The sequence below is a fragment of the Hydra viridissima genome, unplaced genomic scaffold (genome assembly GCF_058129835.1).
Source record: "Hydra viridissima isolate aposymbiotic clone 2 unplaced genomic scaffold, HvirCarnegie_v1 scaffold_10, whole genome shotgun sequence".
Classification (NCBI taxonomy): domain Eukaryota; kingdom Metazoa; phylum Cnidaria; class Hydrozoa; order Anthoathecata; family Hydridae; genus Hydra; species Hydra viridissima.
The window spans coordinates 7,218,999-7,464,517 of NW_028324309.1; the positions used below are offsets into that span (position 1 = coordinate 7,218,999).

The 245,519-nt window shown below is 28.7% G+C and overlaps 16 protein-coding genes, 1 long non-coding RNA gene and 6 pseudogenes across 41 annotated transcripts; 9 read left to right on the top strand and 14 right to left on the bottom strand.

The window, feature by feature from the left end:
- Positions 1-3,780: 3,780 nt before the first annotated feature.
- Positions 3,781-15,441, bottom strand: LOC149882929 (sodium- and chloride-dependent transporter XTRP3A-like). 10 transcript variants are annotated; one of them, XR_016456318.1, is made up of 11 exons: positions 15,299-15,441; positions 14,875-15,059; positions 14,598-14,771; positions 14,179-14,457; positions 13,520-13,719; positions 9,434-9,544; positions 8,982-9,344; positions 4,960-5,167; positions 4,556-4,684; positions 4,133-4,295; positions 3,781-4,042 (listed from the first exon to the last, which is right to left on the bottom strand). XR_016456318.1 is itself a non-coding variant. In XM_090100057.1 (11 exons), exons 2-11 carry the CDS (start codon positions 14,996-14,998, stop codon positions 3,866-3,868), a joined length of 1,929 nt encoding a protein of 642 aa, XP_089956183.1. In that variant the 5' UTR covers positions 14,999-15,059; positions 15,299-15,441; the 3' UTR covers positions 3,781-3,865. The 10 variants fall into 10 exon arrangements, 9 of the variants coding, with proteins under 9 accessions (XP_089956183.1, XP_089956180.1, XP_089956181.1 ...); XM_090100057.1 differs by having other exon boundaries at positions 4,556-4,715; positions 13,520-13,689; XM_090100054.1 differs by having other exon boundaries at positions 4,556-4,715.
- A 1,176-nt stretch (positions 15,442-16,617) lies between these two features.
- LOC149882930 (nucleoprotein TPR-like) lies at positions 16,618-93,705 on the bottom strand. Of its 3 annotated transcripts, XM_090100064.1 has the most exons (54): positions 93,616-93,705; positions 92,971-93,189; positions 92,243-92,421; positions 86,248-86,787; positions 85,848-85,935; positions 85,686-85,754; positions 81,966-82,037; positions 80,999-81,090; positions 77,652-77,744; positions 77,189-77,293; positions 71,653-71,760; positions 71,170-71,309; positions 70,978-71,079; positions 62,169-62,253; positions 57,284-57,349; positions 53,341-53,553; positions 51,638-51,781; positions 48,609-48,782; positions 48,346-48,486; positions 47,123-47,233; positions 46,957-47,035; positions 46,596-46,688; positions 46,386-46,480; positions 45,888-46,175; positions 44,081-44,155; positions 43,721-43,909; positions 43,519-43,619; positions 43,035-43,320; positions 42,427-42,531; positions 39,475-39,672; positions 38,927-39,100; positions 38,113-38,502; positions 33,542-33,617; positions 31,875-32,109; positions 30,366-30,463; positions 27,411-27,771; positions 27,248-27,334; positions 25,649-25,737; positions 25,411-25,523; positions 25,233-25,306; positions 25,085-25,133; positions 21,841-21,950; positions 21,713-21,768; positions 21,539-21,610; positions 21,372-21,422; positions 21,170-21,295; positions 20,612-20,869; positions 19,509-19,637; positions 18,897-19,119; positions 18,582-18,718; positions 18,313-18,354; positions 17,234-17,266; positions 17,046-17,078; positions 16,618-16,936 (listed from the first exon to the last, which is right to left on the bottom strand). In XM_090100064.1, the coding sequence occupies exons 2-54, from the start codon at positions 93,164-93,166 to the stop codon at positions 16,893-16,895; spliced, it is 7,287 nt and encodes a 2,428-aa protein (XP_089956190.1). In that variant the 5' UTR covers positions 93,167-93,189; positions 93,616-93,705; the 3' UTR covers positions 16,618-16,892. The 3 variants fall into 3 exon arrangements, with proteins under 3 accessions (XP_089956190.1, XP_089956191.1, XP_089956192.1); XM_090100065.1 differs by lacking the exon at positions 93,616-93,705 and having other exon boundaries at positions 92,971-93,237; XM_090100066.1 differs by lacking the exons at positions 92,243-92,421; positions 92,971-93,189; positions 93,616-93,705 and having other exon boundaries at positions 57,241-57,349; positions 86,248-86,755.
- Positions 26,383-26,938, top strand: LOC149882931 (uncharacterized; annotated as a pseudogene).
- Positions 93,706-94,268: 563 nt separating the features above from the next.
- On the top strand, positions 94,269-96,647 carry LOC149882932 (zinc finger MYM-type protein 1-like; annotated as a pseudogene).
- A 4,370-nt stretch (positions 96,648-101,017) lies between these two features.
- LOC149882933 (acireductone dioxygenase pseudogene) lies at positions 101,018-102,372 on the bottom strand (annotated as a pseudogene). The gene has a single exon (XR_016444646.1). The product of XR_016444646.1 is annotated as an acireductone dioxygenase pseudogene (transcript).
- A 3,492-nt stretch (positions 102,373-105,864) lies between these two features.
- Positions 105,865-107,112, top strand: LOC149882934 (uncharacterized). Its single transcript, XM_090100979.1, has 3 exons — positions 105,865-106,039; positions 106,292-106,472; positions 107,019-107,112. The coding sequence occupies exons 1-3, from the start codon at positions 105,865-105,867 to the stop codon at positions 107,110-107,112; spliced, it is 450 nt and encodes a 149-aa protein (XP_089957105.1).
- Positions 107,113-111,406: 4,294 nt separating this feature from the next.
- LOC149882935 (uncharacterized) lies at positions 111,407-133,722 on the bottom strand. Its single transcript, XM_090100239.1, has 15 exons — positions 133,414-133,722; positions 131,639-131,957; positions 128,477-128,647; positions 127,910-128,044; positions 125,726-125,821; positions 125,417-125,593; positions 121,879-122,046; positions 121,367-121,461; positions 120,982-121,104; positions 115,094-115,308; positions 114,415-114,606; positions 113,087-114,207; positions 112,844-112,986; positions 112,660-112,723; positions 111,407-112,575 (listed from the first exon to the last, which is right to left on the bottom strand). The coding sequence occupies exons 1-15, from the start codon at positions 133,446-133,448 to the stop codon at positions 111,982-111,984; spliced, it is 3,648 nt and encodes a 1,215-aa protein (XP_089956365.1). The 5' UTR covers positions 133,449-133,722; the 3' UTR covers positions 111,407-111,981.
- Positions 133,723-138,648: 4,926 nt separating this feature from the next.
- On the top strand, positions 138,649-141,889 carry LOC149882936 (uncharacterized). The gene has a single exon (XM_090101195.1). The coding sequence runs from the start codon at positions 140,962-140,964 to the stop codon at positions 141,601-141,603; it is 642 nt and encodes a 213-aa protein (XP_089957321.1). The 5' UTR covers positions 138,649-140,961; the 3' UTR covers positions 141,604-141,889.
- LOC149882937 (uncharacterized) lies at positions 139,875-140,694 on the top strand (annotated as a pseudogene).
- Positions 141,890-142,345: 456 nt separating the features above from the next.
- Positions 142,346-172,122, top strand: LOC149882938 (transmembrane prolyl 4-hydroxylase-like). 3 transcript variants are annotated; one of them, XM_090100073.1, is made up of 11 exons: positions 142,346-142,640; positions 147,903-147,984; positions 148,315-148,452; positions 153,214-153,293; positions 159,765-159,826; positions 161,415-161,449; positions 164,844-165,009; positions 165,279-165,336; positions 171,218-171,351; positions 171,450-171,540; positions 171,733-172,122. In XM_090100073.1, the coding sequence occupies exons 1-11, from the start codon at positions 142,374-142,376 to the stop codon at positions 172,045-172,047; spliced, it is 1,428 nt and encodes a 475-aa protein (XP_089956199.1). In that variant the 5' UTR covers positions 142,346-142,373; the 3' UTR covers positions 172,048-172,122. The 3 variants fall into 3 exon arrangements, with proteins under 3 accessions (XP_089956199.1, XP_089956200.1, XP_089956201.1); XM_090100074.1 differs by lacking the exon at positions 142,346-142,640 and adding an exon at positions 145,440-145,562; XM_090100075.1 differs by lacking the exon at positions 142,346-142,640 and adding an exon at positions 147,653-147,672.
- Positions 166,025-168,476, bottom strand: LOC149882939 (uncharacterized). Its single transcript, XM_090100076.1, has one exon. The coding sequence runs from the start codon at positions 166,927-166,929 to the stop codon at positions 166,288-166,290; it is 642 nt and encodes a 213-aa protein (XP_089956202.1). The 5' UTR covers positions 166,930-168,476; the 3' UTR covers positions 166,025-166,287.
- Positions 167,197-168,016, bottom strand: LOC149882940 (uncharacterized; annotated as a pseudogene).
- A 1,852-nt stretch (positions 172,123-173,974) lies between the features above and the next one.
- On the top strand, positions 173,975-190,634 carry LOC145193544 (bone morphogenetic protein 1 homolog). Of its 6 annotated transcripts, none has more exons than XM_090100069.1 (14): positions 173,975-173,993; positions 174,801-174,854; positions 175,916-176,068; positions 176,358-176,495; positions 179,766-179,880; positions 179,997-180,228; positions 186,217-186,415; positions 186,627-187,022; positions 187,839-188,195; positions 188,370-188,504; positions 188,785-188,907; positions 189,309-189,431; positions 189,647-189,954; positions 190,039-190,634. In XM_090100069.1, the coding sequence occupies exons 3-14, from the start codon at positions 175,921-175,923 to the stop codon at positions 190,462-190,464; spliced, it is 2,700 nt and encodes an 899-aa protein (XP_089956195.1). In that variant the 5' UTR covers positions 173,975-173,993; positions 174,801-174,854; positions 175,916-175,920; the 3' UTR covers positions 190,465-190,634. The 6 variants fall into 6 exon arrangements, 5 of the variants coding, with proteins under 5 accessions (XP_089956195.1, XP_089956196.1, XP_089956194.1 ...); XM_090100070.1 differs by lacking the exon at positions 173,975-173,993 and adding an exon at positions 174,314-174,330; XM_090100068.1 differs by lacking the exon at positions 173,975-173,993 and adding an exon at positions 174,609-174,662.
- LOC149882941 (uncharacterized) lies at positions 176,657-179,531 on the top strand. The gene is made up of 2 exons (XM_090100072.1): positions 176,657-177,365; positions 177,521-179,531. Exons 1-2 carry the CDS (start codon positions 177,147-177,149, stop codon positions 179,399-179,401), a joined length of 2,100 nt encoding a protein of 699 aa, XP_089956198.1. The 5' UTR covers positions 176,657-177,146; the 3' UTR covers positions 179,402-179,531.
- A 3,841-nt stretch (positions 190,635-194,475) lies between the features above and the next one.
- Positions 194,476-197,205, bottom strand: LOC149882942 (uncharacterized; annotated as a pseudogene). The gene is made up of 3 exons (XR_016444703.1): positions 196,853-197,205; positions 196,119-196,655; positions 194,476-195,734 (listed from the first exon to the last, which is right to left on the bottom strand). The product of XR_016444703.1 is annotated as an uncharacterized LOC149882942 (transcript).
- Positions 197,206-199,917: 2,712 nt separating this feature from the next.
- LOC149882943 (uncharacterized) lies at positions 199,918-207,391 on the bottom strand. Of its 3 annotated transcripts, none has more exons than XM_090101094.1 (2): positions 205,745-207,391; positions 199,918-205,554 (listed from the first exon to the last, which is right to left on the bottom strand). In XM_090101094.1, exon 2 carries the CDS (start codon positions 204,621-204,623, stop codon positions 203,643-203,645), a length of 981 nt encoding a protein of 326 aa, XP_089957220.1. In that variant the 5' UTR covers positions 204,624-205,554; positions 205,745-207,391; the 3' UTR covers positions 199,918-203,642. The 3 variants fall into 3 exon arrangements, with proteins under 3 accessions (XP_089957220.1, XP_089957219.1, XP_089957218.1); XM_090101093.1 differs by having other exon boundaries at positions 199,918-205,565; positions 205,694-207,391; XM_090101092.1 differs by having other exon boundaries at positions 205,694-207,390.
- LOC149882944 (uncharacterized) lies at positions 200,770-201,373 on the bottom strand. The gene is made up of 2 exons (XM_090100980.1): positions 201,159-201,373; positions 200,770-201,097 (listed from the first exon to the last, which is right to left on the bottom strand). The coding sequence occupies exons 1-2, from the start codon at positions 201,371-201,373 to the stop codon at positions 200,770-200,772; spliced, it is 543 nt and encodes a 180-aa protein (XP_089957106.1).
- LOC149882945 (uncharacterized) lies at positions 201,382-202,497 on the bottom strand. Its single transcript, XM_090100981.1, has one exon. The coding sequence runs from the start codon at positions 202,495-202,497 to the stop codon at positions 201,382-201,384; it is 1,116 nt and encodes a 371-aa protein (XP_089957107.1).
- LOC149882946 (uncharacterized) lies at positions 202,512-203,213 on the bottom strand. Its single transcript, XM_090100982.1, has one exon. It carries the CDS (start codon positions 203,211-203,213, stop codon positions 202,512-202,514), a length of 702 nt encoding a protein of 233 aa, XP_089957108.1.
- A 3,519-nt stretch (positions 207,392-210,910) lies between the features above and the next one.
- LOC145193298 (TBC1 domain family member 20-like) lies at positions 210,911-221,122 on the bottom strand. Of its 3 annotated transcripts, XR_016456544.1 has the most exons (10): positions 220,979-221,122; positions 220,533-220,712; positions 219,983-220,072; positions 219,793-219,887; positions 216,817-216,908; positions 216,622-216,718; positions 216,384-216,513; positions 214,668-214,809; positions 211,580-211,773; positions 210,911-211,501 (listed from the first exon to the last, which is right to left on the bottom strand). XR_016456544.1 is itself a non-coding variant. In XM_090100857.1 (9 exons), the coding sequence occupies exons 1-9, from the start codon at positions 221,061-221,063 to the stop codon at positions 211,252-211,254; spliced, it is 1,230 nt and encodes a 409-aa protein (XP_089956983.1). In that variant the 5' UTR covers positions 221,064-221,121; the 3' UTR covers positions 210,911-211,251. The 3 variants fall into 3 exon arrangements, 2 of the variants coding, with proteins under 2 accessions (XP_089956983.1, XP_089956984.1); XM_090100857.1 differs by lacking the exon at positions 216,384-216,513 and having other exon boundaries at positions 216,617-216,718; positions 220,979-221,121; XM_090100858.1 differs by lacking the exons at positions 210,911-211,501; positions 211,580-211,773; positions 216,384-216,513 and having other exon boundaries at positions 214,674-214,809.
- Positions 221,123-222,325: 1,203 nt separating this feature from the next.
- LOC149882947 (ubiquitin-like protein NEDD8) lies at positions 222,326-235,643 on the bottom strand. The gene is made up of 5 exons (XM_090101324.1): positions 235,516-235,643; positions 234,877-234,906; positions 234,735-234,793; positions 223,032-223,055; positions 222,326-222,466 (listed from the first exon to the last, which is right to left on the bottom strand). Exons 1-5 carry the CDS (start codon positions 235,549-235,551, stop codon positions 222,382-222,384), a joined length of 234 nt encoding a protein of 77 aa, XP_089957450.1. The 5' UTR covers positions 235,552-235,643; the 3' UTR covers positions 222,326-222,381.
- On the bottom strand, positions 229,015-234,728 carry LOC149882948 (uncharacterized). Its single transcript, XR_016456676.1, has 3 exons — positions 231,440-234,728; positions 231,221-231,349; positions 229,015-229,951 (listed from the first exon to the last, which is right to left on the bottom strand). It is a non-coding gene; the product is annotated as an uncharacterized LOC149882948 (long non-coding RNA).
- A 501-nt stretch (positions 235,644-236,144) lies between the features above and the next one.
- On the top strand, positions 236,145-242,729 carry LOC149882949 (PRELI domain containing protein 3A-like). Its single transcript, XM_090100861.1, has 5 exons — positions 236,145-236,242; positions 236,318-236,356; positions 240,036-240,362; positions 240,504-240,606; positions 242,308-242,729. Exons 2-5 carry the CDS (start codon positions 236,325-236,327, stop codon positions 242,680-242,682), a joined length of 837 nt encoding a protein of 278 aa, XP_089956987.1. The 5' UTR covers positions 236,145-236,242; positions 236,318-236,324; the 3' UTR covers positions 242,683-242,729.
- Positions 242,730-245,519: the final 2,790 nt, after the last annotated feature.

Genomic DNA, 245,519 nt, shown 5'->3' on the forward strand with positions numbered 1-245,519 from the left:
ACATAATTAAGAAATACAAACACACAATTTCGGACATGTTCGAAAAAGACTAACTACAGAAACATTGAATCAATTGATTCGTACGTACGTAAAATTAAGTCTGATCGACGTAAATCTGTCAATGCTGTGAAGATTGAGGTCGAAACCGAATTACAAATATCATTACACGCCAATAGCATTTGAAACAGACTTCATGAAGCTAGGCTTTTCGGGCATCTAGCGTGAAAGAAACCATTAGTCAACAAGGTCAATCGAGGTAAACGTCGGAAGTATGCCAAAGAAATGTTGAACAATTATGTTTTGGGAAACTGTCATTTGGTCCAATGAATCGAAATTTAAACTGTTCGGGTTTGATGGGAAGATAATGTTATTGAGTACACCCAAGGAAAAATTTGATCCACATTGTACAGTGGCTACGGTCAAGCATGGTGGGGGTTCTGTTACCGTTTGGGGTTGTTTCACGCAAAGTAGAATTGGTGAATTATATATTTTGGACCGTACAATGGATCAATTTTGTTATCGTGATATCTTAGAGGAGCATTTGTTACCATCAATCCAAAAATTTAACTTTTGACAAGAACTTTTTTTTGTCCATGACAATAATTCTAAGCATACATCAGGTCTAGTTAAGGATTGGCTCAAGCAAAACAATATTCAAACATTAGCTTGGCCTTCATTCTCGCCCGATCTTAATCCTATAGAATATATATGGGATAAGATTGAAAGGAGGATAAAGAAATACAAGCCAAAGAATATCCATGAGTTTGGGAACCTCTTGAAGAATGAATGGAATAATGTCGAGTTATATGTTCTTCAGAAACTTGTCGATTCAGTACCAAATAGATTACTAGAGTGCATCAAAATGAAAAATTACCCAACACGATATTAGATTTGATGAAATACCTGTTTTCGACGGAAAAACATTTTTTTCTTTTCTCTTGGCCAATAATTTTTGTATGTAGTAATTGAACAACCTTGTATTGTTAATAAAACAAGAATAATAGTAAAAGAAAAGCTAAAACTTGTAATATATATACTAATGACAATAGATCACACAATGATACTAACATTGAGTAATTTTCTTCTATAATTCTTATATGATAGCAAATATAAAGTAGGTATGCAAGAGTGGGCTAATAATTTTTGGACTCACTGTATATTGGTATTAGTTTTAAATCGGTGTCAATCTATATACACTTACATACGTAAGTAAGTGCGGCGAGGTGCAGTTTAGCAAGAGCATTGGTATCCACTAACATAGTTAGTTAGTGCAGTTTAGCAAGAACATTGGTATCCACTTATATAGTATAAATCAGATGATAGATGCTTTTATTCTGTTGCACAGTTTGAAATTAGTGAAGTAGCACTTTTTATCCAAATACATACTTTACATACTTTATTTGAAAATACTTTAATTGAATACAGAGGAGGAGGAAATAGGGCCCTAACTGCTATTTTGGCTTGCTAAACCATCAGTATCAAGAAATTTTTCTTTAACTAAGATAAATAGAAAAGAAGTGAACAAAATTTAACCGTCCTGTTGTCCTCAGGTCAAAATGACCCACCACTGTGTCAAAAACCCAAAAAAATCCACTAAAAGACATTTTTTTAATTTGAAGATATATGACTTTTTTTAGGTTGGTCCCAACTGTAAAAAAAGTGAAATGCTCCTTTTTTTTTGCATTTTCATGAAAACTGAACAAAAAAGGTACAAAGTTACAAAAAATGAGAACAACAAAAGTGTTAAAGACTTTAACAACGTTTTCTGTTTTTAGGAATTTTAAAAAATACTGATTTTTTAAACAAGCATGGCTGCAACTTTGTTACATCAAGGTTCACCCAAATTAGTAATTAACCACCGAAGTTCTCCGATGCGATTTTGTACGGATAGAAAGCTCATCTCAGACGTCGCTCCAAAAAAGGTAAGATGTACTACTGTGGGCAAAAAATAACGGGAAATTTAAATTTAAATTTTTTTGTGATTCCGATAGGGAAAAATATTTTTATTTTTAAGTTGGCATTACTGTCACCAGCATCTATTCCAAATTCCTTTTGTAAAAAGCTAAAAGTGAATTTTTCGTTTTTTACCGTGTCTAAAACTATTTAACAACGCAATTTCATTGAATTTTGTGTGCGGAATGAAATTTCTACTGCCGAAACGTTGAAAATGTTGTAGAAGGCCTTTGTTGAGCAAGTTCTATCGAAAACAAGAGTTTATGAGCAGTACAAAATATTAAAAGAGGGTTGGAAAGCGTTGAAGTCGAGGCACGGCCTGGACGACCATCAACATCAACTGATGAGCTACACGTAAACAAAATCAAAAAGTTGGTACTCTAAAATTGTCGATTGACTGTCCGAGATCTTACTGACCCTGAAATAACAAAGAGGGCAGGAAATCTTTATCATATGCTTGAAAAAAGGTGACTAAAAATTGCCATCTTAAAAAAATTCATCATTAATTCCACAGAGTGTGGATTTTAAAGATGATAACCTGTATCTCCCGGCGTTTTCAAATTGGAAAGTTGAATAAAATAAAAAAAAAAATTGTATTGAAGAAAATCCGCCTTTAAGGGTAACCTTGGGTAAAGTTAAAACAGTTTCGGGAAAATTTTCATGACTTGAAAAGAAATGCCATTCATAAGACAAAATTTTGCAAGCAGGTAGCTTATTATGTGGCTCATACTCGCTTAAAAATTTTGTTGTCAGGTTTTTGTATTATTGTGTAAACTACTAGTCTGTCTGACTCAAAAAACTGTCCCCAAAAGCTGTTTCTAAAAGCTATCCCCAAAAACTGTCCCCAAAGTTAGGGCAAAATGTTTTTTGTTAGAAAAAAATCAACATGCTAAGTCGTTATTTTTCAATAAACTAAGATTTCTATGAATACTGAAAACAAATATAAGAAACACAAAGTTGTCTTTTTTATGCTCCTCCAAATTTTTAAGCGATACAAAAAATCTATTTACATAAAAAGTAAATATCATTAGGAGTGCAAGACAAACAAAACAAGTTATTCAGTCTATCTGGGTATTGCACCATTTTTCTTGACGTTATGGACAACTAATTTATAACTTTCTCATTGAAGAATTTTTTAACTGTTCTTATTGTTCTTTTTACTTGTTATTTTGTTTCCTCCTCTGTGATTGGTCTTTCATTCAAAACTTTTAACATGTAAGGAGAACTTGCCATAATCTCAGGTTGTTCCGCCAATTTGCTCATTGGAGGACAGTTGTTCGGAACTTTAATTTCGAAACTTCAAGTTCGGAACTCTGTCCTTAAAACAACCTGAGATTATGGTAACAACCTGAGATTGTGGTAAGTATATCTTTAAAAGAGTTTAATGGAATAACAATTGCATTTAGTAAGTTTTTGATCTGTTGTAACTCATCATAATGCAGAGATCCTGATGTAGAAAACTCCAAAGTTTTGCATCAATTTCATCACTGGTTGATTTAAAATGGTTTTAAAGGTTTAAAACTCACGGTCCAATGGTTAAAGTTAGTACATTATATAGTGGTACCAAAAGTAAAAAAAGTGTATAATCTATAAGATTTATGTCTTTTGTATTAGAAAGATGATCAGCAATTATAAACCTTTCCTGTTACCCTCCACTCTTTTTTCACACTTTTTTTCCACATCTCCTTAATGAAAATGTAGACATTTCAGCATAATTCTTCTCTATATTTTTTCAAAAAGAAAAAAAAAAAATTCAGCAGGATTCCTTCAACATATTATTGCCCCTTTCCCTCTTTCACTCTTTTCTGAGAAAAAAAATTCTCGAAATAAAGATTTGTTAATGAATATATTTGTTGAAAATATTACCTCATCATATACAAATTTTTGATTTCTTATATATTTTTTTATAAATTCATGATTTTCTAATGTTCGTTATTACAACATGGTTTTCAAAGACTTTTTTCTTTCGACGTTGATAGTGACAGAATCTTATAAATGCAAGAATAGGTATAAACATAATGCTAAAAAGTAGTAGCATTAAGCTTAAAAAGATTGACCACGGTGGAAGTAAAGCAGGCTCAATTCTTCCCTAAACAAACAAGTTAAAAAATATAGTAACTAAATGAATGAAAAAAAAAAAAACAACTAAATAATGCATTAATAAAAACTATACGCAAACCTTCACTCTGTTCCAAATTTGGTAAGTTGGTGCGTTACATGAATAGTCATAAATACTAAAACCTAATACAACAATGATAATAAATGGTGATACAAATTTCCAGCATATAATCCAAATCTGACGAGGTTTTTGATTGGTCATATATAGAATGTCTTTACAAAACCTAAATTTTAAAAAAAATATATTTGTTAAATAATCGATGCAATTCTTTTTTACCAATGCGATGAAAATAAATATTTTGATTAAAAAAAAGCAGACGTAAGGGAACTCTTAATACTTTAATAACTCTTGTAACTTGAAATATGAAGATTTTGTGTTAATAGATCCTTTCAAAGTTTATAAAAGTTTTGATTCATTTAGAGAGACTTGAATCAGCTAAGTAAAAAAAAGAAAAAGGAGAGAGAGATGAAAAAAAGGTTTTACTTTTCTATTCCATAGACATATGAAACAGCAAAACACTCTATACAAGCTACAACCATTAGGGGCACGCTGGAACAGTAGTTCTCAAATAGCTGTAACCAATAGTTACCAGTGGTTTGAACCATCGAGAAACTTAACACAAACAAAATGAGACATACCAGACCTATCATAGCAAATTGTATGGCATTTAAATTTTTAATTTTTAAAAGGTATTTTAGGATTGGTAAACTAATAACCAAATATTTGGAAGTTAAAAACAATAAAGTTTAAAACATTTTTACTATTTTTTCTTTTCTCACGTTATTTTTATTTTTTCTTTTCTCATTTTTTACATTATGTTTTTTTTTCTCACGTTATTTTTTTACATTATTGTTTTTTTTTTTTTTTAATGTTTAAGGTATTATTACCAGTTATTATTTCTGTCCGACGCTTTGCTCTGTAAAAAAACTTCGAGTCAAGAATTGGAGTGATCACACCTTCCAGTATTCCAAACTGAGTATCAATTCCCAACATGATCAACATCAGAAAGAAAAGTGCGCACCACATTCTTGGATTGGGTAATGTACTAAGAACTTCTGTTACAACTAGAAATGCGAGTTCAGTTGACTGAGACCGCTTAAAAAAGTGAAAGCGTTATTAAAAGTTTTTGTCTTAATTATAAAAATGTAAAATCTTATTGATGTTTTAGGTATGTTTCTGAATGTTTAGTAATACATATTTATTGGTTCATTTTACTAATATAAAATAAACAGTTGTACAAAACAAATAGTCATACACAAAGAAATAAACAATAGTATACATTTTAAAAATAATTTCTATATAAGCATAAAATAATCACAATTGATACATTATGATGATAATTTCTAGTAATATAATAAAAGCTCAGAAGGTCAGTCTTATAATGAGCAAACGCAGTGCATAACACTATTGACATGTTCATGTCAATAGCATTGATGTATTTTAAATAGGTTCACGCTTAGAGTTAAACAAGATTTGCTATTCATTTGGAAAATAAAAAAACAAATACAAGTTCTAACTAAATATAGAAAAAATTTAGAAAAAACGATATTTTAAAACTCTAAGATTTTCTTTTTGATTGGTTTTTTGAAACAGCTTTTATTTTGCTGTTAGTAATTTTTTGAAATTATTTTATTCCAGATACGAGGAATAAAACAAAAATAAAAATAACAACGATAAGTGATTTTAAGTTGCTTAGTTTTGAATAATTATACTTTATATGAAGGTTTAAGTGAGGGGTCATTTGTACATATTATATAGCTACAGTTTACAGTGACCATGGAAAATAAAAGGACATTGATGGTTTTTGCTTTTTTGTATGACAGAAAGAATATTATTATAAGTATTTATATTTTTTATGCGATCAAAAAATGATTTTAGGCTCTTTTGTTTTAAACTTTGTCAGCCCTCGAGCATGTTTCTGTTTGTGATCAAATGTTTTGGTTTTGTTTTAGATTTACTACTCCATGCGTTAACAAGACCACAATCCAAATGATGAATATATCAATATCAAATACTGATATCCGTATAACTTTATCCGAATTTTTATCCAAAATTTTTTGTACGTAATTGTATAAAATCTTCTTATTATTCCAAAGTATTTTTAAATTTATACGAAATTTTCTTACAACTCCATTATCAGGAATTATCCGAAGAAAAATATTCTTCGTTTTTCATTTAACTCATTGTAATTAAGTTATAACTCATATCATTTCATGTTATTCGAAAATGTACTTAAAAAGTCACATTACAAGTTTTAAAAGTTTCTGTTGAACTGGAAACTTTTAAAAAACTTGTAAAGTGACAATCCTCTTAAGTTTTATTTTAAGTGATTCTATGTGTGATCTATGTTTTCTATTCAGTTGACACGTTTTTATGTAATATTTAATTTAATGTCGAAAAACTTTACATTTTATAATTACCAGGTAATTAGTAAATAATGCGTCAACTTAATACGGTTTTAATTAAAGAAGACGTTATAGTTTCATAACTAATCTTTTATGTTATACTAAACAAATTACAAATTCTGTTTAGTAGAAACTTATAGTAAAATAATAGCTGAAAGATGAAAGAATGGCATGTAATAAATATGATAGTGTGTTTTCAAAAACAAAAAATGATTGATTATTATAATCCAGAAATCAGAAAAATTGGTTCATGTAAAAAGTATAAAAGATCAAAGTACCGAAAAGCATGTTTGGAGTTTGCAAAGGCTCACAAATATTGGATGATAGAATAGTGGAGACGAGCATTATGGTCGGATGAGTCCTAGTTTAACATGAAAGGTTAGGATAGTAAACGAAAGTTAAATACTATTTGGCAAACGATTATAGCAAAGGCTTGATAGTTTGGTGGTACTTTTCAGGATTTTCTGGATTAGGACCACTCTACTGCATACATACAAGGTGTAATGAACAAATACATATATGTTTCAATTCTGGATGAAAATGATACCTTTTGTATATGTACATGCCTCTACGGTGAACGTTAAACAAGACAAATAAAACAAGTTCAAATTGACAAACTTATCGAGTCTACGCCTCAAAGGTGTACTAAAGCTATTAAGAACAATGGATATGTCATCATTTACTGATCTGATACACTTTTGAAACTTTTTGATACACTTTGAAAATTTTCTCTAGTTTTGGAGTTGAAAATAATGAAATAATTTTTATTTTATAGTTTTTTTGTTTGTTATATTGTTGTGTCATAACATCAATATATATCTATAAGGCATAGAATAGATTTTTAGACTACATTTTATCAAAATCCATATTTTGTTTTATTAAAATCAAAATAATAGGTAGCGTACTATAATGTTTTTGTAAGTACCAATGTGGTGTTCCTTTAGTTTTAGTGGGCTATATACGTAGGTTTATTTCTATATGAGGATAACAAAAGGAATGGTAAGTTAGAAGAAGAAGGTGCATCAAAGTTTAAACTCACTTCTAATGCAGAAGCATGAAAAAAACAAAAACAAAAACAAAAAAAACAGGTTCATCCTCATTGGGCTCAATTACAGAAAATCCAGGTGCTTTTGGAATAGGTAATAACTCTCTATTTGGCACTGGATGTTTTGCTGATGGATTTTTAAATTTATTCGCAAAAACAACTTTTTCTTAGAAAAGCTACAATATTTTTCACTTGACTAATTAAACACTAAAAATCACTTTCATGAAGTACTGTTGCGTTTGCTACTGTAAAGTTTTTTAACAAGTTTGCTGTATTTATTATTTAATTTAACAACAAAGTCATTCAAACCAGATTTTAAAAGATAAATGAACTTAAAAAAACTTGTTTTTGTAGCAACGGTAATATCATACACCTAACCTTGAACAGATTATAAGTCTGCAATAGAGATCTTTTAACTCATAAATCTCACACTTTCTGATCCAACTCTGGATGTTACCAGAAATTCATGTTAAATTGTAAAACCTATGAGTTATGTTACTTATAACTGCGAAACAAAGAACTCAATAAAAATGTTCCATGAACAGTTAAAGTACTCCTTAATAGTTATCCTCATGAAACTTTTATTGTTTTGCATGCAATGAATGCCATCAGTGAAAGACAACGTTCATGTGAGTCATTTGAATCATTTGATTTTTCTAAACATTTATAAGGATTGAACCGATGCAATTAATTTACAAGAGTTTACAAAATAGCTAACCAGCCGTAACCCTTTAATGAAAAGCAATTTTGGGACACTGTTTTAAGAATATTTTTTATATTCTTTTTATTGTTAACAAAAAACTCCTACAATAAATGATAAAAACAAAGACTTGAAATTGGCTCGAATAAAATTATTCAAAGCTATTTTTTTAAAATATTTATGACACAGCAGAAACTTATGAACTGCTAAAGAAATTATTTATTAAATATCAGTACCGTAAAAGTCTCTTACTTTACACAAAAGTTTCACTAATTTGTAATTTTCATCTATAAAAATCTGCTTTAAACTTCTATTATATTAATGGTATTAAAATAACATTAAGCAAAGTTAGACACTTTTACGAAATTAACTTTATTAAAGACACTTCTAAAGGAACTTAACATTTTTTTCTTTTAAGGAAGTCCAAACTTTTTTAGGCACAGGCCACATAAATACATTTTTCCTCTTACTCGGGTTGAGTATCGCTGATCTAAAATAACTTAAGCAACAATCAAAAAACTATTAGCTAATTAGGGAAACACTTTGAATTACGGAAAATACACGAAAAAATAAATTGGTTATGTGTTTTCAGCTAAAGAGTGTAAAAAATTTGACGAATCCTGAATAAATTGCTTTAACAGAGCTGACAGGTTTAATTGTAGTAACTATAAAAGATTTTAAAGTTTGACAGATCAATAATAATTTTAAGATACTTTTAGTGTGAATGAATAAAACGGGCTTTCAAAATTACAAACTTACTTCATTTAAGAAATCAGTTTTATTGCACGTGACATTAAGAAAGCTTCCGAAAAATCGCTGACTAGTGTTGTTTTTTTCACTTGAAATGTTTCTTTGTAATTTTAGAAGATTAACAGGTTTACCTCCTAAACATTCTTCCATTTTCAAGTGAGCTCGATATCCCAGAAAGCAAAACAAAACTATACTTGAATAGATGCTCACACTTGCATCCACAATACACATCAATAATGCATCCCTCGTGGTATCATTTTTTAAAGGGTTGTAGCTTGCAAAAGCTATAAGTGATCCGTAGGCTATACCCAGTGAATAAAAAACTTGCGAAGCTGCATCTAGCCATATTTTATGATCCTTTAAACGCGTAAACTAAAGATGTTGAAAAGTATAATTAATATTGGTCTGCATTAAAAAAATAGGTTAATAAAGAGCTGAAAATCCAAACTAAATTCCCTTACATCAGGTAAAAATAACAATGCAAGACCATCTTGAAAACCTTTCAAATTAACCCCACGAAAAAACATGGTCGCAAGTAAGATTATTGGCAGTGTAGCTGTAATGTAGACAACCTAAATTTGACAAATACTTGTAAAAATATAAAAAATATTGCATTTTACTTCTTACGTTAACCCTAATTTTGAATTATTATAACAATAACACTGTTTTTAAAAATAGTGTTCTTATAAAGAGTGTTTTTACAAAGAATTTGTAAATTTATGCAGAATTAAATAAAATTGAAGTAGAAAAATAAAAAAGAACTTTGTTCAAGATTTTAAATAGTTTTAAGTCTTTATGGAAAAGGTGGGGTGACAGAAAGGCGGGGAGTATCGACAGAATCTAAAGAAATCCGATTTAGCAAAAAAAGTTAGATGCAAACACATCTAACTAAATACAGTTTGCAATTTTTGCATTGTAAACATGAACAAATTTTTTATACACATGCAATAAAAAAGTCATTATACATACAGTATATCCCGAAAAGCCATTATATATTACTCGTATAAGAGAATTTTCAGAATTTTTGAATTTTAGAGATTAAGAAACCATATATGTAAATGGAAAAAGCTTTAGTTTATTTTAGATTCACCATATCCATTCCCATAACTTGGAAATAAATTCCTCTGAAAATTGATTTACGTCGACAAGTATCTAGGAAAAGAAACTACTGTTAAAACTTTATGACGATAACAATAATCTTTGTTGGAGTAACAATTTCTTTGAAATCTTAAAGATAAGCAGTTAATACAGATGTGCTATATTTTGTAAAACGAGAAATAAAAATGAATGCTGACATGATTGTTGCAGAGATTTTAATTTCTGCAATTTTTGATAATACAAAGTTAGAATCCTCACAAATATCAGTAAGAAGTCCAGAATATTTAAAGCTTACTTATTAGGTTATAGGAATTAGAAATTTTAAATGCTAAATAATCCTTACATGGATGACTAAATAAAACAACTAAAAAAGTTTTTTACCTTGACGTAATTTCATAAAACCTGAATTTGATTCTCTTTGTTTCAATCAAACTTTGATGTTTTTGTTTTAGATTTTTTTTAGACAACTTTAGGAAGATTAACACGCAGTGATATTATAGTTAACAAAAAAAAAACAAATGAAAATTAAACCTTTTTCCTTAACGAAAACAAAATAAAAACGAAATGAAAAACTGTTTCTGAAAAAGTAATTACATAATTTTATGTTAATTTTTTGTATTGTTAATCAAGTCCTGTTATTTATTTAACAAATTTAAAGCAAATCTCAAGATTAACCTTAGTCATCGATATTGAAAATAATTATTACTGTCTTATAAAGAATAAATGAAAACTTAACATATTTGAGCGGTAAATATGCGTGTAAGTTTAAAGTCTACGGTTTTTGATTAAGAAAACGATTTAATGTTAACAATATTATTGTTAGTTAATATTATTAAAGTTTTAAGGAATTTAAGAATCAATACGTAGCATTTATTACATGGTTGTAATGTTGTATATATATTACTTGACTGTAATACTCAACACTCAAAAAAGTCTAAAATTATACTAAACATAGTTAGTATCTTAAGTAAGACTAGGTACATCATTTGGTTTAATAATAAAATCATGTAACAAAATACTTTCTAGCAGCTAAATATTTTTCTCGTTGAGATTATTTGGTAATTAAGAGGTGATGTAAACCTTATCAAAGTTAAGAAGATAAATATATAACACGATAGTAAAGCTATTCTTCTCGGAAGAGTATTCAAATATTGTATGCCACTCTCGTTTTTTCCTTTGTGTAGTATGGCAGAGCTCATTATGAATCAATTAAAAGCATTTGTTAAACAATTTATGTTATTATAAATAACATTATAAATTGTTTAACAAATGCTTATAACATTTGAAAGTTTGCAAAGTCGTCAATGGCTGTTATATTTTCATTTTTATCTGGTCGAGTTTACGTCTAGAGGCAGCATAAAGAAGCATGTTAAGCCAACTACTTTCTTCCTATTGTGAGACATGGAGGAAGATCTGTGAAGATCTAGAGAGCAATATCATAGAAATCAGCTGGCCCAATAGTTTTCCTTTATTTTAGAATAAATATTCATGACTATTTGAATATTTGGTTGGATCAAATCCATCCTATGATCTTAGAACTGTTCCCGGAAAGCAACGCAATATTCCAGGATGACAATGCCCCAATCTACACCGCTAAAGTAATCTCAGAATAGCATGATGAACATTCTGAGGAAAAAACTTATCTTATCTGGCCACCAAAATTGCCTGATCTTAACATTATTGAATATGTGTGGTGCACATTAGACAATAATTTAAGAAGTCGATATTCACCACCAAGATCACAAAAGAACTAGAGACAGTTTTGATAGAAGAATGGAGAAAAATTCCATTAGAACACATTCAAAGTTTGTACGAGTCAATACCTCGCCGGATTCAATCTGTAATTGCCACCAAAAGGGGTCCTACCTTTTATTAGAATAAATTTGTTTGTTTTTAAAGGTGTTTTCATTATTTTGTCCAACCCCCTGTACTTTTAAACTAAACTCGCTGACTCAAAATGAAATAAATCTAAAAAAGAAACTAAAAACAAAATCAAAGTTAGCAATCATAAATTAGAAATAACAAAAAAAAAAATTAAAGTTATTTTTACAGCTAAATTATGGTAAAACGTTAATTTATTGCGTTTGTGTATTAGTCACATAGTGACTTTAACAAATTTAAACAAACACTTTGATAAATTCATGTGGTTTTTTTATAAAATTAAAAAAATGTTGAAAATAAAGGAAAGATAGTGAGATTAAAAAAGATGCCTAATACATTTGTAAGAATGCCATGGCATCGTATATCACGAATTTAAGTCATTGCGAGACTCATGGAAATTTCCAAACAGGTGCATTGTTAAAGGACCTGATTAGAAGATTTTTTTTTTTTGTTAAAAAAGCCGTTTCTTTCAAATCAGTTTTTTTTATCCGTAGTTATTTTATGAATTGTTAAATACGAGGTGTCATTTTAAGATTCATATCATATTACTAATCATGCATCTGTTTGCAGAGATTTCAAATGCCCCATTATTGTGTAGTATGGGGATCATTAAAATTGCCCATGTACCAACAAGTTGCCGTATGCTCGGTTAATGGCTTGTTTAACGCTTGATCTTCTATTTCCACAAATCTTAACTCTTGTGTCTGCTATGGATGCAGTTGATGTTAAATAATTGTGGCAGATAGCCATATCAAACCTCTTTTATATCGTTGTTTTATTTGACATAATAATACTCACCATGGTTGAAGTGAAATGGATTAATCCTTTAAATTAGGAACTTTTCTCTGGAATCTTCCCATATGGTAAGTTATTGTACGAAAAGTAGAAATTAAGCTTGTACAAGATTTTCTAAAAACTTATAAGCACGATAATGACAAACCAAAGGAATAAACTCAAATCAAATCAGATTCAGAGCAAATTCAAATCAAGTTCAGAGTAAATCTAGATTAAAAGATCTTAGGTATTGTATCTTTTGGCCTTCAATATTATAAGAACTGTAAGGAAAACTAGTTTTTCATAAAGTTTTTTTTTACAGTCAAAGTGGAAGCCTCAGCAATGCACATATGAGCTTGAAAAATACCATGGTATCTTTAAATATGTTTTTTTTTTTTTTTTTGACGGTCCCTAGAAAATGTTTATCTCGCAAAAACATTTCGGGAAACAAACTGTTAACCTAACAGCACCTGATCATACGACCAGTCTAGGCATTTTTAATATTGTTTGATTAAAATATTGTAAGCTTAAGTAGTAAAACTAACGGTCTCGTACAAAATAAAGCCTTTTTTGAAAAAATAACTAAAATGTTAGTTCGTTATTACATCGTTTTGAATGAATTTATGATCTCAAATCTAATCCTAAATGAGAGTAATATTTTCTTGTTTAATGTTTTGATGAACCCATTTTTTTGGTGCTTTTGCCCTTGAGTTGAATTGAAACAATGCAACTCAAAGTTTTGATCTACATCCTCTTTTAGCAACTTTTAGCTTTAGTTCAATTGGTATACATACTTTTCCTTCTGAATGAATTCCTTTTATTGTACAAAGCCAACATATAACCCAAGATAAGAGTAAGTAAAACGCCAGCGTCCAATTGGTTTCATTTTTTGTTTCAATGTTATCAGCAATATTCAAGGTTGTGCGATACCAAAAGTATCTAATTGAACCTGCTCTCAGACATTCTGGAGATATGAATAAGGTTGTCATGTTATCTACGGAAATATTAATAACAAAAACAGTTATGTAAACAAAATAAAAACAGGTTAACTATAATATAAACAGATTAAATGGGCTATTTTCAATTTCATTAACTGTGTTTCTATCGCATATGCTACAAACTAAAATAAAAATCAATGATACGATAAGAATTTGGATTTTAATCTCGATTGTTCGAGTTTCGAATAAAAAGAAAAAAAGACCACCTTGAGTATCAAACATAATATATTTTTATAACTTTTTAAAATAAAAGGTATGGTTTTTTATTTTTCAGTTGAGGTAAGGTTTTTTTTAATCAGATTAAAACTTAAAGAAAAAAAATTCAATGGATAATTGTTTGAACCCATTTTCGCTATGTAAATGAACAAATTTTATTAAAGTATTTGATCAAATTAATAGATAACTTAGTAATACATTATTCTTTAGAATACTTTTAGTTTAAAAGTTTAACTTACTGTTCTTGACTCTTTCAAGTGGACAGTGAGACCACGGTAGCGGGTGTTTGAAAGAACTTATAAAGTAGAACAAGCACCAAGATACAATAACATTGTAATACAAACAAACAAAAATGCATATGATTAATGAAGCTAACCCCACACCATCAAGGTACGGTGATATTAAATGCCATGCTGCAACACTACCTTTGCGTAATCTTTGACCAATACAAAGTTCCATGTAATATAACGGCAACCCCTCAGCAAACAGTAAGAAGAAATAGGGAATGAGGAATGTAGCTGAAATTATGTTTACATGATTTTACATGATATTTATGAACATTTATATGATCTCAAAGCTTGCTAAGTTAAATATTTTATATCTGAATATATTTTATAAAGCAATAAAGGCTTTAGATAAAATTCAATTTTCAAACTACCTCCTCCATTTTTATGACAAAGGTATGGAAACCTCCAAATATTTCCCAAACCAACTGTATATCCCATCAGAATCATCAAGAAAGTTGATCTACGATTCCATTTTTCTCGATTAAAGTTGGTCGTAGTGTTGACATCAGCGTACTTAAACGTACTTTTGGTTTCATTAACGAGCTCTAAAATATGATTTTTTATTCTCAACTTTTTAAGGCTAAACTCTTAAATCTCAAAACAGATAAAATCTTTAATGTTTTTTTTTTTAAATAAAAAAGTTAAAACCATCGTCGTCTAAGTTACAGAGCACATCTCCTGCAATTGTGGTTGTTGTTGGTAAAGAAGGAGTGAAGCGAGACAGAATTAGGGGCTCTGCACAGTTCTCTTTTTCGGAATATTGGTTCTTCATTTTTTTTCCAAATAAAAGTAAAACAACCTCAGCGGAGACTTTAAAATATCCATTACAGTTTCTGCATAAAAAGATGTTTCATTTCAATGTTTGCATAAAAAGATGTTTAGATTTTTCTTTTTTAGAAATATAAATAAAAATTTGAATGGGGATTTATTTCAACTAAAATTCGTATATCTTTAACAAGAATGCGTGTTTTTTTAACAAATCATTTAGATTTCACAAAATGACAAATGATGCTTTAAAAAAAGTTTTATTACGATACGTAATATTTTAAAAATAAATTTAACTACTTGATACCTTTATTATTGTTTTACTCAACTTTCCTTGCTGCATTTCGTATTAAGTAAAATGCACAATAATTAAGCTTCAGACGTTTACTTTAAACCAGAGTATTTCAAAACAGTTATGAAAATGGATGTTAATAATTCACATTTTCTTAACTTCCTATTTCAAAAAATAGAAAAATAGCGAAAAAAACAGCATTTAATTAAATATTAAAAAATTTTTTTTTCATATATTGGATATTACTCGTCGCTGTCTTGTATTTGTATACATTACTTTTACACCTTGTAAAACTCCAGAGCATCCGCCCTACAACGTCCCTTAAAGCGATGTTTTGAAAATTTATCATTTTTAATGAGAATTTTTAACAAAAAAAAAAATAATAATAATAGTGATGTTGATGGCGAACAAAATTTCTCTACTCTCTTGAATATTTTATATTTTTTGTGCAAAAAAGGACTACTGAAGAAATTTTTTATTACTTCAAAGCACTAATTTTGATGACGCTTCAATGAAAACCTCATCAGAACAAAAAAAAATGATAATAATAAAAGACGACGACATACCACTTAAAGCTCCATAAAAATGCCATAAAATAAAATATCTTTGGGTTCTTAGATCTAAAATCTTGAAAGTCTGCATTAGAAACTCTATTTAAAAGATAGGATAAGGAAACACCTTTTAAAAGTACTTCAAAAGTTTCAAAAAACACCTCTGCTGAACGGTATTTTACAAAACCAATTGACATAGTGTCAACCTTGCTAATGATGAGCCAATTGTTTTTAAGGATCTGTTTAAAATTGAAAATAATTGGCATAATATTTTCGATTGTCCTATAGTTTAAACTTCGAAAAATGCAGACGGTGTTTGGAAGTAACTAGAGCTTTCTTAACTTTATATTCTAAAGTATTGAAAAAAACTCATAAGATTTCATTGTATGTTAAAATAGTTCTTTTTCCCTACTTCTTTTTGAACTTCATGATTAGCATAAAGATGCTTAAAACTGTTTTGTTTAAAAAGTTATTATACGCTTATTGATGAGCAGGTTTGATGAAGATTTTTACTTGGCACTATTTAGAGAGACTGTGGTACAGAGATCTTAAAAGATGTCATATGGGATGAGATCTTATCATTTTATGAGATGTGGTAAAGAGATCTTAAAAGTCTTAAAAAAATAATTAAAGGTGATAAGCTGCATTGTCTTATCATAACGACGAACTTAAAGAAATGAAAGCGAACCACATATAAAAAAGTTGCTGTGTCCCAGCGATAAAGAATTAAATTGCATACTAAACTCGAATGATAAACTCAATTTAAAAAAAAAAAAATTGAACTTTTTAAATAATTTTCGCAACCGATATAAAATTACTGCATAAATTCAGACAAATAAAATACAAATAATATGAACGAAGAAAAAATCTTTTAAATGAAGCGTATTCACTTAAAAATCTTAATATTTTAATCAAAAAAAAAATATGCGACGTTTATAAATCATGAGTGATTCATGTAAAGGTTTTTCAGCACTTGTATGCTAGAAGACATCAAATTATGATCCATGCATTCAGTGAAAGTATATTCCGGATGCTGCAGACAACTAACTTTAACGCAATTAACCAACTTTATCAGCTGAATCTGAAGCTTTCGCAAGTCGTACTGAAAAAATGAAAGTGAAGACAACATGATAAAAGAAAACTTCAAAAATCTTAAGAACTTCAAAGTTTAACAAAAAAAAAAAAAAAAAAAAGAATAAAAAAAGACTCACATGGTAAGTCGCGTCGAAGACGAGGACGGACACCTATAATAAAACATTTTGGCGATCTACTTTCACTACTTTATGCCAATATTAACTTAACGCGAACTATTACAAGGACGCATTTAAAGAACACTGAAGTGAAAGAAAAAAATTAACTTGCAAAATATAAACCCCAAAATTGGAATAAAAAAAATCACCTCTTTGCAATCGAACAGGTTTAGTTTTCTCATCTAAAACAAAAGATATTGAATTTTTTATTAAATTTTTGATTGATTTTTCCCTGTTTCATTTATAATAAATCACCACGCTATCGATAATTATTGAAAAAGGAGAATTTTATAAGACTAAAACACTCGCTGAGCAATTTATATCAAAAGAAGTTTTTCATTTTTTAAAATTAAATCAGCATGTAAAAAGTAACTTTGAACGTAACTTTGCAAGTTTGTAAATGTTAGATAAATAAATTTATATCTTTTTTGAAACCTTTTAATTCATTTATACATTTTTAATATGTAAAAACTAGTTTAATAATAATAAAAGTAGAAATAAAAATATTACAAATAGATGTAATATACCACTGATTATATTAATAAAAAAAATTTGCAAAGAAAAAATTTCAACAGATATTTTAACATTCAGGGCCGTCAAAAGCCACGGGGGCCGGAGGCTAGACTGAAATTGAGGCCCTCTATTTTTTAATAAACTATTTAAAACGAAATAAAGCAGTTAAATAATAAACATTAAAGCAAATATATTCAAACATGACGTTTTCGTGCTTTTTTTCTTAAAATTTCTTTAATATCATCAAAATCAAACAAGCCACCCGTGCAAATTTAAAAAAACGTAAAACGTAAAAAAATGTAACTTTCATCGGTATTTAGTTAAGTTAATAAAAATATAGCTCTTTAACTGAGGTCGAAACTGAAAAGTTGATAAACTCCATACATTCTTTTTGATCTTACGGCAGTACTCGCCTCACAAATCGATTCTAAGGTAACTTAAATCTAAACTAATTTTTAATTAACTGGAATTTTTACACCTCTTAAACTATGCTGCAAAATTCTGTTAAAGGCATACTTTATAATATTTCAAACTTAAAAATGATTGAACAGATTTTATTATTCAATCCAAGATTTAAGAAAAATATATATATAAAAAGGTAAAAGTTTATAACAACGTAAGAAAGTTTTTGTTTAATACTATAACGAAAAAAATCTCTTTTATTAAACTATAACATGTATTTGTAAAAAAAACACAATCAAGAAGAAATGAAAACCTTCCGCTTTTTTATGTTGCTCATCTTTCCAAACAGAAGTTTCTGTAAAAAAAAAAAAAAAAAAAAAAAAAAAAAATATTTTTCATAAGTTGATAAGAATGTTGTTAACATACAATTTCTAAACATGAAGAAATGTAAAAATATAAAAATACTCTAAATAAAGCATTATTCTTGGTAAACAAATAAAGATAAAATGGCCCTTAGAACTCAGCACAAAATTTGTAAAAATCATAAGAAACAAGAAGTAAATAGTTGTAATTGATTCGAACCTGGAAGCTCATTTTGCTTTGATTCAGTTGCATCATGAGAGATGTCATCATCAGACTCAATTTTGATAGTATCAATAGATGTTTCTTCATCTTCATTTCGTTCAGTGATCTCTTCTAGATCTTTGTCACCAGGCTCACTGTAGTGAAAAGTTTACGGATGTTAAAAAATTCCAACAAAATAAATCTTCAATTAAATGAAAAAAATAAAAACATTTTACCATAACAATTTCACATGCAATCTAACTGAAATATTAAAATAAGCTGGGATTTTTTCCTCTTCTACTTATTAAGTATATGATTTTATACATTTCATACATTTTTGGAATTACATCATTCTTCGATGCGACTTCATGTTGTTCTTTTATGTGACTTTCATCAATATCATCATCATCATCAACATCATCACCATCATCATCTTCACCTTCATCATCTATTTCACTTGAGACTTCATATGTTTCAGATATATTTTGAGACTTCGTTTCCAGTATCATTTCAAGTATATCCTCGTCTAAGTATTTGTCTTTCAGTTTCGCATCATCTATGCAAAAAAATTAAACTATGTTTTCTACTATATAACTACTCTCAGAGATAAATCTTTGCTTTACATCTATTATGATACAAAACACATTTTACATTATTAGGCTATTTTGAAGAATTGAAAAAAACTATGAGAAAAATAAACTAAGAAAAGTTATAAAAATTTCTATGCAAATTTAACAATTTAAACAAGCCCATTATGAACAATAAATGTGATGGAAAGGGCAACATCTCAGAAATATAATTTTAAAACTTTCCCTCATTATATCAATGCAAGCATTTTAGTTACATTCACAAAATAAAATATTAAAATAAGAACTACCAGAGTTATTTAAACATGATAATTCTGTTTTAATTCTTTTTTATTTATCACTGCAATTCTGGTTTTACCTTCAGCTGCTTCCTGATTTTTATCTTCCTTGATTTCTGCTTCTACAAAATCATTAGAGTTTTGTGATGACTGAGACAGTCTTTGAGTTGAACTTTTAAGAATTATATTTTCTTGCAATTCACATTCATCTAATAACAAGAATATTTATTAAAGAAATGAATTTCCATTATCCAAATAAAAAAGGGAAGTTTTCTTACTACTATGTAATATATTCATTTTTTACTATGATGAGGAAGAGCTTCAGCTAAGAATAATACTCTGTTGTGTGTTTTTGTGTGTGTTTGTGTGCGCGTGTAATGCAAAAAAAGTGTTTTTGCTCTGGTTATATTACTAATTGCTGTATGAAATTTGAATTGCATTTAAAGTTGATAAACAAGGAGAAGTACTTTTTAATTCTTTTTATAATTGTTTTTAGTATTATGAGACAGGAACAAGGTAACTGCATGAAAAAAACATCAGCCTGGCTATATAATGGTGAATTCAATTTTATTTTGCTGTCCTTCTCCATTAAGTTCACTATATGATGAAAAAACACCACAAACAACAGAAAACAGGACTAAAAGCAACAGAATCAGTGGACATTTTCTTTTTATAAGTAACCAGTCTAAAAATTTACAGTCTAAAATAAAATAAAAATAAGAAACTGGGAAGAATGAAACAATTTTAATATTAAGGAAGATGAGGTTCAATATTTTAATATATGCATATGTTTTATGTATAAAAAAAAAAAAAAAAAAAAAAAAAAAAAAAAGCATGTGTAAAATAATCTTGTGAAGTGCAAGAAATCATTTATATAAGCTTTTAGAAAAGATTTCTTTACAGTTTAAAGTTTAACAAATTGTCTCATCTTTTATATTAATTTTAGTCTAGAGCTGATGGCTGTTAATTGGCATATCTGTAAAATATCTGATGAAATTTATTTACATAAGCTACTTTTATTACTGAAAAGCTCAAATCTGCATTTCATTAAGTCAAGAAACAACTTATATGATAGGATATGAGTCAAAATCCAAAATGTTTAACATATTTGGATAACAAAATATATAGTAATAAAATAATCTATTTAAAAAAATGTTTAAAAAACATTAAAAAAAACTTTTACCAGTCTTTTCTTCTTCCATCAAATTTAAGTCCTTGATTTCTTTTTCATGAATATGAACCAAGTCCTTAGATTTTCCAGAGACTGGAACATTTTTTAGATTTTCATGAAGAATGTTTGCTGTATTTTCATGAAGTATATCTGCTGTAATTTCATGGAATATATCTGTTGTATTTGAATGAAGCATATTTGTTGAACTTTCACGAATTACATCTGTTGTATTTTTGTGATAATCCTTGCTAGCATATATGTTTACTTGAACTAAATGAAAGATATTTTATTTAAAACATATTTAATCAAACACAGAGAGACAAATATAAAATGGTAACATTGGTTAAACAACAATAATGTCAAATTAGAAAAATTTGAAGTCTTTTTCATGAAATAAAGATGTCAAGCAAAACATTGTTTATTAGTTTTCAATTTAATATAAAATTGAAATTGATTCTTTTTATCTCAACAGTAAAACAAAAAAAAAAAAAAAAAAAAAAAAAAAATTGGATACTAAATAAAAAAACACTCATAGTTTGAAGATTATTTGATAATTAAGTTAATTTTTACCAGCAGGCACCATTTCTGCATCATCTTTTGATTCTTGCTCATTGATATCCTCTTCTTCAGTTAAATCAACTTGCTGTGGCACATGTTGTAAATTGCTATCTTCACCAAAGAACTTGTTGACATCTTCTGTAATTATTAAAAAAAGAATTATCATTTCAATAAAAGAAAAGATTCTACCTAACATTAGGGGAAAAAAGATTACCTTGATGTGCAGGTAATTGGAATCTTGCTGATAAAGGATGCTGTATATTAACTATTAAAAAGGTTAAACTACTCAAAATTCTAAAATTTTTAACCAAAAAAAAAAAGAAAAAGAAAAAGAGAAAAAGAATAAAAATGAAAAGAAATTACTAAAAACAGTTTGTATACCATTGGGAACAACACTAAGTGGTGTGAGAGGAACACTAGCGGAATCATCAGGAAGCCTTGCCTCACTAAACTCTTAAAAAAAATATAGAAAAGTTAAAAAAATTCCTGTTGTTAAATTATCACTCATTTATTTGTAGCAAGAAGTTTATAACAAACAAAAAAATTTCCACTCACCAGTCTGTGGAACTGAAGAATGTTGGGAAAATGATGAGAAACGAACAGTAGGTGAGCTAAAAATAAAATAAAATTTATCAAACCAGAATAAATAAAATAATATACAACAAACTAAAATTAAAGTCAACCTAATTGCCTCAGCAAAACCATCCATTCGTTTAGGCATGTATAAAGTTGGTGTACTAGGAACCATGGAATCATCTGTTTCTTCAAAAAAACTGACACTATTTCCTTGACTCTGAAAATAATTATGAAAATATAGAAACCAATCAAATCTAAGTAAAATTGAAAAAAAAAATTTAGTAACAAAAATTTGTTAAAGGTTTGTTTCACGATTGTCACAAATAAAATGTTTACCAAAAAACTTATTCTACTTTTAATGATAAAATTTACATAAACCCCTTTCTTCTCTCAAGTACAAAGGTTCAAAGACTTAAAAGTGATTTTGATTAGAATGACAAAGACCATGAAAAATTACCAACAAATTTTAAAGATACATATTGCAAAAATTATTGAAAATGATGCACAAAATCAACAACTACTACCAATTTTATTAAATGTAAGTCAATTAGCTAATCATTTACTAATAGGCAAGAGAAACTTAAAGAAAATGGGTTTCATATGAATGAAACTATATGAAATTTTTATTGAAAGGCAGTAAATGAAGTAATTTTTGTATCATACTTTCATTGATGAAAAATGGATTTATTTTGATAATTCTAAATAAATTAAACATTGATCTGATCTAGCTCAACAAATAAAATTGATCCCAAAATGCAATATTCACAGAAAGAAGGTCTAACTGTGTATTTGGTGGGACCAGAAAGGTATGGTACACTATAAATTGTTGAAACTTGGTCACACTCATTAGTGATGCTACAAACAACAATTGAATTAAATTGTGCTTTGAAAGTAAAATAACTAGAAGATATGGAATGATTCTTTTCCTTAACAACTCTTGTTGTCATGTGGCAAAACCGACTAAAGATATATTGAAACCACTTAGATGGAATGTGTTATCCCAGCCATCATATTCAGCAGATGTTGTTCTATCAAATTAGTACTTGTTCAGATGTTCAGATGTAGATTGTTAATGGTATCAAAAAAGTGCTTCTACCTATGAAGATGTTGAAAAATAACTTGACTCTTAGGTAGCAGCAAAAAAGGAGAAATTTTATTTTGGTGGTATCCGTAAATTACCAAAAAAATTGAGAAATAGTTGTAGCTAGTGATGGTAATTATATTCAATAAAACTATTTCTAGTATTCCCAAAAAAGACATGCTTTTCTTTTTTGAAAACTGTTGTTATGTATCTATATCCTAATTAGCAAATTGTTCTTTCTAAACTTTCTTTCAAATATTAAAAAAAAAACACTTTGAATTCAAATATAAAAAACACTTTGAATTCAAATACAAAAAAACTAGTATAAGACTTAATCTTCTAAGTAAAATGATCAAATCACAAATGCAGTAAAATAGTCTACAAAACTATCATTTTACTTCTGCTGATGAACAATCAAATAGTATGTCTCAACTATAACAAAAAGCAATTAGACAAGTTAAAAGCCTATGAGAAACATGCTTGTATAATCATAAATGAAAAAAAAAAAAAAAAAAAAAACAAAACAACAACAACAAGATTATGTGGTTGTATAAAAGCATACTAAAGGTAACATTTGTAAGAAATATAAAAGTTACTTTAAATTACAACATCGTACTAAAAACACAAGGAACAACATCCGACCCAAAAGTTAACCTTTTCACAGAATTTTATCCAGAGAATATGAGTTCACATTGCATAGAGTCAATTGTATAATCCTTAATAATAATAATAATAACCAATTTCTATGGAATCTTACTAAAATACCACCTAAAAACATATACAGTGCATTTATTAAGTAACGCAAAAAACTAGGGATGGCAATCCCGGGATCCCGAAATCCCGGGATTCCATATAAATTGTTGATCCCGTAATCCCGGGATTTTTCACAAAAATTTCCCGGGATTTCGGGAATGTAATAAAAAAAAGTAAAGATAAATAGGGATTAAGCTATTAACTTATTCGTACATCATAAAGTGTCTAGTAAATGCAGTCTTTGGTAAAATACTTGTTACATAGCTGTTTATTCTCTTTGCAATATTTTAATTAGTTTAATTTCGAATTTTCGGCTTCATTTTAATTACAAATCGTCGCACGAGAATTAGAGGGTTCTATCTGCTTTTTTTTATATTATAAGAATTTATTGATAAAAGCTGTAATTAACAATTAGTAATAAAAACAAGTTTAAAATTATAGAAATAATATTATCAGTTTGATTATGAAACATAAATAACGAAAAAAAGATGTATAGTTTTAATTATAAAAAATGACAGGACTAAAACATTTTAACTGAGAAAAATTGAAAGTTAAATTTTCACAACAACAAAAAAAGTTAGAGCCCAATACTTCTTATGCGACGAAATGTATGCGTGATTCTAAAAAATTCTTCAACTATTCAAAGTGTTTTTTTTCAATTTTACAGTAACAGATTCAGTTTGAATTATAGATCTGATAAAGAAACGTAAATTGAAATAGTTTAAGAACTTTAGAAATTTAAAAAAAATTAGAACTTAAGTAAATATTTTTAACCTATAACCTATAAGGGTAGAAAGTGTAACTGGGTTTTTATGCTTAAAAAATCGAACGCGATTAAACGACGAAAAGATTGTCGCTTTCAGTTTTTTAAAGTGGTACTTTCAAAAATAAATAAAATTCTTGTATATTCATTTATATTCATACTATTTTTAATTATCATTTTTATTATATTGTGCTATCTTTTTAATGAATTGTTTTATAATTTCAATAACTTAGGTTCATTAGTAAATGAACTATTTTAGTTAACTAAAAAATGAAAAATGAATAATTTATTGTTAATATAATTATATTATCAATAAGTTAATCATTTTTCAGCGTTTGATGATTACTTTGTTCTTCACATACTTCACCGCAAATGATTGTTTCTGTTTTTTATCAAATCCCGGGATTTCCCGGAGATAAATTACTCAACCCCGAAATCCCGGGATTTAGAATGTCCGGGATTTTGCCATCCCTACAAAAAACCATAGAACTATATTTTTGACCAGTTTTGACACAATTTTTGCTTCTGTGACCAACTTTCTTTATCAATTTGAATTGGTTATGCAAGTTGATGAGGGTATTATTGTGTATATAAAAGAAAACCTCCAAGAGTGCTAATAATTATGAAATTTTGTTTTATACATATTTTAATAAAATGTTTGAGATATTGCCTATTTATTTTTTGCGTTACTTAATAAATGCACTGTACTTAAAAAGTATAAGAAAAAAGTAAAGCAAACAGTAAAAATACTCACAGATATTAATGAAAATGATGGCAGCTGAGAGCGACCACGCATGTTTTGCCTATCAAAAAGTTTTAAAATATCAAAGTTTAAGATAATCAAAAATTTTTTAAAAACTTCTGAGGTTTCAAAAACATTTTAAGTATTTTTAATATAGAACCTTTGACGTAAAATTTCTTGTGGAGATGGCTGAAACTGGCGATCAGTTTGAAGTTGTGTATCATGAAGTGTGTTCTAAATAGTATAAAACTGATTCAAAGCAAGGTGCAAAATTGAAATAAAATCTAATATTATATATAATATTAAAAAAAAAAAAAAGACAAATACTTAAAACCAACCGAAGTAACTTCTTTATATGATGAGATTTGACAATCAGCAGAATCTTCTTCTACAGCTTCTTCCTCAACATTCTCTTCTGAAAGTAAATCATCCTCTTCAACATCATGTGACTCTGAAATAATTATGAAGGATTTTTTCATAATATTAACTATTACCTTATTAATATCATCATAAAATTATAAGCTGGTCATGTATAATACTTGGTGCTTTTGTACACTCTTATGTGTTAGAATTTACCTGTATCCAACTGTTGTTCTTGAACATTTAGATCTACTCTTTGTCTTTTTGAACCAGGTTCAATATTATCATCTTCATCAAGAACTTCACTATTCATAGAAATGTGAAAAATTAATTACAACTATTTTTAGAATAATCTGGTAGAATTTGTAGAACACTTTTTACAAATTAAAAAAAGAAACTTTGTAACAATGTTTATTAAGTAAAATTAAATAAATACATCATAGAATATGTGGTATACTTTTTATTGTATAAAAAGTATAAAATATTTATAGAATATGTATATGTATGTATATATGTATATGTATGTATATATGTATATGTATGTATATATATGTATATATATAATGTATATATATAATGTATATATGTAAAGTATGTATGTATGTATGTATGTATGTATGTATGTATGTATGTATGTATGTATGTATGTATGTATGTATGTATGTATGTATGTATGTATGTATGTATGTATGTATGTATGTCATTGCTATGAAATTTGACCATTGAAGTTTGTGTCAATTAAAAAATTCTGATTAATATAGTCTTTACTAACTTATAGTAATGGGAAACAATTGAGCTTGAAATCAAAATCGCGTGCTATGTTAGTGTATTTTCAAAAAATAAATGCTACATTTCATCTATTTTTTATTTGTTAAAAATTAACAAAATGCGCTGAAAAATCCTGGGAACTACACAGTTTTATACAAAATACAAAACAAAGTTCACAGAAAATGGCGACAAGATTTAGTGTTTGTTGCGTTTGTCAAGAACATAAAGGTGCAAGATCAAAGAAGTTAACTACAGTTTTTGAACCTATCATTTGTTAATTACAAATATGATCCTAACTTAGAAGCATACTCTATGATGATTTGCTCCACTTGTCAAAGAAACCTTTACCTACTTGACTCAGGCAAAAGTACTGAAAGAAGTTCTTGGTTATCAAAAGCATCCAACGTATCAAAATAACTATAAAAATTTTTTATTTTAAGCCCTTTTACTTTAAGGTTATTCATAAATGTTATAAATGGTATTGTGTTTGAACAACAAATACTCTTTAAAAAAAAAAACATCACATCAAAACTGATTTAATAGAATTACAGTTAAAATTAAATCATTGAAGTAACAAAACCAAATTTATCTTTACAGATTCATGTAGAATCAGTAGTCAGACGTGGCATTGATATATTAGATACTATTCAATCTACACAACCTGAAACTGTTGATGACAGAAATACAAATTTATGCCGACAATGTTTTGGTATTTTAGGTAATAATCTGATGTTTTAAAATTATTTGGATTATAATATATCAAATTATGCATGTATGAGTGTATGTATGTTTGTGTGTGTGTTTTTATGTATGTATGTATGTATGTATGTATGTATGTATGTATGTATGTATGTATGTATATATGTATGTATGTATGTATGTATGTATGTATGTATGTATGTATGTGTGTATGTACGTACGTACATACGTACATATGTATGTACGTACGTATGTATGTATCTTTATTTCTCTTTATGCTGTAACATTAACATAAGCACTATAAAAGCAACATAAAGATAAAATTAAAACAAAACAAAAAAAGATTACATTGCTTCTTCATTTTCAGATTGAGTTAGTTGATGATTTCGCTTGTTTCCAAAAGAATCTTTGACAAATGATGATGAGGATGTAGTACTATAAATTAATGTATCTAGTTTGAACAAATCAAGAAAATCTATAATTTTTTAATAATCATTTTACAGCTACTTACACAGCTTCATCAGTAGTAGAAACATCATCATTTATATCTTCTGCTCTAACTTGAACTGATACTCTTGCAACTGGAGTTATGAAAGATTGCCGTTCATTTAAATGCCTAGAATAAGTAGCCCTACCCTGCAATTCAACAACATGTGGTAAAAAAACAGAAGGAGCTGGAAGAGCAGATACTGAGGCTACAGGTGTTTGTAAAGATGCTTGAGTCACTGGAACAGTTGGACTAATCATGGCAGTAGGATGACCATATGCTAATGGACGAATACTTGCAGTAGGTGTACTCTGTGAATGAAATTTGGATGTTGCCTGTGAAGGTGTAGCAGTAGGACGGACAGTTGCTGTTAAGGGAGCAATACCTTTACAGAGTTGGAAAAGAAAATCACTATAATCTGCTAAAAAATTTTTTTTAATAACAGTTAAAAAAAAAGACACAAAAGATTCATTTTAGATTAATCTTATTTTTTTTAAAATGTTGGAAAATTAAAAAATTTAGTTTTTACTAATTCTATGAAATCAATTAAACACATTAAAATATAAGTAAGTTATAATTTAGTAAAACTCTTTCATATTATTATTTGGTTAGAAAGAAATTTAACTCTACAATATTTATTTATAGCATTTATGTTTATTTTAAAGGAACATGAGGAATATTGCCTGGTCAAAGGAAAAGACAAAATATCCTGTCAAGAAGTCAGCCAATGTTGGTTCATGTGGTACCTTTGTTAATAACACTGGCTAACAAAATTTTAACTTTTTTTTTGTCACATGAAAACAAATGTCAAATTTTGAGTGTACTAGGGCCACCAAACATAAATAAAATGAAAAAAAATTGATACATCAGGTTTCCTTGTGACATAAAAAACATATTTTTGTAGAAAATTTAGCTACCCTTAGAGAAACTTTTGTTTAATGTAACTACTTATAATTTTGGTGAATACTTGGCTTCTGGTAGGTCACTTCTAAGTCTCCAAAAAAAATCTGCTAGCAATCTTGGACTCAATTTCCCTTGATAGTGCTTCTCCATTAAAGAAATATCCTGATGGACCTCTTTCCTTGTTTGTCACTCACCGAGCCCAGAATTCCAGATGAAAGTCCAGCATATGTATATTTAAAGACATTTTGCACCCCAGAGCTTTATATTTTATTATAAGGTTCATTTATTATGTCTTTGTAATTTTCTACTTTTTGGCTTCCTAAAAACTTTAGACAACATTCACAAACATTTCCAGGTGATTTTTTATTGATCATTCTATTTTTCTTCAAAGCTTTTTCCTTTAACAGTTCCTGCATTTGTAGACCTAAAAATATTCCTTTCTTTAAATTTTGCCTCACTGAATTTGGGGAGTTTCTCTTTCAGATAAAAAAAAAAAAAAAAAAAATCCACTGCCATCTTTAGGCATAGCTTTTATAAAACTTTTATCAGGTTGAGCTTTATGTGTAATGGTGGTAGAAGTATGTCATCAGGGTTCACTAAAGGATCATTTTTTGATATTTTTTGGCCTCAGTAATAGAATTACACAGTGACTTTTTCTGTTTCTACTGTCCCATTTACAAATTCCAAGCAAGTTTACTATATTTAACTTTTTCAAGAAATCTCATATTTTCTCTTTCATATCAGAAGCACAAGTAACCAGCACTGAAGGAAATTTTTTTCTGTTATGCAGCAATACTGCTTTCAAACTAGTTTTTGAGGAGTCTATGAACAATCGCCAATGACTTGGATCATATTCAAAACTTAATAAATTCATCACAAGAGGAACATAATTATAATAGACTAAATCATCTGCTTTAGAAAAGTAAGGTTTTTTTGGAGGCTTTGGCACAGACAGTTAGGCATTATTTAGGATAGGTCTGTTGGTTGAAGACAAGTTTGCATATTGAATAGTGTGTTTGGACTTCGTTGTAATGTTGTTTTTTTTTGAGCAAAATAGAAATAAAAATCTCTTACATAACCCTTTGGTTTCGTTCAAATCATTGGTATAGCAAATGGCAAATGTCTTGGTTTTTGTTTAGCCCAACCTAATAGAAGTCTCACACATTACACAGTTTTATGTGGAATACAGGATTTATCTTGAAGCTCTAGAGGAAATCCAATATAGTCTAAATAGCACTTGTTCAATTGAAGGTGTGAAAAATGTTAAGATAAAAAATTTAATTCTTCACACACACAACAAAAACTTTCTGGGTTGTTAGGACACATTCATGGCATATTTACAACATAGCCAATGTAAATAAAATGTAAGTTAGTTGAATGCAATAGTTATAAAGTCGCCTAAATAAAGTTATTCAAACAAACACATGTATATGAGGTAAGAAATTAATATGTAGCTGTCACAAAAAAAATGGATGTGATTGAAACAAATTTATTACATTTTTAACGAGTACACCAACATAAACAAAAATCATTACAAAGTTCATGTGACAAAAACAGTGTTTACCAGTATAATTAGTAAATACTTCAGAGTTTTGGTAGACATATTTCAAGTACAATATTGAACAGTGTCAAGCTCCTATTAAAATACAACTGAATTAGTTGATGAATCTTGTATTTTGTTATACATATTTCATAAAACATAGTTCATTTATTTAATATAAAACTAAAAAAATGAACTATAAAAATATGTCATAGGATTATGTCATTAGGGTTTTTTTTTTATTACCCAAAAAAAAAAAATAATGCTTTGAATTATTTTACTAATTATATAATTTCTTCATTAGATTAACCATTTAACCATATTCTTATGCCCAGCATAAAAAACATGAATATATATATATATATATATATATATATATATATATATATATATATATATATATATATATATATATATATCATTAACATACAAGACAAAATCTTTTGCCTTCATGTTACAAATGTTGGAATACTCAACCAAAATTTGAACCTCAGTTTCTTTTACTCTTATGTGAAAAATAATATTTAAAAATTTACCAGTACAAATTGTGTCTGAAGGTTGTTGTTCTGAAGATGGCTTTGTTTTGGAAACTATTCTTGATTTTTTCTGACTTGCAGTTTTATTTTCAACAATCCTATTTCAATAAAACACAAGCTTTAAAAAAATGCAGAAGACAAAAAAAACATTTAAAAAACTCTTTACACTTTGTCTCTCATTTTATGTACAACAAATAAAATCACATAGCTAAAGATCTTGTTGTTTTCAGTTGAGACTTTACAGGTAATTTTTATGCATTTTTCAGTGCTGATTTCAAATCTGAATTCTGTTTTAAAAAACATGATTTAGGTTCTATGGGAATTTTACTTTAAAAACGTTTCTGAAGATACATTTTTTGATATGCATTTATGACAGAATGAGAAATTAGATCTTTGTTAATTTTATTTCAGAAGAGACACTATTTGTTCACTGCCATTATATTTCAGGTCTTCTTTTGGATTTGGGGATTGTCATGTATACAACTCAGCAAAATGGACAGTTGTGTATCCTTTAGTATACATTTTTCCCACTTGATCACTCATAATGACATCAAAATGGTAATTGACTTAGTAAAATATCTTGAGCACAACTGAATCATTTATGTAGATCTAAAAATGGTCAACTTCCTCTTTAGTCTGCAGAAAGGTTTTACTAATTTTCTTTACTATATTTGCATGGGGATCAGTTATATTAACACTGATATAAAAAAGAAACATCCTATTTATAAGAACCTTGCAGTGGGTCAACCAATCTTAAACTTGAGTTTATAAAGCAATTTTGTTAGGTCCTAAAAATTTAAAGTGATTGCTTTTAGTACACTTTCAGAATCACCAGCTTAAACATTTGAGAATATTGAAACATGGGTTGTTAAATTTGTCAGAATGGATAAGAAAGCAACTTGTTTGTCATTTATTGTCAATTAAAAAAATATTCTTGGATATAGAAAAAGAGAAGGTTATTCAGATTTGGTTGTTAGGATGCTTCTAGTGTTTGATGGTCTCAGATGTAACACAAATGCAAAACTTCATTTTTTAAATATCGCTCTTCAGTAATTTCCAGGATATTGGCAAAAGCATATGATAGCAGACTATTGCTAATTTTCAAAAAGATGACCCAGGTAAAATTAACAAATAGCAGAGCTTTAAGTGAAAATGCTTCCCAGGTTATTTATAAGCACATACACTTTAATAAACCTTTTTTTCAAAAACAGTGCTTAAAATAAAGTTCTATCAATTTATGAATAACTTAAATTGAAAATGCCTTTTTTGGATATTATTTTATACAATACAAAAGTACAATAAAAAACAGAAACACTTGCTGATTAACAAATCAGCAAATTTACATAACAAATTTTTTTTTTTTTTTTTGAATTTCTGCGAACATAAAAAAGTAAAAAAAAAATTTCCATAAGGAAATCCTGAAAAGTATATATAAATATAGTATATATAAAACATAGTAAATAAAGTATATGTAAAATTATACTAAAAGGAAATTCATAAAACTCTTACTCTAACTCAGTGCACATTTTGTCTACTTGCTTTTGTAGCTCATCTAATCTTTGGATTAACTGGGTCTTTTCTGCAACTAGCTCATTGACTTGAACTGTGCTAGCCAACAGCTTTTCTTCAAGTGTATGAACTGAGGTGAGAGATACTTCATTTAAAACATTTTGCTGCTCAACACGTGATTTCTCTAGCTGGTCTTTTAATGATTCAATTTCCCTATTACTGCTGTCTTTCAATTCTAAATTTAATTGCATTTAAAGATTAAATTAAATTAACATCTTCAATAAACTGAAAAATATAATTCAAGCTAAAAAGTTTAATGAACATTGCTTATATTTTAAATTTTTTTATATTAATATTAACAACCTTAAAAAAAATTAAGAAAAAGTTAAGTTTTCTTAATTTTCTTTAACACATAAGTTGATAATATCTATTTCTTAAGACAAAAACTATTAATATTTATTTCCAGCAATAGTCAAATGTGAAGCTTGTTAAGTAAAGCTGTCTGAGTTTGCAATATATGATCAATAACATTTTGTGCATATCTTTAAGACAAAACAACATGCACTAATTAACTTAACAGTTAACAAATTCTTTTGGCAAACCTAATTATTTACATAAATGGTCCATTATGCTTTTAATTTTTTAACAAACTAATTCAAAAATGTATTCAAAACAGGAGACAAAAAGAGAATCTATTAACAATAGACATTTTAATTCAGAAAACTATTCCAATGACAAACAATTCATCTTTGACCACTTTAAAGTAGAAAATATTCACTGAAACACTATTTTTAATGTAATCTAAAGCTTTGAGAAAAAATCTAGACATCAGAGAGAGTACCTAGGATAAAAAATGTTCAACCATAATCATACAGTTTTTTATTAGGCAAGCGGCTCAAAAAAATTAATTTATTCAAACTATACAGTCAAAATTTTGACAAAGAAGACAAGCATTTGACTCTACAAGAAGAAGAATATTCCACTGCAAAACAGATAACCAGGGGAAACTAATTCATATCTGCTGCAATAGATTGTATTGAAAGCCTTAAGGAAAGTTATGTATCCTTGATGATGACACATTTCACTTCTGCCACACTCACTAGCAATGACACCTTCTACTCAAGCAAATTTGAACAAAGAATACTAGTATAAAATATTAGCATACTGCAAATTTGAAGCCAAGTTGGCTTCATTAAAAAAATCACTTTGAATGATTCAATTTGAAAAATTCTCTATCAAATACTTGTAACAATCTTATAAAACAGCTTTCCAAGACCATACATTCTTAAGTTTGAAAAATCTAGAGAAATGAAATTATAAAAAAGGTTGAGATTTTAATATTGTAAAGAAAAAAAGAATTGTCCTAATCTTATTTTTTTTTTTTATTTTTAGTAAATAAATAAATTATGCCCTTTTTAACTCTGCACAAATCTTTAGTGATCATACATTTACTTTTGTAATAAATTTTAGTGATTTTACATTTATATTTTTGACACTTCCACCTCTAAACATTTTCAATAACTGTGATATCTGACCACTATCTTGAATATAAGGGTTACAGAAGTATATTTCAAAGTGATCATACATTACTTTGTAACAGCTTTTAAAATTAGTATTTTCAGAAGGTTATCAATAATATTCTATAAAAAAAAAAGGGAGAAACTGACTTGTTAAAGAATATAATTTATCTTTACACGTTTTTAACAACTTTTTATTCTTCTCTTGAACTTCTGTAAGTTTTTTCTAAAAGAAAATTAACATAAAGAAATTTTAACACAAGATATAAAAATGTTTGGTATTTGACTATATCTAACTGAAAACTGTTTTTGTATGACACTGTTCTACTAAAAAAAATTATCATAAATTTGTAGTCTCATATTTCATTGTTTTAATGAGATGCTGAATTTCAGTTTAATACATTTGAATAATTATCCCAATCAAAACTCAAAACTCTAAACTCAAATGATGAATATGTCTGACAAAAAAGAACTAAAAATTCACCACCTCAAGTTAGCTATAATAAATAATATTTTATAAATCTTAAGTATTATCCTAAAATTCATAACATCTAGAATACCACTTTCTATTTGTTTTTGAAAGGTGTAAAAGAATCTTTAACTTAGTCTTAATTTTTTTTTTGAATAAATGCAAAAACAAATATCCTATTAAAAAGCAATTCAACTACAAAATACTTTTTTAAGAAACAACTTGAACAAAAAAAAAAACTTAAGTAAAAAAATTATTTTGAGTGTGAAAACAGATTGTTAAATATTCTCGTTTTAGAAATAATCCAAACTAATTTTATACTGAAAAGTCAGGCATATATAGAAAAACTCTTTTGTAAAACAATTTTTACAAAAGAAAAAAGATAAATTTGAAAAGATTTTTATATAAACCTGACCTCATATCAATGAGCCTGTTCTTCACTATCTAGAATATATTTTAAAAGCCTTTAAACAAAACAGTAAGAGTATTTTTTTAAAAAGGATAGTATTTTATAACAATTTATTTTAAACAGGCCAACCATTTTTACCAGCTACATTTTCTATTGATATAACCTTTTAAACATTTAAATCCAGTGTATTGGTTTAATCACACTTGTAACAAGTGACAACAAAAACTCAGGACAAACTTCGTAGCTTCAATGTCTTACAATGTTTTATATTTTTATAATCCTACTTAAATGCTATTCACACAAGGGGATATTTGATGGAACATTCTGTGGAACATGAACAAATATACTCTCGTGGGAATGCAACTTGAACAAAAATTCACAGATCGTTAGAGGAACTTTTGTACCGTCCCGAAAACCCAAAACAAATAAATATTCCGGAATATGTTTTGGTAAAAAAAAAATTGTGCCAATTTTAACTATCTTTAATGTATATCCAGAAAAAGCGTGTACATATATGTTATTACACAATAAAATGTAACAGATGAAAGTGTCAAGAGTGTAAAATCAGTGTTGCTTGATTTATTATCAAATGATTGACTGAAAGATTTATATTTAATTTTAAAGCAACTCAAACTTGGTTTTTTATAAAGTTGATGTTAGGTTGTTAGCTTTAACTGAAATATGATTTACATTGTGTTATCCTTTTACTATCATTAAAAAGAAGTTGTGTATGACACACTCAAAATGTAATAGGCTTAAAGCTGCCTTAAAGTGAAATAACAAATATGTAGTGAATGGTGTAGGGGTTAGGTCTGTATCTCTGCTAGAATATACATAACATAATTAATTACATTTAATGCAGAAGTATTTAGATACATAAAAAATTTATACCAATTGCAAAGCTTAACCTTTAATTTGAATGTTAAGCACTTCTTAGTTTTTTTTCTTTTTTTTTGCCAGATTCAATTTACTTATTCATTTTAGTAGGTGATAGACTAATACATAATATCTAGTAAACTTAAATTTTCCACAATGTCTCAGCATACAGATCAAGACCTTATTAATGCCAGCATAGCTTAAACTATTATTGTTGCATCTCTCGTAAATGAATTTGTATGGAATATAGCTAACACAAGGGAATTTTTAGATTTATGGAATAATAATGATGATGATGATGATGATGATGATGTTGATGATGATGATGATGATGATGATGATGATGATGATGATGATGATGATGATGATGATGATGATAACAATAACAATAATAATACTAATACTAATAATAATAATACTAATAATAATAATAATAATAATAATAATAATAATAATAATAATAATAATAATAATAATAATAATAATAATAATAATAATAATAATAATAATAATAGTAGTAATAATAAAAATAAGAACAATAATAGTAATAAATAATAATAACAATGGGTGACAACTGAAAAATGTGACTGGATTTAAAGACATCTCTTAAGGTATAAGATAAAACAAAAAGGAAAAATGTTTTAGAAAGTATTTTTATTCTAGTTTTTAAATATTTAATGTCTTTTTATTTTTATTTTATAGAAAAATGAATAAAAAAATAAGTACAAAACAAGAAGAAATTAGAAAACGTGTGTATGAATTTTATTTAAATTATAGAAATGCTGGTAAAAAGTTCCCTTATGACCACTTTAAAACTAATATTCTATCTACAAGTTAATTCAATGTGCTGAAAGTGAATCTGGTTATCAAAGAGTTTAAGAAAGTGGAGGAAAGGCTAAAAAAATGACCAAGACAAACATTAAAAGGCTCAAACTTATGTTTGACCATAAAGACAGAGTTTCTCAATGACAGACAACTAAAAAGTTCAACTGTACTCAGCAACACATTAGTAAAACATTAAAATAAAAAGACAAAAATTGAACCAAGATAAAAATGACGTTTCCAAAATATTCTGACCAGCAAAAAGCAGTTGCTAGAACAAAGTGCAGTCAATTGTGCCAGAAATTAAAAAATCGTAAACAAACCATTAATGATGAGTCTTATTTCATGTTAAATCACTCCAGTATCATTGGATATGATATATTTCATACTAGCAATCTAAAATCTACTCCATCTACAGTTAAATACTAAACAAAAAATTCAAAAAACATTTCTTCTATGGATTGCTTTTTCTGAAAATGGTATTTCTCAGCCATATTTTATGCCTAGTGGACTGGCTGTAAATCAAAAAATCTACTTAAACAAATGAATTAAGAAGAGACTTATTCCATTCATCTATAAGTATCATTCAGATGGTGCATGTATTCTGGCCCAATATGGCATTATCTCACTATGCAAAAACAGTAATCACATCTAAACAAGAAAAAAGTGCATTTTGTTGAGAAAGCGGATAACCCTGCCAACTTGCCAGAATGTGGTCCTATCGAAAATTTTTAGAAAATTTTGAAAGGCCTTGTCTACAATTATAATTCGTATGCAGAAAATCTTAAAAAATTATGCTCTAGAATCAAGTAATGCCTTAATAAACTTGATATTGAGTTCATGCAGAGTCAGAAGGAATGGTTTAATTGAAAGTAACTGATTATATAGATAAAAACTAAAATAAAAATACTTTTTAAAACATTTTTCCTTTTTGTTTTACCTTACACCATAACAGTTATGTGTCTTTAAATCCAGTCTCATTTTTCAGTTGTCACCTGTTGAAAAAAATTTTACTTCTCGTAGACTATTATCAAAAAGTTATATGCAAGAAGTATAACTTTATTTTGTTTTAGGGAAAATTGCTACATCATAATGATTGAATTTACATAAGTTAACTTTGATTTCAGTGATATTCCTTTTATGTACCATCAAGCCGAATTTACATGTGAACCCCACAAGGAAAATTTTGAAGAATATTTTGTTCCCGTAACATTTCTTCCGGAATAATGTTCCGCCAAACATCGCTCATGTGAACATGGTATTTATTATGCTGCTAACTTTATCCTCTAAAATATAGTCTTTTTTTTTTTTTTTTTTTTTTTTTTCTTCAAAACTCTTAAATATGTCTAAAAACTTGAATAATCAAGAGATACTTCAAAAATGAGTGTACGCTTTTTTGGACTTGCGTCCAGAAGAGGACAAAACATTTACTGTTGTCACTTTCGCATGGAAAATGTCCCAAAATCGACAATGTATGATAGACTGCAACAAAAGGAGAACAATGTAGGACCAGAACAAAACGATGGAAGTGATTGGACTGCAAGAAAAATGCCTAAGAAATAAATAAAATGCAGTCAGCCAATATTTTCAAAAATCTCTGATTAGTTTAAAAAGTTAATCAACCAGGTTCACAAAAACAACAAAATTGTGTTCTGGATTGATCTAGCTTCTACACACTATTCAAACAAAGTACAAGATAACCTAAAAGGGGAAAATATCTAATATGTGCCAAGAGACAAAAACCTTGCTAATGTGCCCAAATTGTGTCTGATTAAGGATTTTTGAACTGAAATTAAAAGATTGGTGTATGCAGATAATTGACAAACTGAAAATCTCCACCAACTAAGAAATCAAATGAAGTATTGTATGAAAAAAATCAACCAAAATTGCATAAAAAGGCTTGGGGCAAGTACTTTCACAAGAGTCAACTGTGTTTGCAGAAATGGACTAATAAACTAATTTTTTTTTTCATTTTGTAAAATACAAGTTTATTGTTATTATGCTTTTAAAATTAATAAAATTGATAACTCCATTCAAGAGATATTAATTTTCAAATTTTGTCACATGTTATAACAAAATTTAAACTCATAAAAATAAAAAGAGAAGGAAATGCAAAGTTGAAAAGAATAGATAAAAATTACTCACTTTTCCATCAGCAAATTCAACTTTTAAGGCTTCCAACTCTTTATTTTTTTCACACAACTTTTTCTCTTCCTCAAGATAAGACTTAAGAGTTTCTTCCATTTTTTTTTCCAATTCGTTGCTTCTCTTGCATTCAGATGCTAACTGTGATTGAAGAAATGTGAGTTCCTTAGAAAGATTATCAGCAACTTTGGTTTTTTCTGCAATTTGTATCTCAAACTTTTTCTTTTCTTCTTGATCTACAGCTTGGTTAGATGACGATGTATCCAAATCATTTGGTTGACCAGTATTTGAAGTCATATTTATTATATTTGAAAAGTCAATATTGTTTTCTTTAAGCAATTTTTGCAACTGGTCAGAGATAGTTTTATATTTACGAGCAACTTTCCGAACCTAAAGAATTCAAAATAATCAATCAACTGTAAAAAAATTAAATTGAATACTTAAAAGAAACAAAGACATTAATTAATTATCTTTAGAAACTATTTAAACTTTTTATATATAGAAACAGCAATTATCAAAAACTTTAAAAATTTAATACTCAAATTTTATATACCCATAATCATTCTCTTTGAAAAGATTTCTTGAAAATAATGAGGTTGACTAATTTATCTATTTACTGAGATGAGATTTATTAGGATTGCTGCAAATTCTAATAAATCTCATTTTCCTATTGATTGTTTTAATGTCAGTCAATCAAAGATCATTTACAGCACAATACATGAAACGGATTTAAAACTTCTGACAAAAAGGTCTGTACATATGTAATGTAGTAAAAATGCTTTTTATCAATATTAATCATAACTTTCAGTGTTACCATTTTACTTTTTTCTGTCATTTCAGTATTTTTAGACTTCAACTGATCAAGCTCTTTTTGCAGGGCTGATAACTGATCAACTTCAACTGCTTTTGTTGGCTGAGCTACAGTTAGAGCTGCATTAAGCTTATTACGAGTTACTGTCAAATCAGATTCTAATCCAGAAATTTTTTCCTGTAAAATAAATTGATAAATTGTAAATATATAACTATGACAAAAATGAAAATATTGTCAAAATCATATCACAATTGCTAACATCATTTTTGGGTGTTTTTCTGTTACCAGTTGTAATGTATATTTTACTGTACTATGGTTCATAACTCTTAAATTATGAACCAATCATAAATTAGTTATTTTTTTAAAGCAAAAATCGGTAAAGTGACATAATAGAAGTAATAATGTTATTCAGTTTAAGTTTTCTCAAAACAATAAAAAATTACAGCAACTGTGATATGACTGTAATGATATGATAACATATGTTACAAGATTTTTACCCACAATACAAAACTTGAGAAATAACAATTTAAAAATATTTTACAAAGATTAACCTGACTTTCATTTTTATATTTTAATGCTTCCCTCTTAAATGTATCAAACTGCTGCTTAATTTTCTTGAGATCTTCCTGCAACGCAGCAGTAACTTTTTCGTTCTGAGTCTTCAGCATCTGTAGCTTTTTTAACTCTTCATTGTCAGATTTAGTACTTTGCATTATAATCTGATTGGTACGATTTGTCCATCGTTCTATCTTAAAATTTACAAAAAAAATAGCTGTAAATAACAAACTTGTTGCAACATTCATTTAATAACAAAGAACTTGTTGTTTTACTCTGTAAACAAATGTTGCAATACTGTAGTTTGGTTGTATAATCTGTATTTATAAAAGTAGAATTTAAATCAATCAATAAAACTATATTGCTATTTTAGAGGCCAGAGATAGCTTGTTGCTCACATAAGTTTGAACATACAACAGTCAAATAATCTGGTATCCCAAGGGATTTAATCTGCATAAAGATTAATATAACTAACATTCATGGGCAATAAAGTTAAATGAAAAAAAAAATTTTTTTTTTAAATTTTAAAAAATGTTCAAGTTAAATAAACTTGCATAAATATGATTTTTTAATTTTGGGTATTTGTTTTTGAAAGTTTTTATAATCACGCATATATTCATCCAAACTCTCAAATTTACTTATATTCAAATACTTTCAACATTCGTTTTTTTAGACTTTTCATTTGAATTTCAATTGATAGACTTAAGATTAATCTTTAGGTAAGAAATGTTTTTTGTTGTGGGTTTTGATGAGAATCATCTTTTTAGAAAAATTTTTTACTCCTACAATAAAACCTTTTCCTCTTCAGACAAAGTGTTTTCTTCCTCAAAAACGGCAATTGGTTATATTTTGTTACTTACAGATCATTTTTTAAAAAGACTTTGTTTTCTTTAAAGTTGTTATCAATATTGTGCTAATGTACTTTTTTTAGATTTGTTAGGTTTTTTAAAATTTTTTCATCTTAGGTCTAGACAGATATCCAAAAGACCATTGAGATGAAGAGGGCGGGGTGTGCATCAGTCTTATATTTTACCTCCAAACCAAATATCCTAACCGATTTTAAAATATTAAAAAAACAAGCACAAAAAAACTTTATAGGAGAAGCAACAAAACTGGCAGGTGACAGGCATTTATAAAAATACTAAGAAACTTAAAAAAAAAATTAGCACAAGATTCTAATCATGAGCTGCTTATTATTTTATAGGCAATTTCAACTTGACAAAGAATATTTCCTAATTTGTTTTCTGTTTAGGGACAAACCTCAGGTTACATTGAATAATATTGATGAAATTCAAATAACTTTAGTTGAACATAAAACATTTTAAACTTGTTAATATTTTTTCAAACAGTTTATTTAATCTATCTCTCTTTTGATAATCTGAAACTTAAAAAACTCTTAAGAAACTATTAGTGCAATTAGTTAAACTAGTTATTAAAACTTTTAATGGAATTAGATGCAATTTATTCCACAGGATGTTTACCACTCACATTTATATATTTCCCTATTTCAGAGGGATTGAATATCTTACCCCTAGAATAACTATTTAACTACTTTAACTCAAAATTTAAATCTTTTTGCACATCGACCAAAATAAAATCACAGCCAACAATTTAATGAGGCAATTAAACTTTAGGCCTTCTCTGTAATGCTAAAATATACTTAGTAAAAAATATGGACCTACATGTTTTTTCCAGTATCAGTGTTACCAAATGAAAGTTGGAACATGTTGAGGGAACTGTTGTGACTGAAAGAAATACTTCTTAAAATGAATCCTTCAATCACAACAGCTAGAACAAATAGCAAATGATAACAAACAGAGATGAAAGAAGCTATGAACAAATTAAAAGTTCCTAAAGAAGTTCCTTGTTGAGTTGAAAAAACCTTTCAGAGATATGGAAAATTGATACCTACATATAGTATCAACTATCTACTACACCCATTAATCAAGGGGTACTAATAAAAACAACAAATCATCCAGAAGATTGTTAAAGAGTAACAACAAAGCTGTTGAGAGAAACTCTCACAAGCACTTCGGGATTACAATCAAAATAACAACAATTCACAAATCCTAACACTTTGGAATCAGGTAGAATTTAGCGGTACAGGTTGTAGGCAGAAAAGATAATGGTAACAAAGTAGGACACTTTTGAATCACCATAATCAGAATCTCAGCTATGACTCAAATTTTAGATTGAATAATGGCTGAGATTAAGCTAAGTAAATGCAAAAAGCCCTAAAAAATGATCAGCATAAAAACTTTAGTCTCATGGGAAATCAAGTCTATTCCCATATTTTTGAGAAAAGAAACCCATGGATTTCAATTCTACTGACATCTGTCTTAGTGAAAAAAGACAAAAACTAATATTCATGACAATATTCAAGCTGATCCTAGCAGCACTGAATTTAAAATCAAAACTGGATTCACCTTTTTCAAATTTTTTTTTTTTCTTTATAATCAAAGTGTAATTTTAACGTTTCCACATTTTAAATAGCTTTCCAGTGATTTTGTATTAGTTGGAATAGTATTCCAAACAAATTTATTGGACAAATGCATATTTATTAATTTGACCAGTAAAAATGCTAAAAATAAAAAATTTTCCCAGACTATAACGTTTTTTCATCCTGAGCCTTAACTCATAACAAGCTATTTTAGATTATTTATAAGGGAAGAGAAATAATTCAAGAAATTTAAAATGTAACATTTAAAGATGTAATCTAATTTAAATCCCAAGTAGTAAACATCTGAAGTAATGTTGATGGGGATTATGTTAAAATAATTTAATAGTAATAACTTAACTAATTTTTTATGATTATTAATACTTTATACATTTTTTCAATCCTTAAACTTTTCTGTATCTATTTTTTTAAAAAGTAAAAAAAAAAAACAGACATGACAGTACATAGTGCTGTAATACAAAATAATATGTACATTAAAAAACATAAATACCTCTGATTTTAAAGCAGTTTTTTCTGCAAGCCATAAACTTTTCTCTCCTTCAAGTATTTTTTTACCTTCTGCAATTGGTTTCACTTCAGCTTCAAGTTTTCTAATCTGAAAAAAAATAACAGTAAAAAAAAACTAAAAAAGCTTCATTTTCATAAAACTTTTTTTAAATAAAAAATTGAAAATAAAATGCTTCCCTTTCAAAAAAAAAAAAAAAAAAAAAAAATGATTTGAGATTTTAAAGCTCCTAATTAAATCCAGAAAAAAGTTAAGTTTGTAAAAATTCAATTAGAAAAGTTAAAACTTATCTTAAACAAAATTTTTAACAAACAGCTATCTACAAAGAGAGCAATTTCAGCCAAAAATGATGTATATAGTTCAAATAATACATTTTTTTTAACAGTACTAAAAGAAATCTATTATAGTTTGAAGACTGAAAAAAAAACATTGATTAAAAAAAATTTCATTCCTAATTTTTTTTAATATACATGTAGTAAGGAAATCAACAAAAAATGAGAAATTTAAAAAAAAAATTTTTTTTTGAAAAAAGAGCATCAGACTATATCAATCACATTCATCTCCTTTACTTTAAAACAAAAGTCAATAGATACCTGCTCTTGCAGTTGTTCATTCTTTGTCATCAAGGCTAGCTTGTTTCTTTCAAGCTCCTGATTTAGAACTTCAAATTCTACAATCTTATTAACCTTTTCCATGAATCCTTTGTATTCTTCTTCACTCAACATACGACCCTGAGTTCGCTTCATTTCAAGCTCTAAAGCAGCTTTTGTCTCATCTATTTCTCTTTGCAAGTGTTCTGCTCGTTGACGAAACCGCATACTTTCTGTTTTACAAGCTTCTGCTTTTGTTTCAGCAATCTCTTTTTCACGTCTAACAAACCTAAAATTTCATCACATAATTTTTAATATTTTACATAAATTAAAGAAGTGCTAACAGTAAATTAATTTGAATATTTTTTGTTTATTAAAATAATTTCTTTCCTATTATAAGCAATTCCAATTAATTTTTCTTTTAATGCAGGACAAAAAAGGGACTCTAAGTTTATGTGGTAAGAAAAAATTGGAAATCTTATTTTACCTAAGTAACTCATAAACTTCTTCTATAGATTTGTCTGATGATGTGAATGGCTCTTGATGTGCTATATTCTGAGATTTAGCAATTGCCAATTGAGCACTGAGCTACAGGTTAAGAAAAAAAATTGATTTAAAAAACATAATACAGCATGATATTAAATTGAGCAAACTTTTCAAAAAGAAAAAACAATGGAACACTATGAAACCTTTTCAACTTGCGAATGAAGAATAGCATTTTCATCGATGAGATCTTTTCTAGCAGTCTCGCCTTTCCTTAACTCTAATTGGTGATGATGCTTCATCTGATCCATGAGTTTATTGTTATTATCAAGAGTCCTATTTACTTCAGAAATTTTTACTTTCAAATCATCATGGTGATTTTTATGAAACTGTACCTAAAAGAAATGAATAAGTACAATAAAAATTTAACTGATTGAAACAACAGCATAAAGTATAATAAATTAAGACATAATTATCAGCTAATTTTAAAAAATCAAATGCAATTTTTAAAAAATAGCACATATCCTAATCAGCAGTTCTTAGAAGACCTTCACATAAAATAATACCTCCTCTTTCAAAAGAGTGAATTGCTCAACATCCTTTGCATGCAAAATCAATTCTCTCTCATACTTATCTTGAGCCTAAATAAAACAATCAAGAGTAAGCACAAAAAAAAATTTCATTAAACTTTTAAATTTATGAAAACAACAACCACCAAACCTATGAATTTTAGTAGTAGATTTATTAACAGTGGAAAGACTTATTTAGAGATTGCAAGTAAATCCTTAAAACTTCTGGAAACATGAAGAAACATAACCATAGAAACACACACAGACACACAGACACACACACACACAAATTATTGTTCAGATAAACAGAAACTGATTTAAACCAACTAAAAAATTCAAAGAAAACAATTCTCAGACAGTCAAAAGCAGAATCAGAGGACAAGGCTTTATTAAAAGAGTTGCTGGTAAAAAGCAATACTTGATCAAAAGACATAAAAAAAGGCAGTTGAACTTTGCCAAAAAGTATTTCTGCCCTTCAAGAACTAGAAATAACTGTTATGGAGTGATGACTGTAAAGTTTACTTGGATTCTTCGGATAGAATGTCACAAGTTTGGTGGAAATCTGGAAAAGCATATAAATTGACTAACATGAGAAGAACATTAAGATTTTATAATCTGGAGCTCAATCTAATTTACTTTTATACTTTTTATACTTTAAACGTACTCAACTGAAAGAGTACGTTTGGTCAATTTTGAATAGAAAAATAGGAGATTGGTATTTCAAAAGAAAGAGGTGAAAAGAGCACTTTATAAAAAAGTTTAAGATAAAATCAGCTTAGGAGAAGCAAAGTCATTTTCTAAATCAATTACATTAAAAACTAATTAACAGCAACAAAATATTAGGTAAATATTTTTTCTGTTATATTATAAAAAAAACCTTATATGTTCATTATAATCGATAACCATAAATCATGTCATACTAAATATAAAAAGTTTGTATTAAAAAGTGATTCATTTTTCTTCCCCAAAACAAAAAAAAGTAATTGATTTTAACTTATTTAAAAATAAATCTACTAAAAAAAGTTTGGTGCACTTTTTTTTTTTGTTCAGAATGAACACACTGCAGAAGAGATCACACTCAACATAAAAATGATGCATAGACTTAAACAAGAAATAGAAGCAATTTGGAAATATTTCTAATGGAAACTTACAATCCAATAAAATCAATGCAGAAGAGATACATCGCTAGCAAAGAAAAGATGCATCACTAGCAAAGAAGTGGGACCTTTTTTGGTTTATCTAATAACAACTTATTTTTAAAAAATGTTCAATATCTTAAATGGTTTTTACTTTATGGTGTTTTAAACAGTAATGGCAATTTGAAGCAAAAAATCTTAAGGCACCTATATCTTTTGAAAGAATTGTATATGATCATCTCTTATATTAGAAATATGTTGCTTTTGATAAAAATTTTAGAAAAATTTGAATATCCTAAAAATGGCATTTATAAGATTTTTTCTAAGTGAGTGAACTCTCACCTGCAACTTTAAGTTTTATGATCTCAGTAATTTCTTAAATGGTATATGATAAATTAATAATTATAAGATATAATAATTTTTTGTTATTTTTATAAAAGGATTGAATAGACAGTTGCTTAAATATCTTTTGTTATTGTAAAAGCAATTTTTATCTCATTCAAAAATTGATTGCTTATAAACTACATTATGGTATGTTAAAAACTAAATCAAAAGTTATGAACTAAATACATGAATTGAATATAAAACACAAACTTCCTTGGCTACACTAGTTTGAATATAAAACACAAACCTCCTTGGCTACACTAGTTTGAATATAAAACACAAACCTCTTTGGCTATACTTGCTTGAGCTTGAGCTTCTTTTACAGCAGATTCTTCAAGTTCTTTTGCATTAACAAGTGCACGAGTTACTTCTTGGAAACGTCTTTCCAGAGGAGCCATTTGATTACGAAGCTCTGATAGTTGATTTTGATGAGTTTTATCTGCTTCTGAAAGGCTTTTTTTCAACTGCATTTTTTCTGCAATAAGAACTTCAGCTTGTTTTTTGGAATTTTCAATAGTATCATTAGCAACTTTTATTTTCATTTGAAGATCTGCTTCAATTGAATCTTTTAACTGTAAGTAAAAAAAAATCTTCAGTTAGAAAAATAATAGTCATAAATCAATGAGATTTTTAAAAACCAAATACTTTTTAAATATTAAAGTTATATAATACCTAAATAAAAACAACTAATTCCAAAAAAGTAAATCATTTAGTATTGTACTTAAAACAAACTTCTAATAATTCAATTTAGATATTCAAGTGAACTTAAAAAAACAATGTACTTGAGTAAGGGTTGTAATTGCATGCTCATTTGAATCTGCAATCTCTTTGTATTGTTCCAAATGCTTCTTTGATGTTATTAGCTGTTCTTCCAATGCTATGGAAAAACTCAAATATCGCAATCATTCAAAATACTGTAATCATTAAAAATAAAAAAACTCAATATATAAAAATCCATATTATTTGAAAAACAAAGTGTATAAACAATTTACTTTTTTTCTCTGTAACAGTATTTGATAAAGTAAGTTCTAACTCTTTCAATTTCATTTTTAGAAGCTCTATTTCACGATGACTCTCATCATTTTCTGAAAATTTTATAAATATAAGTGTAATTTTTAAGGCAATACTAAAGTTAAATTGAGTTTCAAAGCTTTTTATTTACATCATGTGTTGAATACTTTCAGTAGTATAACTATATTATGAAACAAAACTACAAAAACAGTTGCTTGATAAAGCTTTGCTTGAATATTTGCCACTAAATTTGTTTCATGATAATTTTAGCTCAAAAATGCAAGAAAATATTTTTCATGCAAGGCTTTTTTTAATGAAATCTAATTAGAAAACTAAAAAAACCTCTCCCAGTGCTTTCCTTTTGTAAAACAACTGCAAGTCGATTATCTGATGCTTTTGTAAGTGATTCTAATTCTTTGCACTATATGAAAGACAAAACAAGATTAAGAAGCTTAATGATAATTCTGAACAAAATGTTCACTGACAGTAAATAAATAACCAATCTTACTTTTGCTTCAGATTGGTTGAGCTGTTGCTTAGTAATTTCTAATTCTTTTAGAGTCTTATTCTGGATTTCTATCTCAACGCCAAGCTTTACTTTTAAATCTTTAACCTCATTCTTAAAATAAAATAAATTAAAATAGCAGTTTAAACTAAAAGCACAAACTTGTTGAATCTAAACATAACTAACATCTGCTGAAAAGTTAAGATTAAATCCTCAAGGAAACCTAAAAGAGAACAAAAATATAGTTACAGTTTTAAATTTGTGATGCCACAGATGTTACTAATATCCTTATTTATTCATAGGATGATTGGGTCAGGGTTTGCTGTATATTTATCAATTGTATTTTTCTTTTCTTTTTCCTTTTTACTTACAATAAAGAAAGCATAACATAAGTTATTAATGAACTATTTTTATTATACTATTATTATTAATTGAATACTTTATTAAATATTTTATTAACTATTACATGAAACTAACTGCAATAGTTAAATAGTGAATAAATTGTAAAACATTTTTTCCACATTTCAAGTTTTTTCCATTAAAACTGATCATAGATTTTTAAATATTCAGCATAAGAGTTATTTTTGGAAACTATGAATTGATTCCAAGATTCAGTGAATCTAATATGTCAAAGTCCCAGGTAAAAAAATTGTGTATATCATGAATTCCATTGTGACGGAATCACCGATTTGAGCTTATTTTGCACATTTATGTTATAAAAATAAAAAAACTGTAATGTGCATATTGTTATTCTATATGAATATAGAATATAATGACACTTCTGCAGTAATAAGCTTCTCTCGCATTTCATTGTAACTCTAAAGTTTTTAAATTGCATTGTAGAACTATATATGAATATAGAATAACAATATGCACATTACAGTTTTTTTATTTTTATAACATAAATGTGGAAAATAAGCTCAAATCGGTGATTCCGTCATGATGGAATTCATGATATACATACATACATACATACATACATACATACATACATACATACATACATACATACATACATACATACATACATACATACATACATACATACAATACATACATACATACATACAATACATACATACATACATACATACATATTAGAAAAAAGAAAGATGTATTGTTGTTCAAAACAATTATTTCCAGGCCTGTGATACTTGCTTACAAGAACTAATATGAAAAAAAAATTGTTTATCAAAGGTATTTTAAAAAAATATATAAAACTTTACCTCTAATAACAAAACAGTTGATTTCAACTGATGGCCTTCATTATCAAAGTTGCGCCTGATAACTTTCATTTCTCGTTGTAATGCTTCACACTGTTTACCCAAACTAGTTCGAGTATCAAACTCTTGTTTTTCAAGATTATTCTGTAATAAAAACTTACATATTAATCACAGGTTTAGACATTCCTATTAAATTTTCAGCTATTGTTATAACTAATATAAGAGATAATAATAAGAGATTTAGACAAAAAAATTAAAAAACTGACCTGAATGGTTTGTAAATTTGCAAGCAGAACATTCTGGCTTCGCTGTTGATCAAGTAATGATTGGTTTTCTTGCATCAATCTTTTCTCAGCTTCTTGTATAAGATATTTTTCAGTAGAAAGTGATTTTAATGACACTTCTGCAGTAATAAGCTTCTCTCGCATTTCATTGTAACTCTAAAGTTTTTAAATTGCATTGTAGAACTATATACATACTATTGCAACACTTTAGGATAGAGTCCTTGTACATTTATTTCAAAAAGTTTAGATATATATGTCTTTAACCAAAGTAACTTTACTACTAAGCGCAAAAGTTGTTGATCAGTTTTAAAGCAATTTGAAACAAAAAACTTTATCAACTTCCTTCAAGTAAAACACAAAATTTAAGTGAACTTTTTCCAAAAGAAAAACACCAGCCAGTAGCAAATTAACCAAGAACAAAGGCTCAAAATTCAAATGTCACTTTAAAGAAAGACACAGAACCCTATGGCCTAGGTTTTAACCAATTTAGGAGTACTTAGATAGTTCTCTTAAAAATTTGAAACCTGAGTTCAAGTACAACAAAATCCCAATCTTGTGCACTTAGTGAATTATCTGAAACCTCCCAAATTCGTTAATAAACAATAGGACATAAAAAAAGAAGGCCTAAAATCATATCTTTGGCATGTTCGTGTTTGTGAAGGCTGACTACAAAAGGTGAATAGTTGTCAGTGGAGTAGGAAATCAAAGTTGCACTTGCAACAGACCAATCTATGAAAATGGAAAAAAAAAGTTTCTTTCAGAAAAAACTGCTTTACTAGCAATCAAGCCAACATCAGTGAAGTCATAAAGAGTTTTTCAGCAATGAAATTGTTTTCCACCAAAATAAAAACCATGTAATTGTATATAATTAGTTCTTTTAACTTATATCAAATGTAGAAGTTAAAAGAACTATTTCATTTTAATCTGTAACAAAAAAACTTGTTATAGACCTAAAAAGACTAAATCCACATCCTAGAGCTTATTTAATAGTTAAGTTTCAATTTTAATACAGTGAGTATTCACACCCATTGGCGAAAGAAAAAATTACTCTGGCAAGCTCCAGAAAAACCCTTTGGTGGGAGCAATTTTGACACTTTCCTCATCTCAAAAATATAAAAACTGAAATCATCCATCAATGTCCGTGGAGGAAATTTCATTTTTAAATTTTTGCTTTATAAAAAACAGCAAATGACAGCATTAAAAGTTTTTGGCATTTTTACAGCAGCAGTAACCTTAAATTTTCATATTGTAAACAACTAAAAACATATAATCTGGTTAGAGAAACTAATTAGAATCTAAAACTGTGAATAATTTCATTTTTACTAAATCTGAGAATGAGCAACTGTTAATGATTAAATTGCTCTTTTGTTACGTTATTATATTATAGATATAGATATTCAATATAAAATTTTGCAATCATTAATTAAATATTGTTTGTAACTTCCATGCTGTAAACTAACCAAAATTAAAAAATAATTTTTAATTTTGAAACTATAACTTTTACCAAATCAAGGAAACAGCAATTACCATTTTTAAATTTATGCTGTTACTCAAATTTCAGTATTGTTATAGAAAAAATAATAATTTTTTTAGTTTCTAAACCTAAATTGAAGAAAAAGCCAAATCAAGCCAAATCACATGATGACTGCAGAAAAACTGTCTGTTTTCTCTGCATGAGAAAGAGCTCAAGGTATTGTGTTATTTTTTCCTTTTTCTTTAATACTTTGATTTATTTATAAAAATATTTGAATATTTAACATAAAATTCTTTTGATATACATTATCTGATGAGCTTTATGTAATGATTTCAGAGTTCTCACAAAATCTATGATGGATGATGTGTTGAGCATACTTTCATCAAGTCTTGATTTTGCTGACAACAGAGTGCCTCTTGGAATATGTGATACTTGCCGAATCACCATAGGAAAGAAGAAGAATTCAATTTACCACATCTTTTTCAGCAGAAGTCAATTTACCACCTCTTTTTGATTTCACACCTGTCAAAGTTTGACCTTCAACAAGAGACAACTGTGACTGCCTAATCTGCCAGATTGGTTGATTGAAAGTTTTTGAAAAGCACCCACTTGAAGATCAAGAAAAATTGGAAACAGGCCAAACTCAAAGAAGATGCTCAGACTGCCTCTCCATTATTGGAAGAGGCATCTCACACAACTGTAACACATTCACATTTTGAGAAAATGAGACAACTAGCCATCACAGATTCTAAAGTCTCTGAGCAAATTTCATCCACTATTGTTGCAGCTAAAGAATCCTCTCCACATGGGAAAATCAGACTGTCTCATGCAGGTGGTGGTTACCCCCTACCATCAATCTATTTTTTATGCCAATCTAAAATAAAGAATATTTATAATACTGTAAAAAAGCCAAAAAATATTGAATGCTGTCATTTTCAATTTTTTAAGAATAAGCAAAATTTTAAGTGCACTTTTCTTCTGCGGACGGTGATATATGATTTCAGTTTTTATAGTTTTGAGATCAGGAAAGTGTCAAAATTGCTCCCACCAAAGGGTTTTTTTTTTTTTTTTTTCGTAATTGTTAAATTGCCTGAAATTAGCATGGTATTACCTAGATAAAACTTGAAACTACTTTTTATGAAAGTTAATTTTTTTTACCCAAAATTGAAATGCTATCAATTAATTGTTAAATTATAAACTATGAATTAAAATCATCAAAATAAAACAAAATGAAAAAAAATTATTTTCATGTAAAATGTAACAATCATTTCAATTTCAAAAACAAATTGAATCACAAATAAAATTTCTTCAATTTGAATTTATTTTAAAAAGTTTCTTCAAAATCCTCACACATTGGGAAGAACTTTACAAACAGCCCTTAAAGTTTAATAAAAATAATTACTAAAGAAACGACTTCACATTTTATGTGAAAAACCAAAATGTTTTAACTTTGCAATTTACAATGTGTAACTTTTGAGCCTAAGTCACTGGTATTGTCAGTTTATAATTGTAATAAAATTAAAAACAAATCTGATACTTGTTTTGAAGATTCAGTTTCAATACGATACTTGTTAAGACTATTTGTAATGCTTTGACATTTTTCTTCTAAAGCTTTGATTTCTTTTTTGTAGCCATCTGCAGTGGTCATCAAGATAGAGTATTTTTCATTTGAGAAGTCCAGCTAAAATAAAATACTTTAATTTTGAATTAACAAAAAAACATTATTGCATATAAAACTCAAAAGGCAAAAACTTGAGGTTATAAATCTAGAAATAGAAAAGAATAAATATACTTTATACTTTACCTTCTTTTCAAATCTATTTTAAAAACTAGCCTCAAAAATAAGTTTACATAAGTAAACATTTTTTTGAGGCTAGTTTTTAAAACAGATTTGAAGGAATGCCAGGAGTAGAAAGAAAGGAAACAACCGTCTTGTTATAAATTATAGCAGTAATTAGGTAATCAATTCAAATTTATCTTAGATATGTTTTGTAACTATGGAGACTAAAAATTATGGTTAGTAAATATTAGCACTTTCAATGTCATTAAAGAAAACAAAACTATCCAGATTATATATAGATTGTAAATTAGTAATTAAATTTATTTAAATAAGATATGTTATTAAAAAGAGTTTTATTTTTAAAAAAAGAAAACAAGAGTAAAACATTACAAGTGATCCCTTTAGAATATTATCAAATTATCATCTTTTTCAATACCTCAATCTTCTTTACCAAAATTTTAAACCAATTTACTTAATTCATTCGAAAAGTAACTTCAACAATAAGGCAAAATTTAAAACTTCACAGATAACTCTTAGAACACAAAAATTGGTTAAGAACTTTTTCTTATTTTCATGATTACAATATTTATAAAACTTACTTGGTTTTACAGAGGTGCTCTCAAGTTCAAGATAAATGAAATATTAGTTATATAACCTTAGAGCCAATTCATGACTTAACCTGAAAGTGAAATTTGTCAATATACCCTCTCCAAGTTTTAATGACAACTTTTAGATAACCAGGGTCAAACCAGGGAGTGTAGAACAGATTTTCTTAAGTTCTGACCTTAGGGCCCCCAATATCTAATAAGTAATTTTATGGGATTTATGATGAACTAAAAGAAAAAATCCAACTATTTTTTTTTTTTTTTTTCATGGAAGAGGGAGACTACATTGTAGGTGTCTAGAAAAATTTATCTGAAAGTCTGATATTCATTTTTCTCATGCTGTATTGTGTTGCTTATATGTTATGCAAACATAAAAAGTTTTAGATTCTGTATGAAGCTTGGTACTTACTTGCATACATTACAGAAACAAGTTGTGCATGCTTTCATACATTATATAAATAAAATAGAATATAAAAATTAAAATTGTTAAATAACAATCACAACTTAATGTATAAAAAAATTAGTAGTATCAAGAAAGTAAAAATATTTCTTACTTCTTTTATATTTTTGGTCTTTTGTTATATTTAATTGAAATATGTACTAATCTTAAATAAAGTGTGGTTAACAAAATAAAGATAATGATTAAGCTATTTATTACTTTGATATTTTGGTACAACAGTTTATCTTTATTTTTTGGTTTTTCTTTTTGTCATCTAATTAATTCGTTTTAATTTTATTCTTGAACATAAACAGAGGTTTTTCCCTCATGCAAAGTAGATTTATAGATGGATTTTAATCTAAACAAGATAATATACACCATTTAAAACTTCCACTTAACACATTTAATAAATGCACCTGATTTTTAATTCGCTCATGTTCCATCCGCAGCACTGAAAGTTCTTCTAAATGCTTTTCTATAGTTGACTTTAAAGACATTTCCTTAATGGATGCTTCCTCTTTAAATTTTTGATGCTCATTTACGCAGCAATCTAACTCCGCCCTAGTTTTATTCAGTTCAGTTTCAACATCAATAGCAGCTAGTGAAGACGATGTAGACGAAACCTCACCCTAATGATTTAAATAATATAATTTGCATGCCTTCACAAAGTTTATTTAGAATAGCATTTAAAGTTATAAACAAAGCAATAACTAATTTTATAAAATCAGTCTTTTGTAACAGAAAAAACTGCTTTTACCTATTAAACACATTAATTAATACCTTATTACTACAAAATAAGCATCTAAATCTTGTAATTTTGCTATTCTGATACAAGACGATATTAATCTTGTTTACCCTAGACTATATTTTAAAAACAGTACCAGACAATACTTTCCTAACACTTTTTCACACTTTTAAAACAAGAAATTGCCAACATATTTTCTTAGGTTAAAATGAAAGCAAATAATACCATTACTTTTTAAGGGACAGTAGAGTATTAAAAGAGTAAAACCATTTGGTAAAATTGTTAAACTTTTACCAAAATGAAAAGTAATCAATAGACCATTTAAACTAACAGGCGATCACAAAGTATCTACACAAATTTTAATTAATTTTCCCTTATTTCAAAATGACTATATGAAACATTTTATATATATATATATTAGGGTAGGTTGATTTTACCCCGGCCCATTGAGTAATGTTGCAGTAGTTGGAGGTAGTTGAAATGAGATACCTCAAAAAATTTCAGCGATATTTGATGAAAAAAGGTTTGCAGATTTAATTTTAAAGATTATTGCAATTGTACGAAAAACGTTATAAAAAGTGCGATAAGCGGAAATTAAAATTTTCAATTGTGAGAATATGTTAAAAAGTTTTCTAAACACCTTTTTTATAATTTATGATTCTGATTTTATAAAAAGTTGTTTATCTAATTTAGTAACTTTTTGAATTTATTCAAAAATATCATCATATGAATGGGAATAATATCCTTTTGACATATATACTTGACACATCTTTCTGCTAAGCAATTTTGTCAAGATGCAGCAGTGTCGATTTTCAAGCCCATAAACGTAATGGGATGCTTCTGATACTTAAGTTAACAGTTCCCTCTACATTCAGGGAGTGAGATGGGAAGTCCGAAATATCTAGCTTAACAGAACTGTCTATCAAGTATTTGATTTCTTGAATTGTAAAATGTTGCGTAGTTGGAGGTTCCGTAACGTCTGGAGCAGTGAGGTCTATCAACTCATACCAGTAATTGGCATTAAAATTTATTACAGGAATTTTTTCAATTCATTTTGAAAAATCGTCAAGTTCATTCTGTAAATATAAAAAGATGTGATTGATACCACCATCTTTTCTCAAAATATGTTTAATGTCATGTAGTAAAGCATTTGCAAGAGCTGCACCTAAGTTTGATGAACATTCATTTCTGACTAATTCCATAGAAAACCTGGGAAGTTTAATTAAGTTGTAGTCTCCAGGAAATTTCTTTATTGGTTGCCATTCAGCTTCTTCCTGAAAGAAATTGCAGCATACAAAATTTGCGTGTACTTTAAATATATCAAGCAAGTTACAAAAAGTTTACCTTAGTTTCAGTTGAACAGCTAGCTTCTTCAGATGACATTGTTTGTTGTATGAGAGATTCTGCTTTATCAACTACCCTTTGAGATAGCTGTTGTCGCTCATTATCAATCCTCTTGTTTCTTTTGAAAGCTACTTTATCAACTGAAAAATGTTGATAAGCTCCTTTTGGACCAGTATTCTGCCTCTGATCTCGAAGATAAACTCTATCTTCAAGAAGTACTTTCACGTTTTGAGGGTAAATACATATATGTTCTTCTGAGCAATTTGCTTTATTGCATGATCCTTTTCTATCACTGCAAGGTAGCATATCCAATGAGCAACAACAAGCAGAAATATCAAAAAGCTTATCCAAATTTGCATCAAGATTTCTTTTGGTATTTGCTCTACCATGCTTGAGATCAATGTTTTTCACAAGAATGAGAAGATCCTTTACCTTCCTAGCAATTGATTTGTCAGTTATTAGAGGTAGATTAGGATTCACTACAGCCCAAATTGATTTTAAATCATTTTTAATTTGCTCAGTAACTTCTATGATATCTGCAGTTGGCTTTACATGAATAAGGTAGTAGTAGTATTGAATAACCTGTCTGTAAGTACTTGACTCCATCATTAGTAATCCACATGGACCACCACCATACTTCTTTCTGCTTGTTTTTCGTGTTATAGGTGTAACTATAATTTTTGGCATTTTTTATTTTTGATAATATTTGTAATTCTTGTTGAAGTTTTTGTTTACTACTTTATATTTATCTGTTTATTCATTTAATAATCGCCAGATGCGATAAATTTGATTGGCTGCTGTAACTTAACAAACACTTTTATTGGTTGCATTATATATTCAAAACAAGATATTTTGAAACGAGATACTTGTTTGGAATTTAAATTTCAAAGATTGAAATTCCGAATATTTTAGAAACTTACAAATTTAGGGTATAATTGAAAACCTTAAATACAAATCCGCAAGCAATTTTTAATACAGTATTCCTGAAATTTGGCAGAGTTGTTGTTATACCCTAGTTACAGTAACTGCAACTTACTAAATTTGATCTTCGAAAAAAATAGTAAAATCGACCTACCCTAATATATATATAAAAAGCTCCGAGTTTTCAGCACAAAAAGAATTTATATTAAATATTTAAAATTGAAGGTGAACAAAAAGTGTGTATGAGTTTTATTTGGAAAATAAGAATTTTGAAAAACATACATAGTAAAGCATTTCTAAGTTAAAAATACATGCTGAAAACAAATTTGTAGATGAGAAAAAGGCTGGAAGTGGTCAGCCAAAAAAAAAACCAAAAAGCAAGTTTACCAAGCTAAAAACCATTTTTGATCATTAAGATGGTAGTTCTCAAAGGCAAGTAGCTTGTAAATTCGGTTTTACGCAATCATATGTGAATAAATTTATTAAAAATAAGTCTGCTATCAAATGCTAAAAAAAACAAAAAATTCTAAAGCGATATGATCAAATGATGCAAAGATTTTGAACATGTTGCAGTAGACTTTACCAAAATTTCCAGGACTTTGAATTGATTGTTGATGATGAATTATTTTTCACTTCAGGTCACAATTGGATAATGTCAATTTTAACCCAAGCAATAATTTATTGACTCTGTTAAGTGTTAAATAAATTCAAAAAGAAAATAACTATACCAATAACTTCGAAACTGCCGTTTTGAAGTTATTGGTATTGTAATTTTCTAGAAAAAGGATCTTCTCATGTACTACTTACAATATTTGTTAAACACATCTTACTAGTTACAAAAATTTTCTGGTCTTCATAAATTAATTTGCGTTTAAAAAGAAAAGATCACTATAATTCTTTCTATTTTAATATTATCCTGACTTTGAATCCTTAAAGTTATGATGTTACAACGAGTTGTAATAGTTGCAATATCTTTCTTTATTCAAACTTTAAGAAAACAAAATCTTATATATTTTTTAAGTTATTTAAAATACTATGCACAATAGTGTATATACTCAAGAATATGCAATATTTAGACACTAAAAAGACACAAATATTGTATATTCTTGAAATAGACAAATAAAACAATCAAACTAAAAATTTTAAATAACTTTAAATTGGTAAATCTAAAAAAAAAAAATTTTTTTTAGTTTAAAAAAATGTTTGCTTCTGTTATTCAAATTCAAATTAATACATTTGACTGTTACTTAAATTAGTTACTGATATAAAGAAAATGTTAATTACAGAAGATAGCATAAAAGCTCACTGAGAGGAAATCTGAGAAAATAAAACAACTTTTTTTTACACACCACCATAGTATTTCCAGCTTGACAGAGAAGCTTATACATATCTCTTTGACGCATTATCTGCTGCATCTATAGGAAAATTAAACTATAAGTTAAACTGATGCATTTTTTGGTAAAACTATTTTAATCATTTCAGAAGTTTTAAATATTGAACTTATTTACAACAATATAAGCAACTAAGATCCTTCTTAACAAATCCTTTTTAAAATGATAACTGATTTGGATTAAAAAGAACTTTTCAGAGAAACAAAATGTGAAACTAGAAAAGCTATCAGAATTTTTATTTGATAAATTTTTATCAGTTTTTTTATTAACACCTTTTATTTAAGAACATAAAAGTAAGGATTAAAAATCACAAATCTTTTGGCAACCACAAATATGTATAGCTAGGGGACAATTACACAAGGCATTTTTAAATATGGCATCTTATGCTTTTAATTTAAATTAACTTTTGTTTTGTTTAATTTACTTGAGGAAATTACTTATCAAAGATACCTTTTTGATGTTATATTTTTATTTTAATACTCGCATGAAAATAATAAAATATTTATAAGCATGTTAAAATCTACAAATATTATAAGCATGTCACTTGGCAATACTTTCAAACAACAAAAGTTTAATTTTTTATTTTGCCAGTGTAAAGTATTTGATTAAGAGATAAACAGAAGGTAAGTTTGTCATCTCTCTCTTGTCATAGCTTCCTAAGATGAAATGATATGTATGTGGAACACATTCCATCTTAGAGAAACTAAATACCAGGCAAGAAAGACAAATCCATGCTTCCATTCTCCATATCCAATTGTTTCCAAAATATCAAAGATTTAATTTCTTCTTTGGCTGTAGTTTTAACTGTGAATTAACTGTGAATTAACTGTGAACTTTTTTGATAAACTTACAAATATCATAAACAAAAATTAGGTGAATAAAGAATTTAAAATTAAAACTATTAAACTTAGGTAAACTAATTTTCTTTCTAAAAAATTACCATATTTTTACATTAATTTTAAATGATATTAAAGAATTTTTAATATTTTTAGAACTTTAGGGCTAGATGAGAATAATATAATTACAATGCTAGAGGTTTCAATAGAGGTTTAGATAGAGTTAAAAAATATCTATGATTGGTATGAACATTGAGTTTGCTTTTATTATTGGTTGATGCTCATCCTAAATGAGACATTTATCTATTTCATCCTGAAGTAGTAATTAAATTTACAAAAAAAAAAAAAAAGAGTGTAGTGTTTTGGGTTTTTAAAAATATTTTGAGAACAAATCTAACATTTTGTTGTTCATCAAAAGCATCAGGAGCTAAGCACTTTAAGTTCACCTAACCCTAGCCTCACCATTTTTCTCCTCCCTGAATGATATTTATAGCCATTTTATTTTGGAATCACTTTTTATTTTCATGTGCTATCTTGGTAGCATTTAAGTTGTGTAATGCTATTGTCTAGTTTTATAGATGCCTCAGAACAATTTAATCCAGGGGTTTATCCCATAAAATTTTAGAACTTTGGAGTAGCAAATGTAACTATGCTACTTTTCAAAATGTGTTTCTGTTAACATTTTTTAAAATGGTAAATGCATAGAGATTCTAGTTAAACCAACTATAATCTCTATAAATATAGATTTAAAAAATATATATATCTTAGACCTCTGTGAACTGAGGTGTTGCAGCATAGATTTCTGAATGAAACTTTTTGTGTTATATTTGTGACTAAGGGTCATAACTAATATGGCACAAAATCTTTCATTCAGAAATCAATGCTGCAACACCTTCAGGTCATAGCATTTTTTTAGCAAAAAAAGATAATACTAAGTAACATTCGACCTTTTTAATCTTGCCTGATAAAGTCTTGAATTGATCAAAACCAACTTTAAAACCAAAACTTAATTAAGAAATAGGACTTCTTTAACAAGACTAGTATTGTAACTATTTTTTAAAAAGAATAGTATTGTAAAAGTTTTTCATTTTAGAAGATTAGAGAAATACTTGTAAGATATCTAAGGTAAGCTCAAAAGTTTAATGTTGTACAAAGTGATCAAAAGAAATTTCAACAATTTTTACTTGCTATCATGAAAACACCAACATTCTACATCAAACATCACTACAGCAACAACTTTTAAATGATAGCAAGCACATCACCACAAGAAATCTTAGTACAATCTTTATGTCTTACCATTTTAGCATAAATAGATAAGTTTATAAATAAAAAACAGCAAGTCAAACTACAGTGTAAATATAAACTTGAATGTATATAAATAAAAAATAATCAGTATTTATAACTGATCACCATAAATTTAAAAAATGTTAAGGTTAGTTTTATCAGTTTGTCAGTAAGAGAATCTTCCAACTGATCAAGAATAGTTCTTGGCACCAAAAATATTCCTGAAACAGATCACAAACAACTAGAGAGAGTTATTTTGAAGCACAATGCCTTATACATTCTCTTACAAATTTAAGTAAACTCTTACCTAAAATATTTGTGTAAAAAAAATGAGTGAATTTTTTTTATAGGATCCATTTTTTCAATTTACAAAAAAGTGTAAAAAATCATTGATTTATCATTGAGCATAAATTTACACTGAAAAAAAAATTTATAGAATGGATCCCAGGTTTTATGTACAAAAATTCTTCAAGATCACTAAATATTATCTTTAAATATTCTGTATTTTAAACTTTATCTCCTTGTTTGTCATTGATGTAACTGGCAAGACTAACATTTCCACATGCTTATAATAAACTGACTTTAAATAAAGGTACAAGTATTGAAATTATCTTCAAGCTTATTATATTTATTAATTCCTTTATAATATAATCTTTATTACTTATTATATATCTTTTATTATTAATTCATTATAAATATAATCTTTATTAATAATAAACTTTATTAATTCCGTTGTTTCAAAAAGAAATTTTAATTTTTAAAATTTTTTAAATTAAAACAAAGTTTTAAACAGGAGTAAAAATCGAGGTTTAAAACTTTTTCCAAAAAATTTATGAACCTAAAAATAATTTTCCATTTACTTCAAAATTACCAAATCTGTATTAATCATTTTTAAATATAAATTGTTATAATGTATACAACTTAGAATTTATTTTGTAAACAAATATAGTTTTTAGATATCAAAAAAAACTAATATTGGTTTAAGAGTATATTATTTAGACCTCTAATTGATTTTAATGAAAATAAAAGTTATAAGTATTTTAATGAAAATAAAAGTTATAAGTGTGTATTTTGGTGGATGAAAAAAAGGGAGGATGAATCAAATAAATAAATGTTTGTGTATGTGGTTGCCATCGAGATTTTTTGATTTTCAAAATCCTCAATTTTATTTTTGAAAATATAAACCAAAAAAAATAGATATCAATCCAATACTAAAACACAACCCTAGAGGTTCTTCTAGCCACTGTTCTGAACAATCTACAACCAATATTTTTTAAAAAAACTTTTTTTCATAGCTGATGAGTGTTTTCAGTTTATTAAAAAAGTAGCAATAAGCAAAACATTAAATAATCTTATGTTGCTTTTGAATTTCTGTACCTGACTGATGTACTATTACTGATGTAGGAAAGTATGAGATTACTCTTCATAATAATCAGCTTTTAAAATTTTTTTAATTCAAAATCAGTATTTTTTATAATAGCAGGTCAACTTATACAACCATAACTTATGTTATAACTTATGTTATAACATTATTTTGGTTGCCAAAATGTCAGTTTATTTGCTAATAAATCCATCTTGCTATTTGATTATTGCTTTACATAAATTCTTTAAGTAATCTTTCAATAAGTTTTTATAGTTCCTTTATCATCAACATTTTGTGTACTTGAGAGATTCGCACATATACTTTGCACTTTAATCTTACCTGTGTATCCATTTCTATGGTAGTTCATGATTGAACTATCACTAAGTTTCTCTAATGCATTTCAAACATTTTTCTGACTTTCCAATTGAATGACTGTTCCTTGTGATAATTTGCAAATTGAAAACAACTTTGCTTGGCTGCTTAGAAATATTTTCCTTAAAGTGAATTGGTCTAAAATAACTGTATTGCTAGCCAGTTTTACACTGTGATTGTTAAAATTGGTTTAATCAAAGTCATGAGAGGACTTCAATAGTCGTCTGTTTTTTTTATTTATTGTTTCACAACCACTGAACAATTTTGTATTGTTCAGTGGTTGTGAAAAAATAAATTTAAAAAACTATTGTACTGAGTTTCAGTTTTTTTTAAGAGTTGTAGCAACCTCTGTTTTTGAAATGACTACAACTTGTGCAATTTCATGCATTTCTCAACATTACACCAAAAAACTATTTAAAGTCTTTTTTTCAAATAATTATTTATTTATTACTTTATTTTTTTTTTTGCCATTTAAGTAATTACTGCGATGGAAAAAGTAAAAAATTGTTTTATCTTTTATATTTTGCAACAATATGATAAGTATGCAAACTTTACCGTTATTATCTTGAAATCAATTCTCAATTGACTTTTTGAATCGTCTAAAGATATTAAGGAACAAGTTTTTACCAAAATCCTTGAAAGAAAATCTTATGAACAAAAAAGCATATACGGAATTATCTGAATTTATAATAAAATATCCCTACTTTTTAATAGCATTTAAATGATGCAATTATCCAAATTATGTTTTTGAAAATGTTTTTTGTTTGTATTATTCATAACATTTCATGACATAAATTGACCTGTTATCATAAAATATACAAATTTAAACAAAAAAGCTGATCTTTTTAAGTGGTTTCAAATTGTCTGAGGGCACAATATGTGGAATTTTAAATTATAACAGTATGCTAAATTAATTTGATTAACCAATCATTAAAACAGAAATATTTTTATTGCACATTTTCTTTTAAATTGATAAAACTTTACATACCATTTCTTGTTGTGTTTTCTCATTTTCTTTCAAAGCATTAAGGTCATCCCTTGCATTTGCAAATTTTTTTTTTAGTTCTTGAATTCTATAAGCGACATAATTTTGTAATTTATAAATAATTTTATAACATTAGCATAGCCCTTGCAATACAGTACAGCATTGCCAACCTTAATGATACTTAAATTATTGTTTGTAATATGTTAATGTTTTATGAAGCTTGTTAACTAGGAAAAAAGTTTAAACACTAAAACTTGGATATAAAATTTCATAACCTTCACATTATTACTATTTGTGTAAATTTGCCAGTTGCAAATTACAATGATTTATTTTACAGATTTAACAAAAATGTTTGATTTTGTTGCAGCTTTTTTTCAGTTTGATTAGCTTGACTTTAATTTGTTTAATTTAACATGAACAAGTTTAATAAATCATTTTTTGACAACTCTGATAAAGCACTTTTTCTATTTCAGGGTTTTCTTCATCAGGGTTGTCGTTCACACCTTGTGACAGTTTAACAGAGTAAGCTTTTAGATGAGTTTAGATAAAACTTTCCCTAACTTTTCCTGAATTTTTTTTTTTTTTTTAATATAATTTAAAATAAAAAAATAGTTTTGGAAAATATATTCTTTGTGGCAGGATCTGGAAAGCCACTATTTATTAACTTTGAAGGAGAATATGTAGATCAGCTTTCTAATACTATGCATATTCAGACATTACAAGCAAAAACTCTGTTACAACTAGTGGCTTGAATGCATATTTTAAAAACAAGGTTCCAATATGCTTTTGGTTATATAATGAATTGTAACCTTGCCATGAACATTTTAGAAAAGTTTTTTAGAAACTAATTTATGAAGATTTATTTCAGAATGTTTAGTGTTTTACAAAAAAATTAACATTATTAACAAGGATAAGAAAAATTATGCAATCAAAATAAGCTTATACATCATTGATTCCAGGGATTCCAAATAGATTTACTTATTTTTAGATTCATTTTCTTTTTAAAATTATGGTCATAAAAATGGAAATCATTTCCATTATCATTACAACCAAATACAACGGCTATATGCTGTTTAAGGAACTAAAATAAATGCAGTAACTTCTTAATTAATAATCAATAAATATATACTGCTTTGAATTTGCTGCACAAAACTATATGATATTCAACTTTTTTGGTAAACATTTTTTACAGAAAAAGGGTGACTTTTCATTAAAATACAAAGAGATGAGAGAGCTTTCAGCAGCTTGATATTGCGTAGACCTTTACAGCTGAAAACTTTATTTCAAAAATCACCTAAAATAGCTTAGTTAAAATAGCTTTTTAGGAGGCTGAAAAACTCTTTAAATCAAATAAGTTATTTTGATCCTTTAGATTACGTATTCCATAGTTTTAGCTTTTCACTAGTATATTCTTTACCTAACAGATTTAAAATAACGAGGTTCTTAACAAGGTAAAAAAAAAGAAAAAAAAAAAAAAGTTTCTTAGTAAGGTTAAAAAGGTTCTTGATAAAGTTTTAACAAGGTAAATGTTGATGACAAAGATTATTTTCGGAGAATTCCTTTAAGTTTTACAAGTGAATATCTCATGGTTTTTTTAGGAAATATAAAGTATAAGAAAGCAAAAAAAAAAAAAAAAAAAAAACCATATAAGAATTAAGAAACCAAATATTTTTGTTTACAAAAATAATGAAGTTAAAAATGTTTTAATGTGTTTTCAGCTTTAAAATAGATAAAGCTATTTCTCTACAGAACCATTCTATGAAAGACTCCTTTTACAGAAATAATTTTTTCAATATTATGAACTAAATTTTATAGATAAATAAAAAAAAAAAAAAAAAAGAAAGAAAGCTGATAGAATATTGTGTCCCAAGCAAAATCATAGACCAGTGAAACTTTATTACTAGATATCAAGATTTATTCATCTGATAATTAGAATTATCTGAGAGTGATAATTACATAGTTATGTAAATGCAAATTATGTAAATGCATTAATGAGGAATGCATTTTAAAAAAATGCAAAAGAAATAAATGTTAAAAATTGGAGGAATTAAAGTTTTATTTTGAAGTTATATGAGTTTTGTTGACTAATCTTAAATTAAATTTACATAATAAAATGTATAAATAATTATATTTTGGAAATGTAACACTTGGCATCACTTTCAACAGTTTCTCTATTTGGGAATATGATTTTCTATCAGCTTTTGTTCTTTCGTTAGCATTAATTTATGTTTCACATTGTATAAATTTGTCAGGTTTTAAAAGCTTTTTATAAATTGTATATCACTCACCAACTCATTTCTTTCTTTATCTACTGCAATAACTAAACTTCTCTTTCTTTCTTTAACTATGTATTTCTTGTTGTTTAGATATTTTGAATCTAATTTTCCTCCACGCTTTTTTCCCCAAATTTTATGAGAACCTGGTCTCCTGCTTTAACATCCAGTTTCTTTTTGTAATGTTTCTCATCAAAATATTTTTTTACTTTTCTTTACTTTTTATCTTGATGTTTCCTAACTTCTTTATCGTATGATGATTTTTCAATTATTATTGAAGCAAACTCATTTTTGATGTTTCTATTTCATATTTAGTAATTTATACTTTTTCTTAAGTTTTAAGATGTTGGAAACTTAAATTAACATGTGATAACTAAAAATCTGGACAAAGTTTGTGTAAATATAAAAATACAAAGGAAAAATTTCATGAAATTACAATCACTTCTATTAAATTGTATATCACTCACCAACTCATTTATCTACTACACCCTTCTTTATCTACTACAATAACTAAACTTTACTTTCTTTAACTATGTATTTCTTGTTGTTTAGATATTTTAAATCTAATTTTCGGCAAAGTTTTTCCTGTCACTGTCACTAATTAATTTAATTCTTTAAATGTATTATTAAAAAATAATTTATTTAGGAATAATTAAAAATGAAAAAAAAAAAAGCTTGTAATGAAGACTCCCTCAAAAAACTAAATAAATATATTAATGAGGATATGACCAGTCTTGTTCAATGGCTCTCAGCAAATGAAATCTCATTGAATACTAAAAAAAACAGAAATAGTAATGTTTAAGACGCAGTATATTAACTTTTTTAAAAAAACTAACAAGAATTTTCCAAAATACTTGAACTTAAGTGGCCAAAAGCTGCTTTTATCTAGTAACATAACTTATCTTGGTGTTGTGATAGATAAGAAACTTTCATTTAAAACACATATAAATAACCTTGTTCTCAAATTAAACCATTCCAATGGCATGTTATCAAAAAATTGACACTATGTTAATTTTGAAACATTACTATCAATATCATGCAAGTTTTGGTTCACATTTACAATATGCATGCCAAGTTTGGAGACAATCTGAAACCACCCATCTTTCTAAAATCATTACGCTTCAAAATAGAGCAATTATAATAATTAATTTCTGCCCAAGAGACTTCCCTACTGACATCCTGTATCTTACATCCAAAGTTCTTTGTTTATATGATTTAATTCAGTTTTTAAAATGTTCATTTTTCTGGGATCAACAACACGGCCTCCTTCCTTCCATATTTCGTAATTACTTTAACAGTAGGACAACATAAGGGCATAACCTAAGATCAGTCACTTTTAACAACTTGACCATCCCACAGAAACAGACAACTAAATATGGAATAAATTCCAGTACATACAGTGTATCCTTTCTTGGAACACCCTTCCGTACACCCTAAAAACAGATTTTATCCTTACATCCAAGAATCTGTTCTTAAAGTCACTCCATCATTTTTACCTAAAAAGTTACGCTTAACTTTATTCTTTACCTCTATAATTTTTTTCTTTATGTTTATGCACATTTTATAATTTCTTATTTGTGTATATGTGTATACATGTATGTATATGTGAATACATTATAATGACTATTTGACCTATATTTTAACTCTTTTCAAAGTCTGTTTTATAAGTGTTACTTATAAATTTTTGTAAAGTTCTACTTTTACTATGTGACTAGTTTATTTCTTATGTTTTTCTCTTGTCTTTTCTTTATATTATTTAGTTAATTGCATTTTATTAGTGAATTACTGTTTGCAATGACCTGTGTTTTTTGTAACATCCTTAACACAAAATACAGTGGGTGCAAAAAGTATCCGACACAAAGGAAAAACTTTATTTAATTAAAGCCTATTCAACAAAATAACATAACAAACACTATTCTAATGTAATTTTACATGGGAAATACAAATATCATATCAAAACAACAATATCATTTAATTCGACTTGATAATTGCAATTTTGTAAAAGTTAAAGTTCAAAAAGTATCAACACATCATAAAAAATTTACTCAATACTTAAATACCAAAACTCAATACCAAAACTGCTTCTAAACAATTGGAATACTTGTTCACAAGATTAGCAAATATGCTAATAGGAATTTTAGCCCACTCTTCCTTGCATATTTCTTTTAATTGGATAAGATTTCTTGGATCTCCCTCCTGTACCCTCAATTCCAATTCCCGCCACAGATTTTTAATTGGATTAAGGTCAGGTGATTGGCTTCGCCATTCCAATAAGTCAATTTCCCTCTCCTGAAACTATGCACGAGTTGCCCTAGCTGTGTGCTTAGGGTCATTGTCTTGTTGGAATATCCAACCTAGAGGAAAGTTCAATTTTTCGGCTGACTTCACAAGACATCTCTCAAGAATGCCTAATACTTTTCGGAGTTCATCTTTCCTTCTATGATTTTCAATTCCCCAGGGCCTGCAGAAGAGAAACAACCCCAAAACATTATGCTGCCACCTCCAAACTTCACTGTTGGGACAGTATTCTTTGGGTGAAACGCAGAATTCTCCTGTCTCCAAACACAACGGATACAGTTCCGACTAAACAACTCTATTTTAGTCTCATCTGACCATAACATTTTATCCCAAAAGCTTGAAGGTTTACTCAAGTGCTCTTCAGCAAAGTTCCGGCATTTCTTTACATGAATTTCCTTCAAGAGAGGGGTTTTTCTTGGTGACCAAGAGTGGAATCCTCTCTTTCAAAGAACTGTCCTAATTGTATTCTTGCAAACATTTTTCCCAGATGATTGCAAGTCCTTTTGCAGTTCAGAGCGAGTCAGTTGAGGATTATTCTGTACTTTTCGAACTAAATTCCTAGTTGTACGGTCAGACATTTTTGTAGGATGCCCTAATAAAGGCAGACTAGTCAAAAGATGGAAGGATTTCCACCTCTGAACAGTATCACCAACTGTCGAAATTGGGATATTTAACACAGATGAAATTTTTCTATATCCCAAACCATCTCTGTGCAGCTAAATAGTTGATTTTCTAGTTGATTCAGACAATTCTGAAGTTTTAGGCATTGTTGAAGAGCGTAAAATTTAGGCCACTTTCCAATGAGATGTCAGGAAATGAATGACTGCAGTTAGAAAGATTCTATGACGTTCTTTTGCATTCTAGAATGTTCCAACATTTTCTGATTCTAGAATATTCCCTTGAACATAACGGATGACAAATTATTGGCGAATCAGATTCTTTTTTTACGATGTGTTGGATACTTTTTGAACCTTAATTTTTACAAAATTGCAATTATCATGTCAACATTTAATGATATTGTGGTTTTGATATGATATTTGTATTTCCCATGTAAAATTACATTAGAATAGTGTTTGTTTATGTTATTTTGTTGAATAGGCTTTAATTAAATAAAGTTTTTCCTTTGGTCGGATACTTTTTGAACCCACTGTATATTGATACTGATATTGATTGATTGATTGTTGCAATTTTAATTCTTTAAATGTATTATTAAAAAATAATTTATCTAGGAATAATCAAAAATAAAAAAAAACAACTTATAACAAAGACTCCCTTAGAAAATGACTGTACGGATTTTTAGATTTGCATCCAGATGACAACAAAAACTTTATTGTAAATCATTTTCGAATGGAGAACATACCAAAATCTACTATTTATAATATACTTAAAAGAAAGAGGAACAATATAGGACCAGAAAGAAAAGTCCGAAGTGGGCGCAAAGCAATAAAGACACCTGCAAAAAAGATAAAGCACCTTAAAAAATCAATTGTTCAAAAGAATGGTATTTCACAGCGTGATCTTGCAAAACGATTTCATGTATCACAACTGTACATATGCAAAATTATTCACCAAAAAACTAGCATTCATTATCGTAAAAAAAACTAAAACACCATAAAGAACACCGGCTCAAAAAGCAGCTTTTCATTCAAAGTGCCACAAGTTGGTTTTGATTTTTCGGAAAAAATTTTTTATTATTGACAATGAATCATATTTTTATTTGAGCAACACTAATATTTCTGGAAATGCTGGATTTTACTCTTCTGACATAAATGCAGCATCAAATGATGTAAGGTTAAAAAGAAAAGACAAATTTGAGCCAAAATTACTTGTTTGGATTGCATTCTCTACAGTGAGAATCTCTCAGTAGTAAATTCCTCCGTCAGGCCAAGCAGTCAATGAAGATGTGTATATTTCAAAATGTCTTGTTAGATTGGAGAAATTCATTGAAAAACATCATAAAAATGACAATATTGTTTTTTGCCCTGATCTTGATTTGTCGCATTATTCACATAAAGTACAAAGTTATCTTAAAGCAAAAAAAAATTGAATTTGTACCAAAAGAGCATAATCCTGCTAATGTGCCAGAATAACGTCCAATTGAAGATTTTTGGTCTGAACTTAAGAGATTAGTGTATGACAAACACTGGCAAGCTGAAAACCAAGGCAAATTTAAAAAGCGGATAGAGTTTTCAATTAAAAGAATCGACATAGAACGTGTACATTGGCTTGCTACCACCACATTTACAAGGGTAGACACTGTTCATCATCATGGCATGAAAAACTTATAAATCTAATTATTTTTATTATTTAGATGTTTTTTGTTATTATACTTTTTAAATTGTTAAAAAAGATGACTCCATTAAAAAGTTATAGGGGAAAACCTCAATGAATGGGACAGTTTTAGCGAAATGCTTTTTAAACGTAGATAAAATTGTTTAATATATATATTTAAATGTTTGACAACCATCGACTCTTGCTCAATATAGTGATAAAACAAAAAAATTGGATTTGCATTTGGCTATTGGTAAAAGAGAGTTTTATTGGAGCATGACATTTGTCCCATTCATTAAGTATGTCTCATTAAGTTGGGTAAACAAAAGAATTAAAAAGTTTATTAGTTGTAAATGTAGTTAATTATATAGATACATACAAAAGACCACACAAAAAATATTTTTAACTTTAAACTTTTTAACTCTAATTAAATTTCAATTAAAGTAGAACTTTCTCATTTTAGAATATTATATTTAGTTTTTTTTATTTAAGTAAATTATTGCAGTATAAAAGTGTGTAAATAATACCCATTACCCATGGGGGTAAAAGTAAGGGACTGCAGCAACCCTGAGCTGTAAATAATACCTTATTAAAATCATTCAATAATTAGTATTTTGTCCCATTCAATATGTGCATCACTTTATCCAAAAATGATTAGTCACACCAAAAACACTATTAAGCTTGAATGTTTTACACACTGTAGTACTAGAGACTGCTATCTATTTAAACATGGAACTTTATTTTCCATAACTTCAAAAACCGCTGCAAAATTAAAAAAACAAAAACATTTCTAAAAATTACTTTTTATATTCAAAAACACAATAATATCCAATGCCATTACAGTCACATTACAGTTACAGCACAATAGGATGGATGAGTCGGTCAATTGAATTCTTGTTTCTATCACTCTTTGTTACAGGAATTTGAATATCCTTATATAAATGCTTCTATAAGAATCTGAGTTTGTCCCATTCAATAATCGTCCCATTCATTAAGGTTCTTCCCTACCGTTTCTAATTTTGTCCAGATTTTTAGTTATCACATGTTATAAAAGATTACAGTGTGAATAAATTATTTATTTTAAATGGTTGTTTCTACTGTTAAACATTTTCAAATATGAAAAACATTTTTTTATTGCCATGATCTTGACTGTTTTTATGGGAAAAGATTTTCTACAATTTAAAGTTTTAACAAAGAACTATTGCAAAAAGAGTGTATTGAACTGAACACTTATACCAATGGTTTTTGATAGAACCAAAAAAGTAGTAAAAACATATTTTCAACATTTTTTTAGAGATAATTTTTTAATTAACAGAGCTTCTAGCACTTTTTTGAATTTTTTTTTATGACCAACATATAAATATCAACATTATATAGTGTTAATGTCTGAATAACTCAAGCAATCTTGTAAAGATTACACAGAATGAAATCAAACTGTGTTAAGAAAAAGAAAAAAGTTTTTCTGCAACCTTACTTATTTTTAGATTGCCTCTTCTTTTTTTTTTTTGTTATTTATGTGGTTTAATTGTGCTACCACCAAAGTATTTATTAGAGGAGTAGAACAATTATAGTATAAAGTCAATTACATGAAAATGAGGGCACCATGCATCTAGAGGAATGACAATTCAGAAGATCTTTACAAGTTGTACATTGATAGATTTTATCAAAAAATAGAAAATAGAGCTTAAATGAAATTTTTCCCATTAACATTGCATAATTACATGCGTATTAGAAGAACTGTTAATTGGTTTTTCCTGGGTTATTATATAATTTGTTTAAAGTAAAATTATTTTTTGTTTTGCTTTCCAACTTCAACTGTATTGCAAGAGTTATAGCAAATAAAGGTATAAAACTCTTTACTAAAATGTAAGTTTGAGGAGGTTCTTTTGCAATATTTACTTTGAAACAAAGTATAAAGAGTAAATCATAGCTATAATAATGAAAGTGATCATGAAAATTCAAGGACATACAGCTCTGTTCCACCCTCTAGCTCAAGTTTCTCTTGCTCTTCACTTAGTTCACGGACTGTAACTAGCAATCTTTTATTTTGAGCTTGTAATTCTTCTATGCTCCTTCAAAAAAAAAGAAAAAAAAAAAAAAAAGCAAAGTTATTGGATTTCAGATTGCTTTAGACAAAAAAAACTAGTTAAACATCAACTTACTTAAAAGTAACAAGATGGTCACTTATGACTTGACAAGAACTTGATACCATGTTATCATTTGATAACAGTTCAGGTAGATCAATAGAAGAGGTTACAACACCTCCACGAGCCTCTTCAACTTCTTTTAGTAGGACACAAACCTATGGTAATGAAAAATTTAGTAAAAAATTATGTTATCATTGAAATAAACTTTAACTTAAAAGAATTTAAAAGAGTCTGATAGAAATCTTATAGAAAGAAGTCTCGTATAGAAATCTATTGTAAGAATAATCTTAACTTTATTATACCTCATAGATCAAAGTTAGTTCTATTTAAATCAATTTTTAAAACTTTTGAAAACTTTAAATTCCTAAGGGTTAACTAAAACAATTTAAAGGGAACTTTATCAAAAACATCTTATTTTTTAAAATTTTCTCAAAGTTCTTCAGATCTGGTTACAAATCTGAACATAAAATTGCAGTAACAAATACAAACACAACTAACCTGTTGACTTAAATCAACTGCTAAATTGTGCAATCTTTTTTCTTCTCTTCTGTGAAATTCAAACTTTCTTTCATAATCAATAAGCTGATTTTGATGATGATGACATTCCTGGAAAAAAAGTTAATTTTTTTAACTAAGAATAATACAATGAAAGATCAAAAAGTAGCTTGGGAAATTAGAAAAATTTTGAAATAATTGCAGCTAATATCTATTTACACTTTTAATTTTTTAACACTCAAGGTCATCAGAAAATTTACTTTTTCAAAATATTAATACGAATTAACCAACTTTTTCAGATTACCTACTAAGTCAATACTGAGTGAGAGCACAGCTTTCCAATTATCTTACTCATGATTAAAATTTACATAGCATTTTTGTAACATTACAAACTTGCAATATCTTTACTGAAAGCTAACTCATTGTTTAGTGTCAATAAAGATATTGCATTTATGTTAAATCTAAATGAATTGATGTTCACTAGTTGACTATGTTAGCTAGTTATCTTCTTTTCTGATTTCTTAGAAGACCTGGGGTCACTACTATAAAACTCATTCCAATCGAAATTCACGACCATTTCATCTGAAACCCACTGAAATGAGCGGATTGTTACTATAAACATTTCTTTTCGTAATTTCCGGTAATTTCAGCGTAAAAACCCAAATGAAATTTATGCAATCTTTGTGTAGCGGAAATGTATCGTAAATCCGATAATTTGAGCTAGCTTTTTTTTTTTAACAGATTCTTGTTTTGAAAACAAAAACAGAAATCAAACTCAATTTCTAACATTTCTCATTGACAAAATTAGAATAATAAGTTCCACATTTCATTTTTCACTGTCCACCTCAACAACAGATAATCAACAGTGGGTAAGAAATTTAAAATATGAATTTGGGCATGAATAAATTTCTTACTTTTTTCAGACCAAACTCTATTTTCATAAGAATTTCTCCACAAATAGCAAACACCAAGGTTATCATTAAATATTATTTGCAAAAAAAGAGACTATTAAGGTTAGTGTCACTAATAATGAAAGAAACTGCTTTACCAATTACAAATACTTTTATCTAGATTTCTTTATATTGCAGTAGAACACACTGAATTTAAATATAAAAACTCAGAATTTAATTCTAGAATAGTTGTACTATATTCTATAGAACTATTTGAGTCTAATGTCAAAAATAATTTCATCCAGTGGTATTAGCTTTTGACTCCCCATACTACTTTTGTTAGAATCTGTCACCTTTGTAGTCACTTATTTGATGTTGTCCCAGAAGTCATACATAGTTAGATAACATATTTTAAGTTTGTAACATTTTACAACATTGATTACATCCTATACTATGATATTGCATTATTGCAGTATTTTGCACCGTCTAGGAACCATTTACATCTTGGGCAATAGGTCACTTTTGCTATATTAAAATATTGTCAGATAACCAAAACTGATGCCTGGCAATTTTTATTTTAGTAGTAAATGACACAAATTTTCCAACTTACAAAATGTGTAAATGGCATCTAAGGGTCAACATAGACAGGTGATACTAAAGCAATACTTTTTATAAAGTAAAATTATCAAGGATGTGATAACCACTGACTTTCTCTAAATAATTAAAAAGAGAATTAAACTTTTCAGGAAACAACAAAAAAGTTTTCGATTGGTCAGAGCAAGCTTGATTATCACTTTAATTTCTCCAAAAAAAAATTTAAATAAATGGAATCGAATTGTTCAATTTTAGTTTACTAGAACAACTTTTAGGATGTTTTTTGAAGCTTTTTAAAGGTATTTATTGTTATTTATAGTGTAGTAGAAGTGGCAATGGCTTCCTTTTAAGGGCTTATAATAAGTTGCATTTAGGACCAATACATTTTGTCTGGTCAAAATGGATCCTGCTTCTAACAAACCAAACTAACATCTAATGTGAATAAAACTTGGTAATCTAATTTTAAACTAGGTTTAGAATACTTTTGGAAATGTAAGAAATTATTGCATGTCTTAGGTAGTAGATGTTTAGAATGGGGAGTCCATTTGCAACTGCTTTAGAATAGATAGCCTCAGATGCCCAGGTTTTTTTCAAGATTGGTAACCTTTGGTGTTTTTGAGCCATCTGTGACTTTTCACCAAATCTTCTCATTAAAACATCTTTGAATTATTTAATCCAGTCTGCCGAATTTTTGTGACAAACTCAATGACACTCGAGCTATGTAGGCATCTTTTTTCTGTCCCCTTGGATAAAAAACATTAAAGCACATTAAATATAATGCACTAAGTGTGAGAATAGTATTATGTATAGGGTCGACACAAACAGGCAACAACAACAGTAAAGAACAACTTTGATGTAATGTGAAGAAAATTATTTAACATGAAAATTATTTAACATGTTAATAACTTCACTACTTTAAAATTACTACTTAATTGTGGCTGTGTGCCTGTCTTTGTTATGCCTTAGAAAATTTTTTTTTTAATTAGAAGTTCTATGACATATAATTATTGCCTTTGTGGTATGTCTATAACATAGGAAAATTACAGTGAAAAAATTACTTATAACTATTTAATGGTTTTAATCTTTTAATAAAACATTGATTAGCAGGTCTTGTAAATTGATAAAGAACGTCTTAAAACTCCTAAAACATATTAACGTAGGACTGTGGTAATTTCACAGAAAGATTCGTAATTGGAAATAAGTAGGGGAACATGGGGCAAGATGACGAACATTTTGAAAAGCACTTATATCTTATTCAATAACTGTTCCAATAAGTAAAACTTTATCAAAAAGTGGAAAAAAAATTATTATGCGTCACATATGTATAAAAAAAACCCATATAAAAATTAAAAATAGCCTGGAAAAAACTCATTAACCAAAGTTATCTCAAATTATCATACCATAAATTCTAGTTAATAAGATATATAATACAAACGGTTATGTAATTTTTTTAACAATTAAACTATATATTTATATAGTTTGCAAAAAAAAGTCTATTAATCAGTTCATAGCAAATTCCAACACAACAATATAAAGCAAATGTCAAACAAAACATTTTAATGCATAATAAAACAATGTAATAATGACTAAGCTACACAAAAGTTGTTACATTACAGGTTTATGGTAAAACATGTACTTTGGCGAAAGGACAAACGAGTCATCTTGCCTCGTTCATCTTGCCCCTAGGCTACTTAATCTTTCTAGGCTACTTAATGATTCAGAACTCTACATAAATAAGTTATCATAGCTTAATACTACTTGTATGGCTTCCAAATTGAGCAAAGTGAATGAGAAATTCTTGCTTACCTTTGGCTAGTGATGTAATGATGAAATAAATCAAATACAAGTAGATAAATTTTTTTTTTCCCTTAATATAGGAAAAACCTTTTTAATAATTATCTTTGATTCCGAAAATAATATTTATAAAAAAAGCATAAATAAATCTAGCAGATGTAATCTACTTCCCTCTTAGCTACAGTCAGATTTCATATTTAGTTGAGTTTTGAAGATAAAAACATAATTTCATCTTGCCCAATTTCGTCATCTTACCCCATGTTCCCCTATAATGTATATTTAAGATAAGGATATTGAATTTACTTACATTTCTTTTTTGAAATTTGTTTTTCTTGTGGCATTTAGTTGAAATTTTGCACAACTGTCCATAATATAAACAAAACAAAATGTAAAAAAACAATGGATTAACTAGATAATATCTTTTTGTTTTTTTTTATGAACCCGCTAATATTTACGAAAGTTTTTATGATACGAAAAAAAATGTTTATAGCAGAGGCTATTTGGGATTATCAGGTTTACGCCTATTTTGTCGAATCGAATGAAACTCATCGGGTTTACGATTTTTTTAACTTCGATCAGAATGAGTTTTATAGTAGTGACCCCTGGTAGTGTAGTTGCAACATAGACTTCTCATAAACTTTTTTCTCCTCAGAATTTTACCACCAAATTCTTTAAATTTATTCATAAGTTTTCATTACAATTTTATTATTTTCTAAATTTATTTTTTGCTGGAACTTTTCAGAGTAATACTGCTGATTGTTCAATTACTAAGAAGTTCATTTTGATTAACGAGTTTTCTTTTATAAAAAATAAAACTACGCTCACAGTAAATAAAATTTTGAAACAAAAAGTACTTTTAAAATTATTATCAAAATAAAAAGTAATATTAACATTATTTTTCTTTTTGCTACTAAATCGAACCTTTAACTGTTTGTTTTTCAACTTCACTTTTACAGTATTTATACAAAAACACAAGAGACCTTATAGTGCTTTTAATAACTTGCTGAAAGTACTACCAATTGCTAAAAGTTGTATATATTGACAGCAGTTTTTACTAAAGGTTTACATACAAAATCTGAGATTAGGAAATGAAAACTTAACTAAATTTAACTTTGTCCAGCCTTCAGTAAAAAAAATTGAGATCCATTTTCAAGATTTTTAAAAGTTGGGAACTTGCTTATCTTGTAAATTTTACTTAGTCAAATTTTCACTACTTAAGTTGTTTTGTGAATATGATAAACAGTAATGTTAGTAATAAAGTATTTCACAAAAATTTTTATGATTAAAACAAATAACTTAAGTTTATTGATTATTCAAAAAATAAAACTTGATTCAAATTTTCAATATTCCACAATATTTACATTATTAACCTGCATGGTTACATCCAGATAACATTAAAGTAAACTATGATTATACCAAGGACACTGAAACCACTAAAATTCATAGCCTAATACCTTTATTTTAGTGCCTTATATTATATGTAAAAATTATTTTTACTTATAGGAAAAAAATTTTACTGTTTAATTTTGTTTTGATTTTGTTTACAAACATATTCTTAGAAAAACATATTTCAAAATTGCGATTTAATTTTTTTTTTGGGAAAATTATCCTATATTAAAAATCTATTGGGTTGGGGAATAATTTTGTGGCATTTTTACATTTTATCTTATAATACAACGATTTATGGTGTTTCACAAAGTGTCTAATATTTATTCATTACAGTTCTTTGCTCTACAAAACTGTGCTAATTGTTCTCTTCAGTAATTTAACTTTTTATTATTTTTTTAGGTTAAAAAAAGGAATATCAAGGAGTTAAAAAGCAGAGTAATGAATCAAATTGACAACCCAATACTTTTTTATGTACAATCCAACGCCTAAAGAATTATGCAGTAAAAAAAGTCTTATAAGATAAAAATGTTATGTTACTAACAGTGTTACTAATTAATGTTATAATTTTATTGTCATATGGTATAGTTTTCAGGTTGGGAATCTTAAGTAAATCTTAAGGATCAGTATTAGGACTATGGGATCCATTGCCATTCTTGTTTTTAAATTCTGATAATTCTGCATTTAAAATTCCCAAAACATGTGTAATGCCAGTATTAAAACAAACTTTGTGTAGACTTTATTTCTGTTGAGAATAATATAAAAACAGCATTAAAATTATTACAACATAAAAATAGAAGAAACCTATTAAGTAAAATTTCCCTACATAAACATAGTTTGAAATTAAAAAAGAGAAAATAGTTGAACTGTGATACCTTTATATTTTGTTCAAGCTTGAGGGATAAACTTTCAATAGTTTTAGTAGCATAATCATAATCTTCCTTCTGCTGCAACAGCATTGGAGCTTTTTCTTCAACTTCCTTTTAAAAAAAAGAGAAAAATTTTAGAAATATTTCAATTTCAAATTTTTATTGATAGTTAAGAAAAATACATGTAAATATTGATGATTTAACTTTAATTTTCCATTGTTTTAAAGACTCTTGATAGACACAAACTTTGCAGCAAAAGTTAACTGTGTTTTGTTTAGCATTACATTTTTGTATTTTGTTCATATAGCAATGTAATTTTATTTAGGTGTAATTATAATTAGCTGTATTTATATTACATTGATTACTGTGTAGTATTAAGAAAAAGAATTGAACTACTATAACAACTAATTTTACAATTTCCTTATTAAACAACCAGAGATAAATATAATAAAATCAAAAAAATAAATACTCTTAAAATTTGTTCCATATAAATCTTTAGCCTGGAATTCTCTTCCTTTTCCACAGCAAGCTGATCAGATACTTTCACATATTCTGTATAAATCTAAAATTAAAAAACAAATCTTCAAAGTATGTCAATTAAAACTTTTTAAAAGGACATAAAAACTCTAAAAGATGAGGGATAGAATTAAAGGTTAAAGAAACTAAACATTTCATAGTGTTATGCTTAAGTTCTATATTGTTCCTAAATTTGAAAAAATGTTTAATTTGATATAAGTGCAGTAATTAGTCTCACACTAAATAGTAATAGATCAAGAATGTTCTTGACCGATACTAGCTTTAATCTAAGAAGACCATGATAAAGGTGAAAGACAAACAATAAATCCAAAATAATAAGCACCCTAAGTGCAGTAGAATATAAAGTTGTAATCTAGGTTATTCAGATAGTGAAGCAAAAAATTCAAGCTATTTTCATTTCATACATGTCTAATCCTATAAACACAATATAAGTCTTGCCCTTTCCTAGTCATTTAAAATTTGTCTCTTAACTTTAATTTTCTTTATATCTAAAAAATTTGGCTTTTTCACTGCATCTTGAAAGAGCTTTTCCTAACTAGCAAATCACCTGATTAAGTTGTCACGCATTTTTCAGATTTTCATCAAAGTAAATAACAAGTTGTAAACCTGAATATTGACGCTTGTTTTTAAAAATATCATGAAAATATCATAAATTAAATGTATAATGCAATGACAAGCATGAGTTAAATGTATAATACAATGTTAGGAAATGGTTTTAGTCTAAATATAAAATCTTTACTTTAAAGTAAAGATATTGTTATTGGAGTTGTTTGATTGTCAGAGTAAAGATTTTTACGAGTAGTTTTAATTAGCTTAACTTTCAATACTTAAAAGGAATTTTTGTTTATTTTATATAATTTAGCTACTCTATAATCCTTAAATTATGCAGTTAACAAAAATCCAATAATACAGATTTATAATCAAACTTAATTATTATAATGTATTATACCCAGTATTGTAAACTAAATCAAAAAGACTCCAAAACAGTCACTCTGACAGTGGAACATGTCAGACAGGATAGCAAGTGTAATAATGTAACTTGTATGACTTGTTACATTTATCAGTTTCAATTTGCAAAGCAACATTTCAGTGGTTCATTTCCTTTTCACCATCATAACTAAAGAAACATGACATTCTACTTTGGAAGAATTAGCCAGGAAATTTTCCCAATCTTAACATAATTGAGCACCTGTGGAATTGCTTGCAGGAGGAGAGTGTGTTTTGCCAGCCACAAACTCAAATACATAAGTAGATGATTAATGCAGTTTTTGATGAGTTTACATCATGACCATTGTAGAGAACTGTCCTGCTACGATTGCAGATTGTCTCTCTGCAAATGGGGGACAGACTGACTACTGAAATAATTGTTGTTTCATTATGTTGCTAGGTAAGCCTTCTCACTAAAATTCATAAACAATGATGCTTCATGTGCATAATAAATAAGGAAATAAAAAAAAAGGGAGATCAGAGACTTTGGACAACCATTTTTCTTTTTGTGTGAATACAATTCACACAAAAAAGAAAAATGTATTAATTTTCTCAAAAACCTGTTGACATTGCTAGTTTTTTGTATTCTGTTTGTTTATAACCTTTTTAAACTGAATTTTTGGATTCCCTATACCCAAAAATGCTTGTATACTCAACTTGGTTTTAACTTGATGAATAGGTTTCTCAAATTCTTAATATTTACTAGGACACAGGATTGTATAAAAATCAAAAATATTTAAATATTGTCTAGAAGAAAATGTATGACATCACACAGACAAGTATTTTATTCGCTGGCAAAGTAAAGCGTGTACACGAAATAAATGTGAAAGAATAAGCACGTCATTTTTTTTCAGTGGTTGTATTAAAATCTTTTTAATTGTTTTGTATTTTGTTTACAACATGTTGTGGTTACAAAAAAATATGTTAGTTTTTGGATTTAACTTGAAATTAGTTTTAAAAATGACAAAAGAAGAAGACGTAAGAGAAAAAATTATGCACAAATATTTACAAAATCCTAATTTTTAGTTACAATTCGATAGCAAAATCGTTGCAAATACATCCATACACCGTTAGTCGTGTTATTCAACGTTTTTCTCAAACAAAATCGATCAAACGCAAATCTGGTGGTGGAAGAAAGGAAGGTTTTAAAGATATAAAACTAGTTAGAAAACTGGTTAACAGTTTTAAGAATAACCCAAGCCTTTCACTCAGGGAACGCGCAAAAATATATGGAGTTTCTCATAGTTTCGTTGCAAAAGTTAGAAACAAACATGGTTTTCATTCTTTCAAAGCACAAAAAGTGCCCAACCGTTCTGAAACCCAACAAAAAAGTGCAAGAACCCGCGGCAGAAAGTTGTATGACAATTTTATTTCTAAAAATTTCTGTTTTATTGAAGATGATGAAACTTATATCAAGTACGATCATCAACAAATTCCTGGTGCTGTTTATTATATTGCCTAATATAGAGCAGATAAGAAATTTAAATACACAAAACATGAAAAGCAGATAAGAAATTTAAATACACAAAACATGACAAGTTCGCTAAAAAAGCTTTCATTTGGCAAGCTATTTGCAGTTGTGGCAAAAAATCAGCACCTTATATTTCTCAGTCCACACTTTCTGGTCAAATATATGTTAAAGAATGTTTACAAAAACGCCTTTTACCTCTCATTAAATCACACAATAACAGACCTGCGTTCTGGCCTGATTTAGCATCAACTCATTATTGTAGACTAGCTATGGAATGGTATAAAAAGAATAATGTGAAATTTGTGCCTAAAACAGAAAATCCTCAAAACTGCACAGAATTGAGAGTTATTGAAAAGTACTGGGCTATTATTAAAAGAAAAATGAAAAAAACAGAAAAGTTTTGCAGAAACATTAAAGATATTAAAATATCATTTAAAAAACCATCAAATAGTTTTGATTCTTATTCTGTGCGCAAGCTTATGGGTACCACTAAAGCAAAAGCTTGAAATTTTATTAGATTCCCACGGGAATAATGAATTTTTTTTTTAATGTTTGATCTTCTTATATTATTGTATTAAAATTATTACTTGGTTCGAAATAAAAATTGAGGAGTACTTTTTTTTAGTTGTTTTTCTATTTTCACATTTATTTCGTGTACATGCTTTAATTTTTCTAGCTTTCAAAGAAACCATTTGCATACTTATTTTTAATAAAACAAAAAATTAATCTTTTGCAAGTATTCAAAAAGAATTTAGAACAAAGATTTTCTTTACATCTTTTACAAAGGAAAAATAATAAAAATGTTTAAATATAAAAATTACCTGAGTTAGTGTCATCCCCTTTTTAAGAATTGCACTTGTGGCAGCAGCCATTGGTGAAATAGAAGACAAATCTTCATTTTTTATATGACCATCTAATTTAATTTGCAAAAAAAAAAAAATACTTTAATAAGAATGAAAACATGGCATAATACAAATCAAATTTGTAATTTTTTCTTTTTTACTGTAACTGGTGTTGCATGTTTTAGCATAATTAGTTAATCTTACACCCTATACCTGTTATATTTGGATATTAAATAGACTTTTCATTACTGTCTGTGTGTAAAATATTAATCAGATTGCATATCACAAGGTGAACATGTTCCAATTGACATACTCCCTGGATCTAACAATGTCTACAGTTTTCTGCAATACCATGGCTATCCTAATTACTGATTGTCTTAAGTCTGGTTGCAGGATCTTTACTACTTGCTCTAAAAACCCTAATTGTAATAAACTCCTTTTCTGACTTATTCAATGTTCAGCAAATATTCAATCATCAAATTTCAAGAATATTTGCAGGGTCCCCTCAGGAAGCAAAGAAATGTGGTAGACTGATTGGTTGCTCTGCTCATAATGATGGTTTCTGCTCCTGTTATTTAATCTGCTAAAGCTCCTCTCAATTTTGTCAACAATGGTGTCAAGATTAATGAAAAATACTATGCAGACTGCTCATTTATCTTTCAAAAAAATAGCACTTCTGTTCATAGAGCCGAATTCACACAGAATTGGCTCATCATGCAAATTCTCAATTTCATTCCCTGGATATTAACCCATTCTATTTCTCTCTGTGGGCCACCTCATAGTTTCAAACAGCCTACATGGAGATAAGAAACAAACATGTAATGAATTTTTGTTTGGGTGTTATGCATATGAGATACTTGGCAGCAGACTGAAACACTGGGTCAAGGCTTGTGAAGGTTGAAAAAAGGTCTTATTACAAATAGAACTTTAAAAGTTTAGAACTTACCCTTTTTCTTAGAAATTTCTAGCAATCTATTTGCATTTTCCAGCTCCACAGATTGTTCTTTAATTTTATTAGCTAACAAATAAAAAAAAATATTTGTTAACTTTTTTGTTCATAAAGTTTGCTGTGGTACAAAAAAAACAAGTGTTTTAGATTATGTATCTTTTATCTTGTCAACATGTTTTCAATTACATTTTTACTTTTTCATTTTTTATTTTTGGCTTTTTTTTCCCCATAACCCTGTGAACCAAAATTAGAGAATTACTACTCTAAAAGCATCCTCAATATTTTATAAACTAATATAGCTACAGTAAAAATATATAATGCAGAGCCCTTAAAAAAAAAACAACTTTATATACTTTTTATCAAAAAGGGAGTATCCCTTCACTGAATAAACTTATCTAGTTGGTTTAGTGGGAAAAAAAAAAGCTTTTAAAATATAAAAAGTCCTTATTGTATTGACTATGCAGCCACAATATTTATAGACTAAATCGGCACAGCAGTTTAAACAATATATAATCCATAAAAGGTGGCATTTTTTATTGCATTCTAAGTGATGGAACCACAGATTCAGCAGTATCTGAGCAGGAATTGGTTTACATTCTTTATCTAAAAATGGAAGTCCAAATATAGAATTTTTGATAAAAACAACAGAGAACTCTTATGCAGTTGGATTAAATTTCAAAACATCTATTAGGTGTAAATGTTAGTGGAGCAAATGTAAAACTTGGTGCTTATGCTAGTTTAAATATTAGTAAAGGAAGGTTCACCTTGCCTAGAAGTTAAACACTGCTTTAACCATTGACTTGAGCAGACTTCGAAAGATACATTTGATATATTACCTCCTTTAAAACTGCTGATGAAGTACTTTTACAATTATATCATTTGTACCATAAATTATGATGATTGGCTGAAGCTTGGAGAAATATTCCAAAACCAACTAAAGTTTGCAGAACTCAGTGGCTTGATCTCAAACATATACAAATTACTTTAGAAAACTATGGTGTGTTTATGACACATATTTAATAATTGGTAGTTAATAGTCAATAATGTTCTCACACAGTCTAAGTTAACAATTCCAAATATCACAATTAGCATCAAAAGTTGTTTTCAATTTCTCTGATATTCATGACTGTTTGCACATTTAGTAGTAGCACTTAATTTGTTTAAGTAAGCTGTTAAATGCAAGTGATGCTACTTTTGATGACAGAGCTATCAGCAAAGTTACTGATTATTTTTTAGATTTATGATTGGAGCACAGGATTTAATGTAATGGATGATATTAAAAACATGTATGTTTTTCATTATAAGTAACAAATGCACAGAATAATATTTGAAAGTTTGCAGTTTTTTCTAGTTATACTTTGCTCCAGAAATGCCGAAATACTCTTGACATATGTGAACTATTTTTAATTTGTCTGTTTACAAATGCGAAAGTAGAACAAATGTTATCAATTATGAATTGTGTAAAAGTGACATGCGAAACGGTTTGTCTGTTTACTTCAGATAAGTGAAGGTGTTGATCCTGAAGCAGATGATGAGATTTAAGCAGAAGATCTTGAAGCAGATGATGAGAAGGTGTTAATCTTGAAGCAGATGATGATTTTTATCAAATTCAACACATCATTTTAAAATTTTTGTTGTCAAATCTGTTTGAACTATTGTCATTTAAAATAACTATTTATTATAAGCATAAAGAAATAAGAAAGAAATAATCTGCAATTATATAAAGTTTATTGATTTTGAAAAATTGCAACAATTAGATTAAACTGCATAATACTTATGCTTTAGTTTCAAAGCTACAAAACAGGTACATTATAATACTTATTACATTATATATTACAAATTTAACTACATAGAGCTGTTTTTAGTAAAATTGGCAAATTAACTGCTTTAAACTTATGAAAATATATCTTAAAAAATTATTAAATTCTAAATCTTTCATTGTCATTTTAAATTCCTTTAATATAAAAAATGAACAGTTAGGATAATCTCAAACTAATATTGTGAATTAACCTTGAATCTAAAATATTTTTGTAAAAAGCTTAAAATTAGTTAAAGTTGATGATATTTTTTGAAATTGGTGAGCATTTCTAAGTCACGGGGATTTTTTATCCAAAAATAATTTAATGAGTAAGATCCCCTAGTATTTATGTACAAATAAATTAAAAGTTTTCAGACTTAATTAACATCTCCACTCCCTTTTACACAACTGATGTACATTTTCTTGGTCTTTTTTAACAAGATGTACAACATTTTGGTCTTACTTAACTAGAAGGTTTTTAAACCAATTTTTCTTAGGAGCTTTGATTAATTATAAATATATAAAAAATAATGGGTTTTCTTTTGCAATGTAAATTTGATATTGTAATGAAACTCATTAAAATCTGATCTTTTCATATTAAGAAATAGATCTCCAACTGCTACTTGCATGTGGAAGCAAATTTACAGTGCAATCCAAACTTCCAGTTCGGTCATGTGGGTTCTCACTATGGGGTTCCACTTGATATTTCTTTTCAAAGAATCCTCTTTAAGTTTCAAAATTTTCCCTTTTGTGACAATGTTTCGTTGTGTTATGCATCAATCAAACTTTATATCTGGTATGTGTAGTTCCGTGCTTGATATTAGCTTTCAAAAAGCAAATTAAATCTTTAAAGACATCTGTTTCAAGTGAGAACAGCAAACTCTCATAGACAAAAGACTTGGTAGTTTAGAAGTTAATTACCTCCTATTATTTTTATTAGGATACTCTTTGCTGTAATAATCAGGCAGTCTGTTTCAGAGATTTTCTTTTTCTTAAAGCAGCTTTCAAAGTTCTAATTAAAAGATTTTTTGACTATTATACTTGGAGTATGCAGACACCTAAAAAATCAATAAAGAAATTAAAAACATTAGATACAAAAAATAATGAAAAGTCAATATTATCAAACTAACAATTCAATTTTTCTAACCTGATTCATTTTTAGTGATTTCAGTTGGTTCATCAACATCTTCATTAAATTCTTTGGTTCTTCCAACATTTATGAATAATAAATTGGATGGATTTTTTTGAAAGATTTAGAGTCTGTTTTCTGGCAGTGAAAAACTCCAATATAGGGATTAGTGCACATGTTAACAAATACTTCCTTCTTTGTTACCTAGGTTCTTAGTCAATACTACTCCTGAGATCAAGTACTTAACAAACTACTTACAGGCAGTCAAGTTGTTATTCTTTTCACAGGCTGTTAAGTTGTCTATTTTTTCATTTTTTTATTGGTCTTTTTTGTTATGTTTTTTTTTAAAATTTTTTCAATTATGAAAATTGAAAAAACTTTCAAAAAAAGAAAAAAAAAAAAAAAGGAATTCACAAAAGAGGCTAATAAACAAAATGAAAAAAATGACAACTTGACAGCCTGTTTTCATTTTTTATTGGTCTTTTTTGTTGTCATTTTTTTTCTTCGGTTTTTCAATTTTCAAAATTGAAAAAATCGAAAGAAAAAAAAAAAAGAAAAAAATGACCTGACAGCCTGTATTTATCAAATTATGAGATCCAAAGTATTTTTGAACTTTTTTCTACATTTTTTTAAGCAAATATTTTTTAAGAATCACTTTTATTTGTAATTTCATCATGACTATTGGAATAGTCAAAGCCTGGACAAGATTTATCAAATTATACATTCAAGTTTTTCAAAAGGGAGGTCTTTTAAAAAAGAGTCAAAAAAAAAGTTAGAAAAATTAACCTACTCAAGGTTTCTATTGTAGACTCTTTAACTTTTTCAGATTCTTGTAAGTTTTCAGCCAATATTGACTTCTCTAAACAGATAGTATAAAACTCTTTTAGCAACAAAAATAGTTCTTATTTTTGAACAAACTGATTCACACTTTTACAAGATGACTATGTCAAACCTTTATTGACTTGTAAAACAAATGCTTGTAGTTCAGAAAACGCTGCAGAAATTTCACTAAGTTTGTTTTTTGCATGGTCTCGATCATCCTTAAACAGAAAAGTAATTGTGAAAACCCAATTCAAATTACAAAATCATCATATTTTTTATCTGTTGATTAGTAACAAAAAAAACGTTTTAAATTCATTTTCAACATAATTTTTTTTTTTTTTTTAATTTTTCAATTATCTTTTTTCCTGATCTACTTTGGACTTTACATACATTTACTAAAACTATAATACAAACTAATTAAAATAATGATGAATTTCAGAATACTTTTCTTTTGATTTTGATTACAAAACAAGAATTTGTTTTTACCAAAAGTTATAATTAATATAGAAACAAAATATTTTAGAAACTACCTTGTAAAGTTCAACAAGCTTAGTTTGAGAGGAGAGTTCCTGTTGCATGTTGTGTTGAAGTTCAACATTTTCTTCAGATATTTTCTCAAGCTTTGACATCAATAGTTTTAACTTTTTCTCTTGTTCAGAACAAGTGTCTTTGTAAATTTCTAAATTACTCCTTAGTTGAATATTCTCTTGGTTGCTTATTTCATATTTTGATTCTATGTCAATAAGTTTGGAGGTCTGATCTCTCTGCGCTTGAATCAAAAGTTCTGATTTAAGTTTTAATTCATTTGTTATATCTTCTAACTGTTGAAGCAGCATTGATTTTTCTTGTTCAAGGCGTTTTTCTTTAAACTCCTTACGAATATCTGAGTTCTTGATTTCATCAAGTTCATATTGAAGACGATAACGAACTTTATTTGCCTCACTCAACTTGTTTGACATATCAGACCATTCCTCATTAATTCTATCTATCTCTGAATTTTTCTTCTCTAAAATTTCTGCAAAGTCAGATTTCTCTTGCTCAAGACGGTTGCACTGTTGGCGATATTGTTCCTAAGAAATAATCATTTTTTTAATAAAAACAAGATGATGTATTTTTACAGTCATTCTGGAAAATGTATTTTATGAATTAGCAAGTTTGCTTATGATTAGATTAAGTTCAACCAACTAAAAATGAGCTAATCTATTGGGATTTTATCCAACACATGCATAAATAACATCTCATTTAACTATGAAACTATCGAAGATAAAATCTTGTTTACCACATCGTACTGATCAAAAGTTTTTTCCTTTTTTATTTGTGAAAATTTATTGTCTTAATATTGAAAGATATTTTAAAAATTTAATCTAAATTTTTGATTCATCTAAGTAGCCATTGTTTGCAGATATATTAAATGATCACACTTTTACAGCATACTTTCTGCAATAAAAATCAAAGGTATTGCACATGTAACTAGCTTTGCTTTTACAATTCTGTTTAGTTTATTAAAAACAAGCCAGAGTTTAAGCACAAAGACTGCTGAGAATTCTATGATTTAAAGCCTGTAGATTGTTATAACTGTTTTCACTGTTTTCTTATTTACTTACAGGTAGCTACTTACTTTAACTTTAAGACAAACCCCTAGCTTACTTGGATATATTAGAAAGTATTGATGGATCTCCAAGTGAGACATTTTGTACCATATACTGAATAATTTTTCTTTTTTTTTTTTTTTCTTTTCTTCTTTTTCTTATTTAAGGTCATACAAAGACTTTATAATATAACTAAAGATTTCAAAGTTTTGATTCATTGGTCCATTTTCAATTCTTACAGTCTATCAGTGTTGCTTTCCCGTTATACTTCTGATAGTTTGGTATTTTCCTTTGTGCTCATTTAGATAATTCAATGGACTTGAAGTAATTTTTAAAAAATTGGGTAAAATATAAGTTAAAACGTTTTTTTGATAAAATAAAGAAAAGATTAAGGGTTTTAAATCTTAGTCTTGGACACGATTAATTTGGGTTATCAAGTGATATAGTATGCATACTATATTAATACTACATGGAAAATGAATCATGTGACTAGTCAAAAGTAAAAACAGATACCTTTCAAATTTAGAATAAAAGCCAAATCAATATACCGTGGTGTGACCTAAAAAAGTCCTATGTTTTAAGAAAGTCCTAATTTACGAAATGACAAATTTTGTATACATAAAACAAACATTTAGAGAAAAAAATTTAGTTATTTTATCTAGCTAGATATCTAGTTAAAACAACAAAGTTTTTTTCCGCAAATGTTTCTTTTATATATACAAAATTTGTCATTTCTTAAATTAGGACTTTCTTAAAGCATAGGACTTTGTTAGGTCACACCATGGTAATTAGCTTTGTGCATGACATGTCTACTAGTCTGAAAAATAACTAGCAATCCTTGAATTGAAGGAAATTTGGCTTTTGTACAACATATATGTGAGAAGATAATTTGTTCCTGTTTAATTCTAATTTGGGTTCAGAAATTCTTATCAGTTCTTATGCGTATGTTCTTATCACCAAAATGTTAAGTTGATGTGCACTGCTTTACCTAAGGGCCATTTAATATATTACAAAGATTTGATCAAAGTATGTGTTTGTAATATAGATAGTCGAAGCTGCATGTTTCATCTTTGTTCTAACTGCCCCAGTAAAGTAAATTTGAAGACTTACTCGGAAAATGTGTATGAAAATAAGGATTTTGATTTTGACAATCAGATCACATACAAACAATAGATATCAACTGATCGAACTGCACTTGTCACAATACAAACAAGCATTATTGAGTTTATTGAAACTCTAAGTGAAACTTTGTATGACCTTTGTCATCACCACTTTATCAAAGAAGCACAATTCTCCTACTTATCAGAGGCAAAAAAACTGTTAGATCAACACACTTGTTTTATTCTTATGGATGTTGCAGGGAACTATAGCTTTCTTGTGCAAGATGCTGTACAAGGATTTTACTGGCAAACCGATCAAGCTACCTCACATCCATTTGCTGTTTATTACAAAGATGAAAAAAATCAACTCAAATGTGAATGCTATTGTACAATATCTGACCATCTTCGCCATGACCAAACAATAGTTCATTGTTTTCTCACAAAGTTACTACCAATGATCAAAATCAAACTACCCACAATCAATAGAGTAAAATACTTCAGTGATGGTGCTGTATCACAGTACAAAAATTACAAATGTCTGTTAAACTTAATGTACCATCTTGAAGATCACAATATAAATGCTGAGCATCACTTCTTTGGTACATCCCATGGCAAAAGTCCATGTGCTGGAATAGGAGGAACTATGAAAAGAGAAGCAGCAAAAGCAAGTCTACGAGCAGCAAAGCAAACCAGATTCTTACAACAAATGAAATGTTTACATGGGCTGAAAAAAACATTAAAGGTGTTAACATATTTTACATTTCAAGTGATGATATCAATAACCATGAAACTTATTTTAACTAAAAGAAATGATATGAAGAGATGAGCACAATCCCAGGCACAAGAAGCTATCACAATTTTGTACCAGGTGGAGACAAATTATTTTTACAGAGAATCTCTAGTGATACTGTCTTTGATACCCATTTACTGAATAATATTAACTTGGCAAAAAAAAAATCCTTCAAACTTTTAACCTGGTAAATACATTGCATGTTTTTACAATGATGAATGGTACATAGGGCTTGTGCTTAAGATTTGTAATGAAAACCAAGATGTTAATGTAATATTTATGCATAGAAACAAATTAAATTTAAAATGGACTAATGATGCACAATCAAGTCAGTGTTGGTTTCCATTTGACTAAGTAATATGTCAAATAAATGCTCCAGCCATTAAGGGTAGAAGAGCTCGTAACTTAAAACTTGTTAATAATGATTATGACAGTATCATGAGTAATATAAACCAGAGAAAAAGAAATTAGTGTACTTGTGTTTCATGTGTATATACACTTCTACTTTCAGCATTTTTGATTTTGATTTTGATTTTTTGAAACGTAATATTACTTGCGCTATTAAGTATCCTTTTAAACTAAATTTGAAGCAAATTTGTCAAAATTTGAAGCAAATTTGAGGTGGTATCCTGGGGACCATTAGGTGATTTGATATGGAATGACCCAGCATTAATATGTGCAATATCAAAAAGATCTTGTAAACATTCTTGTATACCTTTTTTTTTATTCCAATTGATATTCTGACTTCCATCCCTTATTTTAACACTTACATTTCATCATGTAATTTTTTTTCTTTGACACTTGTATTTCATCATGTAACTTTTTTGATTTCTTCACTATATTGCACTTTTCAGAAGTGTATTGATTGTCTGACTTATCAGTCAGATATTAGTTTTGCTTCTTGTTGCCATGATTATTTGGTGAATGTTCTAAAAGCACATGGTGTGAGACACATGATTACTTCCACTGTAGCAACAAGCACACTGGAATTTGGGAGTCTTACAGCTACAGTTGTACTTCTGTTACTCCTATACTAAGTTGTAAAGATGGACACAAACAATTAAGTGCCAACACTAACACTTTTATACAAACTAATACTCTGCTAAAATCTGTTCTGTAAAATAATTAGCTAGAGCTTAAATTATGACCTAAAAAAAAGGTTATCTTTTGGATTTTTAGCCTCTGTGAGTGGCCCCTAAAACTTATTATTCTTACCTATAGCAATGCTTAAATATCAACTAACAGTTGACAATAAAACATAATAACAATATCTTTAAATTTCTAAATGGTTCTCAATGTACATGAATGGGATACAATCTTGAAAGTTTGAACTATTTCATTACTATTGAAACCAACTAGATTTAAATCTATTATAGATTGTTTAGTTTCTCAGCTAACTGGTTTTTCTCCCTAACTTTTTGCGGAATTTTTAGAAAAAAATCAAAGTGAACATTTACTCTAATTAACTAAGATTTTACACCTAAACTCAACTTTTTAAAAACTTTAAATGAGACATAAATTTACATAATAGCTAAATTTACATGATAGTCAAAAATTGTTGAAAAAAGTTTAAAGGCAGCACTAAAAAATTAATTGAAGGATAAATTTGGTACACTTGTGCGCAGTTTTTTTATCATCATTAGCAGTTACTGTTTGTTTAAAAAATAAATAATAATTTATCATACTTAATCTTATTTTCTTAATCTTTTTTTTAACAACACCATCTTTTTTACTATAATCATAATCCAGCTAAACCCAATGCTGCTCAAGCTGCCAGAAACATTTGTTTTGAAACAACAAAATGACAAAACAACAAATCAGAGATTTGCTGTTATTAGCAATAACAACAAATCAGAGATTTGCTGTTATTGCTTCTTTATTTGCTAGACATCACCTGGCTGCCTAACAACCCCAGCTATTTTTATCTCTAATTGTCACCTGAGATGAAAAATGGTGCCTTTTCATTAACATGAAGCCACAAAAAGAATTGTTGAACAAAAATAAGTAAATAACAGTGTGTCAAGTAGGGTCCCCATTCATAAAAAATTATGCTCTGTGTATGGTGGGGAATGGAGGACATTCTTCATTGGTAATTTCTTGACAGAAAATAAATAATCAATACAAAAGTCTACAGCCAACAGAGCTCAGACAAAAAGGTTTAGCTGTCTAGCAAAAATGACCAAATCTTCCTTATGAACTGGTCCTGCAACATGAAAATTCCAGACCTGTGTTACAAATCTTACAAAAACTGATATCCAGGAGCTACAATGAAAGGTTCTCCCGCATCCACCTTACTTACCTGATATTGCAACTGCTAAATTCCATTTGTTCTGTTCTTTTTCAAATTTATTAAAAAAGAAAAACTTTTACTATTCTCCAAAATATTTTGAGATCATCAAATATCTTATTTTATCAATTACAGTTATTTGAAGAACCATGAGAAAATAAAGAATATTTGATTAATTTTTTTTTAATCTAAGAAAAAAATCTGAAACTCAACATAAATATTTTATATAAATTAAAAATAAAAAGAAGATTATTTCAGAAAATATCAATGATAGGCAAAAACATTTTTAAACTAATTGCTAAAAAATAATCAGTAAAAACATTAAGAAACCTAAGTAAAAATATGTGTAAGATTGTAATTTGAATATGATGTGTTCTAATTTGTATCATACTTTAATAATTGATAAGACTTAGACTAAATTGATTTAAATAAGTTTGTTTATAGAGTGAATATAGCATGGGTACATGCTATACTCATTCTGTAAACAAACAAATTTAAACCAATTAACAAGTAATGCTTAGCATAGTACAAGTAAAATATTTTATATTGGTGATGTTAGTAAAAATTATGTTAACTTCTGACTTATAAGATATTACATCTAAAACACTTAGTTTTAGGGTTGTCTTACATAAAAATTCTTTAAAATAGTATAGTCTTCTAACTAAACAGAATGTTTTAGTGAAATACTTTTAATACACAATTAAAATTCAACTTATTTTTTTAAACCAATTAAAATTTATTAAATAAATAGCAACTCACAGTTTCAGAAATTAGATTACTCTTCTCATTGATTGCATCAGAAAGCTTATTCTCATAAACTGATAAAGTTTCTTCTGCCTTTTCTAGCTTGAGTTTGATTTCCACTAAGGTTTGTTCATACTTTGACAACTTTGTATTACATGAAATAAGTTGCTTATCCAGCTGACTAAGCTGGTACTCTAAATATAATATTTGATGTTTTATTCATATTAAAAGTAGTACATAAATATTTATCTAAAAACTATATAAAAACTTTAAAGATCCTTAAAATAATAAAAAATACAATCACTGTATTTTTTTTTTTTACTTGTCACTGAGAAGATAGTTTCTTCACATTACAAGATGCATCAATTTTCAGATCTCATCATAAAATCTTTCTTTTGAAAAACACTATGAGATCAGAAACTTGGTTCATCATGTGCTACATACATACATACATACATACATACATACATACATACATACATACATACATACATACATACATACATACATACATACATACATACATACATACATACATACATACATACATACATACATATATACATACATACATATAATACAAGAGAAATCCAATACATTAGCTTAAGGATTAAATTAATTGATTTTATTTGATGTTTAAGTATTAAGATATTTTGTTTTATTGTTTCACTCAAAAAAAAACTTCTAAACAAACACAAAAAACTCAACAAACAATTTTTACAAAATCAGGAGAAAATATAAACCTGCATTTAATCTTTCTTTTCTCAAGATAGATTCTTTGGATAAGTGATCTTCTTTAATTTTCTCATTGTCAAGAACATATTTTCCCAACACATTTAACCAGTTTGAAATATGTGTTGAATCATTCCCAATATTTTGAAGTAACTCCTGGGATAAATTAAACTTAACCGAGAGAATTTTTATTGCATCTTCCATCATAAGTTTTCACCTCACCAGTTAGACTAAAATCAAAATGCAAATGTTTATTTGTAAATTTCTACATGAGACTCATTAATCTTTTTTATAACACAATCAACTATACTATATTTACTCTTAGATTAATTTTTAACATGTTATTCAAATGTTGTTTTTTTTTTTACTTTATTTCAACATCAATAAGTATTTATATATTTCTTTATAATAAGAATGTTAGAAAAATTAGGTTAGTGTATGTATATATCTTAAAAGAAAAAACATATACGTATACACAAAGAAAAAATTATAGAATTAAAGAATTAAGTTAACCATAATTATTTAGGTAAAATATACCCTTTCGCATAATTAAAACTTATATGAAAAACAGTAAATGTTTAAGAAATTTTTAAAATGTCACTAGATATCAAATTTTGAAAATCAAAAACCAGTAAGAAATTAGAATGTTGATCTACCATGCTTTGGCGCACAACAGTTTTTAAAAAATTCATCAGTTACCGTTTTCAAGGAAAGCGCACACTCAGTAAAAATCTATTGCCGCGAATAACTCTGCGGTTGCAATTAAATATTTCTTTATTTGAATTTCTTAGGCAAAGTGGTGAAATAGACAAATCCTACACATAAAAAGCGAATAAAAAGTTTAATACCCATAATAGTAACTGTAACGAGTTTGTTTTGTTTTTTATCATGTAATGTTTTCCACTTGTCTTGATTACTGTCTTGTACAGTTTTCACCGAGTTGCCATATATTTCTCAAAGCTTTACTGTAGATGATATGCATTGCTCACTTCGAGACACAAATTTAGGTCGAAAATCAAAAATTGCAGATCATTTTTAAGTTAGAGTCTTACACAAGTTTAAATGGTGAAAGTTATTGGCTTTGGAAATGAGTCTTTTGAAAATTATTGAGCTCAAAAGAAGCACTGCCTCCTTCAAGTAGCACAATATCGGCAACAAGAGTTGAAAATGGAAACAATTTATTGGTAAATTTTGCTTTGCAAAGATTCTTTTAATAATCACTTTGAGCTTGTGTAAGTAATATGCTTATTTAAATATTTATTTGAAATAATAGTATAAAGATAAGATGGTTGAGGCAATTAGTACAAACGATCCTGCTTTGTGGGCTGAAAATATGTCTAAAGTAGAACGTGATGCAGTTGTTCTTCAGGGGCCTCCTTAAAATCTTTCATCTTTTCCGAGAGACTCGAACAAGATTAAGGTTCCTGAATTAGTTTTCCACGAAATAACTCGCATTGGGGAAAAAATAAACAGAGATTGGCTTGTTTGGAGTGCAACTTCTAAAATATTTCTTTGCTTTTCGTGCTCACTTTTCGGAAGTAAGCAAGCTTGCGGGGCTGGTAATCAATCGCATCTTCTACGTTGGAATGGTGGCATCAATGGAAACTGGAGAAAGCTAGCTGACAAAGTAAAAAGCCACCAAAACAATCCTCACCATCGAGACTATTACATTAAGTGGAAAACAGCGCTGGAAAACATGGAAAATCAGTGTGGGGTTGATTCAAGTCTAGAAAAATTGGTAAGAAATGAGGCAGCTAGGTGGCGTGAAATTCTGCGGTGCATCTTAGATGTAATTCTCTTCTTAGCATCACGCAACCTTAGCTTTAGAGGTATATTAATGAACATTAATTGTTATATTTATATTTACATTTTAATTTATCTGCACTCTAATTAAACAGAAAGTCGTGATTTATATGTGTAATTATATTTCTTGTTTTAGGCTAATCAAAAATGATTGGTGATGACGATAACGGCAACTTTCTTGCAACTCTAGAGCTACTTGCAAAGCACAACAAGACTCTTCAGTTACACCTAGAAGAAGTTTCTCGCAGCCAACAAGAATCTAAACAAATTGTTGCTCATTATTTGGGTTGGAGTACTCAAAATAAATTTATCAAAGAGTGTGGAAGAATTGTCCGCGGTGCCATTATTAAAGAGGCTCATATGGCAATTTACTACTCCATTCTTGTCGATGGAACGCCTAACGTCTCCCATACTGAGCAAATCGCCTTTGTTCTCCGCTTTGTCTACTATGGTATTGATAAAAGATGGGTAGTTAAGGAGCGTTTTCTTAGGGTCGAAAATCTCGAAAAAAAGAAAGGTGCAGATATTGCCAAGCTAATTATGGACGTCTTGGAGCAAAACGACATCGATCTGAAGAACTGCCGAGGTCAAGGATACGACAATGGTGCCAACGTGTCTGGTGTGTACAAAGGAGTACAAGCGATCATTCTTCAAAGAAATTCTCAAGCTTTCTACATGCCATGCAGCGCTTATAACCTTAACCTAGCTGGTATTCACTCCCTTGAATCTTCTGTAGAAATGAAGAACTATTTTGGCCAGATTCAGTTACTCTACAATCTTCTTAGTGGAAGCCCTATACGATGGAAAATCTTGACCGAGACGGCTGGTTTGTCTCTTCATCAAACCTCGCAAACCCGATGGAGTGCACGCATTGAGGCTGTAAAGCCGTTGGTCAAGCGACCCAGAGAAATTCTTCTTTCTTTGCAGAAACTTCGGGATCTTGATTTAACTGGAGATATTTTGAATGACGTAAAATCTTTGGGGAAATGGATTCAGTCATTTGAGTTTATTATCATGACAACCTTCTGGTTCAAAACACTTCAAGCAACTATGTCAGCGTGTCATTTCAATCAGAAAATATTACTCTAGATGATGAGATGAAACTTATGAGGACTCTTATCGAGGATCTTACTAGATTTAGATTTTCTTGGCCCGAATTAGTTAATGAAGCACATTTGGTTGCCTCCGGTCTAGCAAGCTATGGATTTCAGTCAAAATTAGTTCCAAAAAGGACAAGGAAGAGGAAATCGTTTTACGAAGAAGCAAGGAACGAAGTTCATTTCTACGAAAACGATGAAAAGCAGTTTGAGGTGAACGTGTTCAACACCGCTCTCGATACTTTAATTCAACAAATGAGAGACAAATTTCAAGCTGCAGGAAAAACGACGAACATTTTCTCGTTCCTATGGCTCTCAGAATCAAATAGTAGGTCGAGTAAAGAAAAAGAAGTTGAACAAGCTAACGTCGAGGAGAAATGTAAAATTTTGGCGCAAATCTATGTGAGTGTGTAGATGAAGACAAACTTATTTTAGAGGTCCGTCATCTAGATACTTTGAAGCGCGCCAATCTTTTCGGTCCAAAAGAAAATCTCACTTCAATGAAGCTATTAAATGGAATCTATCAGAAAGGTCTAGAGTCTCTCTTCGAATCAATATGCATTTTGTTACGTATTTCTAACAGGATTCCCGTTTCCATCGCCGAAGGAGAACGGTCTTTCAGTAAGCTTGGTCTAGTAAAAACAACATTAAGATCTACAATGAGTCAAGACCGGCTAACTAATCTCCTAGTTATATCTATTGAACACGATCTTGCAAAAAATCTGTGCTACGACGAGGTCATTACGAATTTTGCTATGAATAAAGCCCGGAGAGTAAACTTCTCTTGAAGCATTAAATATCTATTACATTTAAAACTTACAGTTACTTGCAATATAAATAAAATTCAATAACGACCCACGCCCTCAGAATTCAGTAAAAAAAGATTAGCATTCGGACAGTACTCAAACTTTTTTTGGATTCGGTCGATATGATAGGGCGCTAGTGAAATTTTGACCCCGGGCGTTATTAAGGATCGCGGTGGGCCTGAGTACCATACAAACATTTTTCGTGAAAAAAGTTGAATTCTTTATTGTTAAATAACAGAGTATTTTTGCTCAATAAATATTGTATATTTTGAGCATAACATAACTAATTGACAAAACAAAAATGAACGTACATATTACAAAATATTTTATGTATGATAGGCTGCAAAACTTTTTGAACATAATGGAAGGTCAAATTCCAGACAAATTGTTTTTGTCCGTTTTTGTGTTTGGTTTTCCACTCATCTTCTTCATTTACGTCTTGGTATTTCTTCTTCAGGAAGATGTGGAGATACATTTTCCAGTCGCAGTTTTTTCATAGATGATCTCCCTCTCGACAATGAACGTTGTATAGCTGCAGTTTTTCTTCCTTCATTTATCATTTCCTCTGCCAGGGGAACCAAAAATTGCTTCAAAGGAATTTTGTTCTTTGTGGCTTCCTAATGTTTTATCCAAGCATTTACAGGGGACATCATAAGTAAGCGATAAAACAATTTCTTCCACCATTTGTTCGATTTACGATCCAGTTCATATTGTCCTATCATTTTGTGCGCTAAATCCACCCCTCCCATAACTTCGCGATGAAACGCTATCATCTCTGAGCAAGGAACACTACATTTTAAGCCGTCTTTCAAAGTTTTCATCACTTCTGTAAGATCAGCTTTATGACAATTACTCAACATAAGGACTTCTTTTGTGTCTTGCCATTTTACAAATAGTAGTCCATCTTTACTGCACTGAAACAAATACTTGCCTCTTTTCAGCTTTTTATCGATTACAGGTACAACAGCACAACGTCCATGTTGTGCCATTGACCATTTAACTATTTTTTTTAAACGCTAAAAAACGATACTTCTTGGTCGAATGAAAAAAAAGGTCTAAAGCATAATTTTTGAGCAAAGTATGAGAAAATAGCACAAACTTTGAATGCATTAAGTAGATTCAATAGTATAGACAAAGAACTCCCGGAAGCAAAAAGTGGTCAGAGGCACAACAGGTTCTCCTAACGTTCTCGAGAAAGAAAAATAATGTTCTTTCGTTATTTACTCCTCTAATCTACTAGTCTTGGGGACAATAACAGCAGAATTGTTTCAGAAATTTTGAACAAATAATCGAAAACTGCTGAATTTTAAGAAGGCAGATGCATAACAAATAACTAAAAATAATATCATCTTAAGATCTTTCTTTTTAGGAGTCAGGTATACAATAACTGTGGATGTCATATTAAACTAAAGGAAGCGTATGCCATAGGCACTAATGCTTGCTTGATTGGAACCTGGCTGATTTTTTAAAAAAAAGAAAAGAAAAACTGATGCATACATATAGAAACACTTACATTACTCATGTTGTTGAGGAAAATGAAAAAATCTCATGTTCTGATAAACAGATTACAAACATCTATGCCTTCAAATAAACTTTTGGATTAAACTTAGTTTTGCAGAAAATCTTTCAGCAAATTTTTAAAAGGACCCTCTTACATTTTCCTCGAAATCCCGTGCACTTATTTGGATTCAGCTTTTTTTTATTAAGGTTGGTTCATCATCAGATAGGAAAGATAAATTTATTTCATCTTTAATGATGTACTTTAAATACCCAAATATTTACAAACTTCAAGTAATTCCGAGATACACTGCGAGCGAACTGGTAGTTGGTTAGTTGGCTGATATCTTAAAGGTAAGTCAAAAAGATATATAGACCTACGAGTGTTTTAGCCAATTGTAGAATGTAATTTAAATATGTTGTTCGCCAGGATTTCGGAGCCGTAGTTATGAGCCGGCTCCATAATCCCAGTAATTAAAAAATGTCACCTTATTCAATAAGTAAATGATTAAAAACTTAATTTGTCTTTTAAATGTTGTGTGTAAGTTTTAAATGTTTTTAAATTTTAGTGTTGTTTTTTAAATTAATCATTTTATTAATTATTGTGTAATTAGTATTCAACTGAATGTGTAAATAAAAAAAAAACCACTTTGAAGAATAAAGTAAAATATCTGTTTGATAAAATCAATCTTAAGTTTGTAATAAAATTTTAGCTAGCAAAGGATCGTCTACTTGCGAGTTACCTCGACATTTCCAAATAAAACATGAAACTTTTGAAAATAATTATGAAAGTGAAGAGCCACCTCAAAAAAAATGAAAACCTGAACAAATCATTTCATCATTCTTCAAGAAGGGAGTTAGACACCTTAGAGGAAATTGTTTCAAAACTCTCTTATAAAGATGTAATATCTATTCATTCAATTTGCAACAGTAAATTTATTCAATCAGCCTATTTGATAAAAGACTAAAACGACTTAAAGTCATTTGGCTGAGTTTGGTCTGAGTGTTGAAACTTCAATTGTTTGCGCAGTAATAGATGGTATTAATGAAAAAAATGACCGATTTAGTGACCAAAGTGCAAAGATTTATAAGAAAAAACAATTGCAGAAAAATTAGAATACTTCAAATAAGAGTCATCCTGTGTAACCAACAAGAAACTGCCAAGTATTTCTTCAATCATTGACAAAGAGTTCAATATTTTTGCAACAACAGAAGTTCAAACTCCAAATATAAAGTTACTCGACAGTACCCTGCTGATCATTCCAATAACATCCGTGGAGACTGAACGAGCTTTTTCTACTGCTGGATTATTTATTACAAAGCTACGTAGTCGTTTAAATGATAAGTTTATTGATGCCCATTGCTTTCTTAGAACATATTATAGAAAAAAAAATGCACAAATTTTTTAAAAATCTTCCCTCCTTTTTTTTCCCGGGACCCCAGTTTTTCGGTGAATTGTTCCCGGTTCCCGGCTTTTTAAAATAATCGGGGAGTTCAGAAACCCTGCTGTTTGCTAATTTAAACAAACTTAACAAAGAAACAAAATATTTTAATGAAAATGAAAACCACAAAAGATAAGAAGCATCTAGCACACAGGCAAGAAAATTGCCCAATGATCCAGAATATTTGAATCATTTTCCAATTCGTGTTAACAAGAGGAGCTACATTAGCCACATCAGAACGCTCTTTTTTAATCCAGAGAAAGATCAAAACGTGGCTTCGATCATCAATGGGTCAAAAAAGAAATAATTCCTTGTCAGTGTTGAATACGCACATCGATATTGTTGATAGTCTATCTTTAATAGAAGTTGCCGAGTGATTTACTGCTGCACAGGATAAGCACAGAAGTTCGGAAACATTTACTATAAAAGATCTTGATTAGATTTTCATCAAATTCTTGCTTTTTTTTTCCAGTTTTTAAAGAAACTTTCAAACAGAAATTTTTAGTTTAAGCAAGTTTTTTGTCGCCGCAAAAACATTTGGAATCAAAATAAATATTTCACTTTGCTCCCCCCTCCCCATTTTAATTGCATCCCGTGCCCCATGAGTCATATTACTTGAATACAAGTTTTTGTGAAATGAAGCTGAAAGATCTCCAGAACCAATTTTGGAAGTGAACTGCGTGCTGTCTGAATTTCAAAGTAGATGTATAGCCACAATTGAAGTTATCCGACTTGCGAATGCAAATATTAAGTACCAGCATTTAATTGAAATTTGAAATTAAAAAAAAAAAAGTTCCATTTTACATGGTAATACATTAAAAAACTCTTATGATCATTTGGAGGGTATATTAAACATGACCCATCCAGGCTTATATTTTATAGCAAAAACCTTTACCTAAAATTTAAGTCAAAATTAGAAAAAATCTTGAAGTCCTACAACTTTTATGTTTTGCTCATAATTATTTTATGATCTAAATAAGGTTCTCCAGATAGAAGCAATTAATTTTTCAAAAAAATTTGAAAACCTATGGTGCTTATTGATTAACACCATAGTGTTGCTAGGTTATGTTGTTCTGTAATTAATGATAAGTAATAAAGTGCAATGGATGTGCCACACACTTTGCCTTGTGACTTCACTCAAAGTATCTAAAAGTACAGTTTATAAGGTAAAAAAAGATGTGCTGGAATGGACTCAGTTACCAAATCCTGTGAACAAGAAGTTCATAGAGCGACTTAAGAAGCATGTTGATAGAATTCCTATCATGTTGATTGTCAAAATGAAATTGATAAAACTAAAGACACTAATTTTCAAAGTTATTATATTTAATTCAATGCACTAAGGGATTCATATCAAAAGTTAAAAAACCCTGTAATAAAATAGGAAAGAAGTTAAAAATTTATCAAAAAAAGTAATTCATTGTTATGGCACTGCTCAGAAATCTGTAATTTAAATTAATGACAAATAAAACAAATGTAACAAGTACTAAAATTAATTTTAAAAAAATATAGAACTCTATTTACAATAAGTGTTTAGCTAATCCAAAACTGACATGGTGAGTAGTTGATATTCTTCCTAAAGATCTTTTTATCAGGACTAAAATTGCTTTTTAAGCAAATAAATATTAAAAACATTAACTTGGAAACATTTAAATTTTGATTTAAAGTGACTAAAGCCAAGTTTGAGGATGATTTAATGTATTTGCAGATAAAAATTTAAGAACTTACATTTTGGACCTGATTATTTTAACTCTGATCAGCTACATCATATTGTAGTTTAAATTTATTATCAGATAGAAAATATGTAACAACAACAATTTATAATAACAGAAAACATTTTAAATATTGTAATATTCTTTTGCAATTACGTAGTTTCTTATCCTGAACTGCAAAAACTGAATTTTTAAAATGATTAAATTGCAAGTACTGAAAATTTTTTCTTTTTTACAACTAAAAAAAAATCATGATTAAATATTTGTAAAGATAAATTGTAATAGATTAGCTAAACATAGAGCCTTAAGAAACATTAACAGAAAAAACAAAACAACAGTGGTAAGTGTAATCATGGCAAATAGAAAGAGTCAAGATACAGCTCAGTATATTTTTTTCTCACTGGCAAGACTTCTGCTTCAGGTAGATATATTGGGGTCCAAACAGGTTCTCCAGTAAAAAGACGAATTACTTTTATGAAATTGTTTTCATCAACTGTAAAACGATGGTAGATACCAGCTGGTAAACCAAGCAAATCCCCTTTACTGACAAAAATTCGAATCCATTCAGAGTTGAAATTTCTTACATCAAAGTAGCCACTCCCATCAATAATATATCTAACTTCATCATCATTGTGGATATGCTCTTTGAAAAATAATTTTATCTTTTCTTCATAATTAGGTAAACCTTTTTCTGACACAGTTATAAAATCACAGAAAGAATAGTTGTTTTTTTTACGTAAAGAAATCAGTTCTGGATCATCTAAATACTTTTCACCTTCATCAAAGTCTTCAGTTTTCATTTTTTTGTAGTAAATACCTAACTTGTCAAGATGATTGATAGATAACTCTACATTCGGATCTCTTTTATGAGGTAGGCGTGGATTTTCAGGAGAATGATCCATTAACCAAATCCTAACCATCTTCAATACTTTTGTGCTAAAAATACGTATTTTACTAAATTTATTGAGGAAACCTTAGAAACCTTAAAACCTAATTAAGTACTACCATGCCTTCCCAAACTCATTTTAACAAAGAGTTTGGGAACAATATGGCAATAGTAATGTTTTCCTTTCACTTTCGCTGTTTTAAAATTACTAACTACTTGTAAGAATAGTAAATGTATATGTGTGTGTGTGTGTCTATATATATATATATATATATATATGTGTCTATATATATATATATATATATATATATATATATATATATATATATATATATATACAGTGCTCGAAGTGGGAAAAAAAAGGTAGCGGGATGGTTTTTAATATTTTCTAATCACCATCCCACCTATCCTAAAATTATAGATTTCGTATTTTGTGTAGATTAAATAAAGGAATTATAAATCCCTAGAGTATCCCTATAGTAAAAAACCTATATTAAAAAAACAACTTGAGGTCCGTTATATTCTTAAGAGACTGTCACCGTAAAATATTGAGTTGAGTTTCACATCAAACGTCATTAAGCAATCAAAAAACAATGATATATTTAAACATTTTATTTTTAAACAAGTCTTATTTTTTTGTATTTACCAATTTTTAAATAATTGAAAAAAAATACCATCACATTGAGGAAAGGATTGGCAAGTTTCAATACTCGAAAAATCTGTCACTTCTTTATTTATTTCAGTGTCATTTTCCAAATTACTTTTAGAACTATCACTGCTTAACTTTCTTTTCCTTCCGCTTGCTAGCCATTTACCCATATTTAAAATAAGTAAATTTTTTTAAAATCATAACATTTAATGTTGAGTAAATCTACTGTGTACTATATTTTATTTCACCAAAAAAAACTCTAATGATACTTTATCGAAAAAAAAAAACCAATGTCGCTTTTTGTTGCTTGGTAACTTTTTATTTAAAATACAAAAGAAAAGACACAATGTTTTATAATTATCGATTTAGTTTTTGAAATTTCTACCGCAAATTTTTAAATAACAGCTGAGACTTTAGTTCATTTAAATTCTTTAAAATTGTTTTTACAAGTTTATTTATAGGAGGAAAATAAAATAAAATTTCCATTAATTTATTATGTACCGGTATGGCATCCCACCCCAAAATATGCATAAAAAAAAGAGGTGGGATGGTCTTCAAAATTTAAAAAGGTAACGGGATGGCATCCCGCCCCATCCCGCCTCACTTCGAGCACTGTATATATATATATATATATATATATATATATATATATATATATATATATATATATATATATATATATATATATATATATATATATATTTTACTCACACATACAAATAGCGCTAGTGTACTTTTGCAACTCCCCTTTTAATTTACGAGGAAAAATGATATCCATTTTCATTTTTGAAACAGCACAAGATACTCTAGTTTTAACTTGAAATAAAAGCCTTCCCAATCTGCATGCATTAGAAATTGTAAAGATCAATAGAAAACCCATAATGCAAAACCGCTTCCATTTAAATCAGCATACGGATTGGTTTTTATTGTTTAAAATTAAAATTTCTTTCCTGAAACCTTCGTCAGTTTTTAAACACAAAGCTATTTCAAAAACACCCAGTTTTACTAATTATTATGCCTTTCAACTTTTTTTAACTCAATCAGTCTATTTAAAGTAATTCTCTGTTATTTTAAGTTAACTCTAACAACGCACCAGCTAAACTAATTGTTTCTGCAAGTAAACCGTTCTCTGAACCAACGAATAAAAGCGTACAAATTAATTGTACGGTTAGTTCTTATATAAAAGTTTTTATGAAGTTATTTATCAATTATTTTATCAATTTTTTATTCAAGTCTTTCTTACATTCACATGTTTGTTACTAAATGTTTATTTACAGCCCTATTTTAAACTTTATTGCTGCGACTGTGAAAACCATGTCATTTGCTTAAAGTAACAAAACCTTTTTGGTAGAATTTTTAATTTTCTTCACGTTTAATATAAGAGGATTTTGCGACTGTCAATTAAAAAAATAAAAAATACAAATTTTATTTAATTTAAACAAATTTTCATAATCTGTAATGACAAAGGGTCGTTTATAGTTAAATATTCTGATGTTTTATCAAAAACAAATATTTTACCACTATACGGCTAAGAATGACGGCTCTAATTCTATATAAGATGGATACCCTGGGATAAAAAAATAAAAAGATATATAATATATATATATATATATATATATATATATATATATATATATATATATATATATATATATCTGTACCTCGGAGGGATACAACACTATGTCCATTTTCACAATTTTACAGGAGAGGAGTTTTAAACTTTTTTTCAAAAAAAGTGTTATTGGCACAGCTATTTATTGAGATGTTGAAACAATATTTTACCAGAACATTCTATTTATTGTTATTTACATCATGCAGTTGTTGTAAAATTAAAAAAAACCTTTTTTACGGTTTTTTTTCACTTTTTAATGGACATGGTGTTGTATCCCTCTAATAAAGTTATTGTACTATAAGACCTAATGTGGGATATTCAATAACAAACACAATACTATTTGACTTACTCACTAGTGGTATTACTAGTATGCTTTAAGTTTTTATAAAAGTCATGGCAAGGTAGGAACATATGGTAGTAATGCCAATAGTTCACCAAGTCCACATGGTGTTCTATTCCTCTAAATGAAAGTGGACTTGGTGTTGTTTTAAAACATGCTATATCCGGTTCTAACTGGTTTTGGACATAGTGCTCTATTCCTCTAAGAAATACGAGAAAAGCTGATTTTAACTCTGTAATAAAGTCAATATGGAAAAAAATGGACATAGTGTTGTATCCCTCCGAGGTACAGATATATATATATATATATATATATATATATATATATATATATATATATATATATATATATATAACGTTACAATAATAAAAACTACAACGTGTGACTTTTGTGAATAATTAGCAAGAATGACCCATATTAAAACCACAACAATTTATATATATATATATATATATATATATATATATATATATATATATATATATATATATATATATATATATATATATATATATATATATATATATATATATATATATATATATATATATATATATATATATATATATATATATATATAATTGTTGTGGTTTTAATATGGGTCATTCTTGCTAATTATTCACAAAAGTCACACGTTGTAGTTTTTATTATTGTAACGTTTTTGTAGAACGATTATTAATTATCGACAAGAGTCGCAAGTTGCATTTTAAGGGGCTCATTAAATTCAACCCGGGATGAAAACTCAGCTCGGTGCCAGGTTGAAAATTGTTTTCTATTACATAGCCGTTTTCATCCCACTGCAACTTTCAGTTTCCAAATTTCAACTCGGCCGGTATAACAAAAATTTTTGTAAAATGTCTATTCGTGATAATAATAATATTTTACAATTTATGTTGTTTATAATTCGACAGTGCAGTTTACTTACAGCACTTATATTGCAAATTAATAGTTTAGTAATTACTTACAAACTATTAGAAAGCAAACGAAATATTGCCCTTGATGCTTATTTATGCACACGAAAAAATAACTTGCAACGTTAGAAGAAGCTTGCCAGGTAAAGTCTTATGAACAGAAAATCTAGTTTATGGGTAGAAAAGGGGAGAACTGATTTATGGTGGCAAAATGTGATTGGATCTGGCGTCCCTGAAACTTGCTGGGAAAGAAATTTCCGAATGACAAAGGAGTGTTTCTTGGAGCTTGCTGTTATTATAGATACTGTTGTGAGTCCTCAACCAAACTGTCCAAAATATTGATTTTTAACTACACACAAAAAACTAGCAATAACCATTTATTATTTAAAAGATACTGGTTCCCTTTGGATGACAGCCAAAGTTTTCGGCATTCATCAATGTACTGTTTCAGAAACTGTAAAAGTTTTATATGATGCCATAAATTATATTGTTGGTCCTATATATTTACATCTACCTAAAAACAAAGAGGATATGATGAAGTTAGCTTCACAATTTAAAGTAAAGTTCGACATGATATAAGTCTTTGGATGCATTGATGGCACTCATGTCCTACTAAAATGTCCTATTAAAAACGGTCTAGACTACTTTTGTTATAAGCAATATTTTTCATTAAATGTACGAGCGGTATGCGATAGTAAAGGATATTTTATTGATGTTGAATGCAAATGGCCAGGATCTGTACATGATGCGGCACTACTGCAGTTTCTCCCCCCCCCCCCCCTTTTTTTTTTTTAATGATTGATTCTGATAGAGAATTTTATGCTGATTCAAAAAATATAAACACATAGACCTGAAAATTAACGGAAAGTGCTCTAACTCGAAGTCAAAGTTGTAAAAAATTCCACTAAAAACCCTAATATTCGCCATTTTTTTTCAAAACGCTTTCATTTTAAACGAAAATTAATTACCGTTACATTGCGCAATAAACAGACCCTGTTTCAATTAGCCTTTGCATTATTATTTTAAAGTATTATAACGAAAGTGTTATAACGAAATGAAATTAATGGAAGATTTCAAATAAAGGTTGAACGTAGAATGTGAGAATGTAGACAAATTGATGAATAATTATAATTGTATCGTACGCTGGTTTTTTTTTATTAAAAAAAACGGTTTGAAGGATACTATTTCTAAATTTTACATGTGATAAAACAACAATAAACTAAGTTTCAAAAGTTCTTCTTTTAGGAAAAAAAACTGTTGAATTCTCTTTTAAAATTTATTACGAAAGTACATTACTTGCATTATAGTTTATCTTCTAATAAATCAAAAAACGACTATTTTCATTGCCACAAAAAATTGCGACAGGCCCAAACCAACTTGGCTCATGACAGTAAATGTTAGCTAAAGCTTTTCTACAACTTTCGTACTAATTTGATTTGTCAGCATTAAAATCCTTGTTATTATATTTCATTTGAGATTTAAAATTTGATAAACTCTGTATTAAATTTGAAATTGTCGTTATCCCAACGAAATCGAACTTCTGCGCTTCGTTTCATCTTTACTTCACTTACTGGTTTTAGTGCACTTCACTTACGTATTTTTTCCGTGTTTTTTTGCGATTTTTATCAAAGTACGCTGTTTTTCGCCTGTCCCTACTGATGATGCTTAAACTCTGTGACTGCAATCGTCAGGTTTTCCGAATAAAAAAGGACAACCATGTATATGAAAAATCAATAAAATTTAGGTTTTCGAAATAATGATAAAAATAGTAATACAGTACAATCTCTCTAATTCGAATCTCCTTAATTCGAAAACCTCTATAATTCGACTAAATGTAAAGTCACCGTGAAATGCGCTTAAGAAACTTTCTTGTTTAACTTTCTACAATTCGAATCTCTATAATTCGAAAACCTCTATAATTCGAATGGATTTTTCAGACCTGTCGGTAAAATTCTCTCTGTAAATCGAACTTTTTAAATTTTTAACGTTTAAAAAGCTCGTTAACCATCGAACTCTTTTTTCAAATTTCAAATCCTTTGATTTTTTGTTAAACAATTAGCGTGAATTATTTTCTTCTGTTTTAAAAAAATCATGGCATCAAGAAGACTGCATAAAGAAAACAATTTAAAGCTGAAATACGAAGCTCTACTGGAATTGGAGAAAGGAAAAACAAATAAAGAGGTTTCGAAAATCTTTGATATTCCACCAAACACTCTTTCAACCTGAAAAAAGCTTTTCGTCAAGGAAATTTGGCTAAACGGGTGAAAGTTGTTACGTATTATTAAGTCAACAAAGCTGTATTTAAATGGTTCAAACGAATGAGAGCTGATAATGTCCCAATCAGTGGTTTGCTGGTAAAAGAAAAAGTTTTATATTTTGCGAAAGAGTTAAGCTTCAAAAATTTTCAAGCTTCGGGTGGATGGCTAGACAAATTTAAGAAAAAGTAAATTAATTTCTTATTTTATTCTCTCCAATTTGTATGATTAATGACTTTAAAATAAATGATTATTCTTCAGCTTTTTCTTTAATTGCTTTGAAAAAATAAAGTAAATATTTTCCAGAATTAGACATTCTGGAAACTTGCAAAGACGTCAAAGTTAAATTCAAAGGTACGTATCACACCTATTAGTTACGTTAAAGCAATTATAATTTTTTTTTTTTTTGTAGATATGGTATATCTTTCAAAACCATTTCTGGAGAGGCAAAGTCTGTTAACGATCAGATGATCGCTCCATGGCTCGAAACCACACTGCCAACATTTCTCTCTCGATACCCACTTGAAGATATTGTTAATGCCGATGAATTCGGTCTTTTCTACCAATGTTTGCCTGACAAAACTTTACAAATAAAAAATGAAAAGTGCATAGGAGGCAAGCATAGTAAAGTTCGCCTGACTGGGATGGCCGCAGGTAATATTAAAGGAGAAAGACTTTCAATGTTTGTAATTGGAAAATCGAAGTCTCCTAGATGTTTTAAAGGTGTGAAAAATATTCCTTGTCGCTATCGGGCCCAACCAAAAAGTTGGATGTCGGCAGAATTATTTGAGGAGTGGGTTAAAGAAATTGACCTAAAGTTTAGTTTTCAGAAAAGAAAAATTGCTTTAATTATAGATAATTATTCTACCCATCCTAACGTGCAGAAACTTGATTGGGTGGAGCCTATCTTTCTTCCACCGAATACAACTTCGATCACCCAACCTATGGATCAAGGAGTTATCCGATCTCTTAAAGCCAAATATCGCTCACTTGCAGTGAAAAAGCAAATTGTTGTCTTAGAAAAAGAGAAAAGATGCTTAAGTTTTCTATCTTAACTGCAATGTTAATGCTAACAAAAGCATGGAATTCCATTCCAGATCAAACCTTCATAAATTGTTTCAAAAAATCAGGAATATCATTAGCAGTTGAAAAGCATGTAAATGATGATAACGACCCTTTCTGTGGCTTAGATGTAGACGAGACTGTAATGGAAAACTTAAGAGATGATCTCGAATTGTTAAAAACAAAATTCGATGCAGATTTTAACCTCACGGCCGACGAGTTAGTAGACATAGATTTCGAAGTTTGCATTGCCAACAAATCATCAGATGAGGACATCATTGCAGAGGTTTCTGAGCATGATGCTATTGAAACTGAAGAGGAATCCGATGATGAGTGCGTTGGTGTTTCTGACAATGCTACAAAACCAAGTCTGAATGAAGCGATGCATGCTGTCACTGTAGTCGAGAATTACAGTGTTTATTCTAACTTTGGAGATGATTTGGCGAAGGCTCTTAAAAACATAAATCGTGACATTGAAATGGATTTAAAAGCCTCAAAAAGACAATCTACAATTTTTTTTGAAAATGTAAATGTTTAAATCACATAATATATATTGCATTTAGGCCTAAGAATCACTATTTGTTTGTTTTTTTTTTCATTTCTATTCGTTACTTTGACCAGAATATTTGAAAAAAAGTCAACTTTCTATAATTTGAAAATCTCTCTAATTCGAACTTTTTTTTTCCCCGTTAAATTCGAATTAGAGAGATTCTACTGTAGCTATACTGAATTCTCACGCATGGATTAGCCGTAAGAATTCTTATAACATTAAAAATATTTTGACGTTTTTTTGAATCGTCTAAGTTGCAACTGTAGAAGTGGCCACCTTGTACCATAAATACATAGAAGAGTTGCAATTTTTACACTTACGCACGTGTAAAAGGGAAAAAGAAAAAACATCCAAAACAAACATCATTATTGTGACTTTGCTGACGATTTTATACATGCTCTTGCTTTTTTTTATAAATTTGTTTAAATAATAATTAAGTAAAGTTTCGTAATTTTTTATCTTCCGAATTGTATGAGCTGCAACAATAAAGTGAAATTTGAAAAAAAACTCCAAACACGTTAAGGAAACTTTGGTTACAGGCATTTTAAAAATAATATAAACGCCTAATTATGATAAAGAGAAACGAAATGTCCATAATAAAAACAGATAACTTACACATTAATGATATGACAGTAATAGGCTTAAAAAAGAAATAAGAATCCTAAAGCTGTAAAGGGCATACAAGCAGTAAAAAAAGATTTCGTCCACTCGTTAATTTTGTTTTTTTCTAATTTTTAAATTTACTATCAAGTTCTATATATTCTGTTTAAAATACATTTAACTACCAAACATACTATATCACTGTCTTAATGACTATGACGTCCAATAAGTGCAATCGCCTCATAATTGCAAAAAGTGTTAAGTCAATTTATGTACATTAAATGATCAGTTTAACTTAAAAAGAAAAAAATCAAAAAAAATTAGAAACGTCAAATGTTTAATATTTTGTTGCACTTCCTTTCACTTGCCGAACTGTTTGAGATTGTTGTGGAACAGAACTGACCGACCTTTTGGCAAATTCAGTCAGGATATTATTCCGTTCTCTTTCGATGACAGACCTAAGGTTGTTTAGGTTGCTAATATTTTTATCTCAAATATTTCAACCCAAAGAGGTGTTCAATTGGATTAAGATCTGAACCTCTTTTATATTTTCTGAGTTTGGAGATCTCAAAGACTCGCAGAAATCGGACAGTAAAACAGTAGAGGTGAATATTACAGTTGGAAGGGTCAATGGATTGAGACCACTCTATCGCATAGAGGGTATGATAGGAGGTAAATACATATATAAATTCCATTCTGGAGAGTTTAAATGACACCTTTTACGGTTTTCCAGCAGGACAATGATTCGATACACGCATCAAAACTCATTAAATTATGGTTTGATGCAACTAAAATCACTGAATCAAAGGCTAATGCTCTCACTACGTATACCATTAATTACTGATCTGTGTGCTTTTGATGATATACTTTTAAAGATGTCTTTAGTTTTGGAGTTGAAAATAGTATATATTTTCTTTTTGCAATTTTTTCTCTTATATAGCAGTGTCAATGTCTATCTTGAATAGAATAAATGCGTATGCTATACTTTATCTAAATCAATATTTTTTTTGTAATGAAATCAAAATAGTAGGTTATGCACTATAATGTTTTTATAAATTTTGATGTGTTCCCTGTGGATAGCTTAAATTCGATTTGATATTAAATCCATTTGCTTTGGTATTTTTCTCAATCCTTTTGTTGCGAAGGACTACTGCTGCGATATAACGAACATATGGATATAAAGTACTAAACTCTTTTACATAACTTTCTATATAAAAAAAAAATTCTATGTAACGAATCAGTTTTCATTTTCCTTCAAGGTTCTTTATATAGAAAGTCTACTGCAGTATAGTAGAGCTCAGTTATTAAAGTCAGTTTATAAAAATGTGACGTCACAAATTTTAAAAATAATTCTTTTACAACTAAACTTTACTTTTATAAAATAAAAAATTCAATTTCAGCATAAGGAAGTCTCATTTAAAGAAACCGACGAAGTAAAAACAAAGTTGCTATCTTTGTTTTACATGTCCATAACCTGTCCATATCTTTTGTCTTATGTCTAGGTTCGTTTATTTTTCCATGTCTTCGTGTCTTATATCGATGACCATGGAAAATTTTAAAATATTGCAAAGATAAAAGTCTTAAAATTAACATTAAAAATGCGCTTTAAGCAAGAATCACTACATGAAGACAAATCTCACGGACACTAAGACAACAACAACAAAAAACAACAGCAAAAAACAACAAAAAAACTCCTAAACTTTCAGCACTTTCATTGACTCAATAATGCAACACGGATTTGAAAAGAACAAAACCATATATACTTTCATTTTATCGTGATCATTTCGTAAACTCACTGGTTTATCAGTACCTGATGGAGTTCTCATCTAACTGTTCGTTAATTTGTAATCTCCATTCTCCAAGACCGCCATTAAAGTTTGGAACAAACCCCATGTTGTTCTCCATTCGAATGTCGCTGACCGAACGAGATTGATGCGAACCTAAATTAAAACTATTCTTTTGCTGACCCATGACTCGTTGAAGGGCAAGTCTATCATGATCGTATCTTGGAGCAGAATTAACATAAAAGCGCTCATTCAATCCAGGAGGAGGAAGAGAAGTAACACGATCAATATTGCGACTATTAGAACTATGGTGCTGTTGTTGCTGCTGTATCTGCTGCTGCAAAAAAAGTTTTTTTTGAACAGATTGGTATTGATTAAGAGAGGATGCTTGTTGTTGTTGAAGCTGCTGACGCTTTTGTTGACGTGCATACTGCTCTAGTATTTGTTGTTTAGCAAGAAGTTGCTCTCTATTTTGGCGCATATACGGTCCGGTAGGATTAGGAGGCAACTGCAAAGATTCAATACTACGACTTTGAATATATTGCGTGTTGTTAGTATGAAACGGTGCAAAGTTCTTGATCTCATTTTGCAACGGCCAAGGATCAGCAGAAGGCTTTATAAAATGCCAATTATTCTCGTTAATTAATTAATAAGATAAGAATTGAAAAGTCTAGTGATAAAAAAACTAGCAACAAACCTCATAAAACTTTTGCTGTGGCAGATCTTGTCTAGGCGATACCAAAGATGCCGAACTTACTGGCCTAAAGACCCAGCATTTATTAAAAAGTGACATTGAAGAAAAAAAACTGCTTTAAGTTTATAAACTAATGACACTTACAAAAATTTACTGAGGGAGAAGAAGAAGGAAAAAAAAAAAAGACCTATCTTTCCAACTCTCACTCGTTTGGTAATCTGCAAAAAATCTTGAACCTTCAAGGAGTTTTTGAAAGTCTTGTTGCTTATCGAGCGTAAATTGATTTTCGAATGATTTTTCTGTAGCAATGCGTTCACTTGTGACAACTGGCTATATAAAAAAAGTGCAGACATTTAAATTAAAACTAAGAAAGCAATAATTTTGAATTCCAAACTTTTCGCACAAAAAAAAAAAATATTATAAAAATAACCTTCTCTTTTTCTAAAGTAGCATCGGACCACAATGTACTTAGACTGGAGCTTTGCAACCCGATAGGCCAAGAGGTATTAGAATTAAAAGGCTGATAATTCTGCAACGTTCCAGAAAAAATGGATTCATTTTGCAAAAATGTTGCTGAAACTCCATCTGAAGTCGCATAAGTTCGATTTTCACGAATCTCTTCAGGTTGGTTACAGCTTACAGAATACCTAGTGTTTTCTCTCTCAACTTCTGTTCTTGATGCAGCAGTTGTCGGAAAAATTGTTTTAGGGACTCGCTCCCCTATTTTTAAGTTAAATATATCAATTTTATCGTATTCATCCATATTCATTATATTATTAATGTTTGAGGTACTAACAAAAGGAGCAATTTCTTTTGCAGGTAATAAGTTCATCGTGTCATTACTGATTCCTTCCTGTGTAAGAGAACCAGTTGAGGGATCTTGATCAAACCAATCTGGTAAAGGACTTGTTGACTCAATCTGCATAGAAAGGTTTTTATACTCATGAGCACTTTCATTTTCATTTTCATGGTTATCTTGAATATTTGATTTACAATTTGTATGCAATTGAGATGAAACAGTAGAAGTGTTCAGATCTTGTTGAGCTGAACTCAACATATTTGTTGAAGAATTATCACTTGGAATAAATTTTGCAGTCGAAGAACAAGTATTTTTATCTAGTCTTTGGTCCATACCATCACCAGGCGTACGCTCCGTTTTCGGAACACCAGGCAATACTTCACTATAACTACTAGATGCTACATCAGCTGCAACAAACGATTTTCTAATGTACTGAATATCATCAACACTTGGTGTCTTTAAAGTTTCCTGCTCAACCTTTTGTATTTCCACTTCTTTTAAATCAGCACCAGAAAAACTTGCCGACCTTTTATGTGTTAACTTTTTTTTACCTTCAGGAATAACTTTGTTTGTTTTATGTTCATTCTGTAGACTTGTGGAGCTTATAGTACGTTTAAGAATATGCACAGAATGCCGAAGTTTATCACATTTCTCATTAATCGCTAAGCTACTAGAACTTGATCCTGATAAAAAGTTGATAACACCTTGCAATTCTTCGAACGAAGCAACAGAAGGGGAAAGGTCTTTACTGTCTAAATTAATAACAAAATGAACATATTTTATATGATTATTTGGGATTCTTTGTTAAAATCTTAAGGGACATTCAAGGAAACAAATACTACTAAAAAGTCCTATGCACATAAGATGCAAAAACATTTTCTGAAGTCAGTACCGCAAAATGATTTAAACATGGGTAAATTTTTTACAATACAGATCCTACAGAACTCAAAAAAAGGAACCTGTTAAAGTTGGCAAAGGAGGAACATTAAACTTTGTTGAAGTTGAAAACCATGCTAAATCATCCTTTTTTTCTTCTTGAGCCTTTCTTTCTTTTTCCTTTGCTTTTTTTGATTTTTTGGCTTTTCGCTTAAGGCGTGGAGGAGGAATGGGATGTTCATCATCTTGAGACTCTGATAAACTTTCAATATTTTCTAAAGTTTATAATTATCTTAAAAATATTTATAATTATTCAAAATATCTTAAAAATTTTTGGCATTACAAAGAAGGTACAATGTGAAAAACATTTGTTTTTATTTTTAAAATTATTTTGCATTGTTAGAGATGTTGATATTCTTTTTAACATTTTTAAAATGAAAATTTATCAGCTTAAACAATCTTCATATTGCAAAAAAGTAGAGAAAAGTTTGCCTAAAAAATTTTAAATTTAGATGTTTGATAAAAAACAAAAAAAAAAAAACAAAAAAAAAAAAACGTAATTACCTTAAAAAGTTTAAAAAATCTAAATAATTTTATTTACATCACAATAAAAATTATACTTGAATAAAAAATCTTTTATAAGTTACACATAAATTTCTTACACTTCACATTATGATAGAAAAAAATGAAATTGAAGTTAATAACTCTTAAAAGAAAATAACAAGCTAAATCTAGCTAGCACTAATTCACTAGAGTATTCACCTGGATATATTTCAATACTGTCTTGTTCTTCTTCATTCCTATATTGCTCTCCCTCAACCTTTAAAAGTGACTTAATTTGGAAGAATTTAGAAGTTGCTTTTGTAAGTTGGATTTTAATGCTCTTTGAAAGAGGAACAGCATCTTTTTTCACTTGGTTTGAAGGTAATTGTCTAAGAATGCATTGACGTATTTGTGCAACAGGTATTGGTTCAATCCTGCAAAATAATAGTGTTGAAAAGAATAAAGTAATATTTTTTTAAACTGAAAATGCTTAATTGAAATCATTCAACTAAAACTATTTAAAAAAAGCAGTACCAGAAATTTTTACAACACTTGCACCAGTTGATTACATTAACAAGTTAAGGTTTAAAGGGTTAATTTTTTTTATTAGTTCCTGTTATAGATTTTAACATCATAAAAAAAATGAACCCCCCCCCCCAAAAAAAAAAGAAAAAAAAAACAAAACAAAACACATATAGTCATTATAAAAGTATATGCAAAGTATATATCCTGAAAACTTATTGAGAAAAAAATCAATTTGATTCAATTTACTTTTCTATTCACAAAGTTATTTAGTACTGGTTCCACATAAAATTCCAAGAATCTAGACTTTTAGGAAGCTCTTAACAATTTGTCATTGAGACAAATTTTTGAAAAATTTTTTTTGAGTGAAATTATCACATACATTTGTGATCAATGAATTATGTATGCACAGCAAAAAATATAATCACTCCTTTTAAATAGACCAACAAAGAAATGCAAACTTTCTTTACAACTTTACATTTGACTGGGCATAAATTAATGCAGAATGATTATACTGCAGGAATGATTACACTAAAACTCCTAAGCTCTCATCACTAGATGAGGGCTTAGGAGTTTTTTAAAGTTTTAATACCATGAGCAGGGACAGGTACTTATAGATAAAGAAGTTTCTTCATTTAGCCAATAATGCAAAAATTAAAAAATAAGACTCTAGCAGACAAGTTGATAGAAAAATTTTGTCACTGGGGATGTTTTCATAATGATATATCTATAGATGAACCCATGGTTAAATATTTCGGCCATAATTCACCAAAACAATTAATCAGAGGTAAACCTATGAGATTTGGATACAAAAATTGGATGATAATTAGTTCAACTGGATATTTTTATGCATTTGATGTTTATCGGCACTTATGACTACAGATATGACAAAACAAATGAAATTTGTGCATGAAGTGGCATGACAATAGTGTTTGTTATATGTTTTTCAATTATGATGACATTGAACTGCTGACCCAAGTAAAGCGGTGGTGTAGAACTTCAAAATCAAAAGAAAATGTAGTGCAGCCAAAAATTTTGCTACCTACAATTCTGGAATGGGTGGACCCATGATCAGTGCATATCATTGCATAAAAGTTAAAAAGTGGTGGTGGGTTCTATTTATAAGTATATCTCATGTACTGAAAATCATTAAAAAGAGAGTTCCATGGAATCTGAAGAGATCAATGAGAAAGATTGCTCATGACATCTCAAAATTGCAAAACAGTACAATTGATTGATAAGGAAGATTTTAGATTAAAGCCTTAAAAAATACATAAAATACAGCTGCTGATGAATGCTAACAAAACTTTAAGGAAGGAAAGATGTCAGATGCTCTTAAATAGAGCTGCAGGGGACAATTGGGAACAAATCCTTTTTTCAGATGAAAACTGTTCACAATTCAGTAAACTGACAACCCTCAAAAAGATATGGTTTGGTCTCAAGTGCCCCTTGAATAGGCAAGACAAGTTGAATTAGAAGAGTGGATCCTTCCTTGGACTCAAAAGCAATTTGGCGATAACCACTGGATCTTTCAGCAAGAGTCTGCTCCTACTCACAAAGACCAAATCTAAAGGTGGACATTTTGAACACTTTCTGTGAGGAGTTTCTGGATATATAAAACTTTTAATTTTTTGATTTGTTTTCACTGATGTCTTTTTCTTTTGAAAAATGTTAAAAAAGTGAGCCTCCATTATTTCTTGTCCTCTTGTATAAAAAAAATAAATATTTTTTTGCAAAATACATTTCTTAATTGTTCTAATCTAATTTTACCTAACACTCTAGTTGAAGTATACAGGTAAAACTAGATTAGAACAATTAATAAATATAAGCATAGGCCAGATTTTAAACAATTAGAAATTCTTGAATTTATTTACTAGCTTAATTGATTGTGCCTCATTTTGACTATGAAATTTTTCATGTCATAGCCATGCGATACTCCTATTGTGTTTTATTATGAGTGTGTAAAATTAAAACAATTTTTTGTCATTTCAAACTTTTCGAACTTCAAACCATGGTTATTAAATTTCAAATTTCGAACCTTGGTTATTAAAAAATCCTTTTAAAGTATAAATGTAATCTCTTTTATTCTTGCAAAATGGAGGACAAATACGTGCAGTAAAGTATGAGAATATTTTGAACATAGAAAGGTAGACAAAAACATCTTTGGTATTTGTACTATTTGTAAAACTAAGATAACTTGGAACTGGAACAACGACTCCATTGTTTGTCCATTTAAGAAGCAATCATCCCAAAGAGTCAAAACAATGTGAAGAAAATCAAGCAAATGCCAAGAAACGAAAAATTTAAGAAAAGTCTGCCAAGCAATCTACAGTGAAGGTAACAGACCTTTGGGCCAAAAAAGCTAGAAGGTTAGAAAGTCTTTGTCAGCTCACTACTCAGCTCAGCTGTGTAAAACACTGAAATTGTTTACTTGCTATTTGTAACTCTATCTGTAATTATGTATTCTGTTTCCTTTAATCCTCTGTATCATTTTTGTTTTTGTCTTTCTCTTACTTTAATTATAGTCCAAGAAAAGCAAGTCATTTAAATTAGTCACGCAATTCATTTTTTGTTTTTGTTTTTTGTACAAGTTTGTATTTTGAATTTGCTGTTTGTTACTAAATATTTTTGAGTTTTAAAGTCACAATTTATAGACTATTATAAATTAAAATTTGAATTCATTCGAAAATTTCATAAACTTGTTCGAAGTTTTAAAAGATAATTTCGCACATCTGAGTTGAATACACTCCAAACTAATAATCAGCTAAGGGTTTTTATGTATCCACAGTCTTTTGCTTCAAAAGTTAACTCAAAGTGTAGAGTACAACTTTATCCGTCTAAAATGATATTTTTAAAGTTATTCTGTAGTCACCTTCAACAAACATGTTTATTTCTCTAAAATGATATTGTTAAATTATATTTAACTTTAACCAAAGTGTTTAAATTTAAAAAGAAATAACTTTTTAAACTTTACTCAAAAAAGTTTGACCTAAGGCTTCATCTTGCCAACTCAGTAAGCTCATTTGGATGCTCAGCTTTTTCATTAATTATTATAAACTTTTATTTTTGAGAAGTTTTTTCCCCCTTTAGAAATAAACTTTATTTTTGTCAAAGTTTCTGAAAAAAACCTCTAAGGTCACAAAAAAAGAAAAAAAGTTTTTTTTTTTGAAACCAAACAAGCCTCTAAGAGAAAGATAAAGGAAAGGGAACTGTATGAAGTTAAAAAAAAAGTTATGAAATTTTATAGAAAAAGAAATTCTCGTTGATAATACTTTTACTGCTTTTATAGTGATAAACTTCAGTAATTTGATGATGAATTTGTTTGCCACCAACTATAGCAATAGCCATAGTAATGTAAAATATGGCTATTGCTATAGTTGGTGTAAAAAGTGTCTCTTAGTAAGAGCCAGCTAACAAATTAACCAACCCTTTTTTGTTCATGTCTATTTGGTGCCATTTTTTTCATTTTAATGAAAGAATTGTTTACTTTTTTAAACTATTAAATAAGTAACTTAAATTGGAATCATAAATTAATAACTAAAATGAAATTAAAACTAATTGTGATTGCTGTTGGATATTATATTAAAACTAATTGTGATTGCTGTTGGATATATATTATGTTGTAAAATGGGCATTATATATATGTGTGTGCATATATATATATATATATATATACACTACCGTGCAAAAGTCTCCGCTCATGTGTAATATTTGCAAGGAACAGTAAATGCAATACATTTTAGGATGATTTTAAATATATAAAAAGAAAAAAATGTTAATATAAAAAGTTGATGAGGCCAAATCATAATTTTGCATACTTTTTCCTTTTCTTTTTGTTTCAAATAATTTTGTTTACCTTTGTTTTGTTGAGTTCTGCTGCTAAAAACATGGCAGAAATTTTTCTATATGAATAACCTTTTTCACGTAAAATACATATAAAGTTCTTCAGTATTCTTTATTAAATTTAAAACTGCACAAAAGTTTTAACCAAAATATTTTTTGTAAGCTTAGGTTTGACAGTAGCATGATACTTTCCGGCATGGTAAGGATGTTTTCAGTAATTTTAATTGGTTGCTTTTAATAGACTTATGTTTATATTTATACTTGAAAATGGCATTAGTGTGCGCATTTAATGTCTTGAATTTAATAAAGAATTTGAGAAATGGTGAAAGTAAAGAAAGAATATTGTGAAGAACTTCGTGGCAAAATATGTATTTTACGTGAAGAAGGTTATTCATATAGAAAAATTGCTTCCAGGTTAAAAATATCCGAATCAGGTGTGAGATATGCTCTACAACGATTGCATGATATTGGTTCCAACAGTGACAGATCACGTTCTGGAAGACCAAGAGTTACATCACGGCAAGAAGATACGTTTATTGTTGTGTCCAGCAAAAGAAATAGAAAAATTCCAGCCACAATTTTAACAGCAGAACTCAACAAAACAAGGGTAAAGCCAGTATCAACTGATACTGTAAAAAGAAGACTAAGATCAGTCAACTTAATTGGATGCATTGCTGCACGTAAACCTTTGTTGAGGGCAGTAAATAAGAAGAAAAGATTGGAATGGGCAAAAATGCATAAAAATTGGGGATTAGAAGATTGGAAGAAAGTTCTATGGACAGACGAGAGTAGGTTCGAACTTTTTGGTACCCGACTCGCGTGCATGTTAGGCGTTTACCTAATGAAAGAGTGCTTCCTCAATGTATACAAAGTACTGTAAAACATGGAGGTGGTAATATTATGCTTTGGGGATGTTTTGGCAATGGGTTAACTGGAGATTTAGTTAAAATCACATCTACCATGGATAAACACATGTACCATAATATTTTGGTTAAGCACGCGATTCCATCTGCTATTCGTATAATTGGGAAAGGATTCATCATGCAGCAGGACAACGATCCAAAACATGCATCTGGATTATGCAAAAATTATTTGAAACTAAAAGAAAGGGGAAAAGTTTGCAAAATTATGACTTGGCCTCCTCAATCACCAGATCTATCACCCATCGAAAAGTTGTGGGATGAACTGGATTGGAAGATCAGAGAAGCAGGTGAAACATCTTTTATTAATCAGCAAATGCTATGGGAACGTTTGCAAAAAGCTTGGAATGAGATAACAGCGGAAACCATGAATAAATTATTAGCCCGAATGCCAAGATTATGTGCTGCTGTTATACGCTCCAAGGGGTCTCATATTGATGAAAATAAAATTTAACATTTACAACTTTGCATATTAACATTTTCTTGATTTTATATATTTAAAATCATCCTAAAATGTATTGTATTTACTGTCTAATTCATTGTTTAATAAACAATTAAAAATAAACGCAATTTTCTTGCAAACTTTTGTTACTTTATTGAAATATTACAAATGAGCGGAGACTTTTGCACGGTAGTGTATATATATATATATATATATATATATATATACACGCACACACACATACAATTTGCTCAATAATTTTCCATTTTAATTATCATTTTCATTATTATTTAAACAATAAAAATATTTTTTAAACAGCATTAATTTTAAAATCTTTTCTGAGTCTTAATCTTGGTTTATTTTTATTTTAATCTTTGTACCTTTTTTTGAGGTAATTTTCCACATTTACAATCACATGATAGGAAACATGCACTGTAGCTATTGCTTCTGATGCACTATCTCTACAGAGTGGTTTAAATAAAGAGCTGTCTTCAACGATACACCTAAATTTGTAAATACAAAAAAAAACCTTTTTGTAGTTAAAAAAAAAAAAATAGTTACCTATAAACAAAATTAATATAATGAAGTACTTTTCGTAGAAAAGTATTTCATACAATTATTTGATGCTGCTAAAATGTAAAAGAAAAATTTTAATTAAAAAAAAAAGTGTATATATCAAGCACATTTTATAATTTTTTTAGAGTAACAATAATATAATATCATAATATCCAACTTTATAATTAGAATAATACTAAAGAATATTACCATTTTGATGGCACATCAATATGTATTACATGTTGTTCCACATCCATGTAAACAATTTTTTCTGCATCCAAATTTATTAAAGGTTTTATTTGAACCTAATTTAAAATGAAATATAAAAATTTATTTTGAATGAATTATTTAACTATCAGTTTCTAACTAAAACTTAAGGAAATCAACAAATCTGTTTGATTTGTTTGTCAATAATAATAAAAAAAATCTTTTTAAAACTTTTACCTTTCAAAGAACTGTTTTAAAAATCTAAAAAATTTTCAAAATGGCATTTACTTCACTTTAAAAAATGTTTTTGTGTTAAAGATTTTTTTTTTCTCAACTAATTTTTAAAAACAATTTTCAGAAATTGAAAATCAACATTATAACGCTTAAATGAAAAGCTGGAATTTTTGATCGAATGCATTTAATGATAAGTGGACAAACTTGCGTACCATTCATTTGTGTAAAAATGCAACTTAAATTTTTCTATTTGAGGAATTTATGTTAAAATAAGTACTCACAAGATTATATTTTCCAAAAGCCATCACAACAGCAGTTCTAGAAGCAGCACTAGATACCGGTATACTAGACATAGCAAGAATATGCAGGCAAAATGCATCCACTTGTTCTTTAGTAACTTCAATTGATGCTGACTTAATTGCTGTTAAGACAGCATCTCTAACTGCGCGCTAAACAATTAGATATTAGAACATATTTAGTAATATTCAAAATAGTTGTAAAAGAAGATGATGATGATGATGATGATGATGATGATGATGATGATGATGATGATGATGATGATGATGATGATGATGATGATGATGGTACAAATTCAGTTAGGTTTTTTCTAGATATGTTTAAAGAAAAAATTTCTGAGCCTTTTTCATCATATTTTAACTCTGAACTTAAGTTTTATCTGCAACTTATAATACTACAAGGTGTTTTAAAAAAATACCTGGAATTTTTAAATTTCCCGGGTTTGAAGAGTCCGATTGTCAGCATTTTTTTTTGTGTGTGTTGGTATACATGCCTCTAAAGTATGATAAAAAGCTCAGCTATATTCATTGTTTACTTTGTCTGTAGTAGTCGCTAAGGTTCGACGTGTTTTTATGAGCTTGGCGATTTTTGCTTGTTTAAAAAATGGAAGAATTGAAGAGTCAAAGAATTTGTATTAAATTTTGCGTAAAAAATGAAATAAAGTGTAACAAAGTGTGTGAAATGTTACAAAAAGCCTATGGTGAGTCTGCTATGAAAAAAACAAGTGTTTACGAGTGGTATAAGCATTTCCAAGATGGCCGCGAAGACGTTGAAGATGACAAACGCTCTGGTCAACCCAGCACATCAATAATCGATGAAAACGTGAAAAAAGTGGAAAAAATGGTTATGAATGATCACCAAATCACAATAAGAGAAGTTGCTGATGAAGTTGGCATATCAATTGGCTCCTGTCATAACATTTTTTCAAATGTTTTGGGCATGAAACGAGTGGCAGCAAAATTCATTCCAAAACTGCTGAATTTCGACCAAAAAAACAATCGCATGAACATCGCTCAGGAGCTACTAAATGAAGTCAATGACAATCCAAGTTTGCTTGAAAGGGTCATAACTGGTGATGAAACATGGGTGTACGTTTATGACGTCAAAACCAAAGAACAATCGTCACAATGGAAGCACCCTGATTCACCAAGACCGAAAAAAGCATGTCAAGTTCAATCAAATGTTAAAGTTTTGCTTACTGTTTTCTTCAATTATAATGGTGTAGTTCATCATGAGTTCTTACCACAAGGTGGTACGGTTAATAAGGAGTATTACCTTGAAATTATGCGACGTTTACATGAAGCAATCCGAAAAAAACGCCCTGATTTATGGCAAAACAATTCATGGCTTTTACACCACGATAATGCAACTGCTCACTCGTCGTTGCTTGTTCATAATTTTTTGGCCAAAAATAATACTGTGGTCATGCCCCAACCTCCATATTCACCAGATATGGCTCCGTGTGACTTTTTCTTATTCCCAAAAATGAAGAAAAACTTAAAAGGCCGTCGTTTCACAAGCATAGATGACATTAAAAGCGCATCGCTGAGTGAACTAAAGGCTATCCCAAAGATCCAGTTTGAGAAGTGCTTCAAGGATTGGCAGAAACGCTGGCACAAGTCCATAGTATTTAATGGGGACTACTTTGAAGGAGACAACATTAATTTAGACGAATAAATAAATACTTTTTCGAAAAAACGAAAATTCCAGGTATTTTTTGAACACACCTCATACATGTAAAAGGAAAAACTTTCTTCAAAAAATATATCTTTTAAAAGTTGACTGGTTAAGATAAAAGATATCAAGAACTGTGAAGTTCTAGGTCTTCTTAATTTGTAAGCTTTCTGATTAGAAACCATACAGCCTGTGCAAGCTAGTTTACAACTGATCTTCTATTGTAGAATAAACTTGAATAAAAAATTTGAATTTTTCTGTAATAAGAGTCAGCTGAAGCCCATAGGTTTTGGAGTATAAAGAACTTTGAATAAGAGAAACTTTAAAAGTTCTTTTAAAAACTTTTCAGAATATCTTCGTAAAGGTTTTATGAAGCTTAGCATTTTTGAACAAATTCATTACTATTATACTCTATAACCAATATTGACTATTAACAAAGAGAATGGATCCAAAATTATAAAAAATAAAGGTATTTATCATTATGATAGATTTAAGTCAATAATGGGTAAAAAATCAATAGTGGATTTTTTAAGACATCATCACCAGATGTTGTCACAGCTTGTTGCATTAATTAGGGGGTAGAGATTATTTTGAAGTAAAAAATCAAGCTGCTTGCCACAAAAAAAATTGAATCATCTCAGGTGAATTAAGTAACTGTGATGTCAAATCTCTGAACCCCTTAAATTTCATTTTTGATAAACCTTGGCAAATTGCTTTATGATAGGAAAGTATCTTTATTGTCTCTTTAAAACAAGGAGAAAAAGTTAAGTAGACTTGCTGGAAACCAGTCTTTTTATGATTTTTTTGCAGCTGTAATCATGTTATTAGATGTTTATTCTTTCTTATTCTTAAAATAATCCATGATGAACCAGGCCATGTCTTTGAAGAAAATAAGATTTAATCGCTTTAGTGCTTCTGCAAAAAATATGATCACCATGTTCTAAAAGCTTGTTTTTTAACAACTTGATGGAGTAACATGGAGTAACATGGAGTATCTTCACTAAGTTGTAACATTTTATAATGGATCTTTTTTAGTGTGCAAAAATCATAATTGCCATCTTTTTTCTAACCAAACACAAACCTTTTTAAAACTATGCAGCCACTTTTATTTCCGATTCAAGTCTATGAATTGAGCAAGGCGTTCAAAATTTTTAATCTTCCAGCAAATAGTAAACTAAAATGTTCATTAAGTGGACATTTCAGTTTTATATATTATTGGTTTGTAAATGTGTGGTTGCTGTTATGTTATCCAGAGTCAAACCATTTGTTTATTTGTTTAAGAATGAGAAGAATGTTTCTAAATATTAGTTTCAAAAAAACATAAAGTAGCTGATCTATTTTATAAAGGTTAATTTTATTGGTTTTTATACTGATTTACAATGATTTTAGTAGCAACTTTTAATCATATAGTTCTTAATTTATATTCTTCATGTATATACAAGTGAATTACGTAATATGAATCAAAAATATATTTTGTTTCAGGATTTTTCTTTTGTGACTCATTTTTATTTTTACCAACAAAATGATGTAAAAAGGTTAGTGAGAGATTAGTAAAATAATTTTTCAGGACAATTATGGTGTCCCTATTGGTGAAAGATTAATATTCTGCAAAGTATTACAATTTATTTTTCAAACAATTTTTTACCAAAAGTTTAAATTCATTTAAGAATACCTTCAATAATTCGTCAAAAATTTAGAAGAATATATTTTTGAATCAACATGCTATAAATATAAAATGCAGAAGTAAACTGTTTTCTTGTAGTCATAAAATGATTTAAATAAATCCACTAAGTTTTCATTTGTGGAGATTTTAAAAACCATAAAGTAAAATTGAAAACAAAAAATTACCATTTTAAATGTTGAATTTTCAAAAGCTTTGCCAGGATTAGCCTTATCATAATAATGACCATTCAAACAGAGTGCTATTCTTGGTAACTCCCTTTGTAACATAACTTCAATCTCTTCTTTCACAGCTGGTATTCTGTGAGAAGAAGCTGCTATTATATCAGTTGGACTACAGCAATCCTATATCATAACATACAATGAGCCTGTTTATAGTAAATGCCAAGAAAAAAATAATTATCTATTCAAGAAATAAAATAAGTTCATAAAAAAAATTTTAAAAACTTAATCAAGGACTTTTATAAAAAAAGATACCTGAAGCACTTTATTTAATTCCTCAGAATCAATAGAAAAAGAAACAGGAATATCAACTTCACAAACACCATGTTTAAACAATCTGTCAACATATTGCTAGAATAAAATCATATATATATAAACACACAAACATATATATATAAAAACATACATACATATATACATACATGCATGCATGCATGCATGTATGTATGTATGTATGTATGTATGTATGTATGTATGTATGTATGTATGTATGTATGTATGTATGTATGTATGTATGTATGTATGTATGTATGTATGTATGTATGTATGTATGTTCTACAATGCTGTAAACTTTGTTATGTACTTTGTATAAAACAGTGTAGTTCCCAGGATTTTTCAGCGCATTTTGCAAACTTTTAACAAATAAGAAATAGATGAAAAATAACATTTATTTTTTGAAAATACACTAACATAGCTCACGATTTTGATTTCAAACTCAATTGTTTCCTTTTACTATGTTAGTAAAGACTATATTAATCAGAACTTTTTAATTGACACAAACTTCAATCTGGCGGTCAACTTTCTTAGCAGTGAAAACATCATTATTTGATTTGTAATTTATGATCATTTCACAAAATTTCTGTCAATTAATTAATAGTTCTTGTAGTTTTTAATGGAAATTTCGAGCTACTTAATTGATTTATATAAGCTATAATGGACCTTTTGATCAAATTACTTGAAGTCACAAATTAGTTGAATTTATTATTCCAAGGAATTTCAATATTACAATTTAATTGATACTGTTAATTGTTGCATTCAGTTAATTTTACGAATGCACGTAATTGTAATCATTAATTGTTACATTTGCAAAAACTTTGTAAGTCTTTCTTCTAGTTAAAATTAATATAAAACTTAGCTTTCAAGTGAAAAACAGTTCTTGTAAAAAAACATTTTACACAAATTTATAATTCTTACACATAAAAAAAAAAAAAAAAAAAACATCAATTGGGAGTATAATTAATATTTTTTGAGCATTTTAAACTTGAAATTTACTTTCACAAATTTAGAAAAATGTTATCTCAACCAATTTACCACTATAGTCTTCATATGTAAAGAGCATACAGGAAAAAAAGGCTGAGTCACATTTTATGATTTTTGAGTTATAGCCCTTTTCTTACCCTTGCCTATTAGATAAGCTAGCAAAGTTTATTTTAAAAGATATTTTTAAAACAGTGTGGTCTATAAAAAATCAGTTGAGAAATATCTCAATCCAGTGAAAAAAACAGCAGGATACATTGCTAACTAGGAAAAACACATTGAGTCACAAAATCAGCTGCCGCAATTCTTTAGCCTAACACTAATGGACATATACAAAATTACCTAACCTTTGTAAAATCAGAACTTTAATTTTGGTTAAGAGTCCTGATTTTGCAAATATTTTTCAAGAGGTTAATTTGGCAGACAAATGCTAGATTTATGAAATTATTTAACTATTAAAACAAGTCTTAAAAATATGTAAATGCTATATATAAGTAAATACACATGAATTAACATTAAAGCAAAAGTCATTGCAACTAATACTTAGGAAAATTAGCTCTTACCTTCAAAATAAATTCTATGGAAAAACAAAAGTTTAATAACAGTTTTAAACAGTTAAAACTGCCATATAGCTTTTAATTGCTGGTGAATTGTGTATTTTTGTGCAATATCCAGTAAAACATTTCTTTCAGTTAAGTATTCAATATCTTCTTGGTTTTAAACTTAAAAAATAATATATCTCAAAAATGAAAATTGTCACCCTGCCTTTTTTTCCTGTAGATTTTTCACATCAGGATGCATTAATTTTTAAACATTTTTTTAAAAAGAATTTTGGCCCTATAAAAAATGTTCATAAAATATATCATAAAAAAATTAGTTTTGCAATGTTTCAAAGCACTTTACTGGGTCTAGATGGTTGAAAAGTGAAGTTTTACATCTTATCTAAAAATTTATATGGCTTGTGTTGCTAGTCTACAGATCATAGAAGTTGCATCTATACTTTGGACAAGGACCAAAGTACCAATTCCAGCAACAAAGCATATAACAGCACAAATAAATATATCATGGAGCAACAAACAAACAAATGCATTCACACATGATAAACCAATTGTATGATATATTGTGATAAATATATTATTACATGAAAGTCAAACTAATTCAAAAAAAACCTATGTTAAGAACCTGAATGAGTGAGTTTATTCTAAGATTAAGCTTCTTTCGACAGGACTCTGATACATCTTCTCCATGCTGCCATGATAGTATCTGGCCTATTTCTTCATTTGTTAAGCCAAAACCTTGTCTCAATGGTTTATTTGCCTAACAAGATTTAAAATACAAAAAAAAAAATATTTCTCAAAACATGTATATATGTAAAAATATATCAGTTTGTACCAATCACTAAACATCAGATCATAATTCATACTAACAATTGTAATCAATCATAAAAAGAATTTGCCTCAAAAATAAATGTGAATATGAGAAGATATGTTAATTTTCATTACTTTAATTGGAAGAAATAACTAAGAACAATTAACAACATATAAAAAATTGATCATGATATGCATATAAACATCAGTTTTTTGGTATCTAGACTCATTAATCACTGAATCCTTTTTTTAAAAACATAAAAATTATCAAAAAATACATTTAATAAAAATTTAAAAAACACCATATTCAATTTAAGACATCAACAAGACAAACAAAAACTGTATAAATTTTGAAATATTATTTCTACATTTTATATTTTACCTCTGACACAGTTGTCCAAACTCTTAATATATGTTGATGTTCATATGTTAGAGTAGGATTGTGAAAGTCTTCTTGGAAATCAGAAAACAAGAGTGGTTTGAGAACTTCTGCAACTGTCTGGTGATAGCAATACAATTCTTTAGCAACACGCAAAGCAACATCTGCATACTCCTTTCAAAAGAATTTTTTTTTAATTATATGACTTTTATACAAAATTACAATTCAAATATATATTTAAATACTAAAAATTATTTAAATACTAAAAATTATTTAAATAATAGATTGTGATTAACCATGTTACCAGAACTGTACTAAATTTTAGGATTTCAAAAATCAGATTGCCCTATTTGTTTAACATGAACCCAACATTTTTTTACAAATTTAAACCAGGGATGCAAAGTTTGATTGATTTTTTGGGACTCTGGGACTCTGGACTCCGAGCTCAAAAATCATGGACTCCTTGGACTCTGACTCCGGAGTTTTTTTTCTTCTTTCTTAAATTAAATGAGGGTTTTTATTATCTGGAGTTTTTATGTTTAAATGCCAGAAAAGTGATAGGGTACCAATAATATTTTTATTATGAATAATATATATATATATTTTAGGTGCCCTATGAAGTCTATTTGGTCTTATTGCAGAGCACTGCGGAAAAGCAATTAACAGAAATTTTTTCCTCCTTCCTAACCAATGTCGCAAAACTTGCCCAAAGGTGGGTTTGGACCACGGATCCCTTACTTTTTAGGAAAAATAAGGGATCCGTGAGTTTATGAAACCGAGCGCAACCACTGCTTAAATCCAAAAGTCGATTTGTATAGTTGTTTACTTTTTGTGTAGTCGATAGCTTTTCCTATCTAAACCATATTGCTTTTATTGAAATTTTTCAGTAAGTGTTATTAAAATAAAAAAACTTCATTGTTTTAGCAGAGTAGACTGAAAACCAATGTATATAATTAAATTATCTTACAGCATTTTGGGTTTAAATTTAAAAAAACAGTTTTTTTTCTTAATAAATTAGTTACAAGTTTTATTTATAATTACAGTTTCACACTACTTAACAGTTTTAAACAGTGCTTAAACAAAGCACAAATTCTATCAATAATTATTTTTAAAGAACTTTACTTTGATAAAATATTTGTTTACTGCTCATAAACTAGTTCATCATTTCTAATCGACATTCTTTCTATTATAAATTTAAAACGTTAATAATAACGGAATTACTTATGCAAAAAAAAAACAACTTCTACACAAAAATATCATTTATTCTTAAATTTGGTACATATTGAAAAAAATTTGAACAAACAAATTCTCAAACATATTATCACCTACAGGTCTAGCCAGGGGGCAATTTTATGAGTAAAACCAGGAGGGTGAGTCCTTCAAATGTGACAAATGTCTTATAAAAAATATTGAACTGTAAGTCAAATGTTAACTCCCTCTCTTTTTAGGCGAGGGAGCAACAACCCCCTTTCCATACAACCCATGAAATCGCCCCTGGGTCTAGACAATTGATGACGAGGAAATACTTTAATAAACAGTTAATCATAGGTACTTTCTTAATGGGATAAAAAAAATTCTTTTCAAACTATAAGTAAACAAAAATCGTTACATATAAAATAAACATTAAGGGTTTCATTATAAGTTTTATATTTAAGAAATATAAAACTTAAAATGAAATATGATGAAAAGTTTAAACTTAAAACACTTTATTTTCTATAACTAATTCAAAAAAAAAATTATTAAACAAACTGTTTCTCTAACAAAAAAACTATAAGATCACAATTGCGGTTAAATACTTTTACTTTATATTTTCTGAATAAACATCGCATAAACAATATCAAAAGATAATTTAAATATTCTAAACGAGAAAAGGTTTGGTTTAACGTAAAACTACTGAACGAGTAGGAAAATGGACAATTTGCACGTAAAATGGGAGCTGCGTAACGCATCTTAACAAGGCGTAACATTCGAACCGATACTCAATCTGGCCAACTAAATAAAATCGGCAAAGAAGGAGGTTAGTTTCCCGGTAAAATGCTCATTTTAGTGCTTTATGACAAGATTATCAGGTCTTTTTTAAGCATATTAATAACCAAAAAAAGAGTCCCAGAATCCTAAAATTTTTATGGACTCCTGAGACTCCAGGCTAAAATAGTGACTACATGGACTCCAACTCCGGACTCCGGACCTCGCATCCCTGATTTAAACATACTGCTCATACCATCTTCTTCCAGAAAGTAAGAAAATAGTGTTTATTTGTTTTTCACAAGTTCTACATACTAAATGCTTTTCAATTAAAGGTAACTGTTAAGATAATAGCCTTCTATGAATAAATTTTATATCATTTCATAATCCAATTAAAAATTGGGAACAAGATTACTTATGTTTATTTTCAAGTTCATGACCAATAACAAAAATACAACTTCAAATTTATTAGTTACAGTAAACTTGTATAATAATAATAATAATAATAATAATAATAATAATAATAATAATAATAATAATAATAATAATAATAATAATAATAATGATAATAATAATAATAATAATAATAATAATAATAATAATAATAATAATAATAATAATAATAATAATAATAATAATAACTACAATTATAACAATAATAACAATAATAACAATAATAACAATAATAACAATAATAACAATATCAACAACAACAGCAACAACAATAATAACAACAATAATAATAAAAATAAACAATAGGGTTAAAAATGATGCTTTGAGTATTTATAAAGCATGCAAAGTTAAAGATTTAAAATCTTTTTTAAAATTAAATTCAAACCTCACCTCTTCTTCTAATCAAGTGAAAAAAACTGACAATTGCTTAAACCTGTTTGAAATATTTTTCAAACAAGCTCAAAATTTTTTTTTTTTTTTTTTTTTTTCTTTTTCTAAAGCTAATTTATTTAAAGAAATTAAATCTACAAAACTGTTATATATTACTTCACATTACAGCGGATATAAATTTTATAACTATTTTCTTTTTATTTCTAAAAGTAAAAAATAATTTAAGCTTTATCATTTTTATTAAAATTTTTATTTCAAGTTTTCTATAATAACAATAAAGTAGTAATAAACAAGCCTAATTTAAAATTGATTTAAAGCAACATTTTTTTATTCTATGCTAAAATAAGTTAAATCTACCTCATCTTCTACAGCACAGTTTTTGTCATACTTCTTCATATGGTTATCTGTTAATATTTCTAACAATTTTTCTTTACAATCCAACAGTGCTTTTTGATAACCTTCAAATGCATTTAATGTTTGCAATGTTTGAAAACATGTTTTTACAACTTTTTTATTAGAATCATGGTTGGGGAAGATTTCCTGGAATTTTTCTTCAATTATTGTTCCAACGCTAGCATAAAGTTTGCTGCCTGCAGCAAAACTAGTAGAAAGACAATTGAGATAGGAACCAACAGCTTCCTCCAGATCAATGATAGAATCACTTTCAAGCATATTTCTAATAAAATATCAAACGGAAGTAGTATCAAATTTCTTATATACAAATTGTATCTTAAATTTGCTTAAATATTTCATAAAAGATCCATAAAAATATCATTTTAGTCACATCATTTTGATTTGTGCATATGTATACATACATAAATACATACATACATACATACATACATACATACATACATACATACATACATACATACATACATACATACATACATACATACATACATACATACATATACACATACACACATGCACATACATACACACACATACATACACACACATATATACACACTTACATACATACCCAAATGAAATGTGTGTTGTTTGTGAGTATCTCTAATCATTTTTCAGGAAGAATATCTCTTCCTGAAGTGTTTTACTTTTATTTATTTTTTTAATTTTTTTTTAATGGAAGAAAATCCCTTCCTCTTCTCCCCCCCCCCTCCCCCTCCCCCTTTGGTATTTATACTTTTAACCAAATGTTTTAGAAATATATAGAAAAAGTTTTTTAATCACAAGTGTTAGATTAGATAAAATAAGTAACTTAACTAAAAAAGTAAGTTATAACATATTTAGTCAGTTATTAATGCTTCGTTTAGTGAAGCATTAAAAACCTAACATTTAAGCTATTTTTACAAACTGCAGCTGATCGAAACAATTTAATATTTGGCTTTATATCATAAAAAAAAATTTTTAAATTTAATTTAGAACCATTCAAAAGAAAATTGTAATATTGAGGATTCTTAAAATATAAATTAACTATAGACTAAAAAAACCTAAAAAATTGGGAAAAACATTAAGTCTAAAACACAAAATACGTCTAAGTATTAAATGCTACATAATTGATAGTAAAAATCTAATGGCATAAAGATTTTGAGTATTTATTATTATATTATTAAAGTTAAACGTCCAATATATTGTAATTGTGGGACAAGCAAAAGAATATACATAGTTGTATAAAAAAAAGTATAAATACTTTTATAATTTGTTTTCTAATGAAAAAGAAATATGATCAATTTTAACATAATGACTGTTTTCTTTCAAAAAAAATCTGTCAAATAAAATTAAAATGTGTGTAAATTACTTTGGAAAGTCATTAATGGTTTAAAAAACTATATTAACTAAGAAAAAAATATTCTCAACCTTCGAATCTATCAATTTATGAGTTTTATTTATAAGGGAACTTAAGAAATTTTAGCTAAATTGTACACATGATAAAGCTTGGTTTCAGTATATTTAAAAAAACACACACACATTCATATACTCAAATAGCACAATTACAAAAACAGTAATAATTATCAAACGTAAACAAAAACCAAGTATAGTTCAGCTATACAAATTCAAGATGAAGCTCCTTCTTAAAAATTGCTCTAGCATTTAAAATATATTTAATAACACTTATCTATAGATAACTGGCTATATTTAACAAGAAAACATTAAAGTAAACATACCTTTTTATTGTAAGCTTCTTTTTTGTTCTCAGCATCAAAGGCACTTTCTAATTTCACCTCAAACATCTCCTTGTTGCTAATTAGTACATAATTTTTCAGCATTAATGTAAATATCTGAAATAAAAATAGACCTTTCTATAATCAATTTCATCTTTATATTTACATATAGAAATTTATTTCCATAATCTTGCTCTATTTTTGTTTATTTAGTCCTTTGTTTTACTTTAAAAGTATTAAACATTTTTTGCATGTTTGTGATAGAATTAGCAGCAGCATGCAAAACGTATGCAAGAGTATTTATTTGTGTTTATCATACTTAGTTATAATGCGCGGTAATTAGAATTAGGGCGGAACTTTAGCAAACGTTTTTCCCCTAAAGTGAAAAGAACGGTTTCATAGTAGTTCCTAACCGGATAACAACTAGGAAAAGTTACTGAATAACCCTCGAGTGGGTGATTTAGTCTCACAATATAAAAAAGCTTTGTATTTCTACTGATTTTTTAAAGATAAAGCCTTAGTTATTTATTCCACCTCCTCTTTCCTACTCTTTTCACTCTTTAAACTGCGGTTGATTAACAAACATTTAATAAATATTATAAAAAATAGTTTAGATATTGTATATATTTTATAAACAAATAATTTTATAATACAAACAGTTACAAAAAATAATTTAAATTGTCTAAATAAAAAACAAAGTTGTACAATCCTAAAATTCCATTAAGTCGAGCTTATGCAACATATTTCTATATTTCCTTTCAGAAGTAAAGCATTTTCAAAAAAGAGATTCCTAAGTAATCTTGAGATTTTCCACGTGCAAATTATTGTGTATTTCCGAAATCATTTTAAAATATATTATTACAATGATCTAAAGATAATCCAACTCTCAAATAGTTTCCATGAAAAAAAACATGTTGTGTGTGATATTTTTGGTAAATAGATCTATGAAAAACTGATTGTTTCCAGTCTGCAAAGTATGTTAAAAAGTTTCCAGTAACAGCGTTAATCTCTTATCTTCTTCAGAAGCAAAAAGTTTAAGAAAATACATGTTCAGCTAAGTTAATAATATTTAAACAATCAAAAAATGAAAATAAAACTTTTGGCGATAGTTATAGTATTTATTAGAAAAATAAGTTAGTAAAGTTGTGCTAATAATAAAATGTGACAAAAACTTTGTCTTTGGGTTGTAAGTGTTATATTACAAGCGCTAAAAATTATGGAAAAACAGCTATATTCACAAAAAGTTTTTGTTTTGTTAACACTGCCTGCGGAAGTTTCTTATTTATAGATATAAAACAGACGAGTATTTTATACAGTCAGAAATAGAACAATATCGGCATCACAACTATACAAAGAAAGTTAAAACTATTCATGTTGCAGATCTCTTTCTCGAATAGGTCTCAAATATAGTCCCCATCATGTTTTCCAGTATATACTGGTAAAATTGCTCGCTTTGCTTCTTTGAGTTAGCCCCATCTTCTTCTTAATTTATTATGGGGAAAATTAAGGATATGAACTTTAATAGACATTCTATATCTCATTTAAATGTAACTCTTTCAGTTGATAGTTTGAACCAACTGCTCGCAGTTTTCATACTTTTAAAAAGTTTTTTTTGCCCAAAAGGCCGAGTGTAACAAAACTGTTCAAAGTCGCTTTCTCTGTTCTCTTCAGCTTCTTAGTGAATTCGTAACGCTCATTGATCATTTTTAATTGTTATCTGTACGATACCAGAACTGACCTTTGCTTCCAGGGATCATGTCAGTATTTGAAAGCTACCAACTCCGTGTCTCCGAGCTGTGACAAATTGTTTCATTAAGTCGCGACACTTTTCGAAGGTTTATATGCAACTCAATTTTACGTTGTTCTTCCTAACAAAAATTCGGTCTGCTATGACCAGCCCCTTATATAATATCTATATTCCTTTTTCGAATAATTGTGTAAAGATTTGGTAAATTTAGAAAAGCTCCGAGCATGTTTTTCAGAATTACGAATCAACCTCTAAAGTTGATTTCCACTTATATTTTGATTACAATTAAGAATCACCCAAAAACGTCAAAGCATCAAAAATATTTCGCTGAAGTAGCTTTTATATTTCAACCATACCTCCTTTATTAAATAATTAAGATGCTTGCGACTGATAAGATTAGAGCGATCAATTAACTTCTGCACCAGCCATTTAGCACAATAAGTCCCAACAGCCTTCATTGTAATGAATCTTTGTGTCTTGTCTAATCAATTAAGTCATATAGTTTGAGGCGGGGCTTTTTATAATTTTTTTTTATAATTTTTTTTTTTATAATAGTAAGTTTTTTTTTTATAATAGTAAATTTTGCAGTGCCTACCCCAAAATTAAGTCAATACTTCTTTTTTTTTTTTTTTTTACTTAACTACAACGGTTAGTCGATATATGTGCACTTTGGAACGTTGATCTTACAAAGTAACTTATTTTAACTTGTTAAGTAAAAAATATCAGTAATATTAAAATTTAAACAACTTGTAATAAAACGTTTTTGTAGCAATAATAAAAACCAGGCTGCGTAGTTAAAAGAGAAACCACGAGGAAAACAAATGTAGTGAAAATGCAAATAAAAACTGATGACCACGTTGAAAAACAAATTTTTTCAAAAAGGAATTACGCCTATAGATATTTTTTTCATGTAAAAGGAGAAAAAGTCCGTGTTTGCAAAACATTTAACCTAACTACACTGTCAATTTCACAAAAGCTAGTTTACACAGCTCACAACACCAAAGATGTTAAAACAAATACTCCTGCCCAAGATTTACGAGGTAAAATCATGAAAGGAAAACGTACACCGCACAGTGTACCAAAACGTACACCAACTCAGCTAGGGATCACATCAAAACCTTTTCTAACAGTTGAGTCACATTGTCGTGTAAGTACCAATAGAGAATACCTTGAGTCACACCTTAATATTTCAAAAATGTATAATCTTTACAAAGAGAAATGTATAAACGAAAATGTTGAGCTGGTAAAAAAATCTATTTACTACCATATTTTCTCCACCGAACTCAATCTTGGTTTTCACATTCCCAAAAAGGATAGATGCGACCTTTGTGAGAAGTTTAAAGTTGCTAAAAACACTGATACTATGTCTGAAAAATTGAGAGAAGACTTTGACAGAAATCAAGTTTTTAAAAAAGAAATGAGAGATATACGAGCTAAAGAAAAAAAAGATAAAAATGTTCCGGTTTTACTTTTTGACCTTCAAAATTTTACATTGACTCCGCATGCAGAAATTAGTTTCCTTTTTTATCTGAGAAAGCTAAGCTTGTATAATTTGACAGCTTATTTTTGAACAACCAAAAAAGTGTACTGTGCATTATGGACTGAATCAATGGCGGGAAGAAGCGGCAATGATCTTGCCAGTGCCTTTTGCAAAGTTTTGAGTGATGTGGCAGAGGAAAACGACGTAAGTGACTTAATTACTTGGTCAAACTCCTGCGTTCCTCAAAATCGGAATAGTATATTATCAAATGCTGTGTTACATTTTTTAAGAGACAATCCTATCATTAACTCAATCCCTATGAAATATTCCCTTCAGGTCATTCATGCGTTCAAGAGGTGGATCATGCCCATAGCGAAATTGAAAAGCTCATGAGGAAAACTGATTTTTATAGTCTAATTGGATTGATAGGGATGTTGAAACAAGTGAACAGAAAAAATCCTTGTCGTATCATTCAAATGAAACCACATGACTTCAAGGAGTATTCAGTAACAGCAAAGCTGCTTAATTACAAGTCAGTTCCTTTTTCTAACGTTGCTGATCTAATATTTACTTAAACATTTCGCATTATACATTTTAAATCTAGCCATGATTGCAATGGACCTATGAGCTGTGCGAATGTCAAGTTCAATGGAAAACCTAACAGAAAGAATGCAGCAACAAGTCCATCAACTTCCACTGTTTTGAATGTAAAACCAAAGATTCAAAGTTGTACAAAGGAATTTGCAGACTTAAATAACAAAGATATTAAAGCTGCATTTCCGCTTATGCCTCTCGAGGACAGAGATTACTATCAAGTTGTACTTCACCTATAAAATAAACAGGAAAAACTTTTAAGGGTTGTACTTAATGTAATGGTTTTAAAATGTACCAAAAAATGTAGTACAAAAAAAAAAAAAAAAAAAACTGAAACAATAATCTAATTTATAAAAATTAGCTTTTTTATTATATTATTGTTTCAGTAACAAAATTTAAGGTAACTAACTACTTCAGTCTCAAAATTTGGAAGTAACTAACATGTTTCTAACTACCGTTAAGCAGCAGTTAGAACCTTGTCATAGTGAGAATATGTTTGTTTCACTATGATAAGGTTCTAACTGCATTTTGGGGTATTCATTTTTCTAAAAAGTAGCAATACTTATAGCAAATGCTTATGTCATCATGAGTAAAAAATTTTATCGATGGATCAGTTAGAACCTTGTCAAACCAACACGACGAACTGTCGAAAAAGAAGAAAAAGAGATTAAAAATATAAATATATGTTATTAATTACTATAAATGTTTTGCCACTTTACCGAACAAAATCACAATCCGGAACACAGTATTATGTACAAAAGAAAAGTAGATAAACAAAAAATATATATATAGCTTGCGAAATAGAAAAAAAAAAAAAAAAATAGAAAAGTGAATAAATGGATCAAAATGATGCGGCCAATTTAAAATGCACACGAGGGTCACGCTTTAGATAACATTGTTATAAATTAAAATAGATCAAATCTCTTTTTGATGATTGTTGCCATTTTGATGGTTGTTTGCTATTCAAGATTTAATTGAGAGTGATATTTCTTTTTTTATCAATTCGATTAGTCATCAACTCATTTGTCTGAAAAATATGCCCCAAAATGCAGCTTTGTTTGTGAAAATCATCCATGACCCTTTACATTTGCAACAAAAATTGTTGTTAAGGTCTTTTTTTTAATAATGAGCAAAATCAAAAGATTCAGTTATAAAGTCAGTTCTTTACGAAAATGAAGTTTTTACACAAACTAATGATTTTGATGTCTATTTTCTTGTAGAAGTACTCATTTAGTTAAATAATCAATCATGGCTTTGTTAAGAATAGTTATATCAAAAATTAATATTTAAACGGTTTGTAAAAGTTTAACTAAACTGGTCTCTATTAAGTTAGTTAATAGCTATTAAAACATCCGTTTATTTCAGTATGTGTAGCTAACATGTAAAAAAAAAAAAAATCAAATTAATAACATTTTTTTTTCAATTTGAAATATATGATAGTAAAAAAAAATTAATTGATTATCACTCAATATAGATATTTTTGACTTAAATGGAGTTTCCATTAAGCCAACGGTATGATTAATTTTAGTATTTTGCCATTCACTTAGGACGGATTAACCATTTTGTAGGCCTGGAGCAAAATATGTTAAAAAAAATATAAGTATAATAAACCAAAACGCGCGTCACTCAAATTTAGACAAATCATGAATTTCCTGTACAGATAGATATAGAGAGTCTAATAGATGGAGGAGATCTATTGTCTTGGCCATTTAGTATTGTCACACCAGAAGGTCAAAATTTTAGCAATTTGAAGATTCCAATTTTCTTGTACTTTAACTCAAAGCTCCAAAGAAATCTGTTTTAGCTAAATAATTCTTTGATCCACACTATCAAGACGGTTTTACGCATAACAGTTGGATTTTCTATCACGCTCTTCCGTCCTTTCAGGAATCAACCTTACAATTTTTTAACATTTAGTTTTACTGAAGTTTTATGTTTTTACTATAATGATATACACTTATAATAAGAATTGTAACGTTGACATTAAAATAAAATTATATCCATTTCTCCTTCAGTCACAAATTTAAAAAGTTTAAAATACCTAATGAATGGAAAGATGTCAGAATGATATCAAAATGGAAAAATGAAAGAATGTAAAAGATGGAATTCAACTAATTATATTTATTGTAAAAAAAACGCAATATTTCGTAACAAATTAATCAAAATTTGATTTTAATGTTAACCTTACAATTGTAACTAGGGGAAGGAAAACCGGTTTCCGGTTTCCGGAAACCGTAAAATTCTTGGAAATCGAAAACCGAAAATGTTATTTTCAAAACCGGTTTTTGGATATACAGTACAATCTCTCTAATTCGAAATTTATGGGGAAAAATAAACGTTCGAATTAGAGAAATTTTCGAATTATAGAAAGACGACTTTGCTTTTGCGCATTTCACGGTGACTTTACATTTAATCAAACTATGGAGATTTTCGAACTAAAGAGACTCGAAATACAGAGATTATACTGAATATCTTTTGTACAAAATTTACTTGGTTATTTGGCAATTCTAAACCACTTTTCTTGATGTGAAGTTGCTCAAGAAAATAAATGAAAACTTTCAATTTGCTTCCACTCGAACTTTAACAGTAAGTTACTGCAATTTGTGATGTAAAAAAGTGAAACAAATTTTCACAAAAACAAAAATGTTGTTTTCTGAAGTCCAAATGGATAACATACCAGTTTGGAAGCACTTTTTGCACTCAAAAGAGCTTGAATTGGCCAAGTGCAAGCTCTGCGATCAAGAAATTAAGTGCAAAGGAGGAACCACAAGCTCCATGAGGAACCACCTGAGGACAAAGCACAACATCACATTTGCTGCAGTTGTTACTCCTGAGAGGAAACTCGAAGTCATCAAACCTATTGATTCGTTTTTTAAGACAAAGGACCCTGTTGATGTTGTTTTGGCTGAGCTTATTTCATGTGATGGGCTGCCCTTTCGTGTTTTCTCAACTAGCCAACGTTTGAGAACAGCTCCTGCCCAAAGATATATACAAAATAGATACATACAAATTGCCCAAAGATGCTAAATCGATTAAGGTTCTGCTGATGAAACATTATGAAGATATCAAGAAAACATATCAGCAGTAATTTGTAGAAAATAAGCTTGTTAGTCACAAATTTAGCTTAACCCTTGATGAGAATACTTCATCCAGAAACAGAAGATATATGAACATAAATGTTCATATGGAAAGTGACTATTGGAACCTTGGAATGATCAGGGTACATGGGTCTATGCCAGCAGAGAAATTTTGTGTAACTGTTGACGAGAAACTGAAAAAATTTGGGCTACGTTTTGCCTGTGATATTGTTGCAGTAACCACAGACGGAGCTGCTGTAATGAAAAAATTTGGTAGCTCAATTTTACCAGACCATCAGCTCTGCTTCGCACATGGAATCCACTTAGCTGTCTGTGATGTTCTATATAGACAATCTAGGAAAGAAGATAATGCCACACCTGAGTAAGTCACTAATCTAGAAGAGGACCAAGAAGATGAAGACAACGATGAGAAAGGAGGATTAGAAGTTTCAGCAGAAGCAGGCGCATCAGCTCTTCCAATGATCAGAGAGGATGTCACAGAACTCATCAACAAGGTCAGAAAATGTGTCAGATTGTTTCGAAAGTCTCCAGTTAAAAATGACATGATTCTGCAAAAGCATGTCTAGTCTGAGTTTGGAAAGGAGCTGCAGTTAATCTTAGACTCTAAGACACGTTGGAACAGCTTACTAGATATGATTTCAAGATTTGTTACCCTTAGGAAATGTATTCAAATCTCACTGATTGAGTTATCAAGCGATATTATTATTTCTGAGTCTGAATTTACCACCTTACAAAATCTAGTAAATGCTTTAGAACCAATCAAGGTTGGTGCTGAAGCACTTTGCAGAAAAGATTTGAGCTTGCTCTCATCTGATGGCATTCTGAAGTTCATTTTCAAGCATCTAAAAAGCCAGAAAAACACCTTTAGTCAAGAGCTAGTTGACTCATTTACTAAAAGAGTCACTGAGAGGAGGAATGCTATATTAGTAAACTTAGTTAAATATCTGAATAATCCTGATGTCATTAATGGAGCAACTCATGACATTTTCGAAAATTCCATGCCAAAGAAAAATGCACTTGCTACTACTGCATTAAGTTTGTTTAATCGTTTGTTTGAGCAAAAGAGAAGTGAGTCTATAGATGAGGAAAACTTGTCAGATAATGAAACTAGTCAGGAACAAGTACAGCAATTTACTTCCTTGTCAGAAGAGCTCGAGTTCTCCATTAGAGAGACAGTCAAATGGGTTTCACCAAAGAAACAAAAAATAGAATCAACTTCCAAACTAACGCTCAAAGAAATGGGAGTATTTGAGCTAAAAAAAAAAATGAACTAGCAACTTAGATTTGTTGTGCACGGCTTTGAAGTCAATCCAAGTAACAAGTGTGGAGGCTGAAAGGTCATTTTCTGCAAGTGGTCTATTTGTCACTAAACTAAGGTCAAGGGTAAATGATGAAACACTCAATGCTTTATTTTTTTTTACGTGCTTATTGTCTAAAGAAACGTAAACTTAACCATTAAAAAGACTTATTTGTTTGCTGCTCAATTGTATTCAATGTACGTATATGACATTGTTGCTATATATATTTACATTTTTGCTGCTGTTGTTTCCCTGAAATATACATAATAAAAAGATACACTAGAAAACCGGAAAACCGGTTTTTAAAACATTGGAAACCGCGGTTTATTCAAAAACCGGTTTTAGAAAAAACCTAAATATTTCATTTCCCTAATTGTAACTGTAACTTCCATTGATTGTAATTTGCAAATTTCATTTTTTAAGTGGCCAACTAAAAAAAAAGACGTGCTCATATTCATTTTTTATTTAATCTGACGATCAAATTGTGAGTAAATCATTCACAAAGTATGCTCTTAAATGAAGTTAATTTTTTTAATACCCAAAGTTTAACCGAACACTTGAGAGAAGTTACGCTAATAAGAATGTATTCTTTTGCTATTTTTAATTGAAATAAATTAAAACAAAGTGACATACAATCATTTATCTATATAAATGCATGTATGCATAGATAACATACATGGATGCATCTAAATAGATGTACAATTAAACAGATTAACCGCTGCTTATATTGTTTTAAATTTAGAAAGATGAATATTTTAATATTGATTGGGTTGATAAGAAACGTTTTTGCAAGCAGCTTCATTGAAGAAAGCTATTGTATATTAAATGACGATGGAACTGAGTGTTTTAAAGAAGAAACAGTTAGTACCTTTCTGCTAGACAAGAGAATAGAAATGGAAAAAGAATTCAATGAAAAGTCACTCAATTCAGAAAAAATTGAGGAAGAAATACTGGCAAAATGTTTAATTGATCAGAAAATGCCTAATGGTTTGGCAAGAAGGAATGGTGTTAAGGTAAGTTAATATGCAAAAGAAAAGTAAATTGAAAAAATCTAACAATTCGATTACGCTTTTCAAAATGAGTTTAGAGTCGGTTTCCACACTTTCATGCACTTTTTCCTTAGCAAAAAGAGTTAGGCAATTTTTGTAAGATGAAAAGACTGAGTCTCGATTAAAAACATTTAGTTTTAAAAAGTATTGAAACAAAATTTTGATCAATATTTTTTACATGGTTTATCATTATGGTGTTGAAGGGTGTTCTAATTAAATTTACCCCTTAAAAAAAGTAGAAAAACAAGATTTATTCATTTCTTTCATAAAGTTGATTTATTCATTTCTTTCATAAATTTGTTCTCACAAATTCATCATTTTCCATGAAACTGAACATAGTTTTTTTGTATGAGCAAACAAAACTCGTTTCTTTTTTATATTCGTAATTTTTTTTCAGAAAATTAAAAAAACCAAAAGAGTTTGAAATAAAATTCTGATGACAGTACTGAGGGCAAAAACGTTTTCAAGGCGTCGTTTGACTATCTGATGTTTGAAAAAAGAATCAGGTTAAAACTTTAAAATTAAAAAAATTAAAAACATAAATGAACTTGACCGCCTAAATATTCCGTCGTCTTAAGGAGCTGAGCGTAGATTTTTATATCCATTTAAATATATTTTTAAAATAGGCTTCATAGCATAAATTAAAATACTACTTTTAGACTTTCTAAACAAAAACTTTTTAAACATTTTAAGTTGTTACTATAAATGGGCAAACCAATCTTGAACTTTTTGCTTCTTCGAAAAACTCTGAATGTTTTGCAAGAATGTCGCCATAGTTTAATTTAAGTTATTAAAAAATGTCTGGTAGAATGAAGTTAAAATTACAAGAGTTTTTCCTTTTTTTATTATTTTATCATTAAATTACCTCGCTCTCAATCAGAATCAGAGTTTTTAAATCTGTCTTTGTTTCCTTCGGCTGAACTCTCTTTCTTTTGTTAATACGAAATGCTTTCCGTCTTTGGGAACCGTTTCATTTTCGCAAAGAAAAGCGAGAAAGATGTGATTGCTCACCTCTCATGTGATTTGAAAGTAGTGACAAATAACATGTTTACAAATGTTGTTGTATTTTCATGCAAATGTTAAAAATATATATAAATTTGCTTAATTACATCAAACTATACAAAAGATAATTTGAATTAAAAAAAAAAAAAAAGCCAATCTTAAAAAACGCGTTGTTCCATTTTATGGACCGTTTCGTTTTGCGCAACCTTCCTTTATTCCTAAATTCTGATATTTTCTGCAGGGTCGTAACTATGCCGAATATTTAACGGAATTGATTTATTTGTAACTGACTTTTGCAAAAGTTTTTTAATTCTGATGTCATACTTATGTAAAATTAATTAAAACGTTTTTGGCCATTCTCTGTTAAATTGTTAAATTTTATCTTACAATCCACAGCTCAAAATAATCAAAAAATGGCAAAAATACTTCTTGCTTTCTTTTTATAACTCAAATGAAGAATAAACTCCAAGCACTTTATCCAGCAGTGTAAACCTCATAATATTAGATTCTCTTTTTATAATGTAGATGGAGAGGTCTAAAAAAGTGACAACTTGAAGGCACGAGAGCTGTATTGAAAAGCCTTACTTCATGTTTACTTCATGTTTACTTCAAACTTTTTAATTGAGTTGCCTGTTTCATACTTCTGCTTATAAATGGTTTGGCTCTGTGCTCCATCAAAACCAATCTTTATATATGAAACTCCAAATACTCCATATATGGCATATCAATCAGTTCAGAAAGTTTACTAATAGTGTGGTCTAACACGTTTTGAAGAGCACACTTTGCAGAAATCTATGAAGTTTCTTTAACTTTTAAAATGACTACTTTTATTGGTCATAAGATTTCCTTGAAACCGTTGACATTCTTTTAGTATAAATCAAAATTTAAAAAAATTTTTCTTTACTTTTGAAATATATGTAGCTAAATTAACCTTTAAAAATTATCAGACTAAAAACAATTCTCCGACCGTCCAAATTTTGTGATTCCTACTTACTAAATTTTATAAATATAATAAGTTAATTTTTGTGAACAAGTGCAGATTTAAACTTTGTAAAGTTGACATTTGAGGCTTCTGGACTTGTTCCGCAGCAAACTCGAGAGGGGGACGCCTGATAGGGCAGATGAATGATTTCAGTATTTTGGTATGGCGAAAAAAAAATTTTTTTTTTCTGTCATACATACAGTACCTTATGTATTGTACTTACCTACGTTTCTACCACAGTAACATTTATATTACTGTTTATATATTTTTTTAATTGTTTATTTTCAATATTGCTTGCAAAAATTTTCCAAGTGCGTTGATTTTTTCATTTTTAAAAAATGAATTCAACTAACAATTAACTTTTCTTACACTCTGTATTTAAAGTTCTGTCTCGATGTAAATCTGAAACCATTCTCTTTTGTGAACAATCGGATTATTGGATTTAATGGAAATATCGTTTACCGGACAGGCAAACTAGGAAAACTGACGGACTATCGGATATAAGATTTAAAAACTCAAATTACCGCACCATCGGATATAAAGAAAATTATCGGTTGTTCAGCTGTTTATTTCAAAGGTTATCTTATTTAAAAATTATAAAAAATCACACTAGGTTCTTTTAAATATAAAATATTAAAAAAATTTATTATAAAACATTTGTGTTTAATTTTGAAATAAAAATCATTGTAATTTTATAATTTAAAAAAAAGTTGACTTAATTTACAAAAAAGTTGTGAGGGGTTTACTCAAGGAGGTTTAATACACAGGAGACGGCACGGTATATACGTTTATATAAAACGCGCTGAAGCCAGTTTTGAAAGTCAGTCGCCAGAAAACACAGATGAAATGAAATCAAAGCATTGCAACAAGTCCATAAATAATTCGCCAGTTATACTTTCGAGGTTATATTATGTTACAATGAATTGTTTGCTAACTGATTATCTGGTTCAGCTTATTCCAAAATATATGGAATACTGAAACAGACATTCAGATAGTCGTATGTCAACACAAAATTAGCAGACACCATGTTTTACACAGTATGAACGTTTATTGTGGAAATAAAAACAAGCGTTTGTGAATTGATACACTGACTGCAAAATTGCATGGCACCTTACATTTTACAAGGATAATGAATAATTGCTGTTGTGTTATACATTGATTCTAAACAACTTTTCACACAAAATGCTAATGTCATGATTATCTTTTGAGGGAAATATCAATAACGCAGCTTTTTTTTTCAAGTTAATGCATATTGTTCTTGTTTGCTATTTGTATTTAGCGCTGAAATGCATGTTTCATAGTGTACAAACTCCTCAGAATTTCCCCTAAATACAACAAATCCTGCAATAATACTTTGTGAACATATAGACAAACAGCTAGCATCAGAAGCTAAAAAATAATCATGATCAGTAACAGAGTTTTCTAGTAGTTCAATAATCCTATTTCTGCTAGAAGAGTTATTCAAAACACTAACAGAAGGAACATCAATGTTTTCAATGTTTTGGTACTTACTAGAAGCAGTCAAAATAGGTACAATTTGCAATGGCAAACAGTTTCCACAAAGAATATCTTGAATATCATTATGCACCAGCAATTTTTTATATGTTATAATAAACTGTTTTGCTGAAGGGTATTTATTACAACCCAATAATCCTTAATTTTCCAAAAAAAACAACTACTGTACCTATGAAAAGTAATGCCACCTGCACAATCTCTTGAAGTACACCCATAGGCAGAACAAGATACCAGTGCCTGGTTTGCAAGTACTTTTTAGCATACCATTACCTGGTATACTGAAAATTACATGCAAACCAGGAAATAGCTTATAAATTTGAAATTTATCACAAAAAAAGTTTTGTGTTAAATTTCATATTTGTTAAAAGCTATTTCCTTTTAGATTTTCTTTTGAATAACTTAGGGTAGTAAAAGGCATGCATTTAAAAATGCTGTCAATTCTGGAAGGGGGATTTCAGAAAAATCACTTGATAGTTTTTTATTGAAATAAATATATTATATATCAGTTTTTTTTTTGCAATAAATATACTATATATGATTTTTTTATTTATAACTTTGTCATTATTTTAGATCAATAGTAAAAATTTGTTGTTTGTTTGATATCTTTATGGCTGTTTTTATAACCTCGCCAATATCAAAATATGAATTTATAAACTTTCATTTTTATACCTTGCAGAAAACTTTCTCTCTGTATCAACCATTTATATAACATTAAAATGTAATGCCACCAGTTCAATCTCTTGAAGTAACACCCATAGATGGCATGTCAATTTAAATCTGTTTATCAATATTTCTTATTTTATTATAAATTATATAAATTAATGATATATATATATATATATATATATATATATATATATATATATATATATATATATATATATATATATATATATATGATATGATAGTGTCGTGTATATACATTTAAGTTAAAGCTTATTATTTTATATACATGTAAATACATACTTGTTTCAACTCACAAACATATGGTTTTCTTTTCACAAGAATCTTTCATGCTATCTGAAATACAGTCTCTGTTGGTAGCATGTTGAAATACAGCTATCTGAATGTCTTTTTCAGTATTCCGAATGTTATTGAAATGAACTTAAGAAGACTATCAGTTAGCAAATAATTCTTTACATGAGAGTATAAGTTACCAAACATAAACTGACCAATTATTCAATCATTTTGTTGCAATCATTGCAATATTTTGATTTGGTTTAACAAAGTTTTAAAACGTCCTTGGGTTTACTATTGTTTTTTTTATCTTGAGTCGCCGTACAATGGCACCACTTTTGTACAACTGTTTTATGTTGACAATAATAATAATAACAATAACAATCTGTTCTAGAATTTATGACCCCCCCCCCCCCTAAGTAATGGGCCCTTTAGTTGTAACATTGTTAGCATATGGGATAAATTAAGCCTTGAGCATACTAAGTATACCATTTAATGCTTGTCATTTTGTTTTTATGACGATAGTTTAAAGATGTACAGGTAAATTTTTTTGTTTAACTGGTCAATATAATTGGCTGCATTCTTAATTGCGATGTTCTAGCTAAGAAATTATTAAAAGTTAGAATAATGTTCTAGCTAAGAAGTTGGAAAAGTTAGAATAAAGTAAATTCAAAATTAAAATTTGTTTTTATACTGTTTTATCTTGTACACATGAGTTTCTTGGTGACAATTCATGTCAACTTGCTACAAATTTGACTTACAATTTTTAGGTCGGACACATAGAAGAACTAAATATCGATGGGAATAAGACTGTTCAAGTTATAACAAGAGCATTAAGACCTCTAATGTTTGGTAATCATTTTATTATAAGTTTTTAAATTTTGTGTCTAATTGATATTGAATATGTGTATGAAAAACAGTGTAAATTTTATTATGTTTAAGAATAAAAAAAACAATCTAAACTGGTATAAATTTTCAGAAATTTTAATAATATTAGTTTTTAAGATCTTGTTCAAATCCTGACAAAAATATTTTTATCAATAATCTTACAAACAGTAAGGTTTCTTTAAAATTCTCAAACAATTTACTTTATATTATTGTTTCACACCATATAAACTGGCTTGCAAGAAAAATTTGTATTACTTTTGTTTAGTTTATATCAGTCATTGGTAATATATTTAGAAATTCCTAATATGCTTACTCATGAAGAATGTGATCATATTATAAAAAGAGCTATAGATCCAACAGAGGGAGGCATGTTCATCAGCAAAGCAAAAGGTGGATTGACACCCAAAGAAGTACTTTATAACTATACTGGTGGTAAGATAAAAAGTGAAAATCTTTGTCTTTAACTACTATGTTCAATGTTATCATTTTATTTCATTTAATATCTAAAATACTTTTATACTTTTTTATTGCAATTTTTGTAAATTGTTTATTTCAAATACTTTTAATGCATAATTTTCTTATAAATATTTTTACAAAAACAATAATTAGAAATTAAAGTCACAAAATTTTATAGTTTTTTTTTATAGAAAAAAATGATAAAGTATTTTTAATTTATTAGGAGTATTCAAAAAAAAATTTTTTTTTTTTTTTTTTTTTTTTACTTTAATTTTTTTTAAAAAATAAGTTTAAATATATTAGTAATTTTAAAAAATTTCCACTATAATTGATGACCTTTTGCCATCTTGTAGGTAAGTATGCCTGTAGAATGATGTTGGCTTGGACTTTAAAAAAAGATATATGAGGAGATTTTGAATTTCTTGCTGGCATGTAAACATAATGTAAACAATTGCTCTCTAATAGAATGCTCAAGTAAGCAAAATAAATGGTAATTTGATGGTGTTAAGTCTGTTGAATAAGAGAAAGTGACATGTCCTCCAAGCCTTGTTCAAGTATTATTTTATGTTTCCATAGCAATGTGTGGACAAGCATTTTCATTAAGCAATATGACTTTTTGCTTTCCAAGACCTGGTCCAGTTCTTTTTTTTTAAGATTACTTCATTCAAATGTCAGCTGCTTGCAAATTGTTAAGAGTAATATTGAACATTACCAGTTTTTTCAAGTTCCAATAACTCAAAATACAATATACCTTTCATATCCTATCAAACACTTAATTTCGCAGTAGTAGACTCTTAAGGACATGCAAATTCAAGTTTGAAACTTGATAAATTTGAAAAACTCGAGTAAACTTGAACTATTTGACTATCAAATATTTGAACTATTTGAACTTGCAAAACTTAAAGAACTTTGCTAAATGAGAAATGTAATTGTTCAATCATTGAATCATGTTTTTTTTTACTCTACTCATACAGAACCCGCTTTTTTGAACTTTCCTTAATTCATGAAAATGCCTAGAAATGATTGATTATGAATTTAGAGCTTTTGAGCTAATTCTATTGTCATTTGACATGAATTTGACAAGCAACTCCAACAAATCTTTACTTTTGGCTTCTTGTGGTCTTTCAGAGCATTGCTGGTCTTCTAAGTCATAGACATTATTGACAAGTTCTTACTTCTAGAGCATCAGCTCCATTAATGGAACAATTGGGGCATTCCACGTCAAGTAGAACCACCCATCTGACATCAGCGACTTGGATTTTGATGAAAATTGGCTCACATGTTGGGCATATGACAGAAGAAAAACATGTAAATTTTTTTGACTTAGGTCAATTATTTTCTGAGATATGGCCTTTCAAAGTTTTGACATTTTCACTTGACCTTGGTTATTTAAATTGTCAACTTTTTTGCTATTATACTTAGGAAGTTGATTTTGGTGGCAAACAGAAGCTCTTCCACAGATGAACAACTTTGTGTCTATACAAAAAAGTGACTTTACAAAAGTTCAATAGAAAAAAAGTTATTGGTCATTTGACCTTTGACCCTGGTTAATGGCAAAGGTCAAAGGTCATAATTTTATATTTTACACATTGCTTTTTCTATTGTGGATGTCCCATAAAAAAATCTTTTTGGGATTCCCATAAACAGCTTTGGTATTAATAATAAAGTATTAGTAGGTTCTAAAAGTTTAATATTTATATTAAATTTTTACATGGTATATTTTTATATTATGTTTTTATATTATATGTTTTTATTTATGTTAAAAAAACAAGAAAAAACACTCTTTCAAATCTTAAGTAAGTAATGTGAAATAAAATATAATGACTGTTTTATGTATAAAATAGTGATTATATTTGCATAATTTACTTAAGATTAAAATTTGATGACAGCTTTTGCATACTCATATTATTTGTGTCACTGTGGGTCACTACAATAAAAATTATTCCGATCAGAATTTACAACAATTTCATCTATTATTTTGTAATTTCCGCCAATTTAAGCATAAAAACCTGATAAAAATTTATGCAACCTTTGTGTAGCAGAAATTGTAAATCCGAAAATTTACAATTTCTGCTAAACAATAAACTGTTAAAAAAAAAAAAAAGCAAATAAATAAAATTTATTTAAAAAAAAGCAAATAAAAATATTGTTTTTAAAACAAAAACAGAAATCAAACTCAATCTCTAACATTTCTCATTGACAAAACTCGGTAAGAAATTTAAAATATGAATTTGAGCATGATTAAATTTCTAATTTTTTTCAGACCAAACTGTATTTTCACTTGAATTTCTCTACAAATATCAAACACCAAGTTAGTCATTAAATGTTATTTGCAAAAAAAGAGACTATTAAGTTTGGTGTCACTAACAATGAAAGAAATTGATTTGCCAATTACAAATACTTTTATTTAGATTTCTTTGTATTGCAGTAGAGTACACTGAATTTGAATATAAAATATCAGAATTTAATTCTAGAATAGTTGTACTACAATCTATAAAACTATTTGAGTCAAATGGCAAAAATAATCTCATCCAGAAGTTTTAGATTTTGACCATGCCCCCCCTCCATACCACTTTTGTTAGAATCTGTCACCTTTGTAGACACATGTTTGATGTTGTCTTAGAAGTCCTACATAGTTAAATAACACATTTTAAGTTTGTAACATGTTACAGCATTGATGACATCCTATACTATAATACTGCATTATTACAGTATCTTGCACCATCTATAATAGGCACCATTTACACCTTGGGGATTGGTCACTATATTAAAATATTGCATATAGCAATACTTTTTACAAAGTAAAATTATCAAGGATATGATAACCACTGACTCTCTCTCTCCTACAAACTTACACTAAATGATTAAAAAGAGAATTAAACCTTTCAGGAGACAATAAATAATTATTAGATTGGTTAGAGCTAGCTTGATTATTACTTTAATTTCTGCTAAAAAAAGTTTAAATAAATAGAATTGAATTGTTCAATTTTGGTTTGCTAGAACAATTTTTAGGACGCTATTTGATGCTCTTTAAAGTTATTTATTATTATTTATATAGTAGAAGTGGAGAAGGCTTCCTTTTGAGGGATTATAATGACAAGCATTTCAGGACCTATATATTTTGTCTAGTCAAAATGGATCCTGCTTCTGACATATCATCATCATCATCATCATCATCATCATCATCATCATCATCATCATCATCATCATCATCATCATTGTTTTTATTATCATTATTATTATCATTATTATTATCATTATTATTATCATTATTATCATTACTATTACTATTATTATTGTTATTATTATTATTATTATCATTATTATTATTATTATTATTATTATTATTATTATTATTATTATTATTATTATTATTATTATTATTATTATTATTATTATTATTATTATTATTATTATTATCATTATTATTATTATTGTTATTATTGTTATTATTATTATTATTATTATTATCATTATTATTATTATTATTATTATTATTATTATTATTGTTATTGTTATTATTATTGTTATTATTATTATTATTGTTATTATTATTATTATTATTATTATTATTATCATTATTATTATTATTGTTATTATTGTTATTATTATTATTATTATTATTATTATCATTATTATTATTATTATTATTATTATCATTATTATTATTATTGTTATTATTATTATCATTATTATTATTTTTATTATTATTATTATTATCATTATTATTGTTATTATTATTATTATTATTATTGTTATTATTATTATTATTATTATTATTATTATTATTATTATTATTATTATTATTATTATTTTTGTTATTATTATTGTTATTATTATTATTATTATTATTATTATTATTATTATTATTATTATTATTATTATTATTTTTGTTATTATTATTGTTATTATTATTATTATTATTATTATTATTATTATTATTATTATTGTTATTATTATTCTTATTATTATTGTTATTGTTATTGTTATTATTATTATTATTATTATTATTATTATTATTATTATTATTATTATTATTATTATTATTATTATTATTATTTTTGTTATTATTATTATTATTATTATTATTATTATTATTATTATTATTATCATTATTATTATTATTGTTATTATTGTTATTATTATTATTATTATTATTATTATTATTATTATTATTATTATTATTATTATTATTATTATTATTATTATTATTATTATTATCATTATTATTGTTATTATTATTATTATTATTATTATTATTGTTATTATTATTATTATTTCTATTTATATTATTACTATTGTCACCAACTTTCATAAAAAAATGAACTCACAAGTTATTTACAGTGATAAAGTATGATAAAGAAAGTAGATTAACATTTGATCATTTGCAAAAGATGTTCTTAAACAACTTCTGATTGTAAAATTATCCAGTTGTAAACAATTTTCTGTTACAGTTTTATCATAGTGTAAAAAGAGGTACTGCCTAGTTTAGCAATTACTTTCAAATGTTTTGTTAGTACACTTAATAATTAAAAAATAGATTTAGTCATAATCCTGATTAGATTTTACAATGTTTTACTTGATAAAATATTTATTGTGCTTGATAAAAATTGCAATAATTCATTGTTTATTCTATCTTATATTATAAATGAGTATTTTTTAAATTTTTAAATCTTGTAATATTTAAACTCTTTTTTTACCTTCTTTTTTTTTTTTTTTTTCATTATCTATATACAGAAAGTGGTAAAGCTTCAGGATGGTTTGGGGAATTTTCAGCATGGGATACAAATGAAGACAAGCAAATAGATATTGATGAGGTAAACTGTTTATTTTTGTTTTTGAAAAATAGAATATGCCTAATTACTACAAACTAGTACATCTACTTTATTGAGAATTGATGTATTTGGTAATGCCTCATCAGTAAATCAAGCAACTTTAGAGGAAGAAATCATACCTTCATATTCAAATTGTGCATATGTAGTTGATCACAGTGTTTTCTTGTGTCAATACCTCTACCCTTCTTCCTCACAAAACATTTTCCCCTTACTTATATATAATTTTTAAGGAAATGACCCCCCAGCATGTTTATTATAGGCAAAATAAAATAATTAAATCTACTTAGAAATAATTTATATAGCCAGTTAACAACTCTGGAAAATTAAAACACTTAATTTTAAAAGGAAAATAAACTTATGTGCTGACAAAATTAACAAAAAAGTCTTCCTTAACTTTTCTGCTTTACAAAAGTGTTCCACCAAATCTCCTTCTAGACCCCATCTACTCATGTAGTAGAAAAAATTTGTCCTATGTTAATTCAGTCCTTCTTTCTCAGCAACACAAAACTCTACTTCTTAGCATTAGAATAGGAAAAAGAATTGTAAAATCAACTTGGAAGTAAAGTTAAAAGTTATACAGAAAAGTTTTGACTACTCAATCCTAAAGTTTTACTGGTAAATCTCCCTTTCAAGACCCACTCCTGTCCTCTTAATTTATTTGATAAGAGAGGTTTGTCCACTCCTAAGACATAGACTTATGGCTCAGCATTTTCCTACCTTCCACAGTTTTGGGAAAAGGGAGAGTGTACCATGTTTGCATGTTCATTCAAAATTATTACCTATAGCTCACCATTAAGTAATTTACAATAAATTTTATCTACACTTAACTGCAAAATTAATGCACCACTTATAAGTTCTGACTTATTTTGAAAAAAATTATGTATTTCCTGATTTATCAATTTCAAAGATAATGTTTATTGTTACGCCTTTTGTAGGTTTTATTCAGTTTCCCTTATTTAATTTTGATGTTATAACAGTTTTTCATAAGTAGCATGTTTTGCTGTAATTAAACCTCACTTCTAAAAGAAAAGTATGTATTGGTTTTGAATTGTTTTAACAGTAAAAAAGATAACTGTCATTAGAAAATACCACATTTGTTTGTAATGCAGCGTTATAGACAAAATTTAAATTGTGATGAATGTGTTGTAATTGTTACTTTGTCCAATGAAGGATTAACAAATTGCAAACTTTGTAGAAGATTTGGAGTGTCTCATACAACAGTTGGTAGGGTTCTACAAAGGCTTGTAGAGACCAATGATCTACCAATGCTGTGGAGGACTGATTTTTATTGCTTCGAACACTAAGAGAATGGTTCACTACTGCATGAAGTCTCCAAATACAACTTGCTGAGGTTCATGAAGCTGCTGTTACCATAAGGAGAAGACTTCGTGCATTAAATTTATTACCTCAGCCAGCAGATACTGGTCTCAGATTGTCTGTAGACCACCGAAAAAAAAACTGGCTTTTGCAAGGAGGCATATGAATGGGGAAATGATTGGAGACAGGTCTTATTTACAGATGAGTTAAGGTTTTGCCTTGTAAGTTCTGATCGCTGCCCAAGAGTGTACAGAAGACCAAATGAAAGATATTTCGCTTGTAACATTCCAGAAACCACTTCATACAGAGGCAGCTCATTGATTGTATGGGCGGAATATTTTTAACAGCTTGCACAGAGGTTTTTATTGTTGATGGTGGACATATGACTTATCAATGATATATAGCAGACATTTTAGAACCTCTTGTGGTACCTTTTATACCATACATTGGAGATGGATTCATTCTTATGCAGGATAATGCTAGACCACATACAGTACATATTGTTACTGAATACTTAAATAATGTTAATACTGAAGTTTTGGAGTGGCCAGGTTACAGTCCAGATATGAACCCAATAGAGCATATTTTGGACATAATGGGACAAGGTTTTAGAAGCCAACATCCACCACCTTTGTCACAGCCTAGACAAGCTGTGACAAAGTCTTATCCGCGTGGAAAAAGATGTCCCTCAAGAAACTATTAGATCTCAAATTGAAAGTGTGCCATGGCACTGTCAGGCTCTAATAACATCAAGAGGTGGTAACACTAGTTATTGATAAGTTAAAAATGCCTTAATTTAAGCTGTATTAGTGTGCATAACAATAATAATGATTTTACTTTATTTTTTCTAATAAACCATATTTTTTTATTATCATTGAAATTATGGTGTTCATGTGTTCTATTTTTAATATGTTTGTCAAAATATATGATAATATTGACAACAATTAACATAAATCGAAATGTATAAGTGGTGCGTTAATTTTGAGGTTAAGTGTATATTATGTACCAGTCAAATAACTCATTTGGATAAGCCTTATCAGTAAGTTAAGTTACATTCTAGGATTCCCATTAACACACCCTTGTTTAATCTAACGAAAAAATCCAGAGTTTTTCTCCCTGTTAAAATTTCTTATCACCTCAAGGCATTTGACCAATTGGTCAGACTTCCTTCTCTCATTAAGTGTATGCATGATCTTGTGCTTCCCCCTTTCTCTTAATTGTTCTTTGTTTCACCAACAAAGTACTTTAAGCTCAACATTAAATATACTACAACCAAATAAAAGATGGGTACCATTTCAAAGGAATCAAAACAATTGCACCCCTAAAAATGATACTTTTTATCATTAAATAAAAATGTATCTTGAGAAATGCAATTAGACTAAAATACTTGTATTATATATTTTAACAGAAATAAAAGTAAACATGATGCTGCTCTTGACTGATTATTCCATGAAAAAAGACTCTATTACCTAAAAACTAGATCAGAGATATTGTAAATGTAAAGATCTCAGCACAAATCAAGGATATCTTCTGAAAAAATATTTAATTGTGCAAGTAGAACATGATTCAAATTATTACATGCCATTTCTAAAGTGTAGCAAACCAGGTAACATAAATCATGCCTCACGAAAGCTAGCTGAGTTTTACATTTGTATATGTAACAAAAAGTTGCATCAAAATCATTGCAGAGACTAGTTTCATAGTTAATGTCTATTGCCCTTCATGGTTTCACATTAAATATCATAGTTAGGGTTGGGAATCCCGGGATCCCAGGATTCCGCGGTTTTTAACAATCCCGAAATCCCGGGAATTTTTTTGAAATTGTTTTCAGTTAAACATTTTTAAATTAAATTATTTTTTTCGTTCGATTGCAATCAAATTCAAACTTTACAATTTCGAAATTCTTGCAGTTATGTTTTTGAATAATTGGATTAAAGTTGTTATAACAATTGAAATTGGATTGCAATTACATTCTTAAAAATTTTTGGTGCTTAGTCGCATTTATTCAAGTTTCTGACAATTTTTATCTCGAATAGACGTTATCTATCTGTGACTATTTTAAAGTACAAGTTTTAATAAAAAATAAAATTGCTGGTTATTTGAACAGTAAATTTTCTAAAATTATAATGGCTTCGTACATGGAATATGACAAAAAAAGTAATTCTGCTGTTTGGAAACATTTTTTAAGAGAAGAAAAAGAGCAAACAGCAATGTGTAAGTCTACTGACTGCAAAAAAATTTTAAAAATTGGAGGTGGTTCAACGAAAGGTCTCCAAATGCACTTACTTTCTGTCCATAAAATTAACCTCACACTAACTACTATTTCAGTAAACACACGAGATGAACCACCAATAAAAAAAAACAAAACGTTAACCAATTATTTTCCGATATTGGAGCAAGAAAAAAAATCACTTCCTGCTACACTTGCACGATTAACAGCCATTGATGGGATTTCGTTCAACGTGATATGCCGTTCTAGTGATATATGTGCAGGTCTTATAGCTACAGGATTCAAAAGTTTACCCACAACAGTCAACACTGTGTGTAAAATGGTTGTAGATTACAGCAAAAAAATAAGAGTTTTTTTATTACTGAAATAGCTAGCAAAAAAAACCCTGAATTCATTGTAGGAGAAAGATTTTCTTTATCTTTTAATGAATGGACATCATTGCATAACCGTTGCTACATGAATATTAATTTACATGCATGAAATTGTCAGTTCTGGAGCTTAGGCTTATTTTGTATAACGGGATCAATGTCTGCAGATAAGTGTATTGAGCTATTAGAACAAAAGCTTGCACAACATGGACTTGATTTGAGAAAAGATATTGTTGTTATTATGATTGACGGAGCAAATGTGATGAAAAATGTTGGGAGAATATTACCTGTAAATCAACAGTTATGTTTTGCCCATGGTGTGCAACTGGCCGTAATTGAAGTACTATATCAAAAGCAGGATATAGAAAGAGAAATAGAGTAGCAAGACGAAGACGAACAATCAGATATAGAAGACGATTTTTCAGAGAGTAACTTTTGCAAGGATGATGATTTTTCTGACAACGATAAATTGGTTGATCTTGATGCTAGTTATAATTGGCATCAAGGAAACCAATGTGATGTTACTGAGGTAAATTGTGGTCCAATGATCAAAAAGGTATGAAAATTAATAGTAGTGTTCAGACAATCACCAAAAAAACGATATCTTGCAGAATTATGTTGCAGCTGAATTTGGGAAACAAATAGCTCTAATTAAAGACTGCAAGACAAGATGAAACAGTCTTTTGTCAATGCTTCAACACGTCTATATATTAAAAAATTGTATACAAAAGGCATTAATAGACATAAGTCTACCGGAAGGTAAATCTTTGGCTTTATCTAATATTGAGATTCAAACTGTATCTGCTATCATTAATGCGCTACTTCCAGTAAAAGCAACAGTTGAGACCCTTTGCCGTTGGGATGCTAATTTGTTTACAGCCGATGTTACCATAACTTTTATGTTAAAAAAACTTAAAGATGCTAACAACGTTATAAGTCAAAAGTTGCATTCATCTCACATTCTTCGAATGCAACAAAGGCGTACCGATGCAAGTGGGATCCTTCAGTATCTGAACAATGGTAGAACCAACATTCAGTCCGAATCTGAAATAGAGCTAGTAACAGTTCCGACTTCAATAAAATGTCGCAAATTAATAGTTGAGTTACTTGAAAGATTAGACGCTACAAATCCAGCTACATCATTAACAGCTAATGAGTCTAAATCAGAAGTTGAACTTTCTGTTTCAAATGAGGCACTACTCGAAATTGTTTCTTATTCTTCTGACTCTTCATCTGAATCTATTTCTTTTGCTCTTAAAAACAGCAAAAGAATCACAGACGAACTTAATAAAGCTATAAAAAAAAAGCACATTTGCCCAGCATACCAACTCAATGTGAGACGTTATCAATGAAAATTCAAAAGGAAATGGTGTTGTTTGAAAATGGAGGAACACGTGGTGATTTTTTACAAAGAGCGTATAATTTTTTAATTACTATTAAGCCTACCAGTTTGGAATCAGAACGTGCTTTTTCTGCGGCTGGACTTTTTGCGACAAAAATAAGAAGTTGTCTGGGCAATGAAACTTTGGATGTGCTCTGCTTCCTCAAAACGTATTTTAAGAATAATCAAAAATAATTACATACATATATTATATCTACAAAAACAACGAAGTCTTTGTAATTTAATAATTAAGTATGTATAATATTAACAAACCAAAGAATTTCCTTGTAATTTGAAAGTTTTTTCTAAACATACTTATTAAAACAGTTTCTGTATCTAGTTCAAAAGTCTATGGATATAAATCTCCACATGCCATGGTTTTGTTGGCTTAAAAACTAGGCTTGAACCTTGATAGTTGATACCAAAGCTTGAAGTTGATACCAAGGCTCATTTCAAATAACAAGTATATCTTATTACTTAAATAGCTTGTCTAAACAGTGCATTTACTAATTGCTCTTAGAAACATTTTTGTATTTTTTACATTCTAAAGCTTATGTAATAGTAACACTTTTCTATGAATAAAAGTTGGCAAGTGTTAACATTTATAAAAAAAATTGTATTGATATTTTTTTAAAAATATGGATCATGAAACAACTTTTTAACAGTGCTTTAATACTGCAACCCAACAAAAAAAGCTTTAAAATTTGAAAATAACAGATGTTGCTACAAAATTTGTAAAAACTTTGGTTTTTTCTATATTATAAGACATTGTTATTGCATTATTCATAACTTAATCATATTGGTTATGCAATGCCAATATTTGTTTATTCATAATCTTTAATAATTCTTTTATATCTAAAACTATGTTTATGTTTTTATAGATGTGCAAATTTTGCTGCAATACCTATTCCATGTATAAAAATCACAAGAGCTTGCACAATTATTTATATGAATGTAGTTTGTTTTTAAAAATTTTGCTACTTGTGTATATAAATGGTATTTTCCTTATATAATAAGTTATATAATGATATAAAGTTATATAAGTTATATTCTGTAAATTTTCTATATTGCCTTCTATAATCATATAATACAGTTATCAAAATTAAATTTTGATCTTTGTATTAAATTTTTTTATAAAGTAAAATTACTTTATTTAGGTGATTAGTGTTGTTCATGCATCATTTTCTCTATGGATGGTAGAAGAAGATGTTAAAGACCTGTAAGAAAGATTTTTATAAAAAAATTTTTTGGTACACATTAGGTACACAGGCTTGGGTAACTTTTTTTGAAAGAGGCCAATACTTTTATTTGTTGATAATAGTTAACATAAAAAAAAACAGTTGATATTTAAAATCAAAATTAATTGATCAATAAAACATTAGTAAGATTCACTAAGTGACATGCCACCTACCTACCTATTACCTACCCACCATACCTACTTGTACAGTTATCTAATAAAATATCAGACTATTGGACTTGTGTCTAGTTTTTTTACATGTTTTATGCCCAAAGAAAATAGTCTCAACAGTGAAAATATCAGCATAATTTTTGGTTTACAAACTTTTATTTTAAATTTCAATCAGTTCTATTTAAAAATTTATAACAATGTTATCTTTACAGGCCAGGGCCAGGGTCTGATCACAAAACAAACATTGTTTCATCTTAAAATATTATCCTAATATTGGTATCAATTTTATCTGATTCTACTATTTTAATTATGATACATACTTTGAAATAAATATGTATTACATCCTAAAATAGTAGTATCATATTGTATTGATACCATACTTTGAAGGATATTGCCTTATATCTCTTATAAATATAAAAACTGTTAATCACTTGTTGAATTCTAATGTAGTAATGGAAAGTGTCCTATAAATTTCCTTTACTTATCAGCATAAGCCCAAAGGTTGATAAAATTCTTTTATGAATTCCCCTTAAGCTCAATTTTATAAAATCTTATTATTTTATTAATTTTTCTATTAAATTCTTATTAGATTAATTTTTCTACTAAACTTTACCTTTACATAAGAATTCAGTTAAATTACAATGCCGTGGCTTTCAAGAAATGCTAGGAAATCATTAAAAATAATCGGAAAGATTTATTTAGTATGATAATATATCTCTCAGCTGATTTCAGGCAGCACCCAAGTAAATATTAACATCTTGGAATAGCTTTCTGAATTGTTTCTTGCTTTTCTTTTTTATAGTCAGTAGATTAATTGACCTCTAAATTTGGTATAGGAATGGTTGGCCTTTTTCCCCTTTAGCACATTGGGGAAATAAGTTATAATGTTTGGTATATCATAACTTATGGCATCAGTTAAGCTAGAACCAACATTCTGCTCTTGACTATGCTTTTGAAGTCTGATTTTCATGGAATAGCAAGTTTTAAATACTTTTTCAACCTGTGGGTTCTAAAATTTTAGTTTACAGAAGATAATTATCCTAGAATCTCCACTTATAAAATTGGCCAAACCAGGTTTTTTTTCATGAATTTTTGCATCCAATCGATCTAAAAGGTTACATTAATAGTCAGAGTTAATTGTTTTACTTTTTTCAAAATAATTAAACCTCTTTTACATCCCAAAATACTGATACCATAACCTTTGCCCATCTATTTCAAATGAATTGTAAACAAATATTGGACTGACAGATCACAATTAAATTTTGTGTATAATATATTAAAAAGATAAATAAATTTTAATTCAAAATTATATATCAATGCATATATTATTTTATTATAGCATATTACTTTATTATAGCATATTATGATAATGAATGAAATATTTGTAAATAAATTTTAGATGGGAGAAGATGAATGTGAATGTCATGGAGGACGGTAGAGTTTTTTTTAACTACTGTTTAAAAAATTCTTAGTTTTATATTTTTTATGTGTTTATTGTTAAATAAGTATTAATAAAATTTTCATCATTGGTTAGAGATCTAATACTTTGATAGCTTGTTCTTTTTTTTCCTTTACAAATTGTAAAAATTTGATTTTTACCTACTGATATTATAATTAGAGACTTATAGTATCAGAATATGATGGACCTACTAATAATCTAAGTTCATAACATACTTCATCCAACTGCTGGCTGAATTCCTCCTATCCTATTTCAAAAACACTCACTTCCTCAACTTATTACAATTGCAAAGGGTTGCCTTGTGAAACTGCATAATTGTAATAGCAGAAGTCACCTCTTTATACACTAATATTCCACATAGAGAAGGAGTCAACATGGTTAAGTATTATATGGAAAAGACTCCATCATCAATGGAATGTCCATCAATTGTCTTTATTGAGATTATATTAGGAACTATCCTAACCCATAGCACATCCTAATTCCCTAATCAGTTCCACCAAAGAATTGGGGCATCAATGGACACAGATGACACTACCCTTCACCAATCTGTTTATGGGATGGTTAGATGCTAAGATTACAGAACAATTTACTTCAATCCATATTATCTTACAAGAGATATAACATAATCTTATTGGATAGAGAAAACTTAATCAAAGAGTTAGAGATACTGTTTATGTAACCATACTACTCAGAGGTTACTCACTTCATGCCATTGACAAATATATTATTAAAGTATTACGTTGGACACAACATGATATTATTAACAAAACACCTAAGAGAGACAGGACATAACAGATGATTAGTACACATTAATATAGGTAAATCCAATAATCATATCATAATGAGACACAAAAATATTTTTACTACTCCTAATCTTAAAGCTTATGCTATTTCTTTCCTAAAGCATTCACTGCTTGGTCTTAAGCAATGCATACAAATGCAAAATATTTTATATAATTTTAGAAGCTATCCAAATAGGTGACTTTAAATGTACTACTTTGATTTAATAGATACCAAACTTTAATTGTCTCTAATATGATTAATCTTCAGCATGGGTGGTAAGATTTTCAGGTTTAATTAAACAACTAATCTTTTTTTTTTTTTTTTGAAAAAAAAAAGATTGTTACAATTAATGAATTCTTTCAAAATTTAGAATTTATGAGTTTTTAAAATAACTGGCAATCCTACTATCATTTATCTTTATTTTGTTAAAATTTTTTTTTCTATGCTGCTATATTCATCCTTTTGGCATTTTCTTTCTTTAATTAGTCAACATAATCTTATTATTTATGTCTTTGTATGTTTTTAATCCATATTACCTTTAAGGAGATGAACTAACCCTATCGGGCATTGACTAAAACATCTCTATACAACCACATTTCCTCCACCATGTTTTATTGTCTGTAAATAATACTTTTGTCCTAGAAGATGATGAACTTCAGGAAGAAACCACCCCCAAGACACAGATTGAAATATTTCTACCACTATGCTAATTTTTTTCACAGTTTAAAGAAAGGTATGATATATTTTTGTATACTTAAAGTAACTTATTTATAGACTGAGTGACTAACTTATCTTCATTATGACTTATTTTGTTTACATTAAGCTTTTCTAATCTAAAATCTATCACATGTTTTTCTACCTAAAAGTTCATACAATTCATTTTCACACATGACGCAACTGATCATCACAATATACTTTTCTACTGATTAAGCTGTACGTTCTTTTGTATACTGCATAATAAAATTCAAGATTAAATATATATCTAATAAATATAATATTTATCTTTTTTAGAAAATATCACTATATACAAAGCAGGGAAGATGTTGAAAAAAGTTCTGGTAATTGCAGATAAACTTAACAGCATACCAAAAGGGTGCAACAAAAAAGAAAAATTCTGCAACAGTCCATGATCTATTTGATGGCTTAACTAGAATTCCCAAAGGAAGAGATAGTTGGAAGTTTTCAATTTCTTGCTAAAATGAAAAATCTATAAATGGCAGATTTAAAGTAGTAGCTAATTAATTGAAAAAAATTGTAGGAAAAGTTAGATCTTCTATTCATAACAGAAAAGTCAACAGTGAGGAAGAATGGAGCATTAATATGATATGTTTTTGAAATATCATAGTGAATGTGCTATATATTTGAAATATCATAGTGAATGTGCTCAGCTTAAGTTTCTAAAGATGCTTGTTATTATCAAGACAGATAGAATCTGGTTGGTAAATGAAGATAAGCACTTTTATGAAATGTAGAGTTACAACAAGAAGTAACAATAGCACAAGTAAACCATCAAAAGAAAGGAAAGTTACATGTTGCATTAAAGCTATAATCTGTGATAACACAGTGTCAATGCTGGAGTAAAAAATGGAGTTGTTGTAATGATCCAAAAGAAATTTAAAGAAATTAAAAGGCATTCCTATACCTCAATTATTACTGCTAAAATGTGTTTTATATTTTGATTTACTCATAAGTATAAGTTTATCCAAATATAAAAAATATTATAAAATATAAAAAATATCGCATAAAAAATATTTTTGGAAGAGGTTTTTGAAAAGTTACTACTCAATAACCATTTTAGTGTTTTTATACCAAAACACTGGAATAGACATTAAGGCCAGGCCATATGAAGTTGTGAAAATGTTATAACCCTAATCAGCATGTCTAGTTCTAATATAAATAACATAAGCTTTGATTATTTGCTATAAAGGTTTTGTTTAACAAAAATAGCTCAAATAATCAAATATTTTGTAAGACAAGTTTGCTTTTTTTATTTGCCATATTTTAATGAATTTACTTTTTACAAAATATTTTTGGTTAACTGCTTGAATAATAAAATCTTTTAAAGGGAATGTTTTCTCTTTATTGCTTCCTATATTCATTAAACTAAAAGAAAAGTTATTTGTTTCTATGAGGACATTTCTACAGTATTATTAAACAAATCATTGCATATTTTTGCACTGGTAGACTTAATTATTATTAATTATTCAATGGTAGACTTTTATTAGTTATTTTTACTAATTATTTCCTGAAATAAATTTAAAAATTTTTATTGAGCACACTATAAATATATGATATTTTTTGTTGAGCATTATACATACATACATACATACATACATACATACATACATACATACATACATACATACATACATACATACATACATACATACATACATACATACATACATACATACATACATACATACATACATACATACATGCGTCAGTAATCTTCTGTAAAAGTTTCAGTGTTAAAAAAGGTCATCAAAGATTAACCAAAAGAGAAATCGCATCAGCAATAATTATTATGAATTAAAAAGTGATCCATATATTTTTTAACAATTAACTTTTACAAATTATTTTTAGGAGTTATAACTGAAAAAGAATTTGACACCTTAAATACATTTGGTTTGAAAGAGTATCTTCACAAGCTTAGCAAAAATGATCCTAAATTTAAAACAAGGACTAGCAGTCAAGTATGGTTGAATATGGAAGAATCTGTCGATCCACTCATTCATAAAATAAGAGAGAGGTAGAATAAAAGTTCTGTTTTTTTTTTTTGTTTTTTTTTTTTTTGTTTGTTTTTTTTTTGGTGACACTTTTGAGATATTAGTTATCAAGATTTTCATACAAGCAAAAAGTACTTAGAAAAATATTCTTATACATTCTTCGTTTTAAACTTTTTTGTTTACTTTTTTTTGCATATAGTTCGATTAAAAGTTTCATAAAATAGTTTTTATTTTTTATTTGATTTTTTTTTTTAATTAAAATTTGTATTTATGCATATTTTTTTACATATAGATTGGTAAAATTAACCGGTCTTGATCGAAAAATAATATATGGTGGTGAAATGTTGCAGGTAATCAAAAAGCTATTGTGTTGGTGGGAAAACCCATCAAGATTTATAAATATGCTTTTCAGGGGTTTAAAAAATAATTATTAGAGTTTGTACTCTAAAAAAAATATTTATTTAACCTCTGAAAAGGTAAATGTCGTGGTTTAAAAGGCCTTACCGAAAAAAAAATAAGAACAAAAATATTTTTTTGGTTTATATTAAAAATTAGCTTTTGTTCGTAAGAATATATCAGAAAAATAATTCAAAGATCTCCTTAAATTCTAAATTTAAATATGTGTAACAATTTACATTAAATCTAAGATTTATCTAAGAAAAAGAAAGCTGCAAAAATTCAACAGTGTTTACTGTTTTTGAAAACTTTTTTTGCTGTTGATGCCCATCCTTTGCAAAGGTTTCCACTGGTCTGTAGATTCTTGATATGCAACTATTAAAGATTAAAAAGCTCCTCCTTGTAAAAAAATGACAGTTAACAAAAAACATTGTTAACTGTCATTATAATGATTAGTTGAAATTTTCCTATTTACTCCAGATTGTCTTAAGGAACTCATGGTGTACAGTAGGGAAATGAAATATTTAGGTTTTTTCTAAAACCGGTTTTTCGAATAAACCGCGGTTTCCAATGTTTTAAAAACCGGTTTTCCGGTTTTCTAGTGTATCTTTTTATTATGTATATTTCAGGGAAACAACAGCAGCAAAAATGTAAATATATATAGCAACAATGTCATATACGTACATTGAATACAATTGAGCAGCAAACAAATAAGTCTTTTTAATGGTTAAGTTTACGTTTCTTTAGACAATAAGCACGTAAAAAAAAATAAAGCATTGAGTGTTTCATCATTTACCCTTGACCTTAGTTTAGTGACAAATAGACCACTTGCAGAAAATGACCTTTCAGCCTCCACACTTGTTACTTGGATTGACTTCAAAGCCGTGCACAACAAATCTAAGTTGCTAGTTCATTTTTTTTTTTAGCTCAAATACTCCCATTTCTTTGAGCGTTAGTTTGGAAGTTGATTCTATTTTTTGTTTCTTTGGTGAAACCCATTTGACTGTCTCTCTAATGGAGAACTCGAGCTCTTCTGACAAGGAAGTAAATTGCTGTACTTGTTCCTGACTAGTTTCATTATCTGACAAGTTTTCCTCATCTATAGACTCACTTCTCTTTTGCTCAAACAAACGATTAAACAAACTTAATGCAGTAGTAGCAAGTGCATTTTTCTTTGGCATGGAATTTTCGAAAATGTCATGAGTTGCTCCATTAATGACATCAGGATTATTCAGATATTTAACTAAGTTTACTAATATAGCATTCCTCCTCTCAGTGACTCTTTTAGTAAATGAGTCAACTAGCTCTTGACTAAAGGTGTTTTTCTGGCTTTTTAGATGCTTGAAAATGAACTTCAGAATGCCATCAGATGAGAGCAAGCTCAAATCTTTTCTGCAAAGTGCTTCAGCACCAACCTTGATTGGTTCTAAAGCATTTACTAGATTTTGTAAGGTGGTAAATTCAGACTCAGAAATAATAATATCGCTTGATAACTCAATCAGTGAGATTTGAATACATTTCCTAAGGGTAACAAATCTTGAAATCATATCTAGTAAGCTGTTCCAACGTGTCTTAGAGTCTAAGATTAACTGCAGCTCCTTTCCAAACTCAGACTAGACATGCTTTTGCAGAATCATGTCATTTTTAACTGGAGACTTTCGAAACAATCTGACACATTTTCTGACCTTGTTGATGAGTTCTGTGACATCCTCTCTGATCATTGGAAGAGCTGATGCGCCTGCTTCTGCTGAAACTTCTAATCCTCCTTTCTCATCGTTGTCTTCATCTTCTTGGTCCTCTTCTAGATTAGTGACTTACTCAGGTGTGGCATTATCTTCTTTCCTAGATTGTCTATATAGAACATCACAGACAGCTAAGTGGATTCCATGTGCGAAGCAGAGCTGATGGTCTGGTAAAATTGAGCTACCAAATTTTTTCATTACAGCAGCTCCGTCTGTGGTTACTGCAACAATATCACAGGCAAAACGTAGCCCAAATTTTTTCAGTTTCTCGTCAACAGTTACACAAAATTTCTCTGCTGGCATAGACCCATGTACCCTGATCATTCCAAGGTTCCAATAGTCACTTTCCATATGAACATTTATGTTCATATATCTTCTGTTTCTGGATGAAGTATTCTCATCAAGGGTTAAGCTAAATTTGTGACTAACAAGCTTATTTTCTACAAATTACTGCTGATATGTTTTCTTGATATCTTCATAATGTTTCATCAGCAGAACCTTAATCGATTTAGCATCTTTGGGCAATTTGTATGTATCTATTTTGTATATATCTTTGGGCAGGAGCTGTTCTCAAACGTTGGCTAGTTGAGAAAACACGAAAGGGCAGCCCATCACATGAAATAAGCTCAGCCAAAACAACATCAACAGGGTCCTTTGTCTTAAAAAACGAATCAATAGGTTTGATGACTTCGAGTTTCCTCTCAGGAGTAACAACTGCAGCAAATGTGATGTTGTGCTTTGTCCTCAGGTGGTTCCTCATGGAGCTTGTGGTTCCTCCTTTGCACTTAATTTCTTGATCGCAGAGCTTGCACTTGGCCAATTCAAGCTCTTTTGAGTGCAAAAAGTGCTTCCAAACTGGTATGTTATCCATTTGGACTTCAGAAAACAACATTTTTGTTTTTGTGAAAATTTGTTTCACTTTTTTACATCACAAATTGCAGTAACTTACTGTTAAAGTTCGAGTGGAAGCAAATTGAAAGTTTTCATTTATTTTCTTGAGCAACTTCACATCAAGAAAAGTGGTTTAGAATTGCCAAATAACCAAGTAAATTTTGTACAAAAGATATTCAGTATAATCTCTGTATTTCGAGTCTCTTTAGTTCGAAAATCTCCATAGTTTGATTAAATGTAAAGTCACCGTGAAATGCGCAAAAGCAAAGTCGTCTTTCTATAATTCGAAAATTTCTCTAATTCGAACGTTTATTTTTCCCCATAAATTTCGAATTAGAGAGATTGTACTGTATATCCAAAAACCGGTTTTGAAAATAACATTTTCGGTTTTCGATTTCCAAGAATTTTACGGTTTCCGGAAACCGGAAACCGGTTTTCCTTTCCCTAGTGTACAGATTTCTCAGGATGTTCTGAGAACAGACCACAACAATTTTGTTTAAAAGCACAAAATGAGAGAACGTGGGCAAATAGAATATTTGATTTAAAAGCAATACTGATGATAATAAAAGCTATCATGAGATTAAGGATTGGAGGTGAGAGAACATAATTCTCTTTAAAGTACTTTTTTTCTCCATTAACAATTACATTATACCATGCAAGCCATAGAAGTTAATGAAAGTCCAAGAATCTAATCATAAGCTAATGACCTAATGTACAGGCACTGCACTTTCTTATACTCAGCTGTAATTTGGCAGCTTGAATTAAAAAATTCGGCTCCGCAACAGATAACGAATTATTTAAAAGTTCTGTATGTAAAGAGTACGTCCTTGTACAGCCACTCAACAATTGACTTGTGTAGTGAGAAATCGAATTTCACATTTTAACATGTTTGACATCATGTTGTGCAAAGTAAAAACAGTATCATAAAAGAGGAAGAATGATAAGTTTAAAATTGTTGTCATTCCCCTGGAAAAGAACGAAATGATTATTGATGAAAATAAAAAAAGGAGGATAAAATTAAAATACTGAGCATGTTTATGTCAAATCACATTCGTCCGTTTTATAAGTCACTTAAAGTAATTTAACATTTTTAGTTGATTATGGGATCATTTATATGATTATGGGTAGAATCTTACACTTCATATTGACCCAAGAAAGTAGAATTAGGAACTGCATTAAAAACAACTGTTTTTTATGCATCAAAGTGTCGGTACGAAAAGCACCGTTTGGTCACTGGATCGGTCTTTTTTTTTTTTACAATACCCGTCCTACGATACCGATACCGAATTTATATTGGCCTTGAGAGGACGGATTTTTCCGATACCAAGTTCGAACTATCGTTGGTGGTGGTGTCGTACATATGAGATCTCTGAGACTGATGCTTAGTTTTTTTCTTTAAACCCGTTTGAGTTGTTGGAAATTTTATTTTACTTTATGACAAGAATTTTTCTTTAGCATTAAAAAACTGTTGTAAATTCTAAATACATCATGTTATGGGGGAGCTGTATTATGAGAGTTGTATTTGAAATGCAAAACATTTCAAGTTTCATGATATACGATTTTTTTTTTGGCAAAAAATTACAAACAAAAATTGTAAAGAAATTTTTTTACACGGGATCTTCAGTAAGTTGCTCACAGTTTTAAGTGCACTGTTATATTACTATATTATTTTTAGTGCTAAAGATATGTAGATTACCGTATGCGATCGCAAATTTCGTAAAAAAATCTTTTTTTGACAAAAATTAATGTAGAAGTAAAGCTTGAATCCAAACAAAAAAAGTTCACCACATTTTTATTCAAAATGTCCTCCCTCAGCATCATTTACAGCTTCAAATCGACTCCTGAACCTGGAACAGGTGGTCTGGATATAGTCCTTGGGCGTCTTGTCCCATTTCTTCTTGGTAGCAGCCTTAAGGGAGTTGACACTGTTGTGGGGATGTTAACAAGCCCTTGGCTCCACATACGCCCAGTTTGAAGAGGCCATAACTCATTGATCAGTGTTTTGGCAGGTTCTCCTGGAGCCACCTCTGGATCTTCTGGAATGTATGTGGAAGTGCTCCATCCTGCTGGAACACAACATTGTCATCTGGAGAGCAGTAGACATCAATCCAGGGTTTGACATGGTTCTCCAGTTAAGAATTTACTCATTGGTGTCAACTTTCTGACTAGATTTGATGAAGAACGGAAGCATTTTGAGGCCATCAGAAAAGCAAGGCTTTCTTGACACCATAAGAAATATGGTCAGGAAGGCCTCTTTGCTTCTGATCAATTAGGTCCTTCTTGACCTCATTCTTGATGGTGTGCTCACTGACAGATAGCTTTTTAGCCATTTTCCTCATTGACCATACTGGATTCCGAGAAATTCGAGCCTTGACTGCCTTGATCAACTAAGGAGTCTGAACTGACCTCTTCAAACCACTATCAGGCTTCCTCTCAACACGACCAGTCATTTGAAAACGTTTAATCTCAGTGTAAACAGTACTCAGAGGCTTGTTTAGTATCTTGCAATTTCTTTGGGCGTGGTACCATTCATGGCAAGGTCAATAATAGGCTTGGTTTTACTACTTATCATGACTTTTTGGCTGCTTTTTCATTTATTTTTATTTTCAAAGTTTTTTCCGTCAACAATTACTAACGACGTGCTTTAAATAACAAATTTGCAGTTGCATACTTTATTTGCATACATATCATATTTTATTTGCGGTATTTCAGTGCCGAATAACTTTAACTTGTTTTTTTAGTAATTTTATTAAAGTGAGACAAAACAAAACAAACAAAAAAAAACAGTAATAAGCTACTTTGTATATGAAATACTTTATGGATGTGATTTACAATTCATGAATGAAGTTTTTAATAGACCTCTTGAAAACTGACTACTTTCAAAATGTTTTTCTTTTTCTGAGGAGACAAAACTCTTGTACTTTCAATATTATCTCGGCTTTGACTTTGTATTAACATTTTTAAAAATTCTAGTTCCGGAAACTCACAGAAATGGAACTTGTTAAAAACGTTCCATTCAAATTCGGAAAAGAAAAATATGAACTAAGTTTTTTCAGTTTAGAAATATTAACTCTCAAAAAAGTCCCTAGAAGTATTTGCGGCCAAGTTTTAACGTCGCTCAATATCTAATGCTAGATGTATGATAGCTTTTTGTAAATAGGTATAATAAAAATTAATTTGCTATAAAATAAATATTTTTTAGGTATTAAATTACCCTCCTAATGGTCATTATCATGCCCATCATGACAGCGAAACTCATCACAGAAGTGACTTGCCATGTTGCCATCAATATTCCGGTGACGTTCTTAATAGTGTTGGGGAGTGTAAATTGTGTAGGTAAGTTAATGTGATTTTTCACATACACGAGCTTGTTACATGATTCTATAAGAATAAAAACTATACGATGAAAATTGTCTGTTCTATTTATTTTATAGATACATCACTTTTGTATTATACCTCAACGATGTGGAAGAGGGGGGTGGAACAGCTTTTCCGATAGCTGACAATATCACTTTTAATGAGATGGTGAGTAAATTTTACGACACTAATTTTACAGCAATAATTTGTTAGAAATACTTTTTATATAAAAAAAAAACCAAGCTACATTTTGTAGAACAAAAACAACGGTTTTTGTTGTACAAAAATAAAAAGTTGAATGTGAAGAACCTAAAGTGTTTTTTTTTTTTTTGTATTTCTATTAATCGAAAATTATCGTAGGACATGGTGAAGTACGGAAATGTTTCAACAGACAAGTATAACATGATGCACGGATGCAAGTTATCAAATTTGGTAATTCAACCGAGAAAAGGTACAGCAGTTCTATGGTACAATCATTTGCGTAATGAAACGGATGGTTGGATGGGTGAACTAGACTGGTATAGTTTGCATGGTGGATGTAATGTCGTAAAGGGAGAAAAATGGATGGCAAATATGTGGATACCAGCACCGTTTAGTAAATCAAGACATATCCCTAGTATATATTTAAATAATGAAGATTATGAAAAGGCGGAGGCAAGTGGTTACGCAGGATAGAATAAATTTCTGTTGTGTTATTCAATCATTCCCAAAAGTGTTAATACAAATGGCAAACAACATCTTGTGCCAAAATATTTTTCTCTTTTTTCTAGTATAAACAATTCGTTCATCTTTCTGACGTTTCGCCAGTGGTGAAACATAACTTACCTTTTATATAATTTATGAAGAAAATTTGGTTATGATTACATCAACTAGTCGCTGTTTTAGTGATCAAGTTGAATCAGCCCGTCGTCTTTTTTAAATTTAATTTGCTGCTGATTTTATGCTTTAGTAATTTTTATAGTTAATGATGACGTTAAATTCTCATTCAAACAGCGTCTCTCGCTCTTTACAATCTTTTTGGAGATGGCTCCGACACACTTAAAGGCAATCGATCTTTGTTAATATTTATCTTGTCCTAAACTCATCAAATATTTCTATTCTTGCTTTTCTTTAATTTCCTTCATGGCAACTTGAGACATTTAAACTATTTTATTTAAATGATTTTAGGTCCTTTTCTAAAATCGTACTTTTTTTTTTTTTTTGAAAATAAAGTTAAAACTGGCATTTAAACATTTGGCATGACACTGCTGTTTAAATTGCTCGCTCAACCTCAAGCATATTCTTCTAGTATTATTTATTTTCTTCACACTAACAAGAAAATGACTTAATTCGAAGGGTTCACTTGTCAACTAGGAAAGTGATTAACTTGGTTGAGTCGGAAAAATTAATTCTAAGTGCTTTCTCATATAACGAAACTCAGAAAGTCAACATGTATATTAGATCGGAATTTGAAAATTGAGTGATAACAAATAATAACAATTAGCGTTAAAATTTCTAAATTTAACATGACCAATATATAATGAATATTTAAAACATTTGTTTTTAAATATACAAACATTAAATCTTTCGTTTTTTTAAGCATAAATATAGTATTTATAGACATACAAAAGCTAGAGAGGAAAATTCCTGTGGCTATCTAAACCATAACTGCTGTTGTATTTTTAAACGAAATGCCTTGTGATATTTTTTTGTTTTTTATAACTTTTTTATCAGGCTTACTCGGAAAATATGAAACTAATGTTATCAAAAAAATATGAAACTAATGTTATCAGCAAAGGTTCTTTAACCAACTCAAAGAAACCTCTTTTCTTGAGAAGTAAAAAAATCTGAGCTAAGTTTACAACTTTTTTAGTTCTCATAAAACAATATGCGAAGACGTTTTTAGTATGAAAAGGCTTATAAAAAGTTATAACCTTGATGTCAAAATTGAACGTTTTATTTTTGTTTTTTATTTCGTTTTTAACGGTATTAATTAAGCTACCAGATAATACTTCTGGAAGTCCGGACTTAGCAATGAAAAAAAAAAGTTAAAATGTTTTCCGGTTTTTTTTTATAAAACGGTGAAAAATTAGTAAAGCAAGCATCATACACCGCTTATTTCCTGTAAAACTCATCGTCTCCAACTGTTCAAGCTTAAAGTTTTTTTTTCTTTAATGTAAAGTTTAAGTGTCGAGATTAACACTCCCACGGCCTTTGGAAAAATATTCTAATTTAACTTTTCTTATTTTTCTAACAAAAGATATATGCTGATTAGTTTTCTATTTACTACTTCACCCCCTGATTTTCCTAAATAAAAAAAAAAGCTATGAAAGAAAAGCCTTGGCGTCTAAAAAGAAACTCTTTAAAGTTATTATTTTATATAGTTATAAACATTAAAGTTACAACTTGAATTGTAACTAACAATTAAATGGCTCCTTTATTTACTTCCATATTTTATCCAAATAAAAAGGACTTTGTTTTGTTTAATTCAAAACTGAAAGAAAATTTTGAAATAAAAGTGTTTCAATGTTTAAGCAACTACAAATCTATTTAGATTATACATTTAATTAATGCGAGTATTAACAAATACAAAGCATTAGTTAAAGTTAAAAGTTATGAGAGGAGAAAATAATTACCATAAAGTGAGCAATGTTTACTTACATTATTTGTGCCTGGCACATAAACGATTAAGAAATATGATATGTATAAATTGTTCTATTGTTGATGCTGTTTTCAAATATTAGGTAATTACACAAAATGCATATCGTGTTACAAAATACAAAAATGTAAAAGTTCATAAAAAGTGATGTAAATCCAACTTTTTATAAGATGTAATTAGTATATAAATGTATATGGTGTCATGAAGATTAGTAAATTATAGAAGAATCCTTGACCATTATTTTTGAATCATGTTAGGTGGTTTCATTTTTTATTTAAATTGCAATTTATGGTTATAATACCTTGGTACCTTGTAGATATGTAATATTTTTGTTAGTTTAGTTCCCATATTTGTCATTATTGTATTTCAATAAATCTTTAAGGATTGAGTAATTTATTACAGAACACGTCACATATTTGAGCAGTAGTTTTATAAACTAATGTTTAAAAATTACAGGGCAACTTTCTTAACAACTCTTTCAGTGAGTATCATGTAGTATTAGTAAAAGCATTTCTTCCCATGATGTGAAGTTATGATAACATTAAGAAACAGTAACATCTTTTTGTTATATTTTTTACATATGTCTAAAATTTAAATATTATGGTAATAGTTTAAAAAGCAAACATAAATAACTATGCAGTTTTCATATAAGGTAATATTTTTTCAAATAATAGCTTTTTCCTAAATTACAAACATTTCCAATAGCCTTAATTTACTCAAATAAACGCAGAAAAATGAACACTCAATACATACGTTTATTTTGTATTAGTTTTTTTTTTTTTTTTTTTAGATTACCGATAAATTGAAGGATTTAAAACTTGTTGCCTTTTATGCTGTACACAACGTAAGTAAAAATCTCTAATTTTCTAGTGCGCAGAATTTAGCAAAGTATAAATTCCTTACGTATCTTCTCTGCCGAAAAGAAACATGCTAAAACGAAAGTTGCATCCGGACCTTACACATTCTTGAAACATTACTGACATTCTTCGACGCGTGATCGGTAAAAAGCCGATTGAAAAAGAGAGGATTTATCTTTTGCGTCACAAATTTGTAGTTAATAAATAATGACGATAGAAAATAAACAAAATCTGAAGATGTTTTTGTAAATTTAACATAAGGGCGGGAGAAGATGTTATAATAGTCTTTAACTATGCTGTATTTATTACATTAAAAAAAAAAATTTCTATAGTTAACATCTTAAAAATACAATTTAAATGTATAAAAGTAAAAGTAAGACTTACAACTTTATCGTAAGTTTGAGTAAGAAGTTTTTTATGGTGAGTTCGTCGATAAAATTTTAGAGAGTTTTTAGTTAAGTTATCAAATTTATGTTTTCTCACAAACGTTGATAAACTTCTAGCCGCACTTAAAACATTGATTAGTTTCACAATAAAAGCAGTTACGGCATAATTTTTTGCAGATATTTAAACAGATTGTTCATTCTACCGCCTAATTACTCCTTAGTATCATTGAATAAAATTGAAGCTGGCGTGATAATGATCATCTCTTTTAATGCAGTTTTTAAATGGAATTGGTAGGCGGAATTATTTTAAATAAATTTGTTATTCATTAGTGAATGAATGAAAAGTCAAAATACTTTTCTCTCTTTTTAAACATAAAAGTAATAAATCTCTTGTAAATGTTGATAAAATTTCCATAATCCAAATAGCAAATATTTTGAGAAATAAGAAAATGAAAATATTAAAATAATCTGTCTGTTAATAAGATTTTTTTTGTCATTTTCAAATTTTTGGTCTAAATTTTTGTTTTTAATAATTTTATCTGCATTGTTAACATAGATTGTGTGCATTAGAGGATATTTTAATTTGCGCACATTAATAATACTCTACTACTAAAAACTTAATTCTTTACTCATCTCAACCTAAATACATTAGAACTTTTTAGAGGACATGTTTGATACTTCAAATTATAATAAACGGAGATATTACATCATTGCCACGACGTTTGCAATTGTTCTGAGTATTAAAACAAGCGAGCTTCCCGATATAACCTCTGCAGAAGAGCACTTTGAAGTCGGGCAATCATGCGGTGCAGCAGGTATGACTATTGTTGGTTGTATTCATTTGTAGTTTTTTTTTATCGTTATATGTAAACAGGTTTTTTATCATCTTTCTCATGGAGTCAATAACAAAAACTTAAAAACTTAAGGGGGTTTTGTAACATCTTTAAACACTTTTTTTTGTATATACATAAACAAGGAATTATGTATGTATGTATGTATGTATGTATGTATGTATGTATGTATGTATGTATGTATGTATGTATGTATGTATGTATGTATGTATGTATGTATGTATGTATGTATATGTTTGTTTATTTGTATAAGGATACACACTTGATACACCAATACCTGAAGTCAAAATAACTAAAAGCAGAAGTCGTACAAGACGTGCCGCAACAAACGATGAGTTTAAATCTTGGCCTCTAGGACGAATACCATTCACTATCACAGATGACTTTTCAAGTATGGTTTTAAAATATAAAATTAATCTAAAACAAATCAAAAAGAACTTGTATGTATATATATATATATATATATATATATATATATATATATATATATATATATATATATATATATATATATATATATATATATATATATATCAGTGTTGAGTATTTTAAAAAGTATTTTAAATGAAAGTATTTAAAATACTATTTAAAATACTTTTGTATTATTTTTATTTTTATTTGAAATGCTTTTATTCATTAGTATTTTCAATTTAATTTCAAATACTTTTCAAGGCCATTTTTTATTTTGTTTAAAACACAAAATACAAAATACTTTTCCACCAACAGCAAATTAATTAAAACTTGGTTTCCAAAAGTGTAATAATAAGACGACTACATTCTATATACGTTATGTATTTCATCCTGACGTTCATCTGCTTTTACAATTTAAATATCATTTCTTAATTCATTGTGCACAATGAATTATGCACATCGAGCCATATATAGTCATTGAACTACATATTCATTGTGCACAATGAATTACACAATGACGCAACTACAAAAAGTTCTTTGGCTGGATTGAGCTGCCTTAGACCACCCTTGGTAATGGTAATTTGTTATTTAATTACTATATTAGAGGGAACCAATCTACCAAAAATTCAAAATGGCGGAAGAGAGGGAAACGACTAAAATTTTAGAAAATGAAAATGCTGAGAGTGAACAAGCCGTCCCTGCCATACTTGATGGAAAATTTTTCAAAATTATATCTAAAAGTAAAACTACAGGGGATGTTAAAATTATTGCACAGTGTATGTTATGTGTTGGCAAAAAAACCTACAGTGGTTCACTGAAAGCAACTTCTAATTTTACTCAACATCTTCAGGTATGTATATAACTACAAAAACACTATATTATATTGCGCACTAAACATTAAAAACAATAAACTCATAAAGCAACACAGACAAACGCTAATGCTATAACATAACACAAATAAATGCAATAATCTCGGTTGATTGACTGTTGTTGTTGTTGTTGCAGAATGCTCATGGCAAAAAGCGAATCGAGGAATACAAGCAGCACAAGGTTTCAGTTGCAAAACAGCGTAAGCGCTCGGTAACTGAGATGGAATCTGGAGTTGGAGGTGGACCTTCTGTCGAATCTGGTCCTGCTTCTAAGAAGTTGAAACAAATGCATATTATGCCTCGAAATCAAACATCCATTTCACAGGATGAAGTTGACAAGCTTATTGCTGACTACGTTGTGCAAGAAATGCGCCCCTTGATCACAGTGGAAAAGCCGGCGTTCAAAAATTTGATCCACGGACTCAATCGCAATGTCAGTATACCTTGTCGCAAAACATTAGGCAAGCGATTAAACGCCCGTTTGCAAAAATTGCGTGATGATAAAAGAACAGTCTTCAGTAAAGTACCATTTGTTTGTACAACAGCTGACATTTGGTCAGTGAACCAAAAGAGCTACTTAGGAATGACAGCTCACTATATTGATATTAGTACTGAATGCTCAGTATCACGCATATCTGTTGCTATTTCCTGTCAACGTTTTGTTGGAAGTCATACTTACGACTCAGTGGCTGCAATGATCTCAAAAATTCATAATGATTATGGGTTACACGTGGAAAAAACTACAGCAACAGTAACAGATAATGCCTCTAACTTCAGCAAAGCCTTCCGAGAATATTTTGTAGATACTAGCAGTACTGCATCTGGTTCAGGGATCTCTGCAACTGCTGAAGAACAAATTCAGGAAACAGGAACTGGTGATGATGATGAAGCAGAAAATTCCGACAATGATGTTGAAATAGCGGACATGACTGCAGTCCTAAATTTACTAGTTAGCGAAGACACGGATGATGATACTGAAGTTGTTCTGCCTCACCATGAAGCTTGCAATAGTCACTCTCTCAGCCTCGCATCAACTACTGATGCAGATAAAGCATGTGATTCTGATGCTAATTTCAAACGTCTTTATCGAGCTGCATTAGCCAAGTGTACCAGCATTTGGAATTTGCTTCATAGAAGTTCCAAGGCATCGGATGCTGTGAAAAAAATCATCGCAAGGGCAATACTGATACCAGTCCCTACACGATGGAACTCCCGGTATGATGCATTGAAATGCATTCTCCAGTTGCAAGATAAGCTTGGAGAAATATGCGACGTTTTGAAGTTGCCAAAGTTCAAAAAGAAGGAGTTAGAATGTCTAGAAGAGTATGTAATGATAATGGCTCCTATTGCTGTTGCCATTGACAGGTTACAAGGTGACAATGTGTACTTTGGCGATGTATTTCCGACGCTGCACACCGTACAGCAGAAGTTGCAGGACCTGCAGCAGAAATCACTGAAGCATGCTAAGAAATTTGCAGAATCTATGCTTACAAGCTTGAAAACAAGATTTGAGGTTCATCTATCATTTTCTGAACATAATGCCAGCAGGATAGTTGCAGCAGTATCGCATCCCTACTTCAAAATGAGATGGGTTCCGGGTGATAAAAAAGATTTCTGTCGTGATCTCTTCGTTCGTGCAGCTAAGTCTCAGCAACAACAGTTGTTGGACAGAGCTAATACTATTTCTGGCCCTGACCCACTTCCAGCTACTCAATCAGCTGGTGGCAGTGGCATGAGTGATGATTTTTTCTCGTTTAGCGAAATTAACATTGTAGAACAAACAACAGTCAACAACGAATGTTTATCGTACTTAAGCGACTCTGGTACAGATTTTAAAATCTTGGCAAAATATGAAGTTATAAAACACGTATTTGTGAGGTACAATACGACCTTACCTTCATCCGCACCTGTTGAGCGGTTATTTAGCACCGCTGGACAAATTCAGACGCCACGAAGGAACTGTCTTAGTGATGCAACATTCGAAAAACTGTTACTTTTAAAGGCCAATAAATGTTGATTTAAAGGTTAAATTATGTCAATAAAGTTGTGATGTACGATTCGAGTCGTTACAATTCCAGTATTTTGTATTTTGTATTTAAAATAGTTTTATAATGTATTTTTATTTGAAATACTTTCCTTGTATTTTATTTTTATTTTCATTTCAAATACTTTTTAGGTAGACTATTTTATTTTTATTTCAAATACTTTTAAAAAGTATTTTGCCCAGCACTGATATATATATATATATATATATATATATATATATATATATATATATATATATATATATATATATATATATATATATATATATATATATGTATTAAATCTACAGTAGTCAAGTAGTCATAGTTTTTATTGGTGTAATATATTCAATTTAGGTTCAGTCAAGCGTCTTATTAGGGAAGCAATGAATCATTGGGAAAACGAAACCTGTGTAAAATTTGTAGATCGAACTCACGAATATGATTATGTTCATTTGTATAAAGGAAATGGGTAAATTAATTAAAGCACTTATTATTCAATCTTACAGTATAAATTCTGAATAAATAATCATGGATGGAGATTTTTTTTACAATTTTTCTAAATACCAATTTTATTTATATCTATAGTTGTTGCAGTTACGTTGGCCGACGTGGTGGTAAACAATACTTGTCTCTTGGCACGGGATGTATTCGTTTTGGTATAATAACCCACGAATTGGGTCATGTAATTGGATTTTGGCACGAACAAAACCGTCCGGATCGCTCAATATACATTGATGTTCTATATGAGAATATGGAAAATTCCAAATATTTTAACTTTGATCCAAGAAACCTTAATGAAGTGAAAACATTTGATCAGGTAAACAAATTTTACAATACATATATATAAGGTAAATATAATGGTAAGCGCTCTCTACTGTAAGTAATTGAGTTGCTAATTAAACTTAGAAAAACTCGTAGCAGACAATGCTTAAAGTGAGTGGATATGTGTAAACAAAACAAAGGTTCTTTCATGTAGAATAACATAAATCATGTTTGTTCCATAATTAAAAAATACAACCAAAAAGTGTAAGACAAGCTTTTTGTCGTTGAAAAGCCTGATAGTTATAAGATATTTTCAACTTTCTCAAAAGATTTAAGTTAATAATTCTTAAGGTATACAAACTAGTTTAAAGATCTACAGCTTGTTGAGATTTTATTGAAATCGATAGAAAAGAAAAAAACGCACGATTAAAATAATTTTAAAATTTGAAAGTTTTGAAGCAAATGTAAAAAACTAAACAAAAATGGAAGAAAACAATTGCATGTGCCCAAAAAATCTTCTGTCGCGCCCTACGCGTTAAACTAAAATAAATTTAGTTATCCTCTACGGGTCGGACTGAAATGAATTTAAAAAACGACAATTTTTTTGAGCATCAAAAAGTTCAGCGATTAACTTTACTTCAACTACTTTTTTTATGACGTTTTAATTAAAAGTATGATTGAAATATAAAAATAAATTTAAAAAGATAATAATAAAACAATTATGGAAGTAAAAAAATATGCAACCTTACAACTTTAGAGCCTTGGATATCATATTCAAACTTACAGAGAATTTTTTTTGTAAAGTTGCGTACGGAATCTTACGGAAGTTTTCCACCAAAATTGTATTTATAATATTGAAGTTTACAGTTTATTGCCACCACTTTGTTTCATTATTGTTTAACTTTCAAACGAAATTGAGTTTTTCAAATGGCATTTTTAAACTGTAATTTAGGAAATTAAATGTATTTTTCCATTCAACTCTTTGTAGATGACAAATCTATCTAAAAATATTGTGTGCATTGCATTTAAATCAAATTTTGTGACTTATCTAAAAAGCGATAAGAGCCATTTTTCCAAAACACTGAAAGATTGAAAAACAAATTTTAACCTATATGAACTGGCACAGTCAAATGATTATATATATAATATTAATACAACAAAGTATTGATTTAGATAAAATATATCAATACAACAAAATATTGATTTAGATAAAATATAGTATAGGGATCTATTATCAACAGATATATATTGACAAAATAACAAAAAATTTACAGAAAGAAAAAATATATGAATTGTTCTTAAAAACCTCAGCTCAATTATGAGGCGTAAACACGATAGGTTTGTCAATTTGAACTTGTTTTACTTATGATCAGGCAGTTTGGAGTTCCTGATACAATTCTTCAAACATAGGTAGAGCGGGGCTAGTTGAGCATAAGGGCAAGTTGGGCAACTAAAATATCTCAAAAACTACGTATCAAATGACAAAACATCTAATGGATGAAAGATAGGTATATATAATGGTAATACAATTCGCATCAAGTAGTTGTTAGACCGCGGTTAAGTGAGATGCACAGGCACTTTTTTGATTTTGGACCAAAAAAGAAAAAAAAAAAATTTTTGGCTATTTTTCTCTTAGATTCTTAAAAAAACATTTATTTGGCATTACTTAAATGTTAATATTTTACCCATTTATTTGTCTTTCGATTATACTTAGCCATTTTTCCCTAAGTATTATAGCTCTTTTTATGACCTAACTTTTGTGTCACCTAGTCTAGTCGGGGTAATTTAAGCAGGTTTGAAAAAAGTTAATAAAATTAATTAATAAAAAGGCATTATGGGATAGGGAGAAACAAATTTCACTGGGTAAACATTTTAAGGTCCATAAGCACTTTTAAAATAATCATTATATACTCTTAACAATTTAAAATAATATCTGAAACCCTTTTTTTTAAAAAAGATATGTAAATGTGATTTAAAGCTATAAAACTTTTGCTTCTTTTAAAAATATTTTTACTTAAATATTACTTAGTCAATAAAATATAAGTCCAAAGTTCAGAAATAAAAATCTTAACTTACTAACTTTATTTTTAACTTACCCTACACAGCTGCTCAACTTACCCCCCGCTGGGGCAGCGGTTGAGCAGCTCGGTAAACTTTAGGGAATATTTTCTCAAGCAAATCTAAAAACGCTTTTTTTCGTAAGTAATTTTTAGCAGATAAAGTTTTCTTTCTAATAGTAAAAATATTATGTAAATCTAACGCACTGTTCAACAGATCCATTAGATTTAGTAAAAGTTTCTCAACCAGCCCTGCCCTACCCTAATTTATGATCAAGTTGTTTCCATAAATATTCAATAGAGAGTTTAGATGAGGATATTACGCAGGCTGTTTGCATTAGAGTGATTTTATTTGTATCAAACCGTGGTTTAACAAGTTTTGATGTATGTTTGAGATAATTGTCTTTTTGGTAGGTCCACCGTAGAAGGATATTTTCATCTACAAAAGGTATCATTTGATTCTCCAAAACTAATTTGTAAATGTATTTGTTGAATCCTGAAAAGCACTTTTAAATCATCACATACCTAATAGTTTTATGATCAGTATGAGTAGTACTTTTCTTCGGTTATCCTCCTAAATATCCGCTCACTGTTAACAAAATTCTTTTGTTTTTTTATTACTAATTAAGAACTTAGAACTGCTTTTGACATTTTATAATTTTTTTATAAAAGAATTTGTGTAGTTCAAGCATTATAATCATCAATGACTTTTTATCGAATTATGTCTTCTCTCTTACAATTAAACGATGTTAAGATAAAGCTTTTCTTTGTTTGAAAATCTTACTCTTTACACTGTTTCTCAAAAAATAGGGGTGAGAGCTAAGGTTAGTTTTAGTCTAACTAAATTTAGTCGACTAACTTTTTAGTCTAACTAAATTTAGTTGACTAACTTTTTTGTCTAACTAAATTTAGTCGACTAAAGTTAGTTAGACTAAAAAATTAGTCGAGTAATTTTAGTTAGACTAAAAAGTTAGTCGACTAAATTTAGTTAGACTAAAAAGTTAGTTGGTTACCGTAAAGTTAACTGTAACTAAAGTTAACTTTAGTTACTGTTTTTTTAGTTAAGTTAGTTACAATTTTTAGTTTTGGTCACAACATTAAAAAAAATTTATGCAAGTGAAAACAAAAGAAAGTGTTCCACATTTATTAGCAAATCGTAATAAAGTTAAAATCGTTTTATAATGATCTTAAACGTTTTTGCTTCCTAGAAAGACATTTTATTTTAGAGTTACCTTAGTTTTGGCAGACAGTTTATATATCCCGCATGAATACTTTTATTAGGAAAATGAGGTAGGAATCTGAATACATTTACGTTTTTATACGTATTCAGATTCCTAGAACAGTCATTTAAGAGTATTGAAAATATTGATATCTATAAATCTATTCTTAAAGTTCACTCCATTATTCCAACCTAAATTGTTACTGTTAACTTTTTAATTAATTGTAACAATTAATGTTACAAATGATATAACTGTAAAACGATCAAATTCGAGATGTAAACAAGTTTATGTTGTTACATAATGTTTCTGAATTTGATTATATGAATTATGTGAATTTGATTCAATTTCCCTTAAGTGTTAGTTCCGGTTTCTGTTTATTAAAAGTCTACGAAAATGGCATTAGAAAAAAAATTCTTTTTACAAAGCCGATTATTATGAAGTTTTTTCTACCAGTATCAATTCGTCAGCTAAGAATTATTTTGTTTCATCTCCGATTTCAAACGTTGAAAGTTCTTGATTTTTTTCAAAAAGTAAAACTTAGTTAAAGTCTTAATATTAATTTTTAAAGAAATAGTAACTTATCCTTTAAATTATTTATATTTAAAGAATTTATTTAGAAAAAATTTTTAAAAATAAAATGTATTTTAAAATTATTCTAAACCTGAAGAACTTGTCAGAATAACTTCCGGTTCACTTATCCGGGAATTACGATGAAACTGGTTTCTATGGTGATCAAGGCAAAGCGACCTTGGTGTGCCAAAAAAGTGGCTGTGTGTTTTGAAACTCACTGATAACAATGAAAAAATTTAATAGTGCTAATAGACACTTTACACCATGTTTGAAGGACATGTATAGTGGTATCGCTAAGTCGTAAAAATATAATAATCTTGATTTGTATATTTGCTCATTTATCTCATTCTACAACTAATGGATACAGGTGTCTATTGCCATGTTAAACAAGTCTGGAAAGTAGTTCTTTGCAAGAATTACAAAAACAAAAAATGTAAAAACTTAGATAAATAATTTTTTCCTCTGTAACTCAAAGAAGTTTATGATAGTAGCAAATGTTTTAAATGCTTGCATACCTCTGGTTTTCAATAAAAACAGTATTACTCAACAGGCACTATCTATCTTAGAAACGTTTAATCTACCTGTGTCTTCAACCCCATTTCCAAAAACACAGCTTTTAACATCATCTTTATTATCAAGCACTATATGAGAGTATAACAAAGAAATGAAAAAAGAGATGAAAAGTTTTTCCAAGAGAAAGAGTCTTGTAAAAACTCTAGGTAATCTAATATTCAAAAGTTTACAGGCCAAAGTATCACAGAACTTTGTGCTATTGATTATCTTGAAAAGAGAGAAAAAACAAGGCAAATTAAAGATGAGTTGCGAATTTTTTGTTGTTAAAAATAAAAATTTCAATTCTATCTTTTATTTCTGTATTTTATGTAAAATTAACTTTTAGATTGTTATGCAAACTGTTGAAGTAGTTGTTTGTATTTTATTTGGATCAGTTCTAACAGAGTCTCTGCCAAAAGCAATTAAGATTTTCTGTTGGTTTCCATATTTAAAAAAAGTTAATATATAATTATTTATATTTTATTCTGTTTTTTATGTTATCTGACCACATTTAGCTGATTGCATTTTATTAGTGAATAACTATTTGGAATGAACTTAGTTTTGAAACATTTTTATAAAAACAAAATATTGATACAGATTGGTATTGATTGATACTAATAAAAAATTTCTTAACTGGTCCAACCTAACAATATAAAGTTATAAAAAGTGCATAATTTCATAATTTAGCTATTAATGCATTAATGTTGTAGCAAAGTAATACCACTTTTGCATTTATATAAAAATGTGTTTTAAGAAGGTCAAACCTTGTAAAATGAGTTGAAAATATCAAATGAAATTTTTAGAAAAGGTTATGATGTTGATAAAATAAAGGAGTAAGGACTCAATCCAAACTTATCTTTAATGTTTAATAAAAAAATGTCAGAATTGTGAACTAAAAACAAAATTTTAGTGTTCATACATTACAATCAAAAAATAATTCTGAGCTTGTGTATATTCTTTTATGCATATCGATACTTTAATATAAATTGTTTTAACAATATTTTTATCTTTGCTGAATACATTTTCTTTAAGATAATTTATTAGCTAAAAAGAAAAATCAACATTCACAGATTTAATTCAACTGAGAGGATTGGAAAAAATTTACATTGAATTAGCTGAAACAAAAATAGTCCCTCCCCCCAAAAAAAAAAAAAATTATTTATTTTTTTATTTTATAAGCAGAAATGAAAGATTCATGCCAAGAAAAAGGGTTTTCCTAGCTGATTTTTCCACAAGACTCAGGAGTTTTTAAAGTCACAATTTTTTTAAAAAAGAAAAAAATTGCAATAACATAACATTCCTTTTTTTTAGAGAAAACTGATTTTCTTGATATAGATTGACTTTAATATTTATAATACCTACAGATCTAATGTAACAAATAAGCAAAACAGAAAATGTGAAGTGCTTTTTCTCAACTTGCCTTATTTTTCTACTATCAAAAATAATTTTCTAGATTCTTGAAATGTTTACACACTTGAGTGGTACAATTTAAATCATTTGGTGCTACAAGTTGTATAAATTCTGTTCCTACTTGATTGTCCCACTATAACTAATTATTTTTTTGTATATCTATTAAAAATGAAAATTTCTAACATTTCTTAACAAGCCATAGTACTATCAAAGTTTTATTGTTATTTCAATTAGGTATATGACTTTCACTCGATAATGCACTATGGAAACAACTTTTTTACTAAGAATGGTGGGAAAACAATTTCAAGAAAAGTTCCAGGAAAATCTGAAACAAATGAAATTGGGATGTCTTATTACAAATATGAAGGGCCTGTTTTAAGTCCTCAAGATGTTTTGGAAACAAATCTCTTGTACAGATGTACTAAAATAACAGGTAGACCTCTATCAATCTTTTATTTACATAAAGTCAAATGTAATTAAGCAACATACATACATACACATACATACATACATACATACATACATACATACATACATACATACATACATACATACATACATACATACATACATACATACATACATACATACATACATACATATATTGTGGGAAATGGTTTCAATCTTTTAATGCTATTCTTTAGAGTGTGGTGGAACAATTTTTGCCAATAGCGGTACTATTGAATCTACTAATATTAACAAATATCATCAAGAAACAAAAGATTGTGTATGGATTATAACAACAACAATAAAAGAAAAGTATAATGAAATGCATTCCTCACTTACGCTAATTTTCAATAAATTTCATGTTGGAAAACCCAGTAATGATGAAACAGGGCATTGTGAAGATGACTATGTTGAAGTAAGAGAGGGGAAAGGTTTCTTGTCTCCTTTTATTGTTAGGTATTGTGGAAAAAGAAAGCCTGCTCCTATTACAACTGTTGCTGGAAGTCTTTATATACGTTTTCATATATCAGGGAAAAATAGGAAGAATCCAACTGACACTTTGGGTGGTTTTAATGTGAGCTTTAAAACTGATGGTAAGTTTGATTTTAGTTTTTATTTTCTAAATGCTCTTAAGCCTTCACTTTATGTTATCCACTGCTGAATGTTAAGGTTTTCTTTTTGATGACACTGATGAAATGTTTTAAAGTCAGCAAGTCAGCTTTTTTAGTGAAGATCATTTCTAGAGATTCACATTCACATCTTTTTTTCACTAGAATCTGTGAAAGATTGTTGCTTAAAATGAAGAAAATTAGTTGTCATTTTATGTTTTGATTAATATAAAATGTTCTTATTTAAAATAGAAGAAAAAAAAAAGTCTACTAAAACTCTAATATTCATCACTTTCTTTATACCGTCAATTTTGTTACTTCAAGCATAATAGGTTGGAGATACATTTGTGAACCAGCGTTAAAAGAACTATGTTTTGTCTACATATATGTATATAATGATAGTTATACAAATTTCTAGGCATTTCATATTTCAAACAGCCGTCTCTCCTCCCCCCTCCCTTCTTCCTTATATTTAGACTGAATTTGCTTTGTGTCAGTATAAAAATTACTCAAGTGTATAATTGATAATGAAGCCATAAACGTTTACTAAGAACTTCTAAGGTTAGATGAAAACAAATCTGTTAAAAATTGTCTTTTCAATTACATATTATCATATTAGCTTGATTCCAAGCAAAAGCCACTGGATTCTTCTAAGCTTGTCTTGAGTGGCATTTGGACTGAATTTAAAAATTTATTAGTACATGGCACAATGAATGATAGACTCCATTTTGATATCTTAGTTGTTAGGTTTTCCTGCTTTGTTCTGAGATTTTTACATATATATTTTATGTTTTTTTTTAGCATGTTCACAACTGATAAAAGCTTTTCCAGCAATAATACAATCACCACAGTTTCCTTTTGGTTATCAGATAAATACTGACTGTGTGTGGAGTGTTGAAGCTCAGCGTGGTATGAAGATTGAAGTTGAGTTTCGGTTTTTTTCCCTTCGAGAACTTGATAGTGAAGAAGGATGTTTAGATTATGTTGAGATTCACCAGGATCATGGGATTGCAGAAAGATTTGTTGGAAGGTTTTGTGGTTCAAATAATCCCGGAAAATTAATAGTTAACTCAGAGAGAGTAAAAATACATTTTCATGCATCTAATGCAAATCATCAAGGCTGGTTTATGGGTTTTGAAGCTGAAGTTGATCAATATGGTATAAAGAAGTTTATTTATTTTTTGTGATGAAGTAAAGATGTGTTATTGACTTTGTAGATAAGAAATTCAGTAAATAAACTAAGCTCATATTCCGTTGCTAACTTAATTTAAACTCCTCCCATAAGCATTTACTATATACTTTGTTTTTATAATGTTATTATCTTATTTTTAGACATTGATGAGTGTCTATTAGGGTTACATGAATGTACCCAGGATTGTTTAAACTACCCTGGTGGTTATTTTTGCGGTTGTTATCATGGTTATGATACAGTTTATCATAGAGATTCAAGAAAAGCACAATGTGTAGGTAAAACAGTTTAACTTGTAATAAATTATTAATGAAGAAATAACTTTTTACATCTTAGTTATAGCTTTTAAAACACGACTTAGCAAAGATTAAAAACTAATAGTAGATAGCACATTTAGTAGTGTCATATTTTTTCTATATTTCACAGATAAACTTTGTTAGAAAATAAACCTACCCATTTTACAGCCTAAACTGAATTTTTCATTAAGCAACATTATAGATTATTATGATATTTTTAGTATTTTTTAGCAAATAATTTGATTAATTTTTTTATCTTTAGATAGGGATGAGTGTAGTGTAAATAATGGTGGTTGCTCTCATCAATGTATAAACACTGATGGAAGTTTTGTTTGCGGATGTCCGAAAGGATTTACAATCAGTGCTAACAAAAGTACATGTCAGGGTAAGCTTAAATTTCTTTCTTTTTTGACATTCTTTGTGATAAAACAAAAAATGAGAGTTTTTGTAACTTATAACAAAAATACTGAATTACTATTCAATAAATATATTATATCGAAGTTGATATTTTTAATACAAGGTTTATGAAATTGTTTTAACTAAAATATCAAATAAAGTTATGATAAAATAGTTATAAAAATGTATATTTGTAATTATAGTGATATAATTTTATAAAAAATATTACTAATAATAGAAATATTTAAAATATTGCTATTAATGTAACTATTAATATGATTAAAATACTACTATTAATGTAACTATATCATTAATACCAGTTTTAAACGTATTCAAATATATGTTTATTTTCTTACTTTAGTAAAGTATTTTTAGACTATATGTTTTCAGATGTCAATGAATGTGATATGTTTAACAAACCATGCTCTCAGATCTGCAAAAATACCATTGGCTCATATGAATGTTATTGCTATGAGGGTTACATTTTACAGAGTAATAATAAAACTTGTGGAGGTATATTTACTTACATAGTTTAAAAAAGAATTAATTTTTCTTCTAATTTAAAATGTGAACATTATGCTAACAGAGGGATGAATTTGATATAAATATTGATGCATATAGATATAAAACAGTTTTTTGAGAGGGATGTTAGGAAAGAAAGTTACATAATGCAAATGGTATCTGGGAAAAAAAAACAGTTCAAAAAAAGCTTTGTTTTTTTTGTACAGTACTTTCAGGCTGTCAAGGTTCTTTTATATCATCAGCTGGCAGAATTGCATCTCCCCAGATACCATCTACCTACATGCTTCCAGTAATTTGTGTATGGTTGGTTCAAGGTGCAGCTCATGCGCAGTTGACCTTTGATGTTACAGTTTCCCTGGAGGAAAATAACGATTGTCGCAGCTATATAACCTTTTATAACAATGAAGTGGAACGACAACGAAATATATATGCCAAAAAAGTTTGCATGCAATCTGATCTACCCGAAGCCTTTGTCATGAAAACAAGTTCTACAGTAATTGAATATGTAGGACAGGTAATGTTAAAAAGGTTATCCAAATAAGTTTTAAATTACGTTTAATTTTTTCAGATATTCTATTTAAAATAGTTTAATCTTTAGTTTCCGTTTCGACCGTCGTTTAAATTAGAATACCACAGCATATTAAAGAGTGAAAAGGAATGCCTTCATACATACAATGTTACAAATGGTCGAATACATTCACCTGGTTTTCCTTATCAGTACTCAGACGAACAGGATTGTTTATGGAACATTTACTCACCACATCGGACAATCTTCAAAATTATTTTTTTGCAATTTAATTTAGAGTCCCATGAAAGGTGTGAATTTGATTACTTAGATGTTGAACAAATTTATTATGAAGTGTCGGCAGTCAAGAAAATAGGTAGATTCTGTGGAGACAGAATTCCAGAGACCTTTTATATTAATGGAAATATTAGTTTCGTTCGCATCAGTTTCCATTCAGACTCTACTAATAATTCTAAAGGTTTCAAACTGCTATTCAAAGAAATCGGTAATGTTAGTTGATATAAGACGCTAGGTAAGCGAATTGAAGAATTTTAATTTGGAAAGATTGAAGGGCGTATGTATGTATAAATTCCTCTCTTGTTAATAACTTTTTAATCATTATTAGAGTTTTAAGTAAACACTTATTGTAATTATTTATTGGTTAAAATAATATATTCTAAGAAAGCGTATTTATCTTGTTATTGCCTTAAAAATCTATTAATTAAGGGTCTGCGTATCGGTTTTATTTCTGTATCGTTATCATTCCAAAATGATAACGGAAAAAAAAGTGTCATTGGATTGACGAAAGTTCCGGTATATACCGAAATTTAAACTAACTACAATACCGAATAAAATTTTTTAACAGATTTTTTGTAGTAATTATTCCGATGACACTTTTTTTTTCCGCTATCGTATCGGCATGCTAACAATACGGAAATGAAACGATACGCAGACCCTTAGTATAAATTCTTCTATATCAATATTTAACTATATATAGTTGGTGGAATATGTGCGATATCTATTTTTAGAACCAAACTTCAATAACATTAGATGAGCCGAAATTTCTAAAAAGTTGGATTTCTTGAACACAAATTTAATTATGTACACAATCGAATTTTTCTGAATCAAAAAATAGAATCGGAAACATGTAAACTTAAATATCATCAAAATATTAAAAAAAAAATTTATGATCGAAGTTTATTTTGAAAAAAATCAAACTTACTAAACGTGATTTACAAACCTTCATAACGTTTGTAAAGTTTTGTTAGTTAATCGGAATTGTACTTCATTTTTGTCATCTTTTTTTCTGTCAGGATTGTGCGGATCGTACCAAGAAAAATCATAACAAATGTCCCATCTGTAGCGGCGCTCCTACTGAATTTGCTCTAGTGTTTTAGAACAAAATTAGAATTTTAAAAATGCAACTTTTTTACGTTGCAGTACAAATTTTAAGATTTATTTTTAGTAAAAAATTTGACTTGATGAAATTTAAATTGATTTTGTGAGTAGATCACAGATTACTATTCTACTCTTTTAATTTCGATGGAAAATTCGCTTGTACATTTTCGGCTCAAACATATTCGATGAAACTAATTAAATAAAAATTCAATGCAAATTGGTTTCGTTTATTTGAAAATTTGGTTTTATTTTTTATTCTAATTTTTTTCTTGTCAGCTAAACATCATCGATGAAACAATGTACTGGCTTTACGACATTAAAAGATACATTCGCTAATGATTTCATTTTAAGAGAAAACGAATTAGTAATATTGACGGAAAAGTGATTCTCAATTTCAGACAAAAATTAGAAAACTGACTTTGACTGATCCTTTTTCAAAAAAAAAAGATGCTCTTTTTGCCGAAATTGCACGCCTCTCCTTAAATTATTTTTCTTCTTTTTCTTCTTTGCCTCTATGGACATCTTACAATTTTTTTACTTGTGTATATGTGTTTATGTGCATGTTTAAATGACAGGGTTCCTACAGAGCCTGTTTTCCTGTTTTTTTCCTGTTTTTTCGGTAATAGCCTGTTTTTTTTTAAAAGTCTGACAATGTTTATATATAAAGTGATGTATTTTATGGATTTAGGAGGCAATCAAGATAAAAAGTTTTTCAAACAAAATTTACTAATTTTGTTTTAGGTATAATATCAGCTATTACTTAACATAGTTTTAACATCTATTTTTTTGAAATAGAATATTAAACCATGTAAATGTTATAAATTGAATTTTTGAATACCTTTGGTTTATTTTGTTATGTTAAACATGAATAGTTAAATTATAGTCATAATTATGAAAGTTAATTTTACTTTTAAATGAAATTTTCACTTGTATGACTGGATTCATAAATTAAGTTAAATTATTTTGAAGAACACTTTTTTTTGATGTGGTGTAAACCTGTTTTGCTGATCAGTGGGTTTTATGTGACAACTAGAAAGATTACCTCATACTGCAATTTTGTTTTAGGGTTTAGGTAGTTTTATTGTTTAGGTGGTTTAGATTTTTAAATCAGATTTATGGAGCCTCTTCTTCCCCATATGTAAGCAGTTTTACAGAAATATAAAAGTTTCAAGAAAGAATTTCTTTACAGAAATATAAAAGTTTCAATTGCAATGATTAAACCTTACAATGATTTTCTAGACTCTTTTATACTGATATAAACCTTTTAGGCAGCCAAGAGTGCAATTTATTTATTTTATTTTTTAGTTAAAATAATTTTTTTTGAAGCAATTATTTCTGTATGGGAAAGACTAGATACCAATTATCCTGGGAAAAGAGTTATCCATGGATAAAAGCTTCAAATAAGTCTGTTAACCATGGCTTCTATAGATTTTGTTATGCATGTCAATTAAATAGTAAAGACTTTACTTATTAATTAGCACTAATAAAATATTGAAAAAATTAAACAGTTTTCAAAATAATTTCAATCAAACAGGTGCTTTAAAAAAAAAGGAGAAAGTGGGCTTCCTCTATATATAAATATATATTTATATATATTAGGGTGCATCACAAAATAACAATTTAAAAATATTGATTTTGTCTGACACCTAATTGTGTTCTATATATTAAAAAAACAATGACTTTCAAAAACTTAAGAATAAGAAATATTTTTAGAGGTCCCCCAACACCCTTGAATATTTGACCAGTCCCTAATAATTAAAAAATATATAGTTTTTCAAAAGTAGGTCGTGTTGGGTCTCAAATTAAGCAAAATTTTAAAAAAATTTCAAAAATAATCATTTAAAAAAAAAAACACATTTTTATTTCACTGCTATATATATATATATCTACAAAAAATGCACCTTTTCCATTTTTCCTTTAAAAATGTCATATTTATTGCAGTAAAGTCTAATGTGAATTTTTTTAAATAAAATGATGATTATTTTTTAAATTTTTATAAAATATCACTTAATTTGGGACCCAACATGAACTACTTTTGAAAAGTAATTTTTTTGAAATCATTAGGGACTGGTCAAATATTCAAGGGTGTTGGGGGACCTCTAAAAAATATTGAAAGTCAGTGTTTTTTTAATATATAGAACACAATTAGGTGTCAGACAAAATCAATTTTTTTAAATTGTTGTTTTGTGATGCACCCTAATAATATATATATATATATATATATATATATATATATATATATATATATATATATATATATATATATATATATATATATATACCCAGTGGGCACAAGACGCGTTGAAAGCATCTAAAACACGTATTAAAACGTTTTAATACATATTTTAGACGTTTAAAGCACGTCTTGTGCCAACTGGGTATGTATATATATATATATATATATATATATATATATATATATATATATATATTTGTATATAGGTGTAGGATTTCAAATCATCAAAGAAGTAACTATTTGCTTCTCTATTGATAAGTATAATCCATACACTTTAATAAAATTTCCTTGAAGATAATGTAAGAAAATAAGGAGAAATTAAGGACAGCAGTTAAATTTGAACTTTTTTTAAGGTTATTTAAGGACTTTTAAGGATTTTTTTTTATTAAGGAATTTAAGGTTTATAAGGAGGAGTGGGAACCCTGATTATGCACTGTGAGCCAGAGAGACCGCCAGGTTTTATGTCGTGTCACTCAACCAAAACCTTTTTTATTAGTTTAGTATTAATGTATATGGTTAATTAAGAATATTTTTAAAATCTCGTTTACGTGCTAAGGTTGGAAAAATCAATTTTTAAGTTTCTACATATATTTATCACGTTTAATTATCATAACCAAATTAAACACTTCTTCCATTAAAATCATTTGTTGATTCCTAAACTATTTCAAGATTCTATTGTAGGTATTACTATTAGCAACCTTTTCAATTGGATTTGAAAAAGCTTTTCAAACATGTAATAGGAGCAAATTAATTTTTTTTCCCCCGCTCCCCTAACTTTTCGCTGAATCTTGTGGCATACTATAAAAAGATACATGCCTAAAATGAAAGTTGTTCTTGTGAATTAGAGCTCTTGAGATATTACAAAACAAGCCATTTGTAATGTTTTTAAACAAATATTGTGGCTATGAAAATAGCCGTTTTGACAGGATTATAGTCACTGTCCTGGACTTGTTGACTTTTTTTTGTTTCTAGGGCTGCATATCAAAGTTAATGTTAAATTCTTCCATTAAAATCAACTACAGAGGATAGTAGTTGCTCTCTATGTCGAGTATGCTCTTCTTTACGTTTAAATTTACTCCATGTAGGCTTAAATTTGAATGAATGGCTTCTCCACACTGTTCAGCAAACTTGGATAGGCCACAGTTATGGTATTCAACAAAGGGCTGAACATGACACAGCAAAATGTGAAACTTCCAACTTACTGAAATTTTTTTCCATAGAACCTGTGCAAGATCTTGGGTAGATAGGAAGGAGTTTTTTAAATGAGCAAATGCTAACTTATAATCTGACTCAAGAGTTCGACCAAAACAAGAATCCTTTACTTTTTTAAAGTCTTTCATACACTGAAGTATAGGTCTAAGTTGAGGAACCTGAGATGTAACAACTTTATCAAGTTCATCCAGGTTTTTCAAGATCTTGTTGGAATTATTTCCATCCCAACCTCTACCTTGGTACCCTCTCTGAAGAACATTTTTAGTTTTCAGCCAGTCATCAAATTCATGCCAGGTATCCATAAGCAGACATCCTAAAGTAGATACAACTCCAATCAAAAGATGCAATTCAGGAGGTGGTACTAAGTGCTGGATTAGAGTATCTGGATTCTCCTCTTGGTAGAGAATCCTTGGATATATCACATTCATATGTTGCATGTTAGATTTCTTGGAGTTATTTTCCACAACATATTTTTCAAACCAGTAATCTAGACTCCAAGAGTTCTTAGTTTTTCACATTCTTCATTTCTCAACCCTTCACACCACAGGCAAACTCTTTTTCCTGCATGGCCTGACGGACCAAACACAGCATTGGCACACTTTAAATCAAATGCTGCAAAAAACTTGACATCTTGCAAATTGAGTTTTTCTAATATTATTCTTAAGTTATGGTTTGTATCAGGAATATCTTCAACTATTGCAAGAATTAGACAACACTGAACACCATTATTCATGTAAATTGCATACTTTGTTCTTTCATTTGCATCAAAGACATTAATTATAACTTTCAAAAAAGATCCTCCACCATCCATAGAAATTCGTACAAATGCTGAATGAAGGTCTAGAGCACGTTGATTTATCAAATCCAGTATGAAAGATGATGTCTCTTGAACATACACAAGATCCTTTGAAACTTTTCCATCTTCACTGTCTAGGAAACCTATCTGTAAAAATATTTAGATAATGTCATTATTTATTTATACACTAAAAAATAGCCTTCACATTCAACGACTTGTTGAAGCATCTCCAGATTGGGAAAATTTAGGGATTAAAGCTTTAACACAAAAAAATTAAATGTATATTACACAAGAAAGATAACAATAATTTCTAATTTATATATTAGTCAATTTAATATTAGCTGCACTTGATTTTACAAAAAAAACTACTTAACTTATAATGGTTACACAATATATAGTTACAATATTTGTATGTGTAGCCATTACAAATTCATGGTGGAGGATCTCTTTCTCTCTACATATAAAACATATTCATACAAAATGTTAGAACATTCTGAAAGTGCACTTTTGTGATTAATACTTATAAATTACCTTTTCTACATTATAAAAATGTGATATGGATTCTTTAAGATCATTCAATTTGCCAAAAATATTAGGTTCTACAGCAGTCTTATTCCCTAATCCTTTCTGAAGAAAAGATATTAACTGTTTGGTGTCGTTAATAGAAAGTTCCAATATTACTTGAAGTTCTTTTATAACCTGTAAAGATACTTGTTTTACTGTTCTTCGATTTGCCTTGTTGGCAGGACATCCAACAGTTACAACCAATGGGTTTCCACCAGTTGATAAAGAAAAAGTTGCTCCTTTTGGAATGCAGTCAGCTTTCATCTTAACTTTTAATAAGCCTGAAGCAACTTGTTCAGCTTGAATGCATCCTAAACTCTTGGCAAGAGAGATTAAGTTTGTTACAGCAACTGAAGAAAAACAGTTGTGGGTGTGTCCAGGTGATAACATTGAGAAACATTTTCCACAGAGCTTTAAGTTATCTAGTGAAGAAGATATGATTGGTTCTGTTTCACTACTTTGGAGCATTGAAGCTGAATTCCTGGTCAGCATTTTCCACTCAACCTTCAAAAGTGGTATTTAAATACATAATTATATAAAGATAAATGCTTCATTACAATGAATGATTTAATATAAATAGTGGTATGGTTTTTTAAATAAAACATGAAACTTTTTAGAGATTAATAGGCTTACTTTATAATAACACTTTAAAAAATTAATGAGTTTAAAAAATATTTTTATTTTTTAAATATGAGAATTACCTTTGATTCTCTCTCTCCCCACGAGCCTTTGGGTGCATTTCCCGACTTCATCAAGTAAAGGTTTCTTCTACAACTAGAGCAAACTACAGTTGGGTAATTACAAATCTCAAGGGATTACCCAGGATATATATACAGCTTCATCAGATCTTCTATTTTTGAATTTACAGGGTATAAAGACTTGGACCTCACTCCAAGAAATTCCCAGCAGCAGCAGCAAAAGTCATTTCGTACAAAGACAGCAGTCGATGAGCTAGCAACAGCCATTTTCGTTTATTAAATAAAATTCAATAAATGTTTTCGTTTATTAAGTTTTAAAAATTTTCGTTTATTAAATAAAATTTAATAAATGAAAATGGCTGCTACAAGCTAATGATTAAAAACATTAAATCCAAAAAATAACACGGGTGTCTTATTTCAAATGACATGGTTTTATAAAAAATATGTAATTTTGAGAAAAATGTAACTTAAAATGCAATCTTTGAAAAAAGTTATTGTAAACTTTTTTTTGATTTTTTTTTAAAATTGATTTCACAGTATCTGATTCTTAAATGAGTATATGTAAAAGTTAATTGTATCACTTTATAGAAGACACCCGTTTATTTTTTTAATTCTTGCATAAGATTTTCGCTTTTCATTATTCACAATTTATGTCGTCATTACGACGACTTTTTTTTACCGATTTTTTAGTAACTTTTTTAAGCATTTATTCAAGGCTTTTAATTATCATTTTTACCATGTTAACACGCGATTTTGGTTTAAAAAACATTTTTAATGATCAATATAAACTAATACTAAACTAATAAAAAAGGTTTTGGCTGAGTGACACGACAAAAAACCTGGCGGTCTCTCTGGCTCACAGTGTATGTGCTTTTTATAATAAATGAAATAATATATGAAAAACGAAAACATGAAATATCTGGCGCATTTTGCAAGATAATTATAAATTTGAATAACTTTTTAAAGATTTTGCATTATCAAATAAGTTAAAAAATACCCATTAAAAAATGCACCTACCAATAAACAACTCACAGTGGAATATATATTGGGGAGCTTATAGAGTAGTCGACGCAAAAAATGGCGGCATATGGGAATAAATCTTAAAAAATACATAAATTTAAGGCTGGTGAACAAAGGACCAAGGAGTTGAATGAAACCAGATCTTGACAAAAATTATATTTAAGCTTTTTTATGTTTCGCTATACTTTTTTTGTTCATTTTAAAATTGTTTTTACAGGTCTATTTTATCATTGACAGACTTTGTTTACACGAAAAAACGTGTTCAAATTTACAAATGTTTATCTTGAAAAAATGATAAAATCTGTTCGTGCCGACAACTAATTTCCTTTACCTTGGAGTAATTTGTTTAATAATTTGTCAACACGTGAAGTAGTTACTTTATCCTGAACAGTCTTATTAAACAAATACTATGAAAGTTTAAACTAATACTAAAAGTTTAAACTATAATAATAAGTTGCACGTCCATCTCTTATACGTCCATGCTTTAATTCCTTCCTTAATTGAGTCTTTAATTACGTCTTTAATTCCAATTGCGGAAGAATGACAAGAATTGTATGGTTTAAAGTTATGCGGACAATTTTATCTGACAATAAAATCAGTTGTACACACTGGTAAAGTTAGAGCTTTTTTCTGTGATGCCCCAGGAAGATCATTTTTAAAATGGACTGTTGCGCTCAAACTGGATATTATTCTTGTGAAAGAGGCATTATCAAAGGTTCTTGGGAAGGAAGGGTAGTGTTTAACGAAGAACAAAAATTTTGCAAGCGGACAGAATACGATTTTAGCTGCCAGTCGTATAAGCAACATCAGAAATATGTCTCCTCTTATAGCTGCTGGTTTTAAATGTGTTTTTCCGGATTTCTGCCTCGGCAATATGCAAAAGACCAACTAATAATTCAAACAAGTTTTGAATTATTTCGTTAAGGTCCTATGGCTAGGTTATTACAAGCACATATTTTACAGATTTCTGAGAAACTAAACGAATTTAGAAATTAGATTGTACGCTAATGATTAATTTCAACATGGATCTACAGAGAGGCGGAAAGATAAGTTTTAAAGAAACCCACCTTTACAAATGTGTAATTGGTAAGTGTCTTCGAATGCTGCTTTCCAAAAAAACAATGATTTTCTTGACCTTTTTTTTTTTTTTTTAATTGTATTGGAAGGAGACTGGAAGGTAATATATATATATATATATATATATATATATATATATATATATATATATATATATATATATATATATATATATACAGTGTTGGAAAAACCAAATAATGCTAATTTAGTTTCTTTATATAAAAGTGCTGCATTTTTTCAATTTAGAGAAATAACTATGCAACTGTTGAGAGACAAAGTTCTTCAAGTTTTATTCATCACAAAGTTCATTAATTGTACACGAAAATTAATAAATTAATCAAAAGTATTAAAAAAAGTTGATTTCCTTCTGGACAAAACAAGTGCAACTCGACAAAATGTTGACCAAGCTGTATTTCGCTACCAATACTTCGTGGCGAATCCTTTGTTGTCGATCACAGCCTTGCATCTTCGAGGCATAGATTCGATCAGGTGATCAATGAAACTTTGTGGAATCGCTGCCCAGGCCTTTTGGATTTGTTCAAACAGTTGATCCTTATTACGAACACCTTCACGATTAATTCTGCGGTTGACGAGCTCCCACAGGTTCTCGATAGGGTTGAGATCCGGAGATTGAGGCGGCCAATCCATCACCGATAGGTGGTTGTCTTGAAACCACTGCTTGACTACTTTTGCAGTGTGTTTCGGATCGTTGTCTTGCTGAAAAACCCATTTTATTGGCATATTCCATTCAGTATGAGGTAACATTACATCTTTCTATACATGGATATTTTTATACATGAAACGGTCCATTATTCCATCGTTTCGATGTATTGGACCTAGACCGTTAGCAGAAAAACACCCCCAGACCATTACATTGCTTCCACCATGCTTCACGGTCTTATGGCAGTAACGTAAATCGAGGCGTTTTGTGGGGAATTATTTAGACTTTCCCTGAGACACTAAAGAGTCACTTTTTAAACTTGATAATATATTTTACATCTGAATGCGAATCAATACATTTTACAAAATACACTCTCTTTTTATACATTCTTACAATCGCGTCATTTTCACACATTTTATGCGTTAACAATTAAACACCTTAACTCCTACACTCATTAGCATCTACAAAATATTAACACCTTCAAACACGCCTTCACACACCTTCAATTACGTCTTGAAGACTTATTCACGACACCCTCCCCCGATTAAAGCTGAGACTTCGGCTTTAATCAGCTATCTCCCATCTCGTTTTCCATGATGTAATTGATCTTTTGTCTTGCATCCAATTTCGCCAGTCTCGTTTCTCTTTTCAAGATATCCTCTTCAGCTCTAGTTTCCAATTTCTTGTTCGATTCGATTCCGCTTCCTGCCTCACAATCCATTTCTAAGTCACACACCAACTGAATTGGTCATTCAATTACACAACCATTTCCCAAGCGTATTTTAAAACCACGAACAACTCCATCTTTCCCTTTAATGTTGTTTTCAATTCGACCAATGTTGAGAAGTGCCTTGTCCTTCACATCGTCTTTAATGAGAACCATGCTTCCGACACCTGGGAGTTTTGCATTACCTCTCTTTTCCTTTGCTTGTTGTCGTTCTTCCATTGCGTGCACGTACTCGTTCATCCATCTTTTCCTTAAGTGATTCTTACAATTTTTCACAAACTTGACTCTCCGGAGTGCACAATTGCCCCTTGTTATTAAATCAATATCTTCTTCAAGCAAAATTGCAGGTCTCCCCCTCATTAATACATTTGGCGTCAATACTTGATTATCGAATTGGTCACCTTGGTAACATAGTGGCCTATTGTTCATAGCGCATTACACATCCAACAATACTTCTTCCAATTCAAAGAGACTTAGGATACCCTTACCGATTGTTTTTGACAAACTTTTCTTCATTATTCCAATTAATCTTTCAAACAAACCTCCCCACCACGGCGCTCTTGATAAATTAAACCTCCATTTTATGGCTGTGGTGGCAAGATAGTTTGCAAGATTTTCATCCTTCTTAAGTGTTAGTACCCACTTCTCTGTTGCCACAAATGTCTTTGCGTTATCACTAATCATCATTTGTGGTGGTCCTTTTCTTGCGACAAACTCCTTTAAAATTCTCTGAAATTCTCCTGCCGATAGATCATGACAAAGTCTAAGGTAGACAGCTCTTGTACATGCGCATGTAAAGAGTGCAACAACATTTTTCGACAAACTTTTCTGCCGCTTTATACTTTAGCGGACCGGCAAAATCAACACCTATAACCGTAAACGGTTCGATATCTTCAGTTCTAAAGCGTGGTAACATTGCTCTCGTAGGCGGTAACAGCGGCTTCACTCTATATCTCTTACATAGATTGCATTCACGAAGGACCTTTTTTACGGCAACTCTCAAATTCGGTATCCAAAATCTTTCTCTTATGCTACTCATGGTATCTTCTACTCCCCCGTGTAACGTTTTGCGTGATGATGCTCAATAATTCCTAGAGTTAGTTGGAATCCTTTTGGTACAAATATCGGATTATACCCAGAGACTTTTCCGTGACATCTCCAAAGCTGTTTCTCATCCTGTTTAAGTTCCACATCGGACTTTATTGCAACAGCTTCTTGTAGTAACTTAATGTTCATTAACTCCGCTTCTATCATCTCCTCAGCTTTTAGCGGTCCTGTTATTTTTACTTCATTTCGACAATTGTACATAAACCTTTTTATAAAGGATGATATTCTTATAATCTTCCAATAATTGTGTTTTCTCAATATTTTTTTAAATATATGGTGTCCCTTTATTTCTTCTGTTGCCATATTCACGTTCTCTTTCACACTAATAGTTTCACATGATGCGTACGGCGTTTCGATTATTTCTGGTTGGATTGGCCAATTTTCTTTGTGTTTCAACCATGTAGGTCCATTTAGCCACAAGCTTGATATTTTATCAGGACTCATTCCTCTTGTTCCAAGGTCACTTGGGTTTTCTTTTGTTGGGACATATAGCCATTTTACTTCTCCATTCAATAAGATCTGCTGAACTCGGTTCCTGACGAACTGTGACCAACTGCCCCTTTTTATTAACCAGTAAAGTACCGCAGTACTATCAACCCAATGATATACTTCAATGACATTATACTTGGTTAATGTCTTCCTAACATGATTCATTAACTTGCTCAAGGTGTGCGCTGCTACCAGCTCAAGTCTTGGAATACTAAGATCCCTCGGTGCAATCCGAGCTTTTGCTACAAGTAGGTTGCTGGTTTTCGAATGTTGATGTCTCACTGCAACGTAGATGCATGCACATACTGCTGATTTACTTGCGTCTGAAAATCCATGGAGCTCCATTTCAATGATTCTTCCAGACACGACACTCCGCGGAATTGAAATAGTTCTTTTGATGTTTATTGCCTTAATCCAGGTTTTCCATTCTTCTGAAAGTTCATTTGGAATTTGTTGATCCCAACCGAGTTTTAACAAGCATATTCGACTGTATAGTATTTTTCCAGTGATTAATACAGGTGCACTAAATCCCAATATGTCAAAGACACTGTTGAGAGCTGATAGCATTTTCCTTTTTGTTATTACTCCTTTATTTTCGATAGTGATGCATGCAGTATAGTCAATCGATAGTTGATCCGATTCTTTGTTCCAAGGAATCCCAAGTATTTTTGTTGATTTAGCCTCAGCGTCACTTTCCAGATTGCTGACGTTGCTATGCCATTTGTGCAGCTGGACCCAGCTTCCATTAAGATTTGCGTTGATTCATTTTTAAACCTGTTAAGTTCTTCTTCTGTTTCTCCACCTGCCTGTATATCATCAACATAAGTATCTTCTTCCAAAGCAAGCACCGTTTTTGGATAAATATCCTTGTATTTTGATATATGCTTTTTAATGGTTGCACCAAGAATGTAAGGGCTTGAACTTGAACCAAAAATCACCCTTGTAAATCGTAACTCCTTTAATTCCATATTCTTTAAGTCCTTATACCAAATTAAGCGTTGTGCGTCTCTATCCGTTTCGTGTATTCTAATTTGTAGAAACGCCTTCTTCACATCAGCTAAAATGCAGAGTTTACTTATCCGATTTCGTATGATTATGTCGAATATTAAGGGTTGCAGCGATGGTCCCACTTCTAGACAATCGTTTAATGAAGGTGATTGAGCGTCTTTTCTTCCTGAACAATCATAAACAGTTCTCATTTTCGTTGACTTGGCATTTTCTTTAATTACCGCTTGATGAGGAACGTAGTGAATTATTTCTCCCGTGGGTTTTTCTGGTGCCATTTCCAATATTCCCTCATTGATCTGTTACATCATTATATCATTATACTGCTCTAGCTTTTTAAGTTTTTTCAACCGAATCGTCACACTTTCCAATCTTTTAAGAGCCAGATTTCTGTTGTTTGGCAGTTTAACAACACCCTTTTTCCACGGCATTCTGGTTTCATAATAACCTTCCTCAGTTTAATGCAGTTTTTCGCTAAAGTCTTGATGGAACATTGACTCTCTGCTTGTGTCTGATAATCCAAGTACTTCTAAACTACACTTTTGCTAGAACTCATCACGACCAGTTTTCAATAAAAAACTTTTCTCAATACCAGAACTCAATTGTGTTCGTCTCCCAGAAAGAGTCCATCCAAACACAGTTAGCTCGGCTCCTGGATCTTTATCCGGATTTTTTCCGAGAACTACCGGTTCCGTGGTTTTTATTCGCTAATAATCAGCAGCACCGAGTATGATGTGAATAGGTTGAAGTTCGTCACTCCCTTCATCATTGCTAAATTTCAGTCTCCTTAGTTTTGCAAAATGCTTCTTAACATCCTTGATCATCGGATTAGGTAAAAAGGTGAGTGTTTCCTTTTCAGCGTTGGTGCATTCGACTTTGATGCTAAATTCCGGTATTGTTGTTGATTCTAGCGTAACGTTATATATTTCCAAACGCTTGTCTACCGTTCCATAGAGCTGTTCAATACTTTTATATTCCTTTCGTGTAGGTTTCAGCTTTAGTTTCGTTATCAAGTTTGTACATATATAGGAACTTCCAGCACCCGTATCCAACATTATCCTTGCTTTTTCACCGTTTACTTTTGCAATCACTGTTGGGTGAATAGTTGTACTTGCATAAAGCACCGTTCCAATGGTTTCTTTTTTATTTTCCATTTTACCGTCCATTGTTGTGTTCCCATCTTGACAAATGGACGTGTGATGTTTTTTGTTGCACTTTCTGCATCCTCTTGATTTACAATTTACCGCCGAGTGTCCGTAACCAACGCAGTTGTAACATAATCTTTTGCTTGTTAAAATCTCCCTGCGTCTTGCAACAGTTAGCACTTTTGTACAATCCTCGCTTTTGTGATTTTGTAACCCACAGTAGATACATCCATGCTTGCCACTAGTTGCCATGATTTCTTTGTCATAAAGACCGCCATTGTACTGTTTGAATGTAGTGCTTCGATGTTCATAGGACCTTGACTGCACGTTTGTGTACTTTTTATCGCCCTTTGTTTGTTCGTCGCTTGAGTTAAAAGCTGAGTTCGACGGATTCCTTTCAATGTACTTTTGCAACTTTTCGACAAGTTGTTCCAGTCCCCATTCTTCCCATCCATCATCGTTTTGTGTGAGTATTTCACGAACTGGTCCAAGTTTATCCATCAATGAATACACGAATGATTGAGCCGTTTGAAGTTTCTGCATAGTTTTCAATGTTCGTACAGTTCTCGCAAGCTTGTTTCAAAAGTCGTGAACTTCTTTGATTTTGTGCGTGCTGCATATAGCCGTTAATCCTTCCAAATCTTTAATCAATGCTTTGTGAACCCAAATATCTTTTCCGTAAGTTTCTTGTAGTATGCGTTTAGCTTCATCGTATCTCTCCAACGAATGTGGTAAACCAAGTATGTCCTCTCTGGGCTTTCCTTCGACGAGTTCTAGTAAGTAGTTGAATTTGCTGATGTTTGATATGTTTGAGTTGTCGACTTCTACGGTGAATTGATTCCAAAATCGCAACCAGTCTTTATAATCGCCATTAAATTTTGTGATTGTGTACTTTTGTAGCTTGACGGATTGTTGAGTAGCTTCGTTTTCGTTTCCAAGAGATTTGCGCAATATTTCTTTCATTTTTAGTTTCTTTAAATACCATTCTTCTTCGCTTTGAAGTTTTCTCAATGAGGCTTGCTCTGCTTCTTTTTGAATCGTTAACTGCTGTTCCATGATTTTTTTTTCATACTCGAATTTTCTGATGCATTCTTTTTTGTTTATTGAATCCAATTTGTCCACCATTTTGTTTTTGATTTCAATCGCTGCTTCTACTTCCATTACTGGTTTCGAAAGCCATTCTTCTACCAAATCAATGTTTTCGCCGTCGTCAAGTATTTTTCTGGTCAGCTCATCCTTTGCCATTTCAAATCTTCCCAATTAATTTGTTATTTTGTCCAACGCCAAGATTATGCTGGATTTGTCGCCATTAATCGTGTTGCGTTCTATACCTTTGATGTTCATTCTTAACATGTTGATTTCTCTCTGGTAAGTTCGTTCTTGGTCCAATCTTCGCTAACTCGTAGGTTTCGTTCGTCCTGGCAGTAGTCGCCACCAAATAGTGTGGGCAATTATTTAGACTTTCCCTGAGACACTAAAGAGTCACTTTTTAAACTTGATAATATATTTTACATCTGACTGCGAATCAATACATTTTACAAAATACACTCTCTTTTTATACATTCTTACAATCGAGTCATTTTCACACATTTTATGCATTAATAATTAAATACCTTAACTCCTACACTCATTAGCATCTACAAAATATTAACACCTTCACACACCTTCAATTACGTCTTGAAGACTTATTCACGACAGTTTTCCGGCCGGTCGACGTACACGGCAAATGCCATTGCTCCCAATGATGTTGAACTTCGATTCATCTTCTGATTTTTTAGTGAAATCAGTGGTTTCTTTGCAGGGCGTCGAGAAAACAATCCGGCCTCAACAGCACGTCGTCTGATTGTTCGGTCCGATACTCTAATTGATTTTGTATCTCGACTGATGATATCCAGGGATCCTTCTTGACGGATCTGACGATTATAGAACCCTCTCTAGAAGTGGTGGAACGCAGTCTTCCACCTTTGTTATCTGCTGCCAACTTCCCCGTAGAACGATATTTGGAACATAGTCTTGATACTGTGAGGGTGGCGTTTTTTTTTTATATTTCTTTTGTGTAAACTCTTATGTTTTCTTTTGCAGTAAAGGGGAAGGGGAAGATTTGGGTTTAGTGTTATTGTTTGGATTAGGTATATGGAGGTTGGGAACGAGGTTAGTGGTCTGAGAAGTACTTGGTTAGGTTAGGGCGAGGTTTAGGGAATAGTTTGGTTAGGAATGGGCAAGGTTTAATCTAAAAGGGCTAAACTTATAATCGCTGTCCTCAGTATATTCTTTAATATAATAAAAATCAACAAATGTTCTATTAATGTGTAATGGTAGCACTCTTACTCTTATAACTTTTTCATAATACAAATAATATTCTCTTACGCTTCTTGTAGTGTTCAATACTGTTTATAACAATTACTCCTCTTTCTTTTATATCTTCTTTTATCACAAATATCTCTTCTTCTAATTAAATCTTTTGGTTATTCTCCAGCAATCAATATTAAAATCTTCTTTTTCCTCTTTTCTTCTTTTATTCAACTACTTATCATAAAACTACTTATTCCTCAAGATACTCTTCTTATCACAATATTCTTTTTCTTCTTTAAAATCCTCTTTAAATCTCTTATAACTCTTTTCTCATAAAAATCTTCTTTTAAATCTCTTTAAAACTCTTTCTCTTAAAATTCTCTTTTAAATCTCTTTAAAACTCTTTCTCTTCTCCCAAAAAAACTTCACTTAAAAACTCTAATTCTTCTCCTCTTAACTCTGAATCTCTTAATCTTAATCTCCTCGTTTTTGTTTTCTTTTTGAGCTTTTATAGTTTTTGCTTGTTTTCCTGTTGCGATATCTTTTCATTTATTTATATGGCAGATTTATGAGTCTTCGTGTTTACGTCTTTTCTCCGTTGTTTTTAACTTTTCTTCTTTCCGTTTTATTGTCTACTTACGTGATAGATCGGTGAATCATCGTGTATAAGTCTTTTCTGATCGTTGTTTTTAACTTTTCTAATTGTCGCTTCATCGTTTACGAGTCTTCGCGTTTACGTTTTTTCTCAGTTGTTGTTTTTAACTTAATTCTTTTTGCTTTATCATTTATTTATGTGAATAGTGGACGAGTCATCTTGTATGTGTCTTTTCCGATCGTTGTTTTTAGCTTTTCTTATTATCGCTTTATCATTTACGCGTCTTCGTGTTTACGTTTTTCCACAGTTGTATTTAACTTTTCTTCTAACGCTTTATAACTTATTTATGTGAAGAGTTGGTGAATCATCTTGTGTATAATTTTCTATCGATCGTCGTTTTTATTTTAGTTCTCCCTCCTCACAATACGGTCCATTATTTCACGCGATATTTATCACAAATACTTTTTTGTGACATTCCACTTACGTAATCGCCAATAATTTTCTTTCTTAGTTCCAATCCAAGACTGTCGGGAGCCATTTTTGCACTTGAAGTCATAAAAATAATAAAAATAAATAATCACGCTTCTCAAGGCTTACCGTGTTACATTTCCCTTGTGATGATACAATAATGCTCTGTGGAACACAACGTCTTGGTTAAATGTAGACTGTATTAATGTAATGAAACACTTGCTGTATTTCACTTCTTGTATTGATGTTCTTCGATAAAACACTTTGACAAAACTCACTTCGATAAACTGTCTTGATAATACTGACTGATTGACTTCCATATACTGGCTGAATTACATGTCGATTTACATGTCTCTTATATAGTAAAATGAACCTGTGTGAACCTGTTCTGGAAGATTCTAGATGCTTCTTTTCGATGCTTCTGGAAGCTTCTGGATGCGTCTGGATGCTTCTGAATGTTTCTGGATATTTCTGGATGCTACTGGATGCTTCCAGATGCTTCTTCTGGAAACTTCTGGAAGCTTCTGCATGCTTCTGGAAACTTCTGGATACTTCCTTTAATTATTAAAAAACTTCCGTGACGTTGACACGGACCAGACTTAAGAAAATGAAACAAACCAAAATAGTTGCACTTGTTTTGTCCGCTGCAAAATGGCACTTGTCAACGAAATTCTGCCTGTGTGCTGTCACCTGTCAGCTGATTGCTCATTTCATGGCATGCTATGACTCCAGACTCCTGAACTGTTTGCTGTGGTAGTATAGTTCGTTTCGTTTTTAAGACATGTAAAATTAGGAACACTTTTTAGCATTGTTCGATGTTGGTTGCAAATGTTTTGTCCAATACTGTATATATATATATATATATATATATATATATATATATATATATATATATATATATATATATATATATATATATATATATATATATATATATATATATATATATATATATATATACAGTATTGGACAAAACATTTGCAACCAACATCGAACAATGCTAAAAAGTCATACACACACACGTCATTTTAAGCCGTCATTAATACGTGTTAAATAAGAAAACTTGAAGACGTTTTAAATAAGACGACTTACTGTGTTTCATTTGAGACCAGTTTAAGACATCTTTAAGACCAATTTCAAGACATCTTCAATTTGTCTTTAAGACGACTTGTTGTTGGGTGGGTTAGTTGATACATAAGGTACCTTTCTGCTTCAGTCATATCAACGTTAAAGTAAATACCATTAATTTTGTTCTTGTCATTTTATGCATTTTAAAACATTAAATTTCTACAGGCTTTACTTTCTAATTCAAGAATTATTGGCGCTGATTTACCTTCTATTTTAGATCTTAAACGTGTCAATTTTTTTTTATCTTTATATCTTCTGTGTTAATTTTAGACATAATTGTGTTTATTTCATTTTGGTCAAACTTTTTTTCTCTAAAAAATCATCATTATTACATTGGGTTATTCCATAAATTAGTATGTTATTTTCTTTTTTCATTCGTTCTGCTATTTCATTTGCAATAGTATTGATGATGTTAATTTGCTCTTTAGCCTTCTTAATGTTCTTTCCAGCTACGATGTTCCATGCTTTTTCGCTTTCAACAACAGCATTATCTAAAGTTTGTACATTTTTGTTCTGTCTTTCTAAAAGTTCTAAATGCTCAATTCGATATATTAGGTTTTTAATGATTTCGTCTTTTTCATCTGACTTATTTTCTAGAATCTGTACTTTTTCAGTCAAATCTTTTACTGCTGCCATCGCCATGCTCTATTTTCTTGGCCTCTGTTTTCTTGATACAATAACACAAGATTTAAATTGGTTTATATTTTTTTACTAAATTACGATCGCCAACTTTAAACAGCGCGTCCGTTTCAATGTTGGAACAATAATATACAAACATTGGGTGCTACTAGGATCAGCTAAGCACTACAAAGCTAAGCAGCTTGAAATGATTCGCATTTTATTCTCCATAATCATCTTGATAAATATTCTAACCGGAATGTACTACAAGATTGCTAAACATTTATGAAATATGTCAAGGTGGTCATGGAGACATAACCATAAAAGACTGATTTTATCTCAAAGAGATGAATAAAACTAATATTTGCAATTTTATATTTTTTGGAACAAAAACTGGACAAACATTGGTGAACTAATTTTTTCAGATAAAGACATAATCAAAACTTTCACCATTATTAATGATCATCTGCGGACAATGACGAAACACACTTTGTATTGAAAATTATAGATTACTGTTTATGAACAACTCATAAAAAGACATGGTATTCTACAGTCGCTAGGTCAGTGGACGACGATATATGAAATAAGAACTTCCCATATGTTGATGAATTTTTGCAGCTTTATTAGAATTAAACAGTTACCAGTTGATTGTTCTGCTCACATCTCACCAAAAGCGAAGCATAGGTCTTCTTTGTATCCAGCTTCAAACAATGCCAATGCGGCAGCCATTTTTCGTTTTTTTGAGATTGGTGATGTGCGTGCATCTGGGTTGACTTTTATAGCATATTTATAAACTGGGTGGACTTTTATGGCATGATTATAGCAAGCTTGACTTTCGGGAAATTTTTGGCATAAAAAATTTAAAAAAACAGAGACAATTTGACATCTTTTTATCATAATGGTAAAATGAAATATGAATTTTTATTTAAGAGAAGAGTTAAATAAATGTAGCTAATAAAACTTTTTACAAGCCAAAGCAATTTTTTTAGCTCTTTTAGAAAAATATCAGTAACTTCAACCTGTAAAAGAGTATTAAAGATAGTTAGAGGAAACGGTAGTCTTAATTGCGCTTACATATATCTAAAAACAGGGGAAAATCTACAAATCCACCACTTAGAGAACAAAAGCCACCTTCTATAACAATGAAAAAAATATTAAAAAAACTTATGTACATGATAAAGTACTAAAACCTATTTTAATGTGCAGACGGAAAAATTATCTAAATTTACTTTAAGCAGAACTGAAACATTTAAGAGCAAAATGTGTCGTCCCCATAAAAACAAAGCAACATCAAAACATTTATAAACATTGATTTGTTAAGTGAGTTTTAATTACTTAACACCTACATAAAATTGTGCTTTTTTTGGACGAAGTTTTTAAGAAAGAAACGTTTTTATTTTTAGTAATAAAATCATGTCACAAAACTCCCAGAGATAAGGATTAAGTTTAAGAACTTTGTATCGCTGTAGCTCTACAGGTGTACATGGTTCAAGTAACCAAACGGTTGATAGATAGTTTAAATAGTCACAAGACATTCCTTTGCATGTTTCTATACTTTTAACTTTGATTAACGCAACTTGTAAATTTTTTGAACTTTGAAATAAACTTGTGACTGAATGAAAATTATACAAGTACTGTTAGCGAATCAGCTTGCATTTTTAAATATTAACCAGCATTTTTAAATATTAACCAGAAACATAAACAGAAAAAAAAACAAAAAAAAAAAACATTCGAGACCAAAACCGACACAATAAAATCTCTTAACATATTTACAAAAAAAAACAACAACAAAAAAACAAAAAAAAAATTTAAGCTATTAAGAAGTGAAAAATTACTTTAACAACGTGTTGTTGATCTTGTCAAAGTGAAAATTCATCTCAGTGGAACCAAAAAATGAAAAGAATGCACAAATTTATTTTTAAAAAGAAACAAAAAATTATTAAGAAATCAACAACAACAACAAAAAAATGACACAAAATGAGATGCAACGATTTGTTTTAACTTGGAAACAAAAATATTCTTGATAATATAATTCAATTAATTTTAGAACTGCTAATTAATTTAGAACTGCTAGATCCATTGCCCTGTATTTAACACTAAAAATGTCATAAGTCCCATTGATATTGTTACAGTCCAAACAGCAGCTTTAGTTAACAAATTTGATTGATGCGAATTTAATACTTGCACGGTAGTAGCAGGTATAGAAACAGGTGAAGTTTCACATAAAAGTTTACCCATTCTTTTTTTTCTACGCAAAACTCTGTCCGGACGCTGCATATAAGAATGCTCAAGGAGCTCTGCATGAAGAACTACAGAATCACTAAAAATAAAAGTTGATGACTCATTACAGTATTAAAACCTAGCAACTGAAATCAGTAAAACTTTCCTAGAATCTTGCCTTAGCTTTATATGGCGATTAATCTCTCTTGTCAATGAGTCCGGAGGGTGTCTTATAAAAATTGACATAGATTTGGACACATATTTCTCAACATCATCAACACTCATAGATGAAGGTAACTTGCTTAAGCACTGGTGGACCATAGCCATATCACAGTCGCGCTTAAGTATCATAGATCGATGAGATACAACTACCTGTAAAAAAAAACGTTGCTCTTAGATTTTATATGAAGGTATTTCATTTACAAAATATTTCTATGCAATCATATTGCAATATTGCTAAAAATAACAACGTTCACAGAAGCACAACGACTAATTGTTTTGCAAAAATATTTTTCAAGTTTTTTTTTGACTTCGTATTATTATGTAAATTTGTAATCTACTACTTTTAGCACATCAGAAGTGGTATGGTAAAAGTGGCAAAAATGCATTTTTAAAAGACTATTTTAAATCTTCAGTTTTCTATTTTCATACTGAAATATTACTTACGACTGATTCTTATTACTCGTAAGCTATAACCACTTAACACAAGATTTTTTTTGAAAACTTATCAATAGTCACGCTCTAATTTAAGGAGGTTTTACGTACCAATCATCAAGTAAAAAGTTTAGACAAGTCAAATGATAGGATGTGGCTTCTTATAACCCATTAAAAATAGAGAAAACGCGGGAAAACAGTCTCTGCTCTGTTTGTTTTCTATAGCAAATAAATATTAAATAAACTATTAACTAAATTGTCTTGATAATAAATTTAATCAACTCAAAAGAAACTACAATTTCTTCAGTAAAAATTGGCAGATTTCAGAATTTCATTTTCTGCCGTTAAATGATAACAAAAGAAATTCCTACAACTTTTAACTGAAAAGAGTAGTTGTTTTATAACATGTATAAATCGAGATTTTTCCAGATTAATATTTTCGTCTTCTCACATTCTTAAGGAACATTTCTGATTCATTCTAAACGACTTAAAGTCTTTTCGTATACACCTGCATATACGTTATGTAATTACAAATTAAAAATTGGGAGCAAACAAACTTTTAAAAAAGTTCTGAGACCACTTTCTGTTACAGGATTACTCTAAAACTTCTAGTTAACAGTTAAAACTTAGAGTTATTATCTGACGAAACTAAATTAAATGGTTTTACTGAAAAACTAAAAATACAACAAAAACTTTTTCAGACTATTCTACTAAATAACGAAGAAAAAAAATGTTATGGCATTATTCCTATAAAAAAAAAAAAAAAAAAAAAAAATTATTTAGATTGCTTAAAACTTGTTTGTGAGGTTAAATATTTCATTCTTTCTGATCATATAAATGATATACACTCCCGTCCATAAGTTTGGACGCACCTATCGCAACTACAGATATTAAGAGAAAAATGTGTCAGAATAATTTTGATTTGTGACTTTAATAAAACAAATCGATAACTTTATGTCCTTTTATTAGTTTTAGTGAAAAAAATATATAATAAGTATAAAAAATTATTACTAAAATAAAATGTTTTTATTTAAATCATCTTTTCGACAAAATGGTCACCTTTAGCTTTGACTATCGCTTGGCAGATACGTGGCATGCGATCAATCAATTTTATAAAATATTCCTCATCAATATTTTTTCATATGTTTTGGGTTGCCTCCCAAAGATCATTTTTACCCCTTGGTGGAGCTTTTCGGACTTCTCAATCTAAATGATCCCACAATAACTCAATTGGGTTACAATCAGAACTCAGCGGTGGCCAAGTCATGACCTTCAACAATCCTTCCTCTAGTTTTTCATTTAAATATTGCTTAATCACTTTAGCAATGTGTTTAGGATCGTTATCTTGTTGGAACACGAATCGTTCGCTAATTTATTCGGTTCCACAGAATAAAACTTGTTCTTTTAAAATCTTTAAATAGACTTCTTTTGTCATTTTTCTGCCAATTTTGGCGATTGATCCCACTTGGCCACCACCGAAACAACCCCAAACCATTATATTCCCACCTCCATGTTAAATTGTTTGCATAGTACGTTACTCCAGCATTCTTTCTCCTACCCGACGACGAAAAACCAGCGTTTATTCCTAAAAATCTCAAACTTTGATTCGTCTGACCAAAGTACTCTATTCCACTCTTCTACCGTCCAACTCTTGTGTTCTTTGGCCCAGACTAATCTTTTTTGTTTGTGGACGGTTGTAAGACGTGGTTTTTTAATAGCTACACGAACTCTAAGCCCTACTTCAAGAAGTCGTGTTTTTACCGTCGTTGTACTTATTTTTGTGGTATGATGTTCATTAAAATCAGCTGTTAAATCTGGCGCTGTGCGTCTACGATTTTGTAAAGAATTAATTACTATGTACTTATCCTCTTTTTTCGTAGTAGAAGGAGGTCTCCCTACTTTTTTACGATCGCAGAAAGACCCTGTTTCTACTTTACTTTTAATCATTTTAAAGACACAACTCTCTGAAATGCTAAGGCATCGACCAATTTCTCAATTAGAAAAGCCTAAATTATGAAGGGTCCAAATTTCTATACGTTTTTCTAAATTAATCTGCCCTCTTTTTGCCATTTTAAATAATGAACCTCATAAGAATACTAAAATGAAATAATTAATTTGAAAAAATGAGAAATAAAGTTAAAAAAATTTTCTTACCAAAAATTGATAGTTCAAAGTCAATCAATTCATTAATTTTCAAAAACTACAGAGTTATTAACTTTTTAAAACAGAAAAAAAATATTTTAACACACTCAGCTTAAAAGTTTAACTAATAATGAGAATAGACAAAATAAAAAGTAATCTTATTTAAAAATTTATTTATTTTACGATAGAAGTGGATATCGCTTAAAAATGTTTCTGTTTATTTTATTTTGTAAATAGTAACAAATTTAATGATGTAAGAATTTCTTTTAAAAATATCTCTATTAACTATGTTCTCACAGTACTTTATGATGAGACCAGTGTAGACACTCTTAGTTAATTTTATTTATGAGTTAAAACGCGTTTTGTTTATTTTTGTAAGGTGCGTCCAAAATTACGGACGGTAGTGTATACACAGGAAGAATGAAATCTTATTTGTTTTTTAAATTGTCAATTATTAGCAAACTACTTACCGTTACAGCAAAGTATATAGGCATTACAGGATGTGCAACTAGAAAAAAATCACAAATACGCACAACCACTTCGATCTTGCTCACATCATGTCCGAACCATGTTATTAACCAACTCAACGCAAATATGGTACCTACTTCAGATCTAATATAGTTAAAAAAAAAGTTAAAACCCACAAAACTATTGAATGCCAAGTCAGGCAAAAAGATAATATGAAACAAGAACAAAAAGTCGAACCAGTATTTTTTTAAAATTTAATGTTGTTTTTGTTGATAATAAAATAAACATTTAAATCTGGTTCAGTGTGCTGTCAAAATTAAAAAACATCTTATTAAATATTTTCAGTTATGAAAAATGTATGAAAATTTACAGAATAATATTACATTCGTAAATATATTTTTTCTAATGTTACCATTAACCTTTTCTTAAAGTATGTGGTGTAAAGTAAAAGCAATCTGCTTAAGTAGATCACTTATCTTAAACACTTACTAAGTGCCAGTATTATAACATACAAGTTTGCTATGGTGACATATCATAAAAGGATTTATTTAACAGTTTTTCTTTGTTTGTTTTTAGTTGTATGATTGTTTAATATTTTATAACTTAAGTCATCATGGAGCACTCAATTAAAAAGTATGATACAAATAGAAAAAAGATTTGCTTTTTGATACCTATAAACGTTTTGTAAATGATCGCATTATTTTGATTGGGTTGATAATGTAAATCTGTTAGAGCTTTGTTAAAAAATACAGAAACAGAAAATCAGTAAAACATCACAAAGAAGTGATATGACAAAACTCCAAGATTCCACCAAAGTGAAGTGATTGTTTCCAAAATAATAGCTTGAATAGTTTGTGAAGAACATGTGGCTACTATCAAACTATGGAAGGGTATAGGCTTTTACAATGACCTGCAGTGAATATGATTAAAGTAGAATCAAAGTTTACTCTGTCAAACAGTAAACTAAAAGCACTGATAAAAGAGCTCAGATTCATTTCTTTTTTTCATCATAAAATGACTTTAAAAAAAAACAAAAAAAAACACAGCTTACCTGTCTGGATTTTTTCAATTTTATGATAAACCATCTCTATATCAACAATTTTTGCAATAGTTGATTTAAATTTGACAAATTTTAAAGAGAATGGCAATTAAAGAGATATTTTAACACTAAAATCTATTCTTCCACGCTTGAAATTGCACTTGAAAATTTTTATTATAGGATGGGAAGAAAGTTATAGTAAAAATAGAGATCAAATATCAAAGGAATGTGTTCCATTAATAAAAGTGTAGAAATTTGGAGATCAGAAAGAAAACTTAAACAACCAAATAATAGTTGGAATTAATGATGGAAAATGTTTATGAAGGTAATATTGATCATTGTTTATTTTTAATAAATAATCAATAATTTGTTTGTTTGACTCTGACATCAAAGTCTCTGAAATGAGGATCTTCAAGAAAACTAAGGTAGAACTTAAAATTAAACATGTAATGAGCTGCTAAATTTTAAATGTAAAGAAAGTAAAAGTTTCTTTATACTATCCATAGACCTTAATAATCCTGAAACTCACTTAAATATCTATTTGCTTATAAAAAGTCCTGGTTTGGATACAATAAAATAGCTGCATGAGTTATCAAAAACTTTGTCAAAATTTATGTGGAATGTCTCTGAGTGCAATGGCTGCTAAACTATGTATAATTGTGAATGGAAAAGAATTTACCCATTAATGAAACTAATTTGAGAACAATTGGAACAGCATTACATCTTGATTCAGGATACAAGAAATGCAACACCAAGAACTTTTGATGCAAGATCTGATAATTGATCAACTCTTTTCACAAGAATTGCATCTGATAAAATAAATCCATTTTGTTCCAATATCTTTTTAATGCGTTGCTTGTAGAAATAAAAATATAAACTTTGCTAATTGTAAAAACATAAATGAAAAAAAACCTGACTAAAAATTCCTCAAGTTCCTCATCAACTCTGGAAAGTATTGGATAGAAGAAAGACAATAATTTATTTGTTCGATTAATATTCTTGTCCATAAAGTCTCTAAAACAAACAAGTACATTGTTTTTACAAGCAATAAGTGATGAATTAAATAATCAATAGAAATTTCAAATTTGTTAAAGTAAAATCATAACAATAACCGTAGGTAAGTATTTGAAAGAGCATCTAATAACTCTGTAGCCAGCACTTCACCTAGTACATGTAGCAGTGTTACAGCAATATCATGATAACCCTAGATAGATTTATATTTGAAAGTAATATATTGTCATAGTAAATAAATCTAAGTTTATAATATATAGCTATAAATAAGCTCTTAGAGAAAGAAAATCAACAACCAAACCAATGAAAACACCTTTTACATTCATTTCACATATAAAAACTGTTGAGTCTAATTAAAAATATTTTTGTGATACAATAAAATCTAACCATAAAGAACAAATAAATTTTTACATAATTTTCTGATTTAACATAAAAAAATTTGATTCTGAAAGTAAGAATTCTATCACTTTTTAAGTCTTGTAAAATAACATGGTAGTATTGTAATAGTAGTTTAGGTAGGTTAAATCAACTTATATGGTGTTTTATTAAAAATGCACAAAAATTATATTAAAAATGCATCTGTATAAAACTCTTTTTAAAAGTTGATACATCCTACAATATAAATATCAATTAAAATAATGTAAATTTCTTTTGATTTTAGAATATATATATAGTAGCAACTTGATCTAAAAAAATCTACTTAGAAAAAAAGTGAATCTATTTAAAGATTCTATGGCTGACTAACAAGATTTAAATTTAAACACTTGCATATGGGTCTTTGTAACAGTTAATGAGATATCTGCATTTTGGCAAAATGCTGTTTTTCAATAAAAGGATTGTTTTGGAATGAGGAGGCTCATACTTCTGCCCTCTATAGTGCAATTGAAGATTGGAATCAATAGCATTAGAGCTATATATTCTAATGCAACTATTTTAATGTAACTATTTCCTACACAGGCTCAATTGCTGATGCATGTTTTCTTCCATTAGAGCAAATGCTTAGCAAGGAGCTTTTGTTTTTGCAACTTTGACATCATATTTTGTAACCTGCAACAGGTTTAAGTCCTCTTTATTTCATTCTTCACATTTTTGAGGAAAAAGGTATCCAACAAAATCATTTGTAAGATTGTCTTTGTATAGAGGTCAAGACTTCCTGAAACTTGTTTTTGCATGAGAAGATAATATTTTTGAAAGAGAATCAAATAAAATATTGAAAAATAGTGGATTACAGAAAATTCATAATTAGGTCTTGTACCATCTTCAACTAGAGATTGATGTCCCATAAACTTTATGCTTCCAGAGGAAGTAGCATTAAACAAAAGTATAAAAATAAAAAAAATTTAAAATTATATTAGTAGACATTTACTAATGCCTTTTTTAAATGATGAAGGCATAATAGTAAAACCTATTCTTTTGTATGATAAATGGTAAAATTATCTTACAAAATATAAGAATTATGAAAATATTGGGTAACACAAGGATGAATAAATTTTTTAGAAATTCATGAAAATCCTCTAATATTACTGACATCAATTTGGATCTAATCAAACAATGTTATGTAATATTAAACAACTTAGATGAGCACACACAAAAGACACAGGATTTGTATTTAAGAAAATACTTTTGGCATCTGATACCTACAAGCTTTCATAAAATACTTTGAAATGGAAGAAATACAGTCACAGTTTGCATCCTCCCAATTGGGAAACTTTAAGAAGAAGCTTAAAAAGTATAACAGACAATAAAAACAAATTTTTATAAGGAAAATGCCACAAACTAATACAAGCACTAATTTGCTAAACAAACTAATAGTAAAATTAGACCTGTGGGTTGCCAGCTTATAAATTTTGTAAAAGACTAAAAATGAGCAAATTTTGCCTGCAACCTTGGCACTTTTAATAGGATCTTTAGAGATATTAGATTACTCAGCAGATAATTTAAGCTGTTTTGATTGTAAGTAGCCTCAGAGCTTTTTAAAGTTTAAAATGACATGTGTGTTTAAAGTTTCTTTTATTTTACTTTCTAACCGATTATTTTTAAAAAAATGTATTTGGTCTAGGAATTAATTTGTGCGGTTTTTAATTGAAAATTGAAGGTTTATTTCAAAAACTAAATGGATGAATACATTAATGAAAATAGTGTCCATCGCTAGTCACTACTTTTGCCCATCTTTCCCGCAATTTACGAATTCCGTGTCGAAAAAATGCTTCATCCTTAGAAGTGATCCAATCAGAGACCCATTTTCCGATATTTTCTGAAGAAGTGAAGCACTGTCCAATCAAATCGTTCTTCATGCAATCGAACAAGTAGTAGTCAGAAGGAGCAATGTTACCCCAATCTGGTCGTTTTATGACCACAGCTTGCTTCAATCATACCCATGGCTTTGAGGCGTCTGGAAACTGTTAATTGTTCAACTCCTAACGATTTTGCAAGGTCCTCTTGCGTTTGACAAGAATCCTGATTGAGCAATGCTGCCAATTCTGCATCTTCAAATTTTTTCGGCTGTCCTGGTTGCTCTTGGTCTTCCAAACAAAAATCACCACTTTTAAACCGTGCAAACCACTTCTGACACGTTCGCTCAGCTAGAGCATGGTCACCATAAACTTCAACCAAAATACAATGACTTTCGGTAGCACTTTTCTTCATGTTAAAGTAATGAAGAAGAATCCCCTGCAAAAACACTTTATCAGGAACAAAAATCGACATTATCAGTTAAATTAAAAATAGTGTTGTTTACGCTTAAATCAAATGATTTATAATGAAAATGATGCGCAATAACAGTGATCTTCGCACGCATGCGTGGCTAAACGAAACGCTGAGACAATAAGCTAGTTTTGTAATCCCTTGTCAAACCGCACGAATTAATTCCTAGACCAAATATGTATCTACATAAGAAACAAATACTTTATTGAAAATATTCAAAGTAATTAATTTCCTCTAACCTGCTAAAATTGCATACTGTTTGTTACTTGGCTTTGTCAATACTATATGCTATGGTATGTAATACAATATTTTCTGGCAATATTGTGTTTACATAATTAAGTAACTTTATAAAAACGATATATTAGGGATCCCACCTGAAAATAGTGCAGATGAGGATTTCTGCAAAGCACTCTCATAATAACAAAAAGAAGCTTTTGTTGTAAAACTTTTCGACGAGACATGCGAATATCTAAAAACAAGTGAAATTTTACCATTTTATATATCATTTTGTAACTAAAATTATTGCTTAGTTTTTGTAAAATATTTACAAAAGCTTTTACATACCAGGTGCAAAACGCCTATATGAGCGATTTACATCAAGGTTAACTTGGTTCCACCAAATATTTTTCTTAAACTCTAATATCTCATCATCAGCTAGAAATGAAAAAATAACATAAATTTAAATTACACTTTTAGATTTACTTAATTCCAGTGACTGCTCAGAAAATCCCCTTTAAAATATTATATTGTTTAAGTTTCTCAAACTAATCTTCAATTTCTAACAACTCATCTTTAACTGTTTGAAAAATATATCTAAAACACTGCCATTTCATAATTCTTAGGAGGGTATAAATTTTATTGTACAGTGTTTTCAGAGTGCCACATACTAATTTTTTTGGAAGGACAGTTTCTGTTTAGTTTTTATTAACTTGTGTCTGTCTTATTAACTAAATTGAGGATGTGAAACTGACAACTTAGATACCTATTTTTCATAAATGAGAATATCCTAATATCTGCTTAATGTGAATAAATAATTAGTTAATTTCTACATAGCTTGTTAACAATGTATGCTTCAAATATCTTTTATAATAAAAGAACTTTTAAACAATATTACCATTTTTCCCTCTCAAGATATTAAAAACATCAACATTGAGAAGTTTTGGCCAAACTTTGCATCTTAAGTCATTATTTATACATCCACCATAAGTAAACATTAACTTTTGAAGAGTTAAAATATCTACTGGATCACAATCCAATGCATCATTTATCTTCCGCACTTTTTCTTTAAAAAATTCTAAGAAAAATGTAAATGCATATTTATTTTCTAATTACTGATCATAAAAATTCTGTTTAGATCATATTTCATTCAAATTGTTTTTACATCAGAGCACACTTATAAACCTTTTCATAAATTTTTCAGAATACATTTCAATGAAATCAGAGATTGTTTTAGATGCAAACTTAGGACAGCTACTAATGTATGAGAACTATTAGGGGATTAAAAACTTAAATGCCTAAGCATACTGAGAGTAACTAAACTGATTAAGAATTACAACTTACCATTTAGAAAGAATTCAAGCTTGTGGTTTTTTATCTTCATTTTTGAACATATTTTTTTTTTTTTTGGCATGGCAGCATACATCATAGGCAAACATCTCTAGTAATTATTAATTTTATTCTAGAAGAAAAGGTTGCTTATCAAATAATACAAAAAATAGAGTTCACCAATTTTTGAAGACTTAAAAATTTTGAAAAGCAATTTTAATTTAAATTTTAAAGATAATGATTTCATATCAAAAATACAAATTCTTGAGAAATATTTATCATTTATCATGTATTTTTAAAGTAACTACTTTAAAAGAGTTAAAAGTTAATTTAAACTTTATACATTTTTAACTACTGCAAAGGTGACATTTCTTCTCTTAATATTATTATTCTTAATAAATTAATTTGCAAAAAATTGGTCTTTAACCTAGAACTGCGGAAATTAAAGCTTAATTAGTCATTAATATATTTTACTCATTAAATTTTTACAAAAATCAAACAGAGGTCTGGGATCTACAATGATTGTTTTATCTATTATTAAAAGAGACAACATTCAAATATTTGATCAGAAAATAGGATTACCAAAAAACCCACTGGAAAAGAAAAAGTTAATAAAACAGGCTGTCTTTATTAACATTTAAAAATGTCACAACTATTAATATTTATAAATATGAAATGATGTCAGTTTTGAAATCTTTTGGAACTGAATATTTAATTGTTAACTATCAAAAGCTAACTATAAAATAAATTAAAATACCTAAAGCTAAATTAATCACCACTTATTTTAAACTAGTAAAAAATATTTAAAATTAAATTTTTATCACCACTACTTTAATAACTCAAATCTTGACCTTAGCCTTAAATTTTGAATTTTTCTTTATATATTAAAACATTAACATGAAAACAGTTTAGAAATCACAAACCAATGCAACTTTCAGATATTATTTTATATAAAACTTTAGTTAAATTTACTAAATATTTTAAATTTGTATTCTATCAAAATTATAAAGAAAAAGCACATTCTGTTACAGAAACTGTTAGGTAACTCTCATATTGAATTAAATTAATAATTTTTAATTATATTTTGTGTACAAGACGTAAGTTTGAGTATACAACTTTGCAATTAAAACTTTTTTTTTTTTTGCTTTAATTTTCAAGATAAGCTTGGTACCATTCAGAGAAAAAGTACAAAACTGTTGCAAGTGGATGAGTAAAAGTCAAAAATATTTTGTTTATATATTAAATAGATTACCCAAAAGTAATAAATTACTTTTTACTTGTGAATTTTATTATATACATATTTAAACTAGTAAATAGTAGTAGTAAGTAGTAAGGTAACAATAAAACTATAATAATAAACCATTGAAACTGATTTGTAACTTTATTTCAAATATGTACAAAAAATAAGTAAAATACAATTATGATCCACCCCTTAATGCCAGCACCAAATGAAGTACTGAGCCACCTGATACTTTATAATCTTGTGCTGTTTTGTCATCATTCCTGAAAAAAAAAATCTAAGTATAACTAAAAACCAGCATAGATGCTTAAGTAAAGGTTTTATGCAATACTTTATTATTAAAATCATTAATCATAAAAATAGCTCATCTTATTTTCTTGGCTTGGAAATAAAAAGTTGAAGTGATTTGAAGTAAAATACTAATTTATCACTAACACAAAGTTTTGTTTAAAAAACATTACAGTGTTAAGTTTTTATACAGGCTTGTCAACATAGAAATAATTTGTTTACTACCAGATTACAACATCATAGAGGACTGACACTAAGCTATTATCAGCATGTTGTAAGATTCAAAAATCTATACTTAGATTCAAATTTTTCATCCATTAGAAAAATAGAAAATTTATTTCATTTCATTAAAAAATTGTTTGTTTTATTGATTTTTTGGTTCACTGTATACTCAACAACTGGACTATTAGGAATGAAATTAAAATAAAAAACATATATTAGCATTTCTGTTCTGGGTCTAACAGCCTCACTTGCCAATATTGATAAAGCTGTATGATACAAAAACTAATGAAAAAACAAAAAACAAATATAAATACTCACATCTGCTTTCCACTGAATATTAGCCTAAGGAAAAAGAAATATTTATAAGGAATTTATATTTTACCTATGATATAATTATGTAAAAAGAGTGTAAAGAGTAACACACAACTACATAGTGCTGTAGGGCAGCAATTGTATCATAAAAAAAAGTTCAAGTATATGAATCTTGCCTACATCCTGTATTTATAGGTTTACTCCCTTGAAACATGGAATTTGTCAGAACTTTTACTTGCATTAAACAAATAAGGTAATAAAATAATTAAACTTGTGTTACAATATGCTTTAACATAAAATGAAGTGAGAGAGAAGAGAAAAAGATCAACGACAATCTAGCTTCTATAACTAATAAATTTTGATTCATAAGCCAGTTAATAATTAACACTATCAAATATTTTTACTTTCCTAAAACCTTTTTAATATAAAATAATAAATGAAAAACAAGTAAAGCAAATTTTTGAAAACAAGTTATGATTAACATCTTTCATTCAATTTGGACAAAAAAGTACACAAAAAGTGCATTTTTATTTTGAAGACTTAATGTTAAAATTAGTTTAAACTTTCTGCATTTCTATATACTGTGATTGAATTTATTGCATCATACTTGAAATGTCTTAAGTAAAGGAAATATTAATGTCAATATGACAAATTCTGTCCAAAATCTAAAAAAATTGTTTTACTTTTGGTACTGCAAATTATATAAATTAAAACTTGTGCATTGTATTATTTGCAACAAGAATATTTGTTTTTTTGTTTAAAAACCTGTGGATGTTTTATGGACTTAATTAAAACCCATAATTAAAAAGCGCTAAAACAATTTTTAGACAGTTCTATTTTAGATTAAGATTTTGAACATACTTTTAAATAAAGCTCTACTTATAAAGCTCTATTAAGTTACTGAAACTAGAATTATCATTATGTTAAAACTTTTTATTTTTGTTGCTCAACAATTATGCATGTTTTTACCATGCATGGATGGTTTTATGTACAACATTCCAAAAAAAAACTTAACTAATCTAAAATTAAAGTGCAACACTGACATCTTTCAGTGCATAAATTTGATGTCTTAACTACAAAATGATTGAAGAATGAAACAAAATTGCAAGCTTCAGAGTTTTTACTTGAGGAATTTTAATATTCAAAACTAATATTAACTAAGAGCAAAATTATTTTATCTTTGGTTTGGCCTCAAATATAAAAACTCTTTGTAAAAACTCTGAAAAATTTGTTATAGACATTTATTATATTACACTAATGGCACAATTATATATTTAATATTAGAGTTTAGTTTATAGATGAATGACAAATAATAACAAATAAAATACAAACCTCTCTATCAGTCTTTTGAAAGAAATCAAATTTATAATAATTTATATATTTTGACATACCAATTATAGAAATCCGATTATAAAATTTACAATATTTATATCAATTATCTTCAATAATTTTGCTTAACCTTTGAAATTATTATATGCGTCATTTGAATTTTTTTTTTTTTTAATTATCAAACTAATCTAAATAAATTTAAAAATTAGGCATATAAATTTGTTAAAAAAAAAACAACTTTTGTTTTAAACAAATAAGCAGCTCTTTTTTTTAATAAACTTAATTAAATTGGACTTACATATACATTGTACAAGTATGTATTTATTCACTGCAGAAGTAGATATAAATATATATACCTCCACAGTGAATAATTACATACTTGTATAATATATAAATATTTAATACAGGTCAAAATGATAGATATACAACAAAAAAAATGAATTTTCTTAAGAAAAAGAATTCCAAACTTAATTTCATAAGTTTATATATACCTATGAATAATTGATTTACTGTTGATTGATTGTACAACTTTTAAATGCTGCACTATTAAAAAACTATGATTTAAGTGATTTAAGTGCTATACAAAAACCTTTTCCCTTGATGCTTCACATAAAAATGGCATTCTTTCTGTCAATTTTTCAAGACATTTGTTTCATTTATTTGTTACTTGGCAATTTATTTTTTAGATGCTAAGAAAAAAATAGAACTTTAAGAGAGTAAACAAAAAAACTAGGTGGTATGTAATACTATTTTAATAGCACATGCTGTTGTTATATCAAGAGCAGTTTCTCTGTTCAATTGTAATTTACCTAATCTATTAGAGGAATTAAAATAGAATAAACAAACAAAATAAAACAGAAATTACTACCACAAAGTAAAGAGAAAAAAAACCCAGATGGACACTTTATATCATTTTTCTCAACAATTAAAACAAAAAATTAACAAAATATTAAAAACAGTGGCATAAATAGGTGGGGACAGATGGGGCAGCTAAACTTTTTTTGGGATGGCAGATTTATAAAACCTTTTTCCATTCTTATTTGATTACCATAACACATTACTTAACATTTTGTTTAAAAAAAGCATCAACTGGTTACTATAATAAAAAAAAGGAAACATATTAATAAAGTGGTGGTACATACAGTAAGCTAAGAGATAAGTTTATGTGATACAGCAAATTGGTTTCAATGGTCAGATATTTTGGTTGACTTAAAAAAACCGCTATGAATGATATTCTTACACATAGCTGAATCTTTTTAAGTAATTTATCTTTACAAGATAAACCACTTAAAAAAATATCTCTTTACTAATTGATCAACATCGTAACACTATTGAAGGTTGAAAAAATAAACCAAGTGAAAAAATAGAAATAAGGATGTTAGGATGATTAACCGACTAAATTGACTTTTAGTCGATTAGTAGGAAACCCATAGTCGATTAAATTGAATATTAGATTTTTCAAGATCGACTAATTTCGATCTTTGACTAGTCGACTTTTAGTTGATTTAGTCAAAGCCGATAATAACACTAGTTTAAATCCAGCGACTGAAGCAGCTATTACATATAAAGCATGAAAGAGATTTATTTTCACTCTATTTAGACTGCTTTTATTTACACCATTTATTTTTAAATTACTGAGTTCTATTAACTCAGTTTCTTGAACCATAACTGATTTTGCAAATACAAACAGCATGAATTCTTAATTTTTCCTGAACAATGTCATAAAAGAAAGTCAACTAACACTTTGAAAAAAAAGTATTTGTTGACTTTCTATTATGATTTTTTCTGTTTCTGAACTTTAAGTTATGCTTAAAATAATAAACAAGTGTGTCAAGAAATGTCCAGTTCCAATTATAAACAAACTAAAGCAAAATCACAAAATTATCTTCTGGTCTGATATCAGGTACACCTGGTGCATAATACAAGTCTAGCTTTATTATGCACCAGTTGTACCTAACCACAGACTAACAAAATATTTCTGGGCAAAAGAAATTACAAGGAGTTGAAGAAGATATGTGACATCATTCCTAAATTTAAGAATACTTAGAAATTTTGAAAAGAGAAATGTGATACTTATCTATTTACTCATTTCAAGTATAACCTGTGCAATGGTGGTCATTAAAGTTTGTTATTCATAAAACAACCATATATCATGGATAGTCCAAATCCATGTTTGACCATTGGAGCAATACAATACTCAAATGTTCATTCTCATTTGCATCAACAAAAAAAAAAAAACAAAAAAAAAAAAAAAACATTGCTTTGATACAAACATTGGAATCTATGAGTTGTCAGTGCAAAGGACTTTGTGCCATTTTTATGATTTTCAGCCCAACCCAACCTTTTTATTTTGTGAGCATTACAGTTGGTTTTTCATAGCAACTCAGTCATTTAATTCATATACTTGCAATTGTCTTTTGATAGTTGCAATATATCAAATACTTATATTGACTTCATTAGCTTGTACTGTCAGTTCTTGCGCAGTTTTTAAGTGTTCTCTCAAATAAGTATATTATCTTGTTTTCCAGTCATGCAAAGTATTCAGTACTTTTTAAAATTGTTAGTTTCTTATTTGTTTTTAGAGGATTCTTCTCAGCTCTCTTGAAGAGTTTCTATTTAATGTTTTCATATAATTTACCTGGTTTATGTCAAAAAACAAGAACATTACTTTTTTAAGGTAATTAATATCTTTTTTCCTCTGTGTTATATAACATGACCAGTTATACCTTCAATTGTCATGAATTTAATGAAAGTGATAAACAATTTAATAAAAAATTATAATAAGTGTTTATTCAGCATTCATCTTAAAAAAAAATAATTCAAAATCATAAAAGGGTGGACTAAAAATTTTGAGCAGAAGTTGCAGCTTTCTTCCACACCTTTTAGGAAAAAAGCTCAGAACATATTAGAACACAACTTAGTAGCATTTTATTAGAAAACTTCATCATTTAAGAATGCTTAAGAGCTTTTTAATCATTTAGCTTTTGACTACTTAACTAATCAGAGAATTTTTTAAAGTTACTTACTTTTAAGCTCTTTCTCTATCATACTTTTTCCCATTACTCATAGCTTCTCTCTTTTTATTACAAGTTAGGAGATTAATTTCTTTTTAATAAAGACATTAAACAAAACATAGGTCTTTAACAACTCTATTTAACATAAAATGACGTAATATTCCCCTAAAAATCACCACCTATTTAATTATTCCTTTTGAAAATTAGTGTTTTATTTATTGAGCTTCAATCAAACTGCTTCAATCAAAAACTTTACAATTATCAAGCAGCATCAGAAATAGAAAAAAAATGACAGGTTAGACATGCCATGGTCCATTTTTTTACATCAAAATCAGTTTATCAGAAAATAAAGTGAGCTCCATGGTCCAGTTAACAATTAAGAGTGATAGGCCTATTGTTATAGCATCAAAACCTCAGTAAGGAAGATCTGTACTAAAATAATCAACATTCAAGAAGCTAAATTATATTCTATAAAGACTGGAGCACTTTTAATGAGTTATTTTCACAATAAATTTTTTACCAATTAAAAAGGTACATATAATTATACAAACTAAATAATTAGCTAGGTTTACTTAACATTCTTAAAGTTTCATGCAATAGCAATCATCAGATGTTATAGACCATAAAAAAAACAACATAAAACTTTTACGGTTTATAACATCTAATGATTGCTATTGCGTGAAACTTTAAGTAATGTTATGTAAGCCTAGCTAATTATTTAGTTTGTATAATAATAAAATAATAATAATAATAATAATAATAATAATAATAATAATAATAATAATAATAACAATAATAATAATAATAATAATAATAATAATAATAATAATAATAATAATAATAATAACAATAATAATAATAATAATAATAATAATAATAATAATAATAATAATAATAATAATAATAATAATAATAATAATAATAATAATAATAATAATAATAATAATAATAATAATAATAAATAAATTTGCTCTACTTATACTACACTGTATTGAGCACTTTTACTGGAAATAATAACATAATTTCTACAATACTATATATTTAACTATAAATCTTTCTAATGCTATCAGTAATTAAAAGAAAAAACTGATGTTTTTTTGGTTTTAAAAGCTTTTGAAAAATTTTTTTTAAATAGCTTATTCATTTGCTAATATTATAATTGTTTTTCTGATTGTAAGTTTTACACACCAATTAACAAATGTAATATGGAAGAGACAGAAAGACAGATATTTAATTCAATGAAACAAGATGAGGGATTTAAAATAGTTAATTAGTTGGCAGGAATAAAACTAAAAATAGCAATATTTTTATATTCAAAGAAGTTTTTTAAACGAGGTTTAGTATTGGATTTTGTTTAAGTATGATCACTAAATAAATGCCATACTTATATTAAGCCTAAAATGTAAGAAATTAAAAAGTAGTTTTTCTTATAAAAAGCTTAGGATAAAAAAGTTTGAAAATATTCAAGCCAATTAAAAATAACGAAGATGAGAGATTTACTTCAATGCTTGAGCTTTACATGGGAATATCTAGCATTAAATACTAAATATATTAAAAATATGTATACTTATACATGTAAAATATTCTGGTAAAAATCTGGTAACTTGTAACATAAAATTTTTTCTTTAACAGCTAATTTGAAGTTATTTTATTTTTTTAAATTTTTACATAATTAAAATGAGGAAGCAATTAGCATTATGTTAAAAGTAGATATTTTAATAAAATGCTAGAAATAGTAGGTGGAGACAAGAATCTAAAGAATATGCCATAGCCAAAAAGGAGAATGCTAGATTTTAGCAGTTACAAGGTCTGAACACTAGTAACCATGTGTAATGCACTAAATGCTCGTGGTACATTAATTCCTTCATTTTTTAACTTCCCAAGGGTAAATTTTAAGAAAAAGCTTTTTAGAAAAATGGATCTCCAGATTGTTCTGGTGAAACACAAAACTGGTTGGATGACTGAAGAAACATGTACTGGTTTAACCACTTTCTCTCATCCTTCAAAAGAGAATCCTATTCTTCTCATTTTAGCTAATCGTTATCTCATTTACTAATTGATTTCAATGATAAAACAAAAGAAAATGAAACACATTTGCTTATCATACCTTCTCACACATCACACCAACTAAAACCATACACATTGGACTATGGGCCATTTAGTATCAATATAAAAATAAAGTCAACTCTTGCCTAGTCAACAATCTTGGTAATACTGTTTCTATGTTTGAAATTGCAAAACTTTCTAGTTGAGCTTGGGTTAAAGCATCTTAAAATTTCAAGTAAATTTTTGTATGCAGGTATAAATACATTTAAACCCAAATTTTATACGACAAAAATTTATTACTGTTAGATACCTGATAGTCAGGACCCTTCTATTGTCAAAGATCAACCCCTAGCTTCTGATATCATAAAATCTAATCTGTCTTCAACACTTTGAGAGAAGTTGCAGAATTCTCAACTTCTGCTTATAGCATAGATCCACAAATACAAGCATCTAATGATTAACTTGTTCTATTATCCTTGAAGTCCCAAATCCAAAATACACATATATTAGTCACTCCAGAATTTGTTCAATCTTTACCTGAAGAAATCAAATTTGGAAAACAGCTATTACAAGTGAAAAGGAAACTGCCATTAAATTTTTTAAAAAACACTCTTGTGAAAGAAGCTATCCAAACCAAACAAAATGAAAGTAGGGCCAAAAAAAGACAAGATTAAACAGAAAAACCAAAAAACTAAAAAGTATTAAGACAAACCAACAAAAATAATATATTGTTCCATATAAATTTTTTCATTTAAGGTAAACTTTGACATTTTTTAAGAAACTCACAGAGCACATAAAACTTGTTACTTATTTAAAATATATTTAGGATTGAAGTAGAGTCTGCTGTTTTTACTATGAGAGCTATTTTGCTGAATTATTGTGTTATTTCCTGAAATGTTTTCGGTAATTGGATTTGGAATTGTGTTGCTAATTTGCTCAATTTAAACTTTAACAAAACTTCTGTTTCAAGTATGATAAGCTACAAGTGTTCTTTCAGTGTCTGTCACTTTAAAACCTTTAGTACCATTTCCACCCTAATTTTATAACTCTGTCTGCATGTTTACATAATATTGGTATTTTTGAAGAATAGGCCAACTTTGACAATGTTACCCCACAATATGTCAAACTTAAAAATTTTTATCTTATGCTTAATGCAGTTAGTTAAGTTTGTTTAGGCTGCTACAATTTTGCTGGCTTAAGTTAAACTCTAGTTTACTGTCACACTGATTCAAGTGTGTATTTTTGTCCAGGTTTGATTAAGAAAGATACCTCACACATACAAGTGACCAGAGGATGCTAGGAAGCATGGGTATATAGCAGAGAGCATGAAGTGTGCGGTTATTGACGTAAAAGAAAATGAGATGAGCATTTAGATGGCTGTTTTCATTTAAAAGGTCAACAGAACTAACTGCTTAATCATTTTAAGGGTAACAGGACTGATCCAGTTGGTAGACAGACAGCTAGCTAAAACTCAAAATAGATGATAGTGCACACACTCATTAAACCTGTGAGTGGGATTCAGTATGGATTGAAAAACTGTTCAGTGTATTGTAAAGGATTAAAGTGTAGTGAGCATTCATTTTAACATGGCAAATCAAACATCAATTGGCTCTATGGGTGAAATGAGCTGATAAGTGTCTCAGCCACTCCCAGCAAACAGGCTTTCAGAAAAATATCAGCAGTCAGATGATGTTCTGTACACAAAATGGTGGAAACCTTGATAAAATGCATAAACATTACACAGATTTGCTGCTCAGCAATTGGTGAGTATTTAATAATGTATGTGGTTTAAAGGTAAACACTTACATAACACATGGTGTTCTGGTAGTCCTGAAGTAGTCTTCTGTACTAGTTCTGATTCTGGGTAAATAGAGAGGGAGCAATTTGAGTGGTTCACAAAGATATTTGTTACTGGAACTAGTAGCCTCAATGGTACTAAATAGTTGATTTTTGATAGTTACAGTTTGTACATATCACAGATTGTAAAGCTTGTCATACAAAACATCATAGAGTTGTTATGCTTACCAGCTCATACAAGCAGCATTCTGCAGCCACATGACATGGGTGTATTTAAGGCTGTAAAAAGTGCCTGTGCACATACTATGACAAGAGCTATTACAGCAAAAAGAATAAACAAGCATTTCTTGGATTATTGAAGCACTTAAAGAATGCAGGTGCATTTTCCAGAGCTAATGCCATTAATGCATTTGAAGCTTGTGGAATTTTTCAACTGAGACATCAGACAGAATCAAGTCTGAATGCTGATGAACATGTGTGTGAAAACTTTGATGCCAAAATTCCACTTCTATTTGTGTCAGCAAACATGACACTAACTCCTACAAGAAAGGCCAAAAAAACAAACAAAAAAAAAACATATATTTTACTTAAACTATACAACAATCACTGACTACATTAAAGAAATTCTATCTAAATATCAGCAATATTGTACTTCTCAGATGGGGGCCATTGACAAACACAAAAATTTCAAAAACCTTTTCCACCACAAAGTTAATTTTGGAATTAATACAAAAATGGGGATTTTTTTGGAGCAAGTCATGATAAATCATCAACTGATGATATCAAATAAACAACAAATAGACTTACAAGCACATATAAAGACAAACAAGAAGTGCCAGTTTAAAATGCTTAATTGCTTAACATAAACTCACAGTATATTCAAAATTGATTGTTTGCTATGGAAAATATCAGTAATATTCAGTTCTACAATAACAACAAAAAGATGAAATTTATTTGGTTTATGTTGTAAATTATTATTATCATTATTATTATTTTTTAATAAAATACCATGTGAAATAATTTTTTTTTTAAATTTAATTATTAAGTTCTGCATCTTTAAAGTACATCTAACTGTTGGCACCTATAATGAACATATACAGTATATGTTTTATCTTAAATAATACCTTTTATAACTAATTTTATACTATGTTAATTTTCCCTCAGCATTGTATGAATATCCAAAAAGACTATTCTGACAGACAAACAAAAAAAAAATGAATTTCACAAAAAAAGCGATTGAAGAAATCCAAAATAAGTTTAATAGCTGAAAATAGTTATATGAAACACAAAGAATATTATATACTGACTATATATTGTTTTTATTCTACTTTTTTGAGTGACATTTCTAAGTTTTTTTGGGATGGTTTGATATGTAAAAACCCTGGATGTAAAATTTCTGAGTTTTATAATTGCAATAAGATACACTAGATTTATTTAATCTTGACATAGCTTTTCGCATGTTGAAACAAAAACCCTAGAGTCTTTTTTAATGTTTATGATTTTAGAATAGTGCTTGAGACTCCAAACAGCATGTCAAATAGAATATGATTTTGGATTTAATGTTAATATTTGAATTATTATTATTTTTCTTCTTTCCTTTTGATCTCTGCTTACCAACATTACTACTACAATGTAAAAACAAAAAGTAAAATTATAAAAAGAAAAAAAAGAAAAAAAAACGTACTTGTTATTTAACCTAGACAGTATTAAAACAGGCAAAATTAAAAAAAAAAAAGAAGTTTGTTAAGAGTGGAAATCTCTGACCTACTTTTACTGGTTTCAATAATAAAATATTCCATAGCCATAAGAATTTGCATGACTAGAAATTTATTTCCACAATTTGGAGAACTTATTTTAATTTATTTTACCTAGGTTTTTTTTTTAAAATTATTTTCTTTATTGTTTCTTTAAAATACAGTTTTAAAGAAACAATAAAGAAAATAATTTTTATATTTCAAGTTGACAATTTAACTAAAAAAAAAAAATTTTTTTTTTTGAGTATTATCATTTAAGCTTTGAATATTGCAACTTTAAATCATTTAATTTTGCATTAACTCTTTGTGAAGAAATAACAACAGATTAGATAGAGAACTTCTAAATATGATAACTTCATGGAAAACTACATGGTAATCAGAGAAAAAGTGATTTTACCAAAACTAAAAGTCTAAAACAAAATTATGGTTTACAAAGGATTTTAAGTTGCATGAATTTTAAAAAATAAAGGCTCAGTCCAATTAATAGCTAAGTGGAAGATTGGGATTTTTATTATGGGACACTTTCAAGCACTTATAATACTTATCATGATAAATAAAGTTACAGCATAAAGCTTTTGTAATTGTTTCATCTATGAGTAACCTAACACAGAAACTAGTATAAATCCATTTTCTTGAGCACAAGAGTTTTAGGGAGTAACTTAAAACATCATAATATTTATTAGAGGTGGCTGAAAGTAACAAATGGTTAAATGTCCCCATCTTTCCTTATGTGTTTGTTAGAATTAAGAAATGCTTCATCCTCTATTGTTATGTGTTTGTTAGAATTAAGAAATGCTTCATCCTCTATTGTTATTGTTACAATTTGCGCTTATGCTCCATATCTTTAAACATGAGCATTTTTTAAATATTGTTGAGAAAACTGCAATAAAAAGTCTATTTTATGTTATTTGGCTTTTATAAAAAATAAAGCCAAAAATTACAAAGTAAGTAAAAAGCAAATTATAAATAATCAATATATAAAGCTCACACAATGAAGCACACAATTTTAATTGACAGGAAATGATGTTATAGTCTAAGTTCATAATAAAAATATAACAATATTTAAATATTTTCTTTGAAATACTATTCTAACAAGCTATTACTTGTTTTCATATGTTGAATATTTTCCTGCTTTTGTATGATTAAGGTAATTTGATCAAAAAAATTTTTTAAAAAGGTTTATCTGGCTGAATCCTTAATGTAGGAAATTTGGTAAATGATTATAGTACAATAGCTTTTATATATGGTTTTAGTAAGCTATTGCATACTTTTATGAGTTAACTATTTCCCAAAATATTTATTGTTTTAGAAATACAGTTATAATAGTTTATATCTTACAAGTTTTCTTGATTAAAAATAAAAATAAAAATAAAAAGGGAAAAGGGAAAAGGTGTGTATTGATGTAGAGCTTTTAAAATTAATTTCATCTTCTTTTAGATGAAGTAATTAAAAGATAAATAGAATTAAAAGCCATAGAAAGAAATATTTATATCTAAAAACCAAGACATTTTAAAACTCTTAGATGGAAGTTTTTTCAAAAAAAAAGTAGCTCTTTAAGGTTTTCAAATTTTGGTTGACCACTGTATTTAATCTTAAATTTTCATAACTTTAAAAATTACCTACTTTTGAACTGAATCTATTTTTTAAATGTCCAGAGGACTTAACTATATTTACCTATAATTATGCTTTATGGTATAAGTAAACAAAATATTATTAGATTAAATGTATCAAACATTACTTATAAATCATCATTCAATTTATTTAAAAACCTTTGCTGTGCTGGAGGAATTCCTTCTTTTTCTTCAACACGCTCTTTTATCCTTTCAACCTGAATTCACAAAAAATTTGAGACATTTAAACCCTATCTAAAAATTATTTTTGATGCTTTAGATAAATTAAAGTTAGACATACCTTATCATTAGGCTCAATATCAATTTCTATCTAATATAGAAAATAATATTTATCATCAGATTCATTCTGTAAAAGAGATTATGCTTACAAGCTTTTTACTTATTAATGGAAGTTTACTTTCATCATATATATATATATATATATATATATATATATATATATATATATATATATATATATATATATATATATGTATATATATATATATGATATAAGTAAACATACATACATGTATGTACGTATGTTTGTATGTATGTATGTATGTAGATGTATGTATGTAGATGTATGTATGTATGTATGTATGTATGTATGTATGTATGTATGTATGTATGTATGTATGTATGTATGTATGTATGTATGTATGTATGTATGTATGTGTGTGTAAATGTATCGATACATGCATACATACATGAATACATACATGCATACATACATAAATGCATTTTTGAACTTGTTTTGGAAATCAAATAAAAAGCAATTAGAAGTCTTTTTTAACACAACTTTAGCCCATATATGCTGACATTCTTGCTCTAGCCTTTAATTTAGCTGTGGATGCTTGTAAATACTTCACAGGTCCAAAAAAAAAAAGAGTTTTAAATAAACTTGAAAGCTGTTGGGAATAAATAGTTATCTAGCTACCTCTTTTCCAGTTAAAGTTTTTACTTTAATCAACATCGTATACTTATTTTATCTTATTTAGTTATCTGAAATTAAAAATAATGTGATAGTTAACTTCATTACAGGAGAATTGTGATGTAAAAAGATATGAAACATCCGAGCTTAAAAGAATGATACTTTGTACGCTACAAATAGACCGGCTCAAATTGTCCTTCCCGAACATCAGTTTTGTTTTCTGGTTTCTTGAACTTTCTTATCTGAAAACCCGAGCACAACAGTAAAATTTCTGAGAAAGGAAATAGTACAGACATTTTAAGAAAAATCTGTTTTTTGCCTAGATTTAAAAATGAAATGCTTAAATGAAGTAAATAATGTTAACTAAAGCTATAAGAGCACACGCTTGCAACAGGTTCCCAAATAACAGATCGAAGTTTTGAAAGTACTCTAAATATAAAGTTAAGAAAGAGTTTAACTACAGTAAAACACTTTTATAATTAAAAGTAATAATAAAAATATTCAGAAATGTTGATAAGATATTTTCAGTTGTTTCCTTTTATTCAAATGTTTCTGAATTGAAATTATGAATTTAAAGTTTCAAAATAATATTGTAAAACTTCAAAATGATCATTTTGTCCAAATTTAACCCGGGTTTTACGGTTATCAGTCTAAATGGGTTTGTGTATATAACGTCCGAATTTTTATTTACCATATTCAAACAAGATCTTAACATCCTTGTTAACCATATAAGGTATCTTTAATATGTCCCGTATAAATATTTTTCTTAATATTTAAAATAATTTATCGTACTTTTATTATTCAATAGTAACGAAATGAAGCTCTGGTCTACGGAATATGTGTTTAGGTAGGTAGCAATCGAATTATCCTGATAAATATGTTATAAATTACCGTTCATAAAGACACCTAATATTCACTCAAGTACAGTTCCACAGAACAGTTGGTTTTAAGTTTTATCATTATTCACAACCATTATAAGCTCTGTAGTTTTAGGCTCCTTTTTAAAACAAAATAGGTGTTTTACACCAATGCTTTAAAGTATATCTAATGAAAAAGGGAAAAAGTTCAAATTTTTGAAAACCTGTGAATATAAAAATTTATGTATTGTAACAATTCATGCAAATAATCATGTAAAATAAAAATTTGTTATTTTGTTTATTAGTATTTGGTAGCAAGTACAAATAATATTTCTATATCATTTTATTTTCAAAGTTGAAGTTATTCACATAATTTCGTACATAAATTAAAAATTTTACAAGAATACTAGTAATGAAATTTTTAATGAAAAATAAATCTTGCACCTGATGATAAATTTTTGTTGAAGATTATACTGAGCTTTAATATACATCATATTTTAATATTAAACCCTTTAGGGCAGTACTAAGACTTCACTGTTTGTTGTAAAACTTTTTGTAGAACAGCAGGAATAAAAATAGAAGTGCTCATGATTATTTTTGACTTTGATTTCTTCAAACCACCCTAATATATATATAAATATGAATATATAAATCAGGGTGTCCCTTTTTTTGGGTGAAATTTTTTTTACAAGCATTCCCTTAATTTCATTGGTATAAATAGATGACAAAACAATTGGTGTTAAGTTTTAGCCCATAAAAATGTCACTTTTTGAGGGTATAATGGTCTGTCAGTTTTAAAGTTATTTAATGTGAAAATTTTTAACGAATTCATATGTACCTAAATATTTTAATTTTTGCTGGGAGCAATAAAAGATTTTGTATTTTGACTTTTTTTTATGTGTCTGAAAAGTATTGATGAGTTTACAGATTTTAGTAAAGCAAGATTGATTATGCTATAGTTTTATTTTAGATATGAAACAGGTTAATATAAATAGTTATAAAACAGTTTAAAAAGTGGTAAGAAACTACTAATTGATGAAAAGACACTGCAAACAATATTATGAAAGGACACTGCTATTTTGTGAAAGGATACAAATGATAATATTGAATGGACTCTATTGATTAGTGAAAGGCTAAATTACTTTAAAAAGTAAAAAGAGAGTTATGGAACAAGTATACAGTGAAACGTCATTAATGAATTAGGTAGCAATTGAAAAACTAGATCAAAGAAGCATATTTACCTTATAGGAAAATGTTTCTTTATCTAGTTTTTTTCTTTATAAATTTGATTTCACAAATGAAACAAAGTCAGTTGCCAACAAAGAAAACATTCTCCTATTATTGATTATACTATGTAAAAAAATTTTATTTTTGTTTTATCCTTGGGTTGATAGTGTGTTTTTCTACCTCATTTTGCAAAAAAAAAAATAGAAAATAAATGTTGTTCCTTAAAAAGAATAATTTGTATTGAATAATCAGTATTCTTCTAGAATATTCCTGATCTATTAGAATTGTCTAGATGAACTAAGAATTTTCCAGATTATTCTAGAACTTTTAAGAACCCTTTAAACCTCAGAGAAATCATACTCCCAATCATCAGAGGAATCCATACTCCCGATCAAGAACATATCAATGAGTTGATCAGAGATCTTGGTATCACAAAGAGCTTTTAATGTAGAGACTCAAGCAACGGAATTTGCTAGATAAAAATGTGCACATATCAGGTCAGAAAAGGCGTCACCAGGATTTTTCAAGCTTTTTCACTTGTCAAGATGAGCTTTGCTTTTGCCAAAATGTGACTGGTCTGTTTGAGGCACTTGGAATTACTCCCAAAGAGTGGCAGTTCTTTATAGACAGCTCATGCAGAAGCCTCAAAGTAGTGCTACTTCGTAACAGGAATAAGTATCTATCTCTCCCCCTCACTCACTCTGTCCAGCTCTATGAAGAATACAAGAGTGTTAAGATCTTGTTAAATGTCTTGGGAGGTTATTGGAGACTTTAAAATGGTGGCTTTGCTGATGGGTCTCCAAGTCAGCTTTAACAAATATCCTTGTTGTATTTGCCTTTGTGACAGCAGGGGTACAGAGGCACACTATTTCAAGTGGGACTGGCCACTGTAGACAGTTAGTTACAGAACAATAACATCAAATGGGAGCCATTGTTGGACCCCATTAAAGTACTGTTTCCTCCACTCTTGTTAAAACTAGGCCTTGTGAAAGCTGAGCATGGGAGCATACTCGGAGGAGCAAGGGGAGCACTTCCACCAGGATATGTTGAACTTTGAACTCCATTACCAAGGGTCTTATACTGAAAATATGATGGGGGTCTATATTTTGGGGCTGGTTTGTGAAAGTAATCTACAATATAAGTGTAAATCTAGAAAAACTACTCATTTCTAATGTTTTCATTGTATCACTTGTGTAATTCTAGAATAAAATTAGGTAAATTTCATAAATATCATTATCCTGGACACAAAAGCAAAATTTGAAATGGATACAAGTAATTTTTCATTTTTTCTAGACATAAAGAAATAGAAAATAACAATTTCAACTCAAGGACAAAACTTTTTTTACACAGTGTTATAACATGGTAAATATGAATAAAGCATGTTAGTTTCAGGGTGAAAAGTAATTTTCTTTTTTACATCAAATACCTAAAGTATTTGGAAAATAGTGATGTAAGTAGCAGCAAGTGAGACTAGAAATTCAAATTAAGATATGAGAGGATCTCCAACGATAAATTGTTTTGATGGCAAAATTGACGAGTTTATCAAAGGAAGAAAACTACCAAGGGATAGAATAGACAAATAATTTGCTAGGAATACCCCCTTATACAGTATCATTCAAAATTAATCATGTAGTCAGCATGCATTCACCAGACTCTAAATAACTTTGAAATATTTAATGGATTTTCAAATTGTATCATTTGTTACAGCATTAAGTGGAATGTATAATTTGTTTTGATAACTAAAAGCTTTGATAAATTACAAAAAGACTACAATTCAAAGCATTGTAGAAAAGTATAAAAAAAACTTGAAAATTGAAGCATCTCCCAGGACTAGGGTTTTAAATGATTGTGAAGAAAGGATTTTAAATGATTGTAAAGAAAGGCAAATGTTATAGAAAATAAAATAACTAATTCTTTAATACAAAAAGCATCAAGATGATTGGTTTAATGTAGAGATTGACAGCTCTCAACTTTTCAAATGCAAATATAAAAATATAGTTTAAACAAACACTTACCAAGTTTAATTCCTGATACAGCTCTCATCCCAAATCTATGATTAATTGTTCTAAAAGTTAAAAAATATTAAATATCTGTAAAGTTGTGGTTTTTAGTCACATGACATATAAAAGTTAGTATTATTATTGTAAAAGTAATCATAACTGACTTTACCATAACAAGGCAATGCGGGCATTATATTGCTATAAATTAGAGGAATTTTTCGAAAGTTCGGGGACATTGAAGAACCCCTAAAAATTTTTTAAACATTCCAAATTTTTCTAAAACACCCAGAAAATAATTTTTAACACTTTCTTAAAGATCTATTATTGAAAATTGTTATAATAAATATTAAAAAAATGGAGTTTTATATTATTTTTACTTCTTGTTTACAGTCTTTGATAATTTTAGATATCCTTTTTTTTATCTCCCTTTTCTTTTATACAGCCATCCATGGAAGCAAGTTACTGAAGCTGCATGGCGAAAGTATCCTAATGAGTTGAACCCAAATGTATTGGCAATTGATGTTTTGGATAGAAAAGTTTCTGAAGATGGTAAATTGGTCACAACAAGAATATTTGGAACACAATGGATTTTTCCAAAAGTTATAACTTCATTATTAGGAATGCCTGAAATGTGTTATGCAATAGAGTCTTCAGAAGTTGATATGAAAAAAGAAAAAATGACTTTAAAAATGATCAATTACACATTTTGGGGAATTCTAGCTGTTGAAGAAAAGTTGGTTTATCAGCCTAATAAAGAAAATCCAAATGAGTAGGACTAAAGCTATATAAAGATTTTTGTTAAAATTTAGAATTAGATTTTTATAGAAAACCTCTAGGGAAAATATTTTTTTTTAAATTGTGGTTTTTTAAGTTGAACTTATAAATTTTTTTTTTTTTTTTTTTGTCTCAGGACTCACTTAACTCAAGAAGCAAAAATTCAAATCAATGGTCTTCAGTTTGCTAATTATTTTGAAGGAATGATTGTGAAAAACTTTGAGGCAACTTCTATAAAAGTGAGTATTTTTTTAAAGAACTTTTAAGCAGAAAGTTCTTTTGATCAAAAGGAAGAAAAATATTTTTTAAATAAGTAGTTTATATACTTTTGTTATCTCTAAATAGACTTATTTTCATATCTAGCTAGTAATTAAATATATTCAAAGGATATTCATATATATCTATGTTAGTTGTACAGTATTTATTTTTGATTGTATAAGATATATGATTTTAAGGTGAACAAAATAATAAGCAAAATTTTAATCTGTTTTCAAATTACAAAGAAAACCTACTAAAAAGTATGTAATTGTAGGAAAATCCCACAATTCTCTTAATGTTAGTTATGTAAAAATTTTAAACAAGTTAAAAATAATCAGACTATAGACATTCTTATTTGACAATACAGAAAAAATTATAATATATTTAATGAATTTTTAGAGGTTGAAAATTCATATTCAGCTTAAAGCTTTATCAGAATTGATCATTAATTGGGCAGCTTACAGGAAGTGGTACTGTGCCACACCTTAGTATATACTCAAATAATGAAAATGCAGATGTTGTAGAATTCTTTTTCTTAAACTTTTTGTTAATTATCAATATTTCGAAACTATAAATAGCTTTAGCCATGGATCTTGCATGATGGTTTTTTGAATTTCAACCCTCTTAACTCCACAAAAATGGTTATTAGTAATTAACGAAACTATATAATCACCCCTAAGTAAATCTTGAAGCCGCTCATTAGCAAAACTTCCTATAAGCTTTAATGCATTTACAGCTGCTTCATGTGATATACCAGTATTGTACTTAAACATATTTAGCTGTGCACTCACTCAATTTATAAGATTCCAATCTTGCAGCATTTTTGAAACAGCCAATGTCTGAGCCTCCCCTGTGCTTGCAGGCACTTTTGGAACATCTAGAAGTTTTAATTTAATGAATGGTATGTAAATTAGATATAATTAGTCAATTTTATCTAATTTACAAACCATTTTTTAAATTAAACTTATCTGACACGCAAAATTACAAATTCATTTGGTTTTTGAAAGTCCTGAGAACAAATATTTTTACTTCAAATCTGGAAAGTTTTTTATGCAAACAACCTTTTGTTTTTAATTCTTTGTCTGCAGTGAGTTGTAATCATTTTTTTTCTCGTGTTAGAGGTTAAAAAAGGATTCAATGGCTGACTTGGATTGACATATTATGATTTACACTTTTTTCTTAGTTTAATACTGTCGGAATATCAAATATCGGAACTTATTAGTAGTGCCCACTTCTGTCGAAATATCAATCAATTTTCGTTTAACTCATAGTTAGACTTTAGCTTCCTTTTAAATTATTCTCTAAGATCAAACGAAAAGAATCACTGCTCACTTGATCTACTGAAAGTTTGAAACCGGAGTAAACATTATTAACCGGAAGAAACGTTATTAACCATTTCTTAATGCAAAAATATTATGGTAAAAAACATTTATGTAAATATTTAATGTAAATATTTAATGTTATATGTATTACATATAAAATTACATCATATGAATACATACATGTACGCATTATAGATAAATATAATCATATGATTTAATTTTATATTTTTAAATTGCTATAGTTTGTGTGCGTGATTGCGTACGCGTGTGCATAGGTGTATAGTAATACTTATTCAGGTCTAATGTAAAAGTTTTATTGTTGTTGCAATATTTTAAAAAATATGATTTCAATTTTTGAAGGGAAGAACTGCATTGGAACAAGTTTTACAAAAAATAAAAATTGAAAATATCTTCCGAAGTCTGGCGAACGAAATTGAAGAATTATCTTTGGATATTGATAAAGCCGCAAGTTTTATTGATGAAGAGTTAAAAGTTTCAGAACGTATAAAAGAATTAACTGATGATCTTGATAAGGCTTCATCTATTATAAATACTGAAATAAAGCATTTCTCATCTAAAATCCAATTAGATTTGAAGCATCTGTTAAATAACTTAAATGCGGATTTACGTGAAATTCAGAAGACAGTTCTTATTCGTGATAATAAACAACATGGTAGTTTAGTAACTGCTGTTCAACAAGCTGGAATTACTGCAAAGTCAAATAGTAACAATTGATATAACAAGTTCATTTTACTTTTAATATACTGATTGCGTCGTTGTAATCTGTTTCTTTTTTAAATTTATTTATACTGTTTCGGCTGTTTGCCTTTAATTTAATAAAGCAACTAAAACTGCCGTACTATCGTCGTTATTGTCATCATCATCATCATCATCATCATCATCATCATCATCATCATCATCATCATCATCATCATCATCATCATCGGCTGTTACATTTATAAAAAAAGCTATACTGATACACATTAAGTCACCCAGAAATTTGAGCTCTTCGAAGTTCGTCGACTATTGTATTACGTCAACCTAAACCTGAAAATTTTGAAAGAAGACTATTGTATTACGTTAATCTTGGTACCTGGAAATTTTGAAAGAAGGAGAATCGAAAAAATAACGAGAAAACTTTGTCTTTCTAATGTTACTATATTTATTTATTGATTTCAAAACTGTAAAAGCAATGTACTTAATAAAATAAAGTGTACCGTGAGTCAAACAACAAGGTACTTTTTTAGTCAAAATATCATTCCTATAAGCTAAAGCGGTTTTTCATTTATATTGTATTTTGTGTTTCACTTGTCTTATCAGATGAAGTATCGTTAAAAAATACAAAAATAATTTCCAAATTAAAAGGTCCAAACGATATTTCGACCTTCGTGCTCACTGGGATACTAAGTTACATATTTTACAAATAAACTCTGAGACGAATGCGAAGTTCATACTGGTAATTCTATATGCCTTTTCTTTATGCCGGATCACTCTATTTTTCCCATACCACAGGAATATGCGGAGAAATCGAACGTAAAATAACCTGATGAAGCAAAAATTAAAGCTAGCTATTGAAAAAACGATAATATCTGGAGACAAGAGGTGTGCATTTTTTTAAACTTGGCTAACTGTACTTAAAATCTTCCCAAACTTATCATAAATAACATTTCAAAAATCCGATAAAGAGATAAACAACAAGTGAATCTTTCAGTAAAATAAAAGAAATGTTGTGCACAGACCAATGCCTTGATTTCTATGATGTTAAGAAACTCGTAACAATCTAACTCAACGCGTGCAAACCAGGTATTGGAGTAATTATAGTTCTTAATGAAAAACTAATAACATTTGCATCAAGATCAACGCGCTTTTGACTTTACATACTATAAAATTGTCAAGTCTATTATTTATATATTTGAGTAGCTTTTCTAATATGAAGCTCACTCTACAATTAGTAAGAATTTTGCTACTACAACTTTGAGGTGAATAAACGAATTTTGTAACATTAAAAATACCAGTATTCGGGATTGGATTCTCTACCCTTAAAAATAGCCAGGTACGAAATACCTCACTATTACAAGTATCTGGACTGCAAGCTAGCCACTCCAAAACTTCAGTATTAACATTATTTAAGTATTCAGTAATAATATGTGCTGTATGTGGTCTAGCATTATCCCGCATAAGAAGGAATCCATCTCCAATGTACGGTATAAAAGGTACCACAAGAGGTTCTAAGCCATATATCGTTTAGAAGTCAGACGTCCACCATCAACAATTTATTTTTTTTTTTGTCCTAACAATGGTTTTCCTCGCAATATTTGGGATGCCTACTGCGAGATTGTTGCGAATGGGCCATTTTTTTGCATCCAGTGACAATTTCTTGCTCGGCTGTCCCATTGCAGAAATAATATTGAAATTTCGTAAAAGCTTTCTGCTGATCAAGGAAAAAACTAACCATTTTTAGGTCTATACAAACAATGCAGTTGAGTTAAAAATATTTAATCAAGTTAAGCACTATTTTAATGTCATGACAAGCCACTAGAAAATGACCAATTTAGACAAAATCGAAAATATTTCCATTATACAAAAGGATCTCCATTCTGTTGCATTATAAATGGAAATACACAGCTATGATAGGAGATCTGAAATATCATAATAGAAAACAAATAAATTAACTTCTTAAGTTAACAAAGGTTTCCCCTATTGTTCTAAAGTAAAAAACTTTTGCGAAGCTGTTTAGAAGGTTCTTTTCCTTCAACCAATAGGCTAATTGTTCTTGTTAAATGTGACAGTAATAATTTAGTTATTGTAAAGGAGCATATCGGAAGTGATATTTATTATTTAATTATTGTAAATGAGTTTTGTTAAATAAGGTATAAATTAATTGTTGTCATTATGTTAATGGTTAGTTTATTAGTGCGTGCTCTCCACAGACCTCTTTTTTTATTATATTCTGTTGGTGGAGCAGCTTAGGCACAACTCTTCTATTTTGTACTAGTTTAAATACATAATCTCTCCAAAGTAAAAGGAGCAGTTTCAATCCTATCACTTATCACATTATCACCTTTTCTTTATGCCGGATCACTCTATTTTTCCCATACCACAGGAATCTTTTGTAAATACGGAAAGTTGTAAATATTACGTATTATTTTTTTCTTTACTCATATATATATATATATATATATATATATATATATATATATATATATATATATCACGAGTGTAAATGTAAATAATTTTATATTATAAATAAATCAGAATAAAATTAAAAAAAAAAAAGGAGCAGTTTTCAATCCTTGAGATTTTACGGTTCGGCTGCTTGCTAAGACAGTCACTAAGGAAAAAAACTTTCACATCTGATAACTTTGTTCTTCTATCAGGCACAATGATATATATTAATTAGATGTCTAACTTCACAAAAAATCCGTAAGAAAAAGTGAAGCAAGTTTTTAATGCCGGTAGCCGTGTTATTTAAACTGACAATAATACATTTTTGCTTTGATTTATCATTGTGTAATTTTAGGCTGGCAAAAAAAACATGGGCTGGCAAAAAATTTGCTTCACTGTGGAAGCGC

Coding starts and splice junctions, on each gene's coding strand:
- LOC149882947 (XM_090101324.1), bottom strand. CDS start 235,551: ATGTTGATTAAAGTAAAAACTTTAACTGGAAAAGAG. Junction 234,794..234,876: donor ATATTGAGCCTAATGATAAG/GTATGTCTAACT, acceptor TTGTGAATTCAG/GTTGAAAGGATAAAAGAGCG. Junction 223,056..234,734: donor ATTCCTCCAGCACAGCAAAG/GTTTTTAAATAA, acceptor CTTTTTCCTTAG/GCTAATATTCAGTGGAAAGC.
- LOC149882930 (XM_090100064.1), bottom strand. CDS start 93,166: ATGATGGAAGATGCAATAAAAATTCTCTCGGTTAAGTTTAATTTATCC. Junction 86,788..92,242: donor GTAATCTAATTTCTGAAACT/GTGAGTTGCTAT, acceptor ATTATTTCTTAG/GAACAATATCGCCAACAGTG. Junction 85,755..85,847: donor TGTTTTACAAGTCAATAAAG/GTTTGACATAGT, acceptor CTATCTGTTTAG/AGAAGTCAATATTGGCTGAA.
- LOC149882938 (XM_090100073.1), top strand. CDS start 142,374: ATGAATATTTTAATATTGATTGGGTTGATAAGAAACGTTTTTGCAAGC. Junction 153,294..159,764: donor AGCAAATAGATATTGATGAG/GTAAACTGTTTA, acceptor TACTTTATTTAG/GTGATTAGTGTTGTTCATGC. Junction 165,337..171,217: donor ATGGTGGTGAAATGTTGCAG/GTAATCAAAAAG, acceptor AATATTTTTTAG/GTATTAAATTACCCTCCTAA.
- LOC149882939 (XM_090100076.1), bottom strand. CDS start 166,929: ATGATTTCAAGATTTGTTACCCTTAGGAAATGTATTCAAATCTCACTG.
- LOC149882934 (XM_090100979.1), top strand. CDS start 105,865: ATGAACAGAAAATCTAGTTTATGGGTAGAAAAGGGGAGAACTGATTTA. Junction 106,040..106,291: donor TGTGAGTCCTCAACCAAACT/GTCCAAAATATT, acceptor ACATGATATAAG/TCTTTGGATGCATTGATGGC. Junction 106,473..107,018: donor CATGATGCGGCACTACTGCA/GTTTCTCCCCCC, acceptor CTTGCATTATAG/TTTATCTTCTAATAAATCAA.
- LOC149882929 (XM_090100054.1), bottom strand. CDS start 14,998: ATGAAGAACCAATATTCCGAAAAAGAGAACTGTGCAGAGCCCCTAATT. Junction 9,545..13,519: donor GAATTCATTCAGAAGGAAAA/GTATGTATACCA, acceptor TGTCAAATTTAG/GTTGTCTACATTACAGCTAC. Junction 4,296..4,555: donor TATGTCTATGGAATAGAAAA/GTAAAACCTTTT, acceptor TTTAAAATTTAG/GTTTTGTAAAGACATTCTAT.
- LOC149882946 (XM_090100982.1), bottom strand. CDS start 203,213: ATGGCACCAGAAAAACCCACGGGAGAAATAATTCACTACGTTCCTCAT.
- LOC149882945 (XM_090100981.1), bottom strand. CDS start 202,497: ATGCTATCAGCTCTCAACAGTGTCTTTGACATATTGGGATTTAGTGCA.
- LOC149882943 (XM_090101094.1), bottom strand. CDS start 204,623: ATGCAGAAACTTCAAACGGCTCAATCATTCGTGTATTCATTGATGGAT.
- LOC149882936 (XM_090101195.1), top strand. CDS start 140,962: ATGATTTCAAGATTTGTTACCCTTAGGAAATGTATTCAAATCTCACTG.
- LOC145193544 (XM_090100067.1), top strand. CDS start 175,523: ATGCAGTTTTTAAATGGAATTG. Junction 176,496..179,765: donor TATCACAGATGACTTTTCAA/GTATGGTTTTAA, acceptor TATTCAATTTAG/GTTCAGTCAAGCGTCTTATT. Junction 189,432..189,646: donor TAATAATAAAACTTGTGGAG/GTATATTTACTT, acceptor TTTTTTGTACAG/TACTTTCAGGCTGTCAAGGT.
- LOC149882944 (XM_090100980.1), bottom strand. CDS start 201,373: ATGAGTAGCATAAGAGAAAGATTTTGGATACCGAATTTGAGAGTTGCC. Junction 201,098..201,158: donor AAGTATAAAGCGGCAGAAAA/GTTTGTCGAAAA, acceptor TGTCTACCTTAG/ACTTTGTCATGATCTATCGG.
- LOC149882941 (XM_090100072.1), top strand. CDS start 177,147: ATGGCGGAAGAGAGGGAAACGACTAAAATTTTAGAAAATGAAAATGCT. Junction 177,366..177,520: donor ATTTTACTCAACATCTTCAG/GTATGTATATAA, acceptor TTGTTGTTGCAG/AATGCTCATGGCAAAAAGCG.
- LOC145193298 (XM_090100857.1), bottom strand. CDS start 221,063: ATGATGTATGCTGCCATGCCAAAAAAAAAAAAAATATGTTCAAAAATG. Junction 219,888..219,982: donor ATATAGGCGTTTTGCACCTG/GTATGTAAAAGC, acceptor ACTTGTTTTTAG/ATATTCGCATGTCTCGTCGA. Junction 214,810..216,616: donor CTTGAGGAATTTTTAGTCAG/GTTTTTTTTCAT, acceptor TAACTATATTAG/ATCTGAAGTAGGTACCATAT.
- LOC149882949 (XM_090100861.1), top strand. CDS start 236,325: ATGAAGCTCTGGTCTACGGAATATGTGTTTAG. Junction 236,357..240,035: donor TCTACGGAATATGTGTTTAG/GTAGGTAGCAAT, acceptor TCTTTTATACAG/CCATCCATGGAAGCAAGTTA. Junction 240,607..242,307: donor TTGAGGCAACTTCTATAAAA/GTGAGTATTTTT, acceptor CAATTTTTGAAG/GGAAGAACTGCATTGGAACA.
- LOC149882935 (XM_090100239.1), bottom strand. CDS start 133,448: ATGCTGAGAACAAAAAAGAAGCTTACAATAAAAAG. Junction 128,648..131,638: donor ACTGTGCTGTAGAAGATGAG/GTAGATTTAACT, acceptor TTCTTTTGAAAG/GAGTATGCAGATGTTGCTTT. Junction 125,594..125,725: donor AATTAAATAAAGTGCTTCAG/GTATCTTTTTTT, acceptor GTTATGATATAG/GATTGCTGTAGTCCAACTGA.